Consider the following 205,329-nt stretch of genomic DNA (forward strand, 5'->3'; position numbering starts at 1 on the left):
GTGTGTGTGTTCATACAAGTGAAGGTAAATGCACGCGCTTGGATACAAGTATGCATGTTTGTAACTTGTAAACCTCAGGTATTATTCATTGATTACTATTCACCTTGATTTTTGAGCTAAGACTCTCTTAGCTCTGGTGGCCAGTCATCAAGCCCAGTGGATCCATCTTTACCTCCTCAGAACTGGGAATACAAAATCATACCGCCATATCCAACTTTTTTTAACATGGTATCCTAGGTTGCTTTAACTGCTAACTTAGCATAGCCTAAGGACATTTGGCAAATGAGTCTCAGTTGATGGACTGTCTGTGTCAGACTGGCCCGTGGACCTGTCTGTGGGGAATTGTCTTAACTGTTGATTGATACAGGAAAACCCAATCCACTGTGGGTGACATCATTCCCTAGGCAGGAGAGTCAGCTAGCCATGTTCCTTCATGGTTGCTGCTTCAAGTTCTAGTTTGAGTCCCTTCCTTGACTTCTTCTGTGATGCTAGGGGTGTGCCTGCAGATGTTGTTGGAGCATCCTGTATCCCCTCAAATGTCTTTGCCTTGACCTCCAAGCTCAGCAGCCAGTGGCTGTCTGTTCAAGCAAGTAGCTACCTTCTCCCTCCTGGAGCCCACGTCCCTGCCCTGCACAAAGAGCTGGCCTTACCTGGATATGGAGTCAATAGGGTCACAACATAACAGTCTACCCATCACTATGTAATAGGCCACCTTCACAGTTCTCTCTCTCTCTCTCTCTCTCTCTCTCTCTCTCTATCTATCTCTCACGTGTGCACGCGTGTCTGTGCGTGTGTATCTGTGTGTATGTATAAATGTAGGTTGGGTGGCAATGGTGTTTGCGTGTGGGCACATGTGCACACACATAGATAGAAGCCAGAGATTAATTTCCATTATCTTTCTTCATCAGTTTTCAAACAAGGTCTCTCACTGAACCTGGATCTCACTAATTATGCTAGACTGGCTTTCCACCAACGCCCCGGGATCCACATGTCTCGACCACCCCAGGACTGGGATTATGGACACTCCCAACTGTGTCTCACTTTCAGGTGGTAGCTGAGGATCTGAACTCAAGTCTTCATGTTTGCACAGACAGCAATTTACCCCCTTAGCCATCTCCCCAACCCAGGCATTTAGATGTAGCAAGACATGGGTCCCACCATTTCTGTGGGGTGGAAGCTGTAGGTGTTCTAATTTCCTTTCTGTGGCTGCACTCTGGCAGAAAGCAGTTAGAAGGGATGAAAGGCTCTATCCGGCTTACCCTTCCAAGTCACAGAACATGACTGGGAGAAGTCAAGGCAGGAGCTTGGAGACTGGACTGCTTGCTATTTCACGCTGTGTGACCTTCAACCAACTCACTTCACAGCCAGAGAAGTACTGCAGAAACCGTGGAGGATGCTTCCTGCTGCTCAGCTAGCTCTTTCACACAGCCCAGGGCCATCTGCCTAAGGAATGTGCTGCCCAGGGTGGACTGGGACTTCCTATCTCAACTAACTATCAGAGCGATCTCCACAGACACGCCCACAGGCCAGCCTGATCTTGGAAATCCCACAACTGAGATTCCCTTCCTGGGTAATTCTCCTTTTTCAAATTGACAGTTAAAATTAACCAGGACATGAATGTTCTCCCCATCCCCCGGTGGCTCTGATTCAGAGTCTCATACAATGCTACAGTGGAGATGTCAGTAGAGGTTGCTGATTCTACTAAAGGCTTATGGACAGTAAGCTATTCACCGCTGTAATGATCTCATACCAAGGCCAACCTATCAGGTGGTTCTGGGCAGGAGGCCCCCAGCTCCTCATCCCTCTCCATTGAATATCCTCACAGCTCAGTGACCAGCTTCTTTCGGAGTGATGGCTCAAGAGAACAGTCTGCAAGGCACCTTAGCGTCTAGCCTTTGAAAGCACGCATTATCTTCCCCTCAGTGTCCCATTGTCACAGGTCCCTCCTGTTTCAAGGTGGGAGGAGCTGTGCCAGGCTGTGAAGACTACTACGAAAGCTTCTTGGAACCACCATGGGAATGCTCTGTAGGAGTTTCCATGACACCATGCCCTTCAGGGCCTCTTTCTGTTTATGGCCACGACCCCCTACTCTTTGCCAATTTTGCTTGGGTCTATCTTTCTTTTTCCTTTTCCTTTATTTCATTTTAGTTAGCTTAGCTCAGCTTGCTTTATTACTGGGGATAGAACCTAGGACTTCAAACATGTTAGATAATGGATTTACCACTGAGCCAATCCTCTAGCTACTCAGTGGGATTCTAGGCAGGGGCTCTACCACTGAGTCACACCCCAGTCCCTCACTGGGGGATTCTAGGCTGGGGCTCTACCACTGAGCCACACCCTAGCCCCTCACTGGGGATTCTAGGCAGGTGCTCTACTGCTGACCACTGAGCTATAGCACTAACCCTTTAAAACAGACAGACACTGTTTACTTTAGGACAGGCTCTCACACTACGCTGTCCAATCTGAGCTTGCACTCACTCTCTATCACAAGAATTTTCAATCCTCCTGCCTCAGCCTACTAAGTAGCTGGGTCACAGGCAGTGCACCCAATCTAACAACATTTCTTCTCAGGGGATTTTCACCTTCACACGGACGCTCTCACAATGGTTGCAGCAAATTCCAGCGTGTGACATCCAAACTCCATGGCTCCTTTCTGACTGTCTCCAGCCTCTCACACCATCAGAGTGCCACTTGGAGCCCCACTCCCCTTTGCTGTGGCCCTAGCTTTCTCCTAGGAGTCCCTGTTCTCTCGTGTGTCTCTATAGCCATTAGCTGAGGTCCAATTGGAACAGAGTGAGCGACCACCTGGCACCCAGGACCATGATAACTTTTTAAAAAGGTGATCCTGAGGATGGGACGCAGAGCCTAGTGCATGCAGATCAAGAGTTCTACACCTGAGCTGCATGGCCCAGCTCCCATCAGTTCCTTCTGCTAAATCCCAGACGGCCCTTCATAGCAGCTATTACTGTCTGCCTTTCACACAAGCAATTTCTTGGTGTGCCTACATGTGTGCATGCATGTAAAAGTCAGAGGGCAAACCTGGGTGCCGTTCCTTGGGTGTTTCAAACCTTTCCCTCCAGACAGCATCTCTCACCAGCCTGAAGCACACTTTGCAGGCTGTCTGGCAAGTTGTCACCCCCTCACCCGTCTCTGCCTCTCTAGGTCTGGTATGAGAAACACACATCACCAACTTTAAGAGGGCTCAGGTCCTCATACTTGCAACACAAGCGCTCTACCATCCAAGCCACCTCCCCAGTCCCTAGGAGAGATCTCCACTTTAAGAAAACAAGCAACATGTTCAAATTCGCATAGCTTGCTTCAAAGCCGGCCCCTCAGACCACATCTGGAAACTTCGAAGCTTACATCTGTCCCTTGGTCATTCTCTCCAACTGCAGCCGAGGTCCTGAGGTCCGACCCTTCTACAGGAGGCGACAGATGGAGACAGAGATAACAGTCACAGCTGTCTGTCACCCCATCCTGTGGTCCACGTCACCTTTCACTGGAACACTGATGACGACTTCCTGTCCTTCAGTACCCACACTGGGGAACCCCAGCATGCATTTGCTTTTCCTGCTTTGATCAGCCCAGGACTGTGGTCACTCTGGTGAGGACATACAGGCCTCTGTCGTGTTACCTCCTCAGCCTCAACACCCACGATTCAGAAACTCCACATCCTCTGAGCTCCAAGCATCTTTCCTGGCTGCTGCAGGCAGAAGTGCCTCCTCTCAGACAAAATATACTTCTTCACGCACACTTGGGTTGAGCCTGGATGCCTAGGCATGGTGGAGTTCATACTAATGCCCCTTGTTCTCTCCAGCTGCTGCTGAGGTCCAATCCTCCTTAAGGAGGCTACAGGTGGAGACAAAGATAACAGTGTCAGGACAGGAACTTACCCATGCACAGTCTGGTGCAGAAGGCCTGCTTTAGAAATGACCCAGTGGCCAACTACACATCAGACAAAGGTCTGATCTCCAAAATAAATAAAGAACTAAAGAAACTAGACTTTAAAATTCTAAATAACCCAATTAAAAAATGGGGTACTGAACTGAACAGAGAATTCTCAGCAGAAGAATTTCAAATGATCAAAAGATACTTAAGGATATGTTCAACGTCCTTAGCTGTCAAGGAAATGCAAATCAAAACAACTTTGAGATACCATCTTATACCTGTCAGAATGGCTAAAATCAAAAACACCAATGATAGTTTATGCTGGAGAGAATGTGGAGTAAGGGAAACACTCATCCATTGCTGGTGGGAATACAAACTTGTGAAAATCAGTGTGGCGGTTTCTCAGAAAATTGAGAATCAACCTACCTTAGGACCCAGCAATACCACTCTTGGGAATATATCCCAAAGATGTCCAATCATACTACAAAAGCATTTGTTCAACTATGTTCATAGCAGCATTATTTATGAATATGCTTCCAGAATATGTTTCCAGAAACTAGAAACAACCTAGATGCCCCTCAATGGAAGAATGGATGAAGAAGGTGTGGCACATATACACATTAGAGTTCTACTCAGCAGTAAAAAACAATGACATCTTGATTTTTGCATGCAAATGAATGGAATTAGAAAAGACTATCCTGAGTGAGATAATCCAGACCCAAAAATTTGAATATGGTATGTACTCACTCATTAGTGGATCTTAGCCATAAACAAAGGACATTGAGCCTATAGCTCGTGATCCTAGAGAAGTTAAGTAATAAGGTGAACCCAAAGAAAAACATATATAGATCCTCCTGGAAATTGGAAGCAGACAAGATCGCCAGACAAAAGTTGGGAGCATAGGGGTAGAGGTGGGGGTGAGGGAAAGGGGAGAGGGGGAGAGAGAGGGGAGAAGGGGAGGGTTGGGGAGAGCATGGGAGAGAGGGATGGTTGAGATGGAGAAATGACAGATAGGGGAGCAGGGAAGGAGATCTCTTCATTGAGGGAGCCATTTTGAGGTTGGCAAGAGGCTTGACTCTGGAGGGGTTCCCAGGAGTCCACGGGGATGACCCCAGCTAGGACCCTGGGTAGTGGAGGAGAGGGTGCCTGAACTGGCCTTGTCCCATAGTCAGACTGATGACTGTCTTGAATATCACCATAGAACCTTCGTCCGGCCACTGATGGAGACAGACAGAGACCCACAACAGAGCACTGGGCTGAGCTCCCAAGGTCCAGTTAAAGATCGGAAGGAGGGCGAATATGAGCAAGGAAGTCAGGATCACAAGGGGTCAGTTCACCCACTGAGACAGTGTGCCTGAGCTAATGGGAGCTCACCAACTCCAGCTGGACTGGGACTGAACGAGAATGGGATCAAACTGCACCCTCTGAATGCAGCTGACAATGAGGGCTGACTGAGAAGCCAATGATAATGTCACTGGGATTTATTTCTACTGCATTTACTGGCTTTTTGGGATCCTATTCTCTTTGGATGCATACCTTCCTAAGCCTGGGTGTAGTGGGGGAGGGCCTTGGACTTCCCACAGGGCAGGGTACCTTGCTCTCTATTAGGACTGGAGGGGTTGGGGGGAGGGTTGTGGGGGAGCAGGAGGGAGGTGGGAGGAGGGGAGGAAGTGGAAATTTTGATCGGTATTATTTATAAAGTAATAAAAAAAGAAATTAAAGAAAAGATTGAAAAAAGAAAAGAAAAATAAAGGCCGTTGAATGCTTCAAATTGGTCATAATTTAAAATAAAACTTTTGTTGGAATTATTTTTAACTATGCCACACAGGTAGGGTCCTTGTGTAAATCTTAGGCATCAGTAATGTAATTCTTTTGACTATAATGCAATTCTTATGTGAAGATGTTTATCTTCATTCAGAAATGTCAAGTGACACTAAACTGTTCTGGCATTTACTTAGTCATCCATTATTTTAAAAACCAAGATTTGTGGCGGTGATCTCTAGCATAACCCAAACTGGCTTCAGAAACAAGCTTCAGTCCGACTGATGGGCGGGTTCATTTGCCAATTGTGGAGAAATCGGTCAGTAGCAAACTGCCAATATTGTTGTTAATGAAGATGGTATGTTAAAGTTATTTCTTGGTAGCCATGAATTTAAAACATATGTTAAGAAAATCTATTTCCAGTCTCTCAGTCACCTTCTGGCATTGTGCTTGTCCAATGGAATGGCCAATACATGTTTTATTCCAACATTAGCGTTCTGTGTCCATGGGGCTACTGTTTCTTGAAATATTATTGATGTAACTGAAACAATGTAGGTTTTAAATTTTTTCATCCATATTTATCTTCAGCATAAATTGTTTATTGAGCATCTATTATTAAAAAAAAAAGGAATGTTCTGGCAGCCAGAGATGTAATAAATTATATATAATCCTTCAAGAAAAAGAAGAAGAAATGAAATGACTCAGTGGGGTGAAGCACTTGCTGTATAAGCCAGATGACCTGAGTTCAAACCCCAGAACTCACAGTGGAAGAGGAGAGCCAATCCCTAGAAGTTAGACTTCAACGTCGCTGTACAGGACTCTTCTCTGAGCCAAAATGCCACCATCTTGAGTTTGACCGTGCCTGCTCTACAAAGATCAACACAGCTGGGCTTGTTGGCTGTTGACCCTCCCTTTCGGAAAGAGGAAGAGGGCAGGGTCATGGGACCTTCACCTCTTCCAACCAGTTAAATGCTATTTTGCCCTAACTTCATATCACTTTGGGATCTCTCTGTGAAGGGCTAGAGGAGATAGGTGGAAATATGGAGGAGACTCCATCTACACAGTCATGGGTATCAGGTCCAAAGGAAACTCCATGTCTTAGTTAGGGTTTCTATTGCTGTGATGAAACACCATGACTGAAGAAACTTGGGGAGGAAAGGGTTTATTTAGCTTATACTTGATTGTTCACCACTGAAGGAAGTCAGGACAGGAACTCAAACAGGGCAGGAACGTGGAGGCAGGAGCTGATGCAGAGGCCATGGAGGAGTGCTGCTTACCAGCTTGCTCCCCATGGCTTGCTCAGTCTGCTTTCTTTTAGAACCCAGGACCAGCAACCCAGTAATGGCACCACCCAGACTGAACTGAGCCTCCTCCCTCAATCACTAATTTAAAAACTGCCCTGCAGGTTTGCCTACAGCCCAGTCACATGGAGGCAATTTCTTAGTTGAGGTTCCCTCCTCTCGGATGACTTTAGCATGTGTCAAGTTGATATAAAATTAGCCAGTACTCTCCATTTCCCCAGATTCCCGCTACTGGAAAAAAAAAAGCCAGCATTTCTGCTGAAGTTGTGAAGTTGTTCCCTTATCACTAGCAAAAGGGACAAATGAGTGTCTATTAGCATACCAAAGCACACACAGACCTCCAGCTGCGTGTTACACATTTCTCCCTGCTATGCCCAAGCTCTTCTCACTGTCTCACGGTACCCCTGCCCTAAACTTCTCCAGCTTATGGGCTTCTCCCCCAGCTATGCATTCTCCTTTGAGCCCAATTTTGGCTGTACTCTCTCTCTCTTTTGCCTGTACTCGCTGTTCTTTCCTCTCTCTGTCTCCCTCTCTCCGTCTTTCTCCCTGTCTTCATCAACCCCTCTCTCTCACACACACACATCTACAATAAAAGGTTTCCCCTTAGCCAGGCAGTAGTGGCCCCCACCTTGAATCCCAGCACTCAGGAGGCAGACACAGGCAGGTCTCTGTGAGCTGCAGTCCAACCTGATCTACAGAGTGAGTTCTAGGACAGCCGGGACAACACAGAGAAACCCTGTCTCTGGGAAAACAAAAAAACAAAACAAATAAATGGAAAAAAAACAAAAAACGAAAACAAAAAGTTGTCCCCTTAACCGTAACATGGAGCAATCGCCTCCTCGATTTATAATACAGGGAGCTGTCATCTGTGCTGGGTGCAGGCTCATCACTGCAGTCACACTGGCTGCTTGAAGGCCACACAGGCTCCTCTGATCCCCTCACCTGTTTTCCTTCAGTACATAGCACCTTGACTTGTCCCTGGGACCTTAAGAGGAGCCATAGTCATCACTTACATCTCCCTCAGAGAAGAAATCTTAGCAACATACCTTCACAAACACACCATGGCATGCACACACACACATGCACGCACGCACACATGCATGCGCATGCACACATACACACTTGTGTATACACATCAATAATAAACAATTAAATAATTTTAAAAGAAAGAAACGGCCTTGCTTGGGGACTGAGGAGAGGGCTCCGTGGTGAAGTGCTTACTGTGCAAGCATGAGGCCCTCAATTTGATCCCCAGAACCCACATAAAAAGAAAGCCGTGTGTGGTAGTGCGTGCTTGTAATAGAATTGCTGGACAAGCAGAGACAGATGGATCCACAGCTCAGTGGCCAGCTAGCCTTGCTGAATCAGCAAGAGATCCCGCCTCAAACACCAAAGCAAGCAGCATCCTGAGGAAAGACACCCAAGACTGACCTCTGATCTCCACACACACCCTCACTCATATGCATGCACACCGGCACACAAACAAACATGCACACACAAACAGACACACACACACACACAATTGCTGTCCCTTCGTTCACACCGTCCCTCCTCTGTGCAAATACTGCTACCTCTCCACAGAGACCGCGATGAACCCCCCGAAGGAAGCAAGGGTTTGTCACCTTATAGAAAAGTTTAACAGATTCAAGGCAGATGAGCAATGCATTGGCCAGAGCTTCTGGTTGCCTTCAGCCGTTTAGCTCTTCATTGTCAAAGACATTGCCTACTGTTCTCTAACCACAGGGAAACAGAAAGAAAGGGCTGCAAATGCAGATAATTAGTTTCAATCTGTTTACAGACTGGTCAGATCTGCAGGGCTATAAAAATACAGTTCAAAGGCTGTCAGCGGCAGCTTCTGAAAAATAGTGTGTGAGTGTGTATGTGTCTGTGTTTGTGTGTGTGTGTGTGTGTGTCAGAGAGAGAGAGAGAGAGAGAGAGAGAGAGAGAGAGAGAGAGAGAGAGAGCTAGCTCGGTTAGTAAAATGATTGCCTTACAAGTATAAGGATCTGAGTTCAATCCCCCAAGCCCCGATACAGAAAAGCCAAGAGCAGTGATGTGAGCACGTAAACGGTGCTGGAGAGATGCAGACAAGAGGCTCACTTCACTGGCCAACTCCAGGCCAGTGGAGAGATCTTATCTCAAAGGAGGTAAACTGTATTTGTGAGGTTGTTCTCTGGCCTGCACACTCATACTCAACACACACACACACTCACACGCACACACACCACACACATTTAAAAACTAATAAAAATAGATCTTTCAGGGGAGAAAAGCCGCATTGAGCTGGGGAGATGGCTCAGTAAGTAAAACGCTTGCTATGCAAACTGGAGGGCCTGAGTTTGAGCCCCAGCACACAGGATTTAAAAAGCCAGGCGTGGCTGTGTGCGTCTATAAACCCAGCACTGAGGAGCAGAGACAGGAGGATTCCCTTGCTGGCCAGACAGTCTAGCCGAATCAGTGAGTTTCAGGCTGAGTGAGAGACTCTGTCTTTAAAAAGCGAAGGGGTCAGAGGGAGCTAGAGAGCTGGCTCAGTGGTTAAGAACCCCGGTTGTCCTCACAGAGGACCCAGGTTTAGTTCCCAGCACCCAAATGGCTGTTTACAACTATCTTTAACTCCAGTTCCAGGGAGTCCATGGCCTCTTCTGACCTCTGTGGACTCCTGCATATACATGGTACACACAGACACAGCCAGGCACACACACGTGAACATAAAATAAAATAAGTATTTTTAAAGGTAGAGAGTGATTTGGGAAAGTGCCCAGTGTTAACCTCTGACCTACAAGCATACGTATGAATACATATGTATGTACATACCCTTCCCAAGAAGGAAGAGAGGGAGGGAGGGAGGGAGGGAGGGAGGGAGGCAGGCAGGCAGGCAGGCAGGCAGGCAGGCAGACCATACTAAAGGGCATTGAGCTAAAAGCAACTATGTAGCCAGCTGCTGGGACCAAGAGTGTCAGAAAGAGAGATGCGTAGTGACACACACTTGGTATCCCAGCAGTCAAGAGGCTGAGGTAGGAGGATCTCCACAAGTTCCAGGCTAGCCTGGGCTACATAGCAAAACCATATCTCCAAAACAAAAAAAAAAATTAAAAAAAAACAAAAAAAAAACCAAAACCTAAGAGACAGACCTAAGCAGTGGAGAAAGACGGCTGGGAAAAATAACTGCACGTGGTTTCCACTTCAAAATATGTTTGATGCTCTCGCTCGCAAACTAAATATGTATGTGATGCAGAATAAAGCTCACGAGCCAAAACCCAAACCAAAATAACTTGGCCCTCTTCCCACCTTGGGACACATCCTAGGAGGAGTTGCCTACAAAACCAAGGGAAACACAAGGTGAGCCTTTTGCAGGGAAGTAACAACACAACCGTCGTATAAGGGCTAGGGAAGGCCAGTGATTACTGGCCTGAATTACCACTGCTTAAGAGCAGATGAAAGCCAGAAGGAAGCTTCCAGGGCAGGCCCTGGGGAGAGGAGGAGAGTGTGGAGGCTCCCAACCTTTCTGAAGGCTCCAGTGCTTTCTATGTATTCAGTATCCATCTGCAAATATTTTGTTACTCTATTGGTTACTTTCCGTTACTGTGACTGACGGACTCCATAAGATGGAATTTAGTCTATTGTGATGGGGAGGGCATGGTGGTTGGAAATGACCCCAGAAGTGCTGCCGGGCTACAAAATCTCAAAGCCTGCCCCCCAGTGGTATACTTCCTCTAGCAAAACTCTACATCCCAAGAGGCCTATCTCTTGCCTACACCCCCATCATCTGGGGACCAAACGTCAAAACATATGAATCTATTGGAAACATTTCACATTTAAACCACCATGTACGCGGAGCTGTCATCAGGGATGAGGACCAGGGTCATGCGGGGACATCACACATCGTGGCCAAACCCTGGCTGGTCTTAAAGGCCAGCTTATCTACACACCTTGGGTTTCTTCATCTCAAAAGTCAGTTCCTGGTAGAGGAGGTGCAGAGAGGTGTCTATAGTGTGGCTATCAGCAGAGAGCAAGGTAGGTGCATGACCTTACCTTACCTGGCCTTAGGATGGCTCAGCATCACCACCTGCCACATTCTTTTGGTTCTAACCATCATATTGAATTGTCCAGTCCGAATCCAAATGGAAAAGTGCCAGGCTTTCTACCTCACACGGGGCATAGCAAGACCTCACTGGAGACGCACAGAGAGAGTATCGAGTGGGAGGAGGGAAGGCCCATTCTGAACCGCACCTGCTTCTCTCCATCCACCCACCGCATCTGCTGGAGTCCAAACTGCCGGTGCCTCCCTGAACACCCGTAGCAGCGCTTGTGTAGAATCTGCCAGTGAGGGAATGGGGGCATGGACTCAGAAGCAGAGTTCCTGCCTGAAGTCTGACAAGAAGAGGGCTGGGGCAGGACTCGATGGTAAGGTGTGTGTCTAGAATCCCCCAGTGAGGGAGATGGAAGCAAAGCTCCTGGCAGTAAGGATCTGAGGATCAGTGGGGTACCTGCCTAGCTTCCTCCTGATGAAGACCTAGAAGCCTGGCTCGGCAGTCCACGATCTGCTTAGAATATGCCAGTGATGGCCTAGGGTAGAGCGAAGGTGACCGTGACAGCTACCCCTCTACAGTCCTGATCTGTTTTGAGTGAGAATACCCCCACAAGCTGGTATGTTTGAATGCTTGCTCTCCAGTTAGCAAAACCACTGGGGAGGATTAGGAGGTGTGGCCTTGTTGGAGGAAGTATGTCACTGGACTTTGAACTTTCAAAAACTCACACTAGGAACCAGTCTCCTTTCTCTCTTTCTCTCTCTCTCTCTCTCTCTCTCTCTCTCTCTCTCTCTCTCTCTCTCTCCTTCCTGAAGATCAGGATGGAGAGCTCTCAGCCACTGCTCAGCACCATGCCTGTCTGCTTCCTGACATGATGATTGTGGATTAAAATGGTAAGGAAGCCCCCAATTAAATGCTTTCTCTTATAAGAGTTGCCTTGGTCATGATGTCTCTTCACAGCAACAGAACAGTAACGAAAGCAGCCACACTAATCACCAGATATGTCTCTTGCATCCCGTCAAGATCATCTGATGTTCCCAGAACAAAGCTAAAGCTCCTTCCATGACACAAAAAATTCCCTGCCATCTGCCTTCTGCGTAGCCCACCCCGTTCACGTTCAGGACCCAGCTTCCGGTCACCTCCTCGGGGTTTCAAGGGCATGTCCCCCTCACTGACCAGTGTGTCCCTCGCCTCTGCTCACTGCAGGCTGTCACTAACACAAATCCTCCCGAGGATACAGAAGACACAGGGCTGAAAGCTCTCAAAGGAATCACTGGCTCAGAAGGAGAAAGCATGCTGGGCATCTAAGCTCTGTGGCCTCTGTCAGCTTTACTCACTTCTGTGGGCTTTCAGTTCCAAAAAGTCAGGAAGCTGGTTTAGGGTTTATGGTCAGGCTCAGCTGACCGGGTAGACCTGGAGGTCAAGAGAGCATGAACTTCCCCTTTCTAAGAACAGCTCAGACTGAATTTGAAAAGGCAGAAGTCAAAAATAGGGAAAGGGAAGTGAAGTGGGCAGCCACAGTGAGTGGAAACAGAACTCAAGTTCCAGGGTTTGAGTGCTCAGGAGAGGAAGGCAGGGGATCTTGGGTTCCAGGCCACACTGAGCTTAAGTAAGAAGAACTTGTCTCCAACAAACAAAACAAAACAAAAAACAAAGTCAAGTATGGTGGCACAGATCTGGAATGACAGTTACCCAGAAGCTGAGGCAAAAGAATTGCAAGTTGAAGGTCAACCCCGGCAACTTAATAAGACTCTGGCTCAAAAAGTAAAAAGTGGACTGAGGATGTAGCTCAGCAACCCCTGCCTAGAATCCCCCAGTGAGGGGGCTGGGGTGTGACTCAGTTGTAGAGCACCTGCCTAGAATCCCCCAGTGAGTGTTGGGATGTGACTCAGTGGTAGAACACCTGCCTAGAATCTCTCAGTGAGGGGCTAGGGTATGACTCAGTGGTAGAGCACCTGCCTAGAATCCCCCAGTGAGGGGCTGGGAGTGTGGTTCAGTGGTAGAGCACCTGCCTAGAATCCCCCAGTGAGGGGCTGGGGTGTGGCTCAGTGGTAGAGCACCTGCCTAGAATCCCCCAGTGAGGGGTTCGGGTGTGGATCAGTGACCAGTGACAGAGCACTTTCTCCAATGTGCAAAGCTCTGGGTTCAGTCACACAAGAATAGAAAAGCTCTATCTCTCCTAGTCTCGTGTACTGTTGAGCTGCACTGACTCTAATAGCCAGTTAAAAGTGTCTGTCTTGAGGCAAAGTGGAAATTTGGTAATTTTTTTTTGTTTTTTTCAATTTAAGATGATAACAAAACTACTTTGGAAAAGAATATGAGAAAACTGACTTAAAGAGGCCGAGACACATCTGTCCATCAGTCTCACTGGCGTAAATTGAATTAATCCACACATTTAAGTGGCTTCACGGTGTGACTCCATTGAGAGTCCTGGGTGGATGCTGTCTGAAGAACGCTGTTAGCTATGATCTGCTCTTCTCTAATTTATTAGATTTTGTCTACATAGTGCCATACTTATTTTAACAAAGAGGTTTTTAAACAAATAGAAGTAAATGTAGATTTAATTTATTTCCTCACGTGAAGAATTCTCGAGAAAATCAATTTTCATTTGCGCAGGTATCTCAGTACCCTATTACTCTGTGCTTGCTCCTTCCTTGCTGGCGTGCATGTGATAGATGACTTCATCTCCCTGCTATGGTTCTATTGCTTGCACAAAAAAATATGTTTAAGACCTATTAAAGGACTTACTTAAAATGACAAAAATCACTAAAGCTTAGACCGACACCATCTTATTATCTTTATTTACTTTCAGTGTGTGTTTTCATGTCCACGTGCCACAGCCCATGTGTGGAAGTCAGAGAACAACTTGCAAGAGTCGATTCTCTGCTGCAACCATTTAGGTTCCAGGATCAAACTCTAGCCATCAGGTTTGGTGGCTGGAGCCTTGATCTACTGAGCCATCTCAGTGGCTTCTTACATTGTGTAAGTTATTCAGGCAAACCAGAGACACCAAGGACGGTGTGTGGTGCCCAGGGTGGTGGAACAGGATTGATTTCGTTTGCAGCCTCTGGGCATCCGTTCATTAACAGAGCCATAAAAGCATCAAAATGGAAGAAGAGGTCTCCACCACACATGGGAGGGTCTAAGGATAAATTTTCCCTCCTCTCTCAGAATTTGTGCTTCTTAAGACAAGGGCAAGTCTGAGATGGCCGCTGCCACAGTTCTAAAGCTGATAGATCTTAGGTCTTGGGGTTGCTAAGTGGTCCAGTTAAAGCTCTTTCCAGCCCCAAAGCACGTTGTCAAACATCTCTTCCCTGATTATCTTCAAACCTACCCGGTGTCTCTCCTGGTTTCTTTCCAAACTGGTCTTTATTCCTTCTCTGCAAGCTAATGACGGTTACACCGTGTGTGTGTGTGTGTGTGTGTGTGTGTGTGTGTGTGTGTGTGTGTGATATGTGTGTGCATGTGTGTGAATGTCTGTGTATATGGTGTGTGTGTGTGTGTGCATGCATGTTCCTATGCATGTGATTGTGTGAGTGCATGTGTGTATGATGTGTGTGTGTGTGTGTGTGTGTGTATGTAACAGACTTCAATGTCAACTATCTTCCTCAATCACACTTCACCTCATTTTTTTCTATTATATTTATTTATTTGTTGGAGCAAGGGGCATCCGTTTGAAACACACCATGACATCCATGTGGAGGTCACAGGACAACTTTAAAGAGTCAGTTTTCTTCTTTCACCATGTGGGTCCCAAGAACTGAACACAGGTTGTGAGGGGTGGTGGCAACCACATTTACTCTGGCCCTATCCACCTTACATTCTGAGACATGGTCTCTTACTAGACTTAGAAGTTAACTGATAAGGCTAGACTGACTGGTCAGCAAACTCCAGCGATCCACCTGCCTGTACCTCCCAATCCAGGATAGGATGACAGACGTGTGCCACCCCACCTAGTGTTAAGTGTGTGCTGGAGATCTACACTCGGGTTCTCCTGGTGGTGAAGATAGCACTTTCCCAATAGATCCATCTCTCCACCTTCTTGGTTAATCTTCTCTTGGTGCCTTCAGCCTCGAGTGGAGAAGAGAGAGGCTAGTTACTACGAGACAGACACTCATGGAGTGACCCCTATGCTCACCTACACAAATCGCCAGGTGAGTGGCCCAAAGGAAAGGAGAGAGACAGAGAATGAAGACAGAGGTGCAGGGTCTTCCTTCTCGCTGTACTCAACCCACGGGCCTGAGAAAGAATCAGGCTGTTAACCTAAACAGCCTGCTCTACATACTCAGTGAGCAAATACCTGCTGAACTAAGAATACAGGACTTAGCTTCCATATGCACTTGGACTGATGGTGTTTTAAGAGCAATGAGGAAGCTGTGGGTAGAGTGGAAAGAATAAAAGCCTTTGCAGGGTGGCCTCACCCCTCACTGCACTTCCCCTCCCTGCTCTCAGGCCCCCTGTGTTCCCACCAGCAGAGTCATTAGAACTTGCATGAGCACCCTAGGGAGGGTGTCACTGTTCCCTGTAGCACGAAGGTCCTGGGAAGTCCCTCAGTGAAAATAAAAAGCAGAAGGGAGATTAAAAAACTTTTTAGATATGTCTTATCCAGCGCTGTGCATCTGGGAAAAGAAAATGATCAAACTTACCAGAAAGTAGAATTTTTTTGCCCCAAATGTTTTCCTCCCATTCCAACACATTTTTTTTTTTTGCTTGCTTGCTTTGTGTCAGGTGTTAGGGTGGATGCTAAGATAGTGAGGGTGAGTGAAATAGGCTTGTCTCTCACCCTTATTAGAAAAGACAGGTATCAAAGTCTTGCTTGAAATATGATCTCAAGTATAGTGTGAGACTGGTAATGATGGAAAACTCTAGAAGCCAGTTTGCCTTGGGAAATACTAGTCTATGGTCATGACTTTGAAAACTTATTTGTTGAAATGGGGGGAGTTATTCTGTAGCCCAGTCAGGCCTTGAAGTCACTCTGTAGATAAGATTAACCTCAAACACAGGGCGATCTTCCTGCAGTGTGCATCACCATGTCCACTTGGTTCTCAGGCTTTTGTTTGTTTGTTTATTTGTTTGTTTGTTGAGACATAGTCTCACTATGTAGTTCTGGCTGGACTGGAATTCTCTATATAGATCAAGTTGGCCTTAAAATCATAGAGATCTGTGTCTTAAATTCAGGATTAAAGGCGTACACCACCATCTCACACATTTTTAAGGGAACCTTTTTCTTTTTTTCAGTTTCTTTCTTATTTGTTATGATTATATTTTTCATTATTCAAAACAATTTTCAAATTCACATATAATTTGATGATATCTTCCCTTCCCCTAAGTACCTCCAGATTCTCTCCCCTACACACCAATTTCAAGTTCTTTCTCAAAAAAAGAACAGAACTCAAAACAACAAGAAAACAAAGTAAAACCACATCTAAAAAGATTAAAAAGAAAAAAAATACTCAAATGAAAGCACACACAAAAAAGTGGAGTCTAATTTTATCTTGGTCAACTACTCCTAGACATGAGGATTCTCCTGGATTGGTGGATGAGCCCAGTGTCACTCTAGTGGAGAAAACGGATTCCTCCTCTCCCAACAGGGACAAGTGACAGTTCAGTTTCTAAATTTCATCCTCATGGCTCATTCATTCATTCATCTGGGGTGGGGCAAGATAAACCAACAGAAGGAAAAGAGCCCAAGAAAAGACACAAGAAACAGAGACCCACGTATTTGTACACGGAGGAATCCCATTAAAACATTAAACTGGAATCCATTACTAAGCACACAGAGGTCCTGGTGCAGATTTATGTAGGCCCTGTGTATTCTGCTTCAGTCTCTGTTAGCTTATTTGAGCTTTGATTATAATTTAGAGGGCTTTGTTTTCTAAGTGTTCTCCACCCCCTCTGGTTCTTACATTCTTTCTGCCTCCTTTTCCACAGGGTTCCCTGATCTCTGCGGGGAGGGATTTGAAAGAGACAGCCTGTTTAGGGCTGAGGCTCTCACTCTAGTCTAGGTCTGTGTCTCTGTGTTTGTTCCCCTCTGCTGCAGGAGGAAACTTCTATTATGGTGGCTGAGCAATACACTGATGTATGAGTATAGCAGAATATTATTAGGGATTATTTTATCTCTCTTTATATATTTTTAGACCAGTATTATTTTGTTTTATCCTAGGTCCCTGGGCTATCTCATTCATTTCTTGGTCATCCAGTAGTATCAGGTTTGGGTTTCACCTCGTGGTGTGGGCTGTAAGTCGAATGCATTATTGTTGGTTGGTTGCTTCCATAAGCTTTGTGCCACCATTGCCTTAGCGTATCTTGCAGGCTGGACACCAATGTAGATGAAGGGTTTGTGGTTGGCGTGGTGTTTACGTTTCTCTTTTGAAAGTGTGCAGAGCACCAAGGACACTAAAACACAGGGGCAAAGGCTTCATGTGGGCATCAGCTCGACTTCTCCATGTTTGACAAGCTGTATCACCGTTTTCTTTAGCCATGGGGCTGTGCCTTCAGTTTGGGAAGAGTCATTAGGGAAACTTCATAATCAAAGGACTCAAAGCTCATCCTCAGGGATGGAAAGAGGTGGCTCAGTGGTTAACAACACCCGTTCTTGCACAGGGCCAGGGCTTAGTTCCCAGCACCCACATGGTGGCTCACAACCATCTGTAACTCCAGTACCAAGGAGTCTGGAATCCCTTCTGGCCCTTGTGGACACCAGACGTGACTGCGGCACAGTCACCCATCCATGTAGGCAAAACACTTATACACAAAAGATAGAAACATAAGCCCACCCTTCGCCCTCTGCCACTACCAAGCTCTTGTATGAGATGACAGCTGCCACAGGGAGACCCAAGAAAGTCACTACAGACACAGAAACCCAGCCTTCACCTCAAAAGGGATGAAACTGTACATTCTGGAGCCAAATATGAATGGCCATGGCCAGGGAACATATATTTAGATTAGCACCAAGTCCGTGTTACAATGCAACAACAGTTTGATGAAATTTTATAGTAACAGAACACAGGAAACCATAAACCAAAGCATTTTTCAAATACAGTGGTGGACGCAGCAGGGAGTTAATAAAAAAGTTACAACAAAGCAGAGAAGCATCTGTTACAGGCCTGGGGTGCTGTCTGATGACACACTTAGCCTTTTGGTTGGTAGAAGCCAGGGGGTCTGCTAATATAGCCAAAAGGTCTTATCTACTGGTCACAAGGATGCCAAGTCGGACCCAGAGGTGGTCAAGGGATGGCTATAAGGGGGATGAAGACCCTAGGAGATAAATGTAACTAAGCTCCAGATCCGCAACTTCCCAACCTCCTCCATATCACGGAGGTTCTTTCAGTCCACCAGCCATGCATGGGCCTTGGCAGGAGGTGGGAATCTTTCCAGGAATTTTGGATCACACCATGTTCCAATCTGTGTTCACTTTCAAAGCAAGCCATTTCACATGGGAAAAGCAGACAGCATTTCCAAATCAATTCAGTCTCAGGAGTCCACTGGAAGGTGTTTTTGGATTACAGGTCAGATGGTCCTTTGGTAAGGAAGATTGACTGAAGATCTCCAGGTTCGAGGTCAAGGTTCCAGTGGTCTTTGTGTAGAATTTGCCTAAGGGAATGATAAGACTGGTGCATCCTTGATGAGGTGGTGTGGGAGAATTGTCTGTAATCTGTCAATTATATTTTAAATAAATGCTGATTGGCCAGGCAGGAAGTATAGGTGGGAAAACCAGACAGGAAGTGGAGGTGATGCAATGAGAACAGGAGAATTCTGGGAAGTAGGAAGCTCCCTCCACCATTCCTGCCCAGACCACCGAAGAAGCAACATGTGAGCTGACAGCTGAAAGAGATACCAAGCCATATGGCTAACACAGATCAGAATAATGGGTTAATATAAACTACAAGAGTTAACAAGAAGCCTGAGCTAATGGGCCAATCGGTTTATAATCTTATGGAGTCCTGTGTGTGGTTTTCTTTGGGGCTTGCCAGCTGTGGGATACTGGGCGGGACAAATACCCCAACAAGCCAACCTTCATGTTACAATGAGGTGTTCTGAGACAATAGGCAAGACACCAACTGGGGCAATGGCTCAGTGGGTGAAGGACTTCCACAAGCATGGGATCCTGAATTTGGATCCCTAGTACACTGCAAAAGCCAGCACAGTGGCATGCACCTGCAACTCCAGCCCTGATGGGAAGGACACAGAGAAAGGAACATCGTCGGTGCTCACTGCACAGTGAGTCCAGCTGGTGCGGTGAGCTTCATATTCAGCCTGAAATACTGCCTCAAAAAAAAATGTCTGGTGATTGAGGAAGACTCCTGATGGCCACATCTGTTTCCCCCCAACACACATGCATGGGTGAGCACACACATCCCCACATATGCACACAAAGACAACAACAAATTGAAAAAAAAACAGGCAAGGGTTAGCTAGCAAGGTGGCTCAATAGGCAAAGGAGTTTGCTGCCAATCCTGATGACCTGAGTTCAATCCCCAGAACCCACCTCTGCAAGTTGTCCTGTGACTCAATAAGCATGTCATGGCATGCATGCACAGGAACATGTGCAAACACGATAGATAGAGAGATAGGTAGATAGATAGATAGATAGATAGATAGATAGATAGATAGATAGATAGATAGATAGATAGATGATAGATAGATGACAGATAGATAGATGATATATTGATAGACAGAAAGACAGACAGATAGACAGACAGACAGATAAAACCAAGGGAGATCAGCTGTCAAGACTCATCATCCCCCTGAGAATTTCCCCTCACTTTGTTTCGAGACAGGATGTTGCTACGCAGCCCAGGCTGGCCTCAAACACACAACCCTCTTGCCTCAGTTTTCACATGATTGGGACACAGGCGTGCTTGGTGAACACAGCTCCTCAGCTCTTTGGGAGAACTCCGGTTTCTAGCTCTTTGCCCTCTGAAACCACACAGGGGAAGTACACAGTAAAACTAGGACCTGGATTAGGTTCCAGAATCCTAAAAAATATCCAGCAAAGCCCACAGCTGTGAGGAGACACAAGATCGATCCTGTCACCTCCTGCCGTGTAATTACAGCTGGAGACACCAGCATCGCATCTCTTCACAGGTAAGGCACACAGTAATTCACTGCTCTGTAAAACTTTAACACCTTGGCTGGACATGCGTCCCCTCCCCCTTCCTCACAATACAGGAGCAATGACGACTTCCCTGGCAGCCTCTTTAGTGGTGAGTGGGGCAGGAAAATCTCTGGAGAGATCAGCGTTTTCTTCCGTGTTGGAATTTGAGTGACACTTCAGAGCGTGGACACTGCTCTCTCACAAGGCAATTTGTTTTCCTAATGAGGTTTTTACGGTGACATATTTAGGGAATTATGTGCAAGCTGTCCCAAATTGAGGTCTAGTCAAGGCTGTACTTTGATTACACAATTGCAGCAAGCCCCCAAGAGAGAGAAAAGTGATTAAACGTTTCTTCTAAGGTATGTTCCGTTGTGAACCACGGACTGCAGTGCTGGGAGCTGCTGCAGCTTTTTCTCTGTTCTTCTGTGCCTTCCAGCTCTCCACAGCTTGGACTCAGGACCTCTTACATGCTAGGCAGAAACACTGCCACTGAACCACATTCCAGCCCCTCCCTGGGGGATTCTAGGAAGGGGCTCTAACACTGAGCCACACCCCAGCCCCTCACTGGGGGATTCTAGGCAGGGGCTCTGCTACTGAGCCACACCCCAGCCCCTCACTGGGGGATTCTAGGCAGGGGCTCTACCACTGAGCCACACCCCAGCCCCTCACTAGGAGATTCTAGGCAGGTATTCTGCTACTGAGCCACACCCCAGTCCTTTTCTTACTTTTTATTTTGAGATAGAATCTCACTCTAAATTGCCCAGGTTGGTCTTGGACTCATTCTAAAACTTGAAACTTTCCATCCTCCTGCCTCTGCCTTTTGAGTGTCTGGAACGACTAGTTCTGTTCCATCAGACGTGGTTCTTTGGATTTGAAGGAGGAAAGCTTCAGGGGTTAAGGGGCCCAGGCTCCCAGATGAAGTCACTCATCCAAAGCTATGGTAAGATTGAAAACCTTTCTGGTCTTGTAACCACACTGGGAACCCTGGGTGTGGTTTGTCACCAGCTGGGCAGAAGTGACTTCTCATGTGATCTATAGAAAACCCTACAAGATCTGGACTTCTGGTCTTGCTGCCTCGTTCATGAAGGCACATATATCCGCTTTAAGACTGAGTCTCTCCTTTTCCGTGTTGTGTGTGTATGTGTGTGTATGCATACATGTTAATCTGCATGCAGATGCACTTCTATTTGTTGTTGTATGTGTGTATGTGTACATATATGTGAAGAAGTCAGCAAGAAATCAACTTCGGCCGCCGTTCCTCAGACACTGAACTATCTTACAGTTAATTATTTTATTTTCTATTTAGGCAAGGTCCCTCACTGACCCTGGAACTCACCACATACTTTAAGTTGCTTGACCAGCAAGCCCTAAGGATCCCCCAGTCTCTGCCTTTCCTGTTATTTTGTTTTTAAAGACAAGAGTGTTATTATGTGGCCCAGTCTGACCTCCAAGCTTAGATCAATTCTCCGGTTGCATCCTCTCAATGCTGGAATTATAGGCCTGTTACCACTATGCCCAGCTTTGGGTTTTTGAGACAGATTTTACTACTAGTCTAAATTGATCTTGAACTCACAATCCTCCTGCCTCGACTTCCTAAATGCTAAGGTGTCAATTCTGTAACACCAAACCTGGCTGGGTTTTCTTTTTTCCATTTTCACAGAGCAGGTCTGTTCCCTTATACCTCTGGGCTTCCTCCTTTGGGCCTTGACAGAGCTGTGCAGTTTGTGTGCAACATACGTGTGACATGCATGGTGCGTATGTATTTGTTTGTATATATGAGTGCAGCCATGCATGTGGAGGTCAGAGGACAACCTCAGTGGCAATTCTTGCCATCTTCTTTGCTTGAGGCAGAATCACTTGTCCAATCTCTCCTGCCTACACCAGGGTAGCTGGCCCGTCATCTTCTGGGGATTCTTTTCTCTGTTACCCCTCTGACACCAGGAGAACTGGATTACAGATGTGCACAACCCCAGCATCCAGGGAACCTGACCTGAGATCCTGATGCTTGACCAGGAGCGGCTTTACCTACTGCACCACCATTCCCAGCTGCCTTCACACTTCCTCTTTAGAGCCCCTGAGGAGGACCCCACAGCTGCAGCCTCAGAGGAGGCTTGCTCCCCACCCCCATGCCCAGACACTCTCTGCAGCCGTCTGCCCAGCAGCTTCCTAACTCTCTGACATTAAACAAAAGCAGAACGGGCGCTTTCCCTAATTGAGGATCATAATCAAGAATCTGTCATGGGGTCGCTTAGAAATTAATTCGGCTTGATCGCTCTTCAGACCTTCACTAAGGAACCGCGTGTTCTCCCTGACACCGCCGTGTCCCGTTTCATCCCATATTAGCTCCCTAACAAGGCTGCATGCTCAGTTCGAAGCTCACAAATTAGAAAAACGGGCTGCGATCCTGCAGCTCTCTCCTCGGATTACAGTGACGGGCTTGTCTCCAGGCTTCCAGATCTTTCTGTACAAGCTGAAATGGGCTCCAAATGTAACTTCCTGTTTGATCTCCCCGACCCTACCCTCCTGGCGTGTCACTGTCATTATGTTACATTTAATTAATAATTAATCAGTTATAAAGGACTTTCGCCTAGTTACCCATCTTGTGGAAACTAGAACAGAGCCTTGAAGGGTACAGTTAATGAAGCTTTAAGAAAAAAAAGTGTAGATGCCTTCAGAACATATCCCTTTGACGGCTGAAAATCTAAAAACATGGCTGTGTCTCCTTTCAGCGAGAACTCCTGGGTTCCTGGGAAGGGGCACGGATAGCTCTCGATGGACGAGGCTGTATCAGTGAACACCATGTACTATTCCCCGTGAAGCTTCCAAGTCCAGATCCACTTACCACTGACATTTTATTTATCTAGTTTGGATAAGTCTCATGTAACCCAGGCTGGACTTGAACTCACTGTGTAGCCTAGGATGACCCAGACCTTCTGGTCGCCCTGTCTCCACTTCCCCAGTGCTTTTAGGCAAGTGTCACCATGTCCCATTTAGGCAGTGCTGGTTTTGTCCATGCTAGGCAAGCACCCTACCCTCTGAACTACAGTCCCGGTACAACTGACATTTTGATTCACACAGCCGAGCTCCCTTAGCTTCCGACATCTACCAGTTACTTTATCCTGGCACACCTACAGGGGTGTTGTTTTCTCTCTTGTACCCCAAGTCTCCTCGCTCGTAAAATGTGATGGTTACAACCCACCACCCAGGGAGGCTAGGGGCTTAAAGGTGATACAGAACACAGCAGGACCCAGCACTAAGGAGGCTAAGGTTGTGGGTTTGAGACCAGCCTGGTTCTGACCTTTCAGACTTAAGTGGCTTTTCCTTGTGTTGAAGTCTAAGATCTTTCTAAAAGTACAGGTGTACATCAAATCCCTATTATAAAGACTGGGGCGAGGACTCAACCTGCGAAGTACCTACTGTACAGACGTGAATACCTGAGTCCAGATTCCCATCACCCATGTCAAATAGGCCTGGTCTGGCCGCACACACGTGTACCGCAGAGCTGGGGTGGGTAGAGGCAGGTGGTCAGTTCTAGTCCCACGAGAGACTCTGCCTCAATGGTCAAGGTGGACAGGAAGTAGTGACTGACCCCTAAGGTGGTCCTCTGCCCTCCACACACACGTGCGCATACACACATGCAAACACAGCCCCACCTCACACTCCTACACACACAATCACAGTTAGAAGTGCAAACGCCCAGCTTGGAGCTCAACCCCTTTATCCTCTTCCGTAGCCTCTGATTCTTATCTGTGGGAAATCACGCGGCCCTGTGGTGTCAGGATCCCACCCTCCACCCCAGGCAGAGGTAGCAGCTAAAACAGGAAGTAATCACCCACACAGTAAGACCGAGACTGCCGGCAAGAGCCGAGGAGAAAGGTAAAGAAAAGAAAACCAGTATGCGTGCTGTGCGGACTGATTTTCATAAAATTAACATGATAGTGTATAATAACGTTCCCGATATAACGTCTTTCCCCAATTAATATTTATAACCTTGCACGGATTAAATCATACTTTTGTGATTATGTTAATCATCATTTTTTAAGCCTTATTCAGGTCCAAAGATAACGGCTGGCTGCGTTTTTTGTTTTGTTTCCTTTTCTTTTGGAGACAGTCTTCCTACGTAGTCCAGGCTAGCCTCAAACTCTCAATCCTTTCGCCTCGGCCTCCAGTGTGTAGGGATTACAGGTGCATGCTGCCATACCTGGCTTTTTTCTTTTGTTGGCTTTTGTCTTTAGAATGTTCTAGTGACGTTCTAAATTCTTCCAAGAGGGAGCCATTGTAACTTTAATAATGGTGACACACACTCACACAGGCATCTGCCCCCGGGACTGAATTCTTTGTAGACACCTGGTTTGAAAAGGCTTTCAGGTTTTTATGTTTCCTTCTCGAAGTCTCCCCCTTTTGCACACGTTAGCCACGACTGAAGAGGGAGATACATCCACTCAGCTCCAACCTTCACGAACCTCTGGCTCACGGCAGGACTGCTGCCTCCTGGGATACAGGTCTGGGGCAAGCATGAGGAGACAGCGTACTCAGCAGGTTAATGCAGGCAGGGTTGCAGCCCGCACACTGCTTGCCAGCTCTCCTCTGTTCCTCAGCGATGGGTACTCCAGCTTCATCGGGCTCCCTCGGTTGGTGCACTGAAGCCACACACCCCAGCCCACCCACGGGCAGCACAGGAAGTGGAGCCTGGAGCTCCATCAAGTTTGCGGGCTGTTGGCAGTGGGCAAACCTGACCTAACTGTCTGACTGCTCTTCCTTTCCCAGCAACAGATTTTTTTAAAAAATCCTTTTAAGGACTGAAGAGGTGGCTCAGTTCCTGTGTATGCACAGGGACCTGAGTTTGGATCCCCAGCTCCCATAGTGCACATCAAAGTGCTAAGAAAAAGTGGCTGCTGAGTGCTCAGCCCTAAATGAGACATCTATATCAAACCCTCCTCCGTGGCTCAGGAAACGGTGTGGAAGCCGCGCAGGAGAAGGCAAAGAGAGCCCTATCTGGAGCACTGGCTTCTGGACATGATCCGCGGTACTGTGAACTCACGGCTGCTCTGGTTGCCTGCACACAGTCAAGCCAAGTCAAGTCTACATTCCAGCCTGGACGGGGGTGGAGCTCACAGGTTCCACCCTCATCCTTGATTGGCAGCTGATGGCTGAAAAGGGAGGGAGAGTTGGTTTTCTTAAAAGGCATCCCCACTGCTCCAGCCTCACACCCATGGATATGAGCTACACTAACTGTTACAACAGATCAAGAAGACGTGAAGTTGGGAACGGGACACGGTGGAGGGACTTACTTCCTCTGCCTGGGGTGGAGGGTGGGATCCTGACACCACAGGACCTCGTGATTTCCCACAAATAAGAATCAGAAGAGGATTAAGGGGTTGAGCTCCAAGCTGGGTGTTTACACTCCTAACTGTGATTGTGTGTGCAGGAGTGTGGGGTGTGGGAGTGTTCTTATATATATGAAATTCTCAAAGACTAAATAATACTACATATATGCTTAAAGCCATGTACAACACATTCACTTCTAACCCCAGCATTGGGGGACTCAGAGACAGGTGGGTCTCTGGAGCTCATTGGCCAGCTAGCCTAGTCACTTCTATGAGTCCTAGGCTCAGTGAAGAACCCTATCTCAAGAACTAAGGTCTGCCCTGGAGAACAACTGATGGAGGAAGACATTTAGCCAGCAGCTCTGGCCTCCACGCATGTGCACACACATGCGTGCCCACCTGCACACACACCTGCACACACACATGCGTGCCCACCTGCACACACACCTGCACATACCTGCACACACACCTGCACACACACCTGCACACACACCTGCACACACACCTGCACACACATCTGCACACACATAAGAGGAGGAAAGATGACAGGCTCGTGGCCTAGCTACAGTCTCCCACCAGCCATCTCCTGAATGTCGCGTTCGTTATCCAGACTTCTGCAAGGAAGTGTCCCTGGCCAGGCAGTTCAAGAGTAATATGGCAGGCTGTAGGGGCCTGATCAGGATCAAGGGGTCTCAACTTGTCTTCTGCTGAGGACTGGGAAGGGGGAGATGAGTTTTCCCATCCTCGGGTCATCTGCCACCAGCCTTTGATGGGCCCTGCTTTGTGCAACTTAGGGGATATAGGCTTTTTCTTTAGCTCCGAGTTCCAGGTTCCTGTCCGTCACAGCCAAGAAATCAATGCAAGAATGTAAAGCAGCTAGTCCTATCACAGCCACCATCGAGAGTAGAGAGAATTGGATGCAGGCACGCTCAGCAGTCAGCTGGCTTCCTCTACTCTTCCACATCCAGGCTCCAAAACTAGGGAATGAGGCTGGCCCCTTCCAGGCTGGGTCTTTGCACAGGGTAAGGCAACCAAGACAACCCTCTGTCGTTGTTGCCCCCCCACAAACCACTCACACACCAACATGAAGACAAGCCAACCTGGTTTAGAGACTCCCCCCCCTCCCAGCATTGAGCCTCTTTTCCCAGGCAATTCTAGATTGTATCAGGTTGAGACTTCCAACTGATGGTGCAGAGAGCTCAGCTAACATTCAGCCCTTCCCTTCAGTCTGGGACCTCAGCCCATAGGATGAGCCTGCAGCTCCCAGCGAGGGTGGATCAGTTCACTCAAGTTAGAAACTCCTTCATTGGCATGCCCAGAGGTCCCCCCACCAACCATCCCATGATGATTCTAACTCCCAAGAGGTGGCAATTAAGATGAACCACCACCCGCCCTGCCCGAGGACCTTGTCTTAACTTGGCTATATGCGAAGGACCTATTTCCCCATAAGGCTGCTTGCACAAGTTGGGATTCCAGCATTACTGGGTACATAATTAAATCTAAAACAGGCCCCTCCCCTCTCTCTCATCCCAAGGAAAGGAGGGGGTGGGGATACAGGATTAGTAAGAAGCAATTACACTCCTCTGAGGTGCCAGTCAAAGCCTCAGGCAGCCCAGAGGGGACTCCGAAAATACAGGGCACCCAGGGCTGTCTTCAGGCTGATGTCAGCATCTGTCCCCTCATGCCCTGTTTGGATAGGTGCCACAGACAGAAGGTGGAAGTGACGCAAGCCAGCACCCTCTCCAGCAGAGGGTTTTTCCCTTGCTCTCTCTTGCTCCTGGTCCCGGAGGACATAAGGAGACTTCACCTCCTGCTCTCAGCACCACAGGCTAAGCTGCTCCAAACAGGCTGCCCCTTAAGTGATAGACTGAGAGCCCTCTGGAAGACAAAGTAAACCTCTCCCTGGGTTTGTGGAGGCAGTTCAGTTAGTAAAGTACTTGCTTCACAAGCTTGGAAACCTGAGTTCCAATTCCCAGCATCCATATAAAGTTTTGTGTGGTGGTATACAGTTGTAATCCCAGCTCTGGGGAGGCAGAGACAAGAGGATGCCCGGGACTCACTGGCCAGGCAGTCTAGCTGAACTAACAAGCCCCAGGTTCAGTGAGGGATGCTGTCTCAGAAACTAAGATGGAAACCAATTAGTAAAGATATCTGATGTCAACCTCTGGCCTTTACGTGTACTCTCTCTCTCTCTTCCTCTCTCTCTCTCTCTCTCTCTCTCTCTCTCTCTCTCCAACAACAAAAACACATATAAATAAATTAAACCTTTCTTGCATTGTTTCCTGTCAGGTAATGTGACCACAGTGGTGCGAACATAACTGATACCACGCATAAATATTTACCAGGTAGATTAACTAGCCCACTCATCAATTAGCATGACCCTGCAATGGGGAACTTCATGGGAGATCTGTGGTACACGCCCATTGGCTGCTAAGAACTAAACACCAAAGGAGAGAAAGGGTGCAGTGTGTTTCCATCCTCTGAAGGCCCCTGAGAGATTGCCTGCCCAGATGCTAACAAACAGCTGAGGGTCTGAAGAGGCACCAGGAGGCCATTTTTCCCAGCGAGGCCACAGCTCACGGGTTGGGAGGAGTTAGTAAATGGGCCCCTGCCACCTCCGTAAGAGAGAAGAGATAGCTCCTGAAGCAGGTGGAATGTCACCACTGTCTGCCTGTGCTGCATTCCGGGTTTAGATTCCTGACTTGTGTTCTGAGCTGACATCAAGAGCCAGTGTGAGGGAGGGGAGGAGCTGGGATAGCAAGCTGGCTTTCAGACATTCCTGTATAAGTTACTGTGTGTGTGTGTGTGTGTGTGTGTGTGTGTGTGTGTGTGTGTGTGTGTGTGTAAGTACATGTCTGTTATGATTTGGTATGTAGAGGTCAGAAGACAACATTGGGTGTCCGTCCTCACCTTCCACCATGTTCCAGGCAGGGTCCTGTGGTTGTCTACTGCTGTGCACAGCGGGCTAACTGGTCTGTGGGATTCCAAGGAGTCTCCTGTCTCTTCCTCCCATCATACAGTTGAAGCGCTGGGCATATAGACGCACACTACTGCATCTGGCTTTCAGTGAGCACTGAGGGTTTAAACTCGGGTCCTCATACTTGCGAGACAAGCTCTTTAACCCCTAAGGCATCTTACCATCTCCTGTATTGATGACTTGTACCATCACCATGACACATACCTCAAGGAACACTGAGCGACTTCGAGATGTATTACTCTATCGGATGACAGTTTCTCTGTTTTCAGTCCGTAATTGCTCGGCCCATGCATGTGGGTGGAACAGGATGGTGGTGGAAATGTGTGACAGAGGAACTTCTTTATGGTGGACAGGAAGCACAAAGGTAGACAGGAAGCAGGGCCTGGGTGTAGTCTTCCATGGCTTGTCTCTTGGCCCTGATTCCTCCAGCTAGGCCCTGCCTCTTAAGTCTTCCACAAGGTTCTCAGAACAACACTCCCATCTTGGGACCAAGCGCTTGCATCACAACAGTTGACCTGACAGGTGAGGGATCCTCATGGAGACCCCTCCTTGCCTTTCACCTCTTTGGAGGCAGAGTCTCTGGTTTGCTGCTGTGTACACCAGGCCAGGCATCCTCCTGCCTCCACCTCGCATCTTACCACAGGAGTGTTTTTCTTTACGTGGGTTCTGATCTTAGGTCCTTACAGTTTTGTGGCCAGAGCTCTAACCAATGAGTAATCTCCCACCCCTAACCCACCCCTACCTCCCTGTATTTGTAACTCAACCATGCAGTTCTCATGTCTCATGCTGACAAGGTCTCTTTACGATGTCTAAAGGTTGGACATGCCTGCAACCCAGGTATGAATGCTTGGCCACCCCACTGCACAGAGTGGAAAGCTAAAGCAAAGAGCTTACATCAGCTTCCTTCCCACCCCTTCCTGTCATAAGTCCCCACAGGGGAATCTCTTATGGGAGTGAGAGTACTCAGGGAGTGAGCTCCTCAATCAGCTGAGAAGGCGAACCTTACAATTTCCCATCAACCCTCAACAACTTCCAAACTTGCTTCTTCTGTCATTGTCATTGGTTGCTGTCTCATGACAAAGACTTCCTCAGCCACAAGAGAGAAGCCATCTCTGCCTGTGTCTGCAAGGCCAACTGTACCGACAGAGAATGTCACTGTTGCTCCAGAGCCTGGGCATGACTGGGGACCCAGGACAAGTATCCGGGCATCCAGAGACCTTCAGTGTTTATAGCGCATCCAAGCCATGAACAGTAGATCAAGCCAAAAGCCACCTGCTGGGGAGGTGGACCGCCCCTCAGCTCCTGTGGCCTTCTGCTCCCAGCCCTGTAGCTGGAAAGTAAATGTTACACTGTGAATTTTCTCCTAACACATCAGTGGTCCATGACCAGGGCTTCGTCCCCGGCAGAGAGGCTCATCCATCACTGCCAGTAAGTGGGATGCAGGTTTTCAGAGTTCTTGGCAAAATGCACTTACTCAAAGTCTGCACCTGTTTCTAGGACTTGCTGCCAGGGCGGGAGGGTGACTTGGGAGGATTCAGCGAAGGGGAGCTGGGTCTGAACTGCCCTTCTTCAAGGTGAGTGAGAACAGTGTCACGTGCAGTGGGCAGTCCAAAAGAGGCCACCTCAGTACCAGGAGGAACGCTCCCACAGGAGCAATGTAGAGAAAATTTACCGAACTATTGTCAGGATTTTCCTCAGGAAATGACACAAGCTATCAAGAAGGAGTGTATGGGGCAGGGGTGAATTCTGACATGCAAAAAAAAAATGCAAAATGACAGTCTTCAAATCTGCTGAATGGAAAAAGAAAAGCCCACCCTGAGGTCATGCTGGCTCAGCAACAGGGGCAGAGCTGTCTCTTAAGGCCACATTTGGCCAAAAAAAGAGCCCAGACCCTGAGGACAACACCAACTCTGCTTCTGCTTACAAAGCATCAAACAAAACAAATTAGCAACAACAACAAATAAGCACGGTGGTACAAGCCTGTGACCCCTGAAGCTAACTAGCTAACCAGCCTAGCCTACTTAGTGAACCCGGGTTCAGCGAGAGGTCTTCTTTCAAACCGACAAGGTGAAGCTGGAAAGACGACTCAGTTGGTGAAGGGTTTGCCACACGAGCACAGAGCGCAGTCTGAATCCCCAGCACCCATGAAAAAAGCCGGGCAAAATGACATATAACTGAGACTCCAGCCAAATATGCAGAAACAGTTGGATCTCTGGGGTGTGCTGGCAGGACAGCCTAGCAAGATTGGTGAGCCCCAGATTTAGTGAAAGATCTTGTCTCAAAAAATACAACGAAGAACAATCAAGGAAGAAACCCAACACCTCTAGAGTCTCCATATGCACGCAACTCACATAGACCACACAGCCAAATAAATAAAAAGACCTTAAACGTATATGAATCCCCAAAACCACACACACAGACACACATGTACATGCACACATACATACACAAAATATACACACATAACACACACACAAACACAGCATAACTAAGGCTTACTCTCATTCACGATGGCATTTTTCCCTGCTTCAGACATTTTACAGGTGTAACATTAAGTTCCTTTGGAGAAAATCCTGATGTGTGTCACACTTAATGGAAATTAATAATACCAAAGTCCACTTGCATTCCAGCCCAACTCCCCACCTCAAGATGGCAGGTCCCTGCTTTTCAAATATATGGTTGCTGCCTCCGCTGTGGTGTGTGAGGACAAAATAGTAAATATCCCCATCTTCTCTGGCCATCAGGGGAGGACGGGTAGGAAGGGAGGTCATAATTCTCTTTGCCAACGTGAACGGTCACCTTGTGGCTATTATCCTAGCCTGACCTTGATGCTCAGTGCTTTCTGCTTGGTCTTCCAGCTGTTTCAACAGAAACTAACTGGGAGGAGTTAGAAATGTTAAAGTAGCTGCCAGTGTTCCTCTTAGCTGAGGAAGGACGAGAAAGAGTGGGGAGGGAGGGGAGATAGATGAAGGGTGGGAAGCAGGAAGGGAAGCCCAGAGTTTTATTCCCAGCACTGGCATAAACTGGATCAGTCCTGCTTGCCTGCAGTCTCAGCACTCGGGAGGTAGAGGCAGGAAGATCTGAAGTTTGGTGTCATCTTTGCCTAAGGGATTTGGAGACCAGTCTGGGCTACATAGAACCCTGTCTTCCTTGGATGAATGAATGAATGAATGATCAACCCAATGCCCTCTGCCCAAGGCTGACTGGCCCTCCAAGTCCTAACTGGCATACACCTCCTAACAAACCTCTGGAGAATTAATTTGTCTTTTGTTCTGAGCCTGACTTGGTTATGACCCAAGCAATGTCCCTCATTCTGGGATACCTGTTCTATTGTCCTCTGTCTGCTGTCACCAAAGACTTTCTTGGCTTTCTTGTCCATGATGTCCTTTAAATCACAGCATGTCCTTCAGGTATTGTCCCTACATGTCACAATGTCACATATCTCCACACACAACAGGCCCCGAGCCTCCTTTCTTTCCCATCAGTCCCCTCTGGCAGGGGTATGTCCATTCCTGGTTTTGTCAAATGCTTCTTAGTGTGTCTCTTAATTTCCCAAGAAAACCCAGACTATATATGTATGTATGTATGTGTGTGTGTGTGTGTGTGTGTGTGTGTGTGTGTGTGTGTGTGTGTGTATCCCTCTGGGGTTCACTCTGCTCCTGGTCCCCAGTGCCTCTGCTGTTCCTCTGGATTACCCAGTTGCCCATCTCCACAAGGAATCTCGTGAGTCTCCGAATGTCAACCATTTGATAAATTACAAACCTCTGCTTGTATTTGCACAGGAAGTCCGTAATTAGCCGTGGGGCATTCTGCTAAACTTCTTTGTGAAAGACACTGGAGAGAAAAGAATAAATCCTCGTATTGTTTTGTAATCATGGGAGAGCAGCCATCGGCTCTCCGCCTCCACGTTGCCCCCACCACAACACCATCTACCAAATTCCCGTTCTCCTCCTGCCAGCTGGTTCTTTTTAGCCGCTGAATTCATTTCCAGGGTCCAGAGCAGTTTCTGACAACCCCATCTTAGTCAGGAGGGTCTTATTTACCAAAGCTAATTCTGCTCATGTTGCAACAGACGTGGAAATAGCTATGAATCTTGTTCATCTTCTTTTGCTGTGTTCTACCAGTGAGGAGCAATCGAAGCTGAATTACCATTGTTCAAGGAACTTGCTCGCGTATTTAAGAGCTGTTGAGAGACATCAAGCAGGACAAAACTGAGCTCAAGGAAAGCTCTAAACCAAAGCACTGTTAGCTCAGGCTCCCCCGGGAAGGGAGTCCCTTGGATCTAGGACTTTAGGGGTAGTATTTGTTTCAACCTCCAAAGACCGTAATAGTTCTGCCATCTGTCTCTCTAAATCCCTGGCAGGCAAGCTGAAGGCTGGATTCACAGGGCGGCTCTGTGTCCATTAGGAATACGAACCTTTTTATTTCCTTGTAAAGAAATCGCTGGTTCTCTTCAAGGCTGCCCAAAAGAAATAGGGCTGTCAAGGAGGAACTTTGTAGTCAGCTCAACAAGTTTATTCTCCATTTATTTCCCAGAAAGCAACCAGGCTCTGTACTCTAGGGAAGGAAGCAGAGGAGAACGTCAGCAGAGTTCTGGGGGGCTCGCCAATGCTGGGAAGACCGCCCTTGCCCTCTCACTGCTTCTAGTCCAACAAACAACAGCACTCACAGGAGAATGCACAGGAGGCAAGGCTGCCTTGAGAACAGGCATAGAAGTCAGCTCAGATGGGAATAGGGATCACCCTCTTTAGGATAGAAGCCTGCCAAGAGGGTCTTTCCTGTCTTGTTCTGTTTCTCTTTGTGGTGCTGGGAATGTTATTCAGTGACCTGAACATGGTAGGCAAGTGTTCTGCTGCAGAGCCACACCCCAGCTCCTCACTGGGGGATTCTAGGCAGGGGCTCTACCACTGAGCCACACCCCAGCCCCTCACTGGGGGACTCTAGGCAGGTGCTCTACCACTGAACCACACCCCAGTCCCTCACTGGGGGATTCTAGGCAAGGGCTCTACCACTGAGTCATGACCCTAGGCTAGGCTTGAGGGCTCTCTGAGAAATTATTTTAAACTTGGGAAATCCCACCTGGCTCCTAAGTTAGATCTGACCACTTACCCTCAGTGAATCAATAAAAGAAGAGTCAAAGCAATAGTGGGAAGCAGAAACGGAGATGCATTGATGTATTCAGTGTGGACACATTGGGAAGAGAGACAACGCGATCTGGTGGGAGCCCTTGTCCGTCCTCAAGGCCCTACAGTAAGATCAAAGTTAAATAGAGGCCTATCTAAGCAGGCCCAGTCAAGGTGGGGTCCCACCCATCACTGATCCATCCTTGTCTGGGCTTCAGTCTGACCCTGGTGTGGTTATCTGAAAAGCTGTTAGCACTGTGTAAAACATTCTTGGAAGCAAGCGCTCTCTCTCTCCTGGTACGGCTTTATTCTTCTCCCAGCGTGATATTTCTAGGAATATTCCTACTTCTTTGGGATCCATTGTGTCCATAGTCTGGTGATCTGGTTGAGTGTCTCTAGAATATCTTCATGTCTGCCATGTTGGTTACAAAGGGATGAGTCTATCCCTGTCTGAAATCAACTCTAGCAGCTGAGTAGACTTCCTCTTGGGCCTCACAGAGGGGTTAATAGCCACTTTTATTTAATACATACAGATTTCCTGGAATATCCAAAGAATCACTAGAAATTTTGTAGATCAATCCTGTGTGTTCCTTTGATCTTCATTTCAGGGAAATTTGCCTTCCATTGGTAGTGGCACAGCCGGGGTTCCTAGTTGACTCAGCATTTCTGTTCACCACCACCACCACCACCACCACCACCACCACCACCACTGAACTCCTCTCTCCCAGCCAGAAGTGACTGTATGTCAGTGATCCTTTAACCACATCAGAAAGTTCTGGAATTGGGAGCTCCTGGGATGAATGACCCTGTAGAGTAAGGGATAATTTTGTTATTGTTGCTTTGCATGTGCATGCATGCATATGTATGTCCAAGTCTGTGTGTGTATGTGTGTGTGTGTGTGCATGTGTGTGTGCACGCTCGCTCGCTCACATGGGTGTTTGTGGTGGCCAGAGGATAATCTTGGGTGGCATTCATCAGGCATCATCAGCCTTTTCCTTTCGAGGCAGGATCTCTCACAAGCCTAGAATTGGTCACCTAGGCTGGCTGGAGAATGAACCCCTCTCTTCTTGTCTCCCCCTCACCAGATTATCAGCATTTACCTCCATGCCTGGTTTTTGTATGTAGATTCTGGGGCTCACACTCAGGTCTTCATGTTTGTGTAACAAATATTTTACCCACTGAACCATTTCACCCAGTCCCCAATGGCCATTGGTAGATTATTGGATTCCAAATGGTTTAATTTTTTCTAAGGTCAAGCTTTATGTTCATAATGAAAAGTCTAGTGATCCTCGGGATTGAGGGCGCCCTGCTCTTAATTCTCCAGCCCTCCGTGAATCCACCCCTTTCCCTTGTGGCCCTGTAGCATTCAGGAGCCGCCAGTTTGACCCCACTGAATCCAGTCTGACCATGGAACTCACCATGGCCAATAGGATGCAGCAGAAATAAGGGCAAGCCAGTCAGGAGGCTAGACTTCAAGAGTGTGTGCACAGCTGCTGTCTAACTTGGAATGTGGCTGTTTCCATAGCAACAAGCCCACGCTTGCTGGAGTATGTAACACCCTAGGACTTCAGTCACCAGCAGTTCACCCACAACAGAGATGAACTCAACCAAAATGTTGAGGTTCTGAGGTCTGGGCGTACTCTAACCCATAAATAAGGGACATCTTTAAATTCACATAGTATTTTGTTTCTTGGTATGTATACAATAATGGAAAGTTCTGGTATGTCCTGGGCACTGTGCTTGCTCTGGTGTCATGAGCAAGATCTACGCATGATTCCTGACTTTCCCAGGGACTTAGAGTATGTCTGTGGAGATTTCTGAACTAGCAATTCCGGGTTCGCTATTTTTGTGCCGCTGTGATCAAATGCCTGGTGAAAACAGAGAAAGAGAAGGAAGGTTTGTTTCGGCTCATGGCTTCGAAGTTTTGCACCATTGTTTCGGCTCGTGGTTTCAGGGGAGTTTTGCACCATCGGTACAGAAAAGGCTTGGCAGTGGGAACGGTGTCTGTCTGGGGCTCTTCACATCTTATAAGACAGGAAGCAGGACTGAAGCCAGAAGTCGGCATAAGCTACTGTCTAAGTTAGGGTTTCTATTACTGCAATAAAAGACCATGACCAAAACAGCGAGTTGGGGAGGAAAGGATTTATTTGACTTACACTTTCATTATCGAAGAAGTCAGGACAGGAACTCAACCATTCTGCGGTCTGGGGTCCTGGTCCGAATCAAAAGGAACAACCAAGCTGAGCAACAACACCCGACTCTCTCTGCTTCCTTACTGAGGATGTCATGTGACCAGCTGCATCACACTCCAGCTTCTATGATGTTGCCACCTGGACAGGCTGTACCCTCGAGTGGTGAGCCAAAATAAACCCCTCCTTTCTTCCCTAAATCGCTTGTCAGGCATTTTGTCACAACAGCAAGAACAGCAGCGAATACACAGACGTTTCACATTTGAACTGTAACCAGCCCCAAACTCAGGGCCAGTTACACATATATGTGTAAGACACCTACACATCACTGTCTAGAACAGTGGTTCTCAACCTTCCTAATGTTACAACCCTTTAATATAGTTCCTCATGCTGTAGTGACTCCCAACCATACAATTATTTTCATTACTATTTCACAACTGCAATTTTTCTACTGTTATGAATCATAATGCAAATATCTAACCTGTGACCCCTGTAGGGGTCGCAACCCATGGATTGAGAACCATTGGTCTGGAACCGCACATTCTTTGGCCTTCGTGCTCATTATGTGCCTTGCTTCAAGAGGCCCAGAAGAAGCGCAGAGAACAACATAGTATTCTCTTTGCCCCTTATCACTCAGTCACGTAAACATTTGAGTTTTGCCGCCCCAGGCAACAGCTTGTTCCTTTTTAATTAACTTGCCTTTATTGATTTTTTCCACATTCATCACTCCAAACACTAGCACGCCTCCTCCATGTGTGTCTCTGAAGTCAGCACTTACCCAGCATGGTGTTCTGGGTCACACCTAGTACTCCAGGTCACATATGATGCTCCCTACTGTGCATGCCTTTCCGTTGTGGAGAGACTCGGAATGTCACAGTGGAAAACTGATATGTGTGTATTTCTGATTTCTAGGGTTGGGCATTGAACCAAGGGTCTTGTTCATGCCAAGGTGTGCGCTGAGCCACGCCCCAGCCCCTCACTGGGAGATTCTAGGCAGGTGTTCTACCACTGAGCCACACCCCAGCCCCTCACTGGGGGATTCTAGGCAGGGGCTCTACCACTGAGCCACACCCCAGCCCCTCACTGGGGTATTCTAGGCAGGTGCTCTACCACTGAGCCACACCTATAACCCCCTCACTGGGGTATTCTAGGCAGGGGCTCTACCACTGAGCCACACCCCAGCCCCTCACTGGGGGATTCTAGGCAGGGGCTCTACCACTGAGCCACACCCCAGCCCCTCACTGGGGGATTCTAGGCAGGCCTGATAACAGGTGCTTTTACTCACTGAGCTATCTCTCAGGTCCTTCACCTTATTTCTTGGTGAAGGGTCTCTCACTTAACGTGGGGCTTGTCAGTCTGACTCGAGTGATTTACCAGAGCTCCTCCTGACTGCCTCTTCAGTGCTTCACATTACAAGTGTATGATTCTCTGTGTGACTTTTTATGTAGGCTCTTGGGGATTGAACTTGGGTCCTCAGGCTCGTGCAGCCAGCACTTCACTTGAAGCCATCTCACAGGGTCCATAAATCAGCAGACTTTATGGAAAGCATACCTCCCTCCCATACTGTGTTGTATTCCTCCTCCCAGCCCTGTGCTTTAGGTCTTTCAGGACAAAACTACCAACTTCACCAGAGCAGAGAGAGCCCTGCTGTAGACACTCTTCGCTGTCAGAACTCTGACATAACTTCAGATCTTCCCAGCACTTCCCCCAGCCGTCAGCTCTGCAGATGAGAGGTATGACAGTCTCTACTGCAGGGGCAAAGTTCTTAAAATACACCTCTGTGTGTGTGTGTGTGTGTGTGTGTGTGTGTGTGTGTGTGTGTGACATGCACACTATCTCTATGCAACATACGTATGCATTTACACACATAGACACACATGCCCACCATACATTCATCTAGGTGATCCTGTGTCTGTGGAGAACTCAGACAGACATCTTAAAGTTCCCAGCCATGACCTCCCGATAGACTCAGACTGGGCCATTGGGATTTCAAACATAGCAGACACAGAGAAGAATTTGGAGGCCTTATCAGTTGGTTTTCACTGCTGTACCAAAATCCCCAACGAAAGCAACTTGCTGATTCACGATCGAGGGTACAGTCCATGGTGGCGGGGAAGGCACAGCGGCAGGAGCATGAGGCAGCTGGTCACATCGCATCTGCACTCAGGAAGCAGAGAGAGCTGGTGCTGGTCCTCGGCTCACTTTCTGCTTTTTCTTTAGGTCCCATATCTCGGTGGGGGTCCTCAGTGAAGTCAGTCTAGATACTCCCTCGCAGAGATGCCCAGAGGTGTGTCCCCTATGTGATTCCAGACTCTGTCAAGTTGACAGACAGTAGAGACCATCATGGTGATTCTCCCCGTGGACGGGGCTGCATAGCCAGACACTGACAGGGAGAAAGCTTGTAACATAATCATGGATGATGAGTCCAATGTGAGGGGTGGGGTGAGGATGGCTACACGCCAAGCGTGCGGTCAGAGCTGTCTTCAGCAGCCACAGCTATGTGAGGCACCTCCCACAGCTCGTTTGGGGGTCTGAGGGTTGCCAGGTGGGTCTCTATAACCTGAATCAGGGAAGACATTATTTGGAAGTTCCACTGGATTGGCCTGACCCAGGCTACTCATCAGGTAGCTTGGGTCCTATCCACATGATCCCTCAAGCAGTCTGGGTTTGGTCACCACATTTGAGGTCTGAAGAAGGCACCCCTGTGATGTCAGGGTAACTTTTGTTGGTCAACGCCAACCTCAGGTACATCAGGATTCAGGATGGGAGAGTGAGCAAGAGTTGAAATACCAGGTGGCCTGGCTCACAGGGTGGGTGGCGCTCTGCTAAAATCTGCCCATCACCAAAGAAAATTCAACTTTAAAGACACCGCCAAGACACAATTAAACACCCCCTGGCAAATTTGCTTTGCAAAGCAGAAATCTGGAGTGGAACTGTCCGTATGGAGCCTCCTGTGTCCTCAGTGTTGCCTCACTGACCGTCCTGATTTCAAAGCTAGTCCATCCACACGGTGTGTGTCGGTGCTCTCCTTTTTCATGGCTTAGTAATATTTCCATTGTGTGGCTGTTCTAGAATGTACCCATCCATACTTCGTTTGGTGGACATGCTAGTTCTTTAGAACATGGTGACTAGACTGATACAGGTATTCAGGCACAATCGATGTGAATGCAGGAATTTTTTTTTTAAGCCATGCTCTCAGAAGCAGATCTTAAATGAAAATGTAGGTTCTTTGGTTCCCAAGCTAACACATATTCCTGGATCGTGTTAGAACTAGATAGAGCCAAGAGATGTGTGAGGAAGTGGGCAATCTGCCAGGTCCTGGCTGTGTCTGAGGTGATTTTAACAATGAATCAGAAGATTGCTCTGGTCAAATTCTTCCCAGATGTTCAGAAAACACAAATAAAGCCACCTGGTGGGGCAGTTTCCAGGGGGTAAAAATTAATCTGATCTCATTCTTTCCTTTTAAAGGCAAATATATGTACATTCACTCATGTGCACACACACATTCTTGTGCACACACACTCATATGAACACATATACTAATTCATGTCTATACATACTCGTGCGCACACACACACATGTGAACACATTCATGTGCATATACATACTCATGTACCCACAACTCATGAACACACAATTCATGTACACACACACACTAATTCATGTATACACACTCATGTACACACACATTCATGTGCACATACACACTTGTGCATATACATACTCGTGTGCACACACTCATGTTCTCACAGATACATGTGCACATAAACATTCATTTGCACACACACTCATTCATGTCTATTCACACATTCATGAGGACATATATATTTATGTGCACACACACGCACGCACGCACACACACACACACACACACAGAGTCAGTTCTAAGCCCAGAGACAGCACTATCGACATCATTTTCAACACTAAAAAGGATTCCCCCTCAAGCCCTCCCAGGATGTCACTTCTTGTTTTCGGTTGTTTTTGCTGTGTGTTTGCAGGTGTATGCATGCTACCGCACGTGTGTGGAGCTTAGAAGCCAATCGTCGGTGTCAGTCCTTACCGTCCACCTTGTTCTTTGCTGCTGTCCTTTGCCTTTTTCAGATATGCTAGGCTAGCTAGCCCGGGGTCTTCTGAGGATCTCCTTTCTCTGTCTTCCACCTCACCACAGAAACACTGGGATTGCAGCTGTGCACTATCCCATCAGGCTTTACATGGCTTCTCGGGGATTCGAACTCAGGTCTCCACGACTGTGCAGCAAACGCTTTGTCCACTAAGCTATCTCCCTAGCTCTGCTTCATCTTTCCAAGTCCAGAATTCCTGCTACCAGGAACAACATCTGAGAAAACATGAAGATGTGGTCAACACAAAAGAGACCCCGACATTCCCAGCCCTGCACCTCTGCTTTCCACGGGTCTACAGAACTGTCACTGTTGCTAGGTTTGAAAGAGACATTGCCACCGCCAGAGGCTATGGAGGTCTGGGGCTTTGAGTTACAACTCGGGATCTCAATAGATGTTGGCTGTTATGCAAAATTAATTATCTTGGTCATTTGAATGTTTTCCCCCAAACATAATATAATCTCATTACAGACTACTCCAAACCAGAGTGAATCAGGAGCCAAATTCCATTTAGGAAATTGAAGGTAATTTAGAGTTATATGATTTGAAGGGGGGGGGAGGAAGAAACTCCTTTCTTTGCTAAATGCTAATTTGGTCCAACTCCATAATGTAAAAGTGACTTTCATTTGCTTGGGAATTGCTGTAAGCATGGGGGCCAGCGAAGGCTCAGTTTGAAATGTTTGAGCAAGTTCTCTAGTCGTCTTTGTGAAGGAAACCTGAAGTACACAAGCAAGGACAAAAGTCCAGTGGAACTTCCATAAGGCAGCACTTGTCCCATGGAGGTCCAAGGGAAATGTAGCCCTTGGAACCATAGACATGAGGATCCCAGAGAAGAGACTCAGAAGGAGCAGAGAGAGAGAGAGAGAGAAAGCAGTCAGTCCACTGGGCAGTTTGATTATGCACAGTGTATGTAAGTCAGCTCAGTTGTTGCAAAAAAGGGTATGTATTAGTCAGTTCAGCTGCCGTAACAAAGGCGTACATATTCGGTCAGCTGCTGTAACAAAAGGGTACATATTAGTTCATTGTCACTGTAAAAAGGTGTGTATTAGCTAGCTTAGCTGCTGTAACAAGAGAGCACTTCTATTATTAAAAAAAAGGATGAACATTATTAGTTCAGTTGCAGTAACAAAAGGTGGCATTTGTAACAAGATGCCATCTATTGGCTCAGCTCTTATAACAAAGGTGTATTAGTCAGCTCAGCTGCTGAACAAAAGGGCCTCAGCTGGGTGCCTTAACATTAGAAACCTGTTTCCTCACACTTGGAGACACTGAAAGCTGAGGTTGGAATATTGGCATGCTGGCAGCTCCCAGGGCCTCACCCTTGGCTGGTATATGTTGTCTTCACACAGCGCCCCCATGTGGTCATATCTCTTTCCTTATGGTGTTTGGGTCTTCTCTCTTCTTCACCAGCTTTATAGACTTGCATGGTCTACCTCATTTCACCTTAACTACGTCTCTCAAGGTCCTCTTTGCAGATGTGGCTGCATAGGGCTAGACAGAGGAAGATAGGGTTTCAATATACGGATTGGAGTAATATAATTCCCCCTTAACCAACTATGGAGCCTAAGTGCCTCAGTCTAGGCCCATCGCATCAAACTGAGATGCCAGCATCCTCATCTGGCCTCCCCGCTCCCTCCCTTATCTTTCTAGAGCTTTCTATACATAGTCCAGAATAACAGCTGACCATTCCTCTTTCCCTCCCTCCATCCCTTTGCACCTTTTTCCTTCTTTTTTCCCCTCCATTCCTCTTTTCTTTCTGTCTGTCTATCTTCAGTATTGGAGATGGAAGATTTCATCTTTTTGAACATTTTTTTAAACAATCTTTTTTGTTTTACATACCAATCTCAGTTCCCTCTCTCTCTCTCCTTCCACTCCCTCCACCTTCCTCCCACAATCAGAGAGAGAGCGGTCTCCTACGCTGAGTCAACAAAGTCTGTCACACTACTCTAAGCAGGACCAAGACCCTCCCTCTTTTATCTAGGCTGAGCAAGGTGTCCCTCCATAGGGAATGGGCTCTAAAGAGCCAGTTCATGCACTAGGAATAAGTACTGGTTCCACTGTCAGTGGACCCACAAACTGCCCAAGCCACACAACTGCCACCCATATTCGTAGGGCCTAGTTAAGTTCTATGCAGGTTCCCCAGCTGTCAGTTCAGAGTCAATGCGTTCCCACTAGCTCGGGTCAGCTGTTTCTACTGATTTCCCCATCAAGGTCTTGACCCCTTTGCTCTTATTATTGCTCCTCCCGCTCTAATACTGGACTCCAGAAGCTCAGCCCAGTGCTTAGCTGTGGATCTCTGCACCTGCTTCCATCAGTTCCTGGATGAAGGTTCTATGATGACAATTAAGGTGGTCATCAATCTGATTACAGGGGAAGGCCAGTTCAGGTAGGTACCCTCTCTACTACTGCTTAAAGTTTTAACTGGTGTCATCCTTGTGGATTCCAGGGAATTTCCCTAGTGCCAGGTTTCTCTCTAATCCCATAATGACTCTGTCTATCAGGATATCTCTTTCCTTGCTCTCCCTCTCTGACCTTCCCCCAACTCAACCTTCTCAATCCCTCATGTTCTCCTCCCCCTCCTCTTCTCCCCTCCCTACTCCCCTTCCACCCTCCCTCTCTCCCCATGCTGGAAATTGACTTAGGAGACCTTGTCTATTTCCCCTTCCCAGGGTGATCCATGTATGTCTCTCTTAGTTTCTTCCTTGTTTCCTGGGGAAGCCAGTATTTCTAGCATGATAGACAAACATTACAACACTGAGCCACACCCCAGTCCCTCAATGGGGGATTCTAGGCAGGGGCTCTACCACTGAACCACACTCCTAAGTCCCTCACTGGGGTTTGACTCTGGGCAAGAGTTTTACCACTGAGCTCTTCCCCAACCCAATTTTCACATTTTATCTTGAGATAGGATCCCACTGAGTTGCCTAAGATGGACTTGAATTTACTCTGTAACCCAGGTTAGCCTTAACCTTGCAATTCTTCTCTCTGGACCTTCTGAATAGCTAAGGTTACAGGCCTGTGACGTGCACATAAAGCCTCCTTCAGAGAAGATCTCTCCAAGCTCCTGGTGGATTCCATGGGGTTCTAAGGAGATGCCAAACCCTCACTGGAAATCATTATTCTTCTCGAGGTGAGAAGCTCATGCTCTCAGCCATGATGCTCTGCCTCACCAGGGACACAGAAACAATGTAGGCAAGGGATCGTGGGCTGAGCCCACTGAAACAGTGAGTCATGATAAATCCTTCCTCTAGTGCACTCATTCATTCATTCATCATCCATTATTTTGAGAAGGGTTCCATGCAGTGCAGCCAGCACAGGGAGGCAGGGGGGTTTCCGGAGGAATGGCCCTTGTAGTGGAGACTCCAAAGATGAGAAGGCATGAATCAGCCAGACAATGAAGTAGAGTTCAGAGACAAAAGGAGAAATTGAAGATATTCAACCGCATGCCATAGAACAATGAGGATTCTGGAGACAACCCCCAGAAACCAGAGAGGTAGAAGTGGTATTCAATTTCCTTTCTGTTGCTGTGACCAAAAGCAACTTAAGGCAGGAAAGGGTTTATTTGGCTTTTCCTTCTAGGTCATAGGCCATCATTTAAAGAAGCCAGAGCAGGAACCCAAGCAAATCAAGGATGCTGCTTGTTGGCTCCTTCGGGCTCATGCTTACTCAGCTTTCTCAGATAACCTGGGACCACATACAAAAGAACGGTGCCACCCGGGGTGGCCTGGGCCTTCCTACATCAACTAACAACCGAGACAACCCCTTACAGACATGTGCACAGCCCAAATCTGATCTGGGAAATCCCTCAGTAGAGACTCGGCTAGTTTTTCCCTACTCTTACACACTTTCGGGTCCAAAACTAGGGAATGGTGCTACCCACAGTGGGCTGTGTCTTTCTGTATCAATTACCATAATCAGGACAATCTTCCACAGACATGCTCAGGGGTCAGCCCAGACAACCCTGCACTGAGTCTCTCTTCCAGCTGGTTTTAAGCTGTGTCAAGTTGATGATTACAACTAAATCGTCACACACTGTGGCCTGGCAAACCCTAGGACAGAGAAACCAGGGTTTTGCTAAGTGTCTGTTAGAGCCGAATGCCGACATCCATCTTTTTGTCAACTGTGGTGTAATTCTCTCTGGGGCAGAGGATTTGTTTCCTGTGCTGGAACAAGTTGCCACAAAGTGAAGTGCATTTTCTCACCATTCCGAGGGTCAGAAGTCTGAGACAAAAGTCTTGGCAGGGTCAAGTCCCTGCTCCCGTGGGACAGTCAGCTTTGTGACACTCTCTAAGCTTCTGGTAGTTCCAGGAAATTCTTGGCACTTGTTCCGTGGTGTGGAGACATGCCTCTCTAGCCTCTGCCTCATTTCTCTGTCAGCCTCTTTCCTTTTAAGAAGACACAGCAGCTATTTTCCTTTTTGTCATGACAAAATGCCCGAGAAGAAGCAGTGTGGAGAAAGAGGGTTCATCTCACCTTGTAGTTCCTCTCGGCTGCACACACACACATGAAACTGCTGGCCAATTGCGGCTACAGTCAGCAAACAAAGATCAAGCCGGGTGGTGGTGGCGCACGCCTTTAATCCCAGTGCTCGGGAGGCAGAGGCAGGTGGATCTCTGTGAGTTCGAGGGCAGCCTGGTCTACAAGAGCTAGTTCCAGGGCAGCTAAGACTGTTACACAGAGAAACCCTGTCTCAAAAAAAAACAAACAAAAGAAAGAAAGAAAGAAAGAAAAGGAAAAGAAAGAAAAAGAAATGCCCTAAGTGATAATGCCCAGAGGTTTGTCTCCAAGTAAATCTAGATATTGTCAAGCTGAAGATTAATGCTACCCATCACTGGGCAGGATGGGACACACCTTTAATCCCAGCATACAGGAGGCAGAAGAAGTAGGCAGATCTGTGAGTTCAAGGTCAGCCTGGTCTAGATAGAGAGTCCCAAGCCAGCCAGAACTTCTTTGTGAGACCCTGTCTCAAAACAGCAACTAACAATCATGCTTATTGCGATGGGTTCCACCCTAAATTCAAGATAGTGTCCTCTCAAGATGCTCACCTTAGTGGCAGCGACTAAAACCCTATTTCCCGGTGAGCTTGCTGTAGTTATTTCTATATCTGTTTATTTTAGCTTAGGGCTTCAGAGGGATTTCAGCCCACTTTGGCAGGCAGACGTGAAGGCAACGTGAGTGTGACATCTGTTGTTCAGAGCACAGTGAACCAAGGGCTCTCTGCTGTTGATTATAGGGATCTGAGCTCTCTCTCTCTCTCTCTCTCTCTCTCTCTCTCTCTCTCTCTCTCTCCCCATCTCACTTTCCCTCCCTCTCCCTCCCCTCCCACAGAACCTCATGACCTAGAAATTTGGGAGGAAGATGTGGTGCTCCCAGAGTGAACTGTCTGCAGCTTCCTCTCCTGTCTACCGCTGCCGTCCTTAGCGTTGATGACAGCATTGGCCACAGTCACCTCTTCCCCCTTCTCCTTCTCACCCGTTCCTCAGCTTCAGGTGCCCTCCAGCACCCTTCATCCTTAATGCTCTGTTTTCCCAAAGCTTATTTTTGGAAACAAAGCGAGTAAACAAAAGAAGAGACAGTGTTCAACTTGATCCCAATAAATCTCAGCCAAATAAACTGGGTCTTTTTTTTTCTTCTTCTTTTCAGTTTCTTTGCTGTCTACAAGGCTCTCGCAGGTCCTGTGTGTCATTAACTTGTTGACTTGGGGAAAAACATTTATGCAGAACTATTAAGCACCCTGAAAGTGGAGGCATGATAGGATTCACAAGTGTGACCTCTGACCCCAGTGGCCCATCACCCATTACGAGGGGGTTCTGACTTCATTCTGTTGCTATGACAAACACCACCACTGAATGAAGCTTAGAAGAAAGAAAGGGTTAACTTCAGCTTACAGGTCACAGTCCGTCATTGGGGGAAGTCGGGACAGGAATTCAAACTGGAACTTGAAACATAAACCATAGAAGGATGCTGCTTACTGGCTTGCTCACGGTCTTTCTTCCCTATACAGCCCAGGACTGCTTGCCCAGGGAGTGTTACTTACTTCCCACAGCGGGCTGGGCCTTCCCACGTTAATTTGCAATCAAGACAGTCCCCCACAGATTGACCTGATCTGAGCAGTTTCTCCACTGAGATGACCATCTCTGGTGTCTCTAGACTGTGTCAAGATGGCAGTTACAAGATGGCAGTCAGAGGGAAGCAGGCATCCCTGGAGGGCTGGGACTCCTGCTTCAGTGGAGCATTGTTTGACACCTCCAGATCAGAGCTCTCCCCTTTTCCTCTCACCTTTAGCTAAACACAGACAAGGGGAGCTGAGGAGACGGCTCAGTGGGTAAAAAACTGGCCGTGTTTGCAAGCGTGAGGACCTGAGTTTGGATCCCAAGAATCCACATAGAGAGTCAAATTGTACACCTATAACACTGGCACTGGGAAAATGGGCGGTGAAGACAGGTGAATCCCTGGAAGTCCCTGGGCTGGGTAATTTTGCCTACTTGATGAAGTTTCAAAGCAATGAAAGCCCCTGTCTCAAACAAAAGTTGACAGTTACTTGTTTGAGGGTTTTTGTTGTTGTTGTTGTTGTTGTTGGGTTTTTTGCTTGTTTGTTTGTTTGTTTTTTGCTGTGACTAAATTCTGTGACTAATAGCGACTTGGGAGAGAAAGGGTTTGTTTGAGCTCACAGATCTGGGCTTTGTCCATCACTGTGAGAACTGTGGAGCTCACAGATCCAGGCTTTGTCCATCGCTGTGGGAACTGTGGAGCTCACAGATCCAGGCTTTGTCCATCACTGTGAGAACTGTGGAGCTCACAGATCCAGGCTTTGTCCATCGCTGTGGGAACTGTGGAGCTCACAGATCCAGGCTTTGTCCATCGCTGTGGGAACTGTGGAGCTCACAGATCTGGGCTTTGTCCATCACTGTGAGAACTGTGGAGCTCACAGATCCAGGCTTTGTCCATCGCTGTGGGAACTGTGGAGCTCACAGATCTGGGCTTTGTCCATCGCTGTGGGAACTGTGGAGCTCACAGATCCAGGCTTTGTCCATCGCTGTGGGAACTGTGGAGCTCACAGATCTGGGCTTTGTCCATCGCTGTGGGAACTGTGGGAAGCTCAAACAGCTGTTCACATCACATCCGCCGTCAAAGATGGAGAGCAATGAATGTAAGCTCGCTCGCCCACTTGCTTGCCTGAGCTCATCTGATTTTCTCTCTTCCCTGCTTAGGGAATAGCGTCACCCACAATGGGCTGGGTCTTTTCACATCAATTAACTTAATAAAGACAATCCCAGGCTGGCATGCCCTTAGTCCAACCCAACGTAGAGAATCCCTCATGGAGACTCTATGCCCAGGTGATTCTACAGTCGAGTTGACACCATCACAGAACCTGTGAACCAGCGCTTAAGGTGGTCCTCTGATTTTCATACCCAAACACCTGCTCACCCATATCCACGCATGCAGCTATGAATGTGCACACACACATGAGTATACCCAGCAGAAAATAGGAGGTAAATGAATTTTAGCACTGTGGGAAGAGGGCTTCTGAATCTCAAAACACAGAGAGCCGTTGTCCTGGGATGTCTTGTTATTGTGTACATATGGACCTGCTTCTGGTTGTGAGCTTATCTTCTGTCCCACACCATGTTCACATGATGTAGTAAGAGGTACAGTCTGCTTGTCGTCCTGGCCACCAAGCTAACTTATACCCAAAATAATTACACAGAAACTTTATTCATTTAAAAACTGCCTAGCCCATTAGTTTTAGCCTCTTATTGACAAACTCTCACATCTTGATTCAACCCATTTCTAATAATCTGTATGTCACCACGAGGTCGTGGCTTTCTGGGAAGATTTTAACCTATGTCCATCTCAGGCAGGAGATTCATGGTGTCTGCCACACTGCCCTTCTTCCCAGCATTCTGTTCTATCTACTCCGCCTACCTAATTTCTGCCCTATCAAAAGGCCAAGGCAGTTTCTTTAATAGCCAATGAAAACAACACAAATACAGAAGGACCTCCTACACCAACATGACAAGTAGAAAACCATTTGTATTCCATACACTGTGTAAGCTCACACTGCAGGCACAGGTGTCTTGGACACAGAGTTAGAGAGCAAAGGCCTGGGGGGGAATGGGAGCTAAGGATTTGGTTGGAAATAATATCTGTGTTTTGTCCTATAGAACCTGGCTCCCCTTGCAACTTGGGACATGGAGCAAGAAGAGAAACATGAGAAGGTGATAGGCAGAGGCCTGCGTTAGCTTTGGATGACTTGTGACCAAGACACCAGACTGAAACACCTTGAAGAAAAGGGTTTCCTTCGGCTTGCTGCCTCAACGCTTCAATCTAACACAGTGGAGAAGACGTGGCAGAGTGACTCAGTCCACAATGTCAGGAACACACAGCACTGGTTGCTCACATGGCAGCAGGCCAGGAGACAGAGATAGTCTGTGCTACACCCACTTCTCCTGGGGTGACGTCTAGTCACCACCCCGGATGGGCACCAGGGACAAACCAAAGTACTGTTTCATCCAAGTCCAACCAGAGAATTTACGAGTTTATTGGACTTGCTTACCATGATGAGTGAGAGTTTCCATACAGAAGTGTGAGTGACCCCAAAACATCACCACAGAGTCCCACCTCATCATTGATGGCCACTGAATGGAAGTTGCATCATAGAAGCCCCCTTTCAATCACGTTTCCACTTCCTGTGACTGCTAGCATCTCCCTGCAGCAAGAGGGACTCTCAGGTGAGGATGTATAGACCTCCTTTCATCCACCCCATAGGGAATGTCAACAGCTCTATTACCATTACATAGACCTGACTAGCACTGGTATTTACTATCATGGGGAACATGCCTTCCAAAAGTGAGTCTGTAAGGGGCCAATTAGACTCAAACCTCAATAGGACTTAAAACAGACAGTCCAGGGTTTGCGCCTGAGTTTTCTGGTGAGTCAGGGAATGAGGCAGACACAGTAATTATCCTTATTTCAGTGACTTCCCTGACAAGGATCTACATTTCTGTGCCAAGGCACATATCAAGAAAGAGACGGTACGTGAAGCTGTGGTTTGGTGACACATTCCTTTCATCCAGGCACTTGGGAGGCAGGGACAGGTGGATCTCTGTCAGTTTGAAGCCAGCCTAGTCTACAGAGTGAGCCTCAGGACAGCCAGGGCTACATAGAGGGACCTTGTCTCAAAAACAATACCACCCAAAGAACACCAGTGATGAAAAATATGGTACACAAACACTCCAGCTCTATGCAGGTTTATCATGGATAATTGCAGAGGGGTAGCCCCCAAACTCAGTCTCTCCAGGCAAAATATACTTAAGGGCCAGTGAGATAGTTCTGCAGGTAACGGCACTTGAGAACAAGCCCAAGGACCCGAGTTTGAGCCCTGGGAGCCACCTATGGAAAGAGAGAAACAACTCAGCGTTGTCCTCTGACCTCCACTTGAACACAGTTGCACGTATTCCCCACAATCACCCCACACAAACAAATAAACAAAAACAAAAATATGGTTTTTTGATTCAAGAAAATATTTTAAAGAGGTTCCAATTTTTTAAAGAAGAGAGGAAGGCAGGAAGGAAGAAGGAAGAAAGGAAGGAAGACCTCTCCTAATCCCTGCAGGATCTTCTGTAATACATCCCTTTGCATTTTCTTCTGTCCTGAGACAGGGGAGGGGACTCAGAAGCAGATCCTGACACAAAGATCTGGGGGACAAGGACTGGAGCTAACTCAGTCAGTGTGGTGATTGCCACATAGATATGAAGACCTGAGCTTGACCAACAGAATCCACATAAAAGTTCAGCACTGGGAAGCATGCTTGCAATCCCAGTGCTGGGGCGGAGGTGGAAATAGGAAGAGCCCTTGGGCTCATTGGCCAGCCAGCCTCAGCCAGTCAGTAAGTCTAGGGTCAGTGAGAGACCCTGACTCAAACAACAAGGTGGAGAGCAATTGGCAAAGACATCTGATGTCAATATTTGTCCTCTGCACACTTGCACAACCCACAAGATGAACATCTTCAGCCTACACACACATACACACACACACACACACACACACACACACACACACATCTGGGGGCAAGTTGTACCATAGGAGATGGTCCCAGTAATCCCCAGTTCAGGAGAGTGACAACGTGAACCTGGAAATGGATTCAGTGGGTAAAGTTCATGAATGAGTGGCCGTATCGGGGTTCCCTACAGAAACAGACTGATTACAGACCTATATGAATACATATATTATATAAGGGGATTTGTTTGGTTGGCTGACCCAACTGAAAACTGGTCAATGAACAATGGCTACCCTAGGATTTATTGAATCCAAGAAGCCAGAAACCTCAAAACAAGGTGGCCCATGTGCAGCTCTACTCCAAGGCTGAAAACCTGGGACTCCCTGGCAAGTCACTCGTGTTGAGTCCACAGTAAAAGGCTAAGAAGTGGGATCCTGATGTCCACACTGATGGTAACAACAGTAAGGGATTCACTCAAATGGAGCTGGCATGTGCCAACTGACTTCCTCTTACTCCACTTTTTATTCCCTCTGGGTCCCCAGGCTATTGGAATGGTGTCATGGTGTCTCAGTCAGTCCTGTTCCATGGGTCAATCATTTCTGTAAATGCTCCTGGACACCCTCCCAGAGCTGTACCTTCCGTCCAAGACACCCCTCAATTCAGTCAAATTGACTATGCAGATGAACTGTCTAGGCCTGAGGAAATGGTCAATAGCATCTGCAGCACATCTGTCCAGGACCTTCCGGCTTTCAGAGCTTCCATTGAAAAGTCAGGAGGAATTATGATGGGTCTGCCATTATATGTTACTGGGCCTTTTTCCTTTGCAGCTCTTAATTTTCGTTTTTTATTCTATATGTTTAGTATGTTTAGTGTTTTGAATATTATGTGGTTAAGGAACTTTTTTTTGGTCCAGTCTATTAGTGTTCTGTAAGCTTCTTGTACCTTCATAGGGATATACTTCTTTAGGTTGGGAAAGTTTTCTTCTATAATTTTGTTGAATAAATTTTCTATGCCTTTGAGTTGGGCTTCTTCTTTTTTTTTTTCCCTATTTGTCTTAGGTTTGGTCTTTTCATGGTATCCCAAATTTCCTGAATGCTTTGGGTTAAGAATTTGTTGGATTTAATGTTTTCTTTGACAGATGAATCTATTTCCTCTATTGTATCTTCAATTCCTGAGATTCTCTCTTCCATCTCTTATTTTCTGTTGGTTATGCTTGCTTCTGTAGCACCTGTTTGTTTACCCAGCTTTTTCATTTCCGGAATTCTCTCAGATTATGTTTTCTTTATTGCCTCTATTTCAATTTTCAAGTCTTGAACGGTTTGCTTCAACAAGACAGAAAAAAAAACCAAGATATTCCATGACAAAACCAAATTTACCAATACCTATTCACAAATCCAGCCTTACAGAAACACTACAAGGAAAGCAATGACCCAAGGAAGTTAGCTGCACCCAAGAAAACATAGGCAACAGATAACCTCACACCAGTAAACCCCAAAGAAGGGAAACACATAAACACTACCACTGAAAAATAACAGTAATTAACAACCACTGGTCATTAATGTCTCTTAATATTAATGAATTAAATTCACCTATATAATAACACAGGCTAACAGAATGATTACAAAAACAGGATCCATCCTTCTACTGCATGTAAGAAACATACCTCAAGCTCAAAGGCAGACATTACCCCAGAGTACAGGATTGGGAAAAGATTTTCCAATCAAATGAATCTAAAAACCAAAAAAGATAGCTATCCTAATATCTAACAAAATAGACTTCAAACTGAAAACAATCAAAAGAGATGGAGAAGGTCATTTCATATTCATCAGAGGAAAAAAATTAATCAAGATGAAGTCTCAATTCTGAACATCTATGCCCCTAATACAAGAGCATCCACATATGTAAAAGAAACATTACTAAAGCTTAAGTCGCACATTAAATCCCACACACAAATAGTAGGAGGCTTCAACACCCAACTCTCACCAATAGACAGCTCTGTCAGACAGAAAGTTAACAGAGAAATAAGAGAACTAATAGACGTTATGATTCAAATGGACTTAACAGACATCTACAGAACATTTCACCCAAACACAAAAGAATACACTTTCTTCTCAGCACCTCATAGAACCTTCTCTAAAACTGACCACATACTCAGAAATAAAGTAAACCTCAACAGTTAAAAAACAAAAACAAAAACAAATGGAATAACCTCCTGTATCTTCTCAGGTCACCATGGTTTAATGTTAGAATTCAACAACAACACTAATTGCAGAAAGTCTACAAACTCATGGAAATTGAACAAGGCTCAGTTGAATCATCCCTGGGTCAAGGAAAAAATAAAGAAAGAAATTAAAGACTTCCTAGAATTCAATGAAAATGAATGCATAATATACCTAGACCTATGGGACACTATGAAAGCAGTGCTAAGAGGAAAGTTCATAGCATTAAGTCAACATGTAGAAAAATGCAAATAGATCCCTATATATCCCCATGCACAAAAGTCAAGTTCAGATGGATCAAAGACCTCAACATAAATCCAGCCACACTGAACCTCATAGAAGAGAAAGTGGCAAGTAGCCTTGAATGCATGGGCAGAGAAGACCACTTTATAAATATAACCCCAGTAGCACAGACACTGAGAGAAACAATCAATAACTCCTGAAACTGCAAAGCTTCTGTAAGACAAAGGACACAGTCAATAAGACAAAATGACTGCCAATTGAATGGAAAAAGATCTTAACCAACCCCACATCAGACAGAGGACTGATCTCTAAAATATATAAAGAATTCAAGAAACTAGACATCAAAATACAAAATAATCCAATTAAAAAAATGGGGTACAGGTCTAAACAAAGAGTTCTCAGCAGAAGAATCTAAAATGGTCAAAAGACACTTAAGGAATTGGTCAACATCCTTAGCCATCAGAGAAATGCAAATCAAAATGATTCTGAGATATCATCTTACACCAGTCAGAATGGCCAAGATCAAAAACACTAATGACAGCTTATGCTGGAAAGGATGTGGAGTAAGGGGAACACTCCTCCATTGCTGGTGGGATTGAAAACTGGTACAATCATTTCAGTATAAAGGTTTCTCAGAAAATTGGGAATCAATCTCCCTCAAGACCCAACAGTACCACTCTTGGGCATATACCCAAAGGATGTTCAATCGTACTACAAGGACATTTGTTCAACTATTGCCCGAACCTGGAAACAACCTAGATGCCCCTCAGCTGAAGAATGAATAAAGAAAATGTGTTACATTTACACAATGGAGTACAACTCAGCAGTATAAAACAATGACATCTTAAAATTTGCAGACAAATGAATGGAACTAGAAAGAAACATCATGAGTGAGGTAACCTAGATCCAGAAAGACAAACAAGGTGTGTACTCACACATAAATAGGTACCAGACATAGAGCAAAGGACAGCCAGCCTATAGTCCATGACCCCAGAGAAGCGAGGAAACAAGGAACACCCTAAGAGAGGCATACATGGATCTCCCTGGGAAGAAGAAATAGACAAGGTCTCCTGAGAGAATTGGGAGTGCTGGGGTGGGGGGAAAGAATGTGGAAGGGGTGGGGGAAGGGAGAAGGCAAGTGGGGAGGAGAACATGAGGGAATGGGATGGTTGAGATGGGGGAAGGATAGAGAGAAAGCAAGAAAAGAGATATCTTAATTGAGGGAGTCATTATGAACCTAGTGAAAAACCTGGCACTAAGGAAATTCCCTGGAATCCACAAGGATGACCCCAGCTAAGACCCTAAGCAATAGTGGAGAGTGCCAGAAGTGGCCTTCCCCTGTAATCAGATTAATGACTACCTTAATTGTCACCATAGAACCTTCATTCAGTAACTGATGAAAGCAGATACAGAGATCTACAGCTAACACAGGGACAAGCTCCTAGAGTCTAGTCATAGAGAGGGACAAGCAACAATATGAACAAAGGAGTCAAGACCATGATGGGGATACCCACAGAAACAGCTGACCTAAGTTAGTGGGAGTTCACTGACTTTGGACTAACAACAGGGGAACCTGTATCAGCCCAAACTAGGCCCTCTGAATGTAAGTGACAGTTGTGTGGCTGGGGCAGTCTGTGGGGCCACTGGTAGTGGGACCAGATTTATCCCTAGTGCTTGAACTGGCTTTTTGAAGCCCATTCTTTTTGGAGGGATACCTTGCTCAGCCTAGATATAGGGGGAGTGCCTTGGTCCTACCTCAAAGTGATGTGCCAGGCTTTGTTGACTCCCCGTGGGAAGCCTTACCCTCTCTGAGGAATGGATGGGGGTGGGGTGGATGGAAGGTGGGGGGAATGAGAGGAAGGGAGGGAGAGGGAACTGGGATGGGAGTGTAAAATGAGAAAAGATAGTTTTAAAAATAAAGTACAAAAATAAGGTGGAAGGCCATTGAGATGGCTCACAGTAGGTAGGCAAACATACTGTTCGCAAGTGTGATAGTCTGAGTCTAATCTGCTGGACCACATAGTTGAGGGAGGAAATTGATTCCCATAAGTTGTCCTTCATTCTCCACACCTATGTCCTCCTCACACACATAATTAATGATAGATAGATAGATAGATGATATTTAGATAGATAGATAGATAGATAGATAGATAGATAGATAGATAGATATACAGACAGATAGATGATGGATAGATGATTATACAGACAGATAGATGATGGATAGATGATATTTAGATAGATAGATAGATAGATAGATAGATAGATAGATAGATAGATAGATAGATAGATATACAGACAGATAGATGATGGATAGATGAATGGATATTTTTTATGAGGTGGAAGAACCATTAAAGAAGATACACAATATTAACTTCTGACTTAAAGAGCACATCTGTGCATACACACACATACACACACTGGCAAAGATTAGCCATCATAGTGACCATGGTGAGCATTCATAGACTAGTCCTGCTGGGACTTTTGGGAGACCAGAAGTCCTCTGTGATGTGGGATTCCCCTCTGTATGCTGTGAATATGTTTTGTTACCATTGGTTAATAAAGAAGCTGCTCTGGCCTATGGCAGGGCAGAATGGAGCTAGCTGGGAAAACTAAACTGAATGCAGGGAGAAAGAAGGCAGAGCCAGGCAGATGCCAAGTAGCTGTCACAAGAGAAAGACACTGGAACGTTGCCGGTAGGCCACAGCCTCGTGGTGAAACACATATTAAAAGAAATTGGTTAATTTAAGATGTAAGAGGTAGCTAGGAATCTGCCTAAGTTATTGGCCAAACAGTGTTGTAATTAATATAGTTTCTGTGTGGTTATTTGGGTCATGGGAGGCTGGGGGATGAAAGAGCAATCTTTGATTACTTCCAGCCATCCATGCAGAATCATTCTACATGGTTCAACTACAGAGGAGAAAGCCCAGGGATAGAGTCCAGGTGGTGACTCTTGGGAAGGTGGGGCTCTGTCTCCAGTAGTGGGTACGGGTCCAAGGATGAGGGCTTGACAGCTCCCTCCCCCTTGACAGCTGCATCAGCAGCCAGAAGCGGCACTTCCTCTTTCAAAACAACCTGTCATGTCTTGTTCATCTAGAAACAGAGCTCGCTCTGGGTAGGCTGTGTATAAGAAACCCATCTCTCGCTATGTTTTCAACTCCATGTAGACTATAGAGCATCTGAAAATCTCTGCCTGGCCAGCTCGAGACCTTGAACATCGAGACGATGGCGGCAGGTGACATTCCTTTTTATGCAGAGCACCTAGCTCCAGGCCGGGCTCAGTAGCAAAGTGATCCTTCAAAACTTTCCACTCTGAAGCAGCGGGAAGAGGGGTAGAGGAGGAAAGGGAGAGGGCTGGGCTGGTGGCAGCAGGTGGGGGTGGTAGCTCACACAAAAAAGAAACTGAAAGAAATGATGGGCACTCGGAATCACACAGTGAGTCCAAGGTAGAGCCCGGCTGCTCGGATGTGCAAAGGACTTAGAACCTACAGTCCCACCACCCTGTGCTCTCTGTAAACAGTCTCCCAAGCTTTGCAGTTCAACTCTGAAGGTGTGTGCCCTTGGACTTCTGCGCTAGCTTGTGAGAGAAACTGAAAGGGGGCACACACACCCCTGTGTGTGCATCAGAGAGGATTATGTCCGAGAAGGACCCAAAGGACTCAGAAGAAGTGAAATGAGCCTTGGTTCACTAAGGGTAGGGTAGTGAGAGGCGTCTCTATGCTGGGCACCGGTAAAAAAAAAATGGTACATTGTAACCACGAAACCAACTGTAATTAGCTACAAAGTGTAGCGATCTACCAGCAATCCTACAGAATGCCAGCAACCATTCACCTTCTCCCTGGAGATTAATCTTGGGTAAGTATGAGTTCCAAACAACTGCTGGGGTTATCTTTGGATTTTAATAATATATATGTGAGCCTCAAATTAGTGCATTGTTTATTACTTGAACCTAGAAACACTATCAGAGAACTCTCCCTTAAGATGTGCCCTCAAAGCACACCTTCCTGACACATGCCTTGTTTCAAGAATGAGTTACCATGGCAGCATAACAGGGCCTCCCACTCTGGCTACTTCTAGCGGTCCTAGCCCAGGCAATTAGGCAAGAAAAAGAAATGAGCGGAATCCAGATAGGAGAAGAAATACAATTGTACCTATTCCCAGATGGCGAGGTTTTGTAGAAAACCCAAAGAATCCACTAAAAACCATCACCAAGTAACAAATGAGTTCTGCAAGCTTGAAACATGCGAGATCAATAGTTAAAAATCAATTGGGGTGGGCCGCACTGTGGAGGGTTGGGACGCCACACTTTAATGAAAATTCCTGTGCCCAGAGAATACAGGCCCAGAGCATCTGAGGAGGTATTAATAAAATATTAAAATATTTAATTTCTGTAGTCAGGTGCTTCAAAATTACACAGGCCGTTTCTATGCTGCCAGTTAGCCTCAGTGTGTCCTCATATGAACAAAGTGTTAAGAAAGTTGTGTAGCTGTGCGCGTGAGTTGGAGTGTGTGTAAATGTGGTGTCAGTTTGAATGTATGAGTGAGTGTGTGTGTGTGTGTGTGTGAGAGAGAGAGAGAGAGAGAGAGAGAGAGAGAGAGACGTTTGAAAATGCATATATATAAATTTGAATGTGTATTTGAGTTTGAGTGTGTGGGTTTAAATGCATGAGTTTAAGTGTGTGTGAGTTTGAACATATGTGTGTGTATGTTGTGTGTGTGAAGGTATGGCTTACATGAGTACATGAGTCCTGCAGGAGGAGAATAGGTGTGTAAAAGTATCTGAATGTGTGAGATGTGCTGTGTAGGTGTACATGTTTACGTGATGGATAGGCTATGTTGTTTGCATATGTTAGGCAGATGTATATGCCATGTTATAGATAATTATACTACTCAGCCTTATGTTCTGGTTAGTTTTTGAACCGTCAACTTGATACAGTCTTGAGTTATCTAAGAGGAGAGCCTCAGTTGAAGAGTGGCCTGCATGAGATTGGCTTGCGGGCATGTCTGTAGGAAATTGTTTTGATTGTTAATTAATGTCCACTGCAGGTGGTGCCATCCCTAGGCAGGTGGTCCTGAATTGTAAGAAAGCTAGCTAAGCATGAGCCTGGAAGCCAGCCAGCAAGCAGCATCCTCCGTAGTTCCTGTACACGGCTTTGGGAGCCAGTTCACGGTATGGATAGCAAGCAGGCCTGCCTTCGAGCTCCTTTTGTGAGCTCCCTCAGTGCTGGACTGTGATGTGCAGGTGTAAACAAAAACAACCCCTTTCCTCTCCTACATAGCTTTTGGCCTGATTGTTTTGCTATAGCAACAGAAACGAAAGGAGAGCACCATGGCAACAAAAACAGCATCACGCAACCCCCAGACAGACACGGCATCAACGAAAGACAACACAAGAACCAGGTAGAAGCCTACGCAGCTGCAGACGCTTGAGTTTTTGCAAAGATGCCCCAAATGTACTTTTCTTTTTCTTAGATAGTCTCTTAAACAGGAAGTACTGGAAAAAGCCGAGTGCTTCGTGTAAAAAGATGAAGCTAGACCCTTATCTCTCGCCCTGTATAAAACCAGCTCCACGAGGGTCAAAGGCCTCAGTGTTAGGACCTGGAAATCTGAAACTACCCAAGGGAAAGCGCTTCAAGATGTTGGTGTAGGTGAGGGCTGTCTGAACAGGAATCAGACTCTCAGGAAATGACATCAACGACTGGCTAGTGGAATCTCATGGCATGAAAACCTTCCGCATAGCAAAGGAAGCAACCGAATGAATGGCCCACCTACAGAATGCAGGAGAACATCTTTGCTTGCTTCCCGTCTGATGGAGGACTCACATCTGGAATAGCCAAAGAAGTTTCAAAACCTCAGCAGCAAGCCGTCCAACTTCCCAGCCAATAAACGGACTGTGTAATTGCAGAGAGTTTTCCAAATACAAAATACAAATGGCCGATAAACAGGAGAAACAAATGTTCAACCACACTCGCCATCAGAGATGCAAATTAAAACTATATTGTGATTTCATCTCACCCCAGTCAGAACGGCAGTCATCGAGAAAACAAATGGCAGAAATGCTGGCGGGGATAGGGACACAAAGGAGTCCTTGCTGGTGGGGGTATAAACCGGCTCAGCCAGCACGGGAATCAGTATGGGGGACCCTCAAATACCTGGAAACGGATCTGCCATAGGAGCCAGCAGTAGCACTCCTGCGTAGCCAGGGGACACCAAAGCGGCACATCGCAAAGACACTTGCACACGAAGGATTTTGCAGTGCCTTCTCAGTTGCTAAGTCTCTGAAGCCAACCTGGGGGTCCATCACGAGAAGAATGAACAAAGTCCTTGCGGTTTGCGAGCACAGTGGAGCTATTTCCAGCTGTAAAGAAGAATGCTGATTTGCAGGGAAGCGGATACCATGTTAAGCAAAGTCCACCTCCGAAAGACAAATGCCATATTTTTTCTTTCAGTTGTGGGTCCTAGATTTGATATAGATACATACAGACAATGTGAAAGGAGATGTGAAACCATCTAAGGGATCAAAGGGAACCGATGGGAGGGGGAAGGGCAGTGGACGTGGGGAACATGCACACATATATTTCGTGAAAACATGCTTGCGTGAAAATGGCCTCATGCAACCAGTGTAATGAAGTAAAGGATGCAACAGAATGCTTAGGCTGGGGAGATGGCTCCATGGTTAAGAGTGCTTGGTGCACAAGCATGAAGATGTGAGTTTGGATCCCAGCACCCCACATAGCAAACTGAGTATGGTCCCACGCAAGCCTATAACCCCAACACCAGAGGGAAGCAGCAGAAGTGGAGATCACTATGGTTTGCTGGCTGCCAGCCTCGTTGAAAAACATAAGCTCCAGGAGACCTGGCCTCAAAGATAGAGAGGGATGGAGGTAGATAGTTGTTGTTTCTGCGCGCATGCGCACACACACCACATACCGCGCGCATACACACACATACACCCTACACAGAGAGAGAATACTAAAAACACATTTAATTTTACATGATGCAAAACACCCTAAGGCTTAAACTGGAGAGGTCTAAGTAGGTTCAGGCTCAGAAGGCCATCCAGCGTTCTTATGTAATGGTCACTGTCACACCTCAGCACCCATAGTGATGAGTTGACAGGTGGGTTTTGCTCTGCTCACAGAGGGCTCACTTCTCCCTCGGCTGGACCGAGCTGGTAAAGTCAGTGCCTGGCTGAGCCTTTGGGAAATGCACAGGCTTGTGCACACACGTACTGAGAGATGGCTCATAAAAACCCAGACTACTATAAACCAGTTTGAGAACCACTGGAGTGTAGATGCCTGTGTTTAAAGTGGCCCGTTCCATAAGCCACAACATTCGTATTTTTAATGAGGCCTGACTAGCCCACTCAAGCACTCCGTGCTAAAAACAGACATAACTCAGGGCCATTGCTGGGTGTCGCCAGATGCTGTCTCTAAAAGCAAAGTTGGGGGAAGGGAAGAAAACAAAGCAGTTGTTGAACATGGTGATGGATGCACAGGGCTGCATAGCTCCCATCTTTAAAACCTGGGAACCAGAAGCGAAGATCCAGGCACCCTGAAGTTCCACGCGGAGAAGAGCAGATCAGCTTGATGGAGCACCTTTCAGGCCTCAGGTAACCCGGGGCATTTTAAAACCTAATCAGTTATACCCTGGTAATACAGTCCCCAAAGACAAACAAAGCATCCATTATGTGCCGGCCCTGATCACTCCCACACGCCGCTGGTCATTATGTGATTATTCATTATTGATGCGGAACGGCGAGTGTATCTGCCACACCGACATGGATGTGACATGCCAATTACCCTAATACTGATTAACTGAGAGGGAAGATATGATCAGGTTCCAGCAACCATCTTCTCAGTACCGCTCTGGTGAAGAAAAGTAAAAGAGGAAGTAGGAAGAGTCTTCATGTGATCAACATCATCTGCCAACTGCAAAAAATGGTGCCTCTGCCGGGGAGAATGGGCCAGTGAAGCTTGGACCAAACCCTTCAGTCCTCCAAGTAGCACCTCTGTCTTTAAAAGAAAAAAAAAAAACCAACCATGTGTGTGTGCATGCACGTGTGTATGTATATATGTGTATGTGTATGAGTGTATACATGCACGTATGTGTATGTGTGTATTCATGCACATATGGGTATGGAGGTGTGTGTGCTTGTACGGCTGGGTACAAGCACATATGTGTATGTGTGTTCATGCACATATGTTTGTATGTATGTGCACAAGTATGCATGTGTGTGCACATGCGTGTATATGTGTGCATATGTGTGTATGCATGTGTGGGTGTATGTACATTTTGTGTGTGAGTGTGCACATGTATCATGATGCCTGTGTTGAGGTCAGAGAATATAACCTTGGGTATTGGTCCCACCATCCCTATTGTTTGAAACAGTCTCTTATCCACAGTGGTCCGCACAAAACTAGTGAGCTCACAGGCTTGAGTCTCCTCGCTCTGCCTCGCACCTTTCCACAAAGGAGCTGAGATGACTAACATGTGCTTCGTCATCAGTTTCTTGTGGGTTCTGGGGACCCAAACGCAGGTCCTAATACTTGCAGGAGAAACCCTTCACCCATCTAGCCATCTCTCCAGCCTAGTGCTCCTGTCTTGACCTACAATTGTTGCACAAATGTGCCTCCATGCTGGTGCTATTGTGGGTTAAATTTCAAGGTATCTTTGCCCCCAGTGAGACATACAGCCAGCGATAAAGTATTTCCTAACTCAAGCTATTGAGAATTATTGAGTCTATTGCCAGCCTACAGATAGGAACACTTCTATCTTGGATGGAAGCCACACTTTCTGGAAGAATTAAGCAATAACATTATTGCATTAACAAAAGAAAGAAAGGGAGGAAAAAGTATCTAAAACAAGTCAAGGGTCATTTAAACTCAGCATAACTAAAAGCCAATGGGCCTTTCGGCAGGTTATTTTTTGTTGGTGGAGAGAGAGACCATAAACAGGCACATGGATGCCTTTCTAGAATTTTCTCTGCATAGGGAAATGGCAGGGAAACAATGTGAAATTAAGAGATGCAAGCTTGCAGGGGCAAGAGAGAGCAATAACGTCATAAAAGCCTAAAAGTACGTAAAACATAATTAAGGGGGGAAGGTTCTGTCGGGTTGGTGTAGCTATTTTGAAGGGGTGATCACAGCCACGACGGCAGTTAGGGGCAGCATCTGGGAGAAGAAAGCAGCATTATTAATTCTCAGATCAATAGTTTGTGAAATGCCTCTTTGCTGTCCCAAGCGTGTGACTGCTGCTCTGATAAGGAGTGATTTTCCTGGAGTCAGAAGCGGCAGCGACTGCAGGGGATGGCTCTCCAGAGGGGCAGACAGGAAGGGGGCTGAGTGAAGCAAGGGTCGTTGAAGAGACAGATACACAGCTCCCCTGGGCACCTGTTCTCATTCCATTTGGTTTTTGGCACCGTATGGAAATGTCTGGAAAGGGCACTGGGATGGAGGCTGAGCCCCGCAGCTCCCCCCCACCAGGGAAAATCTCAGCCTTTCATCTTTCCCCTTTCTCTGGTCACTTTATGGGACTTTGGGATCCTTAAGTTAGTGTAGAAAGCTGACGTTTGTCACGGGAAAGGAATGGAAGACGGGAGATGTGTGCAGATGTGCAGGGAAGATTTGGGAGACAATAGGGAGAAAGGGGGTGCAGAAAGCAAGTTGAGGACTTGGGGACTTTGACCCACCAAAAAAGCAGAATCAATTTCTGCATCTGGGGGCAAGGATGCCCAAACTGATGAATATTTGGGTGGCCCCCTTTTCCTCCCTTTCATTTCTCTATTTCTGTCCCTCCTCTCCCTCCCATGCTCCCCCTCCATCCCTTTCTCCCTCTCTCTTTCTATCTAGCTATCTCTATTCCTTCCCTCCCTCCTTTCCTCCCCCTTCTTCCATCCTCCTCTCTCTCCCTGCCTTCCCTCCCTTCTTCCTCCATGTGTGCTTAAGTGTGTGTGTGTATGTGAGTGAGTGTGTGTGTGTGTGTGTGTGCATGTGTGGTTATATGGTCAGCAAGCTTAAGAGATCACCTTGTCTCTGCCTCACAGGCCTGGAATTAAAACCACCTGCCACCACCACACTCAGCTTTTTATGTGGGTTCTGGGGGATCTAAACTCAGGTACTGACACTTGTACACAAGAGTTTTACTGAGAAAACTGTGTCTCCCAAGACACACACACACACACACACCATTTTTTTTTGCCTGTTTTGTTTTGTTTTTTAGTTAAGGTCTCATACTGCAACCCTGGCTGGCCAGGAACTTACTAACTAGCCCAGACCATCCTTGAACATTTGGTGACGCTCCTGAGAGCTGGAATGCCAGGAATAAGTCACCATATACACCCACCCTCTCTATTTCTAAGGCAGTCCTCACTCAGGGTGCCCGCAGCTAAGTAGCTGCTGGTGGTAGAAGTCACATTCCAAGAGGAAGCTGCTGCCATAGGCACCTCAGGCTCAGGGCCTCTGGCATGTGATAAGACTGGGTACATTTTCCTCCTTAGTCTTCTGCTCCCAAAAGCACTCTCTGTGCGCTGCACCAGGATGTGCATTTATCTCGGGGCTGGTTGTGGCTGCTCAAATGGAGAAGAACCCTCAGAACACTGCACCCACATGGGTACCTGCATGAGGGACATGGAGACTGACTTCTTCTCTAGGTCCCTCAGAAGGAGTGGCTGGAATTGGAGGATCTCCAGAAGGTGGGCAGAGGAGACAAAGAGAAGGTGCTGGAAGGATTTTGGTTCTGCTTGCAAACACAGGGCTGTATCCAGGTCTGTCTCCACACCTAAGAGAGATTCCGTTCCCAAGCTGCTCCTCATTCCCCAGGGAAGGTGAGAGCCCAGTCAGACACCGGAGACCCTCAGAGAGGAATGACTTTTTCTGCCACCCAAGAGCTGGGTATCAATATGCATTTCATTCTAGCCAGGTGGCCCCCAGTGAACAAGGGCCACTAACTGGACACCTAAGTCTACAGAATGGAGGGTCAGGAGACCCAGCCTCCCTTTTCCCACACGCTCAGACACCAGGAGAAGAAGCTAGAGGGAAGAGCTAGCTATAGCAGACATTGCCTTTGTTCCAGAAAGGCCAACCAGATGCTGCCTACAAGGACCCAGAGAGGGCTGAGCTGGGCTAGATTTTAGTCAAACAGAACTGAAGGGATTTTTCCCCTTCTCCTAGCGCACACAAGGAGCCCAGAAGAAAGACACCGAGTAAAACAGAGATGTTTCTCTGAACATGTTGGGGTGTGTGGGTAGCCCTACAGCAGCCACCCACCTGGAACAATGTGGATATGTGAGGACAAGGAGACCAGGAGATAAACCAAGTGTGGCCTTCCCTGGCTTTTCTTACACAGGGACACTGTCCTAACTTGGTTTCTGTTGCCGTGATCAAACATTGACTGGAAGCAACTTGGGGAGGAAAGAGTCCATCCAAAGGAGAAGTCAGGGTAGGAGCTCAAGGCAAAGACCTGAGGCAGGAACTGAAGCAGAAGCCTGGGAGGAATGCTGCTTAGGGGCTTGTGTTCCAGGCTCACCTTTCAGGATCAATTTGCCCAGGAGTGGCACCACCAACGATGGCGGGGCGCTCCCATATTAATTCTGCATCCCCCAAATGCCTCGAACACTAGCCTACAATCTGATGGAGTCGATTTTCTCAAATGAGGTTCTTCTGTCTAAATGACTCTAGTTTGTCTCAACCTGACAAAAAAAAAAAACTAACCAACACACACACACACACACACACACACACACACTTCCCTGAAACAAGGCTTTATGTACTTTGTAGGTTTGAAGAGATAATTAATTCAGTAATGCATCTGAAATGCAAACACAAGGACCTAAGTTCAATTTCCAGAACATATGCCAAAAAAAAAGAAAAAAGAAAAATCAAAGCATAGTGATGCATGTTTGTGATCCCAGCACAGAGATAGACAGATTCTTGGGTCTCACTGGAGTGCAACCTACACACACACACACACACACACACACTTCCTTCTTTTTGCATCCTGAAAGATGTAAAAGCAGTCATTTGCCAGAATAGAAAGTGCAATGTTTGGAAGACAATTTTTCTTCTGGAGCTGATACGAGGGTTCAAGTCACCAGGTCTTCTACTAATGGTTAAGAGAGTGGAACCGTGACCCAACAGTGACATTTGCAAGTGTGGCCTTTGAGAGGGTGATTAGATTAGATAAGGTCATTGGGAAGGAAGGCTTCAAGATTGCATCTTCTTGGCTTTCTAGGAAAAGGTAAACACCACCACCAAGAGATATACATACTCCACTCACAATGTGACGGGCCAACCACAGCCCTGGACAGAGCCTGTGCCATATTGTTCGGACTTCTGGTCAACCTAACCATGGTCTAAATAGAGTTATTTTCTCTATAAGCCTGTAATACAGCCTGTCTCTCGTATTTAGTAATAGTAATGGGAAGCTGAGTACTACAGCATACTGGGGCAAGTGGGGGATACATGTATAGCCCTACTTATTCCCTTTCTAGTTAGAGTCCTTAAGAGTGACCTATTTTCACCAAATCTTAGTGAATCTGACATAAAACTGTATCCAACATGCTACCTTGACATTTCTTTGCAGTTATTTTTGGGACGTAGGGTCTTTCTGTTAGTCGTTGAGGGTTTTAGTTTTGGTTTGTTATTGTTATTGTTGTTTATTTGTTTGTTTTTTTACTGAAATCAGTGATATATACTTACTTTTCTCCCCTAGATTTCTATATTCATTAATTTTTTCATTATTGTGGCAAAATACCTGACGAAAACAGCTTAAGAGAGGAAGGGGTTATGTTGACTCGCGGCTTTAAGGGTACAGTCTGGATGTGAGGTGATTGTCGCATGGTATCTGGAAGCAAAGAGAAATAGATGCTGTGCCTAACTCACTCTTCTCTTTATTCAGCCGAGGACCTTAGCCTACATCAGGATGTGTCTTCCTGTGTTGATTAACTGAATCTAGAAAATTCCTCTCAAGATTTGTTTCCATAGAGAGTCTAAATCCCATCAGTTGACAATGAAGATTTTAACCATCACAGTATTTGAGACAATTACTATTTTTGTCCCTTTTATATTTTCATATGTATGTGTGAGCACATATGCATGTAAATGGACCTTCATATGTGTGCATACGTGTGTGGAAGCCAGAAGTCAACATCAGTGGTCTTCCTCCATCACTAAACATATGTGTGTGTGTGTGTGTGTGTGTGGTACACACATATGTTTAGTGATGATATATATCTATATATGTATATATATTTATACACACACATATGTTTAGTAATGGAGGAAGACTCTTTCAGTGACTCTAGAGCTCATTGGTTGGACTAGACTGACAGGCCAGCGAGCCCCAGGGATCCTCCCCCATTTCCCATCACTGGGGGATGTAGACATTCAGTGACACACTTGGCTATTACCTGGGCACTGGGGGCTCAAACCCTGGTCCTCATGCTTGAGCAACAGGCACTTTACCCCCTGAGCCATCTCCTTAGCCCGTTTCATCCTGTTTATTATTCTTCCAGGTGTCCATCAGCCTTTCTTGAATCCCATGTCTTCTCCTTTTACCACATTTCTTTTTCATTTTATGCTAGTTCACGCTCTGGAAACTTGCATTCTGAGGACCGTGGGAAGTGAATTGCTAACACCCCCCGCATATCTGAGAGTGCATGCGTTTGCTTTGCTCTTGCCCTTGATTGATTATCCCACTGAATACAGAACTCCAAGTTTGAAGTCAATTTCCCTGACAAGGCGGGATGAACTGCCTGTGTGTCTAGAGCAGCTCTGAGAACTCAGAACCAGTTAGATGCACCAACGGTATTCATGGTTTTCCTATAAGATTGTAGAATCTTCTAATCTGCCCCTCCATGCTCACTCCTGTCCAAAATGTCCTGTGGTTATACATAAGTAAAGACCTTCATGTGTCTGTGTATGTGCATGTATGTGCAGGGGTATCTACGTGTGTGTGTGTGTGTGTGTGTGTGTGTGTGTGTGTGGAGGCCAGAGAACAACATTAGAGTTCTTTCTTGTTTTCTTCTTAAATTACATTTACTTACTTATTTGTGTATGTGTTTGTGTGTGTGTGTGTGTGCATATGTGTATGTGTGCATGTGCGTGTGCGTGTGCATATGTGTGTGTGTGTGTGTGTGTGTGCACTCATCACTTTGTAAGTATAAAGTCAGAGAGCAATTTCCCAGAGTCATTTCTCTCCTTCCACCATGTGGGTTCCAGGGATCAAACTCAGTTGTCACTCCTGGTAATGGGTGCCTGTACCTTGTCAGCTGTCTCACACATCCTCCACTGTATGTTTTGAGACAGCACCATGAGTGTCACGCTCCTGCCACGTTCCTGCCACGCTCCTGCCTTGTTCCTGCCATGCTCCTGCCACGCTCCTGCCACGCTTCTGCCACGCTCCTGCCACGCTCCTGCCATGCTCACTGTCATGATGATAAAGGACCAAACCTTTGATACTGTAAGCAAGTCCCCAATTAAACGCTTTCTAAGAGTGGCCTTGGTCACAGTGTCTCTACACAGCAGTAGAACACTAACTAAGACAATAGTCCAGGATGATCTTGATCTCCTGATTCCCCCCCATCCACCTCCCCAGTGCTGGCATTACAGGCTACCCTCCTGCCTGGTTTGTGAGGTGCTGGGGTTAGAACCCAAGGCTTTGAAGTGTTTGGCGAATGCTCTGCTATTGTGCCAAGTTTTACTCTGAGTTGAAACCTGGAGGGAGGGAGTGGACTCATGAACCTTAGGAAGCAAACACACCTCACAAGCCCCAGAGAAGATAAAACTTACAAGATTCGTAAGGCAAAGCAGCAGTAGGCGCTGGGGAGAGGAGGTGTCGGCCTGTGGAGCTGTACGCAAGCGCTGTAGGGAACAGCTGCAAGGGTGCAGTTCCCAAGGTTGTCACTCTGGTCAAGGCTGATGCAGCAGCCTTTGAGTTAGACACTAACTCCTGTCTCTTATCCCTCACCCACACTGCTTCATTCACACCCAGTGAAGCTCACTGGGTCCCCACGCTGAATGCTAGTGAGGTCACCTCTTTGGCGTGTTGTCAACACACTCTCAGGGTGGAGAACCATTTGTTCATTTCTCCCCAGAAAATGTGCACACATCTACCAATGAGCTACAGTCTTACCCCAAGCCTGAAGCTTTCTAGCTGCTGACTTCAGCCCCTGTTTGTGAACGTCCGAGTGATCAATATGATGTTTGTCTTGCCTCTTCTAATGTCTTCAGGCTGCCTGGGCCAGCTCGGGGCAGACACAGGCGTCAGCAAGCTGTCTTCTCTGCAGGGAAGTGACCCACAGCCTGGCATGTGGGGCTCCGTCCTTGTGTAGACAAGTCCAAACCAGGTAACAGAAATGGAGAGTCAGCATTCTGAGACTTTATAGCATGCTTGACATTGTCATGGTAGCCAAGCATGGTCGGTCAGCTTGTATCTTGAGTGTCTTCTTTAAAATTCCATTTTCTAGTAATTAATTTTTATTATATTTTACAAAACAATCAATCCATAACAGATTAGACTTTTTTAATGTTTGCTTTTGCCTTTGGGGCGGGGGCAGGTCTTACTATATAGCCCAGGCTAGCCTCAAACTGGTGGTCCTCCTGCCTCAGCCTCTTGAGTGCAGGAATAACAGGTGTATACCATTACATCTTAGATATTAATTTTAAGGGGGTGGGGGTGTCTTATACTGCAGAAAGTCTGGGAGCACTGCTATTGTGAGATTCTCTCATTTGGGCCTCAGGTAGCTGTCACAAGGTTGAAATCAGAGCACCTGTGGTGACTGACATGAGACTGTCACAAGATCAAGCCCACGGCGTTCTCTCCAGGGATCTTCAAGGCTCATGTCCCCCTGTCCTTCACTGAGGGCACACAGTAGCTAACAGTTCCTGGAGGTAGGACTATTTCTCCAGCCCTGCATTGGCTCCTCCATGTGTGAGGCTGTAGGTTCAACCCCCAGTACATCTTCCTCCAAATGAAGATCTTCTGTCTTCTTAAATGTGCATGTGTGGACTCCCCTGTGTGTGAACAGTACATGTGTGCATGTGTAAGCAGAAGCCAGAGGTTGACCCAGATGTTTCCTCCAATCATTCCCCACTTTTTTACTATGACAGGCCACCTGCTGCACTGAGAGTTTGCAGACTCATCTAGTCTAACTGGTCAACTTGCCTTGGGAATCCCGTCTCTCCTTCCCTCAGGCTGGGATTACAGTCGGGCCACCATGCCTGCCCATGACGTACACGGGTGTTGGGGATAGCCCTTCATTGGTCGAGCCATCTCTCCAGCCCCTGCCTCATCTGGTATGTATGACAGAACCCAACTCTTCCGTCTTGTGAACTTGCAGCCCATCCACTAACTACAGAGCTTCCTCAGAAATACTTGCTCTCTACTTAGGCTCCACAGAATCTCTAAATGGGTTGGTATGTGAATGCTTCAGTATAGTCCCAAGTTTCCCTGTGACAGAATCAAAGAGTGGCTCCTAGATTTAGGTGAAGATCAGCTAAAGTGAAATAAAGTTTAAAATGCAATGCCTATTGATAACAGCCACTTGGACAGCACTCAAGGGCAATAAGTGGCTAGATACAGGCATACCAGGCCGTGAGGGTCTGTGTCTCCATGGGGGTTTTGTATCATGTAATATAAACATTTGCCAAAACTTATCTTATCGCATAGCCAAAACCTGTCTTTAACTTTTAGGGGCTGGAGAGATGGCTCTTTGGTTAAGAGCCATAACTACTCTTGCAAAAGACCCAAATTCTGTTCCTAACCCCCACACCAGATGACTCACAACTTGCTGTGCCTCCAGTTGCAGGGGATCATATTCTCTACTGGCCTCTACAGGCACTTGAATGCATGCACTTATAGATACATATACACATAATTTTAAAATAATATTTAAATGTATATAGTACATGTAAATAATGTATATTTTAAAATAATATAAATGTATTTTAAAACAATATATAAATAATTATGTGTATGCACACACACACACACACACACACACACACACAAAGACCCACATGTAAGTTGTACCTTTAAAAATTCTCAGAGTAGAGCTGGGTGGCGCTTCAGTAGGCTAAGTGCTTACTTTATAGCATGAAGATTTGAACTCCATTCCCAGAACCCCTGTTTTTAAATAAAACTGAGTGTGGCAACGTGGGCTTGTTACATCAGCACTGGGGAGGCAGAGACAGGTGGCTCCCTGGAACTCACTGGCCACCCAGCCTGGCTGAACTGGTGAATTCCAAGTTAATGACAGACACTGTTTCAACAAAAAAAAAAGTGCACAATACTTAGTAACCAGCACCCAAGTGACCTCCACACACATGCACACACACACACACATGCAAAAATACACACAACAAAACATATACACACACATAAAAATTAACTTAATTTTTAGAAATAAAAGTAAAAAGAGGCCTAAGGCCATAGCTTTCTTGACGTATGTGATGCTCTGAGTCCAAACCCCAATATGAGGACAGACCCAGCTCTCTCACCAGTGACATACAGGATGGACTACTTAAAGGGTACCATACCAGTGTCTGTTACCTGTTATGAAATACCCAAAATGAAGATTGATGGTTGGAAAGACAATGATGCACCAGAATGTCAATTCTAGAATCAGGTGTGGAAAGGTCACGGCGAGCACGCTATCATTCCTCTACACTCTCGGAAAGTTTAACATCTTTAAGATTTGAGTGGGGAGAAGCCAAGTCTTAGTGGGCTGCACCTGCATCCAGCCCCATCCATAAATGTCAGAAACTGAAGACTGAGCAAGAGGGAAGGATAAAAGGGAGCCTAGGTTTGCGTCCAGTCCTGGGAAGTTCAGGACCAGGTGTTGCGTATGACACAGAACCACTCAGACGTAAGGGACAGGGGAAAGGTAACCAAGCCACGTGACAGAAGGCAGATTAATAGAAACAGGTTAATTAAGTTATATGAGCTAGTTAGGAAAAAATGCCTACGCTAAGACCCAGCTTTCATAATTAATAATAAGTCTTTATGCTATTATTTGTGGGCTGGTGGTCCTGACAAGAAAGCCCTATTATAACAAGAGCCTGGGGATGAAACTCAGCACTGAGCTCCTGCCTAGACTCTCCCAGTGAGGGGCTGGGGTGTGGCTAAGTGGTAGAGCACCTGCCTAGAATCCCCCAGTGAGGGGTTGGGGTGTGGCTCAGTGGTAGAGCCCCTGCCTAGAATCCCCCAGTGAGTGAGGGGCTCAGGTGTGGCTCAGTGGTAGAGCACCTGCCTAGAATCCCCCAGTGAGTGAGGGGCTCAGGTGTGGCTCAGTGGTAGAGCACCTGCCTAGAATCCCCCCAGTGAGGGGTTGGGGTGCAGCTTAGCAGCAGAGTGTGTGCTTATTATACAGAAGACCCTGAATTAAATCTCCATCAATTTAAAAATTAAAAGGAACACTGCCCCTGAATGGGCAAACTAGTCTCAGCTGGGGCTGCGGGGGCTGCGACCAGGTGTCATCGTGACTGGAAGGGGACCAGGGCATGCATGCAAGGGACATAGAAGTCTCATGTTTTGATGGAACACAATGTGGGTGTGAACTACATGTTTTGTTCAGGTGGTGAGAAATTGTCACCCTTGGTGTGTGTGCCCTGAGCCCTGTGTACATCTACATACACTTCAGTTGTCTTGAAGCAGGTGGACTCCTTTCTCACCTTGCATGGGGCAGAAGGGGAGCTCTCCTTCATAGAGTCAAAAGTTTCTAGAGCGCTCGCTGTGCATGCAGGAGGACCTGAGTTCACATCCCCAGCACCTCCCACCCCCGGAAAGCCAGGTTTGGCCAGGTCTGCAAGCCAGGTGCTGTGGAGGTGGAAACAGGGGTGTCACTGAGTTTGCTGTCCACCAGCCCAGCTCCAGGCTCAGTGAGAGACTCCAGAAAGAAGGCAGAAAGCGATTCATAAAGACAAACACAGACAGCATCTTCTAAAAACCAGTGCGAACATGCCCCATGCCCACCCCACACTTTGAAAAGTAATTGTAATTAACTTTTCCAAGAGTTTGCTCTCAAGGCAAGCCTATTTCTCCCAGCCTGGTGTTGGAAGCAAGTGTCAGCTATTTATTTTAGGGGCATTGTCTTTCTGGTTCCTGGTTCCATTTCTGACCAAACTTCAGTCTCCGTGGTAGGAGCAACTGCCATCCTCCACATCCTCCCAGTGAAGAAATCCAAGACTCCCCATTTCAAACTACCCTAGAAAACCTTAAAAAGGGGGCTCCCCTCCTAAGCCCACACTGGAATCTGTGGCTGACAGCTCAGGCTGGCTCAGTTTCACCCCATCTAAAGTAGGTGGCTTGGCCACCTTGGACTCAACACTCATTCCCCCTGACCCAGAGCCAGCACCTCAGGCCCATCCATCCCTTACCTCATTATAGCCGGGTACCCCAAGCCTTAGACTCAAACTCAGCCCCTCCCCGTTTCTTATCTCCTTTTCTAACCTTTTGCATTTTTTTCAAGTCTCATTTCCTGTCGGGGTTTTGCATTTTTCTTCCCCGCCCCTACCAGCCTATGACACACTTTCTCTCTGTCTCCTATCTCTTCTCTCTCTGTGTGTCTCTGTCTCTCTCTCTTTCTTCCCTATGCCCTCTCTTTGAGTCCTCTGATCTCGGGAGCTCTGGCCCCTGGCATCCCTACGGGTCTCTAAGGCCCAGGGAAGGTGGCCACCTCAGACGGGTGCCTGCTGGAGGCCAAAGCCCAGCACTGGAGGAAACTGGAGGTCTGCGTGGAGGAAGTACCGGGAGTCTGAGAAGCATGAGCGCCCCAGGTACGTGCAGCAGGGCTGGGGGTAAGAGGAGGACGCGAAGAGGAGATACTTTGGGGACACCACCTGTGCTCTAGAGGCAGTAGGGCAGGTAGGTGGTCTCCTGAGGTGGTAAGGGTTCCAATCTTTAGTTCCCTCCCTATTTTTCTCTCTCCTCCCCTGGCCCTCCCTAAAGGTTTTGGGAATGAATGTAGTTCTACCCTCCCACCCCGCCACTCCCCCACCCCCCGCCGCCATGCTTCCTCCCGCCAAGCCACCCCTCCACCCCTCCACTCCTCCACTCCCCACCCAATGCACCTGCCACAGAGGCTGGAGCAGAACTTGGCTGGCACCTGAATGGCTGGAGGTTTGCAGAGCACAAGAGAGCGTAACTCAGGGGTTCTTGAGAAGGTGGTCCTCCTTACTTTCCAAAGAGAGGTGCCAGAGCCTGGATGTTTGGGGCCAATGGCCTAATGCTTAAAGTCACCTCTCTGTACTCGATGGGGAGTTTGAAGAGTTCTGTCCTTTAGGGGTTCTGGATTCAAGAGAGAATGACACATTGTGAGGCTATATTTGTGCCTTGGGGGACAGCTAAGGACTATTGCCTAAGGCTGCAGTTCCCGTCACTGCCATAGCAAGGGGCCACCAGCTCAGCATTCATCTCCAAATGACCAGTCACTTGGATTTGTAGGTTGGAAAAAAAAATTCTTTTGACATTTATGACTTTTCTGGAAGGTATGACCTACTAGAAAGTGGGGGTAGGGGTCCTTCACCCAACATTTATTCGGTACCTTCTCATGCATAACGTGTGCTGGAAATCTCATGCAGTAAATCAGTGAGCTTATGGACAGGAATTTAACCCCAGGGCTTCTTCACCCTGGTGCTTCCCCAGATCCCAGCTGTCTTCAGCCCCACTGCATCTCTGAAGCAAAAATAGATCCCCTGGGCCTGCAATGGGTACATCCAGGGTAAAGCCAGCAGCCCTCAGCCTTGCGACATCACAGGGAAATGGCCTGCACCTGTACAGATTCTAATAGCAACCTATCAGAAAGGCGGGCTGGTAAGTCACCACCCCCGCAGCGTCAAGCCTGCACAAGAACGATCCTCCCGTGACCGAAAAGGAAAATCGTTAGAGCAAAGACCTGTAGGCAAATTACAAGGTTACCAGGAGCTCTGGAAGCTGAGTGGGGAGAACTGGAAGTTCCAGGCTAGCCTGGGCTATTCAGAGAAAGCCTAGAGAGACCAAACTCTCTCATGAGGATGCCAATGCTTTTGTCTGAGTCAACCAGTGAACACTTCCTGGGTGGCTCTGTGCTTGACACATGGGGCCGCAGAAGGAAGGTGAACTGTGAGGTTGCTTGCCCTGAGATGCCTATCTTGCAGGCAGTACGCACTGATGACAAAGAACTTAAGGAAGAGTATGGGAGACACTGCAGGGGTCAGTAAGGATCCCAGGCTGAGGCGGGCTGGTGATGCTTGGACATCCTTCTCCACTTTGCTATGCAGCTTTACAGCACCTCTCCTACAAGGGATTGTTTTCATGGGGCTCTGGGTCTGTGTTTTGAGGATAGGTGGGATGAGGGTCCATCACTGAGCTATGCCCCAGCCCCTCCCTGGGGATTCTAGGCAGGTGCTCTACCACTGAGTCACACCCCAGCCCCTCACTGGGGATTCTAGGCAGGGGCTCTACCACTGAGTCACACCCCAGCCCCTCACTGGGGGATTCTAGGCAGATGCTCTACCACTGAGCCACACCCCAGCCCCTCACTGGGGGATTCTAGGCAGGTGCTCTACCATTGAGCCACACCCCAGCCCCTCACTGGGGGATTCTAGGCAGGTGCTCTACCACTGAGCTTATCCTCAGCCAGACTTTCATTTTCCTTTCTTTTCCTTTCTCTGTCTCTGTCTCTGTCTCTGTCTCTCTCTCTCTCTCTCTGCGTGCGTGCGTGCGTGTGTGCATGTGTGTGTGTGTGTGTGTGTGTGTGTGTGTCTGACAATGTCTCACTTATTCAGGCCAGCTCTTTGAATTCATTTTGTAGCCTAGGTTGGCTTTTATCTTGCCATTCTCCTGCCTCAACCTCCAGAGTATCTGGGAGGATGGGGTAGGCTTTCACTACCAGGCTCAGCTTCCTCAGTATGTTAAAAACAAAACAAAACAAAAAGGTTGATCTTGTTTCTCTCTGCTTTGAAGGTCATAAAGATGGGGCATTGTTATGTCTTATAAGGGCCAGTTTCCCAGGCAGCCCCCTGCTCAGACCATATCTTGGCTTGCTGTTTTGCAAAGTCAGACCTGTGATATTTGAATTAAAACACATACATAGGATCAAGAGGAGAGGGCAGTTGGGTCAGTGTTCCCTCTTCAGGGTCTAGGGTCTGGATTGGTTGACAGGCCATGGGACCAGCTCTGTGATGTCACTCTCTAGTAGACAACCTTGCTGATTTCAGCATCCTCCAAAGCAGTTTTCAACCTGTTTGGTGGTGACCCCTTTAGGGGCCAAATGACCCTTTCCCAGGGATCACCGAAGCCCTTGAAAAATAGACGTTTACCTTATGATTCACAACAGTAGCAAAATTATGTTTAGGAAGCAGCAATGAAAACAATTACATGGTTGGGGGTCACAACAACATGAGGCACTGTATTAAAAGGTCGCAACATTGGGAAAGTTGAGAACCACTGCTCTGGGCGCCAATCTGTAGAAGGAGTGGCAGGCTACATTCCCACCCGGATCCCAGCTAGTTTACCCTCCGAAATAATTACACGGTACTGTAATCATTTAAACACTGCCTGGCCCATTAGTTCTAGCCTCTTATTGGCTAACTCCCACATCTTGACTAACCCATATCTAATAATCTGTATGCCACCATGAGGTCGTGGCTTTCCGACATGAGTCCAGCCTGCGTCCATTTCGGGAAGGGGAATTATGGCGTCTGCCTGACTCTGCTTTCTTTCTCCCAGCATCCTGTTCAGTCTACTCCACCTATCTGAATTCTGCCCTATCAAAAAGCCAAGGCAGTTTCTTTATTAACCAATGAAAGTAACACATAGACATAAGGTCCACCTACTCCAAGGGACAATTAAGGAAGATGTCCTGGGGCTGGAGACACGGCTTGATGGTCAAGAGCAAGTACTGCTCTTGCAGAGGACCCATGTTCAATGTCTAGCAGTCACATCCCAGCTCACAGCTCCAGGAGATACAACGCCCTCTTCCGGCTTCCATGGGCACTGCAGTTCCCTGTGAATATCCACACACAGACATACAAATTTCTGTGTTTAAAATAAGTCTTTAAAAAAAATTAAAGGAAAGATGGGCCTGCCACTCCCTGCCTTTGCTATGAATAACCAAGCCCCAGGCACAATCCAAGGTTAAAGTCTGAGGTCAGATTTGGAGGCACAGCATCCCTGACTGCTCCCCCGGCAGCCCAGCTGGGTAGGTTATCTCTCCCAGGCTGCGTCAGCCTCGGTTTCCCTGTTTACAATCCCAGTCGTATAGGATGCTTGTGAGCATTAAAAGAAATCAGAGAGTCATGCCCAGGAAATCTACCCTGGGAAAAGCACTGCTCTCACTTGTGTGGCTGCATGGATCAAGCCAGCTGGAAAATGCTGGGATTGATTGAAATCTGGGAACGAACAGAAAGGCAAAAAAAAAAACAGCTTTCAAAGAAGCCTCTCAAAAAATGCTTTCTGTTGAAGAAAAATGACAGGGTTTTGCTTGGATTTTTTTTTTGCAGTGCTAGAGGCTGAAGCCAGGGAATCACTCAAATTAGACAAGAGCTCTATCACTAAGCCATGTCTCCGGCCCCTCACTGGAGGAGTCTAGGCAGGTGCTCTACCACTGAGCCACACCCCCAGCTCCTTACTGGGGGCTTTTTCTCAGGTTCCCTACGACAGGGAACAAACACATCCTTGATCCCACAGAAAAATTACAAGAAACAGATTCCCAGGTGCCGTCCTCTTCATCCAGCCAGGCCATGTGGGAAGAGCACAGATCTTACAAACCACCAATGCAGGGCACAGCCCATACAGAGCCCCATACAGAGCCCCACACTCCCCTCTAGGGACCCTGCTCTCTGGCCCAGTGGTTTTAATAGGTCACTGTTTTCAGAAAGGTAACCTTTCGGACAGTGATTTGCTCAAGGGCTCATAGTTTATAACGGCCCCTCTCAGGTTTGTGTAATGGGTGGCCGAGGCCCAGTGCCAGGAGTAATAAAAGCTCACCGCCAGGTCCTGCTGCCTGGCAATCGCTAGCCCTTCCCGCCCTTGGCTCCTCCTCCTATCACCACTACAGCTGCTGCACTGCAATGGTCCACACCCATTCCTGACTGGATGATGCTCCTGGCAGAATGAGCAAGAGACGGGTTTAAGAATTTCATTTTGACCCCCGTCTCCTGACACACTTTTTGTGTTAGAATTGCATCCTCCTTCCTGCCTTTCTCACTGAGGAGTATGCAGACAGTAGAGTGAAGAGCCCATGCTCTTCCCTGCATCCTCACACCTAGAGGGAATGAAGCCAGCATCTGCTGGAACTCTGGCTTTCTCTGGGTACTGCCACCCCTAGGAGTGACCTCACTGTTAGGAAGCAAGTTGCTTTACGAGAAGATCTAGGGACTTGGAGCCAGATGGAGAGCCTACTGTCCCAGCTTTGCTCCCTATGAGTTGTGGGGCCTCAGCAAAGAGTCACGTATAAAACAACACCATCCCAGGAACTGCAGAGATATCTTCGTGATTGAAGGCTTGTTGCTCTTGCAGAGGGCCTGGGTTCAGTTCCCAGAACCCTCACGGAGGGTCCTAACTGTCTCTAACGCCAGTTCCACCATACCTGGCATTCTCTCTGGCCTCTGTTGGTACTGGGTGCACACATGGTGCATATGCACACATGAAAGTAAAACTCTTACAAAATAAAAATAAGCAAGTCTTGAAGCAAAAGCTACCTGCCCAGCCTGGGGAAATGGCTCGATAAAGCATTTGCTTTGCAAGCGTGAGGTCCAGAGTTCTATCCCTAACACTTAAGTAAAAATCCAGGGCATGTTGGCATGTAGTTTTAATCTCAGAGCTGGGGGTACAGAGACAGGCGGATCCCTGGGCTTGCAGGCCAGCCATGGCTGAACTGATAAACTGCAAGTCAATGAGAGGCCCTGTCCAGAGCTGGACAATGATGTAAATGGTATTATTCCTTATGATAATGGTCAAGGTTATCTTTCTGGCTTCCTAGTGAATTTAAAAAGTAAAAACAAAAGCGCGTGCGCACACACACACACGCACACACACACACTGTTCCCTAAATGGACTTGGAATCTGTTGTCCCAGCTACTCAGAAGGCTGAGTCCAGAAGATGGCAAGATGGAGTCCAACCAGGGTCACAGTGAGTTCAAACAATCTGAGCGACTCAGTGAGATCCTGTCTGTCTAAAATTAGTCTTAAAAAAGTAAAGGTATTGTCCCTAAATTAGCACAGATGGCCTTTGCACATGAAGGCAGTGTGTCACTGAGCTCTGGGACACCTGTTTCACGTTTTCTTTTTGCCTTGATTTTTATGAGGATGTGAGGCAGAACAACTTTAAAGGTGCAAAGCCGTAGGGAAGGCAGAGAGTGTTTTCCCTGATATATAAAGAGCACTTGTAAATCAATAGACATCGGAACCTGCTAACTTTATCCTGAAGGGTACAAATAAAAATTATTTTTGGATGTGTGAGGTAGTTGGTCCCTTTCAAAGTGACTCAGCTCTAGGCCACAGACAGGGTGGCTGTGTGGGTGGCACAGGATAGACCTGGGTGGAACTTCACCTACTCCAGAGGAAGAGAGTTCAACCCTGTGGGGGAAGCGACAAAGGAGATAAACAAACAGAAAGGAAGCAGAGCAATCAACGCAGGTTACCATGAATCCACGTGAAATAACACTGAGTGAGGATGATGGACTAGAAACACTCAAAACTGCTTGATGGGGAAAGGGAGACGGGGAAGATACCTGGCCGTAATGCCGGGACACTGAGGAGGACTGAAAGTTCATCCTGGGTTGCATAACAAATTGGGGAAGAGGATTGAGGAGAGGGTAGCTTGCTGCACAGATGTGAGGTCCTGGGTCCAGATCCCTAGGACTCAGGCGAAAACTGAGTGCTGTGGCAGGCTTTCTTAGCCTGCCAGCTCTGGGTAGGGGGAACTGAGACAGCAGGAGTTATCCAGTCTAGACTATTAGTGTTCAGTGAGAGTCTGTCTCAAAATATCAGAGGGAGAACTGCTGAGTAAGACCCTCAAAGTCAATGTCTGATCACCACAGGCATGCCTATGGGTGGGTGTGCATACACACTCATGTGTGCACACACAGATTAGGAAAGAAAGAGAAAGGGGAGGGGAGGGGAGGGAAGAGGAGGAGAAGGCTTGGTGAGACCAAATCAATCAGGACAAATGGGAAAGGGGTCAGGCAGCTTCGCACACTGTTGACATTGTACATCAGCGTGTGGATGTATAAACCCCACAGCTCAAGGATTCTGCTTGTGAGTCACTACCTCACAGGTGTGCTTGCACAAGCATACAAAGATCTGTTCACCCAGACGTTCACACAGGTGCAGTTTATTACAGGGTAGGATCAGCCGCACAATGGATGCTATGAGGGCATTGATGAGAACCTTATTTGATCAGTGGGTAGAAGACAACGCTAAAATATTTGTGAGATGCTACTTATGGCAGGAACTCTGGGGTTGGGTAGGAAGTGTGAGGATTGAAAACATTTATCTCGGATCCTTTTCTTTTACCCAAAATGTATGTGTGTTTGTATATCTGTGTGTGTGTATACATGTGTTTCTGTGTATACATGCGTATACATGTCTGTATATGGGCACATGTACCTGCATGCATATATGCATGTGTATGCATGCATGTGTGCACGTGTACGTGTGTACATGTATGTGTATGGCATGTTTAAATGTGTGCACTTGTATGTGTGTGGTATATATGTGTTCATGCATGTACGTGTGTGTGCATATAGATATCAGAGGTCAGCCTCGGGTGTTGTTCCCAGGAGCTCTCCAGTCTGTTTTGGGAACAAGGTCTCAGCAGCCTGTGGCTCATTGATTGATTGGCTGGCCAGTGAAACCCAGGAATCCTCTTGTCTCCACTCAGTGCAGGAGTTTCAAACATGCACCCACATGACCACCTTTCATGTCTGTGCTGGGGATTGAGCTCAGGTCCTCACGCTTGCATAGCAAGCTTTGCTGAGAGAGCCCATGTTTCTGTTCCCAGTCCTTGCCTGAAACATTTTAAAGCTGTGAGTTGGGTTCTAGCTTTCGGGGATTCCAACTCACCAAGACTGAACAGCATTTCCTTCAGGGCTGAGTATCCCTTCCAGCTTTGTCCCGCCGTGAGAAGAGTGTGAGAACCCCAGGCTGTGGTCTCTGTTGGGATACAAGCAGAGTGCTCACCAGTGGGGAAAACTTTTATTTTACTTCAGTAGTTATTATGTTATTATTATTATTATAGTCAGAGTTTCTATTGCTGTGAAGAGTCACTGTGACTATGGCAACTCTTGAAAAAAAACATTTAGTTGGTGTGACTCACTCACAGTTTCAGAGGTTCCGTCCATTATGGAGGCAGGTGTGATGTGGTGCCAGAGCTGAGAACCCTACATCTTGTAGGCAACAGGAAGTCAGCTGACTGTCACACTGAGGGACGCTTGAGGAAAGAGACCAAGAGACCTCAGAGCCCGCCTGCACAATGACACACTTCCTCCAACAAGGCCAAACCTCCTAATAGTGCCACTCCTTTTGGGGATCATTTTTTCAAATCACCACTATATTATTGTTGTTGTTGCTGTTGTTGTTGTTAACATGTTTGGGTATTTTGCTTGCATGTTTGTCTATGTACCACCTGTGTGCCTGGTGCCTACAGAGGCCAGAAGAGGACATAGAATCTCCTGGGACTGAAGTTATAGACGGTTGTGAGCCCCCACATGGGTGCTAGGAATTGATTCTAGATCAGAGTCTCTAATCACCGAGCCATCTCTCCATCTGCCATTCCTTTATTTCGAGACAGGGTCTCACTATATATATATATATATATATATATATATATATATATATATATATATATATATATATATATATATAGCCCTGGCTAACCTGGAACTTGCTATGGAGACCATGCCTGTCCCAAAGTCACAGAGATCCTCCTGCCTCTGCCTTCCGCTGGATTTAAAGATGTGTGCCACCACACCGTGCCTGGCATCACTTCTTCTCTGATTATTTTTGTATTTGTGTGCGAGTGTATATACACATGCATGTGCAAGTGTGCACCTATATGTGAAGTCAGAAGAGGATTTCAGGTGTCCTGCTCCATCACCCAGCACCTTCTTCTCTTGAGAGAAGCAAACCTGCAACTAGGCCAACAGGCAGTCAGCCCCAGCAATCCACCTGTCTCCACCCCACCCCACCCCACACAGTACTGGAATTACAGACAAGCATATGACCACTCCCAGCTATTATGTGGGCACTGAAGATTTGAACTCAGATCCTCCTCATTGCTCAGCACACACTCTGCCTGAGTCTCCTGGGCCCAGGCTTTGATTTCATTATGCTAGAACACCCACTGTACCGTCCAGTCTTACACACACAGTTCGATGAGCTTGGTTTTGTTTCCTTAGACTGAGCTACACAAGGCAATTTTCATACCCAAAAAAAAGTGTCTTTTGAGCACATCCCTTCCCCTCCCCCTCCCCTGCCGCTCCCCTCCCCCACCTCGTTCCCCTAGCTGGTTTCACTTCTATTTTCGTGTCCTCTGCACACAGAGATTTTGGGCAGCTGTAGAAAATCTAGGACAAGAGAGATTTCGGGTATTCACGTGGAGCCAATCTTAGGCATGGGTCATCCATAGACACCCAGGGTGCCTCTCACAAGGCCTCCCGACAGCCAAGGCGAACTCTCCCCTGCATTATTCCATAAGCCTTGCTTCGCCTGCCCTGGCCTTCACACGAATGCAGTCACACAGGATTGACTCCTCTCTGGCCTCCTTTACGCGGAAGGTCTGGGGAACTCCTCCAGGTTGGGTCTTGCTGAGTCTGTGCAGCACATTCTACATATTTACTATATTTTTTTTTTCCATTCTACCACCGGCAAGCATTTCTATGTGGTGAAAGATGTGTTCTGGCCTGGGAATACAGCTCAGTGGTAATGTGCTTGCCCGGCCCGTGTGAGGCTCTAGGGTTAATTCTCAGCACTGAAAACAAAACCAAACACAAAGCGTGTTTGGGTTAGACAACTCTAGATCCAGCTTCGTTAAGTCCAGTTCTGCTGACAATGTCCTGAGCACCCTACCCTAAGTCAGTCGGTACCTTCTCTTGTGGTGGATTGGATGAAAATGGTCCCCATAGGCTCATATATTTGAATGGCTGGTTCCCAGTTGGGAGGCTACTTCGGAAGGATTAGGAATTGTGGCCTTGTTGGAGAAAGTGGATCCCTCCCTGGGAGTGGGCTTTGGGATTTCAAAAGCCCATGCCAGGCCCAGTCTGTCTGTCTGCCTCCATCTTTTGGATCAGATCTTTAAGCTCTCAGCTGCTGCTCCAGGGCCATACCTCTGCCTGCCGCCATGTTCTCTGCCGTGATTGTGGACTCACCCTCTGAAACTGTAAGCAGGCCCCCAATGAACTGTTTCCTTTTATAAGTTGACTTGGACATGCTGTCTCCTCACACCAACAGAGCAGTCACAAAGACACCTCCCCAGCATGCTTAGCCAAGGCTGACTTTGACCGTGTTGTTGTCATGGAGTGACCTCATGGCCTGTTTGGTCTGGTGCTTGCTGATCTGGACATCCATGGCAAACACAGATGTGGGTTGTCCTCCCAGGAGTGGGGGATGGGATGGCCACCTGAGCTCGTTGTGCTTCTACTGGCTGGCTTTACTTCGAGGGATCCTAGGGTCTCCCTTTCATTAAACAATTTGGGGTGCACAAGGCACGGTTTGTGTGCAGTGGTCAGAAGACAGCCTATGAGAGTCAGTCCTCTTTTTCTGCCATGTGAAGCCCAGAGATCAGATCGTCAGGCTCAAGCGCAAGCACCTTTCCCTGTTGAGCCCCCACACCAAAACTGTTTATTCTTAGTCTGCTGGGCCAGCAGCACTTGAGATTTAGGGAATTATTACTAGTATGAAGTAAAACTACATTTTATTGACACTGATAATTCTCTTGTCACCTCTAGAAAGGGCTTTGTGACTCACTAAAGCCTTTAGAAGAAGAAATCACTTTTAAAAAGATATTTGCATGTACTTGGGCATTTGGTTCTGGGTAAATGTTCGATTGAGTAACAGTGGCATCACATGAGTCCCCCCAAGCCTTCTGCCTCCAGTCCTTAGCTGTTTTAGAAAAAAACAGCCTGTGGGGTCAGCCAGAAGGCTGGGGGCCGGAAGGGGGCAGGATCAACAGGCTGCAGGAGAGAACCCGTTGTCTTCTGGTCACAATACATACACTATGACAGGAGTGCTTCTTGTGTGTGCACATAGGCACACATTGAAGGCAATTCTAAGACAGCTCAATGTATGCTAGATTTGGTGGTGCATGCCTGTAACCCTGGACTGCAGCAAAAATATTGCAGGTTTGAAGCTAGCCTGAGCTACCTAGTGAGTTCCAGGTCAACCTGAGCTACATAGTAAGACTTTGTTTGTTTGCTTGCTTGCTTGCTTGTTTAGAAAAAAGATGAAGAAGGGGTCTGGGAAGTGGCTCCGTGGGTGGGAGCACTGGCTGTGCAAGCTGAAGACCTGAGTTCAAAGACCCAGCACCCTTGGAAAAAGCCAAACTATGGCTGTACGTGCCAGCAACCCCAGCACTGGAGGGTGGAGACAGGTAGATCCTGGGAGCTTCCTAGCTGATGGGCCTCACTGAAACAGTGAGCTTCCAGTTCAGTAAGAAACTGTATCTCAAGGCAAGAAGGCACAGTGGTAGAGGAAGACACTGCCAACACACACACACACACACACACACACACACACACACACAGAAACACACACAGAGACAAACACACACAGAGAGGAGAGAGAGAGAGAGAGAGAGAGAGAGAGAGAGAGAGAGAGAGAGAGAGAGAAATACACACACACGGAAACTTTTTGAATTTCACCTTAAACAAGCAATTAAGAAATTTATATGGTTTAATATTCTTTAAGGGAGGGGCTTTGACTTGGGTTTGGATCACTGAGCCATAGGACAATCTTGGCCAGGTCCCTTCTCTCCACAGAGACTCAGTCTTTTCATTATTCAAAGGAGAAAATCAAATGGCACTTGAAGTTGAGAGGCATTCCATTTTGCAGGCCAATTCCAGTCAACTGGTAATGGCTTACAGGAGCACTTCCTAGGGGATCCAAGTTCAGCGGCAGAGCATTCTGAGATCGATTGCTGATGTCTGCTGCGGTCAAGAGTCTGAAAGGGGCATTTGGGCACCCTTTCCTCTTCTCCACCAGCTGCAAACTCCATGGTGACCTTGTGACTTTGAACAAATCACTTCACTGCCCCCAAGATTTTGTTTCCTTGTGAGACAAGATGAAGATGAATAATCCCTGCCTTCCTACTCCACGAGATTGCTCAGAGGCGCTTGCGAGCTAAGTGGGTGAAAAATGGAGATGGGAAGAGCGGAGCCTTCTGTGAAGTGAAGGTTGATTTTTATTAATTGACCTCTCCGGGGGTGGATCCTGTCGTCAGCCCTGGACTCCTCCGCATCAGCCTTTGCTCTGACCTTCAGCGTCCTCTTCTCTCGGGACTATAGGGCCCTTTGGCTTCCCTGGGGTCACAGAGAAATGGAGGAAATACAGATGTTGGATACAGGCTATGGTTCTCTAGTAACATAAGATCTTTCCATCTTTAATGCTGGTGTGTGTGTGTGTGTGTGTGTGTGTGTGTGTGTGTGTGTGTGTTTAAATGCATGCACATGCATATGGCAGTCAGTGGTCAGCCTTAAATGTCATCCTCAGGAGTCATTCATCTTGGATTTTTCTTCTTTTTCATTTTAGGCAGTTGTTGGGGGTGTGTGGTTTGCATGCTGTAGCACGTGTGTGGAGGTCCGAGGATAATTTAGAGGGAGTTGGTTCTCTCTTTCTGCCACATAGCTCTCAGGAATCAAACGCAGGGCATCAGACTTGGCAGCAAGCTCCTTTATTCTCAGAGCCAGCTTACTGGCCCTCATAGGGTTTTGGGGGGGGGGGGGGGACAGAATCTCTCAGTGAGACCTGGAGTTAACCAGTTTATCAAGGCTGACTGGTCACTGAGCTCCAAGCATTTATCCCTATCCAACTCCCCAGCACTGGGGTTACACAATCACGCCACCACTCCCAGCCTTTTCACATGGGTTTGGGGGTTTGAACTTGGGTTCTCATGCTCGCTCAGTGAAGCCTTTCCCAACTGAGCCATCGCCCTGGGCCACAACTCAGCATCTTTAACAACTTCCCAGGTACAAGTCCAAAGTTTCTTCTTGCGTAATGGAACCCCCTGAGCTCCTGGTCTGTACTAACACCCTTGCCACTGATGCAGCTGCCCACCAGGTGGGAAGAGACATGCTCCCCAAATTCATCTTGATTTTCCATAGGGGTTCATCCTCATGCAGATCTCTAAGCGAAATGAGTTCCCCAGTTGGGTAGTTAGCACTTCTGACAGCTGTGTCAGGAAGCTCTGATGAATCAGTGGGATCTACCCACAACTCTGGGAAGCCAGTGCAAACACCCAGGCAAATCTGTCTTTGTCACCAGACAAATGCATTTCTGTCCCTAAATCTACAAGCCCTCTTCTTTTCGTCTTGAACACTGGTAACCTCTTCTGCCACCATCCATAGAGAGCCTGTGGATTGCCAGATCCTGTATGCCTTAACGTCTCCCAGCAGACCCTGGCAGCTATCTGTCTATTATTCAGTGGAAGCAAAGCATTGAGGTGTTTCTTCTTGCCTGTGGTGTTTATCAGGTTGGATTTGTTGACTGGTTATCCAGGCCCTTGTTTATTAATGTGTGTGTTTTGTAGTCACCATCTCCCCTTCTGCTTCTTACTTCGGGCTTCTATGGTGAGCAGTGTTTGTTGTGGTCTAAAATGATATACATTCAGAATTTTCCAAGACACAAAAGCGTGGGTCTTCTTTTTTTTTCCTGGTTTGATTTTTTTCTTTTTCTTTTAGCAACAGATAGATGACTTGAGTTTCCTGCCATGCTGGAAACACTGAATCAGACTCTTGTTTTCTTTAAAATCTAAAAATCTCAGCCAGAGGTTGTTGAAGGTGATGTCTGGTAACTGAGGTGCAGCCCCTTCCCAGGGGACTGTTCTGGGGAAGGTGTGTGGCCACCTACACAGACAGTAAGACCGCCTAACTCAAAGTGCTCCTTCTAGGAGAGCATTGGGAATATAGTTCCATTGTTAAGTCCTGAGTTCCAGACCAGAATCAATATTTAAAAGAATGAGGAGGAAGGGGAGGAAGGGAAACAGGAGGGGGAGGAGGAAGAAGAAGAGGAAAAAGAAGAAAAGAAGGAGGAAGAGGAAGGAAGAAGGAAGGAGAGGAGGAGAGGAGGAAAGAAGAAGAAGAAGAAGAAGAAGAAGAAGAAGAAGAAGAAGAAGAAGAAGAAGAAGAAGAAGAAGAAGAAGAAGAAGAAGAAGAAGAAAGAGGGGGAGGGGGGAGAAGGAGGAGGAGGAAGAGGAGGAGGAAGAGAAGGAGGAGGAGAGAAAAAGAAGAAAAAGAGGAAGAGGAAGAAGGAGGAGGAGGAAGAGGAGGAGAAGGAGAGGAGAAGGAGAGAAGAAGAAGAAGAAGAAGAAGAAGAAGAAGAAGAAGAAGAAGAAGAAGAAGAAGAAGAAGAAGAAGAAGAAGAAGAAGAAGAAGAAGAAGAAAAGGAGGAGGAGGAGGAAGAGAAAGAGGAAGAAGAAGCCGAGTATATATTGTAACACTCGCTTATATAACACTGGGGATGTGGGGACAGACAGATCCCTGGGGCACACTGACTGGCCAGACAGCCTAGTCAAATCAGTGAGTCCTAAGTCAGTAAGAGGTACTGTTTCAAGAGTAACAAGGTGGCTCACTTGTGAGAACAGGTTGTTCTCTGGTTTCCACACACACATACATATACATGTATAGCCACAGGAGCATACACACACACCCACATACAAATGAAAACATTATTGGACCAGCGAGGTGGCTCAACAGAAAAGGATATGTATCCATGGGACCCACATGGTAGGAGTGAATAGATTCCCGAGAGTCGCCCTCTACACTCCATGCATGCACCGTGGGCACCTATGTGCTTGTGTGAGCACATGGGAGCACACACAAATGATAAAACAATTAAACGCTGCGGGAGCTTGAGCAGCGCTCGCCACTTCCTCCCACGATTTGTCTGTTCCTTCAGGCAGTTCAACACCTGGTGTCATCCACAGAGCAACCACTGTGACGAGCATGCCCCTGCCAGTACCAGCGCTGTGACCTCAGGCAGGTCACTGACCTGCACCTCCATTCTCTCCTATAAAACTGAGGATAAATCAGGAGTTGGCCCCCATCTGTGACCACCCCCAACTCTCAGGAAGTGGAGGAGAAGGATCAGGAGTTCAAGGTCGTTCTCATCATGAGTGTGAGGCCAGCCTGGGCTACATTAGACCTGTCCTGAAGAGGAAGAAGAGGAGAAAGGGGAGGAGATGGTGGAGCTAGAGAGCGGATGGGAAGCAGGCAGGCAAGCAAAGAGGTTCCAAGGCTCACAGAATTGGGTCAGTCATCTTAGAGGGGCTGCTGAGAGAAGGGTGAGCCCACCCCCTTTTCTCCCTTCTTGCTCTCTTACATAACCTCTTTTCCCCTTCACTGTGGGATGAAGAAGCCATAAGCAGATTCTCACCAAACGTGGCCCCTTGACCTTGGACTTCCCAGCCTCTAGAACCACGACTCAAAGACATTTCTGTTCATTAAACATGACCCAGGCTATGGTTTTCTGTTCCCGCAGCAGCGTGGTGAACTAAGACACACACTCACATACACATACAACACACACATACAGCACACACACAACACACACTCACACACAACACACACTCACATACACATGCATACACACTCACATACACATGCACACACACTCACACACAATAGACACTCACACACACAGCACACACATACACGCACTCACATACACGTACAATACACACACACAACACACACATATAGCACAAACTCAATACCATTCACGTATAACACATAAACATACGCACAAACACATACAAGTATATAACACACACCCAGGAACTACTATGTACACTCTGGAATGTACTTGTAATTCAGGGAAGGGGGGCTGGAAACGTGGCTCAGTGGGTAGAGTACTTCCCTAGCGTGTAACACAGTGGAACACTGTGTTCCATTCCCAGTGTTGGCTAAATCACATATTGTGACATTTACCTGTAGCCATGGCATTGAGGAGATAGAGACTTGAGTATCAGAAGTTCAAGGTCATCCTTGACTATATGGTGAGTTCGAGGCCAGGCTGGGCTACATGAGACCTTGTCTCAAAAAAAGCATATCAATGAAGGAAAGATGGTTCTCCACCCCCAGAGTATCATCTGGTGTCATAGTTGGTACTTAATAGACTAGAATCACCTGGAAAAGATCTTAAGTACTGTCTTTATCAGGGTGGCCTGTGGACAAGTCTGTAGGGAGTGCCCTGATTAGTGTGGGTTTCTGCTTCAGGCTCCTTCTTGAGTTCCTGCCCTGACTTCCTTCAGTGATGGACTGTGATCTGGAGGTGTACACCAAGTTGACCCTTTCTCCCGAAGCTGCTTTTGGTCTAGTATTTTATCAGAGCAGCAGAAAGGGCGCTACAACATCTATTGAGACAGATGTGCGGCAGCCAGGTGCAAGATGGCACAGTTGCTTTGAATGAGCAGTTAGGGAGCCGGCTGGCCAGAGGGTGTACAACAAGGCCTCCTGGAGCTGAGAGAAGTAGACAAGTGGAAGGGAGGCCTGTACACAGCTGGGGCAGGCCAAGGAGGCGACTCAACAGGAGGCCCGGAGTCCCGTCCCCAGAACCCTTGTTATTACAAATTGGGCAGTGTACATCTGTAATCTCAGGACCGGGGAGGTGGAGACAAGTAGATTCCTGGGATTCATTGATCAGCCAGCCCTGTCTAATCTGTGAGCTCTGAGTTCAGCGAGAGACCTTGCCTCAAAAGCAAAGTGGATGTGGGAAGATGGGTCAGTGGGGGACAGGACTTGCTGTAGACGTGTAGGGACCTGAGTTTGAATCTCCAACATCCAGGTAAAAAGTTGGTCATGGTTGTGCACACCTATAACGCAGCATAGCAGAGAGTGGAGACAGGAGGATTGCTGTGTCGTGCTGGCTGCCAACCTAGTTCCAAGCTCAGAGAGAGACCTCATCTCAAAGAATAAGAGAATGACAGACTAGGACATTTAATGTCCCTCTTCAGCCTCTATATGAAAGCATGGCCACATGCACACAGACACACACGGACACACAGAGACACACACATATGCAGAGAGAGAGAGAGAGAGCTAAGACAGCTGACTTCAGTCTCTGGCCTCCACATTTGTGAGTGCACATCTGTACACACACACACACAAACACACACACACACACACTAGCTAGAGCTAGTGTCAAGTGTTTTATAAAAAAAAATAAAAGATATGGGAACAAGGGTGGGAAGCCACCACAAGCCTGGGATGCTGTGCCAAGGAGGGCAGATGCTATCCTACAGGCAAAGCTGAGCTACTGGGGCATTGGATCAAGGGCTGCAAGCCAGGACGGATGGACAGGTTACAGAGATCACAGACAGCAGTGAGGAGAACAGATGGGACCCTCAAGGCAAGAGGCAAGCCCTCATTTAATTGGACACAGGCCAGGCAGAGTTTTATTGCTACTCCGGGAAACTTTGCATTGAAGTGCAACACAAACACACACACACAATTGGGAGCCACGCAGTTCCTGCGTGTGTTTTTGTGATTGTCACAAAGTGTGCCCACACTCCTGAGGGACACTGAAGAAAGGACAGAACACAGCAAGCTGAGAATTAATATTTTAGGATGACGGTTTCTAATGCAGTGGCAACTTTTAGCTATGTATGTCCTGAGTTTTAAAAACAACAAAAACCGGAGAATGTAAGCCCAGTTCCTGCATTCATCTCTCTGCTTCCTGACTATGCACTGGTGTCACCAGCAGCTTCCCGTTCCTGTCACCGTGACTCCCTACCATAGTGGATTAAAATCTCAAACTGACCCAAAATAAGCCCTCTGTTTTAGATTCATTTCTATGACTGTGATAAAATACCCTGACACACACACACACACACACACACACACACACACACACACACACACCGCAGCCCAAAATAAGAGCAGCAACAACAAAAAACAACTTAGGGGGAAAGGGTCTATTTCAGCCCGCAGTTCCAGGTTACAGATCATAATTACCGGGAAGGCAAGGCAGGAACTTGACACAGCTGACCACATCACATCCACAGTCAAGTATGAGAATAAATGCATGCATGCCCAGCTCTCAGCTTTATTTCTCTACTTGTACAGTCAGGATCCCCTGCCTAGGGAATGCTGCTCCCCACAGTGGACTGGACTGGATGTTCCCACATCAATTACCAATCAAAACGACTCCCCATAGATATGATCTAAGTCCCTTGCTGCTACGCTTCCCAAGTGAACCTATACTGAGTCAAACTGGCCGTTAAAACTCTCACACTTTTTCTTGCCTATGTTGCTTTGGTCAGGCCTTTTGTCTTATCAATAGCAAAAGGAACTAATACATGGTATGATGGTGTGGGATAATTGTCTGTATTCTGTTAATCATGTTTTAAATAAATGCTGATTGGCCAGGCAGGATGTGTAGGTGGGAAAACCAGACAGGAAGTGGAAATGATACAAGGAGAGCAGGAGAATTCTGGGGAGGAGGAAGTTGATTCCTTCCACTTCTGCCCAGACCACTGAAGCAGCAGGATGTGATCTGCCCCACTGAAAAAGGTACTGAGCCACATGGCTAACATAGATCAGAAAAATGGGTTAATCAAGATGTGAGAGTTAGCCAGTAAGAGGCTAGACCTAATGGGCCAATCAGCTTTATAATTTCTAGATTTCTCTTGTGTGATTTTTTTTCTCTGGGACTAAACAACTGGGGGGGGGGCGCAGGCAGGACAGAAATCCCCAAACAAACAGGACCCTTCATGTTACAGTATGAGCTCTACACTGTGAAGCACACTCATTTTAAGCACATACTCGGTGGGCTTTCATAAATGCCTTTGGCCATATAGCCACAATCTCAATCAAGATAGAAAAATGCCTGCATCAGGCTAAAAGTTGCCTCACATGACTCACAGTTCCGGAGACAGCAACGTCCACCTTTCCCTGGGTCTGTCAGAAAGGCTCGGGCCCCACCCTGAGCCAGCTGCATTCAAATCTCCATTGTGACAAGTTGGTGAGGGACTCTGTGCATATATATAGACAACCCAAGTTCCCACAGAGAGAGAATTGATGAGCCCAAGATGTTGTTCCCCTCGATATAAATAGTAAAACCTGAAGCAGGTCCAGAGTAAGTGATATATGACTGAGTTTGAGGAGAAAAAAAAAAACAGGAATACGGAAAATACTTAATGAGGAGGAAACTGGGAAGCCATAGAAAAAAGCTGCTCTGTTCCCCGGACCTCAGACTTTCTTTTCCAGGCTGGACCTCTGATGAGGTCTACCACTCTACCACTGAGCCACACCCCAGCCCCTCACTGGGGGATTCTAGGCAGGTGTTCTTCTGTTGAGCTGTATCAAGGGCCCTTTGTACTTATTATTTTGAGCAAAGGTCTCCTTAAGTAGGCCAGTTAAGCATTGACCCTATAATTGTCCTATCACAGCCTTTCAAACCCTGAGATTATAGGCGTGAAACTCCACCCCCGTTTCTGTAGTTTTAAATGTAAATTAATTTATTTTTTAGCAGTTATTTATTTATTTAGTTGTGCAGTACGTGGATCATTTTTCTAACCAGAAGTCCTATTCTGGGACTGATAAATGAAGACAGTAGCTCCAGAAAGACTGTGATGGGGGAGGATTGAGTTTCCTTTGGACAGCAGGTCAGCAGGTGGAGAGTGAATAGTTTTCACCCCACCTCTATTTCTTAGACACAAAAACTTAGCTGAGGTTAACTGTCAATCTTTTTTTTTTCTTTTCATTTTCTCAGTTCTTTAGCCCAGCTTGGCTTGAACTCACTTTGTAGCCAAGGTTAGCCCCAAACTCACGACCCTGCAGTTCTGTCGTTCCTAATTTCTCATAGAACCTCTCTTAGCATTTCCGTTTTCTATTCACCCTGCCTACTCCTCCTGCCTGCTCCTTATCTTCCACCTCACGGCATTTGCACGGGAGTCATAGTTATTTTATACCCCTGACAGGTCACCCGGGCACCTATTCACATCACTGCTAGATCCGGCTCTGACATGCTTCATCTTCATAGTGTTGTCTTGTTTGGTTGTTAGTCCTCGCTTTGTGACACACTTGTTCTATTTTTCCGATGATGGGTGTTCCTGCTGTGTTGAGTAATACTAGCTGAGGGTTGGGTCAGTGGAAGTTCTGAGCTTAAGTGTGATTTCCAGCCTCCCGCATTGAGGCTCCCGGGATCCAACACCCTCTTCTGGCCTCTTGGGGGCACTGCTTGCAGGTGCCCAAAACCCCACAGACACACAGGCATACACAGAGTTAAAACATGCAGTGGGAAGACCCGTGTATTTAGGTTCTGTTTAATGTGTGTTGTATTAGAGGGTCTCAAACCTTCAGATTGCTGGGACTGCCCTCACCTGCCCCTGGGCAACACTGCATTCTCCTCATCATAGCTCAGCTCAGTTCCTCAGCCCTCTCAGCTATAATCCACTGCTACTTAGGGCCTGTAGCGGGGTAGCTGGATTTTTATAGGGCATAAATTCACAGCAGCCTTGATAGTCTGGGTCCAGCCGCCCATCCCACCACAATGCTGGAAAAGATACGTGCTGACCAATAGAGTGCGGAGAATTAACCAATATTACCACAGTAAACAACAGAGCCCCCAAGCCCACCTTCAGGGACTGATGGGAGATTCAGGTTTAAGCTGACAGGCCAGAGGGGGAAGTGGCCCTGGTCAAGATGGGGTCTGGTGAGTTGTCACCCCCATTCTTGTCATCTGCAAGGAAGCCCTGATCACTGCCATGGCTTGGTGGAGCCAGCTGGATCTCCCGTGACGTAGACGCTTTGGCTCCAGTGTGAGCCTTCACCATCATGGTTGACTGCCTTGCCTCGCACCCCACTTGGGCAGATTCCGCCCAACAGGCTCCTTGTTGCTATGGAGCTGGGTTAGTTCCCTGTCAACAGAGATGCTTGTGGTTCGGTGCGGCTGTTGGTGGACTCCCTAGTGACTGACTCAAGGGGAAAGCTGAGGAGGCGAATGGGGAACCAGGAGCCACAGTGACAAGTTCGTGGGGCCAGCGACCCAGGTCCTCGTTCAGGCATTCTGGGAAAGTGTGGGGAAAGGAAAATGCTTTGTAAGCTTTCGCTAGTGTCAGCATCTGGTGAGCCTGTGCTTCGGGGCTGGGACATTCACAAGTGACTCTCCAGGGATGTACTTTACCATCTTCCTCTGGGGCCACATGGGGGTGAGTCAACAGGACTAGGGCCATGGTCCACACAGCCTTCTGGGGTTTGCAGAGGATATTCTGATGAAATCCCACTCTTGGACCCCTCAAAGAAACCCTGGAGGGGGTGGCATTCTTTATCCTCACCAGCATCATCCTCGTTCCTGCTGTCACCGAGGGGCCCTCAGTGGGGCCAGTACTAAGTTCTTTACATATATATATATAATTGGCTCTGCTCAACTCACTGAAGGAGCTTTGAGGGGTTCTATTTAAACTCAGAGATGAGAAACCAGAGCCTCCGGCTTCGTGGCCAACCTGCACATTCACTGCAGCTTGCTGTCTTCGCCACTAGGCACAGCTCTTCTATGACCTCTTAGAGCTGCAGAATAACAGTTTGATGCCCTGTCACTTCACTGGAGAGTCAGGACACCAGCAGGTTCATTACCTCCCCGTGCCCTCTCCTGCCCTCTCTGCCTCCTACTTAGACTTCCCCTGGAGTCAAAGGGGCACACAGCCTCCTGCCAGGTGAAGGAACGGTGGGTCGGCCCCATCCTGCGACCAGTGTTCATACAGAGAACTTCAAACCCCACCTTCGAGGGGCTAGGGCAGGGCTTCCGTGGGTAAAGTGCTTGCCGGGCAAATATAAAGATCCGAGTTCAGTTCCCTAGCTCCCACATATGGCCAGACTTGTCTTTAACCTCAGTGCCTCTACACTGAGAAAGGAGACAGAGATGGGAAAGCCCTCAATAGCTCAAGGACAACACGCCTGGTGTCTGCAGTCCCGCAGGACATGAGAGCCCGCTTCAAACAAAGTGAAAGGCAAGGATCAATGGCTGAGGGTGTCTGCTGATGTCCACATGCAGGCAATGGTCCATACGTGAGCATCTACACACACATATACACACATATGTATCATGTGTGTGTGCATGCTCGCGTGCGCGGGCACACACACATAATTTTAAAAAACAAAATGCCATCGCGACTCCCTACCCTTAACTCCTGCATCAGGCTCAGCTCTTGCCCAAGCCAGCTGTCTGCCCTCATCCCCTGATCTCTGCCCCACTGCCCTCCCAGTCTGCTTTCCTGGCAGTCCTCGCAGCACAGCTGCCTCCCTTGTCTGACTTTCCTCTGTGCTTTGTAGTGAAAAGACCCAACATCCCGAGCTGTGGCTCGGTGGGCAGAGTGCTTCCTAGCATATGGGAAGCCCTGGGTCAGATCCCACAGAATCTGGTGATAATGCATGTCGCACTGCCACTTGGGACATGGGATCAGAAGCTTAAGGGTGTCTTCAGACAGGCAGTTTGCGGTCCACCTGGGCTCCGAGAAACCCTGTCTCAACAAAACAGACAAACATACAATGAAGCAAAGAAAGGAAGAACCAAGGGATGGGGCTGAAGAAATAACTGGTGGGTAAGAGCATTTGCTATGCAAAGGATCTCAGCTCACACCTAGTAAACTGGGCGTGGTTGCATGCATCTGGAGTCATGCTGCTGTGGATTGCTGGGGCTTGCTGGCTATCAGTTTAGCTCCAAGCTCATGGGAGGCCCCGTCGCATGGGGGTAAAGCAGATAGTGATAGAATGAGGTACCTGCCATCTTCCTCTTGCCTCCCAACAAGCACATACACCATGAACACACAAATGCGTGAGCACATACACACACACACACACGCACACACACACACACACACACACGGTGGAGAAACTACAGTACAAATGCAAAAAACTGCAGCCACTGCAGGAAACATCTGGGTAGCTGCAGGAGGAACTCCCTTGGGGTTACTCTGGTATTTATTTAATGCGTGTGGACATTTGTTAGCATGTATGTGTGTGCACCACCTGTGTGCCTGCTGCCCACAGAGGCCAAAAGAAGGCATCAGATTCCCTGGAACCAGAGTTACAGATGGTGAACCACTATGTGGGTGCTGAGAACTAAACTCGGGTCCTCTTTAAGGGTAGTAAGTATTCTTAGCCACAGAGCCATCTGTCCAGCTCATGAGGATTAATTTTGATCATAGTTTGACTAAATTTAGAATCACCTAGGAGACATATCTCTGGGCATATCTATGAGGGAGTATCCAAAGAGAATGGGTTGTGACTCAGTGTTAGAGCCCCTGCCTAGAATCCCCCAGTGAGGAGCTGGGGTCTGGCTCAGTGGTAGAGCACCTGCCTAGAATCCCTGCTCTGATGTTGGATGGTTCCTAGTATCTCTAAACTCTGGTCTTTTATCTGTGAAATGAGTGCTGTATTAGCCACTTTTTCATTTCTGTGACTAAATACCTGGGAAAAAAATTGCTTAAGAGAAGGGAAGTTTCACTTTGGCTCACAGCTTCAGAGGGTTTCCTCCATGGACATTTGACCCTGTTCCAGTCACTGGGGAAGAACAGCGTGGTGGCAGGAGAGGGTGGAGGTGAAGAACTATTTACTCATGCCAGCCAGGGAGCAGAAACAGAGACAGCCACTGGCCAAGGCAGGACATAGCCCCAAGTGCCCACCCCTAGGGACCCCCTTCCTCCTCTAGCTAGACTCCACCTCCCAGTGCTTCCAGAACCACCCAAGGGCACCACCATCTGGAATCCAAGAATTAAACACATGAGCCTGTGGGGGACAGTTACTCGTCAAGTGGCAGCAAGTACCATGTTTGTGGATCACAAACACATGCAGGTAGGGTACCAGCTGTGAGATGCTTAGAGCCACATGCAGTCGGCCAACAAGGGCGATCATTGTAGGTATTTACAGCCCCAATTTCTCCCCTGTCCCTGTTCGGATTTTCACATTAATCACCAAACAGCCCCCTCTCCCTGGTTAGTTAGGGTGACCTTCTAATTTATTATCCAAACCCGGGTGCTTTTTGTTTTAATTAACATCCAGAAAATTGACTCCCTTTGGCATGTAGTGCTATGAATTTTAATGCCTGTGTGGGCTCACGGAGCCACCACGGCAATCTGGATTCAGAATGGCTCCATCCTCCTGGAATAACTCACCAGAGCTGCTCCTCTGCCACACACCTGCTTCTCCTCCCAGTCCTGGTGCTACTGTTGTGCTGGGCCATCGTGGTTTTCTCTTTGCAAATACAGTCTACCAATAGCGTTCTAGCGGATGCAGGCTTTTGATACCACCCTCAATCACTGTATCACCTACTGCCCTGGAGATTCATCCATGTTATTATATGTATGAATAGGGGTTTTTTTTTTCATTTTTGCTGTTGAGTAATATTCCATTGTATGGATGTACCGAATTTGCTGATTCACCAGCTGGTGGACACATGGTTTGGAACAGTTTGTGTGTAGCTGTGTATACACTTTAGTTCGCAGGGTTTTGTGTGAATGCATGTTTACATTTTTCTAGGGTGACTACATACATATGGGCAGGATTGCTTAGTTTCCTAAAAAATGACTAAGCTGCTTCCCAGAACGTGTGTTGTTGTTTGGAGGTTTGCAGGGACTGAGCCTAGGGACCTCATGCATGCTAGGCAGGCGCTCTAACACTGCATTGGTGGCCCCACCAGTGAGTTCTAGTTACTGCAGGTCTTCACCGGGGCTTGGTATTGTCCATATTTTCTTCAGTTGGACCAACGCTAAAACTGAGGAATGTCACCTCAAGTGTGTTTTGGCTTTGCCTTTCCTTTGTGGTGAATACTGCCTGTTAAGGCTTCAGTGTGACGGGACTCCCGCAGCTTTGCCTGTTGATCATTTAGTCTCCAGCTGGGGGTGCTGTTTGGGGAGTTTGCTAAACCTGTGGAGTGTGGTCTGGTGTGTGGACACAGGAGTGTGGATACTGAGCTAAAGAACACAGCGCTCTAACCCAGCACTGTATCCAGCCTGCCTGATTTCTCTCTCTCTCTCTCTCTCTCTCTCTCTCTCTGTGTGTGTGTGTGTGTGTGTGTCTCTATCTCTCTGTCTCTCTCTCTTTGTCTCTCTGTCTCTCTCTATCTCTCTGTCTTTCTCTCTCTCTGTCTCTTTTTGTGTGTCTCTATCTCTCTCTCTCTTTGTCTCTCTGTCTCTCTCTATCTCTCTGTCTCTCTGTCTCTCTCTCTCTCTCTCTCTTTCTCTCCATCTCTCGCTCAGTGACTGAGCCCTAAGTTCCTGCTGTCACAAGAGTGTACCACTTCTGCTGCCATGCCTTCCCCGCCATAATGGGCCATATCTCCTTACACCAATTAAATCCCTCCTCCCCACAGTCATGTCTGTCTGGTAGTCACAATGATGAAAAAAGCAATTAACACAACATTGAACACATTTTTTATGACACATGTATGTGCTTACATGAGCAGATATATGTGATGTATCTGGAGTCCTGGGGTGGGGGACGGCATCATCCACCTTTTTCTTTCTTGAGATGGGGTCTCTCACAGGCCTGAAACTGCTCATGTAGGCTGGGCTGGCTGGCCAGCGACTTCCAGAGATTCACGTGTCTCCTCCTTGAGCACAGAGAGTCAGTGCTCGGATTACAGGTATATACCACTATATCCAGTGTGTCTTAAAGCAATTCTTTGGGAAATTTATTTTATTGTATGTGTATGGCTGTTTACCTGCATATAGGTCTGTATACCATGTGCATGCCGTGCTTATGAAGGCCAGAAGAGGGCCTCAGGTCCCCTGGAACTGGAGTTACAGATGACTGTGAGCCACTATGTGGGTGCTGGGAATTGAACTCAGGTCTTCTGGAAGAGTAGCCAGTGCCCTTAACCACTCCAGCCCATGCCCAGATCTTTCTTTAATTATTATTTTAATTTTGGCATCATGTACGTATGTGATGCATGGTGATAGAGTTACCCCAACTACCCTCTCACAGCCTCCTTGCTTGCCTTCATCCCTTCCTCCCACCCTCCCTTCCTTTCTTCTGTCTGTTTGTCTTTCTCTGGGACCATGCATGCAGTCACAATCATGTTTGCAATGGTCAGACTGCAGATAAAAGGGGAGCCCATCAATCCCCCCCATACTTCAATTTCCACCCTCCTTTCACCCCTCTTCTATGGTGTTCCCTGAGACTCCAAGAGGGGGGTCACAGATGTCCTATTTGGGACCAGGCGCTCAACAATCAATCATTCGCAACCCTTTGCCCTGTTACGAGTCCCCATGTTGGCCACATGCATGCTTCTTATTTCAACATATGATCTATTGCAAATTCATTTTGGTGTAAGATCGGAGGTGTGTTTAAGGTTTGTTTTTGTGGATAATGATGGTGAATTCGTCAAGCAGCATCTCCTGAAAGCCTGCCCTGCCCCTTTTGGATTGCCTTTTGAACCTTGGTCAAGGCCCTGCTAGCCACGTGTTTGAGGGGGGGTGTTTCTGTGTATGGCGCTATCCCGTCCCCTCTCTCTGTCCTTTCACCAATATAACACAACAGGGTCCGGTCGCTTTAGGAGTTTTACAGGTCTGAAAACAAAGACAAGTTATCAAAACCGCTGAGACTCTTTTAGTTTCTTTGGCTTTCCCTATAAATTGTAAGACTCAGCTGGTCTGTGCCTACAAAAGTAGAGCTAGGACTTTATTATCGTTGAGTTGGATCGACACATCAACTCTTCAAGAGTGCATTTAAGACTTCTTTGCGTTCTTTCATCTGTGTTTTATAGTTTTCTATAAACCGATACTGTGCTCATTTTGTGAGAGTTTTACTTAATTTATTTTGTGGGTTGTGGGGCATGCCTTTAAATCACACCAAGAATTTGGGTGGTGTCAGTCCTGTTCTGTGACAAGTACCTTAGAGAAACAGTCTCATTCCTAAGGAGAAATGGTTTTCACTGGGTTCCCGGTGTAAGATACTTCAACCTCTGAGGAGCAGGATCTGTTACTTCCACAGCAGGAGTGTGTGGCCCGGCTGCTCACCTCGTGGTGGCCAGGAAGTAAAGAGGAAGGGGACAGGCTGAGATACACTCTCCACAAGCATGTCCCAACAACTCACTTCCTTCAACCAGACACACCTTAACCCCACACACACTGCTCCATCCCCCCCACAATGGTCCAGCAGCATTTAGAATCCATCAAGAAACAAAACTATTAATTAGGTCTGAGCTCTCATGATCTAATTGAGCAACTCCGTCTAGTCAGGTCGATGGTCATGGTCACCCCAGTCTTTTGTGACTTGCTGTTGATACCCCTTCCCACTGCAGAGGGGTGGCCATTCCCCTAGATGAGAGATCAGCATAGAACAAGCAGCTTAACCCATCTCAGCTACTGCAACAGAACACCAGGAACTGTGGGGCTTGCAAACATCTCACAGCTCTGGCGTGTAAGAAGTCCAAGATCAAGAAGCTGGCAGGTCAAGGTTCCCTTCATCTTCGATGATGCCTTCCCATTGGTTTTTCACACGGTAGAGGAGACCAGACATGTCTAAAGGCCTGTTTTGTCAAGGTATTCCCACCTGTCCTAGTTAGCTTTAACTGTTGACAATCTCAATGACCTGGGAAGAGACTCTCAATTGAGGAACTGTCTGGATCAGATCAGCCTGTGGACATATCTTGATTGTTAATTAATGTAGGAGGATCCACCCCACTGTGGGCAGCAACATTCCTGAGAGAGATGGTTCTGGACTATGTAAGAAAGTTATCTGGGCATAAGTCTGTCTACCAGCCAGCAAGAAGCATCCTCCACAGTCCCTCTCTCTCTTCTCTGGCTGTGAAGTGAGTTCCTTGGTCAGATAATGCTGTGTGGAACAGCAAGCAGGGAAGCCTTCAAGTTCCTGCCTCGGCTCCCCTTAGTGATGGACTGTGACCTGGCATTATAAGCCACATACACCCTGTCTCTGTCAAAGTTGCCTCTGTATTTCAGCCACAGGAACTAGGACTCCACCCTTGTGGGGGCTCTATCCTTTGGACGGGATCACCTCCAAAGGTGTCAACGGGGTCTCGATGCATGGTTTCTGGAGAGTTAAGAGTCATTCTGACAAAGCCTCAGGTGTGGGGACCCTGCTCTGACATGTTACTTAATTGCCCCAAAGTGACTGAGCTAGTTCATTACCAAGACAGACGGGGTGTTTATTATGAAGTGTAAATATGTGTGTGAAAATACATGTTTGTATGGGTGTGGGTACACATACACCTGTGTGTACACACTTGTGAAGGTCACGAGTCTCTTCCTCAATCATTCTTCATCTTATTTGAAAGATTTCTTCGTGTGTGTGTGTGTGTGTGCACATGTGGGCACCACCTGGATGCAGTCATAAGAGGGTGTTTGATCCCCTAGAACTGGAGTTAAAGGTGTTCTGAGATGCCATGTGGGTGCTGAGATCTGAACTCGGGTTCTCTGCAAGAGTGGCCAATGTTCTAACTACTGAGCCACCTCTCCAGCCCCATTCCCCTCTTTTTTAAAAAAATTGTTTAAGTTATGTGTATGTATGTGTCTCTGCAAGTGCATGCGCACATGAATGTAGATGCCGACAGAGACCAGAGGGTTCATTTCTCCGTGGAGCTGGAGTTACAGGCAACTGTGGGCGACCCAACACAGCTGCTGTGAACTGAACCCTCGTCCTCTGCGAGAGCAGTGCACAATCTTAACTGCCGAGCCATCTCTCTGCACCCCCCCCCCGCCCCCCGCCTTATTTTCAAGTCAGCATCTCTCGCTGAACCTGGAGCTCACTGACTTGGCTAAACTGGCTGGCCAGCAAGCCCCCAGTATCCTCCTGTCTACACCTCCCGGCCCTGGAATTACAAATGTGCACCCCACACCCTGCTTTTATGTGGGTGTTGGAGGATCCAAACTCACGTCTTCCCACCAGCTTGGCAGGTCCTTTACCCACGGAGCCATCTCCCCAGATCCCGGTGCCTGTTTTACAGCTCAGCGCATTCATGTGTACTACGGACGGCTGTGCCATCCCCACACATCTCCAACCCTGTCAGCAAGTCTCCTTGTCACTGTGTTCTTCGGTCACACAAGCTTTGGTGACTTGCGGTCTGGATTTTCGGCTCTCCTCTGCCGTGTGCCTTGTCTTTCTCTTATTGATGGCGTGCGTATTCACCGCCATTTCATAATATTACAGATGTTTCCCTGGACCATAACTTATATTTTAACTTTGTCATGCTGTTTTTCACCAGGCTGGAGTTTTAAATTATGATGTACTTCCAAGCATCAATCTTTTCCCAAATGACATTAGCATATTATGCCTTGTTTAAGGAGGCCTTTCCTATCCCAAGGTTATAAACATATTTTAATGTTTCCCTCTAATACATCTGGAATTTATTATTTAATTTCTAAGTCATTCATCTATCTGCAGATTATTTTGACAAAGGGGCAGGGGGAAACATAACTTTTTTTACAACTTTGCAAGCACATGATCAAATTCTTATTGAATATTTATTTTATTCTCTACATAATTTTGTGATATAGCTTTAGCTATGCAATACTATTTAATCTGTATGTGTGTCAGGGGGTGTGCACACTACCTTAACACAAGTGTGGAGAACAGAAGACAACTCTACGCTTGTTTGCTGTTGTGTACAATCAGTTCAATGACCTGTGAGCTTCTGGGCTGTTCTGCATTGATTGTCTAATTGGCTAAATCTGAACCTGGGAAGAGCATCTCACTAAGGGATTAGCTTGTGAGCATGTCTGTGGGAGACTGTTTTAATGAACGGATGTAAGAAACCCAGCCCAGTGTGGGCAGCACCATTCCCTAAGCAGGGTGTCCTGACTAGGGCAGGAGTGGGAGGTAGGCTGAGTGCAAGCAAGCTCCACCCTTGACTGGAACCTGGAAGTGTGAGCCACAGTTAACCCCTTCTCTTCAAAGCTGCTTTTTGTCAGCGCATTTTGCCACGGCAACAGAGATGAAACCAGAGCGTGGTGACTCGCCTGGCCCCGGGTCCCCATGTTCCTCATAGAAACATGGGTGTGACCGATGCATGTTTCTGTGCTTGGCTTTCCCTGGCTTCTCGGGGTTTGAACTCGGGTCCTCACCCTTGCACAGTAAGAACTTTACTCACTGAGCTATCTCTGTGCACTAAATCTTTTCTTGCATGTGGGTTATTGACTCATCTTCTCTCGTTGTTCTGATTATCTGTTTTGGCAACCCTGAATCTATCATTTTCTTCCGTGTTTGGCTTCTGATCCAGGAGCCTGTGTTTTGCCACCTACCTGAACTTTGCCATCAGGGCAAATAGTTCACACTCTTGTTATTGTTCCTCCGTAAAGACTTAATTTGCGTTTGTAAACATATAGCGTATACTCTGGAAATAATAACATTTTCATTCTTTAATTTTTTTTACCATTGGGGATGACAAAATGGTTACCAGGTAAAGGTGCTTGCTGTCAAGTCTGATGACCTGAGCTCCATCCCTAGGACCCACACAGTGAAAGGAGAAAACTGGCTCAGACACCTACACATGTGCACTGTGGCACCAATGCTCACGTACACCCTCACATGCATGCACACACAGATAGATAAATAAATGTAACAATTTAAAATGATAAAAGAAAATGATCACTGTGGTTTTACCAGCAAATAACCCATATGTTATTTCTGCTTTTGGCTATTGTTGGAACTTTCCTTGGTGAATGTCCGTAAAATCTGGTAGGAATTTGCGTCCAGACTTTGTTGCGTACCAGGCTCTGGACTCTGGGCTGTGAGTCCCTCTGAAAGTAAACACTTTTATTTTGTCATTGTAATGTACTCCTTTGTCCCCTTTTCTGGGAACTTGGTGAGCGTGATGACATCTTTATGATTCATTTATATTTCTCTGAATTTTGTTCTGTGTACTTTAAAGACAGTCTGAGGCATAAAAACTTTAGAGCAGCTGGTGAGTCTATGTGTGGTGTGTATGTCTGTCTGTCTGTCTGTGCGTCTGTCCCTGTATCTATGAGTGTGTGTATGTATGTGTGTCTGTGTGAGTATGTGTCTGTGTGCATGTCTGTCTCTGTGTGTTTGTGTGTGCCTGTGGTGTGCTCATGTGTTGGGACACGTTTGGTTAGATTGTGTGCGCATACCACCATGCTTGGCATTTTTACATGTATGCTGAAGCTCTGATCTCAGGTCCTTATGCTGTGTGGCGAGTTTCTTGCCAACTGAGCTATCAATAGAGCCCTGGTAGCTCCTCTTTGTCCCTTTCAAAGCTGTTACTCTTAAATCTATTGTCCTGCAAAAGTATGGCAGTCCTTTTCTACATTTATCTATGTGTTTATTTACATGTACCCCACTGTAACAGACTCGGTTTGATTTAATTCTCATATCCTCTGTCTCTCATCTATCACCTATCTATCATCTATATATTCTTATCATCTATTATCTATCATCTATATATCTATCATCTATCTTTCTATCATCTATCACCTATACATCTATTTATCACATATATATGTGTATATATATGTGTATATATATATATCATCCATGTTTCTATCTATCATCTATATATCTATCTGTTTAGGTTTTTTGGGGGACACTGTTATCCAGGTTAGCCTTGAACTCACCATATGACTGAGGATGACTTAGAACTGGCCCTGCTCCCTGCTTTTCTGAAGTGTGCATGCCAGCATCCCCAGCCTTAATTCCTTCCTCACTAGCTCTGTCTTGAAGCACAGTGACAGTCTGAGGTCCCGAGGGTTTAGAACTTCAGCATGTCAACATGGCGGACGGGCCTCCAGTCTGTCACAGACAGCACTTTCCTGTCAGCTCCTGTCCCTTCCTCTTGAGGCTCTTCTCTCTTCATGCACATCTTTTACTAGTTTTTTTTTTTTCATTAAAAGACTGTGGGGTCTGGAAAGTTTTTGAGTCTTTAAATGTACGCCAAAACTTTTCCCCCATTTTTCAAACACTTGTGCCATTGTTTAGCTAAACATAGAATCCTAATTACAAACTTATTTTTCCTTAGAACTTTACATCTCCCACCCATTGTCTTCCTGCAGCTGAGGTTGCTAGTGGCCGCCTCTCATTCTTTTCATTTGTTGATTTGGGGGCGGGTGTTCGAGACAGGATCTGCTGCAGCCCAGGTTGGCCCCTAGCTCCATAAATGACCTAAAATGACCTTGAACTCCTCAGCCCTCCTGCCTCCACCTCCCCTGTGCTGACTTCACAACTGGTTTGTGTGGTGGCTGGGGGTGGCACCAGAGCTTCCTGGGTGCAACACATCCTCAGCCTCCTTCTACTACACAGATAAACATATTTCTGCAAGCTCTGGCACTTTTTTTTCTAGTTTTTCTCACTGAGCCACTTAGGAGGTCCTTTCCAGTCTTTTAGCTTTGTAACTTGGTCATAAGCTATGTCCACTTATAAGGTCGGTCAACCCGAAGTTTCTCTGTATGCTTTAGTGGCATCTCCCACTTCCCTTGGGTGGGGTGGGGGGGTGAAGGGTGCATTTCTTTGGGGGTATTTTGTTTTGCTTTTTATTTGGTTGGTTGGTTGGTTTAAACAGCGTCTCAGGTAGCCCAGGCTAGCCATGAATTTTATTTACTTATTGGTTTTTCGAAACAGGGTTTCTTAGTAGCTTTGGAGCCTGTCCTGGAACTAGCTCTTGTAGACCAGACTGGCCTCGAACTCACAGAGATCCGTCTGCCTCTGCCTCCCAAGTGCTGGGATTAAAGGCATGCGCTACCACCGCCCAGCTAGCTATGAATTTTCTATGCTGTTGAGGATGACCTGGAACTCCTAATCCTCCTGCCTCCACTTCGAGGCATGCACTGCTATATCCAGTTTTAACGTAAGCTTTGTTTTGGAGACTTCACTCTGTCCCTGTGGCGTGTCCATTAGCTCTGTCTTTCTCTGATGTCCAGTGCTCCTAGTACGAGGACCGTTTTCCAGGGGATTTCTCCCTGGTCTGTCACCACGGCCGCCTCCATGCTGAGGAGTCCTTCTGCTCTTTGCGGGTTCTCCCTGCACCTCCCTCTCTGACCTCCAAACCTCCTGTCCATGGAAGAAGTCACCTCCATGTGCTGCGTCCTAACCACGGGGGGACAAGGAGAACTGGCAGAAGGGTTGACAGTCCCATGTCAGACAGGGTCTAAACTGTCCCCTTGGAGTCGTGTCTGCTGCATGGCTGCTCGAGTCTTGGGGGCAGCCTTTCCTTCAGCCTCTTGCATTGGTCTATATCTTTCAGCCTATGCTTTACGGGAGTTACTGGAAGATTTCCTGTTGTCTCCTTTAGGAGTGAGAGAGAGGGGGAACTATGTTGAGTATGTGTGTATCTTATCATCAAACTGCCTCTGTGATGTTATCCACTAACCTTGCCCAATTAGTGAACCTAAAGGCCACCGAACTTTCTCTTTTTCCCCTCCTTTCGCCTTGAAATTCTTTTTGCACAAGGCCGATGCTTGTCTATAATCCCAGCATTCAGCAGGTAGAGGCAGGAGGACTGTCATGAGTTCAAGGCCAGCCCGGGCTTCATTAATGAGTCAAAGGTCAGCCTTGATTATATAGAAAGACTGTATCAAGGAGAGAGAGAGAGAGAGAGAGAGAGAGAGAGAGAGAGCGCTTGCCCAGCATGTGTGCGGCTCCTGTTTGATTCCAGTTCTCTAGATATAGATAAATAAACAGCAGAGGATTTTATTTCTGTCTCAGCTCCTCCCTTCCTGCTCTTTGAGCCTAAGGCACAATCCAGCATCTTCTGTCTGTACCTATAGTGTTCCATGCTCTGGTTTAGGACCTATGTTATTTCAATTGTGTTAGAGGAAGCATGTGCCACAGCATGAATGCAAAATCACAGGTCCCCTTGACATGGGTTCTAGGCTTGGGCAGCAGGCACCTTGACTTTACATCACACCAGCTCCAGGCATGGTGGCACATGGCTAGAATCCCATCTCTCAGGCAGAGGCAGGAGGATAACCCTGAGTTTTGAGGCTTGACTGGTCTACGTAGAGAGTTTCAGGCCAGCAAAACATTGTCAGCTTCTTCGTATGGGTTATTTGGTTTGTGTTTGTTTGAGAAAGGGGCTGGTGTTATAGGTCAATGGGTCGGTTTCACTCTTTCAACCTGCCTCTCCCAGCCTTCTGAGAAGCCAGAATGATGGGCTTACACCACCAGGCCTAGAACTGTTGCTTTTTGTTTTTTAAAAAAATAATCTTGAGGGAACTGGCAAGATGGCTCAGCATTAAGAGCACTGGTTGCTCTTGCAGAGGAGCCAGGGTTCATTCCCAGCACCCACATCAGGCAGCTCACAATGGTCTGTAACTGTAGTTCCAGAGGATACAACGCCCCCTTCTGGCCTCTACCAGAACTACACACATAATGCACATAACAATAGGCACACACACATACACACACAAATAAAAGTAAATTTAAACTTTTTGTCAGTCTTGCTCCTGTGTGCATTTTAATTACATGAATGCCATTCCCCTCTCATCCCCTTCCCACCTCTTCTGGGACCACATCCCAGCTACTCTTCCTTCATGCCTTTTCTGTTGTATTTAGCTACAGTTGCCTACATAGATAGGGGATTATTTACTGGCTCATGGGCAAGTTACTGGTGCTTACATCATGGGAGAAAAATGATTCTCCCTTTTTCCTCCCCCATTAACTATCAACAGCTTTTCATCCAGGTATATAGCCTCAGGTGCCCCTCCCCCATCTGTACCCAACCATGCTTTGTCAATGACTTCTTCAACCACTGAGCTGATGCCAGGCGACTTTTCGAGCCCCACCTAACCTTGACGGGTAAACATCATTCCCTCGTCTCACAGATGAGAAAGTGTAGAAGACTCACTCATGCACCAGCTAGCTTAGCAGACAAAAGACCATGCTCAAACAAGACCAAAGGCAAGAATCCATGCCTGAAGTCAGTCTCTGACCTCTACATACACACCCACACTCACACCTGAGGTCATACTTACTCCTCACGTGCGTGCTTGCACTCACGTGTGAACATTCTTCTGGACCTAGCAAGATAGCTCTGAGGGGGAATCACCTGAGAGCCAGAGTGTGGATCCCCTGTAAATGTCATGAACTTGGCCGCCCACGCATAATTCCAGCCTCAGAAGGTATACACAAGATCTGAGCAGGCAGGCGAGCTAGACCAACTCTGTTGGTGACCTCTGGATTTGACAGAGAGACCCTGCCTCAAAGAAAAAAACACAGAGTGATCAAGCGAAACTACCAGTGTCAGTATCTAGCCTGGGTACCCACCTGTACACAGGCTTGCACCTACACATGGGCCAACATGAGCATACATGTGAGAATTTTTTAATTAAAAGCATGATTGTAGAAGTAATCCCAGAGAGCAAATGGACTCAGCAACTGCTGCTTACCGGGAGAGACTTCACTCTCTTGGTTTTATGAGAGAGAGGCTTCCTTATAGTCCAGTCTGGCTTTGAACTCACTATGTTGCTCAAGCTGGTCTGGAACACCAGCTCCTCCTGAGTCTACCCCAGCACCACATGTGGCTTTGGACCTCCTGGGAGTTCCTAGAATGGAGGGAAGACTAGGGCCTTTAAGAGGCAAGGGACTGACACATGAGCACTCATGTGACTGACCACTAAGGAAGGTGACTGACCAGAAGCCATGGGAGAAATGTCACAAGGCAGAGGGCAAGTGGTCACAGACTGACCTCGACCAGACCAGAGGAGCACGAGCTGTCATAGAGGAAAGAACAACCTCTTTAGAAAACCACGATCCAGCTTTGCATATGGGAATTGTTGCACTTACTGGCTTGAAAAAGTTCAGGGAGCCGGGCATAGCACTGTACGTCTGTAATACAGAGCTCAGGATGCTGACGCAGGGAAACTATGAGTTCCAGGCTAGAGTGGATGCCTAGGAAGACATTGGTTCAAAATAAAAACCAAAGGCTGGGACTCAACAGTAGAGTCCTTGCCTAGAATCCCTCAGAGCAGAGTTGGAAGTATGGCTCAGTGGTAAGAGTCTCTGCCTAGAATCCCCCAGTGAGGGGCTGGTGTGTGACTCAGTGGTAGAGCCCCTGCCTAGAATCCCCCAGTGAGGGCCTGGTGTGTGACTCAGTGGTAGAGCCCCTGCCTAGAATCCCCCAGTGAGGGGCTGGGGTGTGGCTCAGTGGTAGAGCCCCTGCCTAGCATGAGCAAGACCCTGAGTTCTGTCCCCAGTACTGCAATGGAATAAAAACGCTGGAGAAACTAAGGTGGAGAAAATTCCTTGTAACTTCTGAAATATACCCTGAGGGTTAGCGAGCCACGTTTGACTCATTCTCTGGAAGAGGAAGCATTTGGTGTTGGAGCTGTGATTAAATGGATCCCCGTGTCAGCTGCAGAAACAAGTGTGTTAAGGATGGCGCATCAGCCCCAACGGCATGCGACCTCGTTTTATTGCCCCGCGATGTGACCTCGGCATTACTTAAGTGGAGTCGCTGTGTTTTTTATTGCACTTTCCCCATCTTTCCCCACGGCTGCCCATATTTCGTGCCCCACTCCCCGTCTCTCGTCAGCCACCGTCCATTACTGTCACCCTGTCACCGCTCGCCTGATGTCCTTGCAGTGGGTGCCAAATGGAGTTGTCCTGGTTAAATAAACTGAGTGAGGCTGAACTGCAGAGAAGAAATGGAAATCCAGACACCTGAAAGGAACTGACAGTAACTAGGTATCAAGGTATGTCAGCTATTACTGGCAGGGGGCGGAAAGTATTAGCAAGTAGAATGCTGTAGATGGATCCGGAGCCATGCTGGGAAACCGGAAACCATCGCCCATGTCTCTGGGAACTCTGCATTCTCGTCTGTGGTGTGTGGCTGATTTCCCATTCATCTTTCCCATGATGAATTTTTATTTCTAGCTGCCCCACTGCAGACATGAAATATTAGATTTTATTTTTGACAAGGTGGAGGAGCTGGGGAGATGGCTCAGTGAGCAAAGTGAAGATGTGAGGACCCGAATTCGGGTCCCTGGGACCCATATAAAGCTGGGTGTGGTAGCATGCCTCTATAATCCCAGTGCTCCTGCGCCAAGATGGCAATCCCCGGGAGCTTGGAGGCTGGTCTGCCCATCGGGCACTGCAGTGAACTATAGAGAGATGCTGTCTCAAACACTGTAAAGTTGAAAACCAACACCCAAGGTTGTCCTTTTACCTCCATATTCATATGGTGGGATGTGCATGCCTGCACACACACACACACACACACACACACACACACCATACACACATGCATACACATACATGCACACACACATAAACACGCATACACATACACACCATATACACACCACACCCATAAAATAAAACAAAATGCTTCAAGATATGGTTACTCTCATATCACTTGGTCCTCCGTTGAGGCAGTAGGAAAATCAAGTGACTTTGGTGCAGATCCTGGCCATCCAGTTACTCATCAGACCTGAGATAGGTCATCCAACCACTCCAGATGGTAGCTCTCTAAGCCACAAAGTTCAAATGGTTCTAGAACCTTCCTTACAGAGTCATTTTAAGGATGAAATAAGACTGAGAATGATGGTACACACCTGTATTCCAGCTCCTCAGGAGGCTGAGGTGGGAGGATTATAAGTTTAAAGTCAGCTTGTGCTGTATAGGTATCTCTAGGCCTGTTGTATACACACACACACACACACACACACACACACACACACACACACCGAATAGGAATGTAGGTCAGCAATAGAGCACTTACTTAGAACCCGCCAGTAAGAGGGCTTTTGACTAGTCAGTAGATAACTTAACTAGAATCCCACAATGAGGGACTGGAGGTGTGGTTCAATGGTAGAGCCCCCGCCTACCCCAGTGAGGGGCTGGGGTGTGATTCAGTGGTAGAGCTGCTACCTAGAAACTCCCAATGAGGAGCTGGGGTGTGGCTCAGTGGTAGAGCACCTGCCTAGAATCCCCCAGTGAGGGACTGGGGTGTGGCTCAGTGGTAGAGCACCTGCCTAGAATCCCCCAGTGAGGGACTGGGGTGTGGCTCAGTGGTAGAGCACCTGCCTAGAATCCCCCAGTGAGGGACTGGGGTGTGATTCAATGGTAGAGCACCTGCCAATTCCACCCACAGAATCACAAAGAAAAGGATTACATTATATTGTGCTTTTACATGTTTAATTTCAAGTAATAACAGTGTCAGATGACAGATGAGAAAATATGTTACACCAAATGCTACCAGACAACCAGGACCAGATCCAAAATGCAAGTTCCCAGGCTGGGGTGTAGCTCAATGGGTGGAGTGCTTGTCCAGAATGCACAAAACCCTGGGTTCTGGGACCAGCACACCACAAACCACGTGTGACACACATACCTATAATCCTAACATACGTGAGGATGAAGGCTCAAGGTCACCCTGAGCTACCTAGCAAGTAGCAAGTAGGAAGTTAACCTGGTCTACATGAGATCCTATCTCTGGTGGAGGGGGAGGAAAACAGGAGAACTTTTAATCAAATAAAATACAAGTTCCCAGGCCCCAGCTCTGCCTTGTTGTGTTAGAATCTACATTTTAAAACAACAGGGCAGCTGGGCTATCGACCCCAATTCTAACACAACATTCTAACACAACAGTCCCAGCTGGGCTATCGACCCCAATGGTCAAGAACCTCCTTGTGTTTTTAGGTAATTTTAGTCAATTGAACAAACAAATCTGTGTTATGCTATGTTATGAAGTCAAGAAAATAATTGATGTTACTGGATCCACCGACAGAGCCCAAATGCTCTGTAGAGTGTTTGAATCTGATTCTTTATAGAGAGGGGAAACAGCCCAGAAAGGGTGGCTGTCTGCCAAGGAACAGCAAGGTTGGGGCTGTGTGGTCTATAAAAGTCACCCACCACGAAGTGGAAATGGTTACTTAATTAGCTCACCAATCTGCAGTTTGGGCGGAGTCACCATCTGCACCTGCAGGATTCATGTCAGTGAGGATAGCTCACCTGGGCTTCACTTCCCAGCTGCCGCCACAAGCTGGCAATGACTGTGGTTGCCAGTAGGGGGCGCAGCGGGTCTTGGGCCTGGGTACTTTGATTCCTCCTACCTGGGTCTGTCCTCAGGTGGGTCTCCTCCCCCTAGCACGTGCCTGAGATTTAGAGTGAGTGTTCCAGGAAATAGGCAGGGACACACAGTCAGAGAGGGAAGGAGGAGGCAGTGGGGAGGGGCAGGGGATGGAGGGGTGAAGAGGAGGGAGAGCAGGAGACATAGCACAAAGTGATGGCCCCTTCCTCCAACTATGTCCCCCTCCCTGACTACCCTCTCCATCTCCTCTTCTTCCTCCTCTCCTTCCTTTCTCTGTTTTTTGAGACAAGGTTTTGCCATGTAGCCCAGGTGGGCCTCAAACTCTCAATCCCCCTGCCTCAGCCTCCTGAGAGCCAGATGACAGACACAGGGAACCCTAGTCCCTTTCGGCACTGTTTGGAGAGTCTTCCACGCTGGGTGCTCACCCTAGGTCTCGCACTTCCGTTAGTATTCTGTTGCCACGGTTTGCTCATCCGCTCTCCTATGGTGGATGTTACAGGTGGAGCCACTCAGGAATTCCTGCACACGTCCTGGCCCGAGGACATGTCTTAATTCTTCCCAAGTATATCCCTACAATTGCACTGAGGTGAAATCAGCTGGTATAGGTGGCTTAGCATGCAGGAAGCCCTGGTTCCCTGGCCAGAAGTGCATGAACCAGGTGTGGCCACGCCACCCGTCATCTCAGCAAGAAGGAGCTGGATGCAGGAGGACCAGACGACCAAAGTCATCCTCAACTACAGAGCGAATTCAAAAACAGGCTGGACTACATGAGACCCTGTCCCAAAATATAAAAATGGGGGCCAGTGAAATGACCCAGTAGGTGAAGTTGCTTGCCCCCCAAGTCAGACAACCTAAATTCAGTTTCTAGAGCCCATGTAAGGTTGGAAGGAGAGAACAGTACAAAGTTGTCCTCTGACCTCCACATGCATGTCATGGACATGCACCCACAGCACACATGTTCAATTGTCATAGGTGTTCTTGCTTAATTCTCAGGCTCTTGAGCCTTAGAACCCCAGAAATCTTCTGAATCATGGGGATAAGGTTGTTTAATTTTTCAAACAGGTGTTGCTGTTTGACACCTACCCCACCCTTGCTCTGTGTGACTGTGTCAGTTGCCACACAATTCATATACAGGAGCTTTAAATGTTCACCATGCTCTCTCTGTGTGTGTGTGTATGTGTGTGTGGAGTGTATGTGGGATGTGTGTGGTGAGGGGGATATGGGAGTGTGTATGGTGTGTGTGTGGTGTATGTGGTGTGTGTGTATATGTATGTGTGGGTATGTTTGTGTTTGTGGTATATGTCTGGTGTGTGTGCGTGTCGTGTGTGTGGTGTGCAGGGGTGTGGGCCGTGTAAGGTGTGTGTGTAATGTGTGTATATGTGTGTTTATGTGTGTGCGTATGTGTATTTATGTATATTGTGTGTTGTGTGTGTGGAGGGGGAGGTGTGGGGGTATATGTAGTGTGTGTGATGTGTAGGTATATATTCAGGTATGTATCTGTGTGTGCATGTGTGTATGAGTGTGTATATGTGTGTATGTGTGTGGTGTATGTATGGTGTATGTGTGTCTGTATGGTGTGTATTTGGTGTGTGTGTGTGAGAGAGAGAGAGAGAGACAGACAGACAGACAGACAGAGGATGGATGATGGGTGCAATGAAGGTCACAGGAAAATGTGTGCTGGTCCTTACTTCCCACTTTGTTTGAGGCTGGGTCTCTTGTTTGCTGTTGCATACGCTAGTCTGCTGGCCCAAGATCTTCCAGGGATTTGCTGGTCTCCACCTCTCCGCTCACTGGAGGAGCACTGGGATTACAGATGCACACTATCGTGAGCTCTGAGGACTCGAACTCAGGTCTTCATTCTTGCACAGCAAGCGTTTCCCCCACCGTCTCACTGCCCCACCCCGCACTGGAGTTTTCATTTGCATGACCTGATGACAAATGGCGCAGAGCATTTTCTCCTGCATTTATTGCCCATTTGTGTCTCTTCTTTCCTGAAATGCCTGTTTAAACCTTTGCACACATTTTACTGGGCTATTCATTCTTAAAGCTTTTATGTGAACAATATTTTGTCAGCTATATGTCCTGAAACTATTTTTCTCCAAGTGTATGGTTTACCTGCCCGTATTATTAGTAGCGTTTCTGATATGCAGTTGCTTATTTTGATGAATTTCTCTCCCAATTTGCGGCTTAGTGCTTTCTGGAGTGTTCTGAGATAATCTTTGCCAACCTCATGTTATAGAGGTTGTTTTATGCCAGGTGTGATGAGGACAGACCTGTAATCCCGGAGTTCAGGAGGCCAGGCAGGTGAACAGAGAGGCGGAACCCAGCCCGGGCCACATGGTGAGACCTCATCTCAAAAATACAATTAAAGTCTTACATTTTCGTCCTGGAAAATTAGAGCTTTGACTTCTAAGTCTGCGATCTGGGGCTGCTAAGGAACCGGCTCTGTCAATCAAGTGCTGGCAAGTACGAGGGCCTGAGCTGGGATCCTCAGCATCCATGTAAAGCTGGGCCCGGCAGCCCTCGTCTGTGACCCAGCTCTGGGGAAGGAAAGACAAGTGGATCCTCGGAGCTCATTGGCCAACCAGCCTAGCCAATAGGTGAGCTCCTGGTTCAGTGACAGACCCTGTCTCAAAAAATAAAGCTTGTGCTGGGGAGGTGGCTCAGTGGTTAAAAGTGCATACTGTTCTTACAGAGGACCCAAGTTCAACTCCCAGTACCCACACTGAGCAGTTCACAACCACCTGTAACTCCAGGTCCAGGGGATCCAACACCCTTTTCTGACCTCTGCAGGCATGCACACACACCCACACATAGACATGCATAATTAAAATTTTAAAATCTTTTTAAAATACGATAGGGAGGCTGAAAAGCTGGCGCAACAATATGATTAGATTTATGATTTGGGTTCTTGCAGAGAACCCAAGTTCAGTTCCCAGCATGCACATAATGGTTCACAACCATCCGTAAGTCCAGTTCCAGTGGATCCACCAGCTTCCACTCACCTTCATGGTACCAGACATACACATGGTTTATATACATTTACACGGGCAAAGCATTCATAAAATAAAAGAAAATAGACCTGAAAATGAATACATAAAGGGTGACAGATTGGTGAAGACACCCAAATGCTGACATCAGCCTCCACACACATACATGTGTACATACTCACACACAGACACATACCTAAGCTATGCACTTTTACACACACACCAAAAACAAAAGCCTTCAATCTGCCTTACACTGCTTTGTGTCCAGTATGAGGTGGGAATTGGTGTTCACTTCCCCTGTGGATAACTGCTTCCTCCCTCCCCTGTGGATATCTGTTTCCCTTGTAGATATTTGCTTCTCCCCCACTGTGGGTATCTGTTGCCCCCTGTGGATATCTTGCTTCCCCTGTGGATGTCTGCTTGCTGCAGCTCTAGATTTGGAAGACTTCTCTTACCACCAAATTATCTTGGTGCCCTTGTCAAATTAATTGACTCTATAAACATAAATCTGCTTTCAGAGTCACCGTAAGAACTAATAATTGACTTTTCTGTTTACTTTACACTCCTACTATTTTAGTTTGAATCCCAAACCACATTCACCATTTCTTGATTTGTGTGACGTCACAGCAGCCCTTGAAATGGAGTTACATGAATCCCTCACTTTTATCCCTCTGGCAGTTCAGAGTCCCTTTCATTTCTATGTGAGGTATGTGTGGTACATGCATACATGGGAGTGTGTAGGTTCATACCAGTGTGTAGGCATGTGGAGACCAGAGCAGTGTGTGGGGTGCCTTCCTCCATCACCTGCCTTTTTACATTGAGACAAATTCTCACTGAGCCAGAAGCCATTTCGGCTTGACTGTCTGGTCAACAAACTCCAGAGATCTGCCTGCCTCCACTCACCCCCACCCATGGTCCAGGGAAGTCATGCCCAGCTCTTCACATGGGCACTGCAGATTTGAACTCCAGTCCTCATGTTTGCAGAGCAAGGACTCTTAATCACTGAGTCATCTCTCCTGCCCTCTTGCTTTTCTTTATAAATGTAAGAATTCTTTTACCAACATTCAAACAGAAAACCCAACTGGCATTTGGCTGGAATTTATTGAGACTCCAGACCATTGGGAGAGGCTCTCTTAACAATGCTGAACAATCTCGCATCCATGGACATGGTATATCCTTCCATTGGATTTAAGCCTCCTCAGTTTTTCTTAGCATTTCTTCATGTTTTCAGCATGGACATTTCTCATATCTTTTAGACATTTAAATCCTAAGGATATATGTTTTTATATGTCAGGTTTTGTGTATTGATCTTCTGTCTTATAACCGTGCCAACTTGGTATTTGTTGTTAGTTATTATTGATTCCTATTGAGTCTAGATTTTTCTGTAGCCCCTTTTAGATTCTTGAGGTAATAGTGTTGTCTGCAAAGAATGGCAGTTGTACTCTTCCTTTCCAAATTTCACCCTGCTTATTTCTTTCTCTTGCCTTTTTAGATTGTCTGGGAACTCTAGAATGTTGAATAAAATGGGTCAATGGCTTTCCAATGGTCTTGAATTCACTATATAGCCCAGCCTGGCCTCAAACTCAGAATCCCCCTGCTTCTGCCACCTAATACTATACATACATTCCTATACATGCATCAACTTGCCTGTATAGGAAAGTAGTTAGTATTTTCTTCTCAAAGTATGGGCACCTGCTACTGTTTGGACAACAGCCCCATTCATGCTAAGTTCCTGGGAGGTTTGAACATGAGTGATGTTGAGCAGTGTTTCTTGGGGAGACATGAACAAATGTCTGTTCACCCAGATAGGGCACCAGTGACAGACCAAAGAAATTATCCTTCTCAGGTCTAAAGTTACTGGGGTTGTTTACAGAAGTGTGGGTGAGGGAGTACTTATAAAACATGGTTAACTCAAAGGCAACTTCATCAGAAAAAAAAAACCACTCTAGCATGGGTAAAGATTCAGGAAAGTTGCTTCCCTGGAGCTCCCTGCATTCTTTAATGGTCACTCCATTAGAGAGTCTCCTGTCAACCACCAATTGTTACTGTTTATAGAACCATGGGAAGTTATGTGCAATATAACTTGTGAATCCTGTAAGTTTCAGGAACTTCTTGAGACTTGTGGATTTAGTTTGAGTCTTGTGAGCCTCCCTCCTCCCTTTAGGAGAGAATATTTTAGTTCAAAGAAAATAGTCACAAAACAAATAGATATTGAACTTGGGCAAATGGTTTTTTCTTTTGTCATCCACTGATGGCAAGCATGAGGACTTGAGCTCAAATCCCAGAACCCATGTAAAGCTGGATTCAGAAATGTGTGTGTTTTTAATTCCAGAACTCCGATGGAAAAATAGGAAGCAGAGTCAAGAGCGTCCCAGGAAGCTCAAGGACCAGCTATCCAGGCAGACACAGCAGCAAACAAGAGACAGGGACCAACTAATTAGCATATGCAACCATAAACACTACCACAACCTGAAGTTGTCTTCTATTTCCCACACATGTGTAATGGCACTGACAAGCCGTTCTTGCACACCCACTCACATCACACACAAGTACTTACACATGGAGACATTGCAAATTCAAAAATAAAGAAGCTATTCTTCAGGCACCTGCAGTCCTGGCTGCTGTGTTTTGTGACTGTCAGTTACAAATACACTGGGTGATTTACAGTATTAGTCTAACCTTCCATGACCTTGCTTTTTATCTACCAGTAATAATATTTAGAAAAACGGACAATTGAAATGGATAAATACTGGGCAAAAAGACCACAAAACTTCTTGTAAGCAGTTGACCAGACTGCTAAAAAAAAAAAATATATAAAGACAGATTCTTGAACTAGGAAAATAACGCCGTCAGCCAAATATCTTACAAGGACCCAAGTTCAATCCTCCGTACCCATGTTAAAGACAAGTATAAGCATAGTGGCCTCCTTTAGGAGACGGCAGGTCGCTGGGTCTCACAAGCGGCAAGCTGAGACAAATCGGTGAGTTCTAGGCCAGTGAGAGACTTCATCTCAAGGAATAAGGGGAACAGCTCCTGAAGAACAGCACCCAAGGTTGACCTCTGACCTCCACATACATGCACACATGCACACGCACATGCACACGCACACCACTCCATCCATTAAGAAGAAAAAAAGAAGAGAGGGAGGGAGGGAGGCGCAGATAGGTAGACAAACTTTCTCTTTCGGAATACTACTACTTGAGTTCTATGTCTCTGCCTGGGACACACAGTTCAGATTCTTCCTCTTCTTGTGAATTGGCTGTGTGTCTTTGGCTGTAGGTCCCTTCCTACAGCTGCAGTGTCCCCTTGCCTGATTGTAGTACAGTCATTTTGTGTGTGTGCAGTTTCCACTGTTTATGTTCTCTGGGTCTTCGACAGACAATTTTTAGAAGATTTTGTGTGTTTGTGTATGAGGGTTTTGTTTGCATGTGTATCTGTGCTAAATGTATGCAGTACCCATGGAGGCCAGAAGGGGTCATTGGTTCCCTGGAACTGCAGTTACAGGTGGTTGTGAGTCATGGCATGGGATCTGGGAACTGAAGTCAGGTTTTCTGTAAGAGCAGCCAGCGCTCTTATGCACTGAGCCATCTCTCCAGCCCCTTTCTCTGGGTCTTTATATGGAAAGTGAGTGAGTGTGTGTGTGTGTGTGTGTGTGTGTGTGTGTGTGTGTGTGTGTGTGTGATATAATCAGCAAGCCACTGAAATCTTTTAATCCACTCTGACAATCTTAGAGTTTTCAAGTTCAGCCTGCTGCCCCTCACCTGCTAACCTCTGCCACATATGTGTGTGTGTTTTGGTACCACTCCTTGTTCTGCTTTCCCTACTTGCTTTCCTCCTGCATGCATGTATCTGTGCACACGTGTGGAGGTCAGAGGTCACCATCAGGTCTCTCTCTCTCTCTCTCTCTCTCTCTCTCTCTCTCTCTCTCTCATTCTATATCTCTATATCTCTATACCTCACTCTTTGAGACAGGGTCTCTCACTGAACCCAGAGCTCAGCTGGTCAACTAGACTGGCTGGCCAGCATCCCCCAGGGTGCCTCTTGCCTCTTCTCTCCCCCGCCCCTGGTACTGGCATCATAGACCTGCACCACTGCACCTGGCCCATTTAAACATGAGTTCTAGAGATCTGAACTTAGGTTCTTGTCCTTGGGCAACAAACATGTTATCAGCTCAACTAGATCTCTCTTGCTTTCTGTGGACATACCCAGGACCTTCCTGATGCTCCGTTTGTGTCCCTCCACTGGCTTGTTAGCCTGGCTCTGTGTTTTATCTGTGTGCACTCACTGTTCCTCCGTGGCTTTTAAAGTGGGTCTTTAAGTCACCCTAGACTACTTTGTAATAATGTTATACGACCTCACATATACCGTAGAATCTTACAGCCACATCCGTTTCCTTAACCCTCTGTTATCCTTTATGCTATTGTCTTCTGCCTGACTGTGCTACCTCTGTTAGACACGGCCCAATCCATTATCATTTTGGCTTTAGGCAGTCACAATTGAAAGAAATTAAGGATGACTTTAGAATAGTCCATTAACTCACTACCTTCCGTATCTAAGACTCTGCAGTAGTGCGTGCACATCAAAACTTTATCTGATACCATTTCCTGTCAGTCTGAGAAACGTACTCAGCCGGGTGTGGTGGCTCACACCTATTACCCCAGCACTTGAGAAGCCGGGGCAGGAGAGTAGAAAACTGGAGGCCACCATGTGTTACTGTGATTGTTTTCACAGTCAACCTGACAGTCTAGAATCCCTAGGAGGGATTATACACATTGGGATCACTGAGGCAGGCAGTGCCACCACATGGGCTGATATCTCAGACTGAATAAAAAGAAGAAAGTGAGCTAAACACCAGTGCTTGTCTCTCTGCTTCCTGACTGTAGATGAAGGGGAGCAGCAGCCTCACGCTCCTGCCGCCATGCCGTCCCCACCATGATGGACTGTGTACCCGCAGACCATGAGCCAAAATGAATCCTTCCTTCCTTTAGTTGCTTTAAGATTTTTGTCACTGGTAAGCTAACAGTAAAGGGGGTATTGGCTAACTTACTCCTCAGGTGAGAGATCCCTGGCCCAGAGCTGTCTGTTAGCGAAGGTGTCACAGACAGTGCCTCAGTAGAGTGTCTGTATGTGGAAAAGGGTGAGGGAAGGGTGCTGCCACACAGTGGCTTGGACAGCGGCTAATTTTTTTTTCTGAAAGATTTACTTTTTAATCTGTGTACTGGTGTTATGCCTGCATATTTATCTCTATGTACCACATGTGTACCTAGTACCAATGGAGGCCAGAAGAAGGTGTTAGATCCCCTGGAACTGGAGCTGCAGATGGTTGTGAGCCATCACATGAGTGCTGACAACCGAATCCCAATCTTCTAGAAGAGCAGTCCATGCTCTTAACCATGAGGTCGTCTTTCAGGCCCCAGATGCTACAGTCTAACATTACATTCTTATAACTGGATTCAGAATATCCAGGCAGGCTTGAAAAGCTGTAACTCTAACAAGTCCTGGGTGATGCTGAAGTTGATACTGATGTTAATATTGATGCTGATGCTGGTACTGGTGATGATGATGTTGCTGATTATACTAACTGTGCTCGTGATGCTGATAATGGTGCTGGTGACAACATTGGTAATGTTGCTGATTCTGATGCTGATGATGGTACCGATGCTAAATCTGATGGAGATGTTGGTGATGATGTGGATGCTGGTGATGATGTTGGTAATGTTGCTGATACTGATACTGATGGTGGTGCTGATGCTAAAGCTGATGGAGATGGTGGTGGTGGTGGTGGAGGTGGTAGTGATGATGATGATAGTTCTGGTGATGATGTTGGTAATGTTGCTGATTCTGATGCTGCTGATGGTACCAATGCTAAAGCTGATGGAGATGGTGATGGTGGTGGTGATGATGAGGATGGTGGTGATAGTTCTGGTGATGATGTTGGTAATGTTGCTGATACTGATACTGATTATAGTGCTGATGCTAAAGCTGATGGAGATGTTGGTGATGATTGTGATGGTGCTGGTGCTGATGCTGATAATGTTGCTGATGCTGGTACTAGTGGTGAAGATATTGGTAATGATGCTGATGCTGGAGCTGGAGCTCATGCTGGTGCTGATGGTGCAACCCACTTTGTTTCACACATCATTTGAGTCTGTAAGAAGGGTTTGCATGGGGCACTAAACCCAGAAAGTGAAGAGAAATGGGAATGGTTTTCAAAAACTCATTTTTCTTCCAAACATTTGATGTTTTCAGCCAGCTGCACCCATTGAACTAACAGTTAAGCCTAAAGGCATTCGGGCTACAGTACCTCAGACTTATCAGTACTGACCCAGGAAAATTCCTGCAGAGCCTCAAGGAGTCAAAACCAAGCCTCTTCTTTCTTGTCCAGGAGTCAAAAATCCAAATGCAGGAATAAGCTCATGATTTTTTTTTAAATCCCTCAAAAAAAAAAAACTCTATTACTTTCCACCATAAGCTTTTTTGTAGGATGGAATGATGTGTGCTCTGACTGAGGACCAATTCTCCAGGGCATGGTGCAAACTCTGTGCTCTCCTCACATCTACCCAGGGTGCAGTTTTCGCAGTGGGTGGGTCTGTGTGCTTTCTCCCCTGTACACAGCACACAGGATTGGGTACCCAGAATTACCCTCTGCATAGCTGATGACACCGCCTCCTGCTGTCTGAGCAGGCAAGGATTTCAAACACAGTCATGTAAAAGACCCTGTGTGTGACGACACTCCGGGGACCAGAGTTAGGTCAGCACTGTCCATGAGAGCCTGTTTCTCCCCCGGCATGTTTGAGAGATTCACGGTTGAGTTTTAACTTCGGCTTCTTGGATGATGTACAGAACAGTCTGGCTGTCAGTGTGTTCCTTGAAACAAGGTCTTGCTGTGTAGCCCAAGCTATCCTGGTACTTAGAATCTTCCTGCTTCTACCTCTCAAGCATGGAAGTTAGTTAATTCTTGATTTGGGAAAGTTTTATTTGTGTATTTTTTTTTGGTTGCTTTGTTGGATTTCGGTGCCAGAAACAAAACTCACTACGTTGTACATTGTTGTGGCATTGTACCACTTAGCTACACCCCAGCCCCTTACTGGGGGATTCTAGGCAGGTGCTCTACCACTGAGCCACACCCCAGCTCCTCACTGGGGGATTCTAGGCAGGGGCTCTACCACTGAGCCACAGCTCAGCCCCTCGCTGGGGGATTCTAGGCAGGTGCTCTACCACTGAGCCACACACCAGCCCCTCTCTTAAAGATTCTAAGCAAGTGTTCTACAACTCATCTGCGTTCCCAGCCCCTCGCTGGGGTTCTAGACAGATGCTCTACTGCTGAGCCATGCTCCCATCCCTACACTCACTTAAAAATGAGCTCACAGGCGGATGATAGTGAGATTCCAGACTTGGGCTTTAGAAATGCATTTACATCCTGCTCGCTGTACTATCATCCCTGTTTCATGGAACAGCTGACGGCAGGCCAGTTGGTGGAACAGAGCATATTTTTGATATACAGAGGAGAGCCTGCATCGTCTTGCTGACCTTCTGGGCCATGAGCAGGAGAAACTAAAAAATCCCCACCAGAAAGAGGAGCAGGTGTCCCTTCTCCCACAGCTTCTCATCCCCATCAATGGCAGGGGACAGAGTGGATCCTGCTTCGTGCATCTCAGCTCCTATCTAGCATCTCACAGGGGATCTGCTGGGTTTCTTTTGAGCTCTTTTGCAGCCCCACCTCATTGTGCCTGGTCTCTCCCTACTGCCCCTCAGACGGTGTCCTTCAGGGGGTTTGTGCAGAGAAGATGCAAGTCAGGCCAGGCACATAAGGCAGACAGGACCAGCCGGGGAAACAGAACTAATAGGATTTACAGAGACGATTTGCTAAGGAACTGACTCATGCTAGGAGTCCTGCGACAGAACCCCTGCAGGGCGCAGAACCTGAAAAGCCAGTGGCTGACCCACTCCAAGTTCAAAGTCTCTGCCGTTCAGGGGCAGGAGACGATGAAGATGCAGGACAAGAGAGAGAGAAACCCTCCTGAATTAGGTTACCTGACCCCTCACTGGAACAAAGCACCTGATATAAGCAACTTAAGGAGATAGGGTTTATTGTGGCTCACACTCCAAAGATACACAGTCCATCACGACAGGACAGGCATAAAGGCAGGAGCATAGGCAACTGGTCACTCTGCATCTGCTGCCGGGAAGCAGAGAGAGGTGAGCACTGGAGATTAGGATGATTTTGGAACCTACCTCAGTCCATGGGATGGTGCTGCAAGCTTCCAGGATGGGTCTTCTTCCTCAACTTAATTAATTGGTGGTTCTAAATGCCAGGAAGCTGACCACCAAGATTAACTCTCAGTTCTGGTCTGCTTGTGCTCCACCCTGTGGGTGTAGGATCCTACCCACACCAAGAGTGGGTGTTCTTCACCCATAGCCAAAGCTCATGCCCATGTATGTCACCACCCTTCCCCCTAGCTGCCTGGGCAGCCCTCCGTTTAACTGAACCGACGCATAAAATTAACCACCGCAATATGTGGTTACTGTGTGTAGAAGCACCCAGAGACTCAAGGTGGAGACACAGAACCTGAGTGAGCAACTGATCCTCATCCTCCGGTCCCAGACAGACTCTGCAGTCTCCAGCTAGCTGCAGCTAGTGGCCCTGGGAAAGCACCCAGCCAGGGACAGGTGGACAGAGAAGGGGAAAGAGTTAACGGGACAGCGTGCCCGGCTTTAATGTGGCTCTCCGCACCTCTACTCTGGCTTCTGTGGCGACTTCATTAGCAGCAAGCTGCTAATTAAATTTCATATTTATGATCAGAAAATAAAACCATTGGACCTTTCTGAAATAGGATTTTATGAGTTTGGGCTCAGGCAGCTGAGTCAGCAGTTGAGGGGCCGGGCTGTTTAGAATCATAGTTTCAAGGCGAAAATAAATAAAGCAAACAGCTAGCGTGTGAGTCCCTTGGACTGGTGTGCGGTGGGCTTAAACAGGACAGACCTCCACCCACTTAGAAAATAGAGCTGGTACCCAGTGCTTTGGTGTTGGGATGCTTGGAGCGTGAGGTTTGAGCCAGCAGCCCCTAGCAGAAACTAAGGTGCTGCCTTTCTGGGTCCCCAAGTTTCTTCAAGGGTGCCACAGTGTTCTGTTTCTGGTAATCATTTTCTTGCTGTATTGGGGGCATCCTTGGTATGTACACGCCGGAAGGGCTCCAGTGCCACTTCCTCATTGTGTGGGATTCAGCAGATGCCACCTTCCTTAAGAGGTTCCCAGGATCTCCCCTCTCCTGTGGCCTCGGGGAGCTTCTCTACTCTACTGCTGCCAATGAGAGAGGTTAAGACAGCAGGGATTTACTCTCTCAAAGCACAGAATTAGAGGTCCAAATTCACAGGTCGGTGGCTTTGGGGGAAAAACCCTTTTGCCTTTTCCAGCTATGTTGGTTTGTTTGCTACAGGATCTCCCTGTATAGCTCAGGCTAGCCTCGAACTCATAATCCTTCTGCCTCCGCCTCCCAAGCACTGGGATTACAGGTGTGCAACACTTTGTGTGACACCTCTGCCAGGTGTATGTATGTGATCTATGTTCGTGTGTGTGTGTGTGTGTGTGTGTGTATGTGTACAGAAGCCAGAGGAGAATGTCAGCCTCCCTACTTCATTACCCTTTATTACCATCCGTCTTATTCTGATGAGTCAGACTCTTGTTGCTGAATCTGGAGCTGAGCTAGTGGCTAGCAAGTCCCAGCAATTCTCCCGTCTCCATTCCCCACAGTGCTGGGGTTACGAGTACAAACAGCTATGCCTGGTTTTGTGTAGGTTCTGGGGAATCAAACTGAGGTCTTCAAATGCTCTTCAGCACTGAGTCCTATTCTAGCTCCCAATCCCAGTTTTTGACGGCTCCTGATTCAGTCTCTGACACTTCACTTCCCTTCTCTGGATCTGTGTCCTTTGCTCTTCTCAAAGAAACACCTGTCGCTGACTTTAGGTCCAGGGTGGCCTCATCATGATGACATCTGGAAAGCACCCATTTCCTGATAAGGTCTTATTCTAGGTGGACATGAATTTAGGAAGAGACACTATTCAACCTCTATGTTAGTTATTTTCCTCTTCACCGTTCCAAAATGCCTGAAAAGAAATGACTTAAACCAGAATGGTGAGGAAAACCTGGTGGCAAGAGTGAACAGGCTGATTTTTGCAGGCAATCAGGACACAGGAAGTGAACAGGAAGTGAGATTGGGTTTAAAATCCCAAAGCCCACCCACAGTGGTCCACTTCCTCCAGCAAAGCTCCGCCTCCTGAAGGCTCCACAACAGCACCACCCGCTGGTGATAAGGTATAAAAAACACGTGAGCCACTGGGAGGGACATTTCACATTCAAACTCCAGCCCCCAAATGAGAGATCCAGTTGGAGGGAAAGACTGAAAGTCAGAAGAAGTGGGACACACAGCACACATACAGAGTCAAGAACTCAGTGTTACCACCCATTCAGGGAAGGCCTGGGTTTCCAGAACCTGATGCTCCAAGTAAGGACGCTTTGAGGCTAGCCATCATTCATCATGTGATTGACAGGCCCACTGTGCATTGTGTTTCTGCAAGAAATGACAACATACATTCACTTGAAGACTTATGTGATAGTTTTCCAGGCAAGCAGTAACCCCCAAATGTCCACTGACAAATGAACCAATAGATAATTGTGATGCACGCATCAGCAAGCTACTGCTTAGTAACAAAGAGGAACAGCCTACTGATACGTAGTGGACCCGGTGAGTGCTAGGAAGTGGTGGCGATGATGTTAGGGGTCTAGAGTGCTTTGGGCTCTGTGTTCACTAACAGCAAAGTCAAGAGGAAAAGAGAACAGAATATTATATGTACCTGTAGATAGATGCCTCTTTTCTGGAATGTTCTAGGCCCCCACTTATTCCTAGGTGGAGTCCTTGGTCACCTGGGTGAGGATCTGAAGAGCAGCGGGGGCCAATGTAATGGGTTGTGCTGCAAAGGTTGTTGGGGAAGAAAGCTCCTGTCCTGTACCTTGCATCCCTTCTGCTATGGGTTGCTAACGCACCCCAGTTCTCTGTGCCCACCCCCAAGTGCTATATAGAGTACAACCCCTTCTGATTCACAGCCTCTTCCCCACCCAGTTCAAATCACTCACAGACTCCATTTAGGCAATCGTTTAAACAATGAATGTTTGGGGGGGGATTTTGTTTTTCTTCCTTTTCGTTTTATTATTTTTTTACCACGTGTGTTACGTTTACCATATGTGTGTAGTATATACATATGCATATATATGCATGTATATATATGATCATGTTTGTTCATACATGCATACTGGTATACATGGAAGTGTGTGTACATGGATGTAGAGGGCAGAGGTCAATGTCAAGCATCTCCCTGGATCATTTCCACTCTGTGGGTTTCGTTTTTGTTTTGGTGTTTCCTTATTACTTGTATGTATGTGTGTATCTACATGCATAATGTATGTGTGCACACACATGCCACAGTGCTCCTGTGGTGGTCAGAGGACCGCTTGTGTTCTCTCCATCCATCTTTACATAGGTTCTGGAGAATCACACTGTGGTCCTCAGAGGCTTGTACAGCCAGTGCCTTCGCTTGCTGAGCTACCTCCCCAGCCCTCTGTGAACCTGGAGATCACTGACTAGCTAGGCTGACTAGTCGGTGAATGTAGTAGCTGTCTCTCCCCACCTAGCACTAGGATTATAATCATATACCATATCCCTGGCTTAGGGATTTTTTTTTCTTTTTCTGTTTTGGAAGCAGTCTCACATTACAGTCCAGGCTAGCCTCAAGCTTGCCATCCCCCTGCCTTAGCCAAGGGGCTAGGATGATCCATACCACCACATCCGTCTTCAGGTCCTGCTCGTAATAAAACAAAAAGAGAAGTATGCAGCCCACCACAGCCTCCCTCTGCACCTGCTAAAAATAGAGGCAGCCTCCTCAGAGAGTGGCGGCCATGTGGGCTTCCGGGGGAGGCTGTGGCAGCTACCAGTATCAGCACTTTCCGGGTCCCTTGCGCCCCACAGCAGAGGACAGGGAATCTGAGAGACTCGGGGGACAGATGCCCATGCCAGGCCCAGGACACAGCTGGTGTGCAAAGCCGTGAGTACGTTTCCCTCACAATCCCTCTGTGGCCCTCATTATCAGAGCCGGTGAAGCAGTGCTGGTCTTCATACCTGCTCCTTTTGCTCTTGTCTATGTGTGTTTGCTTGGGGCCTTCAAATATGTCTCCCTCCGTGCTGGAGATGGTGCCTAGGACCTTGTTCATGCTGGGCAAGCTCAACATACATCCCCTAGCTCTGAACTTTTTGTAATGGAGGCTCACTGTGTAGCCCAGGCTAACCAGAAATCTCTCTGCCTCTTCCTTCCCAGTGTTGGAATGACAGGCATGCACCACCATGTGTGACCCCCTTACTCTGTAATTTCCTAAATTGGATGTGGAGTCTCACCTGCCAGGGCCCCTGTATCACACTGGGCTGGGCTTGTACAGAGCCCAGAACTGACCCACGGAAGGCTCCCCACAAACCCCGTCATTCCGTGGGAACACCGTGTTCCCGTTGAGCCTGTTGTCACAGGTGAGTGCCTTGATTCTTCTGACTGAGCACACTGTCACAGTTGAGGAGCAGGGTCGGTTCCCAGAGTGTGTTTTCTGGAAGGCTGGAGATGTTTGCAGCCCCCTCTGGGGAGGATTGAAGGATATATGTCATGTTTGCTTCCAGAAGTGTCTTTCAGAAATGTGGCACCCAGACTGGCGCCCCCACAGAGAGGTGATCCTCTCTGCTAGAAGGATTCCCCCCCCCCAGCACTGTCAGATGGTCTCTGGGGGAGTTCTTATGTTTGGATGTATGCGATGAGTGTGGTGTTGATGCTGTCCAGCAAAATTCCCAAGGCCACCCTGGGGCACCTGTACTTGACAGCCACGCCAACCATGGGCAGGTTGGACCACTTCCCCCGAATCCCAGAGCAAGATTGGGGACCCCAAAGATATTCTTCCCTGAGGGGCTGTTGGAGCCCAGCAGAATGTTTAACTCTGGGCTAGAGGCTTGTGGGGTGTTTTGGGGAAATGCAGCTTAAAGAGGGTTTGGAAGGGGCCAAGGAGCTGGCTGAATAGGTAAAGCGCTTATCTTGTAGGGATGAGGCCCCAAGTTCAGTCCCCAACACTCACTTTACAGAGTAAAGCCAGACATGGTGCCTCTTCTTACGGTCCCAACTTAGACGAGATGGGAGGTGGAGGTAGGAGGCTCCCTGGAGCTCGATGACCGGCTAGCCTGCTGTCTTGGTGAAGTTCTAAGCCTGTGAGAGACTCTGCCTCAGAGGAAGACATCTGAGCAATGACACCAACAGCTGAGGTGGTCCTTTGACTTTCTTACACACGCACACACTCCTACACCCTCTCACACACTCACTCACACATATACTCACACATGCACACACTCTCGCACACACACTCACACTCACACACACACTCACTCACATGTATACTCACACACACTCACACACACACACCTGTGCATCTTCACACACAGGTGCATGCACACACTTATGCATAAAAGAGTGACAGAGACTCCAGAAGCCCTAAGAGCTCTTTTGTTCATCAGAGACAAGGACCACAGCTGGCTTTTATGGGGTTAAACTCACTTCAGTGGGTTGAGAAATCAACCAGCGCATTGCTATGGGGCTCACACTTTGCATGCAGTCCCAGAGCTTGGGAGACCAGCCTGGGTGACTTAGTGAGTTCCAGGCCAGCCTAGATACAGAGGGGTATCCTGTCTCAAAAAAAAAAAAAAAAAAAAAAAAAAAAAAAGCAGAAAGAAAAGTCGGGGGCTAGGGAGATGGTTTAGGAGGCAGTTAAAGTGCTTGCCATACAAGCATGAGGGTCAGAGTTCAGATCTGGAGCCCATGTAACAGCTAGTGAGTATGGCAACCCACTTATAATTCCAGCCTCAAAAGGTGGGCACAGGGAATGCCTGGAGCAAGCTGACTATAGAGACCAGCCACATGGATGTGCTCTGGGTTTGATTGAGAGACCCTGCCTCAGCAAATAAGGTGGAAGAGAGATTGAGAGTGATTCCCCAACTTCAACCTCAGACCTCCACACACACGCGCACATGAAACAAAACAAAACAAAAATTTAAAAAGCCAGGAGGGCCTAGAGGTGCCGTTAAATTAAGCACACAGTGTATCCATGCCACACAAAGTCACACCGCGGTTCTAACAGTTTAGGGTCACCTCCATGGCCACACCTCCAGTTTGAGTGCCCAGTCTGCGGCTCACTGGAAGCCTTCCAGCCTAATTCACTGGGTGGGCTCGCTGATGCTCCAGACGGAAAGGTGAAAAGACTCAGAGACAGGAAGAACAGTTCCCGGAGCCCCAAGCCGAGTTAAGCTAACTGACAGCATCGGGGTGTGCTTCTGACAGGCTTCTCGCTTCATTACACAGGATCGTATCGCTGGCACACACGTACAAGGCTACGTACTGGCATCTTATTTCCTGCCATTCAGCTACATGTCAGGAAGTCAGAAGTGGTCCCAGGGCATAGATTCCCAAGTTCACTCACTTGCATTTGGAGTCTGTGTAATGTGTTTTTAGTACGATTGAGGTACAGGAAACATTGAACATCAGAAAGATGATGTGGTCATCTACTTACCTCTCTCTCTCTCTCTCTCTCTCTCTCTCTCTCTCTCTCTCTCTCCTTCTGTGTGTGTGTGTGTGTGTGTGTGTGTGTGTGTGTCCTCACCATGTAGCTCTGGTTGGCCTGGAACTCACTATATATACCAGGCTCAAACCCAGAAAGATCCACCAGCCTCTGCATTGGCCGCCATGCCCATCGATCTAATATTTCAATAAAGAAAACATAAGAGGACCTAAAAGTATCGAGTCCAACAATCCCCTTTAAGGACACGATTACACTCCACATGGATCATTAGAGTGAAAAAGAGGATGTCTCTGCCTTGGGAAAGCACATAGGAGCGTCTTGGGATGGCTCACTCCTGACCCCTCTCACTGTACTCAGGCGGAAAGTGTGAATCAAAGTTTTGTTTTGTTTTGTTTTGTTTTTAAGTTTCAAGAACACCAGTGGCTTCAAAGCAGGTGAGAAGGTCTCCGGGAAATTACTCAAATTCTGTTCAAGTGCCTTGTGGTCTCTGGAGCTCTCCGCAGGAGGGATGTGTGTAATTTGAGCTGGTTATGGTCTTCCTTGGCTGGCAAGCCCTGTCACTCACCCCCGCCGCCCCCACTGGCTCCTTTCTCTGTGTTTCCTTTCTTCATTTCTCTTTCCCTTTCTCACCCCTGCACCTGTTCGTGCTAAATAAAACCGAGTTCTTGTTCCCCTTTCTCTCGAAAGCCCAAGTTGCTCTCTGTCCCATACTCCCCACCCCCACTCCCAGCCCCACCCCGAACCTCACAAGCAGGCACACACACACACCATGCTTCTTTCCTTCATCTGGCTTAACTCCATCCCTGCCTTCAGCATCCCACAAAAGTTCCTCCCACAATTTCAGATTCTCCAGCATCACTTCTTCCTCATTTCTTTTCATTTACAGAGGTAAAATTTGTAGAGCCTAGCACCCGCGCCTCTTTTTCTTTTTGCGCATGCATTTATTGGTGAGCACCAGAAGAGGGCGTCAGATCCCCTGGAACCAGAGTTAAGGTTGGTTAAGGAGTCACCCAATGAGAGCACTGGATCCTCCGCAAAAGCGAGATCCACTCTCAACCCTCCTGCTGTCTCTCCAGCCCCTTGCCTTGTTGTTTGCTTGTTGTGACAGCCTTTGTCGTCCTGAAACTTCCTGATTGGGCTAGGCTAACACACACACACAGATGCGTACATGAGCTTTGCTAACTGAGCCATCTCCCCAGCCCGACGTTCACCGCTGTTCTACCAAAACTGAACATTTTGGTAGCATTTTGTACAGTCGCAAAACTCTGCAGCCATCACATTTACCTCGTTCCGAAATATCCCCCTAAGTGAGTTGGGGGAGGGTGCGCTCATATGCTTGTGGATACATGTGTATGTATGTGTTCACGCGCAGAGGTCCAAAGTCCATCTCAGGGAGAGCATGATGCGCTGAGTCAGGGGACAACCTGCTGGAGTCTGCTCTATCCTTCTGCTCTGTGGGTCCTGGGGATCAATTCAGGTCATCGAACTCGCTGGCAGGCGCTGTTACCCTCTACACCATCTCACCAGCCTTTCCCTTAGCTTTTGAGACAGGGTCTCTCAGTAAATCTGAAGTTCACTGATTCCACTAGACTAGCTGGCCCACAAGCCTGTCTCCACTTTCCTAGGGCCGCTGGCTCTCGCTTTTTACATGGGTGCTGGGGATCTGAAGTCAGGTCCTCACGTGTGCACTACAAGTACTTCACCCACTGAGTCGTCTCCCCGGCGACAAATTCCAAAGTATCTTCATCTCCACAGAAGGGGGTCTGATACACCCTAGCGATCAGTTACCCTCTTCAGGGGCCCTTCCCTACCCCTAGCAACTGCAGTCATCCCCAATATTTGAGGGGGACGTTGGGTGTCACCACTTATGAATGCCCACAGTCTGTTGTAAAGTGGCACAGTATTCCCAATGAACCCCTGCACACTCCTAGGATGCTATCACCGTCAATACAATGCCAAGGCTGTGTATACAGTTGCTGTGCTGTGTTGTTTACGGCATGCAGGCCAGGAGAGGAGTCTGGGGCTGGGGAGATGTCTCAATGCATGCCTTAATGACTGTCCCCAGCCCTCCCTTTGGGTCACTCTTAGCTGTGGAGAGTAGGCCCTTCCTGCCTCTCTGGATTTGCCTACTGCGTGCTTTGTCATTGGACTGTTTTCCTCCTCCTAATGTCCCCAAGGCTCATTTATGGGACAGCGTGTGTCAAAACCACATTCCTTTTTACAACTAAGTAATATTTAACACGTACACAGGTTCTCTTTGTTTCAGACGTCAGGGGCTCTGCGGGTCCAGGGCTTTGGGGACTGGACAGAGACAGATGACAGGGGGTGAGAGAAGGGAAAGCAGTGCCCAGTGCCAGATTCACTGGGAGAACCAGAGGCATTCTGACACCCCTGCTCGTGTTCCCCACTCACCCCGCTGCCTACTTCACACAGGCTGAACCTGAGCCGGTCCTTCCAGGAAGCCAGTTAGAGAAGCCGGCAGCTACTGCCAGCCTTCCCGAGCTGCCATTTGGCTCTGCTCCGGAACACATTACAGCAATTAATTACAACCAACCCTTGATTATCTCAAGTAATAGGGGACAGAATAACAGAGCTAATTGAAGATCGGGGGTGTGGGGATGGGGGGGCCGTACCATGGGAGAGCTATTTACTTCGTGGTTAATTACTGGTAAAGAAACCCTTTCTGGACCCCCCCCCCACTCTCTTACACACGTACCATCTCTCTCTCCCATGCTGAAGCCTACCATTTAATTGGATTCAAAAGTCTGTTTTTGTGCTCAACATAGTGCCTGCTCAATTAATGTATTTAACTAGCAGGTTCCCCTGGTAGCACCTTGGCAGAGCTTTGGGGGATGGGAAAGCAGGCCAGTTTCTGGGGCTACCTACTCCTCCATGGGAATGCTCCTTGTGACACCATGGTGGGATCAAGAGATTCACACATAGGCACTGGGCGGGGTTCTTCCGCAAAGCTGCCTCCTTGCTCACAGGAGAAGGATAAAGGGGGCAGATGGGCAATCTGGAGCCTCCTCGCATGGGCCGCCAGTCCAGACGTTGAGAAATGCCCGGTGGCTGCTGCTCTCAGCAGCTCTATCTCCCTGCAAGCGTTCAAACACTTTGCCTCTTCTTTCTGGCTCCTGTTCGGTTAAATGCTAAGGGCCTCTGCCATGTTCTGCCTTCCCCCGACACCAGCATCTTGCCTGGTCCACTTTTCTCCCAGGAAGTTAAAACCTATCCTGGAACAGACCATAGACACCAAAGTGTGAAGGCTCAGAACGGCAGTCGGCTGCCTTTTCAGCTCCTGGCACCATCCTGGATACCACGGCCACAACCTCGCCTCCTCCTAACTGCGGCCTGTTCTGCTCTGGAGTCTGTTGCTGGTTTGTTAGGGAGTCATTCCATCTGAGATGGACTGAGGTCCAGCTGGACTCCAGCGGCAGGACTCAAGGGCATCCCCACCCAGATCTCCAGGAATCTCTCTCCCGAAAGTCACCTAGTAACGATGACACAGTAAGGGAGAAGTAACCAGTTCCTCACAATCTGGTCAATGCTGGCTAATACTGGATTGTCAGTTCTCTAAGAATTAGAATCCTACATCAGAACTGTGAAGTGGCTCGGTGGTAGAGCACCTGCCTAGAATCCCCCAGTGAGGGGCTGGGGTGTGGCTCAGTGGTAGAGCACCTGCCTAGAATCCCTCAGTGAGGGGCTGGGGTGTGGCTCAGTGGTAGAGCACCTGCCTAGAATCCCCCAATGAGGAGTTGGGGTGTGGCTCAGTGGTAGAGCACCTGCCTAGAATCCCTCAGTGAGGAGCTGGGGTGTGGCTCAGTGGTAGAGCACCTGCCTAGAATCCCCCAGTGAGGACCTGGGGTGTGGCTCAGTGGTAGAGCACCTGCCTAGAATCCCCCAGTGAGGGACTGGGGTCTGCCCCAGTGTTACAATAATGGTTTAGGAAGTGCAAGGTGTTTTAGATTTTATCCCAACTTGAAAGGAAGAAAGAAAGGAAAGACGGAGCGAGGGAGGGAGGGAGGAAGGGAAAATTGCTAGGATCCCACAAACAAAGCCAAACTCCATAATCCTTCATGGAGCATGGACCCTTTAGCAAGGCTGTAGAAAGTGCTCCTCCATTCTGATGGCATCCGGAACAGGAGCACAGCGCAGGCACCATGTCTTCCGGGGCGGGTGAGAAAACACAGTGTTGCAGCTATGAGCCCACGCAGTGCTCAGCTCGTGGGACAGTGGCTGGCTCCTCTTTATTCTCCTTGTAAGAACGGTTTGTGACGAGCAGGCTATGTCCCCGCAGGTCAGACACTGAAGGGATGTCTCTCATAGACTTCAAGCTCATGACTGATGGAGGGGGAGAGATGGATTGGCACTTAGCTTCAAACTGCAGGCACAGCAAAACAGGGACAAACGAAGGGCACCAGAGCCCATAGGCAGGCTGTCGCAGCAGCAACCCGCCCCACACACGGGGCTCGGGGAAGAAGGCCTTATCGGCTGAAGGGAAGCTTCTATGACTAGGAAAGGAAAGGCAGCGCTTATCCATTGGAAATCAATCGGCTCATAAATATTAAACGCCCGCTTATGTAAGATGCTTGCTGAGCCACAGGGTGTACAAGAAAAGATGAGAGAGGTCCTCACCTGGAGATAACTACACAGTAGATCTAAAACGACACTGACATCCCCAGGGAAGCGGATTTCAAGCCAGAGACCCTGGCAGTTTGACTGGGGACAGGGCTTCAGCTAGTCCCCTACATTCGACTGAGGATGGAGGGAATTGTACAGAGCGATGGAGAGACTACCTAACTCGGTCTCCGGTTCTCTGCGCTAGTGTCCAGGCCATTGCTACTCACCCAGCTTTACCCATCAATGGGGGCTCAGAGAGGCTGAGTGACACACCCAAGGTCACAGAGTAGGCGATGTCAGAACTGCAGTTCCAGCCCAGGGCTGTCTTCCTGACTGGGTTCTCTCCCCTAGGACGTGGGGGGAGGGGGGGAGCTGTCCAACTCTGTGTTTGACTTCCCTGCTGTTTGCTTCGTGCAGGATTTTATGATCCTCCCCGCACACTCCGCCCTTCTTTCATTCTCACTTGTCATCAACAAACCCAGCTGACCCAAAGTTCTCGTGGGGCGGGAGATCTCTCTTCCTTACTGGTGCCTGTTCTGCCCATGGGACCCAGACACCCAGTTAAGTCAACAGCAGAAAGAACCACCGGCCACAGCAGTTCATTGCACAAAACCCACCTCCCGCTTTTTCTGGATCCACTGAACGCAAAGCCTGCGGCTTTGACCTCATTGAAACACTCCAGGAAAATGAGGAGACTGAGGCCTAAGCAAAGTTCAGGACCTCTGCTCCCTGCACCCTGGGCTAGCCAGACCTAAAGGCCCCTTGAGAAAGACCTCAGAGCTTAAGACTGGAGACATGTTCACCAGGCATGAGTGAAGCCCCACATTCTGCTCCCCTGCACTGTATAAACCAGGTGTGGGGCCGCACACCTGTAATCTCAGCATGCTGAAGGTGGAGGCAGGAGGATCATGTTTGTTCTTAGATTCTTAGTGAGTCTAAGGCCCGCGTAGATTGTGTGAGCACCTAGAGGAGTGAGTGAGGGGAGGAGAAAGACAAAGACAGAGAGACAGGCCAACCTCAAAGTCCCATAGGACAACAGCAAAAGTCACTCCTGAGTCTGCTCCTGGACACTTTCCTGGTATGGCTGCGAGGAGCTGGGGTCTCTGACCTCAAATGTAAGATGATCCTGGCCTGATAATGGGAGAATTAGAAAACGGGAGACCCAAATCAATGTGGAGGCACACACCAGTAATCCGGGCACTGGGGAGGCTGAGGCAGAAAGCTTGCTGTGATCTGAGACCATCTGAGCTATACTGTGAGTTTAGGTCAGCATGGGCTGTACAGCAAGACTTTATCTCAAAATTAGAGAGAGGGAAATCCCCAATCCAGCACCGTGTGCCATTATAAGGGAATTGAGGCCTACACTTTTCCAACTATCAATCCAGTTGTTGGGAAAAGTCAGCCAAGTTCACATCAATTGCCAAGTTCACATGGCAATGTGTTTGCAAGTGCAAATTGCACTCACCTGCTCCTGTGATATTCCATAACACGTGTCGCCCAGCAGCCGGAAACACATGGAAAATCGATCGCCACATCGATTCTCCGCAGAAGTTCCGTTCTTATAAATGCAAAAGCTCACTCCGTGGGCGGCTGCCCCAAGGACCTCGGGGCCAGCACCCTGAGCTGCAGAGCCAGCTCTGGCCTGAGAGATAACGTCACCGATGCTGCGGGTGGCAGCCTGTGATCTGCTGAGATCTATGTTCATCCTTCAAACACGAGTAGCCAAGGCTGCGGTCCAAGCTGCCTGGGCCTTCCCAACTCTTCTCTTCCTTTCTCCCGCCCTGGCACCCAATCTCCTCAGCAGCTTTTCCTCCCAAGTGGACCTTTGAGTTTGTGTGCACTTCTGTCCTTCCTGAATATGGATTCTCCCTGCCTCCTTCCTCAGTTCTGGACATCTGGTTGCTCGCCTATGGCTTCTTCTCATTGGTTAAACCTTACTGAAGTTAAATTTCCACATTGCCTTTGTATTCTTCTGCTGTCTGTGTATGTTTGCTAAATCCTAGGAGAGAATAAGAAGTGAATGAGCCAGTGAATAAGTGAGTGAGAACATGAATGAGCCAGCGAGAGAAAGGATGAATAAGAGAATGGGTGGGTGGAAGAGGGAGTGAATAAGTGAATGAGCAGGTGAAATAGGGAATGAATGATTGGATGGATGAATGAATAAGTGGCTACATGCGTAACTAAAAGAATCAGCAGTGAATGAGTGATCGTAACTGAGTGGTAAATGGTTGCAAGAGTGAATGGGTGAACAATGGCTGAACAAACGTATAAATAAGGGTAATTATGACTGCGTGAGAGAGCGCAGCCCGGGTCACTCTGGAGTATGCTTACCAGACTTTGCAGGTCCTCCCTGGGTGATGTCTAGAGATGTGACCTAGTCTTTCATTTTGACCTTGTCACACTTCTCAGAAGCTCCTGTGCCCACAGAGGCACACATGAGGAGAAAACAGAGGGGATGTTTAAGAATTCTGCTTCCCATCTTGGATGCTACCTGGGATGGGGCTCCTATTTAATGATGCTGGTGACCTTTTCTATGCAATTTGAGACCATCGACCTTTTCTCTTAACAGGTTATCAGTCCCACCCCAGGCATTTATGTGCTAGCCACGACTCCCCAGAGCAGGATTCTACTGCCAGCAGAAGGCACTGGCATCCCTAAATGTGCTGTACATTCCCCAGACTGTTTCCCGGTGCCCCAAATCAAAAGGCAACTTGTGCCTCCCTCCTGCCTCTATCTGCAGAGTTTGATTCCCATCTCTGAGGCTGGTTTCCAGGTTGGGACCTGGAAGCCTGTGCATGCTCTTCTGTCTCTCTGCAGCACTAGGCGGGCAACCAGCTAGAGTCCAATAAAGGTCACCTCCCACCGGCTGCACAACAGGCCTGGGATAAGCAGCAAGGTGGGGTTCAGTGCACCAAGGTATTGAGCTATGAAGGAGGGTGCAGTTGGTGGAACCACATGACTGCCTGCACTGCAAGGTCGTAACACTTGCAATCACCAAGTTCTTCTTGACTGGCAGATGGTGAGGGCCGTTCTGTGCCAGGACTGCACCATCACCAAGTCTCATGTCATTCGGAAAAACAGTTGTTTGAAACAAGGTCTCATGTAGTCTAGGCTGGTCACACATTCTCTACGTGGTCAAGGATGACCTTAAACCCCTGATTTTCCTAGCTCTGTTTCCTGAGTGCTAGAATTACAGGTATGCACCACCATGCCCAGTTTATGCACCACCATGCCCAGTTTATGGAGCACTGAGGATGGGACCCAGGGCTTCATGCATGCAAGGCAAGCACTCTACCAACTGAGACATATCTCCAGCCCTCTACAACCATTTAATGAAGTCTCATAACATCACCAGATAGCATCACAGAGATGGTGGGTACTTGACTTCCTTTCAACCCCAACCATAAAACAACAGCCAGGATATCCTCATGTACTCTAGAGGAACAGATTTCATTATTCCCGCAGTTGGTGCAAGGGTTCCACCTGGGAAAGCACTCAGGGGTTTTGATTAGAATCAGTGTGTGTCCTCAGTCACCACAGGCCACAGCAGGAGGGGACAGTATTTCATCCAAGTCAAGGCTCCCCTCTCTCCGCCAGCCACTCCTACAAAGGCTGAGTCTTCTGGGAGCTTCAAAATAGGTGACCTCACTCTGGGATTTGCCCTGGGTCCTGCTGGCTCTCCATGCTGTGCTGTGCACACCACCCTGGGATCCATACAGGACAAGCATCCACGAAGAGGCGGCATGAGAAATGGGTGTGCATCCCAAGCCATTTGACTCTGTCAGCCCTAACGGTTCTTTCCTTCAAAAGCTCTTCCACAGAACCGCTAGGGAAATGAATGTTGGGAGTGGGGAGCTGGAACGGAGGAGCACTATCCTTTGGAAAGATGAGAAGTGTGTACCCTTCCAAAGTTCACTGTACAAGTTCAAAGTCACTAGAGAAAATGTCTGGGCATTGGGGTGGGAGGAGAGGACATTTGGGCATTACCCTTGGGCTCCGAGCTTGATAATGCACCATGGCCTCTGTGATGGCTAATCTGTATTCTCAACTTGACTGAATTTATTTTTATTTTTTTTTGGTGTGTGTGTGTGTGTGTGTGTGTGTGTGTGTGTGTGTGTGCGCGCGCGCGCACGCATGCACATGTGAAAGCCAAAAGACAACTTGTAAGTGTAAACAGAGACTGCATGTCCATTCCTGGCCACCAGACCCGAATAATCACACAGAAACTATATTAATTACAGCACTGTTTGGCCGACGACCCAGGTGTATTTCTAGCTAGCTCTTATATCTTAAGTTAACCCATTTCTATTAATCTGTGTTTCACCACAAGGCTGTGGCTTACCGGTAAAGACTCTGGGTGTCTTTCCCCTTTGGGAGCTACATGGCATCTCTCTGACTCTGCCTACTCTAGATAGATAGATAGATAGATAGATAGATAGATAGATAGATAGATAGATAGATAGAGATAGAGATAGAGATAGAGATAGAGATAGAGATAGAGATAGAGATATCTTCCAGCCTGGCTATATTCTGCCCTACCATAGGCTGAGACAGCTATATTCATTAACCAACAAGAGCAACACATATACAGAAGGACATCCCACATCATGTGAGAGTCAGTTCTCTCCTTCTGCCATGTAGGTCCCAGGGATCAAATTCAAGTCTTCAGGTTTCGGGGCAAAGTGCCTTTATCTTCGAGTCATTTATCAGCCCTGCTTGACTGGATTCAGAGCATGGAAACAAAACTCTGGGTGTGTCTGTGAGGGATTTTTCTAGATTGGTTTAATGAAGGAAGTCTCACCATATTTGTGGGTAGCATCACCCCTTAAGTTGGGGTCCTGGGCTGAGTAAAAAGGGAGTGAATGAGCTGAGCACCAGCATTTGTCTGTCTGTTTCCTGACTGTGGATGCCGTGTGACCAGCCACCTCACACACATGCTGCCAAGATGGACAGTGGTACCTCAGACAGTGAAGCAAAACAATCCCCCAACCCCAAAGCTGCTTGTTGAGGATTTGATCACAGCAACAGGCAAGAGGTTAAGACACCCTCCATGCTTCCTACAGAAGGGTCCTCCCATCTTAATTGAAACCAAGTAGAGATATTTTAATCTACCAATCCTTGATCCTCTGCCACTGTCCCCTAACATAGACATCCATAGCCTCCTGAGGGTTGTAGCTTGTTGTGAGTAGTCCAGGCATCCTGGTGCTTAGGGAGCTGCCGGGGATAGTGGGCTATGCTTTCGGCTGGATGAAGTTAAAAACTCTGGCTGTGATGCAGATGAGGACATGGGTGCCCACAGACTAAGGAGAGCTGATGAGAGAAGGAATGGAGTCCAGTGGGCCTTATGGAGCATAGATGGAGAAGCTACGTTTTCTGTTTCTGAACAGTCAAGGACATGTTGAGGACCTGAGAAAGAATTCGAGCAGGTGGGTGTGATGAACGGTTGGGCTGATGCCCATAGACAGGGATCCAAGAATTGAACTGCAGATGGCCAAGCACTTGACAGTGGTGGAGTCTGTCAATTCCCGTTTCCTAGGTAACACTTATATCCTGTCCTGCTAACCTCTCAGAATTGCCTCTTTAATTTCTTCCCTACAGCACTTTTGATGTGGGTAGCATTTAGTCTTTCCCAATGGCTCGCTGTTGTGCCTTAGTGGTAAAATGTATCCTGTAGTCATGTGTGTCAGAACACTTGGTACCCGGCAGATGGTGCTGTCACGGAGCAGGTGTCAGGGGGTGGTTATAGGTTTTAAGACTGTCAGTCCCAATCCACTTCCATCCTCTTTCTACTTCCTGATCTATGGGAAGGTAAGGAAACAGCCTCACACTCCTGCCACCCTACCTTCCCCACCTTGATGCACTGCGTTCCCTCAAACTGTAAGCCAACACCAACCCTTCCTCCTTTAAGCTGCTTCTCACAAGGTATCTGGTCACAGCAATACCCACTGTGTTGTCGTCGGTGAACAAAAGGCACAAGAGCAGAAAGATGGGGCAGGTTGCTTGATCTTAGGGACCAGGAATGTGTGACTGAAAGAAATGTAGGTAAAAGCTATGGCTCTTACTAATCATGTACACCTGTTATGGGTATATTCAGCCGCACATAATAGGAACATAATCTGACTATGTATCTTCTAGAGCTTTTGTTTTTGTCATAATGAAAAACACACCCTGAGCTCCAGGATGCCACCAGTGGCCCAAGGCTCTTATAGTTTCCTTAAAGTATGGCTGTGTCTTCATAGTCACAAAGTAGCTCCTCTGCTTTCAAATGTCATATCCACATTCCAGATAGAAAGAAAAGTTAAAGGCTCTTCCCGTCTGTTTCTACCCCCTTTATGGAGTTTTCCTAGCTGAGTACGATGGCACATATTTGTAAAACCGACATTTTAAAAGTTGAAACAAAGGCATCATGAATTTGAGGATAGCCTAGGCTTCCTAGCAGGCTCTGTCTCCAAAAAAAAACTAAAAGAAACAGTGGGAAGGATGGTAGAGGAGGAGGAAGAGAGGATAAGGGAGTGAAGGGGGGAAGATCATCCCCAGATGTCTTGCGCAGGAAGTTCCACTCAGCCATAACTGAGTCAGACAGTCACAGCTAGCTGCAAGGGAAGCTGGGACCACAGTTTCTGAATGAGTTCAGTTAATGCCACAGACAAACTTGAAGATCCGTTAGCAAGTAAGAGAGGATGGATATGTTTGGCAGCTGGCAGTGCCTGCCACTCCACTGTGAGTTTAAAATGATAATTGCTGCTTTCAAAATATGTATCCATGAAGCTGTTCTGATTGCTGTACACATGTTAATTGATGGGAAACATTATCCTGTCAATATTTCGGTTGAGCGATCTTAGATAAGATAGACAAAAGTTAGCAAGGTAACTGGGAAGTGAGGGGGAGTCACGCAGGGAGAGATTTCCAGCTGCCTCTGTAAGTGCCCTGTTTGCAAGGATGATGGGAATTATTTGGGGCAGGAGGTGGGCTTTGAAGGGTGATCCACTTGCATAATGCTTTCCTCTCAGGGATATAAACACTATGTGCACTGGGAATCTGGGTACAGACCAATGTATCTGTGGTTCTTCCCTTCAGCAATAGATCATCCTTTAAAAAATCATTCCCCCTCCTTTTTTTTTTTTTTTTGACAGGCGTTCTTTCAATTAAGTGAGGGTTTCTCTGGAATAATTAAACCCTGTGTATCAGGCCGCTCACTCCAATCACCCACAAAAATCAATTAAGAGACATGCATTTATCTCACTGACTGCTGACCCACATCTGATCCCAAGGCTTTTGTGCTGGAATAACCCTTGGAGAGAAGAAGCAGGGGTTCTGCCTGTACGACACTGCTCCTCCAGGTTAGAGAGATGGCTCCGCAGTTAAGAGCATGTGCTGACGGCTCTTGCAGAGGACCCTGATTCAGCTCCCAGCACCCACATCCATTCACAACTGATGTGAACCTTTTCTTAGGGAACTCCAAGAGGATCTGCTCCAGCAGAACAAGCAAATAAAACAACAGGGAGGAAGATGGGGGCTCGGGAGGAAAGGAGTGGCCATTAGGGAAAGAAGCCAAAACTTCAACAGAATCAGGAAGGCTGCCCAGGCACAGCTCTGGGAGATAAGCTGCCCTCTTCTGGCCACCATAGGTAGCTGTGCATGCACACAAACACACAGCACACACACACACACACACACACACACACACACACACACTAAATCTAAAAAACCCAAATCCTTTCTGAAAGGCCTGGAGTTTTCTGGACTTGAGAGACTAGAAATCTTACTGTTTATCTCATTCAAGATGAGGTATTTGTTGCAGTAACTCAACTTACAAATGCTTATTGATGATGCATTAAGAGGAAAGTCCTGTGCTATGTTCTGCTGGAAACGCAGACATCTCTGTGCCTCCGATAGGATATGCTCCAACAGGGCAAACGAACAAAGCAATGAGAGGAAAATGGGTGCTCCAGAGGCCAGTAATGTCACTGGAGAAATCAGCCAAGAAGGTCCCAGTCCTAGTAAGGCGGCTGGGAGCAGCTGGTCGAAAGTGCAGCATGGTCAGCATAGGACTGTGGGCTCAGCCCTCATTATCTAATGATATGATGATTGATGATGCCTTAAAACAAATCCATCAATAAGCTCTGTTTGCAAACACGCCACCCCCAACACTTAGCCTTCCCTCCAGCATCTCATTACGTCATACTTGTAAGTGTTAGCTTAGTTGGTGCTTAGGTGAATGTTGTGGCTCATAAGCCAAGTTCTATGTTGTGATTGTTCTTTGGGGGCATGGGGGTTGCTGACATCAACAATTTCTCTTTTTTCCATCTATTTGGGGTTTTTAAAATATAGTTATTTTTTTCTCATTTGGCTCTCAGGTTTTTCAATTGCCCGAGTATGAAATATAACACATAACTGTTCCGTATTTCCCCCTAGCAGCCTAGCAGCCTGTGCCTGGGCAGCCTTCCTGACTCTGCTGAAATTTTGCCTGCTTTCCCCAATGGTCACCCCTTGCCTCTCAAGCCCCCATTTCCCTCCCTGTTGTTTCATTTATTCCTTCTGCTGGAGCGGATGCTCTAGGAGCTGCCTACAAAAAGGCACACAGAAAGTAGAGTTCCCAACTTCGTGAAAATAAGTCAGTGTGCCCTAGTTAGCCTTAACAATCACATCACACGACCGAGAATCACCTTTGAAAACCAAGTGTCGACTGAGCAATGGTATTTGTCAGGTTGGTCTGTGATGTGTTTTCTTGATTGCCTTAACTGATGTAGAAAGACACAGCCCACTGCGGGCGGCATCATCCCCTAGTAGTCCTGAGCTATACAAGAGATGTAGCCAGGAGCAAGCCAGCAAGCAGCATCCCTGCATGGTTTCTGCTTCCAGTTCCTACTGTACATCCAGCCCTGACTGCCCTCAAGGATAGACTATGATCTGGAGTTGTGAGCCAAATAAACTCCCTCCTCGCCAAGTTGTTTTTGTGATGCTGTTTGTCACAGCAACAAACAGGGAACCAAAACATCCATCTTGTTTTCATATATGAGAAACAGTTTGGGTATTCAAAATTTTAAAATATTTTCTTTAAAAAATTGGTGAAGCCCTTGCCCCACCATGTCTCAGCTTCCAGAATTGATATCCAGAGGTGTGACATGCCACACTTTCTTCCCCTCAGCAGGGTACCTGAATTTTTTCTTCTGGGAGGTTCTAGGATCTTCTCTCAATTGCTGGTGATGGAAATCTCAAAATGGCATAATGAGGAAAACATGTTCCACCGGTTGTTGCAGTAAACATTCTAGAGGTCCTTTAAATGGGGGAGGCTTATGCTCATACATTCTGAGAAATCTCTAGAATTCTTCCTTGGTAAACCCATCCTTTGGCTTATTTTCCATCCTCGATGGTTACTAAAATGGAGACACAAGCTATGCTCCCTTTCCAGAATTTGTGTCCATTGTTAGAACGCTGCATTAACCTCTATTTTCTTATCTTCCTTCAATTTTTCCTGAGTCTGACTCTCTCTGTAGCCTGACTGGTCTTTAACTCATGGCACTCCTCTGCCTCAGCCTGCCTGGGTCTGGGATTACAAACCTGTACTAAGGAAGCCTGGTCAAATAGTTGTCCATTTTTAAGTTTTCCTCTTATTTGATTCACTGTTCCCTTTTTACAGGTGCCTTTTATCAGTTTGTGTCTTGGACTATTTCTAATATAGAGATTTTATATCAAGTAATCCTTGGGGCTCTCTCTATTCTGCTTAGGTGGGAGGCAACAAAATACAAGTGTTATGAATTTGGTCTGTGATCTGATGACCTTCCCTGTGTACCAGCCCTACTCGGTCATCTGAGAACTTGGTTTAAGTCTGGCCTGAGCTTATATAGAATCAAGGCCATCGCAAGGAATTTTGTGTGCATAATTTCTAGTCATAACCCTTTTTAAAAAATTAAACCCTTTGCAACGAGCTCCAGAGACTGTATATTAGCAGAGCGGAATCAGAGAGAGCCAGATCCACATTCTCCCTCATACCATGTAATCAGCTTTCATTTCCTTGGCACTAAGAAGGCCAAGGTGACAATGTACCATCACTCCGCAAGTACTTCAGCTGTCTTTCTCAGTGTTGTGGGCCAAACTCCTGACAGGAAGCGACTCAAGGAAGCAATGGCTTCTCTTGGCTCACCGTTCAGGTTTTGCAGTTCATTGGGGTCAGGAAGCCATGATGGTGGAACAGCTCCTGAACGTGGCAATCTGCAGATCAGAATTTGGGGAGAGGAGAATGCCAGCTTCTACATCGATTTCTCCTTTTCCCTCTCTTTGTTTAGCTCATGGCCCCAGTCCGTGAGATGGTGCCACACACACTCAGTGTGGCCTTCCTTCCCCCATCAACTAATCCTCCCTGTGCTGCTCTCAGGAACTTGCCTAGAAGCTTGCATCTCTAGAGTTCTGTGTTCCCCAGTCCTGTCAGGTGACAGCTTAAATTAACCTTTGCAGACACTGACATGTAAGGAGCAGTCTCTAAGTATTAGGAGTGGCAATTTCCATCACTGAGTATGCCTGGAAGTCAATATCAAAAGCAATCAAGAAATCAATTTATCAAAAGAGAGTTTTAAAACTTCCCCTGGCTTTGGGGCCAAGTTCTCAAAGGCTGGAATCAAACTTCAAAGACCCAAACCTTAGCCTCCCTGTTGGCAGCCCTGTGCCTCAGTTTCCCCAATTGACATTGATATGGCAGAAAGGTAGGAAAACAAGGAAGGACGATTATACAAAATCCCCAAACTGTTTTCTCTTTCTTACAGTTAAAAATTTTTCTTATAACTAAAAATAAATCACTGAAAACCTCTTCTGTAAGTCCAGAAAGAAATGTGTGTCCTCTGAAGAAAAGGCGTGTGTAGGGCCTGAGGATGGGGACCTGTGTTGCGCCCCAGAACCCACGTAAACATTTGGGCATAGTGGTTGGTGTGTACTTGTAATCTCAGTGCTGGGTAAGCAAGACAGGCAGATCCCTGGGACTCACTCACAAGGCCACCAAGCCTAACCAGTGAGACCCAGGCCACTGATATACCCTACTTCAAAAGCGAAGCTAGTCAGCTCCTAAGAAATAGTGCTCTAGGTTGACCTCTGGCCTCCATACTCACAGACACATACACGTATGCACACATGAACATACACACACATACACAAATTGTGTGGAAGAGTGCCAATTCATTTTCTCACTGGCCTGTGGCTTCCTCATCGTTCATGAGATATTCTGATCTCGGGTCATCTCATCACTAACCACAGCCCAGGGCAGTCAGGTGTCTGCTCCTATCCCAGCTGCACAGCAGAGGGACGATGGAGGGACCAAGGAGGTCCTGTCCTCAAGAGATGCTAGGTCCTGCCACATCCCATAGCCAAAGATCTCTGATAGCTCATCCCAAACTGCCAGATACTGGCAGGAACAGCTTCAGACATCCAGGGAGAACCAATGTCACCAGTGATTAATGTTCAAGGCTCAAACTAAGCAAGCTCCTAATTATATCTCAATGCCCCGTGGTCCTTGTCACTTGAAAGAAGAAAGGACACAGGGCAGTAGCCCGAGGCCCCCTGGGGTTCTAGGACCCTATCAGAGCAGGCATTCATCCTCTCCTCTCTGGCTTTGAACCCCACCTTTCCTTCCCTTTTCTGAACCTATCCTCCCAGAAGGAAAGCTGAGCTTACTCCTCCCACACACAAAAAAAAAGAAAAAGAAAAAGAAAGAAAGAAAAAGAAAAAGAAAAAGAAAAAGAAAGAAAGAAAGAAAGAAAAAAAAACCCACAGCCCCCGCTGGGTTCCTAGCATGACTGAGCCCAAGGTCAGCAATGCCCATGCCAGTCACCATGAGAAACACCACCTTTGGGAAATTACAGAACGTGTGCACCGTGGCAGGTTCCTGACCACGTCCACGGCAGGCTGGAGGACAAAGATGTAATTCATAGTGAAGGGAAGTCTTATGGGTCAATAGGAAGCTCACTGCCCAGGACCTAATGAATTTGTAGCTGAGTAGAACTTCTCCATTCTGCAGGCTGTTTGAATATCTTCCACACATGCCACAAGAGACCCCAGGGCCACCACCTGCCCATCTCTCCATCCCCTCAGGCCTCAGTATGTGTGGCCAATGGATTTCTAGAGCCAACCTCCTGCAACGTGTGATGTGCTACACTTGACACCGTCCCCCAGAGGGATGGCACCCGGGGTTCCATTTCCCAGCAGAGAACCTTTTAGGTTCCGGAATGTTTTCCTTCCTCTCTTGTCTTCACCCTCGCTCCAGTTTGACAACCTTTCTCTTTTCAGATTCTGGTCATATCCGCTCCAGTTCCAGCGACGGACTGGCCCAAAGAGGGACACCACAGAGCCAGGAAGTGTGACTATCAGATCTGGATAACAGTTCCACGGCTCTTGTTTACAGAGCACCGACCATATGCCAGGTACCAGTCTATCTCTATATCAAAATGCTAAGACGTGGAGTGATAAGTTGATTTCCTGTTCCTTAGCAAAATGCCCGACAAAGTCAGCTTAAGGAATAAAGGGTTTATAGTGGCTCATGGTTGGAGGACACAGTCCATCACAGTGGCTGCAGTCAGGAAGCAGAGACAGGCGAATGTTGGTCCTCAGCTCGATTTCCCCTCCTTTCTATTCAGTTAAGAATCCCAGCCCCATTTCCCCTCCTTTCTATTCAGTTACGAATCCCAGCCCCCGGGATGCGGATGCCCACACTTAGGGTGTCCTCCCCTCTTAATTAGCCTCCAGATAACCTCTCATGGGTGTTCCCAGGGGCTTGTCTCCTAAGTGATTCTAGATCCTGTCAAGTTGACAGTTAATATCAGCCATCAGACAGAGGTGATCTAAGACTTCACATAGAGGAGAATAAAAAGTCCAAGCCTGGGATCAATTAAAGGAAGTCCACCTTGCCCGGCATGTGGTTTGTGAGGAGGCTGACGGGAAGCAACCTACAGAAGTCTTTGCAGGTCCAAATCAAAGATCTTCTTTTAATTTTTATTGGTATGTATGTTTTCATGTGGGGTGTGTGTGTGTGTGTGTGTGTGTGTATCATTGCATATGTATACGGATATTTGTGGAGGTCAGAGGACAATTTCGGTGTTGGTCCTCAATCACCTTCCGTCTCTTCTTTGAGATGGCATTCTCACTGGCCTGGAACTTCACCCCTTAGTCTAGGCTGGCTAGCCTCGGGCTTCCAAGGTCCCTCCTGCTTCTGCCCCCACCTCACAGATTACAGATCTGTGCTGCCACACCCAGATTTTCATAGAGATTCTGGGGATCTCAGCTCGGGTCCTCGGGCTTGCAAGGCAAGCCCTTTATGGACTGAACCACCTCCCCAATTCCCAAGGCATTTCTTAAAGGCAGATCACTGTGTAGCCCAGGCCTCTCCAATGCTAAGATCACAAGTCTGGTGCCACACCTGGTTAAGGTCAGTATTTAAATGTTTATTATAACAATGAGAGGAAGCCACATGATAAAAATTGTGCATGAAAGAGGCTGGCAGCAGGCAGTGGTGGCACACACGTTTAATCCTAGCATTTAGAAGACAGAGACAGGCGGACCTCTGAGTTCAAGGCCAGCCTAGTCTAAAAAGGGAGTTCTAGGACAGCTAAAGCTACACAGAGAGACCTTAGCAAAAGAAAGAAAGAAACAGAGAGAGAGAGAGAGAGAGAGAGAGAGAGAGAGAGGGAGGAAAGGGAGGGAGGAAAGGAAGGAAGGAAGGAAGGAAGGAAGGAAGGAAGGAAGGAAGGAAGGAAGGAAGGAAGGAAGGAAGGAAGGAAGGGAGAAAAGGAGAGGCAGTCTGAAGCTAGGCAGCTACTATGATCCATCCCCATAGGCTGTGAAAATGCAATCTCTGTATATCAGAGGGGGAATGTGGAGGTAGGATTCTTTCAAAGAAATTTAACACACAAGCTTAACAAACCTCACTGTGGTGGTCCCAAGTGAAGAGGATGGGTCAGACTCAGGAACAGTATTTACAGAGGAAAATAAACTCGAACTAGAGCCTGTGAGCCTGTGATGTTTGATTCTTTTGAGACTGATCCATACTCCTTGTCTGTAAACTATTTTGTACATACTAAAAACGTATATATAATATGCATACGCGGCAACAACAACATAAATAACACACTTACTGTGTCACCAACTGTGATCTGGAGCTGCATCCATGATGGCCACTGAACCACATCTGCCTGGCTCTTCCTCTCAGGAGGAGCCACCATTCTGATTCTTCCTTATTTGGGAGACAGAATATTGAGGATGGAACACAGGATCTCATGCATGTAACAGTAGGTGGTGATTCACCACTGACCGCACCCCAGACCCTCACTGGGGGATTCTAGGCAGGGGATCTACCACTAATTAATATCCACAACCCCTTTTTAATTTTTTTTTATTTTGAAACATGGACTCTCTAAGTTGCCCAGACTCACCCTGAACTAATTGTGTAGTCCAGGCATGCTTTTGGCTTGTGATTTTCCTGCCTCAGACTCCTGACTAGCTAGGATCTCAGGCATGAAACACCAGGCCTGGCTTAAACGGAACGATTTCTGTGTAGGTTCAAACATGATACCAGGAACACTGTGCCACTTCCGTAGGTTTTGTGATTTCCTTTCTGCGGGCCTCAGTACGCTACTAGGGCACAGTCTTGTGGCTTTGTGTGTCAGTGACTGACTCTCACTGTGGAACTCTGAGCCCCCACAGGGGAGGAACCATGGCACTCACTGGATCTTATGAGCTATTTGTCTTTTCTGAGCATCTCGTGATCTGTGGTGGCTGGGCTACATGTGACACAGGATGTCCGTGGTGTGCCAGTTCCCATGGCATCACAGGTCTGTGATAACTTTGTCTCTGAGGCTGGAGGTCCCCATCACGTCTGCTTGAGGAGGAAGGTTTCACCCTAGTCAGTTCCTACATTGCTGACTGCCCCGCCATGCACAGGGCACCTCAGGAAGCGTCTGTGCATTGCTGACTACCCTGCCATGCACAGGGCACCTCAGGAAGCATCTCTGCATTGCTGACTGCCCTGGCCAAGCACAGGGGACCTCAGGAAGCATCTCTGCATTGCTGACTGCCCTGGCCAAGCACAGGGCACCTCAGGAAGCACCTCTGCATTGCTGACTGCCCCGCCATGCACAGGGCACCTCAGGAAGCATCTCTGCATTGCTGACTGCCCTGCTGTGCACAGGGCACCTCAGGAAGTGTCGCTATGGCACTAAGCGCCCCATAAATGGTTTCACAGATGCTGTGTCTCTGAAGGGCAGGAAGCCATGCTTTCTGACTCCATCCTACTCAGCCCCCAAGATGTAAGATCTTAACCCTGGGCTTGCAGCTCTCTCCTAAGCAGGTCTTTGCACAGTTTGCACATTTGTAGTTCACGGGTTTGGGCTGTGCATCACAGAGGGCTGACTTCGCGTGGCTCAGGGCAACAAGGCACCCACTTACAGATGAAGGGGCCTGGGGGAAAGGAAGAGAAAATGACAGAGACACGACTTCAGGTTGATTAAGTCAGTGTGTCCTGATTTCTCCTTTGTTGTTGCTGTTGTGATTAAATACCCTGGCAAAGGCAGCTTAGGGTAGAGGGGTTTGTTTTAACTCTCAGTTCCAAGTTATGCCCCCCCCATTGCGGAAGAAACAAAACTGGAGCTTGAAGAAGCTGGGCACATCACATCTTCAGTCAAGACACAGAAGAATGCTGCATGTTTAGTGTTCGTTTTAATTTCTCTACTCACTTAGAGTCCAGGATCTCGTCCCAGGGGATGGTATGGCCCACAGTCAGCTGGGTCTTCAATCCGACCAATTCCCTCATAGGCATGTCCACAGGCCAACCTGGTCTAGACAATCCCTCAATGGGACTCTTCCCAAGTGGTTCTAAAGTTGTATTCACAGCTAAAACCAACCATTGTAGTCAATGACCATGGAGAAACTGAGAACAGGGAAGGGCAGGCAGAGATCGGTCATTGGATACTGAGCTTCTATTAGACAGATACAAGATGCTCTAGCATGCTCTTGCACAGTTGAATGACTACAGAGAACTGTTCTGTGTGTCTCAGAAGGCCAAAAGAGTGTCTTGGGAGATGTCTCAGTGGCTAAAGCATTTGGTGCATAAACGTGAGAACCTAAGGTCAGATCCCTAGAACCCATATAAGTGTTAGATGGGTGTAAAGGCCCGTTTACAATTCCAGAACTCAGGAAGTAGAGACAAGGGATTCCAGGCCAAGCTGGGCAAGCCCTGGATTTAGAAATTGTACATGGTGGAGAACAATTGAGAAAGACACCCGACATCGACTGGCTTACACATGCACATACATCTGTGCATATATGCAAACACACATATACTCACACCACACATACACACACAAAATACGGCTTGTAAGTCTATGATGTGACATTGCTGTCTACGCCAACAACAATGTATCGTATGGGCACTGAAACCTTAATTTCTGTCCACTTCAATCCAGTTTTGGCTCATCTCAGACAATGGATATTTTTACTCAAGCCTCCCGTTGTACAGAACAAACTCCCAGTAAACTAGATTAATAGGGAGGCCAGTGAAGGCCTCTAGCAAGGACCAGACACTGCGCACGATGACCAGAAACAATGAGTGTCCGAGGTTTAAAGGGAAAGGACCTAAGCCATACATCAGGAGAGGAGACCCCAGGCCCCTCACCCCTTCTCTACTGCCAGAGCTGCAACATCCCTGGGCTTCTACTTTCCCATGGTCCAGCTGGAAGTTGCATAATTACCTCAGGGCCATCTTCTGGTCCAGTTCCCTACGTACACACACACACACACACACACACACAAACATACACACACAAACATATACACCACAAAACTCAGGCCCTGGAAATTGATGGGACCATCTTCCTTAAGTCAGTGGATGACCAGGAAGACTTGTTTGGCATTAACAAGGTGTTGGGGCAGTAGCTTTCAGAAAAGACGTGGTTGAGAGTAGATACTAAGGGAACAAACCACCCCGGACTTTTGTCTCTGCTAATTTTTCACAAATAAGGAGACATGAAGTACACGTCCCTGACTGACCAAGGGGTTGGAGAAGAACTCTCCAAGTAAGTTGCATCAGTGCATTGGAAGTTAGGTGTATCAGTGAAACCACAGCATCCCAGAAAATGTGGGATGCAACCAAAGCAGAGCTCTGAGGAAGAACCATAGCCCTGCACGCCTGAACTTGGAGGGAAGAAAATCCCAGATTAGTGAGCAGAAGAAAGAAACGATAAAGACAAGAACTGAGACAAAGATGCGAGATGACAGGGAGTGGAGAGCGCCCCTGCATCCTGGAGTCAGGACTCAGGGTGGCTGGATTTTGCTGTTGTTTGGTTGGGTGGTGTGGTGTGTGTGTGTGTGTGTGTGTGTGTGTGTGTGTGTGTGTGTGTGTGTGTTTGTATGCACAAATGTTTTCAGGTGCATGAATAGGACAACTTGACAACTTCAGTTAACATCAGGGATGTTGTCCTCCTCCTTTGAGACAAGGTCTCATTGAACCTGGAGCTCACCACTTCAGCCCTAGGGATCTTCCTGACTCCACTTCCCCAGCACTGGGATTATAGCCCACACCTCTGATCTTTTGTGGGTTCTGGGGATCGAACTCAGGTCCTCATGCTCGTACAACAAGCACTGTACCCACTGAGCCATCCCACCAGGACTTGGGATGACTCTTTCAACAAACCTTCAGCTACAATGAGAAAAGAAAGAAAAGACGATTCCAATTACTAGAATCAGAACTAGAAGGGGTGTTATAGCTGACTTTACAGAGATAAGAACAATTGGGAAAAAAGCCATGAGCAACGGTCACCAATAAACAGGACAACTTGAGGGAGACAAATTCCTAGAATGACACAGATGACCATAACTAGCTCAAGAAAAACAGAGCATATGAACTGACCCGTGGCAAATGAAAGGAGAGATCCCATTTCAGGGGAAATGACTCCATCAAGAAAATGCTTAGCACACTCGTTTGAGGACCTGAGTTTAATGCCCAGAAGCCATGTTAGAAAAAATAAAATAAACAGCTGTTGCAGTGACACACACCTGTAATCTCAGAGCTGGGAGGGAGGCATGGGGACCTCTGGGGCTCTCTGGCTAGCCATCCTAGCTCACTTGGAAGGTTCTCAGCCAGAGAGAGATTCTGTCTCAAAATAAGGTGGGTGGTACATGAGGGACAATACCTAAGGCTGACCTCTGGCTTCCACACATGCACACACGCACACACACGCACACACACACAGAGAGAGAGAGAGAGAGAGAGAGAGAGAGAGAGAGAGGCCTATGCTCTCATGTCTTTAGTTGTAAGTTTGACTGAGCAAGTGGAATTTTAATACCTATTCTCCAAAATTCTTCCAAACAGTTGAATGAGAAAGAAGACTTCCTAAGACATTCCCATCCGTCCAGAATGAGCCTGAGCTCAGAACCAGGCATCACAGGGAAAGAAAACCACAGAAGAATAACTCTGATGAGTACAGATGCAGACATCCTTTTTATTTTAAACCTAGGAAATTGAATCACATAGTGTGTGTGTGTGTGTGTGTGTGTGTGTGAGAGAGAGAGAGAGAGAGAGAGAGAGAGAGAGAGAGAGAGGGAGGGAGAAAGAGAGAGAGAGAGAGAGGGAGAGAGAGGGGGAGAGAGAGAGGGAGGGAGGGAGGGAGGGAGAGAGAGAGAGACAGAGGGAGAGAGAGGGGGAGAGAGAGGGAGAGAGAGAGGGAGAGAGAGAGAGAGAGGGAGAGAGAGAGAGAGAGAGAGGGAGAGAGAGGGGGAGAGAGAGGGAGGGAGAGAGAGAGGGAGAGAGAGAGAGGGAGAGAGAGAGAGAGAGAGGGAGAGAGAGAGGGGGAGAGAGAGGGAGAGAGAGGGAGAGAGGGAGAGGGGGAGAGAGAAAGTAAATGGGATTCATCCTTGGGGTACAAGGTTTAATTAACAGCTGAAAATCAGTTCATGGAATACGCCACGTTGACAGAATCTTAAAAGCCACATGATCATCTCAATAGATACAGGAAAGTCTGATTTAACAAAATCAGAATCGATGAGCCATTAATGACAACAACAGTCAACAAGCCAGGAATGTGAGGAAAATTCTTGAGTCTAATAAATGGCATCTATTAGAGAGTGGGGGGAGGCTGGAGAGATGGCTTAATGGTTAAGAGCACTGGCTGCTCTTCCAGAGGACCCAGGTTCAATGCCCAACACCCACATTGCAGCTCACAACTGCTTGTAGCTTCAGCTCCCTGGGAGCTGACACCTTTATACCAATGCACATAAAATAAATTTAAAATAAAGAAAGAGAGAGTTGGGAGGGAGGGAGGGAGGGAGGGAGGGAGGGAGGGAGGGAGGGAGGGAGGGAGGAAGGAAGGGAGGAGGAGAGAGAGAGAGAGAATCCCATTCTTCCTCTTCTGTGTGCTTAGGTGCTAAGCAGAGCTATTGGGTATCAAGGAGAAAGGAAGGACAAAAAAGCTGCAGGATGGTGGGGGCAGAGGCAGGGTGCTTGTCTAGAACCTCCTAGTGAAGACTGGAGATATGAATCAGCAGTTAAGTACCTGACGAGAATCCTCCAGTGAGGGGCTGGGGGCATGACTCTGTAGTAGAGTTCTTAGCTAGAAAACTCAAGGCCCTGAGTTCAATCCTCAGCACCACAAAACCATATTCACTAGCACATATGCACCCACATACACACACACATGAATTATCCAGATTAGAAAGTATCTGATCGTACATAATCTTACACACAGATAATCATAAAACCCCTACTAAGGAACTACTCAAACTAATAAATGATTTCAAATGGCGTGAGCTTTCTAACAGTCAGAGCCCCCTAACCCCCAATTGTGCCACTCTGAGGACTGTGTCTTTGCATACAGATTTTTGAGTGGTATTCAACACCCACACTGTAACATTCCCTGCAAACTATAAAACATCGTTGGATAAAATTAAAGATTTAAAGTCAACACATGAAAATCAATTGTGTATTTGTACACCATCAATGAACATTCCTCAAGTAAAGTTAAGAAAGTAAAACCCATTTGTAATCATTGAAAGAATAAAAGCATGTAGGAGTAAATTTAACAAAAGAAATGCAAGATTTACTTGCTGTATTGGTGAGGTTTCTGACATTGTAATGAAATTCCCTGATACATGATACTTTGGAAGTAAAAGCGAGTCACACTCCTGAAGAGTCTTTTCCAAGATCAGGAGGCACTCTGGTTTTGGCCTCTAGTGAGGACAACACATTATGATGAAGGAGAATGTCAAGTCAAAAAGAACAGAGAGAGAAGGAGGAAGGGAGAAAGGGAGGGAGGGAAGGGGGGAGGGAGGGAAAGAGACGGGGAGATAGATGGTTTTCCTATGAACCTAGTAACAGACCTTTGGGTGATATTTGACACCCAAACTGTATCATATACTACCAATTATAAACCATTGCTGAAAAAAATTAAAAAAGGTGTAGATACAGGGAAAACCATCCATGTTCGTGGGTCAGGAGACTCAGGCTTGTTGAACAGCATCAGCCCCGAGTTGCTCTTCATATTCAGGGGGTGCATTATCAGAATACCAGCCTAGCTTTTTGCAGAAATTAACAGGTAAGGGCCTGGGGATATGGCTCCATTCCACACAAGTCAATTTCCATCAGGCACAGCAGTGCACATCTTTAACACCAGCACTAGGGAGGCAGAGAGAGGAGAATTCCTGGAGCTCACTGGCCAAACAGCCTACCAAACTGATGAGCTCTGCGTTCACTGGGAAACTCTTTCAAAATCTAAGTGGAGAGAGATTGAGAAAGGCACTAAACATCAGCTTCAGGCTACACATGCACACACACACACACACACACACACACACACGAGCACACACATGCGTACACACAATACACACACATCCAAAGAAACTAATGGATCCTAAAACTGTAAGGGCACCTAATAGCCAAACCTATGTTTAAAGAAAAGAAAGGATTGAAAAACTCCTATTTCCCAAAGTCAATGCCTACTCCAAATCTACATGAAGCTAATGGTGTAGCGCTAGCATGAAAGTGTAAATCAGTGCAATGGAATTAAGAGCCCAGGAGCAAGCACTAGAATTAACCAGCTTATTTTCAGAGTATCAGGTCACTCAGTAGGGGAAGATTAGATTTTTCACCAGATCATTCTTGGACAACTAGATATCTACACATGCAGTCATACACACATACTCAAACTTAGAGTTTTCATCTAGAAGGAGGAAGAAGAAGGAGAAAGAAAGAAGGAAGGGAAGGAGGGAGGAAAGAAATAAAGAGGGAGAAAGAGAAAGAAGGAAAGGAAGGAAGGAAGGAAGGAAGGAAGGAAGGAAGGAAGGAAGGAAGAGACAGAGAGAGAGAAGAAGAAATGCAGTGGGTCTTTTGTGGCTTGAATGTGAAATGTTCCCATAGGGCTCATGAGTTTAGACACATGGCCCCAGCTGGTAGTGCTGTCTGGAAGGCTGTAGAACATTTAGGAAGCGCAGCCCTGAGAGAAAGTGGTAACTGGAGATGAGTCTTGAGACTTTAAGTCTGGCCTCACTTCCTGCTCATTCTTTCCCTCCTGACTGCGGATGTAACATGACCAGCTGGCCTCTGCTCCTCCCGCCATGCCTCCCCACCATGATGGAATGATCCCCGCCAAGTGCAAGCCAGAACAAATCCTTTCCCCCTGATGTTGATTTGTCAGAGTATTTATCACAAGAGCAGGACCAGGTCCTTACCTCACACCCTAAACAAAACTTAATGAGATGGATCACAAGCCTTGATATAAAAGCTGAAATGTAAAACTGCAACAAAAAATAGTCTTCATTGATTTGCTGTTAGACAAAGGCTGTTTTATACATGCTGAAATACAAAATGAAAATGTTCAACAAATCGGACTACATCAGAACGTAAAGGTTATGGGCCAGAGACGCAACTCAGCAGGTAAAGGCACTGCCACCATGTCTGACAACCTGAGTTCAATCTCAAGGACCACATGGTGGAAATAGAACCAACTTCCCCACGTTGTCCTCTGACCTCCCTGTGCATGTCCTGGTACACACTCACCCACTGTACATACACACAAAACCTGTAATTTTACAAAAGAATTAAAAGCGTGTGCACCGAACAGTCTTATAGACAGAGAAGATAATTGATAGACCAGGAGAAATACAGTCTTGCACGCAGGGTTCTTGAGGAACCCCTGCAAGTCAGTGATAAACAGAAAGAGACCCAATCTTAGAGTGGATTGAGGGTCCGAGTAGATATTTCTCTACACAAATGACCAACACGCGTGTGAAAAGGCATTCCGCACCATTAGTCACTAGGAAAATGCAAATCAAAACCACAGTGAGATGCTGTTTCCCAACCCTGGGGGATCAGATATCACAGAGAAGGCAGAGAGAGAGAGAGAGAGAGAGAGAGAGAGAGAGAGAGAGAGAGAGAGAGAGAGTCGGCGTTATCAAGAATGGCGTTATCGAGAATGTGGAGAGGTCAGAATCCTCAGGGGTCACTAACACCAATGAGAAATGGCACCCTTTGTTTGGCAATACACTGTGGCAGGCCCTCAAAATGAAGCACCCACATTCCTTCCTCAGTGGAGAAGGGTGTTTGCTGTGAAAACATGGGAACCTGAGTTCAAATTCCCAACATGAGTATTGGAAACCAGGTGTGAGACAGCAAGGTCACTGGGCCTTGCTGACCACCAGTCTGCCTCCAGGGTCAGTAAGAGATCCTGTCTCAAAACAGTAGAGAATTAAGTGACAACGGGATACTCAACATCCTCCTCTGGACTCCACAAGTATGTGGGGGGGTACCCACACACGTGCATATGTCACACACACATTCACATACACAAAGTATTTTTAAATCATGGTATTTCCATACAGTCTAGAGTTTCCAGTTCTATGTATCTACTCAAATGAATAAAAAACATATAACCACACAAAATCCTGTTCATGCATGTCTTGAGCGGCGCTGTCATCAGATTACTCAAGAAGGTAGAAAGAACTCAAACATCCATCAGTACATAAAGAGCCAAACTGTCAACCCAACACCAGGAACAATCGTTTGACAGTGTGTGTATGTTCACCTGTGTGGGGCGCACTTGTGTGTATAGGACGACTCTAGAATCATCTTCAGGTTCTGTCCACCTTGAATTTTTTTGAGGCAGGGTCTCACACTGGTATGGAACTCACTAAGTAGTCAAGATTGACTGTCCAGTGAGCCTGTGGATTCATTGTCTTTGCCTCCTCAGAGCTGGGATCGCAAGTGTGCACCACTATGCCCAGTTTTTTTCTTTTTACTTATTTATTTATTATGTATACAATATTCTGTCAGTGTTTATGCCTGCAGGCCAGAAAAGGACACCAGACCTCATTACAGATGGTTGTGAGTCACCATGTGGTTGCTGGGAATTGAACTCAGGACCTTTGGAAGAGCAGGCAATGCTCTTAACCGCCTGAGCCATCTTTCCAGCCCCTATGCCCAGTTTTTTATGCAGGTTCTGGAGATCAAAGTCAGAACCTCCTTTGACTCCCCCAGGTTTGATTGACAGTTTTGGGAAGAAATGCCTATATGATAGCCGAAGCAAAAGAACTACATCACAGAAAGTTGGAAATCCTATGATTCTGTTGCATAGAAAATGCAAATTTGACGGCTTTAATTATTGACCCAGTGTAGAATCACCTGACAATAGAGGCTCAATGAGGGATTGTCTCGATCACCTTGGCCTGGGCATGTCTAGAGGCAAGGTGTGTAGTTCATGTTAACTTCTGTGGGAAGAGCCATTCCCTGGACTTGGGTTTTGAGCTGCCTTAGAGAGAAAGTGAGCTGAGCCCTCATGTGCATGCATTTATATCTCTCTGCTCTCGACTATGGACGTGATATGACCAGCTGCTTCAACTCCCCGCTTTGTCTTCCCCGCAATGATGGACTGTGCCTTGGAACCCTAAGCTAGCATAAACCCTTTCTCCCCTAAGCTGAAGTCTCGTCAGGGTATTTATCACAGACAGAGAAACAAAACTGGGAAGCCATGGAAACAGAAAGTACATTAGTTGCTGCCGGGAGCTGGAGATGTAGGTGTTGGAGGGAGATGAATGGCTGGGGTTTCTTTTTGAAATAATGAAAATGTTTTCAATGGATTGTGGTGACGGTCACACAGTTTGTGAACCATTGAACTGTATGCATTAAAAAAGATGAATCACATGGCACATGAATTATAGCTCAATAAAGAAAGCTGTTTTGAAAGGGAGAGAGCCAGGGAGGAAGGAAGAGAGGGAGAGAGGGAGGGCAGATTGATACTTGCTTTAAAAAGATAGAACTTTGAAAATAGTATGAGAAAGAAACTCTGCACAAAATGTTGCAAATTTTGAATCTGTGCCTAGGCAAAACCACAGTCAGAAAGCAGGTTTGTGGTTGCAGATGAGGACAGTTTAGAAATCAAAAGTGGCTGCTAATTGGGGCTGGGGAGATAACTCAGTGGAGAGTGATTGTTGCATAAACACAAGGACCTGAATTCAGAACCTGACACCATGTGAAAAGCCAGGCAGGATGCTCACACCTTTAACTCCAGTGCACAGAGCAGAGACAAGAGGATTACTATGGTTTGATGGATGCCAGACCAGTTCCAGGCCCAGTGAAAGACCCTGCCTCAGGACCAGTCAGAGACCCTGCCTCAGGCCCAGTGAGCGACTCCATCTCAAAGGAGTAAAGAAGAGATGATCAGGACACCTGATGTTCTGCAACTTTCATTTGTGTACCCAAGTGCACATACCCACATACATGCATGTGCAATACACCATGCATGCATGCATAAACCCACAGAACTAAATAATCATCAAAAAAAATATTTTCTTCAAAGGAATAACCTCTAGTAAGTATAAGGTTTCTTTTAGAAAATACAAATATATTCTAAAAATATTAGGCCATTGTGAAAAATGAACAGCACCACGGTGTGTTTAAAAGGCGTTTAGGCGGGAGACAGAGCGTAGTGACTAAAGGCACTTACTGCTCTTGCAGAGGACCCAGATTCAGTTCTGATACCAAAATCAGCAGCTCACAACCACCTGTAATTCCAGTTCCAGGGACTCTGACACCCTCTTCTGGCCTCCATGAGCATCTACACATACAAAGTAGACATAAACTCTTATGGGCACGCATAAATAATAAATAAATATCTTAAGTCATTAAACTAAAATGAGCAATTTAACAGTGTTTGAGTTATATCTAAGAAGAGCTACATTTAAAAAAAAAACTGAACTAATTAGATCTATATATACCCACCCAAATAAGTCTGGAAAAAATGTAGAAGAAAAAAAGTAATAGCAAAAGAGATACAGACAAGCATGGTATTGTTTGGGTGGAATTTGAAAACAAGTGGTATTATATAAATATTGTTTGGAGAAAGACATATTCTTAGTAACATAAAGCCTGCATGGGAAGAGCACACCCCAATGGCAGAACCTTCCCTCTCTCCTTCTAGACCATCCTTTAAAAATGTTACAGCTCATCTTTCTATTGTTTTGTGTTTAGTGTGTAAGAAAATTTATACTTGTATTTATGTCCCCATCCCCTTCTCCCTCAGATAAAAGGCAATATGTCCGACTCACTTTTCTCTGCTGTACTTTTTTTTTTCTTAGTCTGGCCATATATTCTAGCCATCACTCCCGAGCGTTTTATAGCATTGTTCCATAGAGGCTTTTTTATTAACCTTGTTGGGGTTTATTTCTCACAGGAGGAGGGCCAGCTATGGATGACTACATGGAGACACTGAAGGATGAAGAGGACGCCCTGTGGGAGAATGTGGAATGCAACCGGCACATGCTGAGCCGCTACATCAACCCTGCTAAGCTCACCCCCTACCTGCGCCAGTGCAAAGTCATCGATGAGCAAGATGAAGACGAGGTGCTCAACGCACCCATGCTCCCGTCCAAGATCAACCGGGCAGGTAACGGCAGGAAGGAAAATGAGTGCGCCACACATGGCCAGTCGAGGGATTGCTTCCTGTTTAGCTGGATCAAGATGGGGCTCTTCCAGATGAGGAATTTCATTCTAGGGTCCAGAGATGTTGTGTTACTTGACTTTTCCTAGTGAGGCTTGAATATCTGCTCAATCCAGCTAGACACCAATGACAGACCAAGAACACAACTCCACCCAAGTCTGTCTCAGGGAACCAAGGAGTTACTTGATCAAGGTTGCTTATAAGGGTGTGGGTAAGGAGTTATGTTGACTAAGTTTTCTGTCCTGCCCGGTTCCCGCAATCGTTAAGTCCCAAAGAAATCACACAAAGGTCTACATTAGTTATAAATCTGATTGGTCCATTAGCTCAGGCTTCTTATTAACTCTTCTAACTTATATTAGCCCATTATTCTTGTCTATGTTAGCCACATGGCTCGGTACCTTTTTCAGTGAGGCAGTCACATCTTGCTTCTTCTGTGGCGGGGCCAGGACTGTGGAATCTGCTTCCTTTTTCCCAGAATTCTCCTGTTCTCCTTGACCTGCCTTTACTTCCTGTCTGGTTGTCCTGCCTATACTTCCTGCCTGGCTACTGGCCAATCAGCATTTATTTAAAATATAATTGACAGAATATAGACAATTGTCCCACACCAGAGTTACATGAGCATGGATGGTGTTCTTGTAGAAATGTAGGTGAAGGGTTCATTCGAGGAATGAGCATGGAGCAGGGGAGTCTCTTGCAAGAGCATGGGTGAGAGGTTGCTTTTGTAAGAAAAGGGGTCCTTACAGTGTGAGGGTCTCCTCACAAGAAACTTGTTGAGGGGCTCCCCACAAGATCCTGAGTGATGGGTCCCTCACAGGAGCGTAGGTGACTTGGCAGCTTCAACACAGACATTCTACCCCAGCGCAATGACAGACTTTCCAAAGCTGTGTCCCTGGAGCTTCCTGTATAACTCACAGGCAGCTCCACTGAAGAGTCTCCTCTCCCCAGCATTGTCCCTGCATAGGAAACCTCTGGGAGGGGCCTTGAGAATCATCCACGTTTCGCGATGCCCAAGCCTTGGCACTTCCTTGCCAGAGCATGCCTGGTCCTCCCTCCAGGTTGGAGTGTTGCTACCCGGAGGAAACAACACGACTAGACCACTCCCTGCCCTGTCTAAGCGTGATGGGTGCGGAACTCAGAATCAATGAACCTGAAGGGGAGGGTACACATTCTGCTTTTACAAACCTACACTGACATTTAGCGTTGCCTTATGCATGTCGGCAGGCAACAGATCACGCCACTGATTAGTCACACCTGGGACTCTGCCGACAGTAAAAACAACAGCGAGGTCTGGACCACATCACAGCTCCGCAGGTGCCCTCGCATGCTGGTTTCACTCACCCCTGCGTAGACCTCACGGCAGTTATTAAACCTGTCAAGAGAACTTGCCGTTTAATGCATTAATAAAGAAAGTCATTTAGTACCAAATCAAAAATTTGTTTAATATGTGAGCTTTGTGTTTTACTATAATTGGGTTCCTCTGTGGGCTGGTGTACGTAATGCTTGTTTTAAAATGCTATTTTGCTGGGAGATGCAGCTATGTGGTTGATCACCGGCCTAGAATCCCCCAGTGAGAGGCTGAGGGTGTGGTCCAATCAATGGTAGAGTGTGTGCCTAGCATGCACAAGGCCCAGGTTTCCATCGCCAGCACCACAAAAATATATATAATATACTCTTCTGAGACGAAATCCACAGGCTTTCTAATGGTTCCTAAGACTTGCTCAACTTTAATGTGCTTTTTCTTGTACCCATGCTTGCGTGTGCATCTCTGGGCTGGGCACTGGGTCACACTACACAATGTTTTCCTTTCTGTGGATCACAGTCGGAAGGGTTTGGAAATCCCCATCCCACAGCAGGGCTGATGACAAGCGGCCGGCATGCTTCCCCTGCCTCTTGTATCCATGGAAGCCAGCCTTAATTAAGCACAGCACGCCTTCCCACTGAGCTTGGATGCCACTTTGGAGTCCTTTTCAACACAGTGCTCCAGGCAGCTTCAACCAAACAGCCAAGGCCGACACACAGTGAAACCGATCCTTTTTGTCCGAGGGAAACTGGGGAGTGTTAGGAACCTCGAGGGACTTGATAGCTGAAAATGTTTAAAGAAAGACCACGAAGTATAAACAGTAAGAGAAATAAGTAGTGTTTTGATATAACAAAAACTTGAAGCAGGATAGTTTATAAAGGGAAAAAAGTGTGTTTAGCACAGCTTCAGCGCAGCTCTGGTGAAAGACCTCTTATTCATGTCATATGATAGCAGGGGCACGTGGATGAGAAAAAGATGCCATCACCAGGCCAGAGAGACTTTCCAGGAGCACAGCCTTGAATGACTCTAGGATCCCTGCTGGGCCCCACCTCTTAAAGGTCCCACACCAAATATCTTCTCTAGAATTCAGGACCAAGCTCCTGACACATGAACCTCTGGGAGGAAAAAAAAAAGAATCCAAACCACAGCAAGAAGGAACGATGCTAGAAATTGGTGGAAGGATTCTACATAAAAATGTCTCCAGGGTGTGTCAGATCCCCAAAGAACAGACCCCTCCCCCTTGCCTATGACTTTCCCAGCTTCTCCCATGTATTAGCTACCTTCCTCATCGCTGTAAAAAAGTATCTGGCAAGAGGCAACTTAAAGGAGGGAAAGGGTTGTTTGGTCTCACAGTTAGAGGTTACTCAGACTAGCATGGCTGGTCACATTGCATCTACACGCAGGAACCTAGGCATAAACAGAAAATAGGGTGGGGCTATAAAATCTCAAAACCCTCCTCCAGTGACTGACTTTCTCCAGCAAGACTCCAGCTCCTAAAGGTTCCACAATGGTCCCAAACAGCCACTAGTTGGGAACCAAATGTTCAAACGTGCAAGCCTTTGGAAGACATTTCATGTTCAAACCATAGCATGCAAATCTTTGTCTTCCTGCTCTGAATCCTGGGGTACAGGCGATTGGTATGCCATAAACTCCCAACCTTCACAATCGCGGGAGAACTGGTGCCTGCATGTTTAGCTTTATTGTTCTACTTGGTGGATTTGGTTTGGTCTTTTTGTGGTACTAGGAGATCAAACCCAAGGTCTTGCGTGTACAAGCTAATTGCTCAACCACTGAGCTACATCCCCAAACCCTTTGTGGTTTATAGCTCTACTAGATTGGGAATATCTTTGAAACTGCTGGTTTATGATTCTCTCTGGCAATGTAGCCATCTATCCAGATTTTATCAATTTATTGACACTCTGAACACTCGTGGACTCTCCCAAAGGCCTGGCTCTTTGGTTTGCATTGTCCAGACTCCATGCTATAACTCGGGAATGAGAATGTGATAAGACTTTAGGTAGTGGGTCATGCTTTATTCCTAGTGTTGGGGAGGCGGAGAGAGGCTGGGGCTCACTAGTCAGTCAGTCTAGCCTGTTCGGCACACTGTAGGTCAGCAAAAGGCACTGAATCCAAAGAGGGTGTCTGCGAAAGAGTCATTGCTCCCCTTCCCCGATATCTGGTAACACCATTTAAATTCTTCTTTATAGGACATTTATATCACACACACACACACACACACACACACACACACACACACACACACACCAAGGCTCGGGGATCATTGAGAAAGAGGGAGCAGAAAGAATGTAAGAGCCAAAGGTAGTAGATGTCTGAAAGAAAAAAAACAGTATTTGTCAGACATGACAGGACCATTGCACACAAATTCACAGTAGCTATGACTGCATATACAAGACCTGCACAAGATAAAATCAGGCAAAATACCAGTCTAGGTAAGAGAGGGTCTCATTACGTCTCACCCCGAGCTGGAGAGCTGTTGGCAGTTGGTGTTTTCTGGGAGAGAGAGAGTCAGTTTTCTTCAAGGAGATGGAGATGGATACAGGAGAATCTCTGGAAACTACAGACCAGCTAGCCTGAAATTCTCAGGGGCCAACAAGAGACTGTCTCAAGTAAGGTGAAAGGCAAGAGCTAGCACTCAGGTTCTTCACTCACATGTATGCACACGTGTGCATGCGCACACGCACGCAGAGAGAGACAGAGACAGAGACACAGAAAGAGACACAGAGATACAGAGAGACACAGAGAGAGAAATGATAAGACTGTCTTCTTAGAGCTGTGAAGGATTTAAAGTTTAGACTAGTCTCCAATTAAATACGTTCTCACAGTTTGAACTGACCTTCCCCCCAAGGTCGGTTGTTGGACATTCTTCACACCAAGGGACAAAGGGGCTACGTGGTCTTCCTGGAGAGTCTAGAGTTTTACTACCCGGAACTTTACAAGCTGGTGACTGGAAAGGAGCCCACCCGGAGATTCTCCACCATTGTGGGTAAGTGACTTTGCTCACCAGGGGCTTGGGAATCCTAGTAGGAGTGTGTATGTGTGTGTGTGTGTGTGTGTGTGTGTGTGTATGTGTCCCTCTGAGGGACAGTGACAAGCTGGACTCTTGGGCTGCCCATCACTTACTTTAACTGATGACACAAGATAAGGCCTAAGAGAACTGGGTGCTCATTAACCACCCCCCAAACGGTGCTAGAGTCATGGCACCAGTTCATGCTCTCCTCAGAATCATCTTTCCTACGAGACCTTGAATTGGTTTACTTGCTGCCTCGTGTCCAGACCCCAAAATCCCAGCAACCTTTACCCATCCAAGACCTGCTGTGGTGGTCCCCCAGTTCTCCTGCCATCACCTTTGCCAGCTCAGACCCAAGACACAGGCTTTAATGTGACCACAAGTTCTCTCCACATTGCATGCTCCGGTTCATCCAGCATATTCTCTGCCCCTCCTCTCCCTCTCTCTTCCTCCTTCCCTCCCTCTCTTTCCAAAATTTTTCCTCTGCCCCTCCAAAACTCAACCCCTGCCTCCCGCCATGACACTCTGGTGATCGGTGTCCCTATACTGTGTGGAATCCTCATGCTTATATGGTCATCATCATTTGATTTTTTTTAAGCATCTGTCTTTCTTACTATGCAGTAAGGTCTGCTACAACCAAGGCCTGTTTAGCTCACCTTGAACCCCCACTGTCTAGCAGGAAGTAAAAGCTTAGTAAGAACTGCTATCCAAACCTGGTAGCACAGGCTTATAATCCCAGATACTTAGAAGGCTGAGATAGGCAAATTCAAGTTGAAGGCCAGCCTGGACAACTCAGCAACGCTGGAGTTATAACTCAGTGGTCTAGTTCGGTCCACAGCATTACAACAAATAAATAAAATGTTGGCAGTATATTAGTGGTTTTTCTTGTTCCTGTAGCAAAATACTAAAGCAATTTAAAGAAGGAAGTCCATCGTAGTGGGGCGGGCATGGTGGCAGGAGCGTGAAGCAGCCAATCACATGGCATCCACAGTCAGGAAGGAGAGAGAGATGGATGCTGGTGCCCAGCTGGCTTTCTGCTTTTTATTCAGTCCAGAATCCCAGTCTAGGGGACGGTGTGGCCCCCAGTTAGGGCAGGTCTTGACACCTTAGTTAACCTCATCTAGATTATTCCTCACAGGCATGCCTAGAGGTTTGCCTTTTAGGTGATTCTAGATCCAGTCCATCACAGTGAGTGTATGTGTGAATAAATGCCCCCGTTCCTGCCCCATGCTCAGGCCTGACTGGATACCCCTCTCCACAGTGGAGGAGGGCCATGAGGGCCTCACGCACTTCCTGATGAACGAGGTCATCAAACTGCAGCAGCAGGTGAAAGCCAAGGACCTTCAGCGCTGCGAGCTGCTGGCCAAGTCCCGGCAGCTGGAGGACGAGAAGAAGCAGCTGACCCTGACGCGTGTGGAGCTGCTGACCTTCCAGGAGCGGTACTACAAGATGAAGGAGGAGCGGGACAGCTACAATGACGAGCTGGTCAAGGTCAAGGATGACAACTACAACATAGCCATGCGCTACGCCCAGCTCAGTGAGGAGAAAAACATGGCGGTGATGAGGAGCCGCGACCTCCAGCTCGAGGTGGGGTACCTGGGTTCAGGCTGACCTGAGGGAAGGGGAAAGAAATGTCCCGGACACTCAAGATCCCTAAAGGGGTAAATGCAGACGTGCCACACAGCCCTCCCCCAGCTTTGTGCCCCAGACAAGAGAGGGGATATGGGCGGAGCGGGGCGGGGCGGGGGAGGTATGGGCTCTCAGGCTCTAGAGCCACAGCGCACCAGTGTATTTCAAGTCAATAGCCCTTAGCGGCTTAGTCATCCGCCTAGATACACTCTGCCAATGTGCAGACACATGCATGGTGGTCAGAGGGTGATGGGCCTGTATACACCCTGAATAGCTTCAGGCTCGTGCATAAAGGCTCAAGGGAAAGTAGAAAACCTAGATCCACGTGTGCAAACTCGTGTACACAGAACCAGCGCCAGGAAAGAGGGAGAGACTTGGAGACTCGGGGCTGAAGGTGTGTGAGGGGACCCAGGAGACCCAGGGTACATATTGTAGTGCTCACAAAACTTAGAGAAGATGAGAGCACCTGTCAGGCAGGTGTAAACTCCTGAGGGCCTGTATTCACAGAGCTCAGCATGCTTGCTGGCACATGAGATAATCAGTATGTTTATCAGGGCGGGTCGGGGTCAGCCAAATGGTTGATTTGTTTAATGAATTTGTCCCCTAAGTGGAGAAGAGGAAAGAGATTTGCTTCATTTCAATTTTTTCTTTGTCTGTTTGGTTTTTTTTTTTTTTGGTTTTTTTGTTTTGTTTTGTTTTGTTTTGTTTTCCTGAGAGAGGGTTTTACTATGCAGCCCAGTCTGGCCTTGAACCCACAATCCTCCTGTCCCAGCCTCATACATTCTGGGATTACAGAATTCTACTACTGTATTCTCATCTTCCCCTTGTTTTATTGATCCCTACCATATTCCTACCTGTGCTCCAAGTATACAAACCCTAAAAATAAGATGCCTCCATGGAACTCCAGAATTATCCACCTGATTGTTTGGGAGGTATCAAGAATAGAGGATAAAGCCATGCATGGAAGTTTACACCTGTAATCCCAGTGCTCGGGAAGCTGAGGCATGAGAATCAAAAGTCTCCCTGCCATCTCAGCCCGTGCTATATAACAAGAGAGTAAAACCCTGCCTAAACGTAAAAAGGAGGATGAAGAATGGGGAGACAGTGAGGGATGCTGGTTATCACTCCCCTAAAGGTGCAGGAAGCACCACCAGGAGAAATGAAACGGGAAGAATAGAAGAGCCCAAGAGGGTGGAGTGTTGCGGAACACTGTCTGACATTACCTGGCCATTACTCTTGAACTCCCAGTAGCTGTGATTACATGCACAAGATTGAGCCCATCAGCACCTTGCCAGGGAAGGGAGGAGGGTCCATGATCCCCTAGTCCGCCCTAAGGAGCTATAAACAGTCCATGGCTACTGAAGAAGGGGGAGCTATTTCCTTCAGTAGTGTAACCAGTGGTAAGGTGTCCATATTCCTGTCAATAGCCCCTCACTCTGCCCCTATAAAGTAACTCTAATGAAAATCACTGGGTCCCCTAAAAGGGGGGGGGGGACTAGTTGGGAAGAGAAAGAGGATCAGGCAGAGTGGGAGGGGACAAAAGAGATTAATAGGGTGAATATGATAAAAAAACAAATAAATAAATAATAAAGGGTATACATGCATGAAAATGTCAGAATAAAACCCATTGTCATGCATAATTAATACATGTAATAAATATTTTTTGCAAAAATAAGGGAGTAAGAAAGTAAGGCATGCAAGTCAGGGACAGACAGAAATGGGGATGGAGACCAAGCAGAGGGTCCTCTTGGCTCTTTCTGTCTTCTTAAATGGCTGCAGAAACAGTGAGCCTGGAGTCCAAAGAGCAAAGGGCACAAAAGGAGGCGGAGATGTGGTGTGGGTTCAGATCACAGGGGCATGGCAAGAACTCTGGGATTTATCCTCCCAGTGACAGGAAGCCACTGACGGATTGCGAGCTGGGATGTGACAACTGATTTACCTCTCAGGAGGCTTGCTTTGGCTGCCTGGTGGGAAGCCGATTCTCGAGATATTTATTAAGCACCTGCCATGAGTAAGACACTATGCTAAGCACTGCAGGGGGACGTGGGGATAAATAACCTGAGTTCTGCTTGGGTCACGTTCAATTTAATGAAGTAGACTGGTCAGTAAACAGGCTGTGGAGATTCAGGTGGATTGAGTTTTCGTTTCAGTTAAGAGCATGAAGCTGGGCATGGAGGGTGCATGTTTATACTCTCAACACTAGGAAGGATGAGGCAAGAGAATCATAAGTTCAAGGCCAGTGCTAGCTATATAGCAAGTTGGAGTCCAGCCTGGTTACACAACAAGACCATGCCTAGGAAAATAAGGGAGGGCTGTAGAGATGGCTTAGTGGTTAAGAGCGTGTGATGCTCTTCCAGAGGACCTAGGTTCAGTTCCCAGCACCCACTTGGCAGCTTGCAGCCATCTGGAACTCCAGTTTCAAGGATGTCTGATGCCCTCATCTGGCCTTCGTGAGCACCAGGCACATACGTGGTGCAGACACACATGCAAACAAAACACTCATGCCCATAAAATAAGTAAATTTTTTTAGAACATTCTATCTTCCAGAATTCAGGTTTTCACTTCAGATTTTATGGCCTTATTGGCTGTGGCTTTAGGGATTGGGGGTTGTTTGCTGATTTGTTTGTTCCTTGGCTTTTTCTCATTTGCACAAGATGATAAGGGAAATGGTATCTATGCTCTAGGATTGCTGAGATAACACCATCAGTCTTTAGCAGAGTGAGTCTCACACATGTGTGGGACTGAAGTCTGGACCCAGCCTGAGAACACTTCCTTGGGCTGAACTTTAATGATGCTGAATAGGAATTGTTTTACAAGGATCAAGAAAAGGAGGCCTCTGGGCTGTTTATGTGGGATTTGGAAAAACACCAGCCTGTAGTGGAGACTTAGAAGTATCTTTATTAGAACTTTATTTTGAACTATGCTCCAAAAGATGGATGGATGGGTGGGTGGGTGGGTGGATGGATGGGTGGATGGACGGACAGACAGATGTACAGATTGATGGATATACATATGGATGGATGGATGGATGGATGAAGGGAGGGAGGGAGGGAAGGAGGGAGGGAGGGAGGGAGGGAGGGACGATGGACGGAGAGATGGATGGATGGATGGATGGACGGACAGATGAACGGACAGAGGGAGGGGAGGTGGATGGATGGATAGATGGATGATGGATGGACAGATGGAAGGACAGTGAATGGATGGATGGACAGATGGACAGACGGAAGGATGGATGGATAGACAGATGTATAGATACTGAGGAAAGTTGCATGTGTTAGGGAATTCATATGCAAGTATGGATCTGTGAGTGTGAAGACCACAGGACAACTTCAGCCATCTTTTCTCAGGCACCACTCACCTGGTATTGTGAGGTGGGGGCTCACTGTCCTGCATCTCACCTAGTAGGCTGGCCAGCCAGTGAGCCCAGGGATCTGCCTGTTTCTACCTTCCCAGCACTTGGATTACAGGCACTTACCACCATGCCTAGTTTTGATGTGGGCACCAGGGATCCAAACTCAGGTCCTGATGCTCAGATGGCAAGCACTCAGATGGCGAGCCATTCCCTCACCTTCTTCCCAGCATCTCTTGTCAGCCATCCTCACCTCTGCTGACATGGGTATTTTCAGATTGACCAACTCAAGCATCGATTGAACAAGATGGAGGAGGAATGTAAGCTGGAGAGAAATCAGTCCCTGAAGCTCAAGAATGACATTGAGAACCGGCCCAAGAAGGAGCAGGTCCTGGAACTGGAGCGGGAGAACGAGATGCTGAAGACCAAGATCCAGGAGCTGCAGTCCATCATCCAGGTGAGAAGCAGCATCCTTATGTAGGTGAGGGGGAGGCGGGCAGGGTGGGCGGGGCAGGGTTGTGCACCTGCTAGAGGATGAATACCAAGTCCCAGCTTACTAGCTACAGGGTCACAGCCAATGCTCGTCAGCCTTGGACCTGCACATTTATCCGATGGAAAGTAGGAGTGACTAGAAACCCTCTTGGCAGAGGCTTGACATTATATAAAAGGTTTTTTTTGTTTGTTTGTTTGGTTGCTTTTGGGGTTTGAAGTTTCAAGGTTTTTGTAGAAAACAGGTAGGTTTTTCTTTGTCTATTTTGGAGTTTTTATTGTTGTTTTTGTTTTTGTTTTTGTTTTGTCTGGCCTAGTGGTGCAGATCTATCATCCCTGCTGCTTGGGAGGCTGAGGCTAGATTATTGCATGATTGAGGCCTCCCTAGGACAATAGAGTGGGTTTAAAGACAAGCAGGGCAATTTAATGAAATATCTAAAATTTAAAAAGTTTAAAGAGGGATGATGATGATGATATAGTTCAGTGGTAGAGCATCTGCCTAGAACCCCCCAGTGAGGGACTGGGGTGTGGCTCAGTGGTAGAGCACCTGCCTAAAACCCCCCAGTGAGGGGCTGGAGTGTGGCTCAGTGGTAGAGCACCTGCCTAGAATCCCCCAGTGAGGGGCTGAGGGTGTGACTCAGTGGTAGAGCCTCTGGCTAGAATCCCCCAGTGAGGGGTTGGGCTCATGGCTCAGTGGTAGAGTCTCTGACTCAAACATCCAGTGCCCTGGGTTCACTCCCCAGGACTGTTGGCAGTGCCTTGAACATTCTAGGCAAAGTCTATCACTGAACTCCAATCTCAACCCATGTTATGGGTGATAATACTTACAGGGGAAAAAATGACAAATGAGAATATCATCCACATGGAAACCAATGCCCCAGTTCTGGAACAAGAGAACATTCAGGAAACCTTAGAGATCCCTGGACACTCTCCTGAATGTGATTTCCTGTGCTCCAACCTCAAGGGCCTCCCACATTTGTCACCTCAGAAATGTGTGGGTACAGAAGGAGATATCATTGGGGGTCAGTACTCTAAAATATATCTGCAAGGGAAAAAAACACATCTCCATCCTTCTAGAACAATCCCCTACAACTTCCTGGGGCTCAGGGCTCTTGGAGCAGAGACCAAGTCCCAGATTAGCAGGATTTGGTTAGCTGATATTTCAGGGGAATAGCTGAATACAGAGGTGTCCCCTTTTTTGTCCCCTCTGAAGTATCTCAAGGGGCTACAGATGCTTCTCTAGGCTCCAGTAAGAAATGGGAGGGAACAATGGGTTCCAGACTCCCTGCTCCTTTACAGGTAATAAACTTTTTAAAAAATGATAATAAACTGCTGAAAGACCCAGGACAATTCCCTGGTGCATCTGCTTTCCCACCACAAAATCTGCTGTCTTGGGCCTGCCTGGGGCTCGCCCTTTTGTCTTCCTCCTTCTCTCCTCACCTCCATCCTCAATGCCACCCAGGCTGGCAAGCGCAGTCTACCTGACTCAGACAAGGCCATCTTGGACATCCTGGAGCATGACCGGAAGGAGGCGCTAGAGGACCGGCAGGAACTGGTCAACAAAATTTACAACCTGCAGGAGGAAGTCCGCCAGGCAGAGGAGCTGCGGGACAAGGTGGGAGTACCATAGACTCAGGATTGCAGCCAGTCGGGTGCTTCCCCAGTAGGGTGCATGGATACCTGTTAAAAGGAATCTCTGATATCAAACCCTGGTCTGAATTGCTATCCCAACATCCTAGCATCCCCACATGCCAGCATCCAGCCCCATTGTGGTTTGTAAATGATGAGTGTCCAAGCAGCCACCAAGGATGTGTCTCCATGGTCCATCCCTCAACAATACACTGGTGATTGGCCAGCCCCCTCCTATAGTCCCTTTTGATCAGATAACTGGCAATCAAGACCAAATTAGCACACCGACTCTGGGAGGGGATAAGCCAACTGCAGGCACTAAGCAAGTAGTCATTGACTGGGGAAATGACTCAGACTGTAAAGTGCAAGAATAAGGATTTAGATTCCTGGAATCCAATTTTTTTTTTAAGCCAGACAGATGACATCCTTGGGAGGTGGAGATCAGAGGATGCCTGGGGCTGGCTGACCAGCCATCCTTGCCCTATCAGTGAGCTCCAGGGTCAGTGCGAGACCCTGTCTCAAGAGCAATAAGGAAAAGATAACTTGATGTTGGCCTCTGGCTATGTGCACCCCCATGTGCACACATAGATTTGCGTGCATGTGCATGCATACACATCCATACCACAAACACCACAAACACTACACACTCATACACACCACACACACACACAACATACACATACCACTTGTATACCACACACACAGCACCCATACATACCACATACATACACCACACACACACAACATACACATACCACTTGCACACTACACACACACACACCACATATGCACACCACACACACACACCACAGACATACACCATATGCACGTGCACACACACATACACACACAGAGAGAGCGTCTCTCCTTAACCTATTGATGGCTTTGTCTACATTGCTCTCTCCTGTTCTGGGCAGTACCTGGAGGAGAAGGAAGACCTGGAGCTCAAATGCTCAACCCTGGGGAAGGACTGTGAAATGTACAAGCACCGCATGAACACAGTCATGCTGCAGCTGGAGGAGGTAGAGCGAGAGCGTGACCAGGTACAGTGCCACGCTGCATATGGTGAAACTGCCTAGAATCCCCCAGTGAGGGCTGGGGTGTGGCTCAGTGGTAGAGCACCTGTCTAGAATCCCCCAGTGAGGGCTGGGGTGTGGCTCAGTGGTAGAGTACCTGTCTAGAATCCCCCAGTGAGGGCTGGGGTGTGGCTCAATGGTAGAGCACCTGCCTAGAATCCCCCAGTGAGGGGCTGGGGTGTGGCTCAGTGGTAGAGCACCTGCCTAGAATCCCCTAGTGAGGAGCTGGGGTGTGACTCAGTGGTAGAGCACCTGCCTAGAATCCCCTAGTGAGGGGCTTGGGTGTGGCTCAGTGGTAGAGCACATACTTAGTATACACACGACCCTAGGTTCAATCTATAATATCTCTCGGGGAGAGGAAGAGAAATACACAGGGTCCCTTTGCTTGACGTCTGAACGGGAGGTAATGCACACCTCTGACCACACTTTAGTTCACTTGTGGTGAGCACATGGCTCTTCCTGGCAGGCCTTCCACTCCCGAGATGAGGCACAGACCCAGTACTCACAGTGCTTAATTGAGAAGGACAAGTACCGGAAGCAGATCCGTGAGCTGGAGGAGAAGAACGATGAGATGAGAATTGAGATGGTGCGGAGGGAGGCCTGCATTGTCAACCTAGAGAGCAAGCTCCGGCGCCTGTCCAAGGACAGCGGCAGTCTCGACCAGGTAGGCTTAGCCAGCCACGTGTCCATACCCACAGTCGGTGTCCTTCAGATCCCTGTTGATGGCTGACCAGGGCAACCCCATCTCACACCATCATCATTGTGTCTTGTGTCCCCTGCCCTCTGACCCATCTGTGTGTATGTGTGTGTGTGCATGTATATGTGTGTGTGTGTGTGCATTGCACATGTGCACATGCATGCACTAAGGCATGTGCACAGAATTGGGTGGGAGCCACTCATTTCAAAGTTAAAGAGTCTGTGAAATGGCTCAGTAGGTAATGGTGTTTGTCACCATGTCTGGCGACCTCAGTTCCATCCCTAAGACCCACACAGTCCCAGGGAGGACAAAACAAGCACCCTTGAAGTTTCAGTGACATTTGGGTTGGCCACCTCCTAGCTGAGTGACTCAGATCACTTTTCCAAGTTGGCATGGCTGTCTGTGGACCACAGCCGGCAGTGGCCTTCCCTTGGCGCTGTCTGATAATGTGGAAGGTCATCATGATTAAGATACCCTGTGCTTATTAAAGTCACTGTACCCATGGGTGAAAACTCATTAACAGACAGTGAGGTGGGTGCAGAACTGCATCTCCCAGGAGCCTCCGTGACACCTGGAAAAATGACACACTGCTGCCATCCCTTCGGGTGATGTGATTGCAGTAGCTGAGGGTCTCCCAGACTCTGTCCTGGGCAGAGGCTGCACAATCCCATAAAAATGCCACATCTCAAGCTGGGAAGATAGCCCTGTGGGCAAATTGCTTCCCAGACAGGCATGAGGAGCTGAGTTCAATCTTTAGTATATTTTAAAAAGCAAAAAGACAAGCATGGTGGCACCTACCTGCAATCCCAGCACTGGGAAGGTGAGACACTCACATCCCTGGACCGCACTGGCCAGCCACTCTGTACTATCGTGTGAGTTCCAGGCCTGGTGAGAGACTCTGCCTCAAAAACAAAAGGTGATGGCATCAGTCATGACTCTAAAGGTTGTCCTCTGGCCTCCGTATACATATGCACACCTCCTGGGAAGCAGGAGAGGTAGCAAGAAGGGACAGACCCAAATCAAGGTGTGCTGACAAGCCATGGCATCCAGGTGGACATTCGGGGAGTCAGAAAAAGAACAGCCCAGACTGAGTGTCAAGCTTGGGTATCCAAGGGAAAAATAGCCTGTTGGCCAATCCGCCTTGTGCCTATTGCCAGCTCTCCCTCATGCTCATCCCTCTGCCACAGAGTCTACCTAGACACCTCCCTGCCACCATCATCTCCCAGAACCTTGGAGACACCAGCCTCAGGACCAATGGCCAAGAAGCTGATGATTCTTCAACCTCAGAAGAATCTCCCGAAGACAGCAAATACTTTCTACCGTACCACCCACCCCGGCGCCGGATGAACCTAAAGGGCATCCAGGTACCAGGGAACAAGGGTGGGAGGCAAATGGTGGCATCGGAGCCCTATGCAGGTAGAGATGGCACCTGACTCTGCTTGGTTGTATCTTGACCTGTTATTGCTCTGGACAGAAATCATTCCTGCTTATGATGTTCATGTGTTTCGAAAGCAAGTGTGTAAAACTGTCTTCAGATTCCTTTCCCAGGCCCCACGTCGGCAGCTGATGCCACAGCAGAAACACTGTCTACCACTTTAATTGGTGCCCATGGAGACTCATGGCTTGTGGCTGATTTTGAGAGAGTTCATGAGTCAGTGGTCAGGTGAATGGGAGAATGGATGGGTGGTTACATTGATGGATGAATACATGTATGCATGGACTGCTGTGAAGGTAGGAGGATGAAGGGCTGAATAGATGGAAGAATGAATGAATGATGGATGAATGGATAATTACATGGGTGGATAATGGATGGATTAATGATGGTTGGCTACATGGATGGATAGGATGGTGGATGATGGCTGCCTGGGCAGATGGATAGATGGTTACAAGAATGGATGGTGGACTGATGGATGGGTGAGTGGGTGAATGGATGGACTGATGGATGAAATGATTACATGGATAGATGGAATGATGGCTGTGTTGGTGGATGGGAGGATGGGTGCTTGGATAGTTACATGGATAAATGGTAGATTGGTGAATGGGTGGATGGATTGTTGGGGGTGAATGGATGACGAGTGGATATGTGAATGAATGGATCATTACACAGGTGGACAATGGATGGATGAATAGATGGGGTATAGAAGTGTGCATGTGTGGCTATGTGGATGGATGGGTATATTGTTATGTGGATGAATGATGGATGAATAGATGATGGGTTGATGGGTGGGTAGATGAATTAGTGAGTAGAAGAATGAAGGATAGATGGTTACATGGATGGATAATAGAGTAATGGATGGATGGATGGACGGATGGATAGGTGGGTGGTTTCATAGATTGATGGTACATTGATAAATGGGTGAATGGTAGACTAATGGGTAGATAGTTACATGGATAATGGATGAATGGGTGGATAGATGGATGGATGATGAATGGCTATGTAAATGAATGGGTAGTTACATGGATAGATAAAGGATAGGTGGATGGATGGATGGATGGATGGATAGATGGATTAATGATGAGTAGATATGTCAATGAATAAATATTTCCCTGCATGGATGGATGATGCATTGATAAGTGAGTGGATAGTAAATAGGTAGAAGTGTAGTTGCATGGATAAGATCCACCTCATCAGAACCTAATTATCCCTGCCTCTCTATGCTCATGGGAGTGGGTAGCACATGTGACCAAAGATGGCAGACATCTTCCCTGGAGCCCAGCCTCTCATGGATGTCCCCTACATGTGTGTCATCTTGGTATATAGTGCTCCTGAGCCTCAGTATTTTAGATTCCTCTTCAGGGATTCCCTTAGAGGAGGTTCATCTGGACCAGTTGACTAATCCAGGCCCCAAGGGGGACAGGCCAGGTCTTCTCCCAGCTGCAGGAGATTGGCATCACACGTATGGGCCAAGCAGCTGTGGATCAGGCAGCGTGTTTTATTTTTCTCTTAGCTGCAGTAACGTGTGTCTAGGGCCTTGTTTGATTTGTGTCTTTTGTCTTGGGTCTTCTCCTCCCCTCTCTTTCAGCTGCAGAGAGCCAAATCCCCCATCAGCATGAAGCAAGCATCTGAGTTTCAAGGTTAGTGGGCTGCCCAGATCCTTTCTGCCCTTGCTCATCTGTCACTCTGCCTCTCTCATTCCATCTGTTTCTCCCTCTGTAGTGACAGACCCTGCATGTTCAACCTGGACTAGGCCTCAGGGGTATCAGGGTGGCGAGCATCTATCTCTCACTAACTAATGCTTGCCGTCATTTAAAATGTGCAATGGTCTGTCCACTGGTGCATTGCCTCTGGGCCCTCTTGGCCAAATGGAGCATCTTTAATTAATTTATTTTTTTTGCATGAGTGTTTGTGTGATGTCCATGTGTGTATGCTTGTCCCTGTGTATGTCAATGCACATGTGGGCTTGCATGTGTGTGTATAGAGACCCAAGGCTGACTTTGGAGTCTTCTTCATTTGCTCTTCAACTTTATTCAGTGAGGTAGGGTCTCTCAATTGAATCTAGAGCGCGTGGATAAGGGCAGTCTAGCTAGCTAGCCAGGTTGCTTGTCTCTGCTTTCTGAGTGCTGGAATTATAAGCTGGCTACCACATTTTCTGAGTATGTACACGGATGCTGAAGATCCAAACTCAGATCCCCTTACTTACACAGCACCGATATACAGAGTCACCTCCCTAAGTCTTGAACTGAGCTCATCAGCAAAGGGACCTTTGACCTTCCTCATCCGAAATTCTGGCTGACAGTGCCCAGCAGTGTGAGGCTGCCAGTTCAGTCATAAATGCCTGACTCTCCAAGGCATACTGTCTTCTGGACTCTTCTTTCAGCCTCACACCAGCTCTGCAAAGGAAGGTTTGCAAGACATATGACACTGCTGCTGTGTGGCAGGAGCTGGGAGGTTTCAGAAAGTGCCCTACATTCCATATACCCAGAACAGGGCCACAGGGAGCTGGAAGGTTTCAGAAAGTGCCCTACAGCCCATATGCCCAGAACAGGGCCACAGGGAACTGGAAGGTTTCAGCAAGTGCACTACAGCCCATATGCCCAGAACAGGGTCACAAGGAGCTGGAGGGTTTCAGAAAGTGCCCTAGAGCCCATATACCCAGAACAGGGTCACAGGGAGCTGGATGTGCCCTACAACCCATATACCCAGAACAGGGTCACAGGGAGGAGGTAGAAAGTGTCAAGTGTCACCCCAGGAGTTGAAAGAAATTTGGGACATCAATTTAATTGGAGCCTGGAAATGGGAGAATTTCATGAATAAGGGCTGTGCAAAGGGAGGAGCAGAGAGAGTAGGGTGAACCCAGAAAGTGTGGGGTGCAAGAAAGAATGCTAAGAGTGAGACCTCAGACAAAGAGAGCCACCTCACGGTCCAGAGTTCCATCCTGACCACCTCAGCTTCATTCTACCTTAGTGACTTAGGAGAGGGAAGGAGAGAAAAGTGCCGACCTAAATTCTCCTTGTAGCAACACTAGGTGTCTCAGTCTTTATCCAGTTGTGATGTGCAAAGGTCCTGGGGTCTGTGGATTACAGATAAAATAGCCCCCCCCCCAAAAAAAGAAGAGGAAATGTCTAACGGATTAGTAGGAGTGTCTCACCACTGCTCATCAGGCCTGACAGGCCACCTAGGGTGAGGGGCACAGGGACAGAAAGAGTACCTGTGTCTACGTGGCTGTGCACACGTACAGGTCTAGGCACCTCAGGGTGCAGGTGGAGGAATCTATGTCCCACGAAAGTTGGGGAAGATGGCCACACAAATGCCAAGCAGCTCCTGGAGAACAAGGGGCAACAAAGAGGGCTTTGCTCTGGTGACAAGTTTCCCCTCTTGCTATGCTCTGCCATCAGCTCACTCTGTTGAGCAGGGAACGGTGAGAGCCGTTTTGATGATAGGGAAACTGGACAAGAGTTTTCCTGTCTCCCCAATGCTTCTTCCTGGAGGGGGAACCCTCTGTGAGACCTCAGAGACAGGTGACATGGTTTAGTCTTGACTGGAGCCCCCCTTGGCCAGCCTGACTCGGGACAGGATATGTTATCCTGATTTGAAAAAACAAAATGCCGCCAGCCGTGGTTTCACTGTTGTTGCTCCAGGGGACACCATAGAGGACAGAGCAAGCTCCTGATTTGCTCTGTCCCCACCCACACATGTGGGGGGTACCACCACCACCCCCAGAACCCCAGCTACAGTCTTTAACTTCCCTTCCTCTCCCTTTTCTTCTATCCCTGCTTCCTGTGGCTCTGATGAGGACAGTCAAGGGGCACGAAGAGGACTTCGCAGACGGCAGCCCCAGTTCCTCCCGCTCGCTGCCTGTCACCAGCTCTTTCTCCAAGATGGTGAGCTGGCCCTGGTTCTCACTCCTCTTGCACACCATCTGAGTCCCCAGGCTGAGCCTGGGGCCTCGCTGATGTTTATTTAAAGAAGTTTCTCTTTCCCCAGCTCAGCAATGTATTCACACCATCCTGCCGGCTCCCTTCCCAGCTTAACACTTGATGGGAGGAGGAGACAGGCCTCCTAAGGGGCGGTGGCAAAAGATGCCCAAAATTCTGCAACTTCACAGCCCCAGGCAATCCAGGCCACTATCCTGGGAGGCAACAGGCAGGGTAGGGGGCTGCTGGAGCAGCAACAGAGGGAACACCCCCACTTCTGGACAGAGCTAGGCAGGATCCCAGCCTTCAATTACATCCAGCTATCTATTTGTCCCCGCAGAAGACACCAGATTAGAAATTCTAAGCCCGAGGGGTGCCCTGGGAGAAATGTCAGCTCAGCTTCTCAATCAGACCCTGAGGGAGGTAGAAATTTGGTAATGGATTTACAACAGTCTGGTATCGGCCTGGCCCCGGTGCCAAAACCCCAGGTATTTGCCCCCCACCAAACACCCCTCTTCACGTCCACTCTGGCCAAAGCACAGCCGGCCAGATAGGTGCAGGTGGGGGCCACAGAGCCCTGCCCATACAGGGTCACGAGGCCTCCCAGCTCGGTCAGTCCCCGTCTGCTTCTCGCAGCCAACAGCTGTGGAAGCAGCTGTGCTCCAAGCTCCGCTGACTGCCCCAGGGCTGAGCTCAGCCTCCTCCAGCCAAGGTCATGCTGGGGACCAGCTTGCTCAGCCTGTGCTGCCCAAGCCGGAGTGGGAACATCCCCAAGTTAAATTTAGTTCCCGCGTATATAATATTTATGCCCGTGGAGGCACTGCGGATAAATATCCGGTAACACAGCTGTACCGCGTTCACAGCAGCCCCACCGGAGCCGCAGCAGTATCATGTCAATCACCGCAGAGCCCCCGGGAAATGACTCCATAGTCAGACGCTGCAAGGAAGACACGCCGCACCGCAGGTGAGTGGCAGGTGCAAGCCTCGGCTGGCTGGCTGGCCCTGTCTCCGAACCCCAAGTTCGTATGGACTCCTTAGGCCTCTCAACAACACAGAAGGAAAGGGGAGAAATGGGCCCACTGTCCACTACACCAACTACCCCATTGGAGTAGTTGAGGCTTGGAGATGGGGAACCACCCTTTTTTGCTAAAATACAGCCGAACCTACATCCTTTGTCCCTCCACTGCCCTGGAATTGTGTTCCAAGTTCCTGAGACCTCAGACCTTAGTTTTGATTTGTTTTTTGTTTTGTTTTTTTTTCACCCAAAGAGTGGGAGCTACACAAGGACCTCCTCTACCTCCTGAAAAACATGGATTTCTCAGACTTATACAGCAGCCAGGTGTGTCCGTTACACTCCACTCAAAGTCAGGTGCCAGGCTAGGGTGATAACGCAATAAAAAAAAAGTTGCTTTGCCAGCACAAAGGCCTGTATCCGGGTCTCCCACAACCCGCATTCACAATGCAGGTGTGAGGCCAGCAAAATGGCTCAGTGGGTTAAGGGTGCTTGCTGCCAATCCTGATAATCTTGAGTTTTGTCCCTGTAACCTCCATGTGGGCACACATGTGCACACTCGCATGTACAAGCTCACAATTAATTAATGTCATTTTTGAACTTTAAAGTGGGGACTGGAGAGGTGGTTCCCTGATTAAGAGCACTGACTGCTCGTGCAGAGGGCCTGGGTTCGGTTCCCAGAATCCACGTGGCAGTTCACAGTTATCTGTAACTCCAGTTCCAAGGGATCTGACCACCTCCAGGCACATGCAGACATGGAGGCAAAGCACTAATATACATCAAATAAAGATTTTAAAAAAATCTTAAAGTAAAATTAATAACAAGCGTGGTAGAAACCTGGGCTTGCTGGCCAGCCAGCATCACCTAATCCAGTGCTCTCAACCTTCCTAATGCTGCAGCCCTTTAATACAGCTCCTTATTTGTGGTGACCCCCAACCATAACATTATTTTCGTTGCTACTTCATGACTGTAGTTTTGCTACTGTTATAAATCATAAATATCTGATAATGTTTTTACATAGCGTAAATGGCTGGTATGCAGCTCCTGTGAAAGGGTCATTTGACCCCTCCAAGAGGTCGCACCCCACAGGTTGAGAACTGCTGGCCTAATGTGAGTTCCAGGTCAGAGACAGACTCTGCTTTTAAAGACACCTGAGAATGTCCTCTGACCTCCACATACACACAAATATATATATATATATATCACCTGTGCACGTGTGCACGTGCACACACACACACACACACACACACACACATCACATCACAGCCAGATGCTGGTGGCTCCTGGGAGAACTGGATTCACACCCTGGTCCTGCTGGGGCCTGAATTTTGTTATCTTAGTCATCACCTTCCCAAGAAAGCTCTAAACTCCAGCTCACACTCATCTGTAACACCACACACACTCATCTGTAACACCAGCTCACACCCATCTGTAACACCAGCTCACACTCATCTGTAACACCAGCTCACACTCATCTGTAACACCACACACACTCATCTGTAACACCACACACACTAATCTGTAACACCAGCTCACACTCATCTGTAACACCAGCACACGCTCATCTGTAACACCAGCTCACGCTCCTCTGTAAGAATACCTGCTCACAGACAGGGAAGGAATCAGCATAGGACCAAGCTAGGCCTTCTGAATGTGGGTGACAGTTGTATGACTGGGGCAGAGTGCGGGGTCACTGGCAGTCGCACCATGATTTGTACTGGCTTTCTGCAACCCATTCTCTTTAAACGAATACTTTGCTCAGCCTAGATATAGTGGAGAGGGCCTTGGTCCTTCCTCGGAGAAATATGGATGGGTGAAGGGGGAGGTGGAGGGCCGGGGGGCGGGGGGAAGGGAGTGGAAACTGAGATTGGCATGTAAAATGGAAAATGATAGTTTGTTTTCTTTTAAAAAAAATAATTAAAAAAAAAAGAAGCACACACACAAAAATAGAATACCTGCCCAGTTCCCCTAGTAGCTGCACCCTTCTGGACATCTTGGACCAGTTTTCAGGGTAGTTACTGAAATGTCTTGTACACCTACAACCACCTTGGCCAGCCTAGGGTTCATTCTACCCACCCTTTCCTAGAGGGCTCTCTGCTGCCTCGGAGCCACCCCAGCAGGCCTGAGTGGCAAACGTGGTGTAAATAACAAACAGAGGTTGCTTGAGCCTCTGGGAAGTCGGTACCCCAGGCTGGCCTCTCACAGTCAATTCCCTTGCTTCTGCCTCCTGACCACTGCGATTGCTGGCAAGTGCCACCACATCTGGCTTCACCCAGCCCCCGCTCACCTGCTTGCCTTGTGTCCTCCTCGGCTGTTGTGAGACATGATCAAGACAGGCCCCCAGGACCTCCTTCCCTGATGATTTAGTCCCCCTTCATCCCATCCTCCTCATCCTTCCCTTCCCTCCTCTACTGACCTCTTGGAAGCAAGGCCTGATGGGAAGCCAGAACATTCCAGAAGCTCCTTCCACCATGTTCACCTGAAGCACATGCTCACAACAGCATCCTTGTCCACGGCTTGTGTCTTGCAGCACAGTAGAAGAAGACAATGACAGTTGCGGGTTCGACGCCTTGGACCTTGATGGTGTGTATCTGCCAGGCCCAGAGGGGCCACGGTGACCTGGGAGGGCAGGGTCTATCCAGAGAAGGACTCAGAAGAGGGCATGGGAGAAGATCTGCTCATAGGCTCCAGCCAGAGACCAAAGTGGCTCTGAGATTTACAGGCAGAACCAGCCACTCAGCTGAAGAAAAAAGAAAAACCATGGGTTTTAAAATAGTAATAATTCTAGATCTCGAAATGTGTGATTTCCTACAGTCCCCCAGTGAGGGGCTGGGGTGTGGCCCAGTGGTAGAGCCCCTACCTAGAATCCCCAGTGAGGGGCTGGGGTGTGTCTCAGTGGTAGAGCCCCTACCTAGAATCCTCAGTGAGGGGCTGGGGTGTGGCTCAGTGGTAGAGCACCTGCCTAGAAACCCCCAGTGAGCAGTGAGGGACTGGGGTGTGGCTCAGTGGTAGAGCCCCTGCCTAGAATCCCCCAGTGAGGGCTGGGGTGTGACTCAGTGGTAGAGCACCTGCCTAGAGTCCCCAGTGAGGGGCTGGGGTGTGGTTCAGTTGGTGTAGTGTTTTCCTGGCATGCACAAAGTCCTGGGTTCCCCCCAGCACCATAAAAACTGGATTTGATGGCACACTCCTGTGATCCTAACACTTGGTAATAGATGCAAGTATATTTTGAGTTCAGAATCATCCTCAGCTACTTAGAGAACTAGAGGCCAGCCTGAGCTACATGAAACTGGAGGTGGCAGCCAGGATTGAACTTAGGGGATGATCCTCAACTAGACCATGTTGGGGACACTGACATTCTCTCAGCTGTACATAGGCTGTATGGAGACTCAGAAGCAAGGACCTGAATCCCAGAGATACAGAGCACATGTATGGCTAAATGGCTCTGCCTCTCAGCCAGGGATCCCAGTTCAGTCCCAGGCCCAGCATCCCTGCCTGCAGAGACCATGGTGTTAATACCATGAACCCAAGGCATCTGCCTGGCTGGATCACTGAGAGGGTAGAGAGCCTGGAGATAGTTCCCCTGTGTCTCACGTGTCCCCAGAGCCCTGTCCTGCTCTTGGATTAGGCTCCTATGCCTCAGAATCCTGCAGATGTACCCTGCCAGCACCTACACACACATTCCACTTCCTCCCCAGTCCCCATCCGTGCCCCTGGCTAACAGAGGCCACCAGCAGACAAAATGGTAAGATTAGCGATCCTCCATAATTGGGGACCATCGCAAGCTATCAAGTGTTAAAGAGGGGTTAGCACCTAATGGAGGCTGGGTAATGAAAAGAATCAAGAGAGGTTTAGAACAGGGAAGCCGGGAAGTGAATCCTGGGCAGGCGTCCAAAGCATGTTGCGGGTGTCGGGAAAAATTCCTTGTGCAGAATTGGCCTTTGTTATCAGCCCCAAGCAGGACCAGTGTGTCCCTCACCCTGGTGACTCTGTTCCAGCCAGCAACTCCCCTTGGAATTTACAGTCCAGATGAGGTGGGAGAAAAGGATAGGGACCCCAGGCTCCTATGGACACAGAGTCTGAGAGTCGGTGGAGGGTGGTGAGACTAGGGGGGGCGGGGGTGACTCCAAAGTGAGAACCCCAGAGCTCATTTCCAAGATAGAGCTGGGAGCTGAAGAGGTGGCTTAATGGCTAAGAGTTCTTGCTCCACAATCGTGAGGACTGGCGCCTAGACCCCAGCATCCTCACAGCAAGTGGGGTGTCCCTGAAAATGCCTCTGACCCTAACTCTGAAGGGTACAGAGACAAGAAGAGCACAGGGCCTGGCTATCCTCCTGCCAAGCTGAAAAGGCATACACCCCAGGTTCAGGGAGAGACCCTGAAAAAAAAGGCAGAAAATGGTAGGGGAGGGCACCAGATGTCCTCTTCTGGCCTTCTACCTCCCTACATATCTGGTGAGGCTCCATAAGAAGAAAGGCAGGGGGTTGTCTATTTTGAACTTTACCATCCTTCCTCATGGCAGGAGACATGCAGGGTGGAGTCAGAGCTGCAGGATTCTGGTTCCTGTAATTCGAGCACTTGAAAGATGGAGGCAGGGGGGTGGCAAGTTGAGCACAGCCTGGGCTACATGCTACAACCCTGTGCTCTGCCTCTGGAGGGAGCTGACTCTCCCCAGCTTCCAGTCTACAGAGCTATGCTACTGTTCAGCTCTAGGAGACGCTGCCCACTCAGTGTCAGGGGGTGGGTGGAAGGGATGACCCTAGGTGCTCCCTCTAATGTGCCTAAGTCTTGACAGTTCCCCCCCTCCTCTGCAGATGACAATCATGAACGCTACTCCTTCGGACCCCCTTCCATCCACTCCTCCTCCTCCTCACACCAGTCAGAGGGACTGGATGCCTACGACCTGGAGCAGGTCAACCTCATGTTCCGGAAGTTCTCTTTAGAAAGGTATGGGAATGGCTAGGGGCTCAGCTCAGTGAGTATAGGTCTTGTCACACAAGCGTGAGGACCTGAACCCACCCACATAAAAAGCTGGGTGTGGTGGTACATGCTTGTAGTCTGCAAACTGCAGATCCAATGAATGACTACCAAAAAACAAGGAGGATTGAGGAACAATGCCTGAGCTCAACCTCTGACCTCCGTGTGCATGTACACACATACACATGCACTCACACACACATGCATTCACACACACAAATATACACATGCACTCACATACACACATACACTCACTCACATACACACACTCACTCACACACACATACACTCTCTCACACACATACACACATACACACACTCACACACTCATGCACTCACACACATGCACTCTCACACACAAATATACACACGCACTCACACACATACACTCACTCACACACTCATGCACTCACACACACAGATATACACACTCACTCACACACATACACTCTCTCACACACACATACACACTCACACACTCATGCACTCACACACATGCACTCACACACACACACACATACACACACACACACACATACACATACACACACACACACATAAGGAAACAGAGACAGGATAAAGGTACCAGGGATGGGAGTGACCAAATGGGAGCTCAAGGATGGGACCAAAGTCCTCATCTTCTTAGTTCTGTACAGAGGAGACAATCTGTGTGCTCCAAGACTCAGGGTCTCAGTCACTCAGAATAGAGATGTAGCTCACTTGGGAGGGTGCTCACCCTGCATGCATGAATCCTGAACTCCATCCCTAGCACCACATACATCAGGCAAAGTGTCACACACCTGTAATCCCAGCACTCAGGAGGTGAGGCAGGAGGATGAGAAGTTCAAGGTTATTCTCAGCTACCTAGTGAGTTGGAAGCTAGCCTGTACCACATGAGATCTATCTCAAAGTGGGGCCTGGGCACACAGAGAGAACCACTCCGTCTGTTCCTTGACTGTCCCGGATAAGAAACCTAGATACACAGAAGAAGAAGCAGGTCGTCATTCCTACTTCCTGAGGCCAGGAAGGTGGCTGCAGTCATTAGTCCCTTAGAACCTCCCAAGCCTCCGGGACACATGCAGCCATACCCCCAGCAGCCTGCTAACACGTCCTAGGTTCAGTCTTTCTGAGTCTATTTTCTTTCCCAACTCAGGCCCTTCCGGCCATCGGTTACATCTGGGGGCCATGTGCGTGGCCCTGGCCCCTTGGTGCAACACACGACCCTGAATGGTGATGGACTCATCACCCAGCTCACCCTGCTGGGCGGCAATGCACGTGGGAGCTTCATTCACTCCGTCAAGCCGGGCTCGCTGGCCGAGAGGGCTGGACTGCGTGAGGGCCACCAACTACTGCTGGTGAGAGATAGAGGGGGGAAACTGTGGGGTGTTCCCAGGCCCTTCTCTTCCATGTGTACACATGTGCACATGCATGCACACCTAGCGACACATGCCTCCCTCACCTCGCTGCATGAGATGCCCCTGTGTCTGGAGAAGGATACTCCCGTGGGTCGCAGCCATAGATTTGCCACGTTGCCCATCTGCAGAGCCTAAGAAAATAAACAGCTTGGTTTTGCCCTGTAGCTGGAAGGCTGCATTCGAGGTGAAAGGCAGAGTGTTCCACTGGATGCTTGCACAAAGGAAGAGGCCCGTTGGACCATCCAGAGGTGCAGTGGCCCCATCACCCTGCACTACAAGGTCAACAATGAAGGTAAAGCCTGAATTAGACCTGGTCTACACGAGAGTGTGTACCATGAGCTTCCCCCTTGCTTATCTATGCCCGGTGAGGAATGAGTCACACCCCACCCCAAGAGGAAATCAGTTCTAATATCCTTGGGTAGGAATGACAATGCTCTGTGTCACCCTGAACAAGTCCGCAAACCTCCAAGGGAAACTCAGAGGACATAGCTCCAGCAGACTGGCTCGCTCCTCCCCTGCACGGGTGACATCTGTGAGACTCTGGGCCAAGCAGGGCTGCAGAAGCACATCCGGGCCCCTGACAGACAGCCCTGCCTGGCCCAGCCCCCCCTTCACTCCCCCACTCTCCATCCTCCCCAACCCCAGCCCCCTGCAGCCCTTCTGCTGGGTGATGACTTGGATTCTCATTCTCACCTCTGGGTTTTCCTGCGTGATTGCCTCTGCAGCTGGGTCTTATTTTTAACCACAGTAATCATGAATATTTGAGCGGAGCATAAATAGCCCAGCCCGCTTCTCCAAGCTGCCCTCCTGCCCCTTCCCAGCAGTACTCTGGTGCAGAGGATAGCACTGTGGAGCCCAGCCAGTCACCCCTGCTCATGGGACATGCTCCTACCATCTCCTGAGGCTAGGTTTTCCAGCCCTGCACAAAAAAATGAAATAAATAAATCTCTAGGGAACATCTTGACCCCTGGGTCACAGGGCTACAAAGTGAGTTGCGCCCCCTAGAGGTGGACAACGGCATTGCCCTCCAGGCTGGATTTCTGAGAGAGGCCCCTAGTCCCAGAGCAGAGCTCAGACTCAAGGATGCTATGGGGTACAAAAGGGGTCTGAGCCAGAGTTGGGCTAAACTAGGGCACCCCTAAAAGACCCAATATAGAATCTCTGATTCTCCATGCCAATCCAGCTGCCCGGAATGCCCTTTGGCTATGGATGACCTACTAGGAGCCTGCTTGTTACAACTCCCCCTTTGACTCACACCCCTCTGTCACTGGGGTTACTTTGGGGATAAATTATAGACGTATACCATAGGCGTTCACTGACAGCTTGCAGCATTTATCAGATTCACGTTGTAACCTCCCAATGCCTCCAAAGTTATTTGCAAAATTTTACTCAAAAGACCAGTAATATTTGGCCTTACTGGCACGGGCGTAGTCTTATTAACCTAGAAATGCATTTGGCAGTAGCTACAAGAGATTCCACACAGCTTCACAATGACCTGGCGAATCGACTTCTGTATCCATATCCAAGAAAAACGAGTACACGTGTTCACCAAAAATAACATATTTGACTGACTCACAGCAGCATGGAGTACTACAGAGCAATGAAAAGTAACATGGGCCACAGTACTGTGTCTTGCAAGCATAATGTTGCACAGTTGCAGCCAGATACAAAGGAGCTTGTGGTACTTGCTTCCATTTCTGCAACCTGAGGTACAGCTGCTGGCTAGGGCAAGCACAACCAGGAAAAAGCTAGCCTGAGAGAGCATACCAGCAGAGGGTTCAGGGTAGGCGCTATCCACATGTATGCATTTGAGAAAATTCATTGAATTGAAGGATGTGTCTAGCCTATTGCTTGTTAAGTACCAGTTGGCAAGCTCCTTGTAATGGTGGAGAAGGCATGGAGACCACAATGCAAATGTTAGTAAGTTCAACGCTGTGACTCGGCACAAGCTTTAGCTCCAAGCTCCCTGGAAACCCAAATGAAAAAGGAGCCCCACAGACGTCATGGCTGCCCGTCGACAAGGGAACCCCACAGACAGCGTGGCTGCCCAGTCACAGGAGAAAGACAGGCACGCAGATGAGGTCATCTCCAGGGTGCTTAAGTGTTTGGATTGTGTCCCCCTCAGGATACCGGAAGCTGCTGAAGGAGATGGAGGACGGGGTAATCACATCAGGAGACTCGTTCTACATCCGCCTGAACCTGAACATCTCCAGCCAGCTGGATGCCTGCTCCATGTCTCTGAAATGTGACGATGTGGTGCATGTCCTGGATACCATGTACCAGGACAGGCACGAGTGGCTATGTGCACGAGTCGACCCCTTCACAGACCAAGACCTGGACATGGGCACCATCCCCAGCTACAGCCGGTGAGCAGGGACTGGAGGGGTGGGCTCTGAGACCACCCCAGACCCAGAAACCCTCTCAACCTGGGGAACTGGAAGTTACTGGCCTCTCCTTCTGTGGAAGGCATCCTTACCCTTATAGTAAGGATGGCATGTGTCCTCACAGAGTCTCCTAGCACCCTCTTTCTGTCCAGTGACCACCAGGCATGCTGTGAAGCCCTCTACCTGGATCCATACCTCAGTCCCTCACTGGGGGATTTTAGGCAGGTGCTCTATCACTGAGTCACACCCCAGCCCCTCATTGGAGGATTCCAGGCAGGTGCTCTACCACTGAGCCACACCCCAGCCCCTCACTGGGGGGTTCTAGGCAGGGGCTCTACCACTGAGCCACACCCCAACCCCTCACTGGGGGGTTATAAGCAGGGGCTCTACCACTGAAGCTTCATTTCCCAACCTACTTTACTTTTAAAAGAAAAATTCAATAGTCTGATTGAGTTATTCAGCCTAGAGTTGAACTTGCAGTCCTCCTGTCCACAGCCCTTCCCTGCCTAGGACAACTGGGATGACATTTCCATCTGGTCTTTTTTTTCTACCTGCGGTTCAGGACTAGGGGGAGGGAATGAACCCCAGAGCCCTGGGACATGCTGAACAAATGTTCTGTCTCTGAGTTATTTCCCAGTTCCTTCGCCATTTCTTTTTAATCATCCTGGGTTCCACACAATGACCCTTGCTCTTCTGGGCCCTTGCTGCTGCTTGGCCAGTCACAGACAAGTGGGTCTTGGCCAGTCAGATGGTCAGTGGAGAAATCCAGGTACAAGGTCATGACCCCGCAGCTGGTCTGCAAGATGCTGTGTCCCAAACCCAGAGGGTCCGGTGTTGCACAGCAACTCCTGGGACCCAGTTCCTCCTGTCTGCAGGGTCCCAGCTCTAACCCTGAGGTTGCTCCCATGTTGCTCCCCAGGGCTCAACAGCTTCTTCTGGTGAAGCTCCAACGACTGGTTCACAGGGGCAGCCGGGAGGAGGCAGACAGCGCTCACCACACTCTGCGCAGCCTCCGGGTAAGTAAAGATGGGTGGTGGGGACAAGGGGGGCTTACAACTTCTCTCTTCCTCCCTGCATGTAAGAAGTAGGAGCTGGCCGTGTCACCATATCATCAGGAAGATGCACTGCAAGGCATTTGGTTCTTTGGGAAGGGAGAACTCCTATGAGCACCTCCCCTGCTGGAACTTAGGGGATTCAAATACATCTCACCCAAATCTATGCCAGTCTCAGATACCAGCCTCTGCTGCTGCCCAGCTGTAGGTCTCTGATGTTTGCACCTTGACACTCAGGCCGGAGGGGACTTGGGGACGGGTGTGCCTCTCTCTACAGCAGGCTCACACTCGGGAGCCCCTTGCTGAACCCCGGCTGATTGACAAACTCATTTCAGAACACCCTTCAGCCCGAAGAGACGCTTTCAACCAGCGACCCCCGGGTCAGCCCCCGCCTCTCCAGAGCGAGTTTCTTCTTTGGTCAGCTTCTTCAGGTAAGGCTGGTGAGAGGAAGCCTGCTGACTTGTCTAGTGCAGTTTGCCAGGGCCCCACCCTCTGCCTACCAAGAAGAGATGCCAGTGTGGAAATAACACGGCTTTGTACTCCTGCGCCTCTTATGGCTTCTCACAGTGCCTGGTTTCTTCCGTCCCATTTTATCCTCACAGTGACAGGTCTGTAGACAGACTCCACGCCTGCTGGAAGCCGGTCTCACTTTCATAAAAGATTTGAAGCAACTTCGGGCCAAAAGAGCTTTAACAACTCAGCTGCTAAAATATGACAGAAAAATCAGACGTGCTATATCGGGCAGGGGAAACGAACCCTCCAGATATTTAGGCCAGTTTACTTCCTCTGAAGGAGCGTTAAACTTCCCTAAGCATCCCAGAGGCCAAGGAGAGATAAGGGAAACCCAGCAGGTTCCTTGAATCTTACCTATCTGTGGAAACAGTTCAGCTCTTTGGGACTAGAAAAAAAAATCCTCCTTGTACTTAATTTCGAAAGAAAAAAATATTTTGGGGGTGGATAGTTCAAGGACTATCAATAAGCCTGCTGTGTGAGTCCACATAGGTACCGATTTGGGCTTCCTAGCCATTCCTGCATCAGTAGGTGAGAGGGGCAAAGAATCTGACTGAGCAGCCCAGAAGATCGTTTCCTGTGTGGCGCTGCATTAATTAGACTCCGATGCAGCAAGCACAGCAAGAAATAGCTAGCACCTTGACCCCAAAACTCAGATGGACACAAGAATGTGGCAGAGACCGACAGATGGGAAGGGACCCTGTAGAGCATGAGACCTTCCTCCTGAAGGCAGGACTATCTACCAAGATGACGTTAGGCCCACGGGTCAAGCTGAGTTTCATTCCAAGGCTCAAGGCTAAGCTAGGGGTGTGACTCAGTTGTTAAACGGCCTGCCTACCGCGTGTGGAGCCCTCTGTTCCAACCCCAGCACCACATGGTGGTGCATGCTTGTAATCCCAGCACTCAGGAAGTGGAGGCAGGAGGACCCGAAGTTCAAGCTCCTCCTAGGTCACATAGTGAGTTTGAGGCCAGCCTAGGCTACATGAGACCCTGTCTCAGAAAATATATAAAAATAAAAACCATGAGGCCGGTGCATGCTGGCACTGGGCAGGCTGCTGCCTCTTCTTCTGAAGAAAGCAGCAGAGACTTAAAGGTGCCCAGGGGGCTTTGTGGGAGCCTGGCCTCTGTGCCAGAAAAGTTTCTATGAACTGTGTGAGGAAGCCATGGTTCTAGAACCCAGAGGATCATGGGAACAGTGTGGAGAGCTGGAGGGTTCCAGCATGTACGGACCCCAGGGGCTGCCAGCTAGGGTCCTCACCAGCTAGATTGGTAGGGGCAAGAGGTGTCTTCAGCCACGGTAGCTGGAGTGTCCCAGGGTCTCTTTACAACAGAGGTGTTCTGCTCTGGGCCCCCAGAGTAGAGTCGAGGTTGGAACAAAAGCCTGGCTGGTTTTGTCTGCCTGGCACAGCTCAATCTGGCTCAAGACTTGAAGCCAAGAGAATTCCGCCCCGCCCTCCCGCCCTGCCCTCCTTCTCTCTCCACAGTTTGTCAGCCGGTCAGAAAACAAGTACAAACGAATGAACAGCAACGAACGTGTGAGGATCATCTCTGGGAGCCCCCTGGGAAGCCTCTCCCGGTCCTCGCTGGATGCCACCAAACTCCTGACAGAGAAACATGAGGGTGCGTGAGGACCTCCTGGCCCCTCCCCCACGGCCCCGCGCGGGCGTGCAGCAGCGTCTGGGCTGGCCTCTCGGTGTACACTTCTCCCTTCCATGGAGCTACAACTGTCCCTGACACGGGTTTAAGCCGCAGGATGCACAGGCGAAGGAGGGAGCTGAAGAGATGGTCCTGTCAGTAAAGTACTAACCCAGAATCATTATAGTTTGTGCTTACAGTCCCAGCACAGGGGAGACAGAGGCAGGAGGCGAGCTGGAGCTCATTGGCCAACCATTCTGGCCATTGATGAGTCATCCTGATTGAGTGAGAGACCCTGTCTCAAAACGTAAGGTAGAGACTGATTGAGAAAGACGTCCAATGAGACACCTAATATCTACTTCTGGCCTGTGTACTCGAGTGCATGTACACACACACAGAGGGGGAGGGGAAAGGCATAGTAGCATGCATCTGTAATGACAGGATTTAGTCAGCTGAGGCAGGAGCATTGCCATGGGTTGAAGGTCAGCTTGGGCTACATCGCAACACCCTATCTCAAACAAAATAAAACAAAAGGATGCTTAAGAAGACCCACCCACCCCTACCATCCCGTCAGATTTGTCATCTTTCTGGCCCTTGCAACTCCCCAGCGTAATATCCTGCTCTGTGGTCACCCAGCTCTGACCTGTCTGATACCTGTCATCGTCCCTTGAAGTCCAAATGCCTACATTAATGGAAATCATTTGCCAAGACCTATTTACTTACTGATGTCTCTCCCACTAAATCTTTCTCATTTCCCTAGCTGGTAAAAAACTATCCAGTGCTCGGCCCCCAGATGATGGTGGGCCAGCTCCTCCCTGCATCCTCCCATCCAGGCTGGGTTCTCTTGGAGACGGGGAGGCAGAACCTGAGTATAGATGATCAGGAAGACCTCTTTGTACCCACACTGGGCAAGCTAGTGACAAAGGAAAAGGGACAGAGCCCTGGTTCTAGAAAATGGGTCCCCAGATGTCGGGAGCTGGCTTTAGCAGATCCCCTTGCCTTGGGACTCAGGGGAACAGAGGACTGTGCCTCCCATGAAAGACCCCAAGGGCTTTGCCCTGTGTCCCTGCCCTCTTGTCACCTGGCCCTCTCTGCCACCCCTCTGCATTCACTCATCCGTTTGCCTGAACCATCACATTGTATGACTGTTCTAGGGGAGTCCCCATCTATTCACACCAGGCAGAAAGGGAACCCCAACCAAAGGAGCAAGTCCAGCCAAATCTACTGCGGTGAACGAGGGAGTTTTGAGGGGCTGGTCACAGGAGCCTGGATGACTCTAGCCACTGCATCTTCAGAAAGGTCCCACAGCAAGGGTGATGACTCGCAAAAGTGGCATCCATGGAGCTCCCGGCCCAGTTTGCAGACAGCTCCCCAACAACTGTGTGCTGCCTCTGTAACCTCAGAGGGGGGCTTGCGGACGCACTCGTGTGGCCGTCGAGGCTCTCGGGTAGTGTTCTTAAGTCACCATCTACTTTAGTGGTTTTGTTGTTGTTGTTGTTGTTGTTGTTTTGATTACAATTTTTGTTTTATTTTGGTTTTTTGTTTGTGTGCCCACATTCTTTCCACTTGAGGGCAGTACCCACAGGGACCAGAAGAGGGCGATCAACCCTCTGGAACTGGAGTTGCCTGAGTCACCTGAGGTGGGTGCTGGAATCTGAACTCTGGTCCTCTGCAAGAGCAGCAAGTGCTCTTAACTGCTGAGCCGTCCCTTCAGGCCCCCATCTTGTTTTTGAGACAAGCTCTCTCATTGGGCCTGGCTACCCTGATGAGGTAGACTGACGTGCCAACCAGCCAGCCCCAGGCCCTCAGCTCTGCAGGTTTCGGCACTGAGAGTGAGCATTTCCATCAGAAAAGTTGTCACTGCAGGACCGACTCTACTCCTGGTCATAAGCCACACCCCTATTCTAAAAAGATGTCCTTGATCTACAAAGGTGGTACTTCAGAAGCCATCAAGGTTCCTGTGTGTCTTGTGTGTCTCTCCCAAGTCCCCCTCAGAGACTTTCCTGAGTATCCAGAATAGTTCCAAGATACCCATGTCTCTTCCTCCATTACCAGAGGCCTCCAGGCTCCATGGGGCCACGCAGGTGGCCAAGGCCTCCATACCCTAAATGTGCCGTGGGACAGGGTGGACTCTGACAGCCCACTGCTTCTGTTCTCTACCAGAGCTGGACCCTGAGAATGAGCTCAGCCGGAACCTCACCCTGATCCCCTACAGCCTAGTGCGAGCCTTCCACTGTGAGCGCCGCCGGCCCGTACTCTTCACGCCCACCATGCTGGCCAAGACACTGGTGCAGAAGCTGCTCAACTCGGGGGGCGCCATGGAGTTCACCATCTGCAAGTCAGGTGAGCCCGGCCAGATAGCAGGCAGAGGGACACAGGCCTCTGGAGCCCATCGCTAGAGTGACTCAGCCTCTCCCCCTTCTTCTCCCCTCCCCTCTCTTCCATTGCTCCTCCTCCTCTTCTCCATCCATGCCAGGAGGCCTGCCTCCCCTCTGTGTTCTCACAAAAGGCAGCCCATCACTGTACCCACTAAGCCACTTGGTAATGATATGTAACCTACATACTTCTCTCCATCTAGATCATGGCTCCTCGAGTGCAGCGGTGTATTTTAACACATTTTTAATCCTAATGCTTGACCATGAACAAAATCCTCTGGGTGGTGGGTAGATAGATAGATGAATGAATGGGTAGATAGATAGATAGATAGATAGATAGATAGATAGATAGATAGATAGATAGATAGATAGATAGATAGATAGATAGATAGATGGGTAGAGAGATGGGTAAGAAGGTAGATAGATAGGTAAGAGGGTGGGTGGGTGGATAGGTGAGCAGATAGATGAGTAGGTGGGTGAAGGGGTTGGTAAGTAGGTAGGTAAATGGATGGATGGTGGATGGATGATAGATGGGACTGAGGAATAGATACATGGGATATGGGTAAATGGGTGGATGGTAAATGACGGGAACGTAGATGATGGATGGGTGGATGATAGGTTGGTGGGTGGTTAGGGATGGGTAGTAAGTAGATGGATGGTAGACACTTGGGAGATGGGTGAATGAGTGGATGGATGGACAGGAGGATGGTGAAAGGTTGGACAGACAGACAGATAGGTGAATGGATGGGTGACATACCATATACGGACGGACGGGTGAGCAGATGGGTGGATGATGAATAACTGGATAATGGATGAGTGGGTTGATGACAGATGGCTGGGTGGGTTGATGAGAGATGGACAGATAGTGGAGGAAGAGACGAGAAAGTGAGTTTCATGATTGAACTGTACTTGATGATGACCCCATCACCTGAGCTACTTTGTCCAGTAACGCCCACAGCTGAAAAGCCAGAGTGTGAGTGTCCACTGTTCCCTGCTGCATAGTCCAGTGTAAAGAGCATGCATGGCCTTAGTCCCTCAAGGAGCTTCCCCGTCTAGTAGAGAAGATGAGATTCCATTTTACTATGGTGCGAATGGACCAGGTGGATATCAAATTATGTGGCACCCAGAAGGAGACAGGTAGGGCCTGGAAGGGATGGCCTACCACAAACAGCACTTACCACCCTGGGCACCAACTCCCGTCTCCGCAGATATTGTCACTAGAGATGAGTTCCTCCGGAAGCAGAAGACGGAAACCATCATCTACTCCCGGGAAAAGAACCCCAACACCTTTGAATGCATTGTCCCTGCCAACATTGAGGCTGTGGCAGCCAAGGTGAGGGACACTGGGTACCAGCCAGGCTGAGACCCCACCCAACCGTCTCTGTGAAGCGCTGGGACGTGGGCAAGGGTGGGTGGCCACAGGTAGGGCCTTCCTTTCTCTCTACTCAGGCCCTAAATCTCTCTTCTTCCACTCTCTATACTGTCTCTGATGTGGGCTTGTGTATTGAAACCCTCTGCTGTTTTGTTTCTGCCAATGGCCTGGTGTTGGTTCATGTCAGCTAAAGGTGTGTGTGTGTGTGTGTGTGTGTGTGTGTGTGTGTGTGTGTGTGTGTTTGTGTGTATGAAAAGGAGGAAGGAGGGAGGAAGAGGAAGACAAGGGGGAGGGGAGAGAGAGAAGCATGTGCCAGAGTGAGACACTAGAAGCACGTTCTAGTTTGCTTTCTGTTGCTATGATAAAGACCATGAAACAAAAGCAACTTGGGAAGGAAAGGGTCTGCTTCATCTTACAACTCTCAGATCACACTCCATCGCTGAAGGAAGTTAACTCAGGAACTGCAGGCAAAAACCGAAAAGCAGGAAGTGAAGCAGAAGTCAAGAAGAAACATTACTTATGGGCTTGCACCTCATGGCTTACTCAGCCTGCTTTCCTATACAACCCAAAAGTACCTTCCCAGGGTTGGCCCTGCCCACAGTGGGCTGGGCCCTTCCACACCAATCACTAATCAAGAAAACACCCACCGAGTTGCTTTGCAGGCAGTTTCTCGACTAAGGGAATGCCCTCTGCCCAGGTTAGTGAATGTAAGTTGACAATAAATAAACAAACAAACAGCACAGGGTGGGTGTCAGGTATCATGTCCTCTCAACCATGCGAAAGAGAAAAGTCACAGGCAGCCACCCAGAAATGTCACAGTGTGCATGCAAGTCAGATTCCTCTGGAGCTAGACGAGATGACCCTGCGTGACCCTAAGGGGACAAAATGATGCTGATCAGCTATAAAACATGGAGTTCTTCCTTGCTCTGAGACTTGAGAGCTATGGCGGGGGAAGGGACAGCATCCTTAGGGATAGCAGGAGCCAGTAACCTGGCTTGCCATACAGCTGGGCGGTCACGTATACACCTTCCCTGTGTGTCCCTGACACGCACAGATGAAGGCAGAGCCAACGTTTTTGGCCAGTCTGAAAGGGGTTGTTTGGTTGTCTCTTTTTAAGTCTGCATCAGAAAGCAGCATGTGTGTGTTCGTGTGTGAAAAAGTGTATGTGTTTATGTGTACATGCGTGTATCAAGATCAGAGGACGGTCTTGCGTGTCATTCCTCAGGCACCAGCCACTGAGGGGATGGCTGAGTTGGTTCATTGCAGCTATGCAAGAATGATCCTCAGAACCCACATGAAGATACAAGCAAGGTGGCATGTACTGTAATCCCAACACTAGGGAGGGAGAGACAGGAGGTGCACTGGCTAATTTTGTATCAACTTGGCACAAGCTAGAGTTATCTGAAAGGAGGGAACCTCAGTTGAGAAAATGCCTCCATTAGATCCAGCTGTAGGGCACTTTCTCAGTTATCAGTGAGGGAGGGCCCAGCCCATGGTAGCTGGTTCCATCCTTCCCTCGACTGGTGAGTCTGGTTTCTATAAGAAAGCAGGTTGACCAAGCCAGTAAGCAGCAGCTCTCAACGGCCACTGCGCCAGCTCCTGCCTCCAGGTTCCTGCCCTGTTTGATTTCTGCCCTGACTTCCTTTGATGATGAACGATGATATGGAAGCAGAAGCCAAATAAAACCTATCCTCCCTGAGTTGCTTTGGTCACCCTGACTAAGATAGGAACATTCCTGAGGCTCGCTCACCAGCACTAGTCGGCTTAAACAAATCCATGGACCCCAGGCTAAGAGAGAGACCCTGTTTCAAAAGAAACAAGGAGGCCTGCCACTGAGGATTGACACCATGATCGACTCCTCTTGCCTTGCATCCACATTCACACATAAACACGCACAAAGCATCTGAGCCATGTTACATAGGAAATTAGAGGTTATCCTGGGCTACCTGAGATCCTGTTTCAAAAACGAAAGGTTCTTTGGGGAGGTCTGGTGATAGGGATGAGAAAGTGGGTGTGGTCACAGACAAGACGGATTCTACTAGAAAAGTGGCACCCCAGGGTTAGCAGGAGTCAGGGGAGAAAATAGTAAAGGGAAGAAAGTGGGGGGTGGGTGGGGGTCTTGGACTGTGTCTATCTGAGGCCTGGGTGTCAGACCCACAGTGTGTGCAGAGAAGACTTCATAGAGCATGGTGATACTATATTCTTCCCCCTTCCTTTGCCCCCTCTCCCTCTTCTTTTGTCCCTCTCCCTCCTCTTCCCTGTCCTCTCTCCTCTTTCTCTTCCCCTTCCTCCTCTAGTCTTCCTCACTGTGTGTCTCAGATGGCCTGAGAACCACCTAGAGAGTCTCCTACCCCCGCCCCACCCCTTAAGGGACAGGATTACAATCATGTACTGCCACACTTGTGTGTGTGTGTGTGTGTGTGTGTGTGTGTGTGTTCTGGCTTTTATTTGACTGGGTTTTTAGGGTATTTTTTGTTTTAATTGTGTGTGTGTGTGTCTATGTGTCTATGTGTTTATGTGTGTGTATGTGTGTGTGTGTGTATGTGTGTTTGTGTGTATGTGCACATGACTGCAGTGCCCACAGACGTCAGAAGAGAACAACATCACATCCATTAGAGCAAGACTTCCAAGTGGTCATGAGCTGTCACTAGTTGCTGGGATCTGACCTCAGGTCCTCTGCACGAGCAGCCAGTACTATTAACGGCCGAGCCATCTCTCCACTCTTTGTTCACTTGTTTTTTGGATACCCTCCCCCTATGTAGCCCAGGCTGGTCTGGAACTGGCTATGTAGCCCAGGCTGCCCTCCAAGCACAAGCCTCCTGCCTCTGCTTCCCAAGTGCTAGGATTGCAGGTGTGGACAACCGCACCTGGCTTTTTATATTGTTTCCTTTTCTTTCTTTCTCCCTTTCTTCCTTCCTTTCCTTCTCTTTCTAAATTCTGCAATAAGTCTTCCTAGGTAGTCCAAGCTGACCTCAAACTCATGATGTTCCTACTCACCCTCCCAAGGGCTGGAACTACAGGCACGCACCCCCATGCCCAGCTTTCTGTGTTCTTTTTCTTTAGTTTGGCATGGTCTCTTAGACAGGTCTCACCATGTAGCCCTGGCTGACCTAGACTTCTCAGTCTCCCGCCTCTGGGCTAGGAGACTGGGCTAGGCTAGTAGTTATGCTCTTTGAGTCTTGGATATAAGGCTTGATGCTTTCTTTAAATGACACCTTCAGCCAAGTCGGAAGCATTCTTTTCCACAGATAGCAAGCTCCTGGTTAAGCAGCTAACTGCGAAGACCCTCCAGCCAGCCTCCCTTTCTGACCTTTTCTGTTCTTTTACTCATTACCAGGAGCACTCTGGAAGACTGGGGGGCAAGTGTCCATTGCAAGACCTCCCCCCCCCGGTTGGGCTGAACCTAGACAGTCAATGTCACTGCGCTCAGCAGGATTGTACAGTGTCCAGAGGTGTGGGGCTCCAGCTTCACTAAGACTCACTTATGAAGTTCCCTAGTTCAGCCTCACAGCCAGGTGTAGGTTGGCACCAGTCTTGGCGTGGCTCCCACGAGGGTGGGTCATGTGGGTACCACTGCTGACAGCAGTCACCGTACTTGCAGAATAAACACTGCCTGCTAGAGGCCGGGATCGGCTGCGTGCGCGACCTGATCAAATGCAAGGTGTACCCCATCGTGCTGCTCATCCGGGTGAGCGAGAAGAACATCAAACGGTTCAGGTAAGGACACCCCAGACCCTACGGCTACCCCCGCCAACACTACGCTCTACCCATCCCCTCCCAAAATCCCGGATGCTGGGTTCTGCAATTCTGATCCTGCACAGTGGGACAGATGTGTAAGACACATTGGGATGAATGTGGCAGTCGGGAGAGGGTCTGTCAACTTCCTGTCCCTGAGATGAAGTAACTGAGAAGGAGGGAAGTGGACAGATGCAGGTGTGTCATCCCAGCCATTCAGGAGGACGGAAAGATTGAGGTCATCCTGGTCGAATAGTATTCAACCTTGAGAAAGGAGAATATTCTGACACCTGCCACAATAGTGACATTCAGTGTTGGAATGCTGTGAAATCGGCACGGATGACGGACACCATACGGTTCCACCTATAGGAAGTCCCTAAAGTATCAGATTCATGGGAACAGAAAGCAGAATGATGGGAGCCAGGTACTGAAGAGGATGGGTGGGGGTGAAGTTTGTGTTTAATGGTCGCAGAGTTTCCATTTGAGACGATGACCTTATTCTGGAATGAAGCACGTTCTCACCACATAGCCTTGAACTCACGTTAGCCCAAGCTGGTCTCAAACTCTTCAGTAGTGTTAAGAACACCCACGGCTAGAATTCCAGCACTCGGGAGGTATCTGGCTGGTGTGGTTCAGCGCCCAGGAGGACAACAGTACAATCCAGGCCTCTGTCTCACACTGTGGGCATCCAGCCCCACAGCCTCCCCATGTCTTCCCTTACCATCTCTCCCCTCCCCCGCCCCACAGGAAGCTGCTGCCAAGACCAGAGACAGAGGAGGAGTTCCTGCGTGTGTGCAGGCTCAAAGAGAAGGAACTGGAGGCGCTGCCCTGCCTCTACGCCACCGTGGAGGCTGAGATGTGGAGCAGCGTGGAGGAGCTGCTGCGCGTCCTCAAAGACAAGATCGTGGAGGAGCAGCGCAAGACCATCTGGGTGGACGAGGACCAGCTGTGACTTCCGGGTCAGAGCCGCTGGACGCAGACACGGGGCTCCTGAGCCCCTGGCAGCGACGTCACCAGAAGCCCCGTGGTGGAAGGTCAGGCCCTGCTGGTGTGAGCAGAGATGAGCAAGCACAGAACACTGAGCCTGAGGCCCAAACCCAGCAGCCCCTCCGAGGCCAGAGCAGCGGTTGAATGTAAATGCACGGGACAGGGACAGAGGATGACCACCTGCGAAGTGCAGGCCTCCAACAGCCCGAGTGGCTGCCGGCCCTGGGGGAAGCACAAAGCACGCATCCCAGGCGGGTGGGTCCTGGGAGACAGGACTCCTCCTGCGCCCGTCTTTCTCTTGCATTAAATTTCCTCCAGTTCTTCGTTGTTGATCAAATCCTTTGCATTGTGGGTTCTAATCCCGCACTGCCTCACTGGCTGAGGTTCCTTCCAGCAAAGCCAGTGGAGGCAGCAATGTGTGGTTTCCCCACACATATGCTCTGACCGTAGTCACCAGTATAGTTTCTCAGTTAGGGGTGGGACCTGGGGGGGGGGCACTCCCACCCCTGCAGGCCCTGCTAGACCCTTTATCGGTTTGATCCCACATAGATAGCCAGGGTGCAATGCCCTGCAGCGCCCAGAGGACAACATTTCACAGCTCCCCTCCCCACGCAATCGCTCCACACCACTGCCCAGTGCACACAAGAGCTTCTCCGAGGGGGGTTGAGAGCAGCAACAGGCTTCTGTGGTGGGTGTTATGGCAAATATCACAGGTGGACTCTCCACTGGTTTTGCCATACAATCGAGACACCAATTGTCCCCAGCTGTGTTCTCATTAAAAAAAAAAAAAAAAAAAAAAAACACTGCAGCTTCTGCCATTTTAAAAAGATATCCAAAGCCCCAAAGTGCAACAACGTTAGGTAGAATAGCCAGGAGAGCCAGTAGCCAGTAGCCACTGGTTCTCTCCCTGCTGCCTCTGCCAAATACCCAGGCACCTTTCTTCAAATCAACAGCCCTGGCTGGCAGGGCCAGCAAACGTGAAGCCTTCTTTTCCTGGAACAGCCCATGGCAACAAGCTAGCTGCCCTAGGTCTGCGGAGGTCCAACTGCAGCCATTTAAGTCGAGATAAAGCACCTAGTGAGAAACCCTGGGGCCGAAGGACCAAGGCTCCCACTTCGCTAACGCCTGAAGTGGTGGTAAATTTCCTCCAGGCAGAGGCCCTCGCACTTCCACTTAGAAGTCTCGCCAAGAGGACAGACGTGACCGGAAAGGAGTCTCGGATAAAAGGTCTACTGATTTATTTCTATTTATTTATTTAAGTTCAGTAAACCTCGGGCTGGCTGGGTGGAAAAACCAAATGCACTTGCCTCAGGTTTGAAGGGAGGAGTGCAGAGTGGCCATCTGGGAAGTCCAGGAGTGGGTGGGTGTTCCCTTCCTCCAGGGATGGCCAAGCTCCTGCAGGCAAGACTGAGGGTAGATCCAGGGTGACAGGGGTGGAGATGGCAGGGAGGGATGGAAGGAGGTTCCCCCAACACCCCACACTGTCTACACTGATGTCAAATCAACACAGCCTCAAAAATCTCCAGGCTTCGGGGCCTCGTCCTCCGTCTCACAGGGTCTCTCTGGACGGAACACTCCCATGTGAGTAGAGCCCAAAGCTATGCAGGAAAGAGTGTAGGAGGAGGCAGGAGGAGAGAGAAAGGGGCGCTTTCTGTGTTGTTTGAAGTCATAGTGAGGGGGCGGGTGTTAGCACCCCTACCCCCACCCTCACCCCAGGCTGCTTTGAAGCCAGTGCCTGGCTCCAAATCATATTGAAAGTCTCCACATGGGCTGGGTGACTGCAAGTGACCTCCGTGTGGGGATTTGGGGTTCTTCCATACACTGTGTCAAATTCACGTTTGGTTCTGATCCTCCCCCGGCCCCACCCCACGTGTCTGATGGGTGATGATGTAAGGGAACTAGGCTGGGAAATTGCACGCACCTCAAGGTATAGATCTGAAGGAGGAAGAAGGGGAGGAGGGATGGTAAGAGGAGCAATGACCAGGCAGAGTGGGAGAGCACTTGCTGGTCCGTGAGCCCCAAGGATCCCTGGAATGGCCGCCCTGTGCATACCTGGCTTGGTGGCCTGGGTGGGGATGGAACTCAGGTACCCAAGTCTGTCATAGCAGCACTTTACCGACGGAGCCATACTCCTAACCTACCAACCCAATTTTGAGTAATGGGAGCCGTGAAAGGCCGTCATAATGTCATTTTGAAAATGTATTTATTTAGCGTCTATATGTGTGGGGGCTGTGGCACACACGTGGCGTGCAGGGGACAGATTGCAAGGGTCTCTCTTCTCTCCTACCACCCTGTGGATCTCAGGGATCAACCTCAGGTCACCAGTCTTGATGACTAGCAACTCTACCTGCTGAGCCACCCACTGACCCTTTATCCTCAGGGTGTCATTGCTGACCCTGCCCATGATTTGTCCCCTCCATGGCTGGGGGCTTCAGTCAGCGGTGGCTTCACTATCACCCCTCCAGGGGTGACCCCAAACACAACAGAGTCCGGAACATGTAGGAAGCAACAAGTAGCCAAATGCTCAAGGCCAGGGTCCCGGGTCAGTGCACACAAGGCCAGACCAATCAGGTCTCCACCCCTTGGAGAAGAACCTGGTATTTGGGAACATCCCAAGCAAAGTTTTAGAGTTGGTTGCTGGCACCCTATAGACTCAAGGCTGACAAAGGCTAAAGGGCACAGGGTCCAGGATCCTTTCTGCTCTCTTACGAAAGTGGCCCTGACCCTGGGCATGACTAGGAATGGGCTGTTTAGCCACCTAAGCAGTTAGGACTACAGATCCTACAATCAAAACTGGAGCCCAAGGAGTTAGGGGTGCGACTCAGTGGCTGAGGGCTTGCCTAGCACTCAGGATGTAGAGGTAAGAGGATCAGAGTTTAAAGGCACTTCCTGGGCTATTTGAGGCCCTATCTAATAAATAAATATTCTTAAAGGACCTTGAGGAACTAGGGGTGCGTACCATAGATAGAGGCTTTACATTCAGGAGTCTCTGGATTTCGTCCCCAGCACCACACATATACATGCATGCAGCCACAAATAAGAAAACAAACCAACACAAAATCTGGAGCCTTGGATACCTGACCCAAAGCTCGCCTCCGAAAGAGCTCATGTCATCCTGTCCCTAGAGACCCTGGTGCTTCAAATGAGCAGATGCACTGGCGGCATGTTGTCCTTTCCTTGGACAGAGGTGAAGGACGCTGTGGTATGAGCAGCTGAGCTGGCCCTGGTTCTCCCTGAGTAAGGGATGCCAAACCCCTTGGCTACGGTTGGCCTTTCCTAGATTGAGGAGGACACCCAAAGGGAGAGAGCCCCAGCCTTCCTGAGGCCAGAGTCCGTCCCAACAGTGCTCCCAGCCCAGCAGAGACAGGCACCGAAGTTTTCTGAACTCGGGTCTGTTGCATTTGGGGCTGAGGTTAATAAGTAGATGTTACTCAAGGGAAGGATGCTTGTGAAACCCTCCCGGGGCAGCTCCTGCTGGTACAAACAGCAGAACCCAAACTAGGAACCACAGACCTGGAAATTGAGGCTGGAGCAGTGGGGGGGGGGGGGAGCGCAGATAGCCAGTGGAGGAAGGGACTTCAGGTGGCTGACTGACTGATCTAGGAAACACTGTTCATTTCCTGTGTCCATCAATCTGGCCTCAGCCCTTCATACTTTATTATTGTCACCAGCCTGCGGATTTACAGCTGTCTTCACCGGAATTACCATCCGTGTGGCATTTTCCAAGGGCTTTCTTTTGCTTTCTTTTGGGGGGGGGCGGGGAAGGAGAGAGAGAGAGAGAGAGAGAGAGAGAGAGAGAGAGAGAGAGAGAGAGAGAGAGAGATTGCTAGGAAGGCTTCTAGCACCCTCTAGTGGTGGAAATGGCTTCACTGCTCCTTCTACGTTCCTAGGTGTGAATGCATGCTTATTTAGGTATGTGTACTTGTGAGGAAGCTAAGGTGCATGTGTTTACATGTGTGTTCTAGCACATGCATTGTATGCACATTTGAGTACATGGACAAGTGAGTGTGTGTATGTGTGTGTGTTCATGCTTGCGCATACATACGTGTGTGTGATTGTGAGCACTTAGATACTCATGCTAAATGCTGGCGGGCACAGTCCCAGCATGAATGCCTGGAGGTCCTAACTCTCCTCCAGCGCCTCGACACCTCCATACTGTGGTAGCCAGCTATCTTCCAAGCTGAGCAGACCCAACCTCCAGTAACAATTCCTCTCAGACCCACTGGTCCGCCTTTCAGTCAGAGAGGTGGAAGTCGGGAAGTGGGGGCAGGAAGGGAACCTTGATTTCTTCGCCCGGAATTCTGCTATCCTAGATGTCCTAATCCGCAGAGATATGGCACCCGGTCACCCCTTTTGTGCATAGCTTCCATGAGAAGAACTAACAACAGAAGCAGGAGGACAGCTCTTCTGGGCTCCTGACCCTTCCACACCCCTTGTTACCTCAAACCCCAAGACCCTAAAAGCCATTCCTCAAAACCCTACTGTAGTGGTTTGAATGCAAACACCCCATAGGCTCATGGGGGTGGTATTATTTGAAAGACTAGGAGGTGTGGCATTGCTGGACTAGGTCTGTCCTTATTAGAGGAAGTGCGTCACTGGGGGTGGGCTTTGAGGTTTCAGAAGCTCAAGCCAGGCCCAGCGTCACTCTCTTCCTGTTGCCTGTGGATCCAGATGGAGAACTCTCAGCTCCTTCTCCAGTTCCATGTCTCCCCATGTGCCGCCATCCTCCCCGCAACGACAAAATGGACTGAACCTCTGAACCTGTAAGCCAGCCCCAATTAAATGTTTTCTTTATAAGAGTTTCTGTGGTCATAGTGTTTCTTCATGGTGCTAGAAACCCTCACGAAGACACCTACCATTTTCAACTCTGGTTTAGGGTGATCCGTGTGGAGAAAAAAAACTGCCAATTGGTCCCAAGCAGTCCCCCAAGATGGACTCTGGAGTCCTTGGCTGCTCCTGACTGCTTGTACCGGTACACCGTTCCAGCATATGTGCATAGAAACCCAGGCCTCTGGGTTTCCAGCTGTGAAATAGGCTCAACATTAAGAAACCCGTCACAGCACTGAGCATTTTGCTCTTAGTATACACATTGCAGCCAGTGCATACCTTTACTAAATGGAAGAAGAATAGCCAACCATATGAGGCTTTCTCAGCTAGCAAAGAAAGAGAAAGCACTGAGGTGGGATACATGCAGAAGAGCTCATCTGTGACATTTGTCACAATCTCTTTCATTATAAAACACGGGGAAAATGACCTCCCCGGGACTTGGTTCAGCAGATAAGCCACTCAACCCACAAGCATGAGGGCCAGAGTTTGGATCCCCAGAACCTACGTGAAAGCTGAACAGGCATGATGTAATTGCAACTCTTAGGAGGTGAAGGCAGGGGAAGCCCATGAGCAAGCAGTCTAGCAAGTATCAATCAGCAAGCTCTGGGTTTGATTGAGAGACCCTGCCTCAGTAAATAAAGGGAGAGAATCACAGATGTCAACCTCAGGTCTCTATGTGTACACACACACATGCTCGCTCTCTCTCTCTCTCTCTCTCTCTCTCTCTCTCACACACACACACACACACACACACACACACACACACACATTCTTATAGTTCATATGTGCACATATACATACCAAAGAAGAAAATGCATTGGAAGTACTAAAATTCCATGGAGCTAGAAACCAAAAACACAACAGGTTCATTTTAAACTTCTGCAGTTTTCTGTGAGTTTGAACTGATTTGCCCAGAGACAGCACAGCCAGGTAGAGCAGTGCACACCTATTATCCAAGCATGTTGTAGGCTGAGGCAGGAGGATCAGGAGTTCCTGGGCTATATAGTAAGACCATGCCGAAAAAAAAAAAAAAAAAACCTAGATAGACAGACAGACAGATGTGAAATTAACCTTCAGAAGAGACTCAGAGCCCTTTAAGGGCAGCTGGGAGGGAGGCTGGATGCTCATCCTCCTGTCCCTGCACCTGCTATGTGATGCTTCACCTCATGGCCCCCTGTTCATCCTGACCCACTGTCCCCAGCAAACCTTAGGTGGGTCCTGCCCCTCTCCAGCACTTGGTGGTTAACTCACTCGAGGGTCTCTGCTCTCACTGAAGGTGTGCACGTGTAACCACAGCCTACTACAACCTCAGTGCAGTCACAGGCAGGGTCCGGGGAGCTCCCGACAAGCAGTGCGTGTGCTGGTTTGGAGGTAAAGAAAGTAGTATACATCCTAGAGATGACACGTATGTGATATATAATATGAGACCATGAAATATATTGATGATCTTGATTTTCTGTTATCGTCTATCATTGGCAAGAAATTCAGGCTTCCCATAAGTTCATAAATTATGGTGATGCATACCCCTGTCTCTCTCTCCCACTCCCCTCCTTTCTCTTTGAAAAAAAAAAAACAGATTCTCTGTACATATTCAGGCATCCTGCATCTTCCTGCTTCCACTTCCTAAGTGCCTGAATTTGCAGGTGTGGGCAACCACACTTGGCTTGCAAAGTTTCCTTATATAATCCAACTACTGAAATTGATCAAGAAAGTGGGGCGACAACTGGGCAGATAGTCCCTTCCATAAAGTACTTGTTACACAACCATGAGAACCTGAGGTCCCTCAGTCTATAGAAAAAGTCGGGGATGGTGGCTCACAGCCAACTGTAACTCCAAGTCCAGAGGCTCTGACGCCCTCTTCTGGCCTCTGTGGTCACAAATGATAGCCCA

At 47.9% G+C, this 205,329-nt stretch overlaps 1 protein-coding gene and 1 long non-coding RNA gene across 8 annotated transcripts; both read left to right on the forward strand.

Moving 5' to 3' along the window:
• Positions 1 to 19,832: 19,832 nt before the first annotated feature.
• LOC125402239 (uncharacterized) lies at positions 19,833 to 50,828 on the forward strand. 2 transcript variants are annotated; one of them, XR_014999834.2, is made up of 4 exons: positions 19,833 to 20,065; positions 40,281 to 40,333; positions 42,076 to 42,195; positions 47,975 to 50,828. It is a non-coding gene; the product is annotated as an uncharacterized LOC125402239 (long non-coding RNA). The 2 variants fall into 2 exon arrangements; XR_015737266.1 differs by lacking the exon at positions 19,833 to 20,065 and adding an exon at positions 37,041 to 37,424.
• A 20,947-nt stretch (positions 50,829 to 71,775) lies between these two features.
• On the forward strand, positions 71,776 to 198,932 carry Card11 (caspase recruitment domain family member 11). 6 transcript variants are annotated; one of them, XM_087903327.1, is made up of 26 exons: positions 71,776 to 72,042; positions 107,947 to 108,056; positions 144,929 to 145,062; positions 158,344 to 158,556; positions 162,777 to 162,914; positions 164,200 to 164,525; positions 168,194 to 168,373; positions 169,868 to 170,020; positions 170,952 to 171,077; positions 171,577 to 171,774; positions 172,995 to 173,171; positions 174,831 to 174,882; positions 177,047 to 177,129; positions 178,026 to 178,126; positions 180,705 to 180,757; positions 182,985 to 183,117; positions 184,301 to 184,502; positions 184,728 to 184,854; positions 186,688 to 186,928; positions 187,866 to 187,962; positions 188,334 to 188,429; positions 189,993 to 190,128; positions 192,307 to 192,486; positions 193,727 to 193,851; positions 197,492 to 197,607; positions 198,373 to 198,932. In XM_087903327.1, the coding sequence occupies exons 3-26, from the start codon at positions 145,056 to 145,058 to the stop codon at positions 198,575 to 198,577; spliced, it is 3,465 nt and encodes a 1,154-aa protein (XP_087759453.1). In that variant the 5' UTR covers positions 71,776 to 72,042; positions 107,947 to 108,056; positions 144,929 to 145,055; the 3' UTR covers positions 198,578 to 198,932. The 6 variants fall into 6 exon arrangements, with proteins under 6 accessions (XP_087759453.1, XP_087759449.1, XP_087759452.1 ...); XM_087903325.1 differs by lacking the exons at positions 71,776 to 72,042; positions 107,947 to 108,056 and adding exons at positions 125,349 to 125,481; positions 125,752 to 125,954; XM_087903328.1 differs by lacking the exons at positions 71,776 to 72,042; positions 107,947 to 108,056 and adding exons at positions 125,394 to 125,485; positions 125,752 to 125,954.
• The last annotated feature ends 6,397 nt before the right edge of the window (positions 198,933 to 205,329 follow it).

The sequence above is a fragment of the Myodes glareolus genome, chromosome 2 (genome assembly GCF_982192425.1).
Source record: "Myodes glareolus chromosome 2, mMyoGla1.1, whole genome shotgun sequence".
Classification (NCBI taxonomy): domain Eukaryota; kingdom Metazoa; phylum Chordata; class Mammalia; order Rodentia; family Cricetidae; genus Myodes; species Myodes glareolus.

Coding starts and splice junctions, on each gene's coding strand:
- Card11 (XM_087903327.1), top strand. Junction 162,915..164,199: donor GAGATTCTCCACCATTGTGG/GTAAGTGACTTT, acceptor CCCTCTCCACAG/TGGAGGAGGGCCATGAGGGC. Junction 188,430..189,992: donor TCTTTGGTCAGCTTCTTCAG/GTAAGGCTGGTG, acceptor CTCTCTCCACAG/TTTGTCAGCCGGTCAGAAAA.